Source organism: Geotrypetes seraphini, chromosome 1 (genome assembly GCF_902459505.1).
Source record: "Geotrypetes seraphini chromosome 1, aGeoSer1.1, whole genome shotgun sequence".
In the NCBI taxonomy this organism is placed as follows: domain Eukaryota; kingdom Metazoa; phylum Chordata; class Amphibia; order Gymnophiona; family Dermophiidae; genus Geotrypetes; species Geotrypetes seraphini.
Genome location: NC_047084.1, coordinates 27,208,260 through 27,496,617, shown reverse-complemented (window position 1 = coordinate 27,496,617; position 288,358 = coordinate 27,208,260). Strand labels below are relative to the sequence as shown.

Sequence of the window (288,358 nt, the reverse complement as noted above, 5' to 3'; positions counted from 1 at the left end):
CAACGAACATCTCCAATCCCTGGTAAAGAAATGCTTCTTCAGCCTTCACATGCTAAGGAAAGTCAGACCCTATTTTCACCAAAAACACTTCGCAGTCCTAGTACAATCCATCATCCTCTCCAGATTGGATTATTGCAATTCTATCTACCTCAGCCTAACCAAGAAAAGTCTCCACAGACTTCAGCGGATTCAGAACGCCGCAGCTAAGCTTGTTTTCGCGAAAAGCAAATTTGATCACGTCTCACCACTCCTGTCTAAGCTCCATTGGCTCCCAGTAATCCCCAGGATCCACTTCAAATGTGCGTGTCTGGCCTACAAGATCCTACATGGCATCCTTCCTGCCGTTATCCCTCTATCCTGGAACTCCCCAACCCCTACTTCCTCCAGATCCTCCCAAATTTTTAAACAATCCTTCCCTTCCATAAAAGGTATTTCCCATGTAGGCAAACTTGGGTCATCCCTCCCCTTTAGAATCACTGAGATCTGGAATAACCTCACCTCCCCTCTCCGAACCTCAAGCTCCCTCCAACTCTTCCGCAAACACCTAAAAACCTGGCTATTCTCAAAACTGTAACACTTCCCCCCTCTTAGGCCTCTCACCTTCCCCCTTTACACCTAACTCTTTAATCTCTCCACTGTAGTTCCTCTCTCATCTTTCTTCCTGTAAACCGTGCCGAGCTCCGCATTCGTGGAGATGGTGCGGTATATAAACCCAAGGTTTAGTTTAGTTTAGTTTAGTTTTCTGGATTTTGCCATATAGGTTTTTTAGCTTCAGATTGCTGTGATTGTTTGTAGGTAACGAACGCTATTTTTTTGTTTTGTTTTACTAGTTCTGAGATCTTCTCAGTGAACCACTGTGGTTTGTTGTTCCTGCGTCGTTTGCTCACGGTTTTTATGTATATGTTGGTTGCTTCTAGCAGTGTAGATTTCAGAGTTGACCATAGTTCCTCTACATTGTCTGTCATGCTTTGATTCTTCAGCCTGTTGTAGACGTAGTCCCCCATGCCCTGAAAGTTAGTTCCTTTAAAATTTAGTACCTTAGTCGACGTATTTGACCTAGTGGTTCCTTTCTTGAGGTGGAACCACACCATGTTGTGATCGCTGGAAGCCAAGGTGTCTCCCACTGATACCTCTGTGACACTGTCGCCATTGGTGAGCAATAGGTCCAGGATTGCCTGACCCCTAGTGGGTTCCAATACCATCTGCTTGAGGCATGCTCCTCGCATGGAGGCTAGTATCCTCTTGCTGCCGCTGGTTGTAGCGGAAGGTATGTTCCAGTCCACATCGGGCATATTGAAGTCTCCCACTAGCACTGTATCTCCATGCAGTGTGATGGCCTCAATGTCTTCCAATAGCTCATTGTCTGCTTGCTCTTTTTGTCTAGGTGGTCTGTATACAACACCAAGATACAGGCATTTGTTATTGCCCCTGGCAAGGTTCACCCAGAGGGACTCTACCGTATACTTGATGTCTGTGATTTTAGTAACTTTGATGTCTTCTCTAATGTATAGAGCTACCCCTCCTCCTGATTTGCCCTCTCTGTCTCGACGGAGTAAGTTATAACCTGGTATGACCATATCCCATCCGTGGGCCTCCAAGAACCAAGTTTCTGATATCGCCACTACATCAAGGTCAGCGTTTCTCATTTCCGTTTCCAGTTCTAGTATTTTGTTACCTAAGCTACGGGCATTTGCATACATGGCTGTCCATTCTTTCATTTTGTTTGGAGTGTTTTCTGGTTGAGATAGTTTGTCCCCTTCGATCGTGCCTTTGTCTTCCCTTCTGATGCCTCGGTCTCCTTCAGTGTCCAAGCGATTTTTTCCCCCTGTCACCCTGTCCATGCAAGTTTTCCCCACTGACCTCAAGATGGAGTCTCTATCTTTTCCTTTGTCCCCCCACTCTACCGACTTGATTGCTTACCTCAGATACTAAGTCCCTGTCCTTTGTTTTACCTTCTTCCCTCCTTCTGTCCCCTTTAGTATTTGTGCGATTTCTTACCTCCGAGTTACTTACCCAACTTGTGTGAGTGTGGGTCCTCTCCCCCAGCTCACCTAGTTTAAAGCTTTTTGAAGCAAGTGAGCCAGGCGTCGTCCCAGGACGTTCTTCCCTCTTCTGGTTAGGTGTAGGCCATCAAGCCCCTGTAGTCCTTGAAGTGCCTCTCCGTGGTACAGAAAGCCAAAGTTCATCTCTTTGCACCAACCCCTTAGCCACTCGTTAGTCTTCTTGATCCATTCTTCTCTGGTTCTCCCTTTGTCTCTTTTACGATAGGATGGAGGAGAAGACCACTTGCGCTTCCATTTGCTTCAATTTTTCTCCTAGGGCTCAGAAGTCTTCCTGGATCTGCTCCGGGGAGTTCCTGGCTGTGTCATTTGTCCCAACGTGGATGAGGAGCATTGGGTAGTGGTCTTGGGGCTTGATTATTTTGCCTATGCAGGTATTCACATCCCGGATCTTGGCTCCTGGTAGACAGCAGACCTCTCTTGCTTGTAGATCAGGTCTGCATACAGATCTTAGTTCCCCGCAGCATAGAGTCCCCAATGACAACTACTTTGCACTTCTTGGTGGGGGGTGCTGATTTGTTACTTCATGATTTGGACTCATCTGCTGGGTTTCGAGATTGCACTCCTGGATGTCTTCCTGAATGTCCTCCTGAGTTCTGCTGGCGGGACTTTCTTGTAGGAGCTGAAATCTGTTGCTCAGGGTGATTTGCAGAGTTGATGTAAGGTTGTTGTGCTTGCTTGAAGATAATCTAGAGGAGTAGGACCACCTTCTGTGTTTCCTTGCAGAGGTGACTAGTTGCCAGGTATCCTTGTCTTGAGTCTCTTCTTGTTTACTTGCTGAGGTGACTAGTTGCCAGGTGTCTCTAGTCTCTAGTCTCTTCTTGTACCCCAGCCGATATTTCCAATGCTGCGGGCCTGACTTCTTGCCCTTGCTCAGAGACCTGAGATAGTTCTAGGAGAACATCGATGAAAGCCTCGCTCTTTTGGATACTTCTTAGCCGCTGCACTTCTTCCCTCAAACTTGTCAGTTCCTGTAGGATGTTTCCGTTGAGCTGTTGCTGGGCGTCTTCTTCCATCTGCACAGAGAATGAAGTCTTCAGGTAGGGTTCAGCTTCGGTCTGTATAGAGATCTCCGCCGTCCATCGGAGGGGGGGGGGGGGGGTCCTCAGTCTGCACGGAGACTGTGGCCTTCATCTGGATCTCTTTGGAAGCCGGGGGGGTTGATCTTGATTGTGGTCTTGGTGCTTCTCATCTTCCCTTACAGTAAAATATGAAAGTGTCATAGCAGAAAGGCACAAGTCTATGAGCTCATTTATCAAAATCTGGAGTCCGGTCAACTCTTATTGCAATACAGACTGATGACATTTAGTTATTGTGCTAGGATCTAGATATCTACAACAGAACTTATGAATTATATCATAGCTCGCTATCCATATTTAGACGGGGGTATAACTCCGGTGTTTCTCTGTGCTTTGGATATTGTATATGGTTATGGCTGCAAGTTGTGCTGACACTCTCTTTTTAGAAAAGCAGGGGTCCACTTGTTGTATTGCATAGATCAGTGTTTTTCAACCTTTTTTGGGCAAAGGCACACTTGTTTCATGAAAAAAATCACGAGGCACACCACCATTAGAAAATGTTAAAAAATTTAACTCTGTGCCTATATTGACTATATATAAAGTAATTCACTTGAGTGCCACCGCCGCCATCGGGAACAGGCCGGCGCCAAGTTCTCCCTGCTTCTCTTCCCCGCGGGGCCGACCAACTCTCGCCACCCGTCGTCAATTCTAACGTCGGAGAGGACGTTCTAGGCCAGCCAGGCAGCGATTGGCTGGCCCAGAACGTCCTCTCCGACGTCAGAATTGACGCGAGTGGCGAGAGTTGGCCGGCCCCACAGGGAAAAGCAGGGAGAACTTGGCGCCGGCCTGTTCCCGATGGCGGCGGTGGCACTCAAGTGGCTAAAGAGCCGCAGTTTGCCGGCCTAGGGACAACACTGGAGGGTGGCCAGCTGTGCACCCCCTTGGGACGTAAACCCGGGGTGGGGCAGACCGCCCCCCCCACCCTGGTATGCCACTATCTGTACCTCACTCCCTCCCTATGACCAAAAATTCTCCTTTCTTCTATTCCCCGTGTACACAACCATCTCTTTCCCTCCCTTCCTCTCTCCAAAGTCCATGCCTTGTGTCCAAACACTCATTCCCTCCCCCACCTCAGCATCTCTTTCCCTCCCTTCCTCTCTCCCAAGTCCATGCCTTCTGTGTCCAAAAACGCATTCCCTCCCCCACCTCAGCATCTCTTTCCCTCCCTTCCTCTCTCCAAAGTCCATGCCTTCTGTGTCCAAAAACGCATTCCCTCCCCCACCTCAGCATCTCTTTCTCTCCCTTCCTCTCTCCCAAGTCCATGCCTTCTGTGTCCAAAAACGCATTCCCTCCCCCACCTCAGCATCTCTTTCCCTCCCTTCCTCTCTCCCAAGTTCATGCCTTGTGTCCAAAACGCACTCCCTCCCCCCTTTTGTGTTCCATGTTTGCCTCCCAGCCCATCTTTGCAACTTTCTCAGCAAAATGAAGCTCAAGCCGCGAGGCTTGTCTTCTGCTTCCTGCCTGCCCTGCCGCGCACAAATAGCCGAATGGAAGTATTCTCCGACGTCAGTGCTGACGTTGGAGGGCAGGCTTTGCTTAAGCCCTCCCTCCGACGTCAGCGCTGACATCGGGGAACGCTTGCGATCGGCTATATGTTAGCTGCAGAGCAGGCAGGAACAGAAGACGAGCCTCGCGGCTCGAGATGTATTGAACTCCGCGGGTCCCCCGTCCAGCTCTCTCCTGTCCACGTGGGGCGGACCGCCCCTCTCCCTAGACTGTGGCCTAGGACCCTGGGGGAGCCCGGGCCCCCTGTCAGCTCCGGGCCCCTGAATGCAGGACTGGTGGTACTGCCCTGATGGCGGCCCTGACCGTACGGCACACCAGGCAACATCTCGCGGCACACTAGTGTGCCGCGGAACAGCGGTTGAAAAACACTGGCATAGATAATATTTTATGATTCTTTGCTTTGTACAACTTGTCTGTATCTTGCCTTGTTAACATTTATTGTATTTTTGTATTTTATTAAAATTAATAAAAATCTTTGAACTGAAAAAAAGAAAGGTAGGACAAGATAAAAAAGACTTTTTCCAACTGGGGGGGGGGTACTATATGGCGGGAAGGATGTCATTGGGGGATTCTGGGCAGGGGAAATATTTTGGGGCATCTTTGGGCATTTGGTGGGGAGTACTTGAGGTGAAGAAATGTCGTTTGGAATAGAAGGTGTCAGCTCCTGATTGTAAGTACCAGCTATGTTAGGGAGAATAATATATATTGAGTCCTGAAAGTCAGGAATAATTAGAAAGAGCAGATATTACCTAAAATGCATTTCTGTAAGTTAAGCCATTAGCAAGAACACACACTAGAAGCAAGGAAGATAGTGTTTGCTGACCAAGTTGCTTTGGAATCTGCATAGATAGAATGTGTGTCTTAACCCTGAACATACCACGGTGCACAGTAAATTTTCATATTCTAATAGCAGGGTACGGCATATGTTACCAAAGGCTCTCCGTCCAGAATGAAATCCTAATTGGAGGATCCTATGATTTACCAGTGCTTAGGACTCATTTTGCATGTCTGAGAGGGGATTATCTGTTTCTTTTTTGGTTTGTATATTGTGCTTAGCAGAAAAGAACAGGGAATTATTAGAAAACACTACTTTGATGCAGTGGCACAATGCTCATCCGTGTCAGGAATTTGCAAGTCTTTCTCTTAATAAGTTTATGTTTAGAGGAACTGTTCTTATGTTCTTTTATTCTAATTGTGGTATACGTACTGTCTAAATTTTCCCTCCACTTGTATGGCAAGCATTCCTAGACGTTCCTCCTTTTCTTCTTACAAGAGGAGATATATATAAAGTACATAGTACTGTTTGTAATCATGAGATATAACATCTCAACCCTGCCAATTACAGCAGGTTTGCCGAAGACAGTACAATACATTACAATGCATTCTTTATTTGGGTAACTATGAAGTTTTACTATTGAATGAGTTTGAAAGGGGAAAAATGAAAGGCTTTAGGAGACGTTAGAATTCTTTGTGTATATAATTTACTAACAACGGGATCTGGATAGGCTCTGCTGTCTGCCTAAATACTCCAACCCACTTCCTTCATAACCCTCCCCTTTACTTTGCCAAAAAACACACTGTAGTCTTCTGGTTGGTAAAATTTAGCCGCAGCTCAGTTTATTAACCATAAACATAACATATCTCAACTTCATTAACTTTATTAACATTATATAAAGAGCTCCTCCCGAGCTACCAAATGAATGAGTTTTATTCCCTCAACCCCGCCACCACAGAAAAAGTCAGAGGGGTGGCATGTCCCTCATGCCCCTTTTCTGGGTCACCTGACCCACCGGGCACAGCTCCCTGCCGTCCCAACACTCATCACCTAATGAGCCCCATGACCCAGTAGCTCAGGAGAACCGCCCCCAAGCTACCAACATCTGTCCCCAAACTATGGGCAGGCGGGTGGGTAACGCCGCCCTGGAGGACCTCAGAAGGAGCAGAGTCCTCCAGGGTCCCATCTTTAAGTCCTCGCTCCCAGCACCCGCAACCAATCATTTAAAAAAATTCCCCTATTGACAGGCCCGCCGCCCAATCCCTATCCATGCTTCCTATCTTCTCTCCCCTAACCCCCCCCCCCCCAAGTCAATGGACAACACGAGGGCTCTACCCAGCCCCGTGTTATATTCCGCCCATTGACAAGGGGGTCTCGGGCTCCCATATTACATTAGTGATTTTTATTCCACCGTTACCTTGCCAGCTTCCTTACTGTCAAACTTGCAGCCCTTTTTGCAAACCCTTAGGATCTTTGCAATTCCTAGTTGAACACACAAACTGCACCTTAACTTTTGTGAGAGTTTCAAATGTCTTAGTTCCCTTTTAGAGTGCAATGACATATTATACTATTTACCCATTATATACTAACCCATTATACACTATTGGTGTTTCGTTAAAGATTTATTTATTTTAAGCACCATGTATTATTTTGTTTTTAATAAAGTGTGTTATACACAAAGAGAAATAAGAACCAGGTTTTGTACAGCCCTCCCAGAGCTCCGCAGGAGGGGGGATAATTCATCCATAAATTGATAGACTTCTCTGTACATATTTTATTTAATTTGTAGATTTTATCCTCTTCATTCTAATATGTTTCCTTATAACCTATATGTTACATATGTTACTATATGTTTAATCTATAGCATTAGATACTTAAACAATAGGGAAATATACAATGTTAATCTGTGATTCGGTTAATTGGCAAAATACTGGTTATCACAGTTATTGAGGTTTTAAATAAATATAAATTAATAATTGTGATGTGCTCAGACCATAAACCCATTAAATAGTGAAGTCACTACTCGGAGTTTAACAGGGGGACCATCATCGCACTCACTTGTCCCCAACCCCTCCCTCCGTATACATATTCAGATACTTGATGGTACTTATCTGAATGGAGAGGTGATTGTTGTCAGATTTGATCCTGTTAAATCTCGGTAGCGGCTGTGTTCTAACTCATAAAGTGCCTCTTAAAATCCTGAGGTGATAGTTAATTATAAATCTGTTTCATTTCCCGTCCCCCCGACTCGAGTTTCGCCTTCTTCGTCGGGGAGGGACACTAAAAGTTAAAATTTAAAAATTTTTATTATTTTTCAAAATTCTCTATTCAAATGTGTATATATGCAAAATAATCCAAGCATAACTAATCAATTCACATTAAAGTTGCTATAGAATAAATAGAAATACCTGATACTGGCTCATTGAACCAGACTCGTGCAAAATCTGCTGGCCATCTGACTGACTCTGTTGTAGCGGTGCTTATTTAAGGAATCCTGAGACCGGAAGAGGTGGTGCCTAAAGGCCCCGGATGATAACAACGCCAGGGACATACATCAGGGACATACATTCTACAGGGCCAGCCACTCGATATCAACATTTAAGCCTTTAGGGTGCAGGGTCTGCCAGTTGTAAATAAAACGCTGTTCTTTTTGAACCAGCGCTTTAGATATATCACCTTCGGTGCTGTGTAACTGAGTTAACACTGTGTATCTGAGATCTGACAGATCATGTGATTTGTCCATCCAATGGGATACCAGGGGGGCGGATACTCTATTTCTTCTAATATTACTCATGTGTTCTATGATTCGGGTTTTGATCATACGAATCGTTTGTCCTATGTATAGTTTGTTACAAGGACATTGTATACAATAGATGACCTTTGTGGATTCACAATCTGTCCCTGAGAATAATTTAAAAATACGTCCGCCCTTCCCAGGTATCGCAATGTGGTCTGCATTTAGTACTAACTGACAGACCCTGCACTTACCGCAAGGCTTATGCGGTAATTTATTTTCAATGTCATAATGGTGCATATTATGTTTGAGCTGTTCCCCGAGATTTCTTGCTCTGGAGAACGCAAATTTAGGATGATTTTGTAGTGACGTGTGGTACTGTAATATTGGCCAATACTTTAATATGATGTGTTTAATAGCATTGTTTTTGTTGCTGTGAGGCAAAACACATACTATATTGTGATCTTCTTGTTTATTTTGTTTATCTTGTATTAACCATGAGCGGTGGCAGTTTTTTGCCCTTTTCCACGCCCTCTTAACGACTTTGACAGGATACCCCCTACTGACGAACCTATTATACATTTCATGTGCTTCTCTATCGAAATCAACCTCCTCGGAACAAATTCTTCGCAATCGGAGAAATTGTCCAATGGGGATACTATTTTTGAGTGGTCGCGGGTGATAGCTTTGAAACTGTAATAGGGTATTTCTGTCGGACGGTTTCTTGTGTAGAGTGGTGGAGATACGTAAATTCTGTTTAACAATTCTTATATCTAGGAACGTAACTTGGTGTTTGTTTATAGTATAGGTGAACTTTATATTACTATCCTTTAGATTGAGTTCTTCTAGGAATTTAGTTAAATCAGTCTCTCCACCACTCCACACAAAAAATACATCGTCAATAAAGCGTTTCCAGCATGACACATGCTGGAAATACTTGGAGGTGTATACATAAGATTCCTCAAACTGACTCATATAGAGACAAGCAAGTGTGGGGGCCACAGTGGCCCCCATGGCTACTCCCTTTGTTTGGAGGAAAATATCATCTTCAAATTTGAAATAGTTATTGTAAATAACTAATTCTGCTAGATCATACAGCAAAGATGTTTTTAAATCTGTTAATTTAAGTTTCAATAATTGTGTTTTGACTAATTTTGCTGCTTCCAACTGGGGGACGTTGGTGTATAGTGACACCACGTCAGCTGTTACTAAAATTGAATCTTCCTTCAATTCATTGGGTAAATGTTGATATATAACCTGTAAGAAATGTGAAGAGTCTTTAATATATGAGTCAGCCTGAGGAACCAAATGTTTCAATTGGCTGTCCAAGTATTGCGACGCTGGCTCTAAAACTGAGCCAGTGCCCACTACTATAGGACGTCCCGGTGGTTTCGTGTCAGATTTATGTATTTTGGGAATAAAATTAATTTTTGGTATCCTGGGAAAGTCGCTAGTGAGGAATCTGCTTTCTTTAGAGGTAATTATTTGTAAGTCCCTGGCGGTGTTAATCATTCCATCTATTTTCAATTTAATTTGCATAGTGGGATCATGTTGCAATCTGGTGTAATATGTCATGTCTAGTAATTGGCGCATGGCCTCTTCCCTATAGTCTTTGTAATCTTGGATAACGATACCCCCTCCTTTGTCGGCCCTTGAGATGACTATTGAATGATCTGCTTGAAGGTCACGTATGATTTTCCTCTGTTGATGAGTGAGGTTTGAATGGTTAATGTAATTATCTTGAAGTTCTAAACAGCTGACATCACGTAATACTAATTTTTCGAACGATGTTATTAACGGGTCCGTCTGTCCGGGCGGCATCCAGGAAGATTTAAGTTTCAACCCCTTTGGTAAGGGGGATTCATTCATTTGTTTATCCTGAAAAAATTGTTTCAATTTAATTGTGCGAAAAAATCTTTGAAGATGTGCTCGAACATCAAAACTGTCATATTTAGTACTTGGGACAAAGGATAGACCTCGTTGTAAAACTTGTTCCTCATTTTTATCCAGTCTTCTCGATGATAAATTAAAGATTCCTGTGTGGTCTTTGACTTTTATTTCTTGTGTTTGCTTGTACTGCGCGTTACTGTTCTGTTGCCTATGACTGGTATTGATTCTTGGGACTGAATTCTTAAAAAAGAATCGGATAAATCATTCGGATTTTTTTGCTGATATAGCTCTTTTTGTTGTTGAAGAGGCGCAATATTTTCTTCCGAAGATGAGGAATTGCTAGTTGATAAATTAAACTTAATTTTCTTACTTTTATTGGTGTTGGTTCTTTGTCTTCTTGTTTTAACGTTATAATTCATCCATGGGTATACATAACCTTTAGTGAAGTCTCCTTCATCCCTACGGAATTTCTTTATTTTCAGTTGACGTTGCTCTTTTTGGTATTTGTCCATTTTAGCTAAATGATCTTGATAGCTGGATGTAAATTCTTCATCGGGTGTTTGTTGTTGAATCAATTCTAATTTATTCCCTAGATCTTTCTGTTGTTGTTCAATAACTGGTACTAGTGCGTCTATAGTTAGCAGCATAAGGTCAATAGAACAACGCGTTAATGTATCGTTCCAATTCCTAATATAGTCTTTATTGTCATGGAACCTAGGTTCCTTGTATAACCTTAAACCCCTAGGTACTCTCATATAGTGACAATATTCAACTAATGCCGCTGAGTGTAATTGGGACCTGATGAGAGATATTTTCCTCCAAACAAAGGGAGTAGCCATGGGGGCCACTGTGGCCCCCACACTTGCTTGTCTCTATATGAGTCAGTTTGAGGAATCTTATGTATACACCTCCAAGTATTTCCAGCATGTGTCATGCTGGAAACGCTTTATTGACGATGTATTTTTTGTGTGGAGTGGTGGAGAGACTGATTTAACTAAATTCCTAGAAGAACTCAATCTAAAGGATAGTAATATAAAGTTCACCTATACTATAAACAAACACCAAGTTACGTTCCTAGATATAAGAATTGTTAAACAGAATTTACGTATCTCCACCACTCTACACAAGAAACCGTCCGACAGAAATACCCTATTACAGTTTCAAAGCTATCACCCGCGACCACTCAAAAATAGTATCCCCATTGGACAATTTCTCCGATTGCGAAGAATTTGTTCCGAGGAGGTTGATTTCGATAGAGAAGCACATGAAATGTATAATAGGTTCGTCAGTAGGGGGTATCCTGTCAAAGTCGTTAAGAGGGCGTGGAAAAGGGCAAAAAACTGCCACCGCTCATGGTTAATACAAGATAAACAAAATAAACAAGAAGATCACAATATAGTATGTGTTTTGCCTCACAGCAACAAAAACAATGCTATTAAACACATCATATTAAAGTATTGGCCAATATTACAGTACCACACGTCACTACAAAATCATCCTAAATTTGCGTTCTCCAGAGCAAGAAATCTCGGGGAACAGCTCAAACATAATATGCACCATTATGACATTGAAAATAAATTACCGCATAAGCCTTGCGGTAAGTGCAGGGTCTGTCAGTTAGTACTAAATGCAGACCACATTGCGATACCTGGGAAGGGCGGACGTATTTTTAAATTATTCTCAGGGACAGATTGTGAATCCACAAAGGTCATCTATTGTATACAATGTCCTTGTAACAAACTATACATAGGACAAACGATTCGTATGATCAAAACCCGAATCATAGAACACATGAGTAATATTAGAAGAAATAGAGTATCCGCCCCCCTGGTATCCCATTGGATGGACAAATCACATGATCTGTCAGATCTCAGATACACAGTGTTAACTCAGTTACACAGCACCGAAGGTGATATATCTAAAGCGCTGGTTCAAAAAGAACAGCGTTTTATTTACAACTGGCAGACCCTGCACCCTAAAGGCTTAAATGTTGATATCGAGTGGCTGGCCCTGTAGAATGTATGTCCCTGATGTATGTCCCTGGCGTTGTTATCATCCGGGGCCTTTAGGCACCACCTCTTCCGGTCTCAGGATTCCTTAAATAAGCACCGCTACAACAGAGTCAGTCAGATGGCCAGCAGATTTTGCACGAGTCTGGTTCAATGAGCCAGTATCAGGTATTTCTATTTATTCTATAGCAACTTTAATGTGAATTGATTAGTTATGCTTGGATTATTTTGCATATATACACATTTGAATAGAGAATTTTGAAAAATAATAAAAATTTTTAAATTTTAACTTTTAGTGTCCCTCCCCGACGAAGAAGGCGAAACTCGAGTCGGGGGGACGGGAAATGAAACAGATTTATAATTAACTATCACCTCAGGATTTTAAGAGGCACTTTATGAGTTAGAACACAGCCGCTACCGAGATTTAACAGGATCAAATCTGACAACAATCACCTCTCCATTCAGATAAGTACCATCAAGTATCTGAATATGTATACGGAGGGAGGGGTTGGGGACAAGTGAGTGCGATGATGGTCCCCCTGTTAAACTCCGAGTAGTGACTTCACTATTTAATGGGTTTATGGTCTGAGCACATCACAATTATTAATTTATATTTATTTAAAACCTCAATAACTGTGATAATCTATAGCATTACCATATGCCACTGTAGTAACAATTTCCTTAAATTGCCAAACACAACTCAGTCAATATATTAGAACTTAGCTTATTTGAATTGCAGCATATAAGTTTTAACTTTTGTTTTATTCTTTTGTATTCACTTTTGCAATGCTGTACCTATTCTGTTAATAATGTTACTCAGTGTGTTCATTATTGAAAACAGACTAAATGATATGTTACAAATATTCCTTCCTTATTAATTGTGGACTGCTTCATAAAGACATCTGCCATATTAGATGATGCTGTTTGCTATATGTAAATCTACATTTACACCTTTTTGAATCAAGTTCCTTATGGTGTTATAATCACATTCTTTCCAGTATTGCAGTTTTGCTATAGATAATTTATTTGGATTATGGACTGAGGCTAATTACTGAAGGTCCTATTCAAGGTATCATTTGTCTAATACTTATTGAAGGCCTCCGTGTGCATGGGATTCAGATGATAGATGTGTTCCCTTACATAGGAAGGACCATGCCGCCAGAGAAGGAACTTACTAAGTGCTTGGGTACCCTAAACTTATCAGAAAAGACATATTAACTGTTGCTACCAAGATAACGAAATTATGATGACAGATTGACCTTTATGACCCTGAACCTTTACAGCTCATTTTGCTTTTTCACAACTATGGACTTGTTGCTTTGCACTTTAACCTTTATATGAACTTATGCAGCATTAGTTTATGTATATCACCATGTGTTTGCAATAATATAATAGCAACAGGCCCATTGCAAGATTCATAAGCTTTGACTGATTGCATCTTTTAGGAAGAAAAGTTGTTATGCATTTTCATCTTGTTTGGCCTCCCATATCTGCACCCTGATTATCTCTCACCTCAACAGGTTCTTTCCAACCCTTTCTTGCTGTTAGGCTGAAATGAAGTGCAGTGATGGAGGAGTAACAATACCAGCGCTATATACGGCTTCTTGACTTTAACCCATCTGCCTTTTCCAGGGATGGAGGTTTCTGAATTGAACAGTGCAATATGAAATATGATAGCATAAGAGGATCTAATATATTTTACCTGGATTCCATCTTGACCTGTGAGCATGATCTGATAATGTTTGCAGTCAACCAGGTCTGCAATGATCTCAGCTCTTTTGGAAAGACCTGGAAATAATCTAACTTGCAGTTAAAAAGTTTTCTGGTTAACTATTTCTATGCTTAATGTTTTTTGTTTGTTTTCTTTCACTTTCATATATTATTGTCTTATGTATGATTTGTCCTGAGTCCTCATGAAAATGGTATCCTATTAGATTGGGGGTGGTAGCAACAATTGTCTTCTTAATTTTACTAAGCTTGATTCCTGAGTAATGAGCCTTTCTCCTCTCCTCCTCCTGGACATGGATGACTTTGTGGGAACAACAATAAACCTTATTTATACTTTGATTTAGATTGGTGAAGCCTCCTTAGGCTTCAAGAGGGGAATGAGGGAGAATCAGGAATAAGACCTCCATGAAAATGTAGGTGAAGACTCCTATGAGACCCCCAGAAGATATTTTTAAGAGACATTGTGCTATTGAATGCAGGTTTCTGAATAATGAAAGAAACATATCTCTCCCTGTCAGCAGAAACAATATGCTTATGTGAGAGGGTTTCTTTGCTTTAGTAGCTGGCAAAAATTTGCTGACTGTACAGCATTGGATATTTCGGGACTTTCCAAGAAGACAAACTCAAACAGGAAGATAAACTCAGGCACCAGTACTGCGGGACAAGATGTCCTACCGAAAGTTATCAGAACTGCTGACAGAGCGACAATGAAGCTCAGAAAGGAGGGGGCCTACTCTCAGAAATTATTGAACTTAGTATTAAGAATGCATTATCAGGGGGAAATAGAATGGTCACATTTGACACTAGGTGACATCATGCTTCAACATGACTCAGTGATAAGTATGGAGACCATACAATCAATAGAAATAATAAATGTGATAATCCAATGGAAAGGGAGTAGGTAACCAAAAGGACTCGGATACTGTGAAAAACCAACTGCAATAAATAACACTTCCACAATGGTCGGATGCACATGGTATATTGAAAATTAAGGTGCAGATTGAGAAGTCAATTCTCAACGGAGGAAAAAGCCTCAGACAAGGGCCCTCCCACCTCCATAATTGTGGAATAGCGGTGGTGGAGCGTTCACCTCACTGGCTAAAAAACCTCCTTTAATTAAAAAGACACTGCACTACTTTAAGGTGTAATCGCAAATGAATATACTGTGTGATAGATGAAAAATATCAACTTATCTTGATTGACCGGTACCGATCAATCAAGATAAGTTGATATTTATCAGAAGCCGACTACTCTGTATGTTATCCATTGGCTCAATTTGCTGTACTGTTGTTCCATGTAAGCTGACTTTTGTCTGTTACTAATAAACCTATATTATATTGGTTGTCTTAATGAGGTCATTATTCTGAAAAGGTTAGCAGCGCCTTTTCATATGTTAGGAAACAACTGAGCATTGGCTTGGCTTTCTGGCTTAGTGATCCCAGGGCTGCATGCATAATTGATCACAAGCAGCATTATTCTTGTACACAGGATTGACTAACATGGTACTCAGGTACTGCAGGTTAGTCACTTCCATGGTAAATTAAGGTGCAGTAAAAGCCTTACTTGTACCACACCTTATCTACTCCCTCCTGCACTTCAAATATGATAGAATTTGGGCAGAAAGAGTCATATGAAGGGGCACACTCCTTTAATGACACATTGCAGCCAACTCTTTTAAACAGGTTGATGAGTTAAATTATGCCAACATCATTATCTAGAAATTAAATTTTCCTTCCCGTTAAGGGTCAAAAATTCTTGCAATTTTAGGGGAGAGTGCTGCAGCAATGTTGGCACAATACCAGTTTTGATCTTCTTTAAATAAAATGAAAAATTTCTTCCTTGCTGGAAAAAAGCATGTCATGCTAAATTGAACCAGTAATAGACTCTAGAGCTCTCAGACGCCTGTGTTAGCTACAACAAGTTGTTAAAGCTAACTCATGCAGGAAAGGAGGTATCTTTCATCGAGCTCCAGAGTATTCTAAAACTTTTTTTAAAGAAATTTTAAGATGCTATGTGCAATAAACTTTATGTGCAAAATATTATAAACTGAGAAAGGAATTGAAAAACCAGCACTTAGCTTATATGATGTCTTTTGCCGGTATTATTTTTCAATGCGAATCCTGACCCAACGGGCCCCGTTTCACCCTATTAGGGGCTTCATCAGGGGTAAATTTCTAAAAGATAAAGATAAAAGCTTCATGAGGCTTAAATAATTATTATTTTAGACAAACTCATATTGTTGACGGGTACTTACTGCGCTGTTAAAGCTCAATCGTTAAAGTTGAAAAATGGCGCTGGCAAACACCGAACGCCATGCCTGCGCTTTAAAGCTTATCTACAGCTGTTCTAAATGCTAATTGCGCATGTCTGATGTTAATACAGATCTGACTCAATATTTGTTTGAAAATGGATAAGGGTTCTAGTAAACCTTTCTAGTAACCTTTCTAGTAACCTTGAAAGGGACCTGGGGGTTATGGTAGACACATCACTGAAACCATCGGCGCAGTGTGCGACAGCCTCAAAGAAAGCAAACAGAATGCTGGGCATCATCAAAAAGGGTATCACAACCAGGACGAAAGAAGTCATTATGCCGCTATATCGCGCAATGGTGCGCCCGCACCTGGAGTACTGTGTGCAGTACTGGGCGCCGTACCACAAGAAGGACATGGCGGTACTCGAGGGAGTGCAGAGGAGGGCGACTAAACTGATAAAAGGTATGGAAAATTTTTCATACGCTGACAGGTTAAAAATGCTGGGTCTGTTCTCCCTAGAGAAGAGGAGACTTAGAGGGGACATGATAGAAACCTTCAAAATCCTAAAGGGCATAGAGAAAGTAAATAAGGACAGATTCTTCAAACTGTGGGGAGCCACAAACACTAGGGGTCACTCGAAGAAATTGAAAGGGGACAGGTTTAGAACAAATGCTAGGAAGTTCTTTTTTACCCAGAAGGTGGTGGACACATGGAACGCACTTCCAGAGGATGTGATAGGCCAGAACTCTGTACAAGGGTTCAAGGAGGGTTTGGATAGGTTCCTGGAGGATAAGGGGATAGAGGGGTACAGATAGAACTTGAGGTAGGTTGTAGAGGTGTTCAGGGGCCACTTCATAGGTCGTGGACCTGATGGGCCGCCGCGGGTGCGGACCGCTGGGCGAAATGGACCTCTGGTCTGACCCAGTGGAGGCGACTTCTTATGTTCTTATAAAGAACCTCTCGATGACATGATTGGCCTCCCTGGAGGGTTAATAAGGCTCTTATGTATTTTTGGCAATACATAAAATGCTGGAACCAGTAACTTTAAAGATCTGTTATCTCCAACAGTGAATATCATGGGAAAATCTTCTATAACATCATCTAGAGCAGGGGTGTCCAATGTCAGTCCTCGAGGGCCGCAATCCAGTCGGGTTTTCAGGATTTCCCCAATGAATATGCATGAGATCTATTTGCATGCACTGCTTTCATTGTATGCTAATAGATCTCATGCATATTCATTGGGGAAATCCTGAAAACCCGACTGGATTGCGGCCCTCGAGGACCGACATTGGACACCCCTGATCTAGAGTGTTGCCTTTGGGTTTCTACAAATGTGGAAGATGTAGTGTATGTGACTTTACGTTAACACAGAAGACGTTTGTCAACCCTCAAGACAGTAAAAATATGACATCAGACATTTTTTATCGTGTGATTCCAACTTCATTGTGTACGTAATCATATGCCCTTGCAATATGCTTTACGTTGGCATGTCCACACGTCCTTTCAGGGTAAGAATGAGTGAGCATAAGTCCAGTCTCAAATGCAATAAATTAAATGCTCCACTGGTAGAACACTGCACTGAGAAGAAGCATAGATTTTCAGACTTAAGATTCTTTTGCATTGACAAAGAATGTGCGCATCCTAGAGGAGGAGACAGAAAAAGAAAACTACAACAGAGAGAGTCCCGCTGGATTTTTTTGTCTGGGAACCCTTAAACCCAGGGGACTCAATACCACAGTAGAGTGGTGTTCTTTCTTTTGACATTTTAGTTTTCTTTTTGTTATATTTCATAGTAATTTTCAAACATGCACATAGCATCTTAAAATTTCTTTAAAAAAAGTTTTAGAATACTCTGGAGCTCGATGAAAGATACCTCCTTTCCTGCACGAGTTAGCTTTAACAACTTGTTGTAGCTAACGCAGGCGTCTGAGAGCTCTAGAGTCTATTATTGTTGATGACAATACTACAAGTCCTAGTTGGCTTTTATCCTAGAATTTGAGGACTTTTTCCATTACTTTGATAGAGTATGCTAAATTGAACATCAAAAAACAACAAACGTGACCAATTGGTGCTCAGTCTCTTTTATTATGCTAGGCTCGACAAGATCATGTTTCGGCCCAAAGGGGCATGCCTCAGGAATCTTGTAGTTAAATCATGATAGATAAGATGTACAAATTCACAAAGGGCTCCTTTTACTAAGCTACACTATCGGTTTTAGTGTGTGCTTAGTGTGCGCTGCATTGCCTTGCGCGCTAGACGCTAACGCCACCATTGAGCTGGCGTTAGTTTTTATGCAGGGGCAGCACACGCTAAACATGCTAGCGCACCTTAATAAAAGGAGCCCAGTCTTTTCAATCATCATATGAAACACCACTCCTTTGAAAACTAGCGTATACTGCTGACAACTGCTTGGAGAACAAGCGTGTGCTGCTACCCTCAGTGGAATGCTAAATTGAACCCCATATCTGAATAATCCCATGGTGTAGAAAAATGAGAGGCTACTTAAACCAAGGGATGATTTATCTGCCACCCAATCTTCTTTGACCAAAATTTCTTACACCTAATACTGGAGTTTTGGCAGCTTCATTTCTTTTTGTATTGAGGGGACATTTATTTTCAAAGCAGTTTACAATACTGTTGCCAAAAATAAACTAATGCTAGTGTTGCCAGCTACTAGTTGCTGTGATAATTCAACACTTGGAGAACGAAATCCATTGACTATCTTGGTTTTGAAACATTGAAGACAAATTAGACATCCAGTAGAATGTGACTCAATGCAGGTAAGTAACATATGTTTGTTTCTTCTCATATGAACTGTGCCTTTTGATAACAGATATCAAATCTGAGTAGTGAACATTTAAAATTGCCAGCAATGAGATTTTGAGATATTTACACAACTGGATATGGACTATATATGATTTGAATGTTGAAATAAAGGGGTCCTTTTATCAAGCTGCGGTAGGGGTTTAACGCACATAATATCGCGTGTTAAACAACCTGCCGCGCTAGCAGCTAATGCCTGCATTGAGCAGGCATTAGTTTATTAGCCAGCCGCGGGGGTTAGCGCGTGATGAAATGTACGACGCACTAACCCCGCTAGCGCAGCTTGATAAAAGGACCCCTAAATGTTGAAAGTTTACAGACTGTTTATTATATATGTTTTATTAAGAATCTACTAGTGAATGGTTATGAGTTCTGGTATAGGCAAAACACATACACCTATGTGCCTTTCCTGCCTAGACACTCTGGACTCCTTTTACTAAGCTGCGCTAGCGGTTTTAGTGCGCGCTTAGCGCGCGCTACATTGTTGCACGTGCTACACGCTAACGCCTCCATAAAGCTGGCATTAGTATTTTATGTGTGGCATGGGGTTAGCGCACGCTAAAAACGCTAGCACAGCTTAGTAAAAGGAGCCCTCTGTTATAAAATTACTCTCCATTGTGTAGCTCACTTCACCAAAAAATCGCTTTCTTTTCCCAAAATAAAAAAATTATTATAAAAAATTATTATTAGTATTTAAGAATATCATCTCAATTTTGCATGTCACTTGGCATATCTGTTTAATTCCTTTTAGCAAAAGCATGATGAGGAAAATCCAAATAATTAAAACTAAATGCCGGTATTAAGAATATAATGATTTCTACAGGTCTATTTTGGTTTTCTTTAGTAAGGAAAAGAAGATTCTTATTGTATATTTATTTTTATTTATTTATTCAATTTTCTATACTGTTCTCCCAAGGGAGCTCAGAAAGGTTTACATGAATTTATTCAGGGACTCAAGCATTTTTCCCTGTCTATCCTGGTGGGCTCACAATCTATCTAATCTACTTTAGGCAAGGGGGGATTAGATGACTTGCCTGAGGTCACAAGAAGCACCAATCTAGCCTTTAAAATAAATCATTGTATCTCCAAACTCCAAGCCTGGGCTATGTCTGTCCAGATGAAACTAAATGCTGCAAAAACAAAACTTTTATGGCTAGGCCCAAAATTGGACTGTCTTCTTCTAACTGTAACTTTGGATTCCAGGGTCTCCCTGCAGATCGAGTTTTCTTCCAAGATATTGGGAGTTCTCATAGACTCTTCTCTTACTTTTAAGGATCAAATAAACTCTCTTATCAAGAAGTGCTTTTTTAGCCTTCGAATGCTGAGTAAGGTCAGAAATCTTTTCCACCAACAACACTTCTCTGTCCTGGTTCAATCTATCATATTTTTCCTGGCTAGATTACTATAATGCTATCTATCTCAGCATAACAAAGTCCTAGTGCTGAGGCTGAGGTGCTGAGGCTGTAGCTTTAACCACTGAGCCACACTGTGTCCCTGTTGAATAAGGCTGTGTTGCATATTAAAATAACAAATCAATTTGTAACTATGCCAGAGTCTTGTGTTGCTGTTTCTAAAATGAACATGCAATATACATCTTATAATAATTATCTTTGGCCTCCTTTTATCAAGCCACATTGGGTTTTTTTTTTAATCACCGGCCACTGCGGTAAAAGCTCTGATGCTCATACTATGAGCATCAGAGCTTTTACTGCAGTGGCCAGCGATAAAAAACCCTAATGCAGCTTGTTAAAAAGGGTGCCTTTATTGCTTAACACTTGAAATGATCTGCATTTGCACGCACACACCCTTTTACAAAATCATAGTGCAGTCTTTAGCGCTGGCAGTGGCAGTAACAGCTCTGACACTCATAGAATTCCTTCGTATCATCTGCAAATTTTATCACCTCGCTCGTACCAATTTCCAGGTCGTTTATAAATATGTTGAAGAGCAAGTGTTCAAGCACCAAATCCTGTGGCACTCCACTCGTGACGCTTTTCCAGTCTGAGTATTGTCCATTTACCCCCCACTCTCTGTTTCCTATCCGCCAACCAGTTTTTAATCCATGTGAGTATTTCACCCTTGATTCCATGGCTCGCAATTTTTCGAAGTAGTCGTTCATGCGGGACCTTGTCAAACGCCTTCTGAAAATCCAGATACTGTATACAATGTCGACCAGGTCACCCTTGTCTATTTGCATGTTAACTCCCTCGATGAAATGCAGCAAGTTCGTCAAGCAAGATCTTCCTTTGCTGAAGCCGTGCTGGCGGGTCTTCATCAGATTGTGTCCATCAAGGTGATCAATGATGTGGTCCTTTATCAGCGCCTCTACCATTTTTCCCGGTACCGAGGTCAGACTTACCGGTCTGTAGTTTCAGTGTTCATTCACTGGAGCACAACCTGCTAATGTTGGGCTGGGAGCCTCAACCCTGATGAAAAGTTTGAAACATGGCATGTCGATGGAGGCACTCCCGTAATGCACTTTAAGAATAAGATAAGTTCTTATGCATCTTCTATTTATTACTGCTAAGTTTGCACAAAAAAACTGCTGCATTTGCACTTTATATATAAGAAGAAAAAGTTAAAAAAATATTTCCAAAAAAAGGATCCATTGAAGATATTGGGGTCCTTTTATCAAGCCATGCTAGCGGGGTTAGCGCGTCGGACATTTCATCACACACTAACTCCCGCGGCTGGCTAAAAAACTAACACCTGCTCAATGCAGGCATTAGCGGCTAGCACAGCAGTCGGTTTAACTCGCGGTATTACGCGTGTTAAACCCCTACCGTAGCTTGATAAAAGGACCCCATTGGCTCATATTATCCTTCTAGAACTCTAAATAAAGGAAAGTGAGCCCTCTGAGGATTCTACACACTTTATAAAAATATTCAGTGGTTTATAAGATAGTACTATGAATATGTTTTGGTATGCTGGGAAGATTTGGTGATCTATGAATATTTGAAGAGTCCTAGATGAAGTTTGGCCAAATAGTGAATTGAGTACATTTGTATCTTTAAAGCATAGCAGGAGAGACTTTTTACCATCTCACCTGTTTTCCTTGAAGTTCGGTTGGGTGCGGGATCTTGCTCCACTCACCCCAGCATGTCAGATACTGTGCTTGTCTTTAAAGCACTTAAATCACTATTGGGTAATAAATTTACAAATTAGTGTCCCAAAAACAATAGATAGGACACTACAAACGTAAGCACACTTTATAAATTTCCTGAAGGAGCTCAGAACCATAAGATGGTGTGGAAAAACACAACTAGGATAAAAACCTTATCGGTGTTTCAAATGTCTATCATTGCTCCCTTTTGGAGTTTTTTATAAAGTTGTTTCATATAGTGTGAAAAAATTTTTTGAATAAAGGTACAAAATGTTTCTAAACTTGCTAGAGATAATACTTCACAACAGCTTTCTTATATATCTAATATAATAAAACGCTAGGCCGCGCATGCGCACTTCCTATGTGTGCGCCAGTTTTCCGTGAGCTGTAACGACTCATAGGAAGTGCGCATGCGCGGCTTACAGTCTGGAGCGGTGAGTGGTGGCTACTCTAACGATCCCCGCCTGCGTTTATTGCTCTTGACGTCGCTGCGATGTAGGGACCCATAGGTAGGACTGCGCATGCCCCTACAGTACTCTCTCCGCTCTCTCTCTTCCTCCCCCCCGAGGCGGATGTCGACCGCGGCGGCCCGAGTCGGATGTCGGCTGCGGCGGCTGTCGGTGGCTGCAGGCCGCGGCAGCCAAACCCGGAAAGCATTTTAACATAAGTAGGAAGGAAGGTATGAGGAAGGTATGGGGGGGAGGAAAATACTGCACAGGGAAGTGCGGTGGGAGTGAAATGCTGCAACACACGGAAATGGAGGGGCAGAAAAGGGGTTGATGGACAGGGGAAGAGGTGCTGATGAACAGGGAGGGGGGCAGAAAAATGAAGACAGGCCTACTGCTGGACAGATGATGGACAGGGGGAGGTAAAACAAAGGGAGAAGGGCTTCTGCTGGATAAGGTGAGCAGTGATGGGGTGGTGGAGGACACAGGGGAGGTAAAAGGAAGGGAGAATGTACAGGGGGGAGCAGGCAAGGGGTGGTAGTGGACAGCCAAGGGAAAAAAAAAAAAAGACAGACAGAAATACAGAAAGCGGCTAAGGAGAGAGAGAAAAAAATAAAGACAGACACACACACATATTCTAGCACCCATTAATGTAACGGGCTATAAGACTAGTATATATATATAAACTTTGACTTAACTTTTTTTGAAAAACTCAAAGCAAGTAAGAGTTATCTTGCTGAGACAGAATCTTGTCTTGCTAAAGCCGGGTCTGACGCGTTTCGTCAAGACGACTTCTTCAGAGAACCCACTCCAACAAGTTAATAATCAAAGAGAGAACTTTATTCTGAAAAAAGAAATAAAAAATACTTGTTTCTATTTAAAAAGTTTGAAGTGTAACAAGAAACTTTCAGAATATATTAGCATGGAAACGTTTCATAGACGATGTGTTTCTTATATGGTCTAGTACAAAACAACAGTTTAATTATTTTTTACCGTGGCTAAATGCGTGCAATGTCAACTTGGAATTTACAGCTACAGTGGCAACATCAAAAATAGCGTTTTTAGACATATGGATAACTCTTTATCAGTGTCATTTCCAAATGACCATATATTGTAAAGCGACTGATAGGAATAATCTTTTGGGAAGAATCAAGATGGCGTCGGAGAGAGTCAGATGAAACTAAATGCTGCAAAAACAAAAATTTTATGGCTAGGCCCAAAATTGGACTGTCTTCTTCCAACTGTAACTTTGGATTCCAGGGTCTCCCTGCAGATTGAGTTTTCTTTCAAGATATTGGGAGTTCTCATAGACTCTTCTCTTACTTTTAAGGATCAAATAAACTCTCTTATCAAGAAGTGCTTTTTTAGCCTTCGAATGCTGAGTAGGTCAGAAATCTTTTCCACCAACAACACTTCTCTGTCCTGGTTCAATCTATCATATTATCCTGGCTAGATTACTGTAATACTATCTATCTCGGCATAACAAAGTCCTGCCTTCAATGACTCCAACTGATACAAAATACCACTTCAAAATTAATTTTTGGAAAAAGTAAATTTGTCCATGTGTCTCCTTTGCTTCTAAACCTTCACTGGCTTCTGGTCCATCTCAAGATTCACTTTAAATGTGCATGTGTTACTTTTAAAATTTTATATGATATCTTCATCCCTCTTGTCCCTTTATTATGGAATGCTTATAGATTTTCCTATGCAAGAGGCAGCCAACAATTTGAACTCTCCCTTCCTTTAATGAAAGGAATCAAAGGAGTCAAGAATTTCAGTCAATCCTTGGTTTTCAAATTTTCTCAACTAAGGAACCAACTTCCTCTTATTTTAAGGGGTCCTGGTTCTTTTCAACTTTTTCATAAATCTTTAAAAAGTATTTTATTTGTCAAACACTTCAAAAATCAGTCATATTAATATTTTCTGACTGTTAATTTTTTCAGTATTTTTTTAGTTACTGTTAACTGAGTCGAGTTCCTTTCTGGCTGAAGACCTGGTATACAGAACTAAGTTTTAGTTTAGTTTAGTTTAAATACTTGAAAGGTATTAATATAGAGAATTGAAAATGGTGGGCTGGGAAGGGCATCAATGGGAACTCCACTAACTTGGAACATGAGGACGTTACTGGCCAGACTTTACAGTAGATATCCTGCAAACAACGGGATGGATGAATAGGCTAGAGTGAGCTTAGATGGAATCTTCAGCAGTTGGAACCTAGGACAATACCAGATGGACTTTAGTCTAAGGCCCAGAAATATCAAAGAAGAGACAAATTAATTTAATCATGTATTTTTAATGAGAATAACTAATGGACAGACTGGATGGACTGTTCAGGTCTTTATCTACCATCATTTACTGTTACCTCTGCTGCTGTGTCCCTACTGTTCCTTTACTACTGACATAGGTGTTCCTCCCCTAAGAAATTGGTGTTAAAGGATTTTGAAACTGATAAGTTTCCTATTTGTAGGGGGATGAGACAAGGTTGTCCTTTATCTCCGTTATTATTCGTACTTACTTTGGACCCCCTTATTCGAGAGATATGAATTGCCATCTATACGAGGGATTGATATTGGAAATACTACTTTTAAGTTGTCGGCTTTTGCTGATGATATTTTAGTACATCTTACAGATCCTTTGTCTTCTTTAACAGCATTATTGGAATTAATTAAAGAATATGGTCACTATGCAGGTTTTCGATTAAATTTAGATAAATCAGAGGCGTTAGCGTCCTCTGAGGCGGTAAAGGCCTTATGGGGATCGGAGTTTCTTTTGATTTGGGCGCAAGGGCAGTTTATGTACTTAGGGATAGTCATGTCTATGTTGACTTCCCAATTATATCGTCTTAATGTGGACAAACTACAACAAAAAATGGAACTCTTACTAGATACATGGCAGATGTTGCCTCTTTCTTTGATGGGTCATATTAGCTTGGTTAAGCTGTTTATATTTCCTAAATGGTTGTATATGTTACAGACTTTGCCGTTGTGCTTATTGAAGAAGGATTTACGTATCTTTTATAAAAAAGTTACTCGTTTTTGTTGGGGGGCCAAAAAACCTAAATTAAAGTTGATACATTTGCTGAGGAAGTGGAATAAAGGGGGGTTAGGTTTACCGGATATGCGGATTTATAATTATGCATGTCTGCTTCGTCATTTGGGAGATTGGATTAATGAAACAAGTATTTACACTCCTCTTCGGATGGAATGGAAGTTTTATGCTCCTTGTGATGTGTTTGCATTATTACATAGTGCACGGAAGGCATTGCCTTCTCATATTTGTTCAAGTTTATTATTCAACACATTACGGGTGGCATAGTGTTGGCTTGTACGACTCAGGTGGGAATCCGATGATTACTGATCTTTTGCTTTTGCAAGGTAATCTGGCCTTTCCTCCGGGACGAGACTCTAGAGAGTATAGGTTATGGAGACTGAGAAGAGTTAAAAATTTGGAACATATTTTAGGGGATGAAGGAAAAATGTTAACCCATGCTGAATTATTAGCTAAGGTGGGGGTGACCTGGGGAGCGCAGTTTGCCTGTTTTCAAGTGGAGCATTATGTAAGATCCCTTGATAGAGCACAATTGAGTTTGCATTTGGGGGTTAAAATGCGAGAGTTGTTTACTCAGGAGGAGGGATCATCTCTTTCAGTGTCAAGCATTCATGCTAGCTTACAAAAATTATAACCAGATAAGGACTACCAGAATATTCGGGATAAATGGGAGAGAGAATTACAGCTTAATTTGGGACATTGGGATGTTGCCCGTTCTTTAAGGGCTACACCTGGAGTGATACAATGTGCATGGTTAAGAGAAACATATTATAGAGTAACATTACGTGGATATTATACTCGTACACATTTGTTCTATGGTGGAGGTCTTCCGACTCCATTATGCCATAAATGTGGAATGGGGAGCACACTTTGGGACATGCTTTTTGATTTTGTCCCATTATTCAGCATTTTTGGAAGCGAATAATATCTTATATGTCTGAGTTAATTGGAAGATCTTTGCGCTACTCGTCATCCCATTTTATTTTGGATTTGCCAAAAGCTTTTCGTCATTTGCCTAAGGGGCATAGGGCGCTGTGTAAGAAAATGAGTCTACTGGCCAAAAAATGTATTCTTCAATATTGGACGATCCCTGACCCTCCAAAGTTTTGGCATTGGCGAAATCAGTTGCATCAGTTGGCCATCTGGGAAGCTAGAGATGCTGGAAGGATGAGGAAGCGAAAGATGTTGTTTATGCAAATATGGGATCCATATTTGCAAGCCTTATTTCCTAAATGTCATAGTGCGATTTTAAGATGGGCGTCCTAACCGAGATTGAGGAGTGGTAGATAGTACCATTGGAAGGGGAAGGGAAGGGAGGGTTTGGGGAGGGAAGGTAGAGGGTATTAAATAGATTCAAACATGTAGTCCTATTGAGGTTTGAGGGGGGATGAAGGAGAGTACCTTTGAATGGGGAAGGGAGGGTTTGGGGAGGGAAGGTAGAGGGTATTAAATGATTTAAAACATGTAGTCATACATAGATTGAGTGGGGTTTGATGGGGGATGAAGGTATTTTCTAGGTTTATATGGGATGTATTTTACTCGCTGCCTCATTATTATACTAAGCACCTTAGTGTTGTATGTAATATTGACCACATCAATATGTTCATCATATTATTATATTTGATGCATCATCATTGTTATACAAGTTTTAATGTTGTATTTGTTGTTGTTTGCATCAATAATAATTGTTTGAACTTAATTTGCCCTGCCACACCTCATCCCACTCATACTCCACCCCACTTTAGTCTTCCCAAACAACTGAGTCACTGGCAGCCTATGATAGAAATTACATTAGAAACCTCAAATCCAGATCTAGGTCAGAGAACAGAATGAAAGAAAACCAATCAGAAAAACCATACCTACTACCCATTTCACAATAAACAAGAAGAACCAAGAGCAGAGGAGATTTTAATTTCCTATTTGTGCTATTCAGGAGCTGTTAAACTGGAAGTGGTGAGTGCAGACAAAGCACAGGTGGTTTGAAAAACAGCTGCCTGCTTGCCTTCTCAGCTAAGGAAAGAAGAACTTGGGATGGAGTGGTGGGAGAGTGTGGTCAATTGGTAGCATTTGCCCTTTTCCCACCTCAAAATATGTAGGGCTGCCTGTTTCTATCTCCCTGGCCTTTACAATGTCAGCATCATATGCAGAGTCCAGCAGCAGCTGAAACATCAAGTGGAACTTGAAGAGGGTGAACAACCTGTCTTTAACTATTAAGTCTATTCCCTTCATTGTCTTGAATGTTTCAATCATGTACCCTCTCAATCTCCTCTTTTCAAGGGAGAAGAGGCTCAGTTTCTCTAATCTCTCACTGTATGACAACTCCCCCAGCCCCGTAACCATTTTGGTCGCTCTTCTCTGGATCCTTTTGAGTAGTACTGTGTCCTTCTTCAAGTAAGGCGACCAATGCTGGATGCAGTATTCTAGGTGGGGGCGTACCATGGGTCTGATACAGCGGCATGATAGCTTTCTCTAATCTGTTCATGACCTCCTTCTTACTTTTTATTTTTCTACTATCTTTATCTCTATGTAACCAAGAGCATTAACATGACAACCACCCTAATTTACTTATCCACTGAAATTGATTTAATGGAGCTTCTTTTGACTTATTGCATTTGGTGCTTGTTAGAACTTCAATGGACTTCCTAAATGTATTTCATGATTTTAGCTTGAGTCAAATTAACTTTATGGGCATGACAATTTTTAACAAGTGCTGCCAAAATAATACAATCACTTGGTTAGAAAAATTGTAATAGCAACAGTGATACGACAACATGTGTGCCAAACAAATTAAATTACTCCTAACGGAACATTATGAACGAACATGTTCAATATTGAGGGTGTTCAGCACCCAATGGCACCCACAGAGTTAGCTCCTATGAGTGACAGTGAAACAGCCTTATTTGAGAACCACACTATTCGCACACACACACCCTTCCAAAGGGTTTAAATGGACTAAAATTTAGTTGTTGCTCAAGAGTCCCACTACCCAAACAACTGTCAAAATCAACCGAAAAAAAAAAATCAAGCAGGCTTCCTGGCACATCTGCAGAAGCTTGTGATGATCTCCGCAAGGGTCATGCAGGGGTAGGAGCAGCGGCGGCAACACCCCTCACAATTACAGTACTTAAATGTTGCCAGCTGCAGGGAGGATTTGGAGCAATTCCTCCCAGCCCTGTAGTGCAGGGTTGGAGCCCCCACCTTTCTTTCCATGGTGTCACCGAGAGCACTGCCTTCCCTGAAAGTCACACTCCTGCGGATGGTGTTCATTCCTTGTTCACGAAGGGGAACCGCTGGCGAGAGAGAGAGAGGGACGAGATCAGGGAGTGCCAGTCGGTCCCAACCTCCTTCATAAGTAACTCTTCTGGTCTTCCTTCCTGCCTCGTGTCTTGCAGGATCTTATTTTTTCACCATTTTGCAAAATAACTAGAAATTAAATACATTTTATATATTTTAGACTTGTTTGGGGATTTAAGTAGGGCATTGGCTTATTGCATGAATTAGGACATAACTAAACTGGATGAATTAAAGTTTTAAGTGGAGGAAAGGATGCTTCTTTTAACTGAAATTGATGGGTCTATGCGGATCCAGACTTCTGGTCATTTTTTCCAGAGTTGAATAGGTGTTGCCTTTTTACAATGATAATTCATGTACTGTAGATAAACAATCCTAGATGAGTACACTGGTTCAAGGAAGCTCAAGTGGCAGGATAAATGAAAAACTTAAAAACAGAGTTTGTGGAGGGGGGGGGGCGCTAGTGAGCACCGCGCGAGATGGCTGCCTAACCTCATTGCTCCGGCGCGATTCCAACTCAGAATCAATATCAACATATTTTATCGAGCTTTAATTTCTTCCCCTTTGCTAACTTTGCTTGGGGGAATCATGGCTACGTCGAAAGCTGGGAAGAAAAGGAGTATTGAGCCCCCGTCGCCATCTAAAAATCCTTCCAAACTTGACGAGGACGCTGCGTCGTCCATTTTGGAGGAACTGCGTGCTCTGCGTGCTTTGATGGGCGAGGTGAAAGGCGACCTAGATGAAATTAAATCTGAGTTCCAGTCATTTAAATCTGAACTCACTGATCTGAATCATCGTATGGACACTGTCGAAAATCAATCTGCTGTGCATGCCGAAAACATAAAAATGCTGCAGTGCCAAACCAAGCGCATATCTCAACTGGAAGCCGAAATGGCTGACAGCAACGACCGCACGCGACGTAACAACTTTTGTGTCCTTGGCCTACCTGAGGCTCGGGAGGGTCAGGATCTCATTAAGTTTTTGGAAACCACGCTGCCAAAAATTCTGGATTTGAATTTCTCCCTCGCATTTGAAATAGAACGCGCACATCGGATACCCACTCACCAGCCCTCAGATCCTGGCAGATATCCCAGACCGGTCATCATTAAGCTGCTCAGATATCCCCAAGTCATGGCCATTATGCAGCAAACACGTCTGAAAGCTCCAGTAAAGTTTGAGGGCCATACTTTACTGTTCGTGCCTGACTTATGCAAACAAACAGCTAAAGCCAGAAAATTGTTACTGGAATATAGACCCAAACTCAAACAACTAGAAGCGCGGTTCGGTATGCTGTATCCTGCAAAACTTCGGGTCACCTATAATAACTGTACAAAGGACTTTAAAGTACCAAATGAACTTGCTGACTACCTAGAAAAGATTGCTCCCAGCAGAATTGATGCCACCTGATAAGTATCATGCAGTTTCACTGTATTTAACACCCTGTTTCTCTTCACAGCTTTGTTCGCTTTATTAATGCAAATGTTTCCCCTGCTGTGCTCCTGATATTGTAAACTTTAAATATCACTTATGTATGTCATATATGTTGATAACTGTCACTCTGCAGCGCGCTGTAGAGCTCTGATTAGGTCCTCTCGTTGGGCTTCCTGACCCTTGTTCAACTACCATATTGTATTAATATGTTGTTCTTGTTGATGTTTAACATTTTCTGCATACTGCATTCTATATCCATACTGCATTTTTCAAACATCTCAATATTCCCAAGTGTACTCTCATTGCATTTTTTTGTGGTATGCTACGGCTGCAATGCCTTTATTCATTATCACCATTATTATAGGTCTTTGACCTTGTGCATGTTTCATTTAATTTGCTCATATGTCACTTCGCTGTGTTACTTTGAATGTTAAGGGTCTGAATAATCCTGTCAAAAAGACTAAAATATGGAACTACCTTTCCAAAGCCAATGCTGACATACTGTTGTTACAGGAGACCCATCTGGATGATATACATTCAAAATCCCTTTCCTTTCCCTGGGCTCACCCAGTAATTTTTTCACCAGCTGTTCACAAGAAGAATGGTGTACTTTTGTTTATCCGCAAAAAAACAGACATAACAATATCCAGTCATTTAGCTGACTTACAAGGTCGTTGGTCACAGGTCCTATTGGATATAGCTGGATGCAAAACACTTTTGTTAAATATTTATGGTCCTAATATAGATGACGTCCAATTCTTCTTGGACTTAGCCGACATACTAAATAACTACAGAGATTGCCACTTTATTATAGGTGGTGACTTCAATGTTATACAAGATTTGATTAAAGATAGGAAATCTGATACTGCGTATAAAAAGTCCAAAAATTGGCACATGATGCAGGATATTATATCTCAATTTAGTTTGGTGGACCCGTGGAGAATAACACATATGAATGACTCTGATTTCACTTTCTACTCCTGTCCCCATAATTCTTACTCCCGCATAGACTACTTCTTGATCAGTCAATCTTTAGTAAAATATATTGATTCATCTGACATTAAAGAAATTAGTGTATCTGATCATGCTGCAGTGTATTTAGACTTTCATACTTTTTCCAAACCCGTCCCTCACAAACAGTGGAGATTTAACACCACTTTAGTGCAAGATGACGATTTTAAATCATATATCTCTAAAGTTATAGATGATTATTTTCTACACAACTTACCTTCTCCTTGCACATGGCCTGTAATATGGGATGCATTTAAAGCTTGTATTAGAGGAGCTATTATATCCTTTACTGCCCATAAAAAGAAGATCTCCCTGCTTGAAATCAACAATTTAGAGGGTGAAATCAAACAAATGGAACAGGCCCATGCATCCTGTACGTCTGATATGCGTGTTCTTTCTAAACTTAGAGCTCTGAGATACTCCTACAATCACTTACTCAGTACAACTGCAGCTACACAATTATTTGCTCAACATGCTAAATATTATACTGAATCCAACAAATGTGGCCATGGTCTAGCTAGTTACCTAAAAGGTAGAGCTGATAAAACCAATATTGCTTGCATTCAAAATGAAAAAGGAGATTTACTCAGTGATCCCATACAGATTTTGGATCAATTCAAGGATTTTTATTCCAAGCTATATTCCGCCGATTTATCCCCACTTCCAGATATTGAACGCTACTTGGATTCTTTACCTCATGACATCCTCACTACTGATGGTGCACGGCTGCTGGACACTGCACTGGACGCTGAAGAAATTGAGCTTGCAATTCATTCCATGGCAAAATCCAAAGCACCAGGTCCTGATGGCCTACCGATCGAGTTCTACCTCTGCTTTCAAGATCAACTCATACCACATATCCTATCTTTCTTTACCTACCTGGCCGCTACCGGAGATGTTTCTGGCACATTTACTGAAGCCAACATCATTGTGCTGCTGAAACCTAACAAGGATTCCAGTCAAGTTCAAAACTATAGACCCCTCTCACTCATCAATACAGACGCCAAACTTTTTGCTAAAGTGTTAGCCATGAGGTTGCAACCAGTTCTGTCTCAGATAATCAGACCTGAACAAAACGGCTTTATGCCTGGCAGAATGTCTTCTGATAACACGCGTACTTTTGCAAATGTCATTGCAAAAACAGAAACAATTTCGACACCCATAGTGGCAATGAGTTTGGACGCAGAGAAGGCCTTTGATAGGGTGGAGTGGCCTTTTCTGTTTGCTACATTAAAATGGTTTGGCATTCCTGACTCTTTTATCAATTTGATCTCTGTGTTGTACTCCGCTCCCTCGACTAAGATCTACATCAATGGACTGTTATCTTCAAGCTTCCGACCAACCAGGGGGACTCGACAGGGCTGTCCCTTGTCCCCACTCCTATTCAACATCGCTCTGGAGCCCTTTCTTATAGCTCTTTGTCATAATTCTGATATCACAGGACTTCAATTTGACTCTCATGAAATTCGACTCTCTGCTTACGCGGATGATGTCCTGCTTTACGCCACCTTTGACTCTATTCCTCACATATTGAACACCATTACAGCATACTCTATGGTATCTGGATATAAGCTCAATCATTCAAAGACTGAAATCATGGCATTGAATGCTCCGGAACTCTGCGACTCTATTAACAGGATGGGACTACGCTGGGCAGGTCGTAAACTGAAATATTTAGGGATTTACTTTGGACCTACCCTGGAAGAAACTGTGGAGTACAACACTGATTATATCTTGTCATCTGTCACTGCTTTAACAGCCAAGTGGTCTCCGTTTCGTCTTTCTTGGTGGGGTCGGCTGGAGACTGTCAAGATGATGATCACGCCTGTCGTCAATTATGTCCTCAGCATGTTACCACTTTACTTGAAAGTATCTTCTTATAAGAAAATTGAGAATTTACTTACACAGTTCTTATGGAACAAATCCACTCCTCGAATAAGTCTGCAAAAACTAAAAAGGGAAAAATCTGAAGGTGGAGTCCGTTTCCCCAGTTTCTATGAATACCATACTTCATTCGTACTTCGTCAGGGCTCTTATTGGCTCCATCATTCTACATTGCATCCCTATCCTGTATGGGTTGACCTTGAGAAATCTTATGTTGACAATTTTGACTTACAATGTTTTACTTTTACAGGTTCCACGCATATTGCCAATTCCTTTGATATACTCAGCTCAACTAAAGCTGCATTGCATGATATTGATTCTTTCATGTCTATTAGTTGGAACAATTCCAACATGATATACATATGGAACAATCCAAAAATACTTATACAAAAGAAGATGGTAAATTGGTCACTCTGGAAAGCGGCAGGCATATGGTTTATAAATCAATTATTTGACCCTACAGGATGGACTCCCTTTAATCTTCTTTCATCAACATATGGTCTTTCCACATCAAACTTGTTCCGCTGGATGCAAATATGCCACGCTATTAAAGATCAGTATGATATCAAATCTCCTGCACCTGACAAACCCTCCATCTTGAAGCTCAGTGAATTTATTATGTCAAAGCCTAGAGGTCAATCAGCCCTTTGGTACAAAACTCTGCTATCTTACAAATTTACTTCAAAATTAGGAGTGAATGATTTATGGTCTACTGATACTGGCCTACAACAAGACCCCAACACATGGAAAAAGATTTGGATTGAATCAATGAATACACTGCACTCTTCTTCCTTCACACAGTCCATGTTTTTTCTGCTCCATCGTGCATTTTGGACTCCTTATAAATTGTCCAAACTCCCTAACAGTAGCAGTAATCGTTGTTGGTCATGTTCATCTTCTGTTGGTACATTGGATCATATGATCTTTCACTGTGCTTTCATTCGTTCCTTTTGGGAGCAATTGTGGAAGACCATCTCGGAAATATTTGAAATCAATGAAAATATATCACTTGCCATCGTCATTTATGGCAATTATGGTCTGATTTCACCTCTTGATGTCTCATCTGCTAAACTGTTAAAGTGTCTTTTACTCATTGCTATTAAACTCATTTTAACTAATTGGAAAAATGCCGACAATCTTACTTATAATTTATGGTGGCACAATGTATGCCTAATCATGAGATATGAAAGATGTTTTGCTGAAAAATGTGGCCACCTACATCTACATGAAAGAAGATGGGCTCCTGTAACATCCTACTGTACCCAATACTGATCAGTCTATTTTTGTACTACAATATATATTTTTCTGTGTGCTCTTTTAATTGCTTTCACTTGCAGTCTTACCATTTTTGCGGTTTACACATTTCAGATGCTATGATATTGCAGTATTAAGAACTCTGTTTCTGACTTATGCGGATTGTTGTTGATTGTGTTCTTGTTATCTACATACCACCTATGTACTTGTTTTTATTGTACTGTATTCTTATAAATTCAATAAAAATATTGAACATAAAAAAAACAGAGTTTGTGTCAATAGTGATCTTAAACAACAGTGAACAAATCTTAATGGTTAATCACAGATATTTATAACATTTGTATTGAACAATTTATTAACGCCTGCTATGTAACCCTGTTCCCTCAATTGACCACGTGTAGTTAGTTGTTTCCTGGGTCCATGTGTTTCTGTGTCACAGCCTGTCTCCTGCAAAACTGAACCAGCCCCTTCAGCATAAACTGAGGACTGAACTGAATAGCTCAGAGGAATAGTCACTGCCTTATAGATTCTATCATCCTTACCCACAGCTCATATTCCAGTTAACATGGACTTTGTGTGAAATTGGACTGGAGTATAGATTTAGTTATACATCTTTTCAGATCTGAGCTATAATTAGATACTGCTGGTATTCCATACCCAAGAAGTCTTAAAATCGAAGAAAGGGCTAGATTAATTAATATGTTGTGCTTCTGTTTAACATATACCTCGTTATTTAACTTTTTTCAATTGGGGCTTCTTTACTAATAATGCACACTTTAATAGTGATAACATGCATGAATGCAGGTTAGTAAATGAATGCAGGTTAGTAAATGAATACTTCTGCTCAGTCTTCATCTGCGAGGCACTGGGTCACGGTCCACAGTTGCAGGCTAAGCAATGCGCAGAAGACCCGTTTCGGAATTTCGAGTTCACACCTAGCGAAGTTTACGGCGAACTGACAAGACTCAAGGTGAACAAAGCCATGGGACCGGACAATCTGCACACCAGAGTGCTCAGAGAGTTATGTGATGTCCTGGCGGAACCATTATCCATGCTCTTTAATCTCTCCCTAAGTAAAGGGAAAGTCCCCTTGGACTGGAAAACAGCTAACGTTGTTCCGCTGCACAAAAAGGGCTGCAGGGAAGAGGCTGCGAATTACAGACCGGTGAGTCTCACATCAATAGTGTGTAAACTCATGGAAACACTAATAAAACATAAATTAGACACGATCCTGGATGAGGAGAATCTATGGGACCCCAGTCAACATAGATTCACCAAGGGTAGATCCTGCCAATCCAATCTCATCAGCTTCTTTGACTGGGTAACAAGAAGGCTGGACTTGGGAGAATCCCTGGACGTCGTGTACCTAGACTTCAGTAAAGCTTTTGATAGCGTCCCACATCGCAGGCTGTTGAGCAAGATGAAATTGATGGGGTTAGGAGAAATACTAACTGCATGGGTCACTGATTGGCTGAGTGGTAGACTTCAGAGGGTGGTGGTTAATGGTACCATCTCTAAAACATCAGAGGTGACCAGTGGAGTACCGCAGGGTTCAGTCTTGGGCCCGCTCCTTTTCAACATATTCATAGGGGATCTGACTCAGGGGCTTCAAGGTAAAATAACATTATTCGCCAATGACGCCAAACTATGTAATATAGTAAGCAGTTGCAATTTACCGATAGTATGACGCAGGACCTGCTTTTGTTGGAACATTGGTCCTCGACCTGGCAGCTGGGCTTCAATGCTAAGAAATGTAAGGCATGCACCTCGGCAACAGAAATCCGTGCAGAACATACACCTTGAATGGCGAGACCTTAGCTAGGTCTTCAACAGAACGAGATTTAGGAGTGATCATTAGAGCAGACATGAAAACTGCCAATCAAGTGGAGAAGGCTACATCTAAGGCAAGACAGATGTTGGGTTGTATCCGTAGAGGTTTCGTCAGCCAGAAGCCTGAAGTCATAATGCCATTGTACAGAACCATGGTGAGACCTCATCTGGAATATTGTGTGCAATTCTGGAGGCCACATTACCATAAAGATGTGCTGAGAGTCGAGTCGGTTCAACGGATGGCCACCAGGATGGTCTCAGGGCTCAAGGATCTCTTTCACGAAGAGAGACTGAACAAATTGCAGCTCTACTCTCTCGAAGAACGTAGGGAGAGGGGAGACATGATTGAGAAGTTTAAATATATCACCGGACGTATTGAAGTGGAAGATGATATCTTCTGTCTCAAAGGACCCACGACCACAAGAGGGCATCCGCTCAAAATCAGGGGTGGGAAATTTCATGGCTACACCAGGAAGTATTTCTTCACTGAAAGAGTGGTTGATCATTGGAATGAGCTTCCGATACAGGTAATCGAGGCCAACAGCGTGCCAGATTTTAAGAGTAAATGGGATGCCCACGTGGGATCCCTAAGAGGGTAGAGTTAAGAGTTGGGCCATTAGGAGTGGGATCTCTAGGAAAGTAAACCCAGGGGGATGGGTCAGCTGGGTGGGCAGACAAGATGGGCTATGGCCCTTTTCTGCCGTCATTTTCTATGTTTCTAAATTTAGCCCTTTCTCTGTACCATAACATAACATAACTTTATTCTTCTATACCGCCATAATCAAACAATTTCTAGGCGGTTTACACAGAAGAAAGCTGGACAATCAGCAAAATACAAATAATTAAAATACAAATTTCTTAAATATGTTCAATGTAAAATTTTGTTAACAGTAATATCCACATTTAGGAAATGAATTTATCAAACAACGCTGACTTAATTACTTTTCAAAATGCACCATAAGACAGCACAACTCCACCAACACAATTACCCCACCACAGGCCATGGGGAAATCGGTTACCCAAGCATCAGTGAGAGAATTCGAATTTGAACATTTGGGGCCAAATTCTATAAATAGCATCCCATGGGAGTGGCCTAAGGGATCTGGCCAATCAGAATCTTAGACCACTCCCAGTGCATCCCCAAATGCACTTCAAATAGGACCTAAAATTCTGGTTGGCCCAGGTGCCTAAGGCCCCTCCTACAGGAGGGGCCTTAAGCGTCCAGACCAATCAGGGCCTAAGGCCCATCCCCAGTGCATCCCACAATGCACCGGGAAGGGGCAGACCTGCCATTTGTAGGAAGGCAGGCCAGCCGGCTGGAGACAGGAAGAATGCCTCCAGCCACTAGTGCTGCCCGATTCAGGGGAAAAAAGTTTGATTTGATTCGATTTGGTCTATTGAATTGATTTTTTTAAATTTGATTCACTTTTCCTGCCCAAATAGGACGTTTTTATCAAACATCCTGGTGAGTTTATTTTGTAGCCCCATGCCGGCGCTGTAAACAAACTAAACAAAAAGTCCCAAGAAAGGGACTTGGGGGTAATAGTGGACAAGACAATGAAGCCGTCGGCACAGTGCGCAGTGGCCGCTAAGAAAGCGAATAGAATGCTAGGTATAATCAAGAAGGGTATTACAACCAGAACGAAAGAAGTTATCCTGCTGTTATATTGGGCGATGCTGCGCCCGCATCTGGAGTACTGTGTCCAGTATTGGTCGCCGTACCTTAAGAAGGATATGGCGATACTCGAGAGGGCTCAGAAGAGAGCGACACGATTGATAAAAGGTATGGAAAACCTTTCATATGCTGAAAGATTAGAGAAACTGGGGCTCTTTTCCCTGGTAAAGTGGAAACTTAGAGGGGACATGAAAGAGACTTACAAGATCATGAAGGGCTTAGAGAAAGTGGAGAGGGACAGATTCTTCAAATTTTTGAAAACTACAAAAACAAGAGGGCATTCAGAAAAGTTAAGAGGGGACAGATTCAGAACCAATGCTAGGAAGTTCTTCTTCACCCAAAGGGTGGTGGACACCTGGAATGAGCTTCCAGAGGGTGTGATAGGACAGAGTACAGTATTGGGGTTCATGAATGGATTGGATGATTTCCTGAAGGAAAAGGGGATAGAAGGGTATAGATAGAGGATTACTATACAGGTCCTGGACCTGATGGGCCGCCGCGTGAACGGACTGCCAAGCATGATGGACCTCTGGTCTGACCCAGCAGAGGCACTTCTTATGTTCTTATGTCTTTTCCTCTTTCTTAGGTCCTAGTTCACGCTCGCTGTCTAACACCAGCTCTGGCAGGATACACATTTCAAATCTGACATATTGTAATCACAAAATAGGAAATAAGCAGTGGCAGCATAGAAGAACTATTAAGAAGACAGGAAAACCCACTGATGTTCCCACTCCTAGGAGTCCAAATCCTCTCCAGACAACAAAATTCGCCTAGACACAAGCAGATCACTTTTTAAAATAGATGAAGTTGGCTGATGCTGTCAAATAGTACGTGACACAATTATGCAATTAGGAACAAAGCTGGCTAGAGCAGGCATGTGGTAATGTGACCGAGGGTGTGGCTTGGATCTGTCAAACACAGCTTTACATGCAGGTTTGGAAAGAAAAGGAAAATATTTTCAATAGCGAGGGATAGGCAAGCTCTACAGAACGCCCGGAAACCTGCTTGATCCTAACAATTGAAACACTACTCCCATCGACAGGAATGCAGTTAAAGGTCTGCACAGATTAGAAGGAACACCGATGATAAGCAGTAGCAGTAGTTCTGACTGCCTCTGTTATCTTACCTGCCACAGCATGGAGTGAAATGAAACACCAGCCGTTTTGATACATGACCTGCCAGGTGGGTTACAGATAGTATTTTTACAATAGTATCAGGTCCTGTATGGCTTCACTCTGAGAGTAAAGGATATGCTTTCTTCAGACTCATTTTCTACCAACCTCGCTAAGCTCATGTCACCCCTCTCCTTAAGTCACTTCACTGGCTCCCTTATCTGCCATCGCAGACAGTTGAAGATCTTATTGCTGACCTACAAGTGTGTTCATTCTGCTGCCCTCAATATCTTTCCTCGCTTCTCTCTCCTTATACACCTCCCAGAAAACTCCGTTCCTCAGATAAGTCACTCTTAACGATACTCTTCTCCTCCTCTGCCAATTCCAGACTTCGTTCCTTTCATGTAGCTGCCCCTTATGCCTGGAATAAATTACCTGAATTTGTCCATCAAGCCCTTTCCCTTCCCTTGTTTAAAAGCAGACTGAAACCCCACCTTTTTATATAGCTTTCAATTCTTAACCCTACTCTTCTGCTCTCCAACCCAGCCAGCTGATTATCCATTCCCTTTAACTGTATCCATGACATCTTGTTTGTCTGTCTTGCCTGTTTAGATTGTAAGCTCTTTTGAGCAGGGACTGTTTTCTTACTCTTTGTGACTCTATACAGCACTGCGTGCATCTGGTAGCGCTATAGAAATAATTGATAGTAGTAGACCACCTGAGTATACCTGAGCAGAGGCACAGTAGGAAATAGGACCCTGGCTATCATTCTTGTATGATGTTTATTACCATCTGGCCTTCTATTGTCTCTATAGAATCTTCGGTGGGGAAGAATGGCATGTTTCATTACTGTTGGAGATGGCCAGCTAATGTACTATTGTTGCATTGTTAGAGAACACTGAAGCAGCAGAAAGCTGTAGCTAAGGCTTGTTTCCTTGTAATCCTCACTAAAAGCACCACTTCTGAAATGTGCATGTGCAAATCTATGCATTTAAATTTTCTACATGTATATTTCTGGCTGTACACATCTGTTATATTATAGACTATGTACTTCCCCCCCCCCCCTTCACACTGTTTATAAAAGACAGATAGACATCTAGACGGCCCGATTTTCAGACCCACATTTCTATTTACCTGACATATCGTACAGTATTTATTCTGCACATAAATACAATCAGTAAGAGAATGACAAATCAATGTTTAGCTGCAACTAAGATTTAAAATCAACAACTTTTAAGAATTTTCTTTCAAGAATGAAAATAATTGAAAATGTGTGTGGAGCAGAAATTGCGACATAATTTCTTTACAACTGCAGGATCCCCTATTTAACTCTTGTCATTCTGAGTGAGAAGTAAAAAAAAAAAAATGCAGAAACAAATGTGGATTTTCCTAAACTGCTTGAGGCAGGTCGTCATTGGTGTAAACACAGTGAACAGGTTGATGGATCATGATTGTCTTAAGGAAGTGAACACACTCTTTAAGTTCCAGAAGCCAAACAATAATGCACTTAAATGCTTGAAAGGAGAAGAAAGCAGGATTTAAAATAAATCATTTTTAATTTGTGCACTTTGAGGTCTAATTTTATTAATATGGGAGGAACATAGACAGGTAATAGAAATTGGTTGTCATCGCCTATTTGCATATGCTAAGCAGCTTTCATCAAACCATGGATAATAACTTTAAGGGTTCTTATGCTAAAGCGCTTTAAGGGCTCCTTTTACTAAGCTGCGTTAGGGCATTAACGCGCGGAATAGTGCGCGCTAGACGCTAATGTCAGCATTGAGCTGGCGTTAGTTCTAGCCACGTAGCATGGGGTTAGCATGCGTTAATCTGCTGCGTGCGCTAAAAACGCTAGCGTACCTTAGTAAAAGGAGCCCTAAGTATTTTCACTTACCATGTGTTATCAGCAAAAATTAATGCACAGGCTGCACAGTACTTGTTGGGGATGTGCCCAGCAGGTCCTCTATAGTTACTACATGGAATGTATGTCCTTTTGAGGAGGTAGTAAGTGAACTTGCATTGACTGCACAAGTGCCACTTAGTACACAATAAGTACCACTCACTAACTGCAGTATGCAGTCCATGGCCCCTGCTCAGTCCATGATCTACCTAGTTTCTGTCCCCTAATACAACATGCAGTTAACGTGTAAATTAGGGGACACAGTCATGCCATTGCAGCAGTAGTTAAGAATTTAAGAAACATCTAAAAACACATTTATTTTTGAAGTACTTAGGTACGGTAGTTAATTTGTAAGATTTTAGACTATGCAATTATTAGATTTTTAGGGTTTTTAGCCATTGGTTCTTAACTCTCTAATCTCCTTCAACTCCTCCCGCCCTTTCCCCTCCTCTAAAAACACCTCTTTTCGCTCTATGCATTTAGAGGCAGGGGAAAGGCCTAAGCTGCTTTTAGATACGTCTAAAACCAGCAGTGGTTATAGGTACTTGGATGATCAGGCTTTTTGATCGTCCAAGTACTCATTTAGGCCACTTTTTAGATGGTATATAAATACTACAAATAAATAACAAAAAAAATAGTGTTGGTCTCAGTGTCCAAAAAACCAAATTAATTGTGCAAATGATACTGAAAGCATGTTCTTGCAGCTCTCTAGCAATTTACACTTTAGGGCTGAATGAGACGGAGCTGGAGGTGGAACAGGGTAGAGCTGGGGTGGAATGGGGTGGGGCCAGGCATCCTTTTTGTTTTAAAGAGGAAATCTGGCAACCCTAATGCAGGTACTTATTTTGTACCCAGGGCAATGGAGTGTTAAGTGACTTCTCCAGAGTCACAAAGAGCTGCAGTGGGAATTGAACCCAATTCCCCAGGATCTTAGGCTGCTGTACTAGTCACTGGGTTACTCCTCCACCAGTCAGCTGCTTGTTTGGCTGAATTGCCTATCTGTTTGGAGTTGGGAGTAGGGTGGACCTGTAGTTTGGGTGGGAAGTAGGTTTGCCAACCGGATCCAGATTCACCTGATAGGGTTGATCCAGTTATGGATGTTCCCCATTGCATTCACTATGAGCAAGACTACAAGTTCCTACATGCAAAGGGCTATACCCCTTACTCGTAGCCCAGAGTCTCATTGCATAAAATGGGACTTGTGGTAAAAATAACCCACTTTAACAGTAGTCTACATTGAGAACTTTCGGTAGCTCTCCCTTCTTGTAAATTTAAGGGAAAAGAAAATTCCATCTAATCCGTACAAGTTCAATTGTGAGGGAAGGGGGGAGGGGGAATTTTATAGTTATGTATTGTATAAGTATTGATTATTTGATAGTTAAGGGGGGGAAGGGGGGGAGTTAAGTATTTATAACTGTTACCATTGATGATTATTAAGTGATATAGATATTGTTAATTTGTTTGGACATTTTATCACACTTATTGTAAGTTTGAAAATGAATAAAGAATTAAAAAAAAACACCTTATGTGAGCAATCCTACTTGTCTTCTAACCTAGTAACATATAAACCTCAGGAGTTCCTACTAGGGACTTTTTTATGTAGGTGGTTCATTCTGTCACAAAGGCTGCTAGAAGAATTTAAGTCTAACCCAAAAGGAAAGGAGAAGAACCCCAATATGGCAAGCTTCCTTCCAGTGCCCTTAGATGTCAGCATTGAAGGTCATAGGTTCCAGGTTGGCTTGTGCATGATGTCTATCAGTTTTGGAAGGAAGCCACCTTCTAGGGAGAGCTATTCTGCTTCTTGAGTATGTACTATTGCCAGCTGTGCCTTGTATTTCTGGTAATCTGTGTTTTTGTTTCCTGACTGATCAGCAGAAACCAGTTCACAATAAGTTTAAGCATTTCTGTCCTGCCTCTGGGCTTGTTTCTTGTTGCTTCAGTGTTGTTCTTCTGCAGTTGTGCCCTACAATAAAATTAAAAAAACAAAATGAAAATGCCTACAAATGACAGGAAATGACACAAATCAAACTTTTTTTGTCTGCATGTCCCTACAGTCAATTGGCCATTACAAGGTATACTCCTGATTAGATCTCATCCAGAATACTGTGTGCAATTCTGGAGATGCACCTTCAAATGGATACATATAGGATGGAGTCAGTCCAGAGGGTAATTACTAAAATAGTACCTGGAAGATGTACTAAGCCAAATTAACAAATTAAAGAGTGATAAATTACCTGGACTGGATGGTATACATCCCAGAGTACTGAAATAACTCAAACATGAAATTGGAAAAATTCAGAGGGGACAGATTCAGAATCAGTGCTAGGAAGTTCTTCTTCACCCAAAGGGTGGTGGACACCTGGAATGCGCTCCCAGAGGGCGTGATAGGACAGAGTACGGTATTGGGGTTCGAGAAGGTATTAGACAATTTCCTGAAAGAAAATGGGATAGAAGGGTATGGATAGACAATTACTATACATGTCCTGGACCTGATGGGCTGCCGCGTGAGCGAACTGCTGGGTGCGATGGACTTCTGGTCTGACACAGCAGAGGCACTGCTTATGTTCTTATGCTAATCTGCTGTTATTGATCTGTGACTATTACAAAAATCATTTATAGTACCTGAAGATTGGCGAGTGGCCAATGTTACACCAATTTTTTAAAAGGGCTCCAGGGGAGGTCCAGGAAATTACAGATAGGTAAGCCTGACTTCAGTGCCAGGCAAAATAGTGGAAACAATTATTTATAAAATTGTGGAACACGTAGACAAACATGATTTAATGGGACAGAGTCAGCATGGGTTCAGCCAAGGGAGGTCTCTTGCCTCACCAATTTGCTTGAACTCTTTGAAGGTATGAATAAAGGTGAGCCAGTTAATGTAGCGTATCTAGATTTTCAGAGAGCTTTTGACAAAGTTCTTCATGAGAGGCTTCTGAGAAAATTAAAGAGTTATGGGATAGGAAGTAATGTTCAGTTGTGAATTAGGAATTGGTTATTGGATAGAAAACAGAGGTAGGGTTAAATGGTCATTTTTCTCAATGGAGGATGGTAAATAGTGGACTATAAATGATCAGAAAATTTGAACAATGAGTGAAGTGATTAAATTTGCAGATGACACTAAACTGTTCAAAGTTGTTATAATGCATGCAGAATGTAAAAAGTTGCAGGCAGACCTTATGAAATTGGAAGACTGGGCGTCCAAATGGCAGATGAAATTTAATGTGGACAAATGCAAAGTGATGCACATTGGGAAGACTAACCCAAATCATAGTTACCAGATGTCAAGGTCTACTTTAGGGGTCAGCACCCACGAAAAAGGTCTGAGTGTCATTGGAGAGACAATACACTGAAACCTTTCGCCCAATGTGCAACAATGGCCAAAAAAGCAAACAAGATGCTAGAAATTTTTACAAAAGGGGTGAAAGGAACGTCTAAGTCCATTTTCGTATAAGTCGCAAGTCATCCAAAGTAAAAAACAGCTTAGGACATATTTTCGAAAAATACGTCCAAATTTGTTTTTGTTTTGAAAATCGTCTAAGTATACATCCTGTCGATGTGATCGTCCAAGTCGCTAAATCGCCATCTTTATACCACATTTTCATCCAAGTCAAAAATGCCTAGAACAAGCCCTGTTGTACCTGGGAGGGGTCTGCAAAGTGATGGACTGAACACCCAGACATGGCACCTAAATAGTGGCACTACTGTGAATTTCACAAAAAGGGTGCCATGTCTTCTCCTCACTACAGCTCCCTTATAGGTCAAGGTGAGCCCCCCAAACCACCTCCAGAATCCCTTAGACCCACTTATCTACCACCCCAATAGCCCTTATGGCTGCAGGAGCCACTTATATGCCAGTCAAAAAGGGTTTTGGGGGTGTATAGGTGAGTGCATATGTTTCAATATCAATGCTGTGATTACAGGGGCTTATAGGCATGGGTCCTCCTCTCCATGGGTCCCTAACCCACCCCCAAGACAGCTTAAGATGCCTCTATGCAGCACGGCTTGGCTTTCCTATGCCAGGCTGCCAGGTGATGATGTTCTGGAGGCATAATTTTCAAGTTGTGATTAATATTTTTATGGGGGTGGGGGGGTCAGTGATCACTGGGGTAGTGTATGGGGGTCTGTATTATATGTTTGCAGTGCTTATCTGGTCACTTTAGGTGGGGTTTTGTGACTTAGACCATGTTTTAAATGGTCTAAGTCACAACGTCCAAGTTCCGTCGATCTTGTGCTGTATAACTTTCGGTTATACATCCAGTACGACTAAGTCTAAGCCTGCCTACATCCCACCCAAATCCTGCCCTCGACACTCCTCCTGAAATGCCCCGTTTAACTATGGTTGTTCAGCGGCACTATGAAGGCCTAGGTCATTTAGAAATACATCCAAAACCCGTTTTTATTATCGGCACTTGGATGTATTTTGACAATGTTCGTCCAAGTACCAACTTAGGTGGGTTTTTGGACGTTTTTCTCTTTTGATTATAAGCCCCAAAGTAAACAAAACTAAGAATGTATAATGCCTCTATATCGCTCCATGGTGTGAACTAACCTTCAGTAGTGTTCAATTCTGGCCACCTTGTTTCACAAAATATAAAATTGAACTAGAAAACATTCAAAGAATAGTGACCAAGATGATAAAGGAGATGGAACTCCTCTCATATGAGGAAAGACTAAGGAGGTAAGGGCTCTTCAGCTTGGACAAGAGACGCTGAGGGAAGCTATGATTGAAGTCTACAAAATCCTAAGTGATGTAGAACAGGTATAAGTGGATAGATTTTTTACTCCATCAAAAATTACAAAGACTAGGGGACACTCGAAGTTACAGGGAAATACCTGAATATTTTTTCACTTAGAGAATAGATAGATTTGAATGCATTGCCAGTGGATGTGGCAAGAATGGTTAACGTAGCTGGTTTTAAAAGGGGTTTGGATAGGTTCCTAGAGGAAAAGTCCATAATCTGCTGTTGAAACAGATATGGGGGGAACAGACATTGCTTACCCCGGATTGGTAGAATGCAATGTTGCTACTATTTGGGATTCTTTTGCCCTGGATTGGCCACCGTGAAGATAGGATACTGGGCTAGATGGACCATTCATCTGACCCATTAAGGCTATTTATATGTCCTTAGTAAAGATCCAAACATGGAAGACAAGTAGGAAAGATTATATATTACATTTAAACATCCCTAAAGTATAAATACACAGGACAATGGCCTCTTTCAAAAGAAATGAGACTCTAGAATAATTGGTCACAGGATGGAGAAGAAAAGGAGTAGAATCAGGAGGAACTTAAGGAATATTTTATTATGGAAAGGGTGATGGATATATGGAACAGCCTGCATTGCAAGGGTGAAGACAAGAGTTTTAAGAAGCAAAAAATGATCTTTAAGAAAAAGGAAGAGATTGTGCTGCTGATCTATGGGGTACATAGATTGGATACACCATATGTTTTTTTTTCTTTGATCATGTTCTTTATCTTTATGTTAAGTATGCAAGCTCCCAAGAAACCAAAACACCAGACTATTGCCATTATTTGGTATAAATCAAGGAACTTATTTCTTGGACATTAAACAATTTCTACATTAGTCAGATTATGAGCCCACTGGGACAGATAGGGAGAAATACTTTAGTACCCGAATATAAAGAATGACACAGGGACAAATTTTCCTGTCCCGTCTTCGTGAGTTCTTTTCCTGTCCCTGCCCCATTCCTGCAAGCTTCGTCCTCATCTACACAAGCATCAAACACTTTAAAATCATAAGTGTTCAAGGCTTGTGCAATTAAGGCTAAGCTTACAGGAATGGGACAGAGACAGCGACAAAACTCGCGGGGTCAGGATGGGGAAATTGGGTTCCTGCGGAGACGGGGACAAATTTGTCCCCCTGTCATTTCTACCCAAATATAAACCAATTAGGTATAAGTGGTGTATAAATACTAAAAATAAATAGTCACTGCACAGACAGGAATGGGGCAGGGACAGAGCCAAAACTTGAGGGGTTGGGACGGGAAAATTGAGTTCCTGCGGAGACAGGGACAAATTTGTCCCCGTGTCATTCTCTACCCGAATATAAACCACTTAGGTATAAATGGTGTATAAATACTAAAAATAAATAAATAGTCACTGCACAGACTCATTTTCAGTATTACCAGGCCTGAAGGAGAAGCCTAATGGCTAGTATAGCAGCCTGAAAACCTGGGGAACTGGATTCAATGCTCAAGCCTACATTGCCCCAGGTGCAAAATAAATGTGTATAATATGTAAACTGCTTTGTAACCACAGAAAGGTGGTATATCAAATCTTATCCCCTTTCCCTTACGTTATGGAATGCTCCTTGCAGAAATTTAGAAATGATCTGACTTGGACCGGGATTAGCAGCAGAGGCAGAGCGGGAGCAGTGCAGAAGGCACTCAGGGTGTGGGAGCGTGCTCCACCCCTCCCCCTCAACTTTGCACCGTCAGGATTTGCTTGATCTGTTAACTTCTACTCTCCACCTCCTGACTTGGACCAGGATTAGCAGCCGAGGCAGAGCGTGAGCAGTGCAAAAAGCACTCAGGGTGTGGGAGCATGCTCCGCTCTTCCCCCTCGACTTTGCAACCCTTCGGGTTTGCTTAACTGCTACTCTCAACCACAGCTTTCATTCCCAACTGTTACGCCCAACCACAGTCTTCACTCCCAACATATACTCGCATGCCACCAAGGCTCTCTACAGCATCTACATTAAAGTAATTATTACTCCTACTCATCCAGGTACAACAAAAGAAGAACAACTTTCTCATAGCCAACTACTCGTCCCCACTACCCCCCCCCCAAAAAAAAAAAAATGAAGCTAATCCCACAAACACACACTCTGGCCACCCTACTGATAATCCTCCTCATTACCAGTTGGAAAGCAGCAGCAAACAACTTACCAGCCCCACCCACATTCTCCACTGCAAACAAAATCCAACACCACAACAGGAGAACCCCAATAGTTAGAAGCTCAAAATACCAAACCAGCGCTCAACATCCCATTACCTTAGCCTGGAGAAGAAGACCACTTCCCAAGACCAAACCTCAACCTTCTCCTAAAACACTCATCTACCCTGAAACAATTCACAATTTCCAAACATATATCACCACCCTAACATGTGCCTACTTAAACATCAGAGCCTTAGGACCTAAAACTGAACACATAAAAAACTGGATAAAAACTGAAAACCTAGACTGCCTTTTCCTCACAGAAACCTGGTTAACCTCAGACGCAGATCCTAGAATAACAGAAGTCTGCCCTCAGGGATACAAAATAACAGTGACCTGCAGAGAGAAAAAAAGAGGCGGAGGACTAGCAATCTTAATCAAGGACTCCCTAACCCTAAATATACTCGAAAAAACATCCACCCCACAAATGGACTTCCTTGCCTGCCATCTCTCAAGCACCAATCTAAAAAACTCACTAAACTGCATGCTCTGCTACATAACACCAGGAAACTGGACCACAGTAAGACCTGAATTTGAAAATGTCATATACCAAAACTCATTAACAGCAGAATACAACCTCACCCTAGGAGACCTAAACATACACCTCGAAGACCAAGAATCCAAACCAGCAGAAAACTGTTTATCATTTCTCAATGCCTTATCCTTCCAAATCCTAAACCCACAAACCACGCATGAAAAAGGACACCAACCCAACATCGCAGCCTTCATGACCCATCAACCATCCTCCCCAGAAATTCAAACACCTAATGGAACCTGGTCCCCATCCCTCTGGTCAGACCACTACACATACACCTTCAACATCAACTGGACCAAGAACAATACCATACCTAAACCCCAAAAAATAACTTACACCTCACGCAAACACATCGACCCCTCCAAATTCTGGTCAAAAATAGATGAAACAATCCTGGACTGTGACCCCAAGGACTTCATCTCAAAGTGGAACAATGGCAAGAAAGGAGTAGAACTAAGAGAGTGAAACTTACAAACCCATTGCCAAGCCTTCCGCAAGGGGTAGTTTAAGACTTTAATAGGAAGAGGCACAGGTTGAGCTGAGGTCACAAAATTAAGATAAGCACTAAAGTGAGCCGTAGTGAAACAGGAAAATTCTAAAGAAGTATTAGTAAAATGTGCCATTCCCCGGAAAAAATCATTAATGTGACGCATGCCACAGCAACACCGTCAAGTGGCGAAGATTCAACAAGTCTAAACCCCCCTTGTACTATGGAGACGCCGCCCGACAGTAAGGCAGGCGAGCTCATTTACCAACCCAGAGAAACTACTGAATTAAGCATTCCAATCTCTTTTCATCCTTAGTGGTCAAGTAGAGCAGGCACACCTGAAAAACACAACCAGCACGGAACAATAAGCATATTGTAAAGACTCACTCTACCATTAAGCGATAAAGGCAGCCCCTGCCATAATTGTAAGTGAGCAATAAGAGCAGTAAACAACGGATTGACATTAAGAGAATATAAACTCGAGAGATTTCATGGAATAAGGATCCCCAGATATTTAAGTTCAGTCTCCGCCCAGCGTATAGAGAAAGGACCTCTATAGGGAAATTTCTTGAAATTACCCCGCTGTATTGCCAGAAATCTCTCCATTTTATATATATAAGGAATTCCACCAAAAATTTATAATTTAATTTACTCCAGTTTTTCCAATTATACGTAATTTGTTGAATGGAAACACTAGTCATTATGAGTAATAATTTGTTATTGTTTGTAGAAATCTGACTTTTTGCTCTCATTGCCATACCAAATAGCACAGTATCATATGATAATGCCACTGGGTTATCTGATAAACAATTAATTTGGTCCCAAATTGATTTCCAGAAATTCATAATAAATGGACAATAAAATAATAAATGATCTAAAGTCCCTGCTTCAAGATGACAGTGCCAAAATCTATTAGACTTAGAGCTATCCAATTTTTGTAACTGAATAGGGGTCCATAACGCTCTATGTAACAGAAAAAAACAAGTTTGTCTCATAGATGCTGACACTGTACATCTCATCCTCCAAGACCAAATTCGTGAGATGCAGTAATTTGATGCTTTATCTCAATGCTCCAAATGTCTCTAAGACCAGTGTTTAATTTCTTTTTAATAAGTCCATTTAATAATTTATACCACTGGGTGGCCTGGTGACCAAGAAGTCTGCCTGAAAACATAGGAACTCCATGCTATAATGATTATTAAGGTTTTTCCAGTCAGGGAACCCCGCCTGAATAGCATGCTTCAGCTGCAACCATCTAAAACTTTCAGATCTATTAAGTCCATATTTATGTTGCAACTGTGAAAATTCAAGCATATTACCATTAGAAATAACATCATCTAATATACGTATTCCTTCAATCATCCAATGCTTCCAGACAAGCCTTTCTCCGCCAATTTGAATCTTGGAGTTCACCCATATAGATTGATTTGTAGATTTGTGAATTGGAATAGTTGTTAAATTACTTACATACCGCAATATTTTCCATGTATCAGCTAAAATTCAGTTATTTTTACTATAACTAGGCATTTTGATACTGAGCACATGACAAAGGTGTAATGGAGACACGAGTTGCCATTCTATCCACAACCAATCTGGGAGTTTTTCCATGAGCTCTGGGAGGACCCAATACATACCCTAGCGCAAAATATAGGCTTGATGATACCTATAAAAATTGGGAAAATTTACCCCTCCCTCTGAAATTGGTCTATGTAAAGATACCAAAGCCACTCTAGGAGTTTTACCCAACCAAATAAATTTTATAAGAATACTATTTAGTTTTTTATAAAAGGACCCTTGAAAATAAACCGGCAACATACCCATCTGATAACAAATTACAGGCAAAATCATCATTTTAATAGTTTGAACTCTCCCCCACCATGAAATATGTAGAGAATTCCATTGCTCACACAATTCTGTTACCTTCTGCATTAAAGATTTTTCATTAATTTTCATTGTCTCTTCCAGCGTATTTTTAATCCAGATGCCTAAATACTTTATTCCATCCTCTTTCCAAAGAAAGGGAAATGAATCAAATAAACCTTTTGTACAGTGGACATTAAGTGGAAGAATTTCTGATTTACTCCAGTTTATTTTGTATCCTGAAAATTTTCCAAATTCCTCAATCAGTTCAAGTAAAGAGGGAATAGTTGTCTCAGGATTTCTCAAATAGAGCAATATATCATCCGCATAAACAGAGACCTTATATTCCCGATCCTTATAGGGAATACCCTGAATCTCCTCTGCCTGTTGAATAGCTAATAACAAGGGTTCCAATACAATATCAAAAAGTAGAGGAGATAAGGGACATCCTTGTCTAACCCCCCTCTGCAACCTAAAGCCATCTGAAAAATTATTATTAATATATAATTTAGCAACAGGGGAGCTATACAAGGTTTGAACCATTTGTATAAATCCTGAACCAATACCAAACCACTCCAACGCTTGATACATGAAGGTCCATTCAGCACGATCAAAGGCCTTCTCTGCATCAAGGGACACAGAAAAAGCCGGATCATTTAAGTCTTTTGACAAATTCAACATATGTATTGCAAGTACCCAGAGGTCGGATGTAATTATCGTCCATCGGTGGTAGAAATGATGGAGACGACCTCCTATAGGGGGAAAATGAGACAGAGTCAGAATGGTGGAGGTTATGCTCTGTTTTAAACAGTCAAAAAGGCTGAGTAGCCTTAGGTGCAGCAGAAGGTTAAGGTTTCTGTTGTTTTTGAGGCTGCTGTTTCTTTAGAGGAGGGCGATTATAAGGAGCCGTCCTTGGAGTAAAACGCTGCTGATAGATAGGAGCAGGATGTGCAGGTTTTGCAGGAGCTGGCTTTGGCTTGGGTCTGACAATAGAAGCAAAATATTTCTCATCGTCAGACAATTTCTTGGTGGCTGCCTCAATGGATTCATCGAAGAGGTCATTGCTGTCACAAGGATATTAGCCAAGCGGTCTTGAAGATAGGGTCATGTCAATGGTACGAAGCCAAGCAAGACGACGCATAGCCACAAAACAAGCAGCTGCCTGGGCAGACAGCTCGAAGGCATCATAAGATGACTGCAGGAGATGCAATCTGAGTTGGGATAAAGAATCTAGGACTTCTTGAAATTCAAAATGCTTTTGAGTATCCAGATAAGTCAAAAACTTTGGCAATAGAGAAATAAGGAATTCAAAGTAAGTGATGAATTGAAAATTATAATTGAGGACTTTAGATGACATCATAGCATTTTGATATATGCAACGTCCAAATTTGTCCATAGTTTTCCATTCCCTTCCAGGAGGAACGGTGGCATAAACCTTGGAAGGATGGGACCTCTTTAAGGAGGACTCGACAAGTAGGGATTGATGAGATAACTGTAAGTTGTCAAACCCTTTGTGATGCACAGTTTTATACCTAGAATCCAATTTTCCTGGAACAGCTGGTATGGAAAAAGGTGTTTCCATTCATCGACCAAAAGTCTGATTCAAAAGCTTATGAAGTGGAAGCTTAAGAGACTCTGCCAGAGGTTGAGGAAGATGCATGACTTTGAGATACTCCTTAGAGTATTTGGAGCCAGTATCTAATTGAAGTTCCAAGTCCACAGCCATCTGACGAAGAAAAGATGAGAAAGATAGCTGATCTGCTAATGCTTTGCCTTGAGAAGGACTCAAGGATGTCGAGGCAGCCTGGGTCGAAGAAGAAGCTTCGGCAGGAAAAAAGGCATCAAAGGAATATGGTGACTTGGACGAGGCAATCGAAACCGGGACATCCTCGAGGTCTGGCATTGGAGACCTTGAATGAGGAGTCAGTGATCTAGTCAAGGTTGGAGTAGATCGAGGCTTAGTGGAAGAAGGTCTTTCTTTAGAAGAACTATGCCTGGAAGGATGCCTCAAAGAAGCCCTCGATCGTCGATGAGAACTATGCCTGGAAGCAGATCTCGAAGATCGAGGAGACTTTGCCTCGGAGATGGAAGCAGCCGATGGTATCAACAAATGTATGGGACTGGAGGCTGTAGATCGAAACTCCAGAGGCTTAGTGGAGGAACCTCGATGCACTCCCAAAGACTCTGCTCCTTGTATAGAGTGTGAGGATTCCTTCCGAGGCACTTGCAAAGAATCTGCTCCTTGCTGTACATGCACTGATGCCAGACCAGACATTCGCAGAGACTCTGCTCCCTGCAAAGAGTGTAGAATGTCAGCCTGAGGCAGTGGAAGCGACTCGACCTTGCAGGAGTCTGCTGAATGCCCAGGCTGGATAAAAGGAAGAAGCTTCGGTCCCATATTAGTAAGGAACTGAATGAACTGCTTCGCCAACATGGTCTGGAAAGAAGCCGGCAAGGATGGATCCGCGTCTGAAACCAGACCACCTGCCTTGGCTGGAGGCTCCTTCGAGGTAGTGTGAGTGTGCTTCGACTTGAAGTCTTAGGCACTTTAATCTCTACTGCTGGAACCGACTGCTGAGCTATCTGACCTGAGGAAACAGGGGAAGATACAGCAGATGTCATCGAAGAACGAGCCACTGCAAACGACGAAGGTTTGATGAGGCTCAAGGTGGAAGCAGTAGAAGCAGGAGGAATTTTGGCAGGAGTCAAGGCCGAGGTCGGCTTCGAAGTCGAGGGATCAGTAGAAGATTCCATCTCGAAGAGCTCGTCCACCAAAATACGACGATTGAAAGCTCGAGGCTGAAGTGTTTGACAGCGCAGGTGCGATCTAGGATGATGTTTAGGCCCAAGGCACTTGAGGCAGCGATGGTGTGGGTCCGTAAGAGAGATCGCGCGCTGACACTTGTCACACTTCTTGAAGCCCGTGACAGGCCGGGACATAGAAGTGAAAATAGCTGCCGCAAGATCGAAGCCCTCGGGCTGCGGCTGAGTGGCCTGTCCCGGAAAACGGACGGAAGAGGAAAATTTTTTTTTTTTTAAACTGAAATAAAAGAAAGAAAATAAGAACAGCGATTCGTGAGGAAAAAAATAACAAACCAAGGTTCAGAAGAGGCACAAGTAATGAAGTTAACACAGAGAGTCAAAGACAGACTTCTCGGCTCCGCGGAAAACTGAGAACTGAGGAGACGTGCCCTATGCTGGGCGGAAAGGCACTCGCGCATGCGCGGTGCGGGAGACTCGAAACTTGGAGTTTCTTCAAGCAAGTCTGCTTGTGAGGCATCCACATCCGGGCTCCGTCGAAGACGTCACCCATATGTGAGAATACCTGCCTGCTTGTCCTGGGATAACTAATGCTACGCCCATCTTTAAAAAAGGATCAAGAGGTGACCCGTGGAACTACAGACCGGTAAGTTTGACTTCGGTTCCAGGGAAGATGACGGAAGCGCTGATAAAAGAAAGCATCGATGAGCATCTAGAAAAGAATAAACTGATAAAAACAAGCCAACATGGATTCTGCAAGGGAAGATCGTGCCTAACAAACTTATTGCACTTTTTCGAAGGAATTAACAAACAAATGGACAAAGGCGACCCCAAATACATTGTATTCTTAGATTTCCAAAAAGCCTTTGACAAGGTACCCCATGAACGCCTACTACGGAAACTGAAGAGCCATGGAGTGGAAGGAGACATATATAGATGGATCAAAAATTGGCTAGCGGGTAGAAAGCAAAGGGTAGGAGTGAAGGGCCACTACTTGGACTGGAGGAGGGTCACGAGTGGGGTTCCACAGGGGTTGGTACTTGGACCGCTGCTGTTCAATGTATTTGTAAACGATCTAGAAGCAGGGACGAAGTGTGAAGTAATAAAATTCACAGACGACACCAAACTAGTGGAGTTGGGACAAGAGAGGATTGTGAGGACTTACAAGGGGACCTGAACAAACTAGAAGAGTGGGCAACGAGATGGCAGATGAAGTTTAATGTAGAGAAATGTAAAGTCTTGCATATAGGTAACAGGAACTCGAAGTACAGCTATACGATGGGAGGGCTGGTAATGGGTGAAAGTACCCTAGAAAAGGACTTGGGGGTAATAGTGGACAAGACAATGAAGCCATCGGCACAGTGCACAGTGGCCTCTAAGAAGGTGAATAGAATGCTAGGTATTATCAAGAAAGGTATTACAACCAGAACGAAAGAAGTTATCCTGCCATTGTATTGGACGATGGTGCGCCCGCATCTGGAGTACTGCGTCCAATATTGGTCGCTGTACCTTAAGAAGGATATGGCATTACTCGAGAGGGTTCAGAAAAGAGTGACGAGATCGATAAAAGGTATGGAAAACCTTTCATATGCTGAAAGATTAGAGAAATTGGGGCTCTTTTCCTTGGAAAAGTAGAGGCTTAGAGGGGACATGATAGAGACTTACAAGATCATGAAGGCAGAGAGAAAGTGGAGAGGGACAGATTCTTCAAACTTTCGAAAACTAAAAGAATGAGAGGGCATTCAGAAAAATTAAGAAGGGACAGATTCAGAACCAATGCTAGGAAGTTCTTCTTCACCCAAAGGGTGGTGGACACCTGGAACGTGCTTCTAGATGGTGTGATAGGACAGAGTACGGTATTAGGGTTCAAGAAGGGATTGATTTCCTGAAGGAAAAGGGTATAGAAGGGTATAGATAGAGGATTACTATACAGGTCCAGGACCTGATGGGCCACCGCGTGAGCAAACTGCTGGGCGTGATGGACCTCTGGTCTGACACAGCAGAGGCACTGCTTATGTTCTTCTATAGACAATAGATATAAATTCTCACAACGGCCACAGTTTGATCACTAAATTGAAAATAAAATAATTTTTCCTACCTTTGTTGTCTGGTCATTATTCAAATCTTGTTGGTCCCAGGCTCTGGTTGTCTTCTGATAACTTATTTGCCTGGGTCTCCTTCTTTCTTCTTTCTCCATGCTAACCATCCATCTTCTGTCTCTGTCCCTTCCATTTCCCTTCCCTCCCCTGGAAGTCTGGCATCTTTCCTTTTTTTTGTCTCCATCCATAGATCCACCTTTTCTCAACTACCCTTTCATACAGCATCTCTCCCGCCTTCCCCACCACCCCAGGGTACATCATATCTCCCTTTCTTTTCCCAACTACCCTCCTATCCAGTATCTCTATCCCCCCCCTCCACACCATCCCTTGTGTTCAACTTCTTTCCCTTTCTCTTCCTTCCCTCACTAAATCCCATTGTCCACCATCTCTCTCCCACTCCTCTGTTTTTAAACCCATTATTTCTTCCCCCAAAGTCCAGCATATGCACGTCTCTTTGAAACCCCTTTCCCTCCCATTCTACACCAGGGCCCTCTTCCCCCAAAGGCCTGTCCCCCCCCTTGAAGGCCTGCACCCCACCCCTGAAGGCCTGCCTGTCCCCCCTGAAGTCCTGTTCCCCACCCCTGAAGGCCTGCCTGTCCCTCCAAAGGCCTACACCACCATTCCTGAAGGCCTGTCCTCCCCCCCGAAGGACTATACCCCCCTGAAGGCCTGCCTGTCCCCTCTGAAGTCCTGCATCCCACTCCTGAAGGCCTGCCTGTCCCCCCCAAAGACCTGCACCACCACCCCTGAAGGCTTGTCCTCCCTCCCGAAGGACTACCCTCCTCCCCCAGAAGGCCTGCGGGTTCTTCCTTGGCCTCCCATGCATCCCTTTACCTAATTTTAGCAGGGAGCAGCCTGCAGAGGATAACCGGTCCTTTAGCGATCCTTGCAGGTTGCCATAGGCCTCAGGAGCTGTCTTCCCTCTGCCACTATCCTGCCTCTGACTCAGAGTAGGGGCGGGACTGCGGCAGAAGGAAGACAGCTCCTGAGGCCTATGGCAACCTGCAAGGATCGCTAAAGTACTGGCGATCCTCTCTGCAGGCTGCTCCCTGCTATAATTAGGTAAAGGGATGCACAGGAGGCCAGGGAGTAAGCCGGACACCACATCACTTCCTGACTGACCCTCACCCTCTAAAGCAGGAGTGGCGGCGGCCGGCCAGCAAGAGGCTGCCAATCCTACTTTAGGGGGTGAGAGGGGAGGGTCAATCACTGAATTGGGAGGCCGATTTGGGGGGGTGTTAAAATCATGACACTTCTGTCTCCTGTAGTGCGCTAAGCTCCATCCCCCGCTGACCTTCTAACTTCACCCTGCCAGCACTCTGATTGGCCGGCGTTCTTCAAGAGGCGGATTAATTGGACGCCGGTCAGGAGGGGAAAAAAAGAGAAGAGAAACTACATGGCTCCACGATCGACTGGGGTTGCCTGAGCAATTGACTGGTCAATCGCAATCGACGTATTGGGCACCCTTGTTCTAAATGGTACCACTTCAATCTGTAGCAGTAATCTCACAGTACTGTTGCTAGGGGTAAACCTACACGAACACCACAAGGATAGTGCTAAGGTTTCAAGTGGCACATCCCAGAGACATTAGACTGGCTCTTTAGTTCTGACAACACTCCACATACTCGTATACTGTGGGTTTGCTATTCACTTTGTTACTTGTATAGCCTGTATGAAATATTTCATCAGAAAACGGTACCGTTTTCAACAGAAAACATTTTTGTGTAGTCATTAATACAGTTAGTCAGTAGTACCATTCTTTTTCAGGTAGTACCTTCCATGAAAATAATTCCAGTGGACTCACATGACTTCCTCAGAGCATATAGTGCTTTGTATAATATATGGACTTATTAAATTAGTAGCACTTACCAGGCCATATCCAGATTTTCAGTCTAGATAATTCCATTGAAAATCTTTACGGATTAGCCTGTGCTATCAGAATGATCAGACTAGGAGTTACCTGGAGCCCAGCAGAAAGCTGTCCTAAGTTATCCATGTAATATAGTTACTTGGATAATGGTGCTATTCAATGCTATGTTATACCTGGAAATTCAGTATTGGTGAATACCAGGATATTGACTCTGAATATCCAAGTATAATTTGACTGTAGCAGCCAGCATTTAATACCCTGAGCACTGCAGCTGAATGGGGTTTTTTCCCCCCAGTTTTGTTATTTATATACCACTTATAACCTAAGTGGTTTACATTGATGAGATACTCTGAAGGTTTCTGGGGCAAGGGAGGGTTGGGTGGCTTGCCCAGGGTCAAAGGAGGCAACACTAACATTGAACTCACAACCTCAGGAGGCTGAGACAGCGTTTCGGACCACTAGACCATTCCTCCTTCCTCCTTAGTTTTACTCTGGATTCTTAGGAAAAGGTAACAAGTCCAATTAATTGTTACAAAATATGCAAAGACTGTAGAAAGAAAGAAGCAATGTAATCAAGTTATATAAATCAATCATAGTAGTTGGATTTACAAAGAAACCACTTGTGTGAGATTTTATATCTTCTGTTATTTCCAGGAAAATTAGTATAATTTACATAGCAATCAATATATATCAAACTAATTTGGGTGTTGCTTTTTATCTTACAGAATGAAGCTACAAAAGTTGTTTCACAAACCGCCCAGACAATGGAGGAAGTTTCTTTTTCTAGGATTACTCACTGTGTTGCTGTTCTCTGTGTTCACTCAAAAGGAAATTTACTTGGTTGAGCCTGAGTTGAGCACCTCTGACTATGTTAAAAACAAGTATAGCTCTCATACAAAGGAATTGAAAATGAGAATTAATTGTTCTCAAATATATGACCAAGAACCAGTTGAGACTGGTAGGAGTTTAGAGTTAAGATATAGGAACATCATCGATTTAGAAGATGAAGATGTTGAAGCAATGACAAGGAACTGTATGGTGTATCATCGAATTAGAAGATACCACCTAAAACCAGTGACGCTGGAGGAGAAGAACTTTCCAATAGCTTATTCCTTAGTCATACATAAAAGCGCTGTGAGTATAGAAAGGCTGATGCGTGCAATCTACAGCCTGGGAAATGTGTACTGCATCCACTATGACCAGAAGTCCTCGACTGCTTTCAAAGCTGCCATAGAGAGCTTAGCCAAATGCTTCAACAATGTTTTCATCGCTTCTAAACTGGAGTCTGTGACATATGCACATATTTCCAGGCTCCAAGCTGATCTTAATTGTTTGTCAGATTTACTGACTTCATCAGTTCAATGGAAATATGCCATTAATTTATGTGGTCAAGACTTACCTTTGAAATCAAATTTTGAACTGGTATCTGAGTTAAAGAAACTGAATGGAGAGAACATGTTAGAAACAGAAAGGCCAAGTAGAATCAAAAAGGACCGATATTTGTACCAATACACAGTCATGGGAACAGCTGACAAGTATTACCATATACCGATACCTGTAAGAACTCAGATTTCCAAAGAACCACCGCCTCATGATATTGAAATGTTTGTTGGCAGTGCCTATTTTGTCTTAAGTCGAGCATTTATCCAGTATGTTTTTGACAGTCCTCTTGCTATAAACTTTTTAGCATGGTCTGCTAACACATTTTCTCCTGATGAGCACTTCTGGGCAACCCTTATTCGTGTGCCAGGGATCCCAGGAGAAATTCCTAGGGCAGCACCAGATGTTACAGCCCTCCAAAGTAAAACTCGTCTGGTAAAGTGGAAATACAAGGAAGAATACCTGTATCCTCCTTGTACTGGCACCTACCTTCGCAGTGTTTGCATCTATGGTGCTGCAGAACTAAGATGGCTTCTAAAAAGCGGACACTGGTTTGCCAATAAATTTGATGCTCAAGTAGATCCTGTTATAATTAAATGTTTAACAGAAGTAATTGATAAACAGCAGCGACAATGATTTAAGTTGTCTTCTGAAGAGTTTTTAAATACTCATCAATAGAACCAATAGAGAATCTTGAAAGTATTATATAAATGTACCCCATTGTCTTAAGTGCACTTTAATAGCCTGTAAAAGCAGTTTATTTGTCTAACAAGCTGTATGGGTAACTTAGATCCATAAGTCTCAACCCAGTTCACAGGACCCACCTAACTAGTTAGATTTCATGATATGAGATAGATTTGCATATAATAGAAGCAGTGCATGCAAATCTATCTCATGCATATTCATTGCAGAGAGCCTGACAACCAGACAGATTAACAGATAATACCAGAGAAAGTTTATAGCTTTCAGAATCATTATGAAACTCACACTGATTTTAAAGGGTGATTTCCATTTCAAAAGGGCTACCATTCTTTGCCTTGTTCTTAGAAATGGTAAGGGCCTGACTTCAAGAGCAAGATGAGGTCATTTAAAAGTGACTATGATAACTTCACTTTTTCTGTAATTGATATGAATGTGGTTAAAGACTGTTTGTTGCTCAGACCACAATGCTCTATGGTGCAGGGGGTCGGGTTCACCCAAGCCCAGGGAGGGAGGAAGATGATTGCTGCTGCACAGAAGGGCCAAGGCTGTACTCAGGTAAAATGTTTCTCTAACCTTGGAGCCAGCAAGGAGTTCTTAGCTAGTTGAGGAAGACCATCAGGAGGAGAGTATATTTTTGGGGTGGGGGAGAATTATTATTATGATTATTTTAGGCATTTATATACTGTCTATCAAGGTTATCTAGGTGGTTTACAATCAGATAGATTGTGAGTCTACCGGGACAGATAGGAAAAATGCTTGAGTACCTAACGTACCTGGGGCAATAGAGGATTGAGTGACTTACCTAGGGTCACAAGCAGTAGTGTAGGGTTCGAACCCACATCCTCAGGGTGCTGAAGCTGTAGTTCTAACCACCAAATTTTTTGTTTGTTTTTTTTCTAAGATGACTTTGTGCTTTAAAAATGAGGAAGCCTCCTGTTATTTTAGTTTGACAAATGGACTGTTTTCTGCTAGCCTTGGTCTGCGCTTTATTTTTGCTTCAACTGATTTTACACTTTTTTGCAAAGGTGGAACAGGAATGCAAACTCCAGTACACAAGTTCAATCAAATATCTGTTTCCAAGTTACTTGGTCATTTTCATTTAAGCCACATCTGATAACTACTTACACATCAGAGCTATGTCTGCCAGAAGGTTCTGAATTGACAAATCAATTCTGTATTGTCAGAATTCTCCAGTAAATAAAGTCCTGATATATATGACTGATGCTGTGAATCAAACCCGTGGAAAATTATTGCACAGAAAGAAAAATACTTTCTAAGGAAAAATCATATAAATCAGAACAGTGAATCATGACAAGAAGCAGCTGATCAAAAGACCCTAGTTAAGGATCCTTTTTTTTTTTCACTTACCATGCATTCCCAAATTAAAGTACAGTAAATGCAGAGCCTCCAGGTTAAATGTCAGGGCGTGCTCAGCAACCTCCCATACAGTTTACAAAGTGACAATTGGTGAGTTAACTGCACTGAAGAGAGAATTTATCAAATAGCACTAACAATTAATGGGCTAGATTCACAAACCTGCTTGATCGGGCCCGATCTGGGCAGGTCCGATGAATTTACAAAGCTCCAATATGCAGATAGCGATCCCCACGCATGCGCAGACCATCTGTAGAAGGTCTGCGCATGTGCTGGACCTCAGGGCCGGCATAGATTTTTTGTAAAAAAAAAATAGGCGATCGTTTTTTTGGAGCCCATGGTTTTAACCCGCTTAAACCCATGGGCTTGCAGTGCGGGGAAGGAAGGCAGGTAGGCAGCACGTTTAGGGCAGGAAGACAGGCGCATTCGGGGCAGGAAGGAATGTGTTCGGGGCAGGCAGGCACATTTGGGGCTGCAGGATAGGGGCTAACAGGGCAGAGAGCAGGGCGGCAGAAGGCAGGGCAGCCGGAAAGGGCTTCAGCGACTGGACCACAGCAGTCACTTTTTTTTGATCGGCCAGCCCAGTCGGTGTTGCTGGGTTTTGTTTAGTGAATTGCATCCCTGCCTACTTTGCATGCCATTGCCCTCATTCGCATGTGCGGATAAGAGGATGGTTGGCAGAGAGGTAAGTGAATCGGGCTGGAGTCGCTAAGGGGTCGCAAACCAAGTGGTACATGATCTAGCCCAATGTGTGCCAAATGCTAAGATGCCCATCTTAGTGTTTATTGTGTGCTAATCGTTAGTGCTTGTTAAATCAGATAGCACCCGTTGATGAATTACCCCTAAATGGGAGGGGTATGTTGTCTTTTGATTAGAGCTGCTGCCTCAGTACCCTGAGGCCGCAAGTTGAATCCCAGCCTGCTCCTTGTGACCCTGGGCAAGTGACTTAGGTCTAAATTCACTAACCTGGAGATCCGTGTCCAATCCATGGGTGATTGCAGGCAGGCCTATGAATTCACTAAAGGCCTGCGTGCAAATGAGGGCGATTGTTGGCATGCCCCCAATCGACCGCACGGATCGCTGGAGAGCGATCCTTGAGCATGCACAGACCATCTTCTTTGACTGTAGATGGTCTGCACATGCGCTGGCCCTTCGTGTCCAGCAGAGCTTTTTAACTTTTTTTTTACTTAGCTGACTGGATTTTTACTTCGTGAGCCTGTGATTTTAACCCGCTTTAAAACCCGCGGGTTAAAACCACAGGCTTGCACTGCAGGGAAGAGCAGGCGAGTCGGGGCTGAGCATGGCAGGTGAGTCGGGGCTGAACAGGGCAGGCGAGTTGGGGATGAATAGGACAAGAGAGTCGGGGTTGAGCAGGGCAGGCGAGGCAGGGCAGAAAGGCAGAAGAAGTCAGCAGAGAGCAGGAAAGGTTGTGAGTGACTGGTCCCCACCAGTCGCTTCTTTTTGGATCGGCCAGCCCAGTTGGTGTTCCTGGAAAAGTTTAGTGAATCGCGTCCTTCCTACTTTGCATGCCTTTTACTCTCATTTGCATGCGCAGATCGGAATCGGGCACAAGATTAGTGAATTGGGTCAGGGTCGCAAACCGATCGGTACACGATCGGTTTGCTTAGTGAATCTAGCCCTTAAACCTCCCATTGCCCTGGTACATTAGATAGATTGTGAGCCTGCTGGGACAGACAGGAAAAAATGCTTGAGTACCTGAATAAATTCATGTAAAATCATTCTGAGCTCAGAACGGTATAGAAAATTCAATAAATAAATATTACCTCCAAAAGCATTCCCTGCCCCTTTTTCATGTTTGGCCATAAATGTGGGAATGAGCATGTGCTGTCTAGCCACCATGCAGTTAGTGCTGCAGATTAGCTAATTGTACTCTTGTTAACTGCTTTGTGCACTTTAGGAAAGAGTGGTTGTGAAAGGCAATTCCATACACTGGGAGCTAAATTAAGGTGCCAATGGCGTGCTTGGTTTATAGAAATCTAGGGCTTATGTGCATGATTGGCCTAACTCTTAATAGCCCTTTTGCAAAGCACCACTAAAATGTGGCTGGGCGCTAATGTCATTTTTAGCGCAGAAGTAAAATGGGCGACTTCCAAACTTTTGTATTAATGGCCACATGCTACTGTCATTAGCGCTTGACCATTAAAAAAAACACTAGAGTATGAGCCTTTACTGCCATTTATTTTGTAGGCAGTTAAGGACTCTCGTGATAAATAGCTAACAAGCAGTTACACTAACTGATTACTGCAGAAATGCTCATTCTCCGCCCCCCAGAAACACTTCTTCTGCAGTACAAATAAAAATATTTTAGTGCAGGGTGTGTGCTTGCTAACTCAGAACTTACCATAGGATGCCTGAGTATTCCTTGTGTTAAGTCCTTTTAAGCTGCAGTAAACATGCATTATTGTTTACACAGGGCCCTTTTTATCAAATGAGCGTCGGAGCATTTACCTCGCCAGCCCATGATAAAAAGCTCTACGGCTGCTCAATAAAAGGAGCCCACAGCTTGGTAAAGGATCCCCTAGTGTGTAACTGTCAGGGGGTGTGCATATAGGTGAAGCATGGGCATGACATGGGTGTATTTCCAAATGATGAGTGCAACTTATACAATACTATCAGTTGTGCGCATTGCTTGGCCAGCCATTGACTTGTCGTAAGTAGGCACACCAAACTTTTGCCACACCAATGTGACTTTCTGCTAATACTCTAAAAAGGCTTAGATGCACCTTTATGCTACTATAAAATTGGTCCTATGCGAATCCCTTTGTGGTGCCTAAATGAGACACCAAATGTAAATAGATTGTCTCAAAATGTCCCTAAAATTGAATAAAATAAAATAAAAATGAAAGATTAGGTTTCTTACTTCTGCTAATCTTCCTTCTTGTAAATCTCCTCTGGAGACTTAACTTGAGGGTTCTTGTATGTCTGGTAGCTTCTGCTGCAGGCTACTAAAACTTGATCCCTCCCCTTTGGGCTACCTGCCCTGGAGTTTCCTGTCAGTGTCAGTTAGTAGAAAAGCCAGGTTGATCTATGACAACAGGAAACAGTAGAAATGAAAGAGCTCGGGAACTCCCGCTACCAGTCAATTCTGCTCAAGAAATTATTACACTAAACACTACGGACAAAAAAGGCCAACTATAATCAAACTCATAGGGCTCTTTTTACTAAAAAGAGCCCTATGTGTTTGATTATAGTTGGCCTTTTTTGTCCGTAGTGTTTAGTGTAATAATTTCTTGAGCAGAATTGACTGGTAGCGGGAGTTCCCGAGCTCTTTCATTTCTACTATTCTACTATATAAATTGAAGACTAGATTAGATTAGATTTGTTTTGTCCGATTCACAGGTCGCCTCTTCTGTAACTGGTAAGCTGGATTTCTGTCTTTGACCAGCCTCACTAAGAATTACATGCGTATTCCTCTTTGTAAGGTTTAAGGGTTGGTGGGGTTCCCGGGGGGGGGGGGGGGGTTCCCCTTCTGATCTTCAGGCTGTGTCTACGTTCCATAAATTTCCTATGTTTTACAGTTTTATAATGTTTACTTTATGGGCTCCTTTTACTAAGGTGCGCTAGCGTTTATAGCGCACGCACAAAATTACCGCATGCTAAACTGCGCGGTACGCTTCTAGAATAACGCCAGCTCAATGCTGGCATTAAGGTCTAGTGCACATGGCAATTTACCTGCCCGGGAGTTTCCTGTCAGTGTCAGTTAGTATAAAAGCCAGGTTGATCTATGACAACAGGAAATAGTAGAAATGAAAGAGCTCGGGAACTCCCGCTACCAGTCAATTCTGCTCAAGAAATTATTACACTAAACACTACGGACAAAAAAGGCCAACTATAATCAAACACATAGGGCTCTTTTTAGTAAAAGGAGCCCATAATGTAAACATTATAAAACTGTAAAACATAGGAAATTTATGGAACGTAGACACAGCCTGAAGATCAGAAGGGGACCCCCCCCCCCCCCGGGAACCCCACCAACCCTTAAACCTTACAAAGAGGAATACGCATGTAATTCTTAGTGAGGCTGGTCAAAGACAGAAATCCAGCTTACCAGTTACAGAAGAGGTGACCTGTGAATTGGACAAAACAAATCTAATCTAATCTAGTCTTCAATTTATATATCGAGTCATTTCCCAAAGGAACTCAATTCGGTTTACAGTTAATTAAAAAAATAAGAACATAAGAATTGCCACTGCTGGGTCAGACCAGTGGTCCATCGTGCCCAGCAGTCCGCTCACGTGGCGGCCCTTAGGTCAAAGTCCAGTGCTCTGAGACCAGCATCTAGTAGATCGAATGGAGAGAGTACTATTAGTTAGGATTAGACAGATATTTAAATAGTTAAAGGAACTGGTCTGAATAGCTATTGCGTAAACAACCAAGTTTTAAAATCTTTACAAAATTGCTGTAACTGACCTAACAGTCTTAAAGAGTCTGGTAATTTGTTCCAAATTTCCACCAATTTAAATGACAAAGTTTTGCTGAGTTTCCCAGCACATTTAAGTCCTCTAGAACACAGTTCTTCAACCGCCGGTCCGTGGACAGGTGTCGGTCCGCAGAAAATTCCTGCCGGTCCGCGCAGGACTGGCGAGATTGACGCCGTTAAATTTCCTGCCCTGGTAGTTTTCGCAGAAATCTTCTGTTCCTCCCAGCCTCGGGCAATCAAGACAGGCTGCCGACGTCGGGCATTCCCTCTCTGAGTCTCGCCTATGCAGAAACAGGAAGTTGAAACAAAACAGGCGGGACTCAGAGAGGGAATGCCCGACATCAGCAGCCTGTCTTGATCGCTGCCCCTACCGAGTCACCGAAGAGGACTGCGGGGAAAGTGTAGGTAGAAAGGAGATGGTCAGCGTGCGCAGGAGAGGGGGAGTCGTCAGCGTGTGGATTGGGGCCATCAGCAGCGTCTGTGCTGAGAGTTTGCCTACGTGCAGGATGCGGCGGGTAGGAGCCTCCGGCTCGTCTTGGGCGGCAGGGCCTGTGGTGCAAAGCTGTTTTTGCTGGCTTGGGGGGGTCGCAAATGTGCAGGGAGCCTTCAACAGTGGCTGTCTCCTCTCGTAGCAGCTCTGTACTTTCCAGGGCAATGATTCACTTCGGCAACTTCCCCTTTCCTCAGAGGCGGCAACGGACCCAAGGCTACCTAAGGAAATCACTGCTGCAGGCAAGTACTGACAGCTGCTGGAAGGAGAGGAAGCCACTGTTGGAGGCTGGGAAGCTGCTGGATTAAGGGAGAGCTGCTACTGCACCTGGAGGGAGGTAGAAGGAAAGATGCTGCTGGGAGGGGAAGAGGGAAAGGGATGGGAAGAGAGCTACTGTTGGATAGGGGGAGAAGGGAAAAAGTAAGGAAACAGCTGGCAGGGAGATTACAGGAGGATAAAGGGGGTCAGGGTGGAATGGAGAGATCAGATGAGAGAAAGGGGAGAGAGAGGAATGAGAAAGTAAAGAGAGATTAATGCTGGAAAGGGGGTCAGCAGAGAAATGAGAGAGGGATAAAGATGCTAGATCTGGTGTAGGAGAGATAAAAATGAAGAAAGCAGTGAAGCTGGAATGAATGATGTAAAAAGGAGAGAGAAGTCACAGGCTGGATGGAAAGGGGAGAGGGGCATAGAAAGAAGTCAGATACATATGGAAGGGGGAGAGGGCAGACAGTGGATGGAACAGGCAGACGCTGGAAGGAAAAGAGTGTAAAGAAGATGAAAGCAGAGACCACAAAAGGTAGAAAAAAATAATTTTATTTCTATTTTGTCATTACAATATATCAGATTTGAAATATATATCATGTTAGAGACATAACTGGGGACTGCAAAGCCTTACACTATTCCTGTCATGTGTTGACTGCAGTATTCTGTTAGCATGATATTTCTGTGTAGCAATCTGTAATAATTTGGCTTGTTCAGTTTTCTTGATAGTAGAGGGGATATATGTGAAGGGGAGGGGAGACAGGGGTTTTGTTGGTCCTTGCTCTGAATATTTATATTTATAAAATGACAATTGTACAGAATATTGTTTCTTTTTATACTTTAATAAAATACGTTCAATATAAAATCATAACAGGCTTGTGCAGATGGGATCAGATGGTTTGTGGGGACCGAGCTTGCGGAGACGGGGCGGAAATGTGTTTTTTTTATTTCAGTCTTAGTAGTTTGCCGGTCCACAAAATAATTCTTTTATTTCTGCCGGTCCACGGGTGTAAAAAGGTTGAAAAACACTGCTCTAGAAGATGGAAATGATAATTTGTAAATTGTTGTAATCCTTGCATGACAGGATCTGATAGCATTCCAGCATAGAGGGATTGAAGGATCAAATATTCCATAAAGGAATTTAAAAATGACACATGCACACTATTCCATAAAGGTTATGGCTTTCGCTGATGACTTGCTTTTTGTGTTGACTGGCCCCCAGTATTCTATGCAGTACTTATTGAATGCTTTGGATGAATTCCATTTTTACTCTGGATTTACTTTGAATAGGCAAAAATCTGTGGTGTTGGCCATTCCAACAGCATTGTAGGATTCTTGGGTGGGGGAGTTTCCCTCTTCTTGGGCTACCGCATCTTTGAAGTACCTGGGAGATGTATTGCCTAGAAACTTGTCTCAGTTATATGTGCAGAATTTTGATGCACTTTTGTGTTCCACATTAACTATGATGCATATCTGGGCATCATTTCCTCTATTTTGGGTAGTGTGGCCCTTTACATGGTACTCTTCCCATGCTGGTTGTACCGCTTTCAGGTGCTCCCACTATTGCTTGCTCGCAACCAGGAGATAAAACTAATAGCAGGGATACAGAGATTTTTATGGGGTGGACAGAGGGCACATCTTAATTATGCACGAAAGAGAGGGGGTTATGGTTTGCTAAATATAAAATGGTATGCCATGGCTTATCAAATGTACCATATTAACAACTGGTTCAGAGGCACTTCCCATTTTTCAGCTACTCCGCTGGAAACTTCATTACTTCTCCCCACTCATTTTAGTGCTTTGTTACATGTCACACCATTAGGCCTTCATAAAATTATTTCTGCATACCTCATTTTTACCCCGGCCTGTAAGACATGGTGTTGGGTGTGCCGCATTCTTCACGTTTCCTCCAAATTTTCTCCTTACTTACCTATTCATGGAAATGGGATTTTACACCGGGTATGCAATCAGATCTTGGAAAACTAAGGGTCTCCAATTTATTTTTCAGTTATTTGATGATGATGGTATTCTATATTGGTTTGCACAACTGCAAGATATTTATGTTTTATCTAGTTCTGATGTATTTCATTATTTTCAGGTTAGACACTATATCCATTCTTTGCCCCCTGAAACATTGACGGAGGTGAATCGTGAGGTGCTCTCTGAAATGTTTAGTCTCTCAGCACAAAATCTCATCACACTTTGTTTCCATCTTGTTGATATCTTGGACTGTCAGCTGGGTGCAAACTTTGTGCTTACAGTGGGACTATGGGCCCCGGATTTACAGTGTACCCTTTCGGAGCAGCATATAAGTAGAGCCTTGAAGAAAGCTCTCAAATTGACATCTGATATTACCTATTGGGAACTTCAATACAAGTTTCTACTACGCCTTTATGTTTCTCCTACACGTGCATATCAGTCAATCTCCCGGCTGCCTCAAGTGTTTTGCCTCCTATGCCTGTTTTGGTCACCAATTTTGATCCTGTTCGAAGGTTTTGGCATTCTGGGTGACTTTGAGTAGATATGTTACCACCCTCTGGAATTACAGTTGGACTCCTACACCCATAGCTTTGTTTGGACACTACAGGATTGTATCTCCATAGCCATGGGGAATGGCAGCCTTTGTGGATCGAGTCATGCTGATGGGCAAGAAAGCCATATTGCATGTTTGACTTTCTCCTGAAGCCCCATCGGTGCAACACTGTCGTTCACTTCTGATCCTACAAGCAGCCTTGGAATGTCAAAGCATTTCTGATCTTGAATCCCCTTCAGGATGTCGTTTCTGTGCCCTATGGGAGCCCCTTTGGACTGACCTCACCCCTCAGGCCCACAGCAGAATTCTGAACATGTAACCATGTTGCCAGGTTCCTATTCTTTTCTTTGCAGGATTGTAAGATGGCTGGTTGGGGGAGAGGGATTGTAGGGGACTGTATTATTCTTGTTGATTAGTGGTTCTGGTCTGTATATGGCTGATTTTGCTATGTATATTTAGTTAAAACCAATAAAAACTATTTGAATATAAAAAACGACACATGCACACTTAAACTGTATCCTATAACAAACTGGGAGCCAACTTTCTCTTTCCAAAGATAAGTTTGGCCACTGTATTCTGTATTAGCTGCAGTCGATCTAGGCTGCCCTGTTTAATACCCAAATATACAGAATTACAATAGTCTAACTGAGCAAGCACAGTGGACTGTACCAATAATGTGTAGTGTTCCTGATAGTATAATGACCTAACTTTCCTTAACATACGCAAACTGAAAAAACATTTCTTTGCCAAAGAATTTATCTGATCGTTAAAAGTAAGGGAGGAGTCCAATATAATGTCCAAAACTCTGGAGGAGAAATCAAGTTGTAATGAGATACCTGACTTCAGTAGAATAGCAGGAAGAATTTCTAATCTATGTCCAATCCAAAGTAATTTGGTTTTTGAAAGCATTTAATTTCATTTGGATGGAATTAGCCCACTTCTGAAGTTTGGAAAAGCAACTATCTATGCCTGTAGCCAGGTTGCAAAGATCATGGTTAACTTCCAATAGGTTGAAGATATCATCTGCATAAGCACATATAGTCTCTACAGACGAGAGACAAAAGTTTTTGTTTTTTTAAACTTTATTTAGTTTTTAATGCCAACAAAAAGTGCAATACAATTTACATACAAATAATAATAATCAAATAAGCACTTATAAACAATCAGAATCTATACAAAAAATACAATTCCCTCCCCCATCCATTACCATTAGTAAAAGATCTCCAAAATGTATTAAAGGAAAACAACTGTATGAAGTGCATATCAAGAACAGTAATTCTGTCTAAGACTGACCTTCATGTGTGATTTGTCTTGTAAATAATTTAATCCTGGGTAGGAGGTGCCTGGAGCGGTGCCCCCACTTCCTCTCTGTCTTCTTGCTCCTTCCATGCTCCCCCCCACACTTTTTCCATGCCCCCACTGCTCCCCCCCCATGGCACACTCATACCCTTCCTTCCCCCTGTACCTTTTGAAATCTTCACCAGTATGAGCAACTTTTCCATCCTGCTGCTCATGCCTGCGTTGGCCTTCCTTCTGATGTCACTTCCTGGCCCCATGACCCAGGAGTGATTTCAAAAGGAAGCCAGGCCAGATTGAGCAGCAGGCTGGAAAAGTTGCTCAAGCTGGCAAAGATTTAAAGAGGTGGGGGAGGGAAGGGAAGCACGAGAATGGCATGGGGGGAAGAGGTGCCGGTGCCCTAATAAGACAGCGCCTGGGGCAGTCTACCCTCTCTGCCCCCTCCTTATTAAGCCACTGATCCTGGGCTTTTTAATTTAAACACTTTTTTGTTTGCAAGTTTTCTTTTGTAATTTTATCACTTTTTTTTTTTTTTAATTATCCCCCCCCTCCCCTTTTATCAAGCTGCACTAGAGGTTTTTAGTGCAGGCTGGTGAGGTAAGAGCTCCAATGCTCATAGTAATTCCATGAGCATTGGGGCATTTACCATACCAGCTCGCGCTAACTTGAACCCCAGTACTGTATTAGCCTTTTCATTACTGTTTAGTTTCTTGTGAGAATCAAGAAAGAAGATTCAGAAAAAAAACACCATGGGATCGTCTCATCCCCCATGCATGACTCTAAAAATTATCTGTATAATCACTATCTTGGGTAAAAAAAAAAATATATACTCGTATTCTGTTTAACAAAATTGTTGAAAGGCCCTCTCACATATCCCACTGCTGCTCTAGTGCCACACATACAACTTAGATTGCAAGCCCAGGTACACAGGAAAATAATTTTTGTATCTGTAACTCAGAGTTTGAAAGGTTAGTATTAATCTCAACTCCAAACCCAGGCCTCTTCTGGTTCTCTGGCATGATAGACATTGTTGGTTAATTATATGAATGAGGCTTAATATCCCACTTTGGATGGAAAAAGTCACTCTGCTGAAGTCAGCAATTCCCCAAATATGAAAACTGAAGAACATGGAACATGCTTATGGCATGATGCCAGTAAAATCTAAGGGAAGGAAGCCAAAAATATGTTAAGCTCTTCTTAGCTTCAATTAAATATGTCCTGCTCACTGGGAGGGGTGGGGTGAGGAGGAAAGCAGCAGAAAGGCATAAATGCAAAAAGCTTTATTGGACAAAATTAACCCCAAATTCGATATATGGTGCTGAAATGTAGGCACAGTTTCAAGATGTGCATTCAACTAAGTTGATTTAAATCGGGAGCCTCAACCCTGACGAAAGTAATCTGAAACATGGGCATGTTTAAAGCCATTCAAGCTAAGTACTTTAAGAAAAAGATATACTACAAAATAAAAAAACAACTATATTTATACTAATGAAATAGTAGATTTAAACAAAAGAATTAATCAAGATTTGATCCAATGAAGATTGGGTTCAGTGATTTGTTTAACTAGCATATCTGAATATATAATAGAATTTTTCCCATCAGTGTAATCAATCTTTTCCTAAATCTGATATCTGTTCTTCCCATTAAAATACATCATTGGTATCTAGATGGTAAATTATACCTTTGCTTTACGAAGCTTAATTATTCTAAAACCTTCTCTATCTGACACCTAAGCAAGGTAGGGCTAATACAACCTCATACAAAGCCACAGTAGCGATTCCTGTGCGGCAAATGCAATGAAGCCCATTCAATTTCTATTGGCTTCATCATATTTGCTGTGCTGAGAATTGCTACTGCAGCTTTGTAAAAGGGGCCCAAAGTACATTAGTAAATGGACTTAGGGAGCAATCCATCAACGGGTGCTTGATTAGCACATTTTAATATGCCCATAGGAAAATAAAGGGCATCTTCAATGCGTATCACATGCTAATTGTTAGTGCACACAGTGCTACTATCAATAAAGTGAATTTTGAACTTTACACTCATGGCTGAATTACTGACATCTCATCCTCATGGCTCCTTTCTTGTGCCTTGATTGTCTGGTCTTTGAGACCTCCTGGACTCTCTTTTGGTGTCTAATACAATTAACGCCTACTGATAAATTCCCCCATTAATGCATGCTAGCATGGGATTTTCATAAGAACTGCCATCTCAGGATCAGACCTTTGGTCCATCAGGTCCAGTGATCCGCACACACAGAGGCCCAGCCAGGTGTACACCTGGTGTAATTTTAGTCACCCATATCCCTCTATGCCTCTCGTAAGGAGATGTACATCTAGTTTGCTTTTAAATCCTAGAACGGTGGATTCCACAATAACCTCCTCTGGGAGAGCATTCCAGGTGTCCACCACTTCCTTGCTAGACGCGGCTGCCTGCCTGGTCCTGGCAAGCAGTGACAGCTGACGCGGCTCGAGTCCTCTTCCCTTGCAGCACAGCGGTGCACAGGGCTGCCTGCCCGATCTCACGCCGCTTCCCACAAGAAATTGATCATATTTGTCTGACAAAACCTACCTCTAGTGAATCCATGTTGCCTCCAGTCTTGTAGGATTCCAGAAACGTGACCATTCTCTGTTTTAAAAGTGTTTCCATTAATTTGCTTACCACAGAAGTCAGACTTACCGGTCTGTAATTCCCTATTTCTTCCTTACTTCCACTTTTGTAAAGAGGGACCACATCCTCCCTTCTCCAGTCCTCTGTACCATTTCCGACTCTAGAGACTCATTGAAAAGGTCAGTCAGCAGTACTACCAGAACTTACCTAATGAGGGAAGGACATGCTGCACGGGCTGTGGGTGGAGGTAGGGATTGGGAAAGAAAGGATAGATGCTGCACGGGTTGGGAAGTATAAAGTCTGCATGGGATGGGGGTTAGGAAGAGAGGGAATGGGAGGGAAAGGGAAAGAGATGCCGGTGGGTGAGAAAGAAAATTCTTGGACATAGGTGTGTGGAGTGGGAGGGAAAGAGATAGTATACATGGGGAAAGGCAGAAAGAGTAAGAGTTGTTGGATATGATAGTTTGGAGAGGAGGGAGGGAGAAATGTTACACTGGGAGGGAGGAGAGATGACTCAAAGAAGGGAGAGATGTCAGATTCCGGAGAAGGATGATTGAAGGAGGGAAGAGAGATGTCAGCCCACTGGAATGGAAGGGAAGAAGGGGAGAGAGATACACAATCCACAAATGCCACTGAAGAAAGCCACTATTTGTAATGGCCACTAATATTTAGTAATAGTAATCCAGCCTCTGAAATAACCAGTGATATTAATTAATGTATGTAGTCTGGATATTGTATTTTGAAGAAAAAGATATTACTCGTGTGTATAAGACGCCTCAGCCCCACCACTCCACCGCAGAAAAGAATTTTATCACGCGGGAAGCATAGTGTGGTGCTTCATCATTGGCTGTCTACACTTATTTTTTTGATGATATTCTCTATCGTATACTGTTTGCTTATATATCTTTTAGTGCTATTCTGCAATGCTTCACTTATAGTTATTTTTGGTATTAGTGATATTAGTACTAGATAGTTAAAACAGTACTTATCTCAGCCAAACCAAGGGAGCCAGACCCGACATGTTTCGCACGGCAATCGTGCTTTTTCAAGGGTCTCCCTGAAACAAATAAAAAGCATGCTGTAATCGTTTGTCGAAGCAGGGCTGAAATACATAGTTGAAGACAGCCCCCTATCCTTCACTTGCTATATTATTCCAAGCTACTTACCGAGGTCGCCGCCGTCATCCGACTCCAAAAATTTAGTAAGCCAAAGATGGCGGCGGCGTCCTCAGATCTCAATTTAAATAGTTGTTGCATTCGTTGTAAACTCCTCCCCCTGCCGCCCATTGGACAGACTACGAGAACCATTCATACCAGGGAACCCCACTCAATCATGCTATTCAATCCCCATGGTGTTACCGTATCCAATTTAAAAATGTATCTCTGCTCTTCCTCATTCAATCTTCTCTGCCCCCCTTCCACATCACTGATCATATAGATAATTCGCCATCGCAACTGATCCACCGAATGTCTATATTTAGACCAATGTTCTACTAAGGGAGCCTGGGCAACTTCGTTGTTAATTCTGGACTTATGTTCGTTTAAACGTGCTTTAATCTTGCGATTTGTTCGGCCAATGTACACAAGATCACATGGACAAGTTATTGCATATACAACTCCCTGGGAGTTGCAATCTGTAATTGCTCTCGATCTTAAAGTTAAATCTCTCCCTGGGACTGCCCACTTCTCCCCTTGAATAGCATAGGGACACCATTGACATTTTCCACAACTCCCATGATAGCCCGACTTATTCCTATGTTTTATCCCATATCTTTGGAAATTGCATCTTTGTCCCAGCGTACTCCCTCTAGAATAGGCTACTAGAGGAAATTGTTCTAAAGATTTATGATTTTGTAGAATGTGCCAGTGTCTCCTAAAAATGCCCACTAGGGCTGAGGTCGCCCTCGAAAAAGGTAATACACATGTCAATAGACCATATTCATCCTGTGACGCATTCCTTGGTTCTTGTAACAATAGGTTCCTTTGTGCAAATTTGCCCCTCAGATATGCTTTTTTAATTGAACCTTCAGGATACCCTCTAGATCTCAATCTTTCCCCTAGTTTTTTGGCTTCAATTTTGTACTGGGAGACCGAAGAACAAATCCTACGTATACGTAGGAATTGCCCTATAGGCAGATTATATCTAAGTTTATATGGGTGGAAGCTACTGTAGTGTAGTATAGTATTTTTTGTGACTGGCTTTCTATATAATGTTGTGGAAATAGAGCCCTGTTGAACTTGGACAGTAATGTCTAAAAAATCTATAGTAGTTTTATGACATGACAAAGTAAATTTTATATTAGTGTCCACCGAATTAAGATATTGATAAAAGGCCTCTAATTCTTCCCTTGTATTATGCCAGATAAAGAAAATATCGTCTAAAAATCTACCCCAAAACAAAATATTGGAGGACCAAACAGACGAATACACCCAGGCTTCTTCGAATTTTTCCATATATAGGGCCGCAACCGAGGGTGCCAGAGTCGCCCCCATTGCCACCCCCTGTGTTTGTTGGTAGAACCTCTGTTGGTATTGGAAGTAATTTCTTTTGATCACCCAGAAAGCCAATTGCATTAAAAAATCAGTAGTGATGCGATGGGGGGTCCTAGACTGTAATGTCTGTTTTATAGTACTGAGGGCCTCATCCTGCAGAATTTGTGTGTACAAAGACACAACATCTAGTGTTACTAGCCACTTATCTGACATATCCAAATTCAAATTGTTTAGACTCCTTAGAAAGTGGGATGAGTCTCTGATATAGGATTTTATTCTAGGGACTTCCTCCCTGAGAAAGAAATCTACCATCTTTGAAAGGGGCTCCAAGATGGAGAAGCGGGTGTTGACAATGGGCCTCCCTGGGGGATTAACTAGAGTCTTGTGTACTTTTGGTACAAAAGAGATCTTGGGAATCCTAGGTTGTTTCTCGAATAAAAATTTGTATTCTTTTGCTGTAATGATTCCCTCCTCCCGATGTTTATTTAGAAAATCCAAGATTTCAATCCCTAAAGATGTCGTAGGGTCTTCTATCAGCAGGCTATATGCCTGCGTGTCCCCCAGTTGTCGTGAGGCTTCTGCTTCATAGTCCACTCTATTGAGGACCACCGTACCACCCCCCTTATCTGCCTTGGTAATGATAATGTCGTTATTATCTAAAAGGGCCTGGAATCCTTCCATCTGAGCCTTAGTGGTGTTAAAGGGGCCCTGGTGAACCCACCCGCTCTGCAGTTTTTTCAAATCTTTGGTGACTAATTCAGAGAAAGTGTAGATCAAAGGGTCCATAGGTCCCGGGGGGGTCCAAACTGACTTCACCTTGCAGATAGGAATTGAGATTTTGTCGATAAGGACCTCATGTTCGTCTGTGTCATCGTCTTTAACGTCCTCTATCTGATGGTCGGTGTCCTTGTCCTCAAAAAAGTGAAGGATAGGGGGCTGTCTTCAACTATGTATTTCAGCCCTGCTTCGACAAACGATTACAGCATGGTTTTTATTTGTTTCAGGGAGACCCTTGAAAAAGCACGATTGCCGTGCGAAACATGTCGGGTCTGGCTCCCTTGGTTTGGCTGAGATAAGTACTGTTTTAACTATCTAGTACTAATATCACTAATACCAAAAATAACTATAAGTGAAGCATTGCAGAATAGCACTAAAAGATATATAAGCAAACAGTATACGATAGAGAATATCATCAAAAAAATAAGTGTAGACAGCCAATGATGAAGCACCACACTATGCTTCCCGCGTGATAAAATTCTTTTCTGCGGTGGAGTGGTGGGGCTGAGGCGTCTTATACACACGAGTAATATATTTTTCTTCAAAATACAATATCCAGACTACATACATTAATTAATATCACTGAAGAAAGCCACAGCATGATGGCTGAAATGTTGGTTCTTTCTACACAGATGTGGCAAGACCCAGAAACCTGCTACAATCATGACACCAGCCGCGGAATTCTAACAGAACAAACAATTATTTACAAATAACTCTATAGATATGTCAACACACAACTAGAACGTATATAATCACTATGTAATTAGAAAATATGACTAGTTATCACACAATATATAATTCCTTACAAAATGATTCTTGATAAGTATAAGCAGCAAATCTTATGATTAGCTGGGCACTAACCAAGAGTCCCAAATGAACCTTATCCAACCAAAACAAGATTCTATCCTAACCCAGCAAGACTAAGAGAAAATTCCTACCTCACCCTTGGGTCCAGCAGACGACAGCTCCCATTGGGTGAAGGAATTCTCTTCTTTAGGCTACAAGCATACAGTGAGCCTTAAGGATGTCCTGTGGTTGGTGATTCCTTGTTCAGTCAGCACAAGGTCACTTCCCTCCGGTAACAGCCAATGTAAATGATTGCCAGTCCTTTGTGATACACGTTAATCAGAGAAAGTTCAGCAGTTCCCAAAAAGAACAGTTTCTGATTTTCTAGCTCTCAGAAGAGAACAAAGGGAAATTCTTTCTTATCAGTTCTTATAGTCCTCTGTACAGTGCAAAGGAGCTACACAACTATAGGTCTGAGCTTTCCCCAAACCCAAAATTGTCAACTCAGGATTGTGCGCAGATTCTTAGGGTGAGCACAGGTGACCCATAGAGGACCAATCAGAACCAGTCCAACAGGGGCTTTTTGCTCACACAGAGAAATAATGAATAGTGTTCTTGTGAAAAGTCCTTGGGAGACAGACAGATGTGCCAAAATAACAGCACAAGGCACGTTTTATAGCCTTAGATGAGAAAGCTAACTCTCCTCCACGTTCACATGGCAATGGAGTTCCAGAGATGGTAAATGTCCTTGGCTGTGCACACACAGATCTTGTAAACACATCCAGAATGCTTCAGGATAGCAGAGATGGTTCTTGACCTACGTTTCAGGCCTGCAGTTTTCCAATAGGTAAAACAGGAATCACCCCTATGGGGTGGAGAGAAGAACGGGGGTCAATGATGAGGGAGAAGTGTGTGTGTGTGTGGGAGGGGGGGGGGGGTCATACATACATCCCTCAAGTGGTCATCTGGTATTTTGAAGTCAGGTACCTGCACAATTTTTGCAGACTTTTCCTATCTTTCTGTCTTTTGCAAAGGCACAGTAACCATAGCCCAATCAACATTCTGCTGAACACAGCACATTAACAGGACATTACAAGTGGTGTGATTGTTCTTGGCCTGGTTCTTTTTAACATTTTTGCAAGCAATATTGTAAAAAGGTATATGGTAAGATTGTCTCTTTGTGGAAATTTGGAACAAGATAAACACCCCTGATGGTGTTGATAACATTAAGAAGAAACTAGCAAAGCTTTGAAGAATGATCCAGAATTTGACAGTTACAATTTAATGCTAAAAAAAATATCGGGCCAGGCATTTGGCTATAAAAACCTGAAGGAAAGGCAAAGTTTAGGGGGTAAAGTACTTTTGTGCATGAAAGAGAAGCAGAACTTGGGCTGATCATGTGTGATGATCTTGAAACATAGAAACAAGATGGCAGATAAAGGCCAAATGGCCCATCTAGTCTGCCCATCCGCAGTAAAGCACAGTTACTTACTGCAACAGGTGTTATCCAGGGACGGTAGGCAGATATTCTCACACATGGGTGATGTCAATGATGGAGCCCTGGTACAGACACTTGAAAAGTGAATCACGATCAGCCTGCACCGCGCGTGTACAAGTGCCTTCCCGCCAGACATAGGCGCATGGTCCCTCAGTTAAGATAAGCCAGCTAAGAAGCCAACCAGGGGAGGTGGGTGGTTTGTGAAAATATCTGCCTGCTGTCTCTGAATAACACCTGTTACGGTAAGTAACTGTGCTTTATCCCAGGACAAGCAGGCAGCATATTCTCACATTCTAACTAGAATGGGATGGTGGGAGAGTTGGCCTTTAAGAAAATAAATTTTGTAATACTGACTGGCCGATGTGCCCATCCCGTCTGGAGAAAGACTCCAGACAATAATGCGAGGTGAATGTATGAACTGAGGACCAGGTGGCAGCTTTACAGATTTCCTCAATAGGAGTAGATCTAATGAAAGCTACATAAACTGCCACAGCTCGGACTTTATGGGCTGTGACACGACTCTCCAGGTGCAGTCCAGTCTGAGCATAGCAGAACGATATACAGATAGCTACCCAGTTGGAAATCATTCTCTTGGAAACAGGATGCCTCAACTTATTAGGATCAAATGAGACGAAGAGTTGAGGAGAAGTACGTTGCGGCTTTGTCCTGTCGATGTAATAGGCTAAAGCACTTTTACAGTCCAGAGTGTGTAATATCCTTTCCCCTGCATGAGAATGAGGCTTAGGGTAAAAACTGGGAGAACAATCAACTGATTGAGATGAAACTCCGTCACAACTTTCGGTAGAAACTTTGGATGCGTGAGTAGAACCACTTTATCATGGTGAAAAACTGTGAAGGGTGGATGTACCACCAACGCTAGTAACTCACTGACACTCCTGGCAGAAGTGGGCAAGATAAGAAAAATATATTTCCAGGTAATGGTGGCTTCATCAACCTGGAAAGAGCTACATTAAGGTCCCAGACTACAGGAGGAGGTTTGAGAGGTGGTTTCACATTGAAAAGTCCTTTCATAAATCTGGAGACCAAAGGATGAGCAGTAAGATGTTTTCCCTTGACTGGCATGCAAAAATCTGTAATAGCACTGAGATGGACTCTGATAGATGTAGATTTGAGTCCAGAGTCATACAGATGAAGTAGATAATCCAACACCAATTCCACTGACAAGGAAGTTGGATCATCATGATGAAGGAGACACCAGGAAGAAAACCTAGTCTACTTTTGCTGATAATATTGTTTAGTGGCTGGCTTCCTGGAGGCATCAATAATATTGCACACAGGCTGAGAGAGATGTAACGATTGCAGGATGGGACGTAGAAGCGATCCTTGATTCTGAGTAAGTAGAGTAGTAAAGATTGGTTGAGGAATTGACTCCCTGGTACTGAGATGAAGTAGAAGGGAGAACCAATGTTGTCTGGGCCACCAAGGAGCAATGAGAATAATGGTGACCGACTCTCGTTTGAGTTTGAACAGAGTCTTTAACAGGAGAGCAATTGGAGGGAACGCATATAGAAACAGGCCCTTCCAGTCCAGGAGAAAAGCATTGGCTTCTAGACGGTGAGGAGAGTAAAGTCTGGAGCAAAACTGGGGCAACTTGTGATTGAGATGGGTCACAAATAAGTCTACCTGAGGAGTGCCCCACTGAACAAAGATGGTATGAAGAGCTGTAGAGTTGAGAGTCCATTTGTGAGGTTGAAGAATTCTGCTGAGGTTGTCTGCTAGGGAATTCTCCCCTTTAAGAAAATGTTGCGAACTGTTGCGCACAGCCAGATTTTCTGAGCTTCTTGACATAACAGCAGAGAGCCCGTGCCTCCTTGCTTGTTTATGTAGTACATTGCTACTTGATTGTCTGTGTGAAGGAGTAGGACTCAAGAGGTGTTGAAAAGCTTTGAAAGCATTGCTCGGAGCTTGAATAAATTGATGTGAAATTTGCGCACTCTGGCAGACCAATAACCTTGGTTTTGAAGGCCGTCCAGGTGCGCCCCCCAGGCATAAGGAGATGCGTCTAGCGTCATCACCTTTTGGAGAGAGGGCAAGTGAAAAAGTAGACCTCTGGATAGATTGGATGAGGTCATCCACCATTGAAGCGACTGCTGAAGAAATGATGTGACAGAGATATGCTGTGATAGACAATCTGTCGCTTGAGACCACTGAGAAGCAAGGGTCCACTGAGAAATGCGAAGGTGCAGCCTTGCCAGTGGTGTTACATGAAATGTGGAAGCCATATGGCCTAGGAGAATCATATGTTTCGCCGATATGGTGCGAACCGTCAACTTCTGTTGACAGAGGATGAGAAGAGTGTTCAGGCGATCTGGAGGGAGAAATGCTCTCATAAGAGTAGTATCGAGAATAGCCCCAATGAACTGAAGACGTTGAGTCAGAATTAGATGAGACTTAGGGAAATTGATTTTGAATCCCAAAGCTTGTAGGAAGGAAATGGTCTGAGACGTTGCTAGAACCACCTCCTGTGATGAGATAGCTTTGATCAACCAGTCGTCCAGGTAAGGATAGACTGGAAGACTGTGGCTACAACAATCAGGCACTTCGTGAAAACTCTGGGAGAAGATGCTAGGCCAAAAAGAAGGACCTTGTAAATGTAAAGTCTTGAACATAGGGAAAAGGAACCCGATATATAGCTATATGAAGGGAGGGATGGTACTGGGGGAAGGCGACCTAGAAAAGGATGTGGGGGTATTGGTGGATAAAACAATGAAGCCGGCAGCACAATGTGCAGCGGCCTCAAAGAAAGCGAACAGAATGTTTGGCATTATCAAAAAAGGTATCACTACCAGAATGAAGGAAGTTATCCTGCCACTGTATCGGGCGATGGTGCGCCCACATCTGGAGTACTGCGTCCAATACTGGTCGCCATACCTTAGGAAGGATATGGCAATACTCGAGAGGGTCCAGAGAAGAGCAACAAGGATGATAAAGGGCATGGAAAACCTTTCATATGCTGGAAGCTAGAGAAGCTGGGGCTCTTTTCCCTGGAAAAGCGGAGACTTAGAGGGGACATGATAGAGAATTATAAAATCATGAAAGGCATAGAGAGGGTGGAAAGGGACAGATTCTTCACACTAGCGGGGACAATAAAAACAAGAGGGCATTCAGAAAAGTTGAAAGGAGACAGATTCAAAACGAATGCTAGTAAGTTCTTCTTCACTTAGAGGGTGGTGGACACCTGGAATGCGCTTCCAGAAGAGGTGATAGGACAGAGTACAATATTGGGTTTCAAAAAGGGATTGGATGACTTCCTGATAGAAAAGGGGATTGAAAGGTATAGATAGAGGGTTATTACACAGGATAATATGATTAGGGAATGAATGATTTAGGTGAAAGATCACTTACAGGTCATGGACCTGGGGGGGCTGCCGCGGGAGCGGACTGCTGGGCGCGATGGACCCCTGGTCTGACCCGGCAGAGGCAATGCTTATGTTCTTAAGATAGTGACGTCCATTCATTTGAAAACGAAGGTATTTGCGGTAGGCTTGATTAATTGGTATATATGCGTGTAGGCTTCTTTGAGATCCAGAGAGCATAGCCAGTTGTTCTGATCCAGAAGTAGATAAAGGGCAAAGGAGAGCATTCAAAATTTTTTTTTGACTAGAAATTTGTTGAGATCTCATATCCAGAATGGGTCGTATACCTTCTGTCTTCTTCAAAATTAAAAAAATATCAGGAGTAGAATCCCTGATTCTGCTGAGATAGAGGAACATCTTCAATGGCATTTAGAAGAAGGATTGATTGAATCTCTTGAATGAGAAGAGAAGACTACACAGGGTCCGAAATAGACTCTCTTGGAGATGATTCAGAGGAAGGGCATGAAAGTGGAGAGCATACTGAGAGGGAAAAGAGGATGAGACGAAGAAGAAGTCCTGGTGAGATACAGGTGAAGCAAGATAAGTCCTTTGGATAAAGGTGAAGTAACCAGACCTCACAAGAGAAAAACCCCCTCCCCTCCCTCTTGCTCTAATAAATCAGTATATGAACTGTAAAAGATATTTCATAACCCACTTGCCAGCTGGCCTATAGTGATTGAGAAATATTCTGTTTCTGAGTTAGCTATGGTAAGCAAAAACTTGTAAGAAACAAGACTTAAATTCCGATGCATGGCACCTGGCCGGATATTATGCAAAGAGGAACACAGCTCATGGTCAGAAAAACAGAGTACTCAGGAACATTATTTAGCAAGATATATCATGTGTTACCACAGCAGAGAAGGAATTTTAGACTCGGAATTGCATATATGGTAAAGGGAAAAGGGCATTTGCAGGAAAAGGTTAGGCCTTACGGCAAACTGAACAGACGTATAAGATGACACAAATAGATAAGCCAATAAATGAATCTACTTATGTATTGACGTATAAGAAAAACAACCAATAAAGATGTATCATGTGATTTAGGCTAACGTGGTATTGACCACCAAAAAATGTATAAAATCAGGCCTATAAGCAGAAGTAAGCTGAACAGACATCAGAGGACCCTCAGGCCTGAGGATCACATCTGTTCCATTATATGCTGAATGATTTATTCTTGTAAGCTGTTACTGATTTGCTAATAAATGTATACCTATTGAAACCAGTATATAGTGTGTGGAGTCTCCATTCCGAGGTAGGCCTAGACAGCGGCCTACTTCAATACCCCTGACGAATGATTTCTAGAACTCAGAAATCTGTAGTGATGAGCTCCCATCAGTTGATGACACATTGAAGCTGTCCTCCAATCGGCTGAGGCAGAGATTTATTTTATTTTTTTATTCACTTTTCTATACCGTTCTCCCAGGGGAGCTCAGAACACTTTACATAAATTTATTCAGGTACTCAAGCATTTTTCCCTGTCTGTCCCAGCGGGCTCACAATCTATCTAATGTACCTGGGGCAATGGGGGGATTAAGTGACTTGCCCAGGGTCACAAGGAGCAGTGTGTTTTTGAACCCACAACCTCAGGGTGCTGAGGCTGTAGCTTTATCCATTGCGCCACACACTCCCCATTTAAGCAGACTGCAGACATGTTTAATAAGCAGCAGGGAACCGCAAGAGGAAGGAAAGGAATTTGGTTTTATAAGTGCTCTACACAAATGGCATTCTAAAACATTTTCTGAGCCATGAAGGGTTCAAGCAGCTAATAGATATACAGTACTTTTTTAAAATCAAGAATTAGAAGAGAGATTTTTTGAAAAGAAAAGATGTCAGCCTTAAAATTGAGTTTCACAAAGTACTATGAACTGAAATTAGTACTTCAAGATAATAATAATAATAATAATAACAACAGTTTATATACCGCAAGACCGTGAAGTTCTATGCGGTTTACAATGATTAGAAAGATGCTACAAATTGAATGGAACTTACATAGTTGAAGATTACTGGCTAACAGTTTAAGGGATCAATTGTTATGGGAGAGATTGAGATGGGAGATTGTGATGGGAGAGATTGTGCAGATCCGCTACCTAGGTACTTCATGAACAGGTATGTTTTTAGGTGTTTCCTAAATTCACCATAGTTATTTGTGTATATAATTAGTTTTTCCAGGTCTTTGCCCCATAATGCTGCTTGATAAGAGAGATGTTGATGGTGTCTTTTAAGTTTACATCCTTTAACCTTTAACTGAAATGTTTATGCCACCCTAAAACAATGGCATATGCTGTTTTTAAGTTAAGCTTGATTTTAAAATTGCAAACACCAATGAAACTGCTTTTGCTGTACAACAATGTTCCTTCTCCTTTTTGATGTGCTATGTGCACAAAATTTTCTTTTGTGTAACGTTTTATGAGCTGAGTTCTGATTTTTATACTAACAGCCAAGTATAGTTTGGCCTACAGAGGATCGCCGATGTGGCGATTCTAGCAGGCTGCCATTGGACTCCACCGCACGTTCTCTCTACTGTGGTCCTGCCCCTCCTCTGACATCACGTCCTGTTTTGGTCTGGGATGGACCACGGCAGAGGGAACATGCAGTGGAGGCCATAGGCAGCCTGCTAGAATCGCTGACAGGGATCCTTTGCAGGCCGTAATTAGTTTTGAAAGTAAGACCAGAAGCAGGGGGAAGACAGACGATGGTGGGGAAAAGGGGAACCCCCTAAAGCTGCAGAGCCGAGGGTACCCACTGGCGCCTATGCAGCACTTCCCGACTGACCCCCCTCCCCCCCCCACTACTGTGAGCTCTGACATCGGGCCTCCTAAAGCAGGAGCAGCAGTGGACGGCCAGCAAGAGGCAGGGCTTAGGACAGGTTTTTTTGCTGCCAGAGAGCTGCTGCTCCTGCTTTAGGAGGCCCAAAGGTATGCAGGGAGGAAGGTTGGTCAGTGAATCGGAAAGCCCGATTTTTTAAGAAAACAAATTGATACAAATCGATATGAATCGGTGAATCAATTTGAATCAGCATATCAGGCAGCACTACTGTGGACCAACAGTGGATATGAGGACATGGACACGTTGTAACCAGCAAGCTCCAGGCCAAGTGCCTGGGATCACTGGCAACAAGTAAACTCTTGTGAGTCGCTGAGGGCTTCACAAGGAAATGTTATTTCAGCATTCAAGGAAAGGGACACCATCCAAAAGCAATAGGCCCAGTGACAATGAAAGGAATACTTTTAATTATCAAAGCAAAAAAACAAACAAAGCTACAAGCTGCTATCCTTGAAGACTAGGCTCCTAGAAATTAGAGGAGAGAGGAACAGCAGCAGGAGAGGTCACAGTGCTCAGAGCTGGGAGCTCCTGATAGCAGCCAAGCTCCTGAGGCTATGGAGTTTTCAGAGGCTGGAGAAGAAGTACCTTCCAGTCTGTGTGAGGAACCGCTTGCCATGGAGTTGGAAATAAGCCCTGAAGCTAGTGCTGTGCTGACTCCTGAAAGTGCTCCTATGGAGGTTTGCCTCACAAAAGCAAATATCTAAATGGTTGCTGACGTGTACTGCAAGTGGTGTTTGCCTGCTTTGTGTCAAGAACTGCATAATTCTGACTCATGCTAAAGAGTGAATTTTCTCTATGCTGAAGCTAAGCAAGGACTTTTATTTTGGAAGTTTTGTTTTTCCTTTTGAAAGCTTAATTGTGCTTTCTCCTTGAGGAAAGTGTACTGTGGTACGTGGAGACAGTGGGGGTTTGCCCCGTGTTACATGGTGGGATAGTGGGCCTAATAATTAGCAGTTAAGACCACTCGGAGCACACTGTCTTTCCAGCATTCAGTTGCTGAAGAAGCCAGTATTACTGCACTGATTTGGAGTTTTGATTTTGGTTGAAAAGTTTTCCTTTCTTTTGTAATGGACTCTAACTGGACTATAATATGAAAGAAAACTTACCTCTGAGGAAGAGGGATTTTTTTGTTGTTTGAATTTGAACTCTTTTTGGTTTCTCATCCAGAGACTGTTTATTAAACATGGTTTGAACTTTGTATGGAAAGTCCGTTGGCTTTGGTATTTTGATCCTGACAAGCAATTCCAGTGATTCACTTTGGGACACAGAGGGCGATGGGAACCTACCACTGCTGCTCTCCTAGTCCCTCTACAGGTCCTAGAAAGAAACTCAGTTTCAGAGACAGAAAATGGTGTACATGGAAGATTATGGGCAGGGTCTGGATTAGCACTGGGACCTGCACTAGGGACACTCCTAGCAGGCATAGTCTGCTTATCACAACGTGCACAGTGCAGGCAGTCTAAACACTTTTTAAAGTGAAAGCATACTTTTGGACTGTCCTCATCAGGCTCTGCCGGATGACATCACCCACACATGAGAATATCTGTCTGCTGTCCTGTTACAGGTAAGTATTGAGTTAGGATAAAAACTTGTATAAAAAAAAAAACTTATACTGTAACTATAGCAAACTGTAACTTGTTAACTGTAATATTATGCATGTTAACCTGTAACCTGTTCTGAGCTCTTTGGGGAGAACAGGATAGAAAATGAATTAAATAAATAAATAAGTAACTGTGCTGAATTTATATAGAAGATACTGCAGATTTAAACAAAGCAGGACAACAAAAGAGTACTTTCCTTAACCCTTTTGTGCCCATAAAAAGTGATTATCTTCCATTGAAAGCATAGGAAACCAGCTTCCAATGTGCTTTAAACTCCCTTCCCACTCAAAATATTAAAAATATTAGACTCATGCATTGGTTTTGTGTACCTGTAATGCTTATGATGTGGCCCATTATAAGCTAATATTGCTGTGCATAGCTGAAATTAGCAGGACAATTAAGGGCAACCTGCCTACTACAACTCTTGCAATTTCTGTAACTAGAACAAACACTTGAGAAATGCTGTATTCACTCAGGAAACACTGAGAATCAAACCTCATACCCCTTCCAGTTCCTATTCCTGTTGCTTCCATCATTCCTTTTTAATGGGGACTTGATAAATGTTTTGCAACTCTAGTGGGAAACCAGAGATCTATAAAATTTGAAGCCAGTGCCCCATAAGAAGAAAGCAATAGATTATTTATGGTTTTCAGACCATGTCTGTAGGACTTTTGCTTTCAACTTATCATTGATTTCCATAGGCATTTGCAAAGTGCATTAGCTGGGGCCTCATTGTTTAAACTTCCATTAAAAGTAATAAAGCATTGCATCAATTAATGCAAATAATGGTTACAAAATGCTTTCAGAAAATCAAAGCAAAGGCCCATCACAGTAATTCTGACCTGTGCTGACCCAGTTAGAAAAGAGGAGGAATACTCAGGAAGTATGGGAGGGAATTTAGAAGCATAAAGCTCCATTCAGTCTATGATATTGTCCCTAAATAAAACTTATCTGTTATGTATTTCTGCTTTACACAAATGTGGTCTTTTTAAAGCAAAAAATAAATAAATAATTAAGCCATAAATTTCTACCAGGAAACTGCTATCCCTGTATCTACTGTGGTCCCAATACTGCAGTGAAATTGAACTGTGTTCCAAGAATTTTTGCTTTGATGCCTTTCTACAGAGAAACAAACCAGGCCTGCTTAAACATAGGCTTCCTCTTGACATGCTTTAAAAATCAATATTCATCTTAGACAGAATAACAGGTATAACGAGAGCAGCTCTGCTCTTTAACATGCACTATTATTGCATATTTCATGCAAAACCTCTTATGATATCAATGTGATTCTTGTCTGTTTTCCCAAATGTAGCATAGAGACATCTTATTTTCTGAGAGCCATTGTAATGCATTCACTTTTGACATCTATTAGTTACATTAAATTAGATTATTATTTACAAGACATTATTATACTGTAGTATGATACATGCTGCCCTCTGGTGGCTGGTTCAACCAATCAACTCCAATGGCTGTATTTCAGTGATTCAATAGATTTAGGTCTACTTTTACAAAATGGCGCTACCTATTAGCGTGCACTGAATACCAAGAAGTCCATGGGAATTGAATGGACTTCTTTGCATTCAGTCTGCTGCTAATCGGTAATGCCACTTTGTAAAAGGAGCCTTTAATTTGGAAAAGATGATAAATCACAACAAAAACTTTAAAATATGTTTAAAGAGAATAAGTTATGCCAATCAGTACTTAAAAGGTTAGGGCATGTGGCACACTGAATACTTGACCCTCAAGGAATTTTGGTCTGACACATTATAGCAGGTTTTCATGGTTCTACATCAACAAAATGAATATCTTCCCCAAACATGTGCAGATCAGAACTAGATCATTTCTCCATGGAAGTTACTGTACAAATTTTTTTTAAAAAAATTCTGATTCTCATGTAATCTAATAGGAACATAAATTTATCCACTACCAGGCACATAAATACAAAGCCTGAAAATTCTACTAATTCAACATACATGTATCAAACCTATTATAACACAGTAGAACTAATTCCTAACATTTAAACAGCATGAACCCTACCTCACTACAACAGTCTTTGACTTCCCCTTTCTTCTCACTCAAATTCAACCCTCTCACACCTCCATTTGTACATATTTCACCTATCTTATCAACTTTCTGGCTTCTCTCATGTCCTAGATCTTCCATTCCTCATCTCACTCCTTCCCTGGCCTTGTATTCCATTCTGTCTTTCACCTACACCAAATTACTACATTTCTACCCTCTGTACCCACCATCTTCTTCCTCCTCCTTCTCATCTCCTTAATCCCCTAGGCTTATCCCACATGGTTCCATTATGCCTGGTTTCTCCCCTCTCACTCAATCCCTATACCCTTGTAGCACTTCATCTCTTTTTTCTCTTTCCACCCACCCTTCTAGCTCAGCATCATCATACCTTTCCTCCACCCCTATGGTCCAGCTGTTCCCTGTCCCTTCTTCCTTCCTCTCCACCCCACAGGTGAAGCAACTCTCTGTCCCCTCTCCCTTCCCCTTCACCCCTATAGTCCTGCAGCTCTGTGTCCTCTCTCTTTCCCTCTTTATGGTCCAGCAATTCAGACCCCAATGCTCAAAAGCTTGCCAAGCAAATAAGACTGGTTAAAGCCAGTCTTACTTGCAAGCTAGCTCAACCTCCAATGCTCAAAAGGGTTCTCAGGGCTTTACCAATCATGGTAGCAGCCACAGAGAACCCTATGCAAATGCATTACAAGAGCTCATTACTATTAAAATGAGCACTCCTTGTGATGCACAGAAGTAAGATTACCACACGTCCTGGGTGGAGTAGAAAAAACATACAAAAAAGGAACAACCTGCTGTAAACTAGATAGTGAATCGAAGGGTTCCTATCAGTCACCTATACATTCTCTCCCCACCCCAAAAAAAGAAAGAAGCAAGGAAGCTTTTTCTTTCTTTTTTTTCAATTCACTATCTAGTTTGGAGCAGGTTGTTCCTGTTTTGTATAATTTCAACTACCCCAATATTGACTAGATAAATGCAGTAATCTAATTGAGAAATGACTAAAGAGTGAAGGAGAATATTAAGAGAGGATGGTTCCAATAGATTTGAGATTGACCTAATCATTCAATGTTTTTACAAACTAAGAATGATTAGGTCAATCTCAAATCTATTGGAACCATCCTCTCTTAATATTCTCCTTCACTCTTTAGTCATTTCTCAATTAGATTACTGCAATTCATTGTACAATGGAGTTCCCCCAAAAGAACTTCATAGATTACAAATCATTCAAAATACTGCTGTTAAAATAATACATACAGCGAAAAAATTTGATCACATTACTCCGTTCCTAATAAAATCATACTGGCTTCCAATAACACATCGAATCACATATAAAATCTTACTGCTAACATTTAAAACAAAATCTTTGCACACACCAAATTTCTTGGACAGATTAATTATTCCTCATTGCTCATCTAGAACATTAATGGCCTCTTTTACAAAGCCATGCTAACGGCTTTGCTGCGCTAATGGTCCTGAAGCCCATAGAGATTTCAAGGGCTTTGGGGCCATTGCTGTGCAGCTTTGTAAAAGAGGCAGTAAGATCTAATACCCAGAATCTTTAACATATTCCTTCTGTTAGACATATTTTTTATGATACCACCCGAAAATGCATTTTTTCTGTTAGTGCACCTGAACATTGGAACTCATTACCAGTGCATTTAAGAGAAGAAGAAAATATCGATAAATTTAAAACAAACTTAAAAATCTTCATGTTTAGAGGCGCTTACTATTTATGATCTTCTTCTGAAGAAAAAGGAAATTACAGACCTCTGCCTACTAAACATCTCCTAAGGAAGAACAGGGTTTCCCTTACCTATCGTGCTACCCTCCTTCTTTCTTTCCTATAAATGATTGTAGTTCCAACCCTCTTCTCTTTTGTTTTGATTTGTCTTGTTATATCAGGAAGTGCTAGGGAGGTAAAATTCATACACGTCTTAAATAACTGCTTCTTAGAGCAACTGGTCCAGAAACTGACAAAAGGGGGAAACTATTTTAGATTGGTCCTTAGTGGAATCCAAGACATAGGCCCTCTTCTATTAAACTGCGATAGTAGTTTTTAGTGCGGGGAGCCGCACTGAATGGCCTGCACTGCTCCCGATGCTCATTGAGTTCCTATGAGCCTCGGGAGCAGCGCGGGCCATTCAGCTTGGCTCCCTGCGCTAAAAACTGGTATTGCAGTTTGACAGAAGAGGGCAATAGTATGGGAGGTAATTGTGTTGGGTCTTCTGGGAAACAGTGATCATAACATGATCACATTTGAGCTGATAACTGGAGTGATGTCAGTAAAATATCTACTATAGTAGCATTTAATTTTTGCAAGGGCAACTATGATAAAATTGGGAAAATGGTTAAAAAGAAGTTAATAGAATCTGTAGTAAAAGTTAGAAATGTAAACCAGGCGTGGATGTTGTTTAATAATACCATCGTGGAAGCCACGTATTTAAAAAGGTGGAAAGAAGAGAAAATGATAGTTGGCATGGTTAAAATGTGTAGTGAATGATAATAATAATAATAATAATAATAGTTTATTTTTATATACCGCCATACCCATGTGAGTTCAAGGCGGTTTACATTGAGTTACATTAGGATCTGCATAGACAGGCAGATTTACAATTATTTGTCAGAATTACAGAGTTGTTATTAGAATTACAGATTTGTTATTAGAATTACAGATTTGTTATTAGAATTACAGAGTAACATAGTTTCAATTATTTATCAGCTTAATTTGAACTAGACAGAGGATGCGGAAAGAGGGGAAGAAAAAGGAGCAGGCCTCATGAGGGGGCCAGATTGGGGAGGGGGGGAGGTATTGTCAGGGGGGGGGGAACCTTTCGGGTCTTGTTTGTGGAATAGGTAAGTTTTAAGTGATTTTCTGAACCCGAGGTAATTGGGGGCCTCTAGTATCATTTGTGCTAGCCATGGGTTCAGCTTGGCTGCTTGGAAGGCGAAAGTTCTGTCAAGGAATCTTTTGAAGAGACAATGTTTGGGTGAGGGGAAGGCGAACAGCTGAATACGACGGGATTTGTTGTTGGTGCGGTAGAGGTTGAAGTGAGGATTGATGTAACTTGGTGAGGACCCATTTACCGCCCTGTAACAGAAGCATGCGAATTTGTAAAGGACTCTAGACTCGAAAGGCAGCCAGTGGAGTTGGTGGTAGAATGGGGTGACATGTTCCCATTTCTTTAGGCCAAAGATGAGGCGCACGGCGGTATTCTGGATTATTTTTAGTCTCCTGGTTGTTTTCTTTGTGGCGTTAAGGTAAATGATGTTGCAATAATCTAGAATACTGAGGATGGAGGATTGTACAAGAAGGCGGAAGGAAGTGTCATTGAAGTATTTTTTTATGGTGCGAAGTTTCCAAAGTGCAGAGAAGCTTTTTCTGACGACGAGGTCGGTGTGCTTTTCTAAGGAAAGGTTTTTGTCCAGCGTGACTCCCAGGATTTTTAAGGTTGGTTCGAGGGGGAAGGTCGTACCTTTCAGTTGAATTGTGGTTTCTTTGATTTTGTCATTGGGGGTGGCTAGGAAGAATTTAGATTTATCGGGGTTTAATTTCAGTCTGAATGCTAGCATCCAGAGTTCGATTTGGTTGAGAATGTTTGTAGTGTGGTCGAGTATTTCATGTGACAGGTTAGTGAGTGGGATGGATATTGTGATGTCGTCTGCATAAATAAAGAATTTGAGCTTGAGGTTATGAAGAAGGTTGCCTAGGGAGGCCAGGTAGATGTTGAAAAGGGAGGGGGATAAGGGGGAGCCCTGCGGGACCCCGCAGGTGTTGTCCCAGCTGTAAGAGAAAGAGTTGTTCTTGCATACTTTGTAGGATCTATTTCTTAGGAACCCCTGAAACCAGTTAAGGACCTGGTCTGAGATGCCAATGTGTGCCAGGCATTCTAGGAGGATGGTGTGGTCTACCAGGTCAAAAGCGCTGCTCAGGTCAAGTTGTATGATTAAGGCACTTGAGCCCTGAGTGAAGAGCGTGTGGAGGTGGTCGAGAAGGGAAGCTAAGATGGTTTCCGTGCTGTGGTCAGTGCGAAAGCCTGATTGACAGTCGCTGAGTATGTTAAATTTGTCTAGGTATGTAGAGAGTTCCGCCTTTACCAGCCCCTCCGCAATTTTGGTGAATAAGGGGATACTGGCAATCGGTCTATAGTTAGATGGGGAATTGGGTGGTTCATTCGCATTTTTTATAATAGGGGTGATCATAATGTGGCCTTGCTCAGACGGGAAGTTTCCTGAGGATAGTAGAAAGTTAACCCATGTCATCATTTTTGCTTTGAAGCAGGGGGGTGCCGTTTTCATGATATTTGGTGGGCATGTGTCTAATTTGCAATGGGAGTGCGTATATTTGTTGTAGTAAGAGTTAAAGGTTTGCCAGTCGATTACTGCGAATTGTTTCCAACTGAGGTCAGCTCTGGCTCCTAGGTCTGGGTTTGATAAGTAGTTGTCTGGGAGAATGGGGAACCGCTCGAGGGGGTTGGGGCTGGGGGGTAGTGTTAATCTTAGTTTTTGAATCTTAGTGTTGAAGAAGTCAGCGAGGGAGTCAGGAGTTAAGGTGGATTCTTCGTGTGTGTTTGTGTGGGTCTCTAAGTTATATAGGTCATTGACCAGTTTGAAGAGATTGCTGCTGTTGGTTTTTATGTTTCCGATCGAGACCGCCTACCCTGCTCCCGAGCTGGGCCCGCCGACAGCGTCTACTCCTGCCTCTCCCAACAACTCTCTTACTGCTGGGCTGGGCGTTTGAGCTTGCTCCGCCCCCCGACAACTCGCCGGGAGATCTAAACAAAAGACTTCCTCTCAACGCGTGGAGCCATTTTCCAGCAGCGGCTGCTGCCCCACCACGCACCGATCGAGACCGCCTACCCTGCTCCCGAGCTGGGCCCGCCGACAGCGTCTACTCCTGCCTCTCCCAACAACTCTCTTACTGCTGGGCTGGGCGTTTGAGCTTGCTCCGCCCCCCGACAACTCGCCGGGAGATCTAAACAAAAGACTTCCTCTCAACGCGTGGAGCCATTTTCCAGCAGCGGCTGCTGCCCCACCACGCACCGATCGAGACCGCCTACCCTGCTCCCGAGCTGGGCCCGCCGACAGCGTCTACTCCTGCCTCTCCCAACAACTCTCTTACTGCTGGGCTGGGCGTTTGAGCTTGCTCCGCCCCCCGACAACTCGCCGGGAGATCTAAACAAAAGACTTCCTCTCAACGCGTGGAGCCATTTTCCAGCAGCGGCTGCTGCCCCACCACGCACCGATCGAGACCGCCTACCCTGCTCCCGAGCTGGGCCCGCCGACAGCGTCTACTCCTGCCTCTCCCAACAACTGCCATCCACATCCAACTCTCCAGATCTGACTACCCAAAACCACACCAGACAGCCTCCTGCCGACGATTGCTTCCAAGCTGCCAAACTTCCAACCTGACCAGAATACTCCAGACCAGCCCAACAGCTAAGTATTTGCATGACCACCCCCTCTCATTTATCTGCACGCTTTATCATTCACTCTCCCCCCGCATGGCCCAGCTCCCCAACTGCATGCCACACTTGCATGCCCTAATCAAACAAAACAAATCTTCACTGACCACCTGACTTGAGACAAACCACCTTCATCCCAAACCAACTGAAGTCTCAGATAGTCGTGTATTGGAGCATTCTGTTGTGTATTGCATTGTATCAGATTATTCTAATTTAGCAAACTGTATTGTATTATATTGTATTCTACTGGATATATGATATATGGTAATAACCCGCATTGTACTGTATTGTATTATAAGGGGTACATGTCATACCATAGTACACTGCACCATACAAGATAAGAACAAACTCTACTATAGCCGGACAAGCCCTCCACAATGGCCTGGCTAAACACACACCAATGTGTAGCTTTACTCATACTCTACCTGCTAACCACCAGGCTCTGTAAGGCAGACAACACCAAGGCCTCTCCCATCCCCATCCACCTCACTTTACACCGAGCAGTAAAACCCAAAAACCCCATATACACCCACCACACCACACAAGACCACACCCAAACCCATTCGCCCATAATCCCCTCACATCCCCACAAACCAACCAAGCTCCACCCAACAAAACCAAGAACACTAAAAAAACTTGCATACTCCCACCTTGCCCCAATCACACATCAGTCCCTACTTGGCTATTACCTAAACATTAGATCAATGCGAAACAAAGCGCCCCTGATCAAAGATTGGCTGATTGAAACTAACCCTGACCTCGTCCTTCTCACCGAAACCTGGTTATTATCAGACAAAGATATTATCATAAAAGATTGTCTACCACCGGGATACAAGATTCTCTCTCTTGCCAGAACATGGGGAAGAGGAGGAGGACTTGCAATAATCTTCCGAGACCACCTAAAAGGTACCATACTCAACACAATATCTTCGCCCAACTCGGAAATCTTGACCATCTCCCTAACTTCAAATTCTCTGCCCTCCTCACTAACCATAACTTTATTCTACATACCCCCAAAAAAATGGACCACGATCAAAGAGAACTTCGCAGAATCCCTCCTAACCAACTCTTTAACAAGCCCCTATAACCTTCTATGCGGGGACATCAACCTACACCTTGAAAAAACGGACCAACCAGAAATAGCAGACTTTTGGTCTCTGCTCTCCCAATTAGGATACGAAAAACATCCCCCTGTCACAACCCACCAAGGAGGTCATCAGTTAGATCTGGTGACTCTCTCCTCCAAGGAACTATCCAACCCCACATTCTATTGGAAACAAGGAAACTGGTCAGACTCCCTCTGGTCCGACCACCGCCTATGTACCTTCTCCATCGGATGCCAAAACAAACCCCAAAAAAGCGGCAAAACAAGATCAATCAAAACCCACACTACTAGAGGAAAGATTGACCCAACAGAATTCTGGTCCCACTTCGAAATTAACACCATTCCTACCGAACAAACGGAACAACTCATGACATCCTGGATCCAGACCAGTACCAACATACTAAACGAGATTGCCCCCCCAAAAACCCGCAAAATTAGAACCCCCAACCAAGAAGGCTGGTTCGACCATGATCTGCTGCTATACAAGAAAGACCTTAGGAAAGCGGAAAGATTATGGCAAAAAACGGGATCCCCTGAACACAAATCGGCCTGGAGACAAAAAGTAAAAAATTACAAAACCCTCACAAATGAAAAAAGAATGAGGCTATTACAGCCAAGAAAACATCCTTAAAATAATGGAAAAAGGATCCCAATGAAGAAAATATGAAGAGACATAAGCACTGGCAAGTTAGATGCAAAACACTGATAAAGAAAGCTAAACAAGAATATGAAAAACAAGTTGCTAAAGAGGCAAAAACTCATAGTAACAATTTTTTTAGGTACATCAAAAGCAGAAAATCTGTGAGGGAATCCATGGGACCACTGGATGATCAAGGAGTAAAAGGTGTACTCAGGGAGGATAAGGCCATAGTGGAGAGAGTGAATGAATTTTTTGCTTCGATCTTTGTGGAAGAAGATGTAAAAAAATCTTCGAGAACCAGAAATTGTTTTCAAGGGTGATGAGGTGGAGGAATTGAAAGAAATCTCGGTGAACCTAGAAGACGTACTCAACCAAATCGACAAGTTAAAGAGTAATAAACCACCTGGACTGGATGGTATACATCTCAGGGTACTGCAAAAACTCAAAACATGAAATTGCTAATCTGTTGTTAATGATCTGTAACCTGTTGCTAGAAGGCTCCGTGATAGACTCACATTGCTCCGTGATAGACTCGTGTTGCCTTCACAATCTACCGGGCCGATCAGCCTTCCTCTCCCTGACGTCAATTCTGCCATCGGAGAGGAAGTTCCGGGCCAGCCAGGCAGCGATTGGCTGGCCTGGAACTTCCTCTCTAATGTCAGAATTGACATCGGGGAGAGGAATGCTGGTCGGCCTAACGCAGGGAAGTAGGGAGAGCTTGGGGAGGCGGTGGCTTTGGGGCCTGTTCCCCGATGGCAGCAGCAGTGGCTTGGGGGAGGGCAGGGAAAAAGAAAGAAAGAAAGGGGGAAGGCGGGGAGACAGAAGGAAAGAAGGGAAACAGAAAGAAAGAAAAGGGGCATGAAGAGAGAAAAAAAGAAAGGGAGGCAGGGAGAAAGAAAGAAAAAGTTGGGGGGGAGGAATGAGGTCTGGAGGAGAGGAAGCATACTGGCTGAAAGCATACAGGCTGAAAGAAGGGAAGAAAGATTAGATGCACAGTCAGATGAAGAAAGGACAACCAGAGACTCATGAAATCACCAGACAACAAAGGTAGGAAAAATGATTTCATTTTCAATTTAGTAATCAAAATGTGTCCGTTTTGAGAATTTATATCTGCTGTCTATATTTTGCACTATGGCCCCCTTTTACTAAACCGCAATAGCGGTTTTTAGCACAGGGAACCTATGAGCGTTGAGAGCAGCGCTGGGCATTCAACGCAGCTCCCTGCGCTAAAAACTGCTAACGTGGTTTAGTAAAAAGGGAGAGGGGTATATTTGTCTATTTTTGTATGGTTGTTACTGAGGTGACAGTGCATAGAGTCATCTGCCTTGACCTCTTTGGAAAAAAAACCCCGGAATATAAATGATAATTAACATTTTCTCTGCATACAGTGTGCTTTGTGTTTTTTTAAAAAATTTTATTGTTGGTAGATCATTTTGACTTGGTCAATTTAAAAGTAGCTCGCAAGCCCAAAAAGTGCGGGCACCCCTGCATTAGAGTATCCATCTTGTCTGCATTCGGCTGATGAGCTTAACCTCTTCTTTTTATGTAAAGTTATGTTGATTGTGAAGACTATTCCGTGGGAAGATGGGGAGTGGAATGCTGACTTCAGTGCAGTTGGTACATAAGACTTATTTGAGAGAGTTGATAATTTGGCTGTGGGCATGATTTTGGGTACATGCAGGTCAACAATAGCATCGGTTGATATTTGTTCTCTGGATACTTTAAAACGTCTTGGTAGTAAAATCTTACTCGTTATTACATCTTTAATGAATTTGAGGCTGATGGAGGGTATGTTGCCTGAGGTACTAAAGATTGCAACAGTTAAACCGTTAGTGAAAGATAAGAAGTTAGGTTCAAGAGAGATTAGTAACTTCTGTCCTGTTGCCTCCCTGCCGTGCTAGCGAAAATGTTGGAAAAATTGGTACAGCTGGATCAGTACTTGAGCGATCAACAGTTTGCCTTTCGGAAACATCACAGTACTGAGACTTAGTATCAATGCTGGATGAATTGCGGTATGGTTTAGACAGAGGGAAGATGTTTTTGGTGGTAATCCTGGATGTCTCCGCCTCATTCAATACACTGGATCATACTATCTTGTTAGATAGATTGTTGTGGGGGTTTTATTCAAGAAATCCATGAAGACTAACTAACACCGTATAAACATTTCAATCCTCTGAAGCAACCCGCTGTACTCTGTAACACCTCTGGACATATCCAGAAATCCTCTTCTGTAATCTGCTTTGAACCGCAAGGTAATGGCGGAATAAAAATCACTAATGTAATGTAAAACATGGAGCTAACTGGGCATCAGTGTGAATATCTGCTGGGGCCTGGTTACCTCCAAGAAGTGGCTGACAGGTTTCCTGGGGCCCCCTTGCTTGTCTGATTTCAATCCCAGCCCCTCAACCTTCTCTCCCTCCATAGGCCTCCCAGACCTACTTTTTAATGCCTTGACAGTTTAGTGGGGTCCACTAGGTAGGAGCAATGCTAAATCGCTCCTGCCAGTCATGTTTTTTTATTTTTTTCTAATAAGGATCACAGTGCCATATTGGAAAGGATAAAGGAGCAGAGATGACCAAACCAAACACCCCTCAAAGAAGGGGGTTCAATGAAATTCAGTAATGTTTATTGGAATAAAACAGGTACATAAGATTCATGAAAAAAGGACCTGACATGGACCATGTTTCAGCATGTCTGCCTGCATCAAGGGTGCTCTGGTTAACAGGTTAGTGGTGTGAAGATTTCCACTAATCAGTTAAATATTGGCTTCACCCAGGCTCTGCCCATGGACCACAACACTACTAACCAGATAATACAGGGGTGGTTAGTGGTAATATTTAGTGGCACTGTCTGGTTAAGTGCTGCTGAATATCAACAGTTAGGTGAGCAAAAGCAATTTAATAGGGCTGGAGCCTCTCCTGCCTGGTTAAATCACTTTGAATATCGGGTGATCATTCTTTTCTCTAGAAGATCAGTGGCATGTGCATTACCATACATATCAGAAAAGGTGTAAAGAGGGTCATGATGCAATCCATGGCTCACATCTGAATAGGCCTCATATGCTTCATTATATACTTATCACTAAATTCAGCACTATTTGCCTACCGTGAAGCCTCTGCTCAAGTGTTAGTGAGTGTGTGTTTTTTTTGTATTTAAATGTGTTTATTATAACAAAGTGCAAAAAATAAAAGCAACAGCAAAATACAGCCATTTTTTAGTATAAGAGCACAAAGGACCCTACCCCCACCCCCCTTCCCCCTAACCCTCCCCTACTAACACAACCCAAGAGAGGCACAAAATACAATTGAACAGAAGAGTCACGTATTCAAGAGACGACTTCTCACAAATGGTGTAAGGTCCCTCCAAAATGGCTCCCAAATCAGACGGAAGCATTCGCCCGCACAAGAATCAAGGTCCACAAATTGTCTGCATTCCAAAGACGCTTGTACAATCATTGCCAATCGCCACTGGCTGTATGTCAGAGGCTCACTGGACAGCCAGCCGATCAGGATGGTCTTTTTGCCCAGCAACATAACTCGAGCCACAAATGCTGACATGCCTTTAAGTTTAGGGGAGACTATCAAACAGAAGCCAAACAGCGCTCTTGGAGCTGGAGTCCACTGCCTGCCCCATAAGGCAGATGTAAATTGTCCCAGTTGAGTCCAAAAGGACACTATAGCTGGACATGTCCAAAACATATTGCCCATGGTGGCCTTGACCTGACCATACTTAGGATAGCCATGGAATGGTGAGATTCCCATGCGGAAAGCTGGCATGGGTACAATATAGTCTCAAAAGAAACTTCAATTGCAATTCCCAATGCAGTACATTTCCTGTTAATTTACGTGAATTTTTCAATCATTGTTGTAATTGATATGCAGTAAGTACACAGAGTAAGTCTTCCTTCCATGCTACAGCCAGAATCTCAAATTAGTACCAGGTTGACTGTCTCTGATGCCCACATGATGAAATCGTAATGGAATATATTGCTGAGCTGAAAAACTGAACATCTCCGATAGTTTTTCCCTACAGTCTTCAGTTAAGTGACATGCTGAAAGGGCCTGTATATAGTGTCGTAATTGATAATAGGAAAAAAATGTGTGTGTGTTTCTTTAATTTAGTTTCCACACCTGAAACTACAATTTTGGATAAAAGTGTGCAGTAGCAAAACTGTTTAAGCAAATTAAATTTGCAAGGTGTTTGCACTTTCTTCAAAATACAATCTGGCCTAAAGCCTATGCTGAAATATTCCAACACATTTGGCATTGATCTTTGCAAGCATGTTTGGTTGGCTTTGGACTGATTTGGCTTATGCATTTATGTGAATTAAAAAATGTTTTAACATTATACATATCCAATAAACTGTACTCGCTCATTTATCTGTTTCTCCTGTAACATCTGGGAGCCATTGTTCCACTTTGGTTTGCTTTGGAGAATTTCACTTTTGAGTATAGAATACATGGGGGCTTCTCTTTTCTTGGTTGTTTGGTTGTTAAAGCCTATGGCAGGGGTTTCAAAGTCCCTCCTCGAGGGCTGCAATCCAGTCGGGTTTTTAGGATTTCCCCAATGATTATGCATGCATGCAAATAGATCTCATGCATATTCATTGGGGAAATCCTGAAAACCCAACTGAATTGTAGCCCTCAAGGAGGGACTTTGACACCCCTGGCCTATGGTTACATTTTACCTCATTTTTTCCCTTCTGTGAGTCCTGTGGAAATGAGCGCATGGTGCTGTCAGAATTTCATTGAGCATATTTTTCCTTAAGAATTATCTTCTCTATTGATAAAGAACAAATTGCAGTAGAAATAATAATAAAAAGAAAACATCTTAAAATATATTCTCATTTCAAGAGGAACATTGATTAATATAACCTTGCATATACAGAGTTGCTAAATGACCTTGTTTCATGAGGGAGTCTTTAAACCAATCCTGACTTTTGTGTTTTGTAACTTTGTATTTGCTAATACTTCTCAGCAATTTATGAACAAAACATAATGTGAAGAACATAACTCATTGTAAATTGGATAGTGCAGTATTGTTAGAATTTATCAGGCTAATCTTTCATGACAAGCAAAAACAAGGAACAAATTCTAAGCACACACTAATCAGATATGGAATATTAAACAGTACTGATAACAGATAAGTTAGGGGAAAAAAAGAGAATAAAAATGCCACTTTGATTCCCCTATACATTTATCTATTTAATATGAGAAAAATAAAAGTAACCAGAGATGTTTACAGATTCAGCAAGACATCCTGTTAGTCTCTGGGTTTCTGAGCGTAGATAAAAATATCAGTAAATCTGTATACATTGTGAGAGTGGTGTCTTAACTGAAGGGACTTTAGGATTGTTTCAGTTTATATTTTCCCTTCCTTCAAATAATTTTTCTCTGCTTTTGTTGTTTGATCTATTCTAGCGTATACTTATGAAGGGAATTTTAAAAAATAAAGTAAAATTCTGGAATCTCTCAAGACACACCCAGAATCTCTTTGGGGCACACCATTGTGCCATGGCACCCAATTTGAGACATACTGCCCTAAGAGATCCCACATGCCTGTTCCACACTTTCTTGAATTCAGACACAGTCTTTGTCTTCACTACCTCTACCGGAAGATAATTCCACACATCTTTCACAGTTACTCCCGAGCCTTGCATCTCTTAACTTCATCCTATGCCCTCTCTAACCGGAGCTTCCTTTCAAATGAAAGAGACTCGCCTCATGCACATTTATGCCACATAGGTATTTAAACATCTCTATCATATCTCCCCTCTCTCACCTTTCCTGCAAAGTATACATGTTGAGATCTTTATCTCTATCCCCATATGCCAGTGGTCTCAATCTCGTGGCCCGGGGGCCACATGCGGCCCACCAGGTACTATTTTGAGGCCCTCGGTATGTTTATTATAATCACAAAAGTAAAATAAAACAGTTTCTTGATCATATGTCTCTTTAGCTATAAATTACAATATTATTATTAAGACTTAGCCAAAAGGAAAGATTTATAAACTATAAAGAGTTTTACCTCATGCAAAATTGTCATTTCTTTAATAAGACATTAACTATTTTTTCTGTGGCCCTCCAAGTACCTACAAATACAAAATGTGGCCCTGTAAAGGGTTTGAGTTTGAGACCACTGCCATACGCCTTATGATGAAGACCAACAACCATTGTAGTAGCCTTCCTCAAGACCGACTCCATCCTGTTTATATATTTTTGAATGTGTGGTCTCCAGAATTGTTCACAATATTCTAAATGAGGTCTCACCAGAGTATTATACAGGTATTAATACCTCCTTTTTTCTACTGGCCATACTTCACCCTATGCACCGTAGCATCCTTCTAGCTTTTGCCATTGTCTTTTCAACCTGTTTGATTACCTTTAGATCATCACATACTATCATATCCAAATCCTGCTCCTCATTCATGCACAAAAGTTTTTCACCCCCTAAACTGTGCTGTTTCCTCTGGGTTTTGCAGCCGAAATGGTTTTGAGTTACTTCAATGGTAAGCATGCATTCATTCACCTATTAGGTGATGGTAACTAATCATACTGCACGCTAACCCAAAATTGTGCAGTTAGTGCAGGTCCATTTAGGAGGTGCTAAGCACATACGCTCTAATTGCAAACAGGGTACCTTGAGCTAAAGAACATTTTAGTGTGGGACCTGCAAAGGACATGTTGGGCACACCCCTCAATAAATACCATGGTAAAATTGCACTTACTGCATGTTAGTTCATTCCAATAAGGGATCTAATGTGTTTTAGTAAAAGGGCCTCTTAATTACTTGCCTCACCAAACCTGAACTCAGAACAAATTATAGTACAGTAAGTAGTTCCCAGCACACTACAGTTTACAGTACTGTAGTTTAGGGGGAGAAGCAGGATTTTAACATCAGAGTGCTGGTTTGCAGCCTGCTGCTTTAACCACTACACTGCTCTTCCCTAGCATGGTGTGGAGAGAGTGAATAATTTTCAACCCATAAAAGCTCTCTCATCATACCATATCATATAATCTAGAGCAGGGATTCTTGACCTGTGTTACGCTCACCCCCAAGGGTTATGGGAAGAGATCAAATGAGGTGTGGAGAACAGTCTTGAAATGTGAGGCAAAAATTTCTAGACAGAGTGAAGGCACTTATTAAACTAAAACTAAACTAAACTAAACTCCTGCCCGTATCTTAGTGGGGGTGGGGGTGGGGGTAGGAGGTTTGCCTGGCCAGGAGGGCTTGGGCTCCCTCCTGGCCCGATCGTAATCGGCGTGGGGGGTCACAGCTCGCCGGGGCAGGAGGGCTTGGGCTCTGTGTGTGTCTGGTGTGTGTCTGTGTGTGGGGGTGTCGCGGCTCGCTTGGGCTCCCTCTTGCCCCGATGTTGTCGGGGTGGGGGTGGGGGGGTGGGGAGGTGATTTGGCATCTCTCCAGTCGCGGGCCATGGCAGTTTGGGTAGAGGGGTGATCGCATTGCGGCAGGGGAGTTGTGGGGGGGGGGGTAGGTTGCCGGCCCATTGAGCTGATCGTGCCAGCCACCATCAGCTCAGTGGGCCCTTTTTTGGCACTTATACCTGTTTTGACTTGGTCTAAGTCAAAACGTGTAAGTGCTGACTAGGCAACCTGTCAAAAGGTTTGGTTATACCTGCTGTATGCCTAGGTGTAGGTCGGCCCACCTTCCGCCCTTTTCCCTCTTTTAAAAACCCCTCTTTTTGCTCTATGCGTTTAGAGGCAGGGGAAAGGCCTAAGCTGGTTTTAGATACGTCTAAAACCAGCTTTGGTTATGGATACTTGGACAATCAGGCTTTTTGATCGTCCAAGTACCCATTTAAGTCACTTTTTAGACTTTTTTTTTTTATTATGAGCCCCATATTGTTATGCACTTTTTGTTAGCTTTGAAAACTTAATAAAGATTTTTTTTAAAACAAAAAGAAAGTATTTTTTGCCATCGGTTTTTCAAATGTTTTTGTTGTAAACATATTGTTTTCCCAAATAATCGAAATGTCCAAAAAAATTAATATTTGAAGAAGAAAATATATGAAGAAGAGTATTCACAATTTGAATTACAAGAATTAAGCCACAGAACAAAATTGCTTAGTTGAAGTGAACAGCCTATCCAAAGAAGAAAGACATCGTCTATGTAACGCCACCATGTGTGAATTTTTCATCAAACGGCGAATGGTAGATCCAAAAATCCTCAAAAAAAAAACCCATAAAAAGATTGGCTATTGAGGGGGCAAAAGTTGCGCCCATGGCAACTCCCTGAATTTGTTTGTATAGGTTGCCATCAAAAGAAAAAAATGTTTTCACACATCGACAGTCTGGCAATGTATAGCAAAAACTCTGTGGGAATGGTATGTGGTTTATCACGTGATTCCAAAACTTTTTTGATTACATCCAAGGCATCTTGTTGAGGAATAGATGTATACAGTGATGAGACATCAAAGTAGCCATGATAAATGGTCATTTTGTGGGTATATATGGATTCCAATTTTTTCAAGAAATCTTTTGAATCTTTTATAAAAGATTTACATTTAGGAACTTCAATTTTCAGAAATTCATCTACAAACATTGATAGCGGCTCTAAAAGTGAGCTGCGGGTCGAGATAATCGGTCTGATTGGAGGATTCTTGTTGTCCTTGTGGAGTTTGGGTAAAAAATAAATATAAGGTATCACCGGATAAACTCTGTTAAGAAATTGGTGATCTCTATTTGTCAAAAACCTTCTTTCAACCCTTTGTTGTGTATGGTGTTCTGCAATCGCTTTGTAGGGTCAAGGCGAATTTTCAAATATGCATAGGTGTTGTTCAAATGTTCAACCGCTCGTAAATTATATGTGGATTTATCTTATCTAGTAATAGCTCCACCTTTATCAGCATGTTTGATTATAATATTATTATTTTTCTGTAAGGTCACAAAAGCTTTATGTTTTTCAAATGATTTATATTTATGTTTAGTCGGATGTTTGAAAAGTGAATTACAATCTTGAATCACAAGTTGCTTAAAAACATTTAACGCTGCATCAATCGAACCAAGTGGTTTCCAAACAGATTTTGGTGCAATAACTGTTTTATCAACGTTGCAAGATTTGTCTGCAAAAATTGCAGTTCAAGTCGTCTCGTAAATGTCTCGAAATCTACATGAAATTGGAATTCATTGATGAGTACTGTAGGTATAAAACGATAATCCATGGGAAAGAAGATTGTTTTCTTCCATGATCAATACATGTTGAGATAAGTTAACCATTACGAATTGCTGGACTGTTGAGATCTTGTCAATGGTCTTCCTCGTTGTTGGGTTCTTCCTCTTCTCCCCTTCCTTTGTGGGAAACCTTGATTTTTGCCTAAAAAATTACTTCCAGAATTCCACTACAAAGAGAACTAGCACTGGATGAAGAAATTCACCGGTTTAGAGGTTGTGACTGTTGAAATGTGGTTGATTGTTCCTGTCTAGGAATCATCCAATGATAGACTCGATTGTTAAGATAGTCTTTTTCATCCCTATGGAACTTTTTTAGCTTGAATTTTTTTATGTTGGCTCTAATGGCCTCTTTTACAAAGCCGCGCTAGTGGCTGCGCTGTGCTAAAGGCCCCGAAGCCCATAGAGATTTAAAGGGCTTCGGGGCTGTTGCCACGCGACAGCTACTAGCATGGCTTTGTAAAAGAGGCCATAAATTTATATATGGTGTCTTTCATTTTTATCATCTGATTGTCAAAAGCTTCAACAGTGTTGGATTCCTTTAAAGTAGAAGTTAATTATCTATTTCTAAATCTTGTTTGTGAGTTTCAATCACTTGTCTGCTTTTTTCAATGATTAATAACATCAGATCAAATGAACGTTAATTCAAGATCATGTTCTATTTGGATAAAAACCCAGAGTCATCTTTAAAATTGTGGTTCTTTGTTGATTCTTAGACCTCTCGGTATCCGCTCATATTTACAGTATTCGATTAGAATGCCACTGTTGAGTTCTAGTTTAACAAAAAAATGAAAGAGGAGGTGATCCTTGTTTAGCCTTGAGACGCAGGGGAATGTCATTGGATTTTCAAATTACAAACATTGGACCCGAATGGGCTTAATGATAGGATTGATTGGTCTGCTTTCTACTGACATGCAAATTTAATAGTTAGGATATTGATGAAGATTAAAAATGTTAAAATATCAAAATTATTTATAAAAACTTTAAAAAATATTTAAATAGAATAGATGGGAGTTTGGGTCGATGATTGAGATATTGACCTGCAACAAACATCAGCAGTCAACTGCTTGAATATAGGTCTCTGAGGCCCATCTCTTTTGTTAAAAAATAGTACTTTTTGTGCTAATTTTTTGGGTGTTTTTTTGCTTCTGTTGATATATTTTGAACACCTGATTTTGTATTTGTGTGAATCTTTAAGTCTATCCTCATACACCTTATGATGAAGACCACAAACCATTTTAGTAGCCTTCCTCTAGACCAACTCCATCCTTTTTATATCTTTTTGAAGGTGCAGCCTCCAGAATTGTACACAATATTCTAAATGAGGTCTCATCAAAGTCTTATACAAGCACATCAATACCTCCTTTTTCTTACTGGCCATACCTCTCCCTATGCAACCTAGCATTCTTCTTGCTTTCACCATCACCTTTTCAACCTGTTTGGCAACCTTAAGATCATCACATACAATCACACCCAAGTCCCGCTCTTTTGTCGTGCACATAAGTTCTTCACCCCCTAAACTGTACCGTTTCCTCGGGTTTTTGCAGCTTAAATGCATGACCTTGCATTTATTAGCATTAAATTTTAGCTTCCAAATTTCAGACCATTCTTCAAGCTTCGCCAGGTCTTTCTTCATGTTATTCACACCATTCGGCGTGTCTACTCTATTGCAGATTTTGGTATCATCCGCAAAGAGACATATCTTACTCAACAACCCTTCAACAATATCGTTTATAAAAATGTTTTAAAAAACAGGCCCAAGAACAGAACCTTGAGGCACACAACTGGTAACATCCCTTTCCTCAGAGTGATTTCCATTGATCATTACCCTCTGTCACCTTCCACTCAACCAGTTCTTGACCCAGCCCCTCACTTTGGGACTTATCCCGAGGGCACTCAGTTTATTTATTAGACGTCTGTATGGAACACTGTCAAAGGCTTTGCTAAAATCTAAATACACCACATCCTCTATCCAATTCTCTGGTCACCCAGTCAAAGAAATTGATCAGATTTGTCTGACAAGACCTACGTTTAGTGAATCCATGTTGCTCCGGTCCTGTAATCCACAGGATTCCAGAAACTTGACCATTTTCTGTTTTAAAAGTGTTTCCATTAATTTGCTTACCACAGAAGTCAGACTTACTGGCCTGTAATTTCCTACTTCTTTACTTCCACATCCGCCCTTCTCCAGTCCTCCGGTACCACTCCCAACTCTAGAGACTCGTTGAAAAGGTCAGGCAGTGGAGCTACCAGAACTTCCCTAAGTTCCTTCAGCATCCTAGGATGTACACCATCCGGCCCCATCACTTTGTCTATCTTTATTTTAGCTAGCTCCTCATGAACACAATCCTCTGAAAATTGATTAGGGTCTATTACTCCTCCATACCTATTCACGTTTGTCTTCTGCGGTCCCACTCTCGGTGCTTCAGCCGTGAACACAGAACAGAAATATCTGTTAAGTAATTCGGTCTTTTCTTTATCAACTTCTACATATTCCTCCCCTTCACCTTTGAGTCTCAAAATGCCACTTTTGCATGTCTTCCTATCACTAATATATTTAAAAAATGTCTTGTCTTCCCGTTTTACCATGTCAGCTATTTTTTCTTCCATTTGCATCTTTGCTTTCCTGACTACACAACCTGCCTCTCTTAACTTTTCCAGCTATTTTTGCCTGTCATTCTCTTTCTGCGATTTTTTGTAGTTTATGAAAGCTAACCTCTTATTCCTTATCCTCTCAGCTACTACTTTTGAGAACAAAAAGCAGCCTTCTTTTCCTCTTACTTTCTTGCCTCACAAAAAGGTGTGTTGCCCTTACAATCGCTCCTTTCAGTTTTGCCCATCACATTTTCACTCCTTCCAGACGTTCCCATTCAGACAATAATTCCTTGAAGTAAACTCCTATCTGAACAAAGTTAGTTTTTCTAATGTCTAGAACCTTTGCTTTTCAATGAGCCCTCTCTATACCCATCTTAATATTAAACCATACCATGCAGTGATCACTGGATGCCAGATGATCACCCACTGTAACACCTTCCCCGTTTGTTAGCACTAAGTCCATATCTGAAGCAACACCACTCGAGGCTCAAACACTAACTGGGAGATGCACAAAACTTAATGATGGTGTCCTGATCATCACTAAACTGGTTTGACCAGTTTAGCAATCGATTAGATTGGATTCCCCTTTGCACCAAACTGCCCAATGCGTGTTTTTCCTCATGATTGCCCATTTTCCGATCCGATCCATGCAAATTAGTAAAACCTCATGCACAATAGCCAAGCGATTGATGCACTAACATTGCTTGGCTATTTAGCATTGGGTTTTACAGATCATAAAACCCAGTTGCTCTAGACCTGTCGGTAACTTGCCTGGTTTTTGTTTTCATTTTAAAAAAAAATAGCAGATATTTTGCGTGTATTACACATGCAAAATATCTGTCCCATTAAAAAAAAATGAAAAAAATCCCTGATGGCCCTCCCCAATGACCCCCAAAATGTGACCCCACGAACCCTGAGAAATGCGGCGCCCCCCCCCCCGAACCTAAAACATACGGCAGGAGGGATACCCACTCCCTCCTGCCATGATTGACTTTCTTCCCCCACAAAAAAAAGTCAGGAGGGATGTCCAGTCCCTCCTGCCATGATGGACCTTCCCCCCACCCTGGAAAATAGGCAGGAGGGATGCCTGCTCCCTCCTGCCACGAAGGAACTCCCTCTAGGCCCCCCTGCCCCGTATCTCTTAAAAGTTGGGAGCAGGAGGTATTGAGAGCATCTCCTGCTCCTCCTCCCTCTGACACAGGGCCTTAGGCCCTTCCTCAGTGCATCATGTGATGCATGGGGAGGGGCCTAAGGCCCTGATTGGCTCCCTAGGGAGGGGCCTGAGGCATCCGAGCCAATTGGGTTCTTCCTAAGGAAGAAGCCAATCAAGGACTTTGTTAGGAAGGAGCCTAATTGGCTCTGATTGGCTCAGATGCCTCAGGCTCTTTCCATGATGCACTAGGGAGGGGAATCAGGCCCTGATTGGCTCAGACACCACAGATCCCTCCCTTGAGAGGAGCCTGAGGCATCTGAGCCAATCAGGGACATCCTTGGGCTCCTTCCTAAGGACGCCCCTGATTGTCTCCATCCTTAGGAAAACCCCTGTGGCATTTGAGCCAATCAGGGCCTTAGGCCCCTCCAAATGCATCAGATGATACACCAGAGAAAGGCCTAAGGCACTGTGTCATAGTCAAAGGGAGGAGGAGCAGAAGGTGTTCTCAGTACCTCCTGCTCCCAACGTTTAAGAAGAACGGGGCAGGGAGGACAGGAGGGGGAGGGAGTGCCTTTGTGGCAGGAGGGAGTTGCCATACAGTACATTGTATTTTTGCCTCCATTGTATCTTGGGGGGCTTGCATGGGCTGGCATGCTCTATACACTCCTGGACATCTTTCTCTATCTGATTGGATGTTTACTTTTTTCTACTTGGTTTATTAATAAAAATATTGCCCCCCCCCAAAAAAAAAAAAGCTGAATTAAAAGAGAACGCACAAGAAGAATATGAAAAACAGAGAGTATCCCTCCTGCCTTTTTTTCAGGTGGGGAGGGAGTTTCTTCATGGCAGGAAGGAGCGGGCATTCCTCTTGCCTTTTTTTGAGGGGGGTGGGTGGGTGGAGGGAGGGAGTTCCTTCATGGCAGGTCGGCAGGTTGGATGGCAGCTCGGAGTGCCGGCACAGGGTGGGAAGACGGCACGGGGAACTTTTTTTTTTGTGGGACAGGTTGTGTTTAACACATGCACAACATCTGTGCTATTAAAAAACAAAACCGGAAGCCCTAACAGTAGTGACAGGAGGCTGCTTTCCCTGTCACTGCTGTCAGGGCTTTGCACATGTGTCAATCGCTCACTGAGTGATTGAATTGGTTGTGTTTGCAATCCACTGAGTCATCACTGAAAGTGTCAGTATCAGCTGACGAGCTATCAAATGCCACCTTCTTCTGTACCATGAATGTATTTCTCTTATTCCATGTACAGTATATACATTGTCCTATTGATAGTCTTTCTCATCCCTCCGTAATTTTTTAATTTTAATTTGTTTAATGTTATCCCGAAATTGTGTTATAGATCTTTGCAACTCCTCTCTCTGTTTTTCATTCTTCTTGTACGTTCTCTTTTAATTCAGCTTTTTTTTTTTTTGGGGGGGGGGGGGCAATATTTTTATTAATAAACCAAGTAGAAAAAAGTAAACATCCAATCAGATAGAGAAAGATGACCAGGAGTGTATAGAGCATGCCAGCCCATGCAAGCCCCCCAAGATACAATGGAGGCAAAAATACAATGTACTGTATGGCAACACAACCCCCCCTTACCGGGCAATAACCATAAAACAAAAGGAAGATCAAAACAGATACAGCAAAATATGCAATAATAACAGTTTTAGGATACATCATCCCAGCTTCCCCCATCCCCCCAAACCAAAACCCAACCTCCCCCAGCGACATGCAGAAAACAGTCCACAATCAGGTACAGACCCCCTCTGGGAAACCTCACAGCTCCCACTGAGTGATCTCTTCTATATCATATTTCCATACAAGCAACTTGGGGGGGCTCTTCAGCCATCCACATACACAACACACCCTGCTTTGCTACTAAAAGAGCCAAGTAAATAAATTTCCAATAATCCCCAGTGATACCCTGGGCATGAAGATCAGTCCCGTGGCCCAACACTAAGATCATATGAAACCACTGTAATGGTCTCTGCCTCACCCATGTGAGGAACTGAAAGACCCGTTCCAGTAATCGCTCAGAATAGGACAATCAATGAGAATATGGAGTAGAGAACCCCGCTTACAATGACAATTCACACACTCCTCATCATCCCATAGACCCACCCAAACTCCCCGCACTCAGGTTATATAAGTGCAAACATAGGAAAAAAAGTATTGCGTAATACTGTACTTTAATTTGGTAGTTTTCATTCTTTCAAATTGTGCTTTAACCTCCCTATAAGTCAATTTTTACGTTTACGATGCATATGTTCCTCTATAGAGGAGTTCAAAGTAAAAGCTAGAATTTTGGAGCAACGTTTCCTAGCACGAGGACATCTGCAAAAATGTTTTGAAACAAGCTTTTCTGCATGCAAGATATGCCCAGTGTGATCTTCTATTGAGTAATCTCCTAGGATCGGGGAATATTAAGGAAGAGAGACTTACATGTGTGCTCCATTTTTCAAGGGCAAAGCATAGATTGGTACAATCTATGTGATATTATTGGCCTATACTCCAGTTACATCCTTCCTTAGGGGACTTCCCTATGATAGTTTATAATAAGAACATAAGAAGTTGCCTCCGCTGAGGCAGACCATAGGTCCATCCTGCCCAGCGGTCCGCTCCCATGGCGGCCCATCAGGCCCATTGCCTGAGTAGTGGTCTATACCTATCTATACCCCTCAATCCCTTTTTCTTCCAGGAATCTATCCAAACCTTCTTTGAAACCATTTAATGTGCTCCTGTCTACCACATCCTCTGGAAGCGCATTCCATGTATCCACCACCCTCTGAGTGAAAAAGAACTTCCTAGCGTTTGTTCTAAACCTGTCCCCTTTCAATTTCTCAGAGTGCCCCCTTGTACTTGGGGGGCAGATCAATTGGGCAAATGTTAAATTTTCTGAAATTCGGAATCAAACAGAGAAATAGTGGTAAGGGAATTCATAAAGCTTGTGGGCACTGTCAGTGTTGCCCTTCCACTATAGAAGGTGAACAATGGCAGGCCCCTGGGAAAGAGTATATTTTGAGATCTAAAACCCACACAGACTGTAATATTAGGACTGTCATTTATATAGTGATATGTTCCTGTGATCTGTTCTATATTGGGCGTACCAGTAGAGCTATAAAGGTATGTCTAAATGAACACAAGTTTGGAATCGTGACTAGAAATGAAAATGCTCCTGATACAACATTGGATCCAATATAAATATCCGATAGGAGATATATTTTGGCGGGTCATTAACCAGGTAACAGTAGGGAGGGAGGGCGGCAATTTAGAAAAGATACTGAATATGAAGGAACAACGTTAGATCTATAAGTTGAAAACAGTAGAACCAGGAGGGCTAAATAATGAATTAGAATGGGTATCTCTATTCTGAACTGGGAGGTTTTTGATTGTATGGGAGAGTAAGTCAGCTGGAAGGGAGGTGTTTAAATTAGTGAGTAAAAAATACCGCTGCCATCTTTGTCTCGGGAAATTAAATGGGAGCTTAGATGGCTTTGGTATGTAAAGTGCTTTATTCCATTATGGTTTTATGGTTCCGTATTCACGGTTTCAACACTCGCGGTTTCACTTATTCGTGATTTTTCGTATGCTGACTCCACCCTCCCAAAATTACATCACCCTCATAATTGCTGCTTCCAATCTTTCACTCTCAAAATCACTGCTTCCCAGCTTCCCAACGTGAGCAGAGAAAAACGCTGCTTCCCAGCATGCACAGAGAAAATCATTGTTTGCCTGCTATCAGCCTGAAAATCGTTGTTTGCCTGCTATCAGCCTCAAAATTGCTGCTTGCCTACTATCATCTTCAAAATCTCTGCTTTCTTCACCGATATTGCCTCTCCTTCAGGAACAGGTCAGGTCTCCCACCATGGCTACAAAGCGCAAGAGTTCAAGTGCTACCGAAAGTGCTCCCAAAAGGGAAAAAAAGTGAAAACCTTACAAGAAAAGGTAGAATTATTGGATATGCTTCAGAGACTAAAATCATCCTCCGCTGTTGCTCGACATTATGGCATTAATGAGTCAACCGTTAGATACATAAAAAAGAATGAAAAACAAATCCGTGAAGCTGTTGCAGCAGCTGCGCCAGCAGGTGCAAAGACATTACATGTTGTGCGAGATGCCAATCTCTCTCATACGGAAGCTGCAACATTTCTGTGGGTGCAGGATTGCTACAAAAAGAGAATCCCGGTAGACTCTGTAATGATAAGAGGAAAGGCAAAGTCTCTGTATTATAACTTGAAGAGCAGGGAAGGTAGAATGTAACAATTCACCAACTTTCTGGCCAGTAAAGGGTGGTTTGATAAATTCCATCACAGGTATGGCCTGCGTAATGTGATAGTGACAGGAGAAGCAGCATCAGCCAACCAAGAGGCAGCTAGAGAGTTCCCTGCTACCTTTAAGGAAATTATTGAAGAGAAGGGATATGAACCTGAGCAGGCATTCAATGCTAATGAAACTGCTCACTTTTGGAAGAAAATGCCACAGAGGACTTTCATTAGCAAAGAGGCTAAGCGAGCACCAGGTTTCAGGGATGCAAGGGATAGATTAACCATGCTGCTTTGTGCAAATGCAGTAGGCCATATGATAAAGCCAACACTGATTTATAAAGCCACAAACCTCCGAGTCTTGAAGGGAAAAGATAAATTCCAGCTGCTTGTTTAGTGGATGAGCAACAAGGCTTGGACAACCAGAGCTCTGTTCCTAGAGTGGTTTCATCAGTGTTTTGTGCCTGAAGTAAGAAAATACCTGGCCAATAAAGGAATGGAATTCAAGGTTTTGTTGATATTGGACAATGCCCCTGGACACCCAGACCCACATGAGTTCCACATTGAGGTTGTTGAGATCGTCTACATGTCCCCCAATACAACATCTCTCATCCAACCTCTTGACCAGGGGGTAATAAGGACATTCAAAACACACTACACACAGTATTCATTAGAGAGGATTGTCCATGTGATGGATGAAGGCCCCAATGTGGAGAACATCATGAAAAAGTGGAAGGACTTCACTATTGCCAATGCCATCAATATTATTGAAAGAGCAGTGAAAGCTGTCAAGCCAGAGACAGTGAACTTGTGCTGGAAGAATCTTTGGCCTGAATGTGTAAAAATGGAGCCCACTGTCATCAACACAGAGCCAGTACAAGAAATTATGGAAGACATAGTGGACTTGGCAAAACAGGTGGGTGGGGAAGGCTTTGAAGATATGGATATGGCGGATATTCAAGACTTAATAGACACCAGATCCAACGAATTAACAATAGATGACCTAATTGACCTGACTGCTCCTGAAGGAGAGGAAATATCAGATGAAGAGGAGGAAGGAGTAGAAGAAGAAGTGCTAGAAGACAAGTTTACATTGGACAATATTGCAGAGGACCTATGCAGGTTCAATGGTGTGATGGACTTTTTCTATGACATCGACCCGTCCATGGTACGTGCGTTGAAGGTGAAGAAGTCAGCAGAAGTAGCGATATATATATATAAAGAAATGAAGAAGCAGAAGAGCCAGACAGAAATCACAATGTATTTCCAAAAGATACCAAGAGTCACTGCCACTCCATGCACTGCCTCTCCATCCACCTCTTCCACCCATGAGGAGGCATCCTTTGTCTCTTCGTCTTCCTCTTACTGAAGACCCACTTCCACTGCCTGAAGAGGCCCCTGGTACTCACTTATCTTCTTCGTCTCCTCCTCCTGCAGTACTTCTTTGGGATGATGAGGATGAAGACACTGCCTGAGTATTTTTTTAGTACTGTATACAGTACAGGTATTCTAGTATTGAAATTTTTTTTACTTTGTTGAGATAGTTATTATTACTGTACACTACTGTATTGTTATGCAATAAATAACTGCATTTTCCCCAAAAATTGCAAATATGACCATTGTTTGTTATTCACGATTTCAATAGTAATAATAGTGGCTATTACAAAAAAACCACGAATATAGAAAAATTAATTTGTGGTTTTTCCATATTTGTGCTTATGTTCCGCCCCTAACCACAGCGAATACGGAGGGAGGAGTGTAATTAATGATTGTTTGTTATAAATCTAGGGAGAATCCTTGAAAAAGCTATTTAGTGAAACATGTTGGATTAAAAAATATCTGTTCCTGAAATATCTAGACAGTTGACCCATACATCTCTTTCCCCTCAATAACGGTTCCCTTGACCTCTTAATCACTTTCTCTCACCTCCTTTAAGTTCAATCAATTTGTACCTTTTTTAATCTTATGTAAACCGCATAGAACTTCACGGTCCTGCAGTATATAAACTGTTATTATTATTATTTTTATTATTATTAAATCTCCCCATACCGTAAACAAGGACACTTTAAAAGATAAGTGAACACTATTTATTCAAAAAATATTTAAAGTATTTAAAGCACTGAACATTAGATGAAATTCTGAAATATCTAAGAGAAAGAATAAGTATAAAGTAAATGTGGATCTATGACGATAAGACACTTAAAGCTAAATCACAATGAGATACTTTGAGCGGTGAGTGGTGTCGATGAAATCCTGAAGAAAAATTTAATAAATGTATGTATTTAGCAAGTATTAAAATTGAGGTCTTTATTATATAGAACTAGTCTTTAAGTCCGTTACATTAATGGGTGCTAGAATAGATGTGTGTGTCTGTCTTTCTTTCTCTCTCTCTCCTTGGCTGCTTTCTGTCTGTCTGTCTTTCTTTCTGTCTGTCTCTCTCTCTCTCCTTGGCCACTGTCTGTCTGTCTTTCTTTCTGTCTCTCTCTTTCCTCTGCTGTCCACCACCACCTCTTGCCTGCTCCCCCTGTCCAGCCGTAGTCCTTCTCCCTTCCTTTTACCTCCCCCATGTCCAGCAGCACCCCTTTACTGCTCCCCCTGTCCAGCAGCACCCATTTCCTGCTCCCCCTGTCCAGCAGCAGCCCTTCTTCCTTCGTTTTACCTCCCCCTTGTCCAGCAGCACCTCTTCCCTGATCCCCCTGTCCAGCAGGCCTTCTCCCTTCCTTTTACCTCCCCCCTGTCCAGCAGCACCTCTTCCCTGCTCCCCCTGTCCAGAAGTAGCCCTTCTCCCTTCCTTTTACCTCCCCCGTGTCCAGCAGCACCCCTTTACTGCGCCCCCTGTCCAGCAGCACCCGTTTCCTGCTCCCCCTGTCCAGCAGCAGCCCTTCTTCCTTCATTTTACCTCCCCCCTGTCCAGCAGCACCTCTTCCCTGATCCCCCTGTCCAGCAGTAGGCCTTCTCCCTTCCTTTTACCTCCCCCCTGTCCAGCAGCACCTCTTCCCTGCTCCCCCTGTCCAGAAGTAGGCCTTCTCCCTTCCTTTTACCTCTTACCTGATCCCCTTGTCCAGCAGTAGGCCTTCTCTTTCCCTGCTCCTCCTGTCCAGCATCCGCTAGCAGGGCGTGACAGAGACTTGCCTAGTTTTGATCAGAAGGTCTTATATACATGCAAACACATTTAAAACTTTGAAAAAGTCAGGATAATTAACAAAAGACCAGGAAATCGATGTGTAGCGTAGGAAAATGGGAATTTCATATGTATGTGAATTGTTTGGTGAAGCAAGACCATAAGGGAAATCAGGACACATTTCTAGAGGTATGAAACTGCCTCCATGTTTCTGTTTTTTTCTTTCTCTCTCTCTCTGTCTGTCTTTGTTCAGGGTTTTCCCGCCTTGAGCTTCATGGGAAAATTGACAACAGATGTGCTTAGGCCGGTTAGGAAGAGCATATTAGATTATGTATCCCAAAATGGAGCATAACAAGTATTAAGTGTGGTGGATGTGTGAAAGGGTCCCCGAATGAATGATATCTGAATGATGTGTGAAGGTATACTAAACATGAGAGTGGTGTGTGCTTAATTTCTAATATTTTATATATTTGAAACTTAAAGGGAGCCTGGGAGGCAAAATCTGGGAATAGTTAGAATCAGAAACGTTGTATCAGTCTCCAGCATAGGAAGGGAGGGCACTTGTAGCCCACACTTAGGAATGGATGTCAGTGAAACTGCCAGTTGTTCAGAGCAAGGGGGAACAGCTCCTCCTTTCTCTGATGCTGATAGGGACAAGAACTTTTCAGCGCTTTTGAAATGCAGGTTCTCCTGAAACAGATAAGTAGGTTTAGATTTAAAGTTTTTAGCTATGTTATAAAATGTTTATGTATATTCAGAAATGAATGTAAACAAAAAATATGATTTCTGGAACTTTTATTCCATGTTAAAAGGAAGTTTTTGGCCAAATTTAAGGACAGCCTCTGTTAATGGATTGGCTGACAAGTAATGATGTCATGCAGGACAAAAGGTACATATTGAGGAGCAACAAATTATCAAGTTGAGATCTTTGTCAGGAAGGCCAGCGTTTTGGCATCTGTAAAGATCTCCCGGTAATGTAATAACCTTTTGAGAATTAATATGATTAATTTTAAAAAATAGTATTTTGGAACCTTTTATGTCATGTGCCATTTGTCATATTCATTTTACCCACCCATGAGCAAACCTGGCTGCTCAGCACCCACCCTTCCTTCCCTTACCTGTAAGGCTCTGCACCCAGCACCCTTCCTTCCTTTCCTCCCTTTCCGGTCAAGCTCTGCACCCAGGACCCTTCCTTCCTTCCCTCCCTCCCCTGTCAAGCTCTGCACCCAGCACCCTTCCTTCCTTCCCTCCCTCCCCTGTCAGGCTCTGCACCCAGCACCCTTCCTTCCTTCCTTCCCTCCCTCCCCTGTCAGGCTCTGCACCCAGCACCCTTCCTTCCTTCCCTCCCTCCTGTCAGGCTCTGCATCCAGCACCCTTTCTTCTTTCCCCTGTCAGACTCTGCACCCTCCTTCCCAGGCTCTGCCCTCTGTCCCCCCTCATACCTCTGTTGTTCCCTGGTGGAGGTTAAGCAGGGTAATTGGACACAAGCGCACTTTTAATTAAGATGCTAATTTCACTCTAGGTGTGTAAAAATGCACCAGAATAATGAAATGATGCAAATGTTTTTCAAAAGCAAAAATATTATTTATTCATTATCAGATATGATTAATCATAAGGTTAGTTGCATCATGAGAATTATTAAAGAAGCCAAAAGCTGGCCTTGCTAGTAACGAATTCCAGCGTTTTACCAGTTACACGTCCATATATATCCTAAATGACGACATTCCTTCGCTACAATCTAACTGGTCCAAATTATTTGCTTCCATATAAGGCTTGCTTCTATACCTTCATATGGGCGTGTCACAAAAGCATTCCTAAAAATTACATTCTTATACCTAAAAAGTTACATTCTCATATTAAGCTTACATATTTTATAAAAAGAAGAAATACAATGACAGATATTGTAATGTACTCACAAAGACTAATGCACACATCTTTTAAATCCCTTTCTGGTACGATCATCTCTGTGCTGAGAAATTCATGTCCCTTTGTCTAACTAAAACTAGAGGGAGAGAAGAAGGGATTAACCCCCCTCCCATCAGAGTTTCACAGAGTAGAAAAAGTTGCTTAAGTTCAGAGGTTAAATCCCAGATGTAGTCCTCTCAGAATTTCTTCAGATTTCACATATATGAAATCAAAGTAAAATATAATCTAATCTACACTTGTTACCTATAGCTACATAAGTAAATTCCTATTGTGTAGTTTTAATGTCTTACTGACTTACTAAAACTTAATTCTGGATCTATACATACAATGATACACATGTGGATGCGATTTGTCTTTCTCACTGCAAAATCAAGGCCCCTTGGAATGTGAGGCAACCAGGTCAGAGGCCAACTCCTGTCCGCCTATAACTTCCCTGAGGACCAGCCTAGTCCAGGCTGGACACACTTATAAACAAAGAAACCTTAAGAAACTTAAGCTTTGCCATCTGGGGTAAATTTGCTATGGTGCTTATCAATCACACTAATGTCCCAGTCTGCCTTCCTGTTCCTTCAAGCACATAGCACATGTGTGAAATCAATATGTTAGATTCCCACTTTTTGCTTTTGCCTCTCTGATTATGATATTCTGGCTTATCCAATATTTTCTAGTTTCATATATTTATGTATAGCCACTAATACCACATTCTCACCTGCTCTTGGATTAGGCCCTATCTATCAACAGGTTTTTCTAACTAGTGAATCCTGGTGCAATGTGATAAAGTGTAATGGCTGAATTTTTTATTTCATGTTTGCTCATTTCATCAAAATCTACCTGTCCAGGTAAATAAGCTGGCCCTCCCTAGGCCTACTTAAGGCACAGAACAATCTCAAGGTGCAGTGGGCAAGAGCAAGCTTTCCGAATCCTGCCCTGCTGCTAACCGGCTGCGCAGATCCTGTTTCTTTGCCTGAGCAGCACGAGCAGGAGCGCAATTTGGCACTGCTGCTTGGCGCTGAAGAAACTCGATCGCGGCAGCTGGTTAGCAGCGGGGCAGGAGTTTGGAAAGCTAGCACCTGCCCGCTAAACCTCCACCAGGGATTGGCAGAGGTATGAGGATAGGGCAGGGAGGAGGGGCAGAGCCTGGCAGCGTCGGCCTGAAAAATTCTGGGAGGGGGCGTTGGCTCAAATATAAATTGGGATCCCAAAATTCCCGTTTATATTCGAGTAAATACGGTAAGTGAAAAAAACATATATTTATGATGCACAATCTTGACATCATTGTGACATCATCACTATGCATCTAGATAGCAGAATGCAACTAAAAAATAGGAATATGTGCTGAGGTAGGATTTGAACCCATGACCTTAGGAAGATGGAAGAAGTGCCTTTAACAGGTGCTTTCTTTTAGGCAGGAGGTCCTGCCATGTGAGATGATACCTTAGGACATTATAAACCATCTTGGGGTAAAAATAAGTTTCTCTAGAGGGACCTGGAAAGGGCAGAGTGCTAATGTAAATGGCAAAGTCCACAAGCCATACTCTCTTATGAGACCAAAATGAAGCTGTTAAGATACTAGGGGGAGTTGTGAAGATTTGAATCCATGACCTGTGGATGATGGAAGAAGTGCCTTTAAGTCACAGGAGCTTTTGCTCAGGCAGGAGTTCCTATTATATTTTAGTGGCATTCTGCCATCTAGGTGCATATTGATGATGCCACAATGATGTCAAGATTGTGCATCAGATACGTCCATTTGCACTGAAGCATAGCCATTGTAACATAGTAAATGATGGCAGATAAAGACGAGAACTGACTGTAACCATTCAAAAAGCAGGGCGGGCCCAGGCAGCAGCAAAGACAGCGTGTTCCTGCCGGCCCATATACCACTGGACCACCAGGCTTCAGGAAGCATTTAAAAAGGTACTGTGGGGCGGGGTGTGTTTTAAAAGGAAGGGTGGGCGGGCAGGGATGTTTTAAAAGGAAGGGCCGACGGGCGAGCCGTGTTATTAAAGGGTACCGGAAGGGTACTGGGAGGAGAGAGGAGGTCATCTTCGCTCCATAAGATGCACCCACTTTTCCACCCCCCTTTTTGGGGGTGGAAAAATTGTGCCTTATGGACCGAAAAAACACTATATATATATATATATATATATATATATATATATTCATGTTTTGCATGAGTAATGCATTATTAAACATCTTTTTCTATTATCAAATAGGAGTCTTCTTTAGTCCAAAAATAGAAGTTTAGTATGTAATATATTCCATATATACTCGAATATAAAATGGGATTTTTGGGCCAAAAAACTGGCCCAAAAATGGGGGTCCTGGTTTATATTCAGGTCAGCACCCCCCTCCCAGACTTATTGCAGGCTGCCGCCAGGCTCTGTACCCTGCCCCCTTCCTGTCCTGTCCGTCGTACCTCCTCTGCCAATCCCTGGTGGTCCAGAGGTGCAGCGGGCAGGAGCGAGCTTTCCACGCTCCTGCCCCACTGCTAACTCGGTCGGTCGGTGGCTGCTGCGAGTTCTGGTTTCTTCAGCCATTGAGCGGCACCGAGTAGGAGTGCACTTTGGTGCTGAGAAGCTTCCTGACTAGCCAAAGTACGCTCCTGCTCGGTGCCACTCCTTTACAGAATCTGGCCCTTCATGCTCATCCACAGAAGCCAGCTCTGTGGTTGTTGTAGGTGCTTGAGCACCCCCAGTATTGATCAAACTCATTGACGGCATTCAGGGATGGGTAATATCCACTGAATTTGGCACTCCTAATCATTTTGAGAAAAGTTGGCTCCTATGTGCCCACCCATTTTTTCTGCAGGCCAACCCAAAATCTGCCATTTAGCTATGCTATTGCCACCAAAATAAAGTGTGCATCATCCCCACACACTGGAAGGATGGGTGACATGATTCTGTTTGCCCACTTCTGATTTTTAATCTAGTTTCCAAAATAGTATTACAGGGCACCCCCAATATTGAGCAAACTCATTGCCTGAATGGATGGGCAATTTCCATGGGTCTGGGTAAAACCAGGATTTTCAGGATCTCCAGGATCTAGGGCAGACCACCTTAAGAATGGAATGCTCTTTTATGACAGCAGCAGGCTGTCTTTCAGTAGGGAATCCCCATGCTCTTTCACCCGTCTCTGTAAAGTCCCGCCTCCTATGATGCAGTACTTTTCTTCTGTGGTGGGATTGGCAGAGAAAGACCAATGATGTCAGCATAAAGGGAGGGGACTTCCTGCAGAATGACAGAAAATGAGTAAAAACAGTTGGTGCAAGTAACAGACCTAAATGGTAGGCAAGATAGTGGAAGCTGCTGCAGGGAGTGATTGTGGGGGACTAAAAGAGGCATAAAATACAACCATATGTTCCAGAAAAAGCAAAATAAATAGTAGACAAAGTGAAGTGAAGGGGTGAGGGGGGACAGTGGCAGGAAACATCCATATTCTGTACTCCTTCCCCATCAAAAGCACTGGATTTGTCAGTATCCAGCAGGATCTCCCAGGATCCTGCAATTCTGACCCCAAAAAGGGCTGTATACACCTAGATTCTGCATCTTTCACAACCTATAAGTGAGAAAACATCCATTCTGTGCACTCCTTCCCTATCTATCAAAAGCAGAGGACCTGCCAGGATCCTGAAGGATGTGCAGAGTCCTGCAGGATATCCAGGATCCTGCAATTCTGACCCCAGGAAGGGCTGTATCCCCCTGGATTCAACACCCTTCACCACCTATAAGGCAAGAAATATTCATTCCCTGCACTCCTTCCCCATCAGAAGCCTTATAGGTGGTGAAGGGTGCTGAATCCAGGGGGATACAGCCCTTCCTGGGGTCAGAATTGCAGGATCCTGACACATCCTGCAGGATTGAATGTTTCCTGCCTTATAGATGGTGAAGGGTGTTGAATCCAGGGGGACACATCCTGCAAGATCCTGGCAGGTCCTGTGCTTCTGATGAGGAAGGAGTGCAGGGAAAGCACAGTTACTTACTGTAACAGTTGTTATCCAGGGACAGCAGGCAGATATTCTCACACATGGGTGACGTCACCGACGGAGCCCCGCAGCGGACAGCCTCGAAAGCAAACTTGCTTGAAGATCTTGAGCTTTCGAGTGCTGCACCGCGCATGCGTGCGTGCCTTCCCGCCCGAACAAGGGGGCGCATCTCCTGTGAGGATCCTCAGTTCAGATACCTAGCCAAGAAGCCAACCAGGGGAGGTGGGAGGGTTGTGAGAATATCTGCCTGCTGTCCCTGGATAACAACTGTTACGGTAAGTAACTGTGCTTTATCCCAGGACAAGCAGGCAGCATATTCTCACACATGGGTGACCTCCAAGCTAAGCAAAAAGGGATGGAGGGAAAGTTGGCAATTTAAGAAAAAAGATTTTGCAAAACAGATTGGCCAAAATGGCCATCCCTCCTGGATAAAGTATCCAGACAGTAATGAGAGGTGAAAGTATGAACCGAGGACCAAGTGGCAGCCTTGCAGATTTCCTCAATAGGAGTTGATCTGAGGAAAGCCGCCATAGCTCGAACTTTGTGGCCCGTCACTCGACCTTGCAGAGGAAGACCAGCCTGAGCATAGCAGAAAGAGATGCAAGCAGCCATCCAGTTGGAGATGGTACGCTTCGAGATAGGACGTCCCAACCTATTCGGATCAAAAGAGGTGAAAAGTTGAGGAGATGTTCTGTGAGGTTGAGTGCGTTGGAGGTAGAAAGCCAAAGCACGTTTGCAGTCCAAAGTATGAAGTGCCGCCTCTCCCGGATGAGAATGCGGCTTTGGAAAAAAGACTGGCAGAACAATAGATTGGTTGATGTGAAATTCTGAAACAACTTTAGGCAAGAATTTAGGATGTGTACGAAGGACCACCTTATCATGGTGAAAGACCGTGAAAGGTGGATCCGCAACCAATGCTTGCAACTCACTGACTCGGCGAGCCAAAGTGAGGACAATCAAGAACACAGCTTTCCAAGTGAGGTACTTGAGAAGAGCCTTGTCTAGAGGTTCAAAAGGAGGTTTCATCAGTTGAGCTAAAACAACATTAAGATCCCAAACCACAGGAGGTGGTTTAAGAGGTGGATGAAGATTAAAAAGCCCCTTCATAAAGCGAGAAACCATGGGATGCGCAGAGAGAGGTTTCCCATCCAGAGGCTGATGAAAAGCAGCGATAGCACTGAGATGGTCTCTAATAGATGTAGATTGAAGGCCTGATTGGGACAAGTGGAGCAAATAGTCCAATACAGACGCTAGAGAGGATGATTTCGGAAGAAGCTGATGAGTAGAACACCAAGAAGAAAATCTCATCCACTTCTGGCTATAACATTGACGAGTGGACGGCTTCCTGGAAGCAAGAAAAACTTCCTGGACAGACCGAGAAAATTAAGAAGAGTCTGTTAAGTAGAAAGGTACCAAGCTGTCAGGTGAAGAGACTGCAGATTGGGATGAAGCAAGGACCCTTGACTCTTAGTGAGCAGAGAAGGAAAAACTGGTAGAAGCAGAGGCTCCCTGGCACTGATTTGAAGAAGAAGGGAGAACCACGCTTGTCTCGGCCAGCGAGGAGCTATCAGAATCATGGTAGCATGTTCCGATTTGAGCTTGACAAGAGTCTTGAGAATCAGAGGAAATGGAGGGAAAGCATAAAAAAATTGATTCCTCCAGTCCAGAAGGAAAGCATCCGCTTCGAGACGGTGAGGCGAGAAGATGCGGGAGCAAAAGAGAGGGAGTTTGAAGTTGCTGGGCGACGCAAACAAGTCTATCCGAGGGGTCCCCCACCGAGCAAACACCTGACGAAGTGTGGGGGAATTGAGTGTCCATTCGTGAGGCTGCAGCAGACGACTCAATTTGTCTGCCAGACAGTTTTGTTGACCCTGTATATAGACCGCTCTGAGAAAGATGTTGTGAGAAATTGCCCATTTCCATAGATGGATAGCTTCCTGACAAAGGGAGTGAGAACCCGTCCCACCCTGCTTGTTGACGTAATACATGGCTACCTGATTGTCTGTCCGAACAAGTACCACTTGGTCATGAAGAAGATGAAGAAATGCTTTTAGGGCAAGGAAAATCGCTCTGAGTTCCAACAGATCGATATGACAACGCTGGTCTGCGGAGGTCCACAACCCTTGCGTACGGAGACCATCTACGTGGGCCCCCCACGCGTAGGTGGACGAATCTGTCGTGAGGACTTTCTGATGAGGAAGATCGTGAAAACGCAAACCTCTGGAAAGATTGGAAGAGAGCATCCACCAGCGGAGAGACTTCTTTAACAAAGGAGTCACTATTATATGGCGTGAAAGCGGCTCCAGTGCTTGCTGCCATTGTGACGCCAGAGTCCACTGAGGGATGTGAAGATGAAGTCTGGCCAGGGGGGTCACATGAACCGTGGATGCCATGTGACCGAGGAGCACCATCATCTGACGGGCAGAAAGGGTCGAAAGAGAAGACACTTGCCAGCAGAGTCAAAAGAGGGTCTGTTGACGATTTAGTGGAAGGAATGCCCTCATGCTGACAGAATCCAGAGTTGCGCCAATAAACTGAAGAGACTGGGCTGGAACTAACTGAGATTATGGAAAATTGACGTGAAACCCTACACTTTGAAGAAAAGAAATAGTCTGATGGGTCGCTGCAATAACCCCCTGGAGAGAAGGGGCTTTGATAAGCCAATCGTCGAGGTAAGGAAACACCTGAAGCCCCCGAGAGCGCAGGGCCGCGGCCACCATTACCAGACATTTGGTGAACACTCTGGGGGAGGCTGCTAGGCCGAAGGGTCGAACTCTGTATTGGAGATGAAGATTCCCCACCTTGAATCTGAGATATTTGCGAAAAGTTGGATGAACAGGGATATGAGTATAAGCCTCTTTGAGATCCAGTGAGCACATCCAATCCCCCTGATCCATGAGGGAGTACAATATCGGGAGCGAGAGCATGCAAAACTTCTCTTTGACAAGAAATTTGTTGAGGGCTCGAAGATCCAGAATGGGTCGCAAATCCCCCGTCTTTTTGGGTACCAGGAAGTACCTGGAATAGAACCCTAGATTGTGTTGGGAAGGAGGAATCTCCTCCACCGCTCGAAGGCGAAGAAGCGCCCGAGCTTCTTGAAGAAGAAGGGGGAGTTGCGAGGAATTGGAATGACACTCTCTTGGCGGATGATCTGGGGGTACCTGAAGCAGGCGCAGAGAGTATCCCTCACGGATGGTTGTCAGCACCCAGAGGTCCGATGTAATACTTTCCCAACGTGATGAAAAAAGGGAAAGGCGACCTCCAATGGGCAGAAGAGAATTTTGCAGGGAGGATGGAATGCTCAGGACCGGACGTCAAAAAGACGGAGCCGGTTTGGTGGCAGCAGGCGCCTGAGGTTTCTGAGGGCGTTGCTGCTGCTGAGGACGTCGAGGAGGAGGCCTAGAAAATGCAGGAGTCGTTTTCATGGGATATCGACGAGGTGGAGGCTTATATGCCCGGGCAGTAGACAGCTTGGGTTTAGACCTGAGCAGGGAAGCAAAGGAGCGCTCATGCTCAGAGAGCCTCTTGGTGGCAGCTTCAATGGAGTTGTCGAACAACTCTTTCCCCTAACAGGGTAAGTTGGCAAGGCGGTCTTGCAAATTTGGGTCCATGTCGACTATGCGGAGCCAGGCAAGATGGCGCATGGCAACTGCAAAAGCCGACACCCGGGAAGAAAGCTCAAAAGCATCATAAGATGCCTACAACATAAAAAGCCTCAACTGAGAAAGAGTCTGAAGGATCTGTTTAAATTCAGACAGACGGTGTTTAGACAAGTCTGGAAAAAAGGATGGCAACAGCTTCAAAAAATGGTTGAAGTATGATGTAAAAACATAATTGTAATTCAAAATTCTGTTCGTCATCATAGAATTTTGGTACAATCGACGCCCAAACTTGTCCATAGTGCGACCTTTACGACCAGGAGGGACAGTTGCAGAAATTTTAAATGGATGAGCTTTCTTGAGGGAGGACTCCACCACTAAGGATTGGTGAGAGAGTTGTGACTTCTCAAAGCCTTTACAGGGAACAGTGCAATAACATGACTCCAGCTTTGATGGAATAGCCATGACCGAATAAGGTGTCTCCATATTGCGGATGAAGGTCTGTTTAAGCACCGGTGTCATGGACAACCTCAAGGTCTCCTTGGAAGGATGAGCGAGCTCCATGTCAGTCAAGTATTCTGGTGTATATTTGGAATCTGAATGCAAGTCCAAATGAAGAGCTTGATCCATATCATAGACAAACTTGGCAAAAGAGGAAGACTTGGAAGAAGAAGGTTCCTCAGGGGAGATAGACCTGGAACGAGGAGCCACGGAATAAGAGGGTGAAGCCTCACGTGAGTACTGAGACAGCGGTTCTGACTCCACTCTCACTGTCACTGAAGAAGCCCCACTCCCAGTTTGTGGTGGAGTGAAGGAATGCTTCCTCTTCAGACCCCTCGAAGGGGATGTCCTCGGAGTACGAGGGGTAGAATGCCTCGAAACTGGAGGAGAGAGATCCCGACGCAAAGATCTCGAGGGAGGAGTCCTCGACCTCGAATGCCTCGAAGATAAAGAAGAAGAAGCGATCTTTGACTCAGAACGAGAAAGTTTCTTCGAGGAAGTTTCCACATGCCCCGAGCTCTTCGAAGCGAGGTGTTTTGACGGCCTCGAGCGATGCTTCGGATGAGGCAAAGAGGATCTCGAGGTGATATCCAGCGAGGAGTCTGAAGAAGAAAATCTCTTGCGAGACCTGCCCCGTGGATGCTGGATCAGGTCTCAGGCTGCTGCTCAGGCTGGTCCACCTGAGGCAAAGTCGAGGACGGGACTAACTGAGCCACAATGGAAGAAATTTGAGTAGTCAAACTAGACTTGAGCATATTTTCAAATATTGGCACTGAGACCAAAGGATTTGGCGTTAAAGGTGCTCTCGTGCGCTCCAAGGAGGGCGACCCCGATTTAGAGTATTCCCGAGACTTGGAGGCACGTTTTGCCGATGGCCTTGAGGATAGAGGCACACCCGGAGTCCCGGGTAGCATGGAAAGAGACTCTGGAGGCTTCTTGGGCATGGTACCTGAAAAGGAAGCAGGAGACTTATCCCCAGATGCAGGCTTCGAGGACGGGATCAAGGAGGCCTTCGAGGCCGAGGACACTGAGGTCTTCGAGGCCGAAGCAGGTGTCGAGGGCGAGGCCATACTGCCCGAGGTCGCCTCTGATGTCGAGGCCTTGGGTCCCGAAGAGGTTGAGACAGTCGAGGCCGAGGTTTTTTCAGGCTCCATGTTGAATAGATGAATGAATCTGTCGCAGCGGCGGCGAAAAGCACGAGGCTGAAGGGTCAGACAGTGATCACAATCTTCTGGACGATGAGTGCGACCCAAACAGACCATACACCGACTATGAGGGTCGGTGATAGAAATCGTCCTGCCGCACTGGTAGCAACGTTTAAACCCAGTCACAAGCCGGGACATAGAAAAAATAAAGTCCGTCGAAGAGAAGAGGGCCTAGGCCCAAGCCCGTGGACTTGGAAAACAAAAAAGAAACAAACTTTTTTTTTTTACTTTTAAAAACAAGAAAATAAACAAGGGAATAAACCCTGAGCACAACGACTGAACAATAGCAGCCGCGGTGAAGAGAAGGCAAATTGCTGCAGAGCCAGAAGCACAAGTCTTCTCAGCTCTGCGGAAAACAATGAACTGAGGATCCTCACAGGAGATGCGCCCCCTAGTTCGGGCGGGAAGGCACGCGTGCATGCGCGGTGTAGCACTCGAAAGCTCGAGATCTTCAAGCAAGTTTGCTTTCGAGGCTGTCCGCTGCGGGGCTCCGTCGGTGACGTCACCCATGTGTGAGAATATCTGCCTGCTTGTCCTGGGATAATGGATGTTTCTTGCCTTATAGGTGGTGAATTCAGGGAGATACAGTCCTTCCTGGGTCAGTATTGCAGAATCCTGACACATCCTGCAGGATCCTGGTAAGCCCTCTGCTTTTGACGGGGAAGGAGTACAGGGAATGGATGTTTCCTGCCTTATAGGTGATGAAGGATATTGAATCCAGATAGATACAGCCCTTCCTGGGGTCAGAATTGCAGGATCCTGACACATCCTGCAGAATCCTGTGCTTTTGATGGGGACGGAGTACAGGGAATGGATGTTTCCTGCCTTATAGGTGGTGAAGGGGGCTGAAACTAGGAGGATACAGCCCTTCCTGGGGTCAGAATTGCAGGATCCTGACATATCCTGCATTATTCTAGCAGGTCCTGTGCTTTTGATGGGGACGGAGTGCAGGGAATGGATGTTTCCTGCCTTATAGGTGATGAAGGGTATTGAATCCAGATAGATACAGCCTTTCCTGGGGTCAAAATTGTAGGATCTATAAGTCTATAAGTTACACATGTAACTTACACATTTAACTTACATGTGTGACTTATAGACATATTTACATGTATAACTTATAGACGGTTATAAATTACACATGTATCTGTGGTATTTAGGTGCTAACACACTGGCTCTGTGTCTGATGCCTAACATTTAAGCACATATTTAAGCTGTTACACTAGTATCCTGTAGAAAAAAGGTAGGTGCCTACCTTCCTTTACAGAATAGATTCCAATCAGGCACCCAGTTATAGAATTGCCCTTCATGTGTCTTAGTTATTTTTTACTCTCTGATAATAGTTATTTTGAGTCTCAAGAAAGAGAAGGAGAAGATGGCGTTGCAAGCCTATTTTTACTGCCCCTCTGGTTGTCACTCTAAATTAAAGGGAGTCCCCGCGTTGAGATCTTCTCCTTGTCTGCTTGTCCGCCCACACAGGGAAGAGAAGAGGGCGTCATAAGGGGCGGGACCGGCAGAGAAGGAGAAGACTGCGTTGCAGGGGATTCCAGTAAATGCATAGCAGCAGCTGTGACAATCAAGAAAAACAGGAGGTCTGCTGTTAAGGTGGTCTGGATACTGGAAAATCCTGCAAATCCTACTTTTTTTTACCAGGATCTCAATACAAGTCAATGAGGATCCTGGAAATCCTGGTTTTTTACCATGTTCCAATTCCCATTGAATTTAGCACTTCTAATCATTTTGAGAAAAAGTTGGCTCCTATGTGTCCACCCATTTTTTTCTGCAGGCCCACCCAAAATCTGCCGCTTAGCTATGCTATTGTCACCAAAACAGGTGAACATTATTACATCTAATGAACACAGTGATGGCAGTTTTTTGCTAAAGAAGATAAGATATTACTTCCAATATAGTTGAAAAACTATAAGAACTCTAAATTTTATAAATTATCCTGAGTCTTAAAGTGTGATCATGGATTTAAAAAGTTGCAATGACTGGAAGATGAACTCTTTTTTAGGGAGGTTTAGTAGCTTTCCCTTCAGAGTTTCATGTCTCTGAGCTTTTTTTTTTTATATATATTCAATTGATCACACTTTATAGACTAGTTCCTATTAAAAATTCAGGAACGGCATATAACATCTCTCTCCTGGAACTGAATTTGTCAGCTCATTCCTCTCTAGTGTCACTTTCCCTCATTATTTGGAAGGTAGGGGCCGCACCGGCACCTCTCTATCTTCAGGTGGTAGTATCACACGCGAAAACATTACCTTGGCCTGCGGGTAGTGATCGGTCCCGTCATTCCCACGGGTTTCCTAGGTAGCGAGAAGGTTGTGCGGGGCCCGTAGAGGCTCACAGGCCCCGCGCCACCTACTGGATTTTTACGTCACTGCTGCCGCTACAACTTAAAAATCGCCTGCACTTTGCGGCTCCCGATGAACAGCGGGTTACCCGATCGCCGTCCGCCCTTCCATCCGGCGTTGCTTAGGCGGTATTTACGCCACTAATAATAGGGAGTTGGGGGTGGGGGTGGGGAGGAGAGACGTTGGCCTTTGCGCGTGCTTTCAGAGGAGAGCTGCTGCTGTCGGACACGCGTGCGCTGCAGGGATTGAGAGCTAGAAGCTTGCAGACGGCAACACTAGCAGCTCCAGTGCCACTGCACACCCATCGGGCTCGGGAAGGTGAGCAGGGTGAGTTCGCCTCCGGGAGGGAGGGAGTGTCGGGGAGGGTCAGGGTATGCATGCTCGCCCCGAGCAGCTCCCGGGGCCTGTGTTGGACGAAACTACAGGTAGAAAGAGGCGGCCAGGGCCCAGAACTCGGAGCTCACTGACGGTGATTTTTGTATTATGCAGCACACCCTGGGAAATCTGTTGTCTTTGGCCGTTGGAGGAGTTAATGTATTATTCGCCAGATATCTTCAATTGCAAAAGGCGTTGTGCTCTTAAACGATATTTTGCAGGAAGAAGTAATCGATCTGATTGTGTGTACATCATATTTGGATTTTTCTATATAATTGACATCTCATCCCAAGCGTTTAATTTCCCAGTAATAGCGGCTCATTATTCTCGTGTTGTGCAAGCCCTTTTGAATGATTAAGGGATTTTATTTTAAATGGTAAAGGTAGTCCAAGTTTATATAGCTTTATTCTAAGCAATACCGTTTAAATGAATAAACATCATGCTGTTGGCTTAATAGGTAATTTTTTGTTAGGTTTTGCCTGTATATATGTTAGATTTTATTAACTTTTCTCTAGGGGGTACTTTTACTAAGGCGCGCTAACGATTACTGCATGCTAAATGCTAAGATCCTCATTATTAGGGTTACCATATTTGATGACGAAAAAAACCCGGATGCTTGGCCCCGCCTTGTTCTGCCTCCAGCCCAGCCCCAAAAAAGCGTGTCTCTTTTTTGTTTTCCTGATCTCCAGCATGCACGAATGCATGTGACGTCATCCGTCCATGCTTGTTGAAGGCCCTCCAGACACGGCCGAGCTCAGGGCTTTCCAAAACATGGACAAACTGCTGGGTTTTGGAAAGTCCGGGTTTCCCGAATGTCTGGTAACCCTACCCGTTACATTCCTATAGGCATCTTACCATTTATCCCATGCTAAATCAGCGCAATTTAGTAAAAGGATCTTTAGAAGTAGGTGTTTTTCAAAATTATTTGGAAATGGTGGGGTCTCATCTGGTTCTGTGCAGAGAGTCATTTTCCAAAATTATGACTCCTGTTTATCAAGCCATGTTAGGATTTTTTATCACTGGCTGCTGCGGTAAAAGCTCTGATGCTCATATGAGCGTCAGAGCTTTTACCCACAGCAGCCAGTGATAGATAAAAGGGAGCCCATATTTTTGTGGCCATCTGGTGAGATACTGTAATGTAAAGGGTTATTTATAAACTGATTTTGTATCTGTGTTAACTGTAATATGAATTAATTTTATTGTTGGCAAATGGAAAAAGAAAGCTCAGTTCGACCACAAATTTGTACATTCCCTTATATTCCTGCTGTGCATAAATCAAAATATTCTGTTTATTATTTTAGAGCTATTTTGTGGATGAGAGTTTTTATTGTTTTCCTTTGGGGTTTGGGGAGGGGGAGAAGTGTTATCATCTTGCAAATACAGTAAACAAAATTTATGTCTTTAAGTGCTAACTTCCTTTATTAGGTTCTATATTTAATAGCTTATGTTCAGTCCAGTCGCTGGCATGTGCTATTTGCCAATCAGCAGGGCTCAAGGAAAGGGAATTATCAGGTAAGACTAAATTTCACATTTTCATCCTGTTAGGCCAGTCTAGACCAGTGGTTGGCAAACCGCAGCTCGCGAGTCACATGCGGCTCTTTAGCCACTGAGTGCGGCTTGTCTAGAGCAGGGGTGCCCAACCTGCTTCCCTTCCCCATAAAGAGGATGCCGACCAACCTTCGCCAGCCGACATCAGTTCTGATGTCGGAGAGGAAGTTCTGGGACAGCCAATCGCTACCTGGCTGGCCTGGAACTCCCTCTCTGATGTTAGAATTGAGGTTGGGTGGGGAAGGGTGGTCGGCCCAGCGCTTCAGCATCCTCTTTAAGGGGAAGGGAAGCGGGGAGAGCTCAGAACTCGGTGGTGGCCTGTTCCCCGGCAGCGATGGTGGCCTGTTCCCTGGAGGCGGTGGCAACCTGTTACCCAATGGCAGTGGCTTGGTGGAGGGCATGGAGAAAGAAAGAAAGGGGGGGGGCAGGGAGACAGACAGACAGAAAGGGAGCATGGAGAAAGAAAGAAAGAAAGGGGGCACGGAGAGAGAAAGACAGACATACAGAAAGGAAAGGGGGCATGGAGAGAGAAAGAAAGAAGGGGGCAGGGTGAAAGAAAGAAAAAGTTGGTGGAGGGAATGAAGTCTAGAGGAGAGGAAGCAAACAGGAGGCTGAAGGAAGGGAAGAAATATTGGATGCACAGTCAGAAGAATAAAGTGCAACCAGAGACTGATGAAATTACCAGACAACAAAGGTAGGAAAAATGATTTTATTTTCAATTTAGTGATCAAAATTTGTTTGTTTTGAGTTTTTATATCTGCTGTCTATATTTTGCACTATGGCCCCCTTTTATTAAACCGCAATAGCGGATTTTAGCGCAGGGAGCCTGTGAGCATCGAGAGCAGCGCAGGGCATTCAGCGCAGCTCCCTGTGCTAAAAACCGCTATTGCGGTTTAGTAAAAAGGGAGGGGGTATATTTGTCTATTTTTGTATAGTTATTACTGAGGTGATATTGCATAAAGTCATCTGATTTGACCTCTTTGAAAACCCGCGGAATATAAATGATAATTAACATTTTTTCTGCATACAGTGTGCTTTGTGTTTTCTAAAATTTTATTGTTGGTAGATCATTTTGACTTGGCCACAAAGGTAAGGGGGAGGGAGGGAGAGGAGCTGCCGAAAGACATCTAGTAATCCTTGCAGGCTTGACTGTGCAGGGAATTATTTTTGTAAAATCATGTTTTGTTATGTGACTGGCATTATTTAGACTTTAACTTTAATTTCTATGAATGAATAGAATGAAAATTATATAAAATTGCTTGCTTGTTTTTATGTGCGTGCGCTAAAGAGAAGTGGAGAGAGAGTAGGCTGAGGACGCTGAAGGGAAATGGGGAAGAGAGAGTGGGGAGAAGACACTGATTTATAAATTGACAATTGTACAGAATATTGTTTCTTTTTATACTTTAATAAGTTCAGTATAAAACTATTTGAGGCTTGTGTGGATGGATCAGATGGTTTGTGGGGACGGGGACCGAGCTCGCTGGGATGGGACGGAGACAAACTTTTTCCCCGTGTCATTCTGTAGGCTCTGCCACGAATCGATTTCGACTACGTCCGGGCGAGTGGGGTGTCAGTCGGGTTGACGTAGCCGTTGTAATGCAAGCGGGTGCAGGGTATAGCTCTCAAAAGAAATCTTAATCATTGTACTGCTGATCTTTGGCTCTTTTGACTAATGAGTTTGCCTATCACTGGTCTAGACCAATGGGATATACAAAAGCTCTGCCCCTCAGGACAGGAGGAATACAAGGCTCCCTTCAGGACTGCTCTTCCAAAGGACTTTGGTCCCCTAAAATCTTGTGCTATGTCACAAAGAAATGCAATGATGACTACATTACTGCTCTATAGATATTTTACTAGTTAAGATCTATATGCTGCTTAAATCACTTTTTGACCCGGCCACTTCTTTGCCCAGCCTACCAAAAAGAATAGAGTTGATTTGGTTCACAGAATGACTTTGTCACCTACAAATAAAAATTCTTTTTATAGTACATACAGGTTATTGCAGGAGGGAGACTATTATATTTACTAGTACTTTAGATCCAGAGCAATAACATTTAAATGGGTCATTCCATGTCAAGTGATCCAATATTAAAAATCATCACCACTCAATCTCATAAAAACATAAGAATAACCTTTCTGGGTCAGACCAACGGTTCATCAAGTCCAGTAGCCTGTTCTCACAGTGGCCAATCCAAGTCACCAGTACCTGGCGAAAATCCAAAGAATAGCACCATTCTATGCTACCAATCCAGGCCAAGCTGCGACTTGCCCCCTGTCTTTCTCAATAACAGACTATGGACTTTTCCATTAGGAAATTGTCCAAACCCTTCTTAAAACCACGTATGCTATCCGCTCTTATCACAACCTCTGGCAATGCGTTCCAGAGCTTAACTATTTTCTGAGGGAAAAAAAATGTTTCCTCCTATTGGTTTTAAAAATATTTTCCCTATAACTTCATCGAGTGTTCTCCAGTCTTTAGAATTTTTGATGGAGTGAAAAATCGATCCACTTGTACCCGTTCTACTCCACTCAGGATTTTGTAGACTTCAATCATATCTCCCCTCAGCCGTCTCTTTTTCAAGCTGAAAAGCCCTAATCTTTTTAGTCTTTCCTCATATGAGAGAAGTTCCATCCCCTTTATCATCTTGGCTGCTCTTCTTTGAACCTCCGAATTGAATAAAATTTATATGGATATTCCCTATAGCCTCAAATGAAACCATGTAAACATTTTCAGCTGCATCTCTATTGGTGTCAGACCTAGAGGCTGTCGAATGTAGATCACTCTCGGAGTACTGTGCTCTGCGTAATCCAAAATGGCAACTTTGTCTATTCACTACAACCCAACAAAGCCTCCAAAGAATTGAAATTTTGGGGATTAATACAACCCCTACTACTAACTTAATATGCAAAGTTTGGAATATTAGTTTACTTCCCCTGTTATGAGCCAGCAAAGTAGGCAAAAAATGTTAGAAAATAAATTTAATGCCTACGGTACTTTGACTCCATTGCTCCTGACCTGTATTTCAATTCAAGTCATAACTGTCCCAACAGTCATGTGCATAGGACTTGCATTATGAAGCTTTGCAGCCAATTGGAAGCAAATATATAATTACACAAAGAAATGATATTAGTACTTTATTCAAATTTTGACCATTTTTGGGTGCAGATATATCTCTACTGTAGATCATCCAATTTTTTTTATTTTTGTATCACTTGAAAGAGTGTCTCTTTTGCTACAAAAGCCATTCTGTTTAATATTTGATCAGGTCTTGCTTTGGCCAGAAGTTAGGTCTCAAAATGCATGCATTCACATTTTTATGCATGTAGTGGTAAAAAAGGGCATCTTTGGCAACCTATTGTGTAATATGCAAATGAGCTAGAGGTGTGAAATTGCAAGGTGCTGCTAAGCTTGTCAGGCTTGCCATTCTAACTTGGTTCACTAAATACACTGATTTCACATACTCTTGTAAATGGCCCATCAAAATGGACATTTAGTTGGTGATTCATTGTAAGTTCAATACATTCACTTGAACTCTTTTCTCTCTTTCATTGTCCATGTATTATGCTGTACTTCAATTCTGACTCTGGTCTTCAAAATTTGAGTCTCTGCAGCATGACACTGTTGCAGTTCATGCTTTTTTGGAAACTCTAATTGCCTTTATGAACCAACTTATTCCTGTAATCAAAAATGTGCACTATGTTAGCGATGGATCTGCAGCACAATACAAAAATTACAGAAATTGTTGTTAATCTTTGCTGCCATTACAAAGACTTTAGAATTTCTGCTGAATATAATTTTTTGGGTACTAGCCATGGAAAATCACTATATGATGGTATTGAGGGAACTGTAAAATGACTTGCTGCACATGGCAGCTTGCAGTGGCCTCTGGAAAATCAGATCCTGACTCAAAATGATTTGTTTAACTTTTGTGAAGAAAATATTACTGGGGTCAAATTCTTATTCATCTCAAAGGAAAACAATGAGAAATTAAGATCTATTCAGGAATCCAGATTTGAGAATGGCCATACAGTAGTTGGAACTTGGGAAAATCACCAGTTTAAGCCAATTGTTGAAATCAAAATTTGTGTCAGCAAAGTTTTAGAAGATGAAACATTTTTTCATTTCTGATGTCACTAAAGCTGATTATCCACCTTCATTTATTCAACTTGTCAACCTGCAGTCTGGCCAATATGTTGCTTGCATGTATGACAATTATTGGTGGTTTGGAAATCTCTCTAAAATCTCAGAACACAACGATGCCTTAATTAACTCCATCCACAAGGCCCTGCTCGATCCTTTCATTGGCCTATTTAAAAAGATACTATGTGGGTTTCATATGAACATATTTATATAGTTTTTGAAGCTCCAATGACAACCTCAACAGGAAGGCAATACAGCTATTCACACACTGTGTTTTCCAATATTGACAACAAATTCAAGGCATTGTACGCAGGCTAGTTGAATGATGAGTACCATTTGAAGTGATTGTGAAGTACGATTTGTCTTTGAAATTGTTACTGTTATCCACACCATACTGTTCTTTGATCATATTAATTTTTGATCCTAATAAAAATTTATAGTTATTAGAAAACCACAAATTTCCAGTTCAAAGTTTCTCTCATTCCAGTGTCTGTCTACATTTCCCGCATATTTTAACATCAAACGCAGGTTGAAACCTTGGTGTAATTTCAGGCCTATTTTGAGCTGTCGGGAATAGCGGGTCAAAAATGTGGTTTGAGTTTTGTAGCCAAAGAATTGCTATTTCAGATGGTGCAAAAAGAAGGAGATTGCAGGATGTACAGTTGTGATACATGATATTAAATATAGCTAAAAATTTGCATACAATCTCTCCAGAAAAGAAAAGTGCAGTGTGCCTAAAATTTTACTGGGGCAGTATCTCGCTGTAATCTCTTCCAGTTTGTAAAATCTGAGCCCTATTGTGCTTTCTGTTCAGGAGTTAGTCATGTGAGTTAGGGTGGTTAGCAGATTCATCTTTCCATGCCCTATCTCTCTTGCAGTCTACATCTAGACCCTTCCCCCGCTGCCGCTGACTGTAGCCCCTCCCAGGCAAGCACTTAGGTGACCTCACTAGCCTTGCTATTTAATTTGAACCCTCTCTGGGCGGCGCATGCCGCTGGCCGAACAAGGAGCATGTGCTCCTTAGTGTGCTTCCATATTTTCACTCCCTCTTCTTATATAGCTCTATTTCCTTTTTCTGTTCCTCTCCTTATGGCTCCTATTCACTTTCTGCTTCTCATATTCACTCTTCCCAATCTTACTCCTTTTCCTTTCCGCACCATAAGTCTTCACTATCCTTCTTTTCTATCCCCTCACCATCAACTTGTCTTCTACCTTATTCACTGCACTCAAGCTCAAGCATTCTCTCTCTCTTCCATTCATCCATCTCCTTTCTCATTGAGCTCCACCCATCTTTGTCATTGCACACTCTCTTACTCCTGCTCTCTGTTGGGGATGTGAATCCAAACCCTGGCCCTCCATGCCAGTTGATTCTCCACCTGTGTAACCGCCCTAACCGTATAGTTTCAAGTTTCAAGTTTATTAAATTTTTGATTAATCGCTTTGTCATATTTTCAAAGCGATGAACATAAATACAAAGTAATAGAAGTGGATACAAAATTACCTTATTAAAAAATAAAAAATAAAAATTAAATATAATCTAAAACATTAATTGTCCATAATCAGTAAACATATACTACCGTATTTTCACGCATATAACGCGCGCGTTATACGCGTTTTTACCTACCGCGCATACCCCTCGCGCGTTATATGCGTGAGCGCGGTATACGAAAGTTTTCAAACATAGTTCCCACCCCGCCCGACGCCCGATTCACCCCCCCAGCAGGACCACTCGCACCCCCACCCCGAACGACCACTCGCACGCGCTCCCACCCGCACCCGCATCCACGATCGGAGCAAGAGGGAGCCCAAGCCCTCTTGCCCGGCCGACTCCCCGACGTCCGATACATCCCCCCCCCCGGCAGGACCACTCGCACCCCCACCCCGAAGGACCGCCGACTTCCCGACAATATCGGGCCAGAAGGGAGCCCAAACCCTCCTGGCCACGGCGACCCCCTAACCCCACCCCGCACTACATTACGGGCAGGAGGGATCCCAGGCCCTCCTGCCCTCGACGCAAACCCCCCTCCCCCCCAACGACCGTCCCCCCCCCAAGAACCTCCGACCGCCCCCCCAGCCGACCCGCGACCCCCCTGGCCGACCCCCACGACCCCCCCACCCCCCTTCCCCGTACCTTTGGAAGTTGGCCGGACAGACGGGAGCCAAACCCGCCTGTCCGGCAGGCAGCCAACGAAGGAATGAGGCCGGATTGGCCCATCCGTCCTAAAGCTCCGCCTACTGGTGGGGCCTAAGGCGCGTGGGCCAATCAGAATAGGCCCTGGAGCCTTAGGTCCCACCTGGGGGCGCGGCCTGAGGCACATGGTCGGGTTGGGCCCATGTGCCTCAGGCCGCGCCCCCAGGTGGGACCTAAGGCTCCAGGGCCTATTCTGATTGGCCCACGCGCCTTAGGCCCCACCAGTAGGCGGAGCTTTAGGACGGATGGGCCAATCCGGCCTCATTCCTTCGTTGGCTGCCTGCCGGACAGGCGGGTTTGGCTCCCGTCTGTCCGGCCAACTTCCAAAGGTACGGGGAAGGGGGGTGGGGGGGTCGTGGGGGTCGCCAGGGGGGTCGCGGGTCGGCTGGGGGAGCGGTCGGAGGTTCTTGGGGGGGGCGGTCGTTGGGGGGGAGGGGGGTTTGCGTCGAGGGCAGGAGGGCCTGGGATCCCTCGTGCCCGTAATGTAGTGCGGGGTGGGGGGAGGGGGTCGCCGTGGCCAGGAGGGTTTGGGCTCCCTTCTGGCCCAACTACCAAAGGTACGGGGAAGGGGGGTGGGGGGGTCGTGGGGGTCGCCAGGGGGGGTCGCGGGTCGGCTGGGGAAGCGGTCGGAGGTTCTTGGGGGGGGCGGTCGTTGGGGGGGAGGGGGGTTTGCGTCGAGGGCAGGAGGGCCTGGGATCCCTCCTGCCCGTAATGTAGTGCGGGGTGGGGGTAGGGGGTCGCCGTGGCCAGGAGGGTTTGGGCTCCCTCCTGGCCCGATATTGTCGGGGAGTCGGCGGTCCTTCGGGGTGGGGGTGCGAATGGTCCTGCCGGGGGGGGGGATGAATCGGACGTCGGGGGGGGGGGTGAACGGAGAGTCGGGACAGCGCACGGAGAGGCGGGGCAGTGCACGGAAGTCAGGGGGGTGAACGGAGAGTCGGGACAGCGCACGGAAAGGCAGGGCAGTGCACGGAAGTCAGGGGGGGTGAACGGAGAGTCGGGACAGCGCACGGAAAGTCAGGGCAGTGCATGGAAGTCAGGGGGGGGTGAACGGAGAGTCGGGACAGCGCACGGAGAGGCGGGGCAGTGCACGGAAGTCAGGGGGGTGAACGGAGAGTCGGGACAGCGCACGGAGAGGCGGGGCAGTGCACGGAAGTCAGGGGGGTGAACGGAGAGTCGGGCAGCATGCGCGGTATAATCGTGAGCGCGTTATACCAAAGTTTTTGTGCTTATCATCGTGATTTCTGCGCGCTATACACGTGTGCGCGTTTTATACGGGTGCGTGTTATTTGCGTGAAAATACGGTATATACATACTTGACAAGACATGAATAAAAGGGAAAAGGGATAAGAAATACAAAATTCAATAAAAAGAGAGGTATACCTATTGCTCTCCTTCAATCCTCCTCTCTCTTTTTCTCATGTACCCTATGGAATGTTCATTCTGCCTCCAAAAAACTGCCCTACATTCATGACCTCTTTATCTCCTAGTCCCTGCTTGCTCTAACTGAAACATGGATTTGCCCTTAGGACTCCACTGCAGCTGCTGCCCTCTCCCATGGTGGCTACCACTTCTCCCATACATCTTGCCCTACTGGTCGAGGTGGAGATGTTGGGCTTCTTCTCTCTCCTTTTTGCAGATTTCAACCTCTTCTCCCTCTATCCCACAGCCTTTCCTCATTTGAAGTCCACTCTGTCTGCCTATTCACTCCTTTACCTCTGGGGATAGTGGTCATTTATTGACCCCCAACATGTCCCTTTCTTCCTTTCTCACTGAATTTGACACTTGGCTTTTGGGCTTCCTTGATTCATCTTTTCCCTCCCTCATTCTTGGGAACTTTAACTTTCACCCTGATGATCGCACTAGCAAATATGCTGCTCAAGTTTCTTGCCTTAACATCCTCATTTGACCTCCAGCTTTGCTTCACAACCCCCACTCACCAGGATGACCACTACCTTGATCTTGTCTTTTTTTCCAACTGCTCTCTCTCTAACTTCTCTACCTCACTTTTCCACATCTCTGATCACCATCTGATAACTTCACCATTACTCCCCCTCTGCCACGCCCAGTCACCTCCAATAGGTTTCAAAATCTTCAAGCCCTCAATCCCTCCATGCTCTCATCCACTGCTTCACCTCTCCTTGCCTCCACTATAAAATCTAAGTCTGTCCATGGGGCTGTCTTGTTGTACAACTCTATTCTCTCCTCTGCTCTAGACACCCTTGCTCCCCCTGTTCCTCACTCTTTCAGGCGTACCAAACCTCAACCTTGGCTCACTCCCAGTGTCCGTTACTTGTGTTCCTGCATCCACTGTGCTGAGCACCTTTGGCTCAAATCTCGCACATGTGCTGACTTTCTTCACTTTAAATTTATGTTGACCTCCTTTAATTCTGCACTTACACAGGTCAAGCAAGACTACTACATCCAACTAACTCGCTCTCTTTCTTCCAACCCCCGTTGTCTCTTTGCCACGCTTAACTCCCTCCTCAAAGTGCACCCACTTCCAACCCTTCCTTCTTTCTCTCCCCAGACTATGGTCCTCAAGATCATCCTTGAATTCACTATAAAGTCGTATCCTTCTCCCCACCCACCATCCAGTCTCCTGAACTTCATTCTCGCATCTCCCCTTCATCCTTCACCCAAACAGCTCAGGAAGCTTCTCCTGTCTGGTTTTGGCCTCTTGTCTCTCTGTCAACTACTGCTGACTTTTCTGCCTTCTCTGTAATCACAGAGGAAGAAACTGCACAACTTCTGTCTTCAGCCAAGCTTACTACATGCTCCTCAGATCCTATTACCAACCCTCTACTCAACCTCATCTCACATATTGTTATCCCTCCCATATGCCAAATTTTCAATCTATCTCTTTCCACTGCAACTGTCCCTGCTTCTTTCAAACATGCGATGGTTAAGCCACTTCTCAAAAAACCCTCGCTGGACCCCTCCTGCCCGTTCAACTATTGCCCTGTTTCCCTTCTTCCGTTCCTATCCAAGATACTCGAGCGTGCTATTATCCATTGTTGCCTGGACTGCCTTTCAACTCGAAAGATTCTCTATACTCTACAATCTGTTTTTTGCCCCCAACACTCCAGAGACTGCCCTCATGGCCAGATCTAAGGGCTTTTACTCTATCCTTATCCTTCTTGACCTGTCTGCTGCTTTTGATACTGTAAATCACAGGTTACTCCTTGATACGCTGTCCTTGTTTGGAGTCCGTGAATCTGTTCAATCCTGGTTTTCCTCCTACTTTTTCCAATGTACCCTTAGTGTATGTGTGGGTTGTCCCTCTTCTGCTGCTACCTCGCTAGCGGTTGGTGTACCCCAGGGTTTGTCTTAGGACCTCTTCTCTCTCTACACCTCTTCCCTCGGTGTCCTGATCTCCTCTCATGGCTTCCAGTATCACCTAAATTTCACCTAAAGTCCAAGAAAAAGTCTCTGCTTGTTTGGCTGACATTGCTGCCTGGATGTCCTGCCGTCATCTAAAACTAAGTATGTCCAAGACTGAGCTGCTACTCTTTCCTCCTAAACCCTCTGCTCCTCCTCCTCCTTTCTCCATCTCAGTAAATAATACTGTCATTGTTCCAGTCTCCTGTGCTTGCTACCTTGGAGTGGTCTTCGATTCTGACCTCTCATTTTCTATACATATCCAACAAGCTGCTAAGATCTGTTGCTTCTATCTCTTCAATATCACCAAAATTCGCCCCTTCCTCTCTGAACATACTACCCGGACCCTTGTCCAAGCTCTCGTAACCTCATGCTTAGATTACTGCAATTTACTCCTAACTGGTATCTCGCAGTGTCGTTTCTCCCCCTTGCAATCTGTGCAAAACTCTGCTGCATGACTCATCTTCTACCAGCCTCGCTACACTTCACTGGCTCCCTATCTTTCATCGCATACAGTTCAAGATCTTATTGCTGACCTACAAGTGTGTTCATTCTGCTGCCCCTCTATCTCTCAATGCTTCTCTTGCCTTATACACCTCCCAGAGAACTCTGTTCCTCAGATAAGTCACTCTTAGTGTTACCCTTCTCCTCCACTGCCAATTGCAGACTTTGTTCTTTCATCTTGCTGCCCCTTATGCCTGGAATAAATTACCTGAGTTTATCCATCAAGCCCATTCCCTTGTTTAAAAGCAGACTGAAAACCCGCCTTTTTGATATAGCTTTCAGTTCTTAGCCCTACTCCTCTGCCCTCCAACCCAGCCCGCTGATTAACCATTCCCCATAACTGTATCCATGACATCCCGATTGTCTGTCTTGCCTGTTTAGATTGTAAGCTGATTTGAGCAGGGACTGTTTTCTTATTCTTTGTGGCTCTGTGAAGCGCTGCTTGAGTCTGGTAGCGCTATAGAAATAATTAATAGTAGTAGTAGTAGTGAAAAAATTAGGACACCCCATGAAATATTCAGTTCTTTCTTAAGAAATGTTCACATATCGATGTCAAATCTTTTTTTTATTTTATCTCTGGAAAAGAAAGTAATGTAATTGCAGGTAAACAATAAACTTTTTTTCCTTGATTTACTCATGAAATAAGATATCCACAAAAATGTGTATTCTAACTGAGGAATAAATTAGGACACCCCCACATATCCTCCCACTTAAAGTGGCTCAAATCACACACAGGTGTATCGCATTAGGTGCACATGATTAGATCATCGTTACTCAGCATTTTGAAGGAGGTTTCCCTAATTAATCTTCAGACATTTAGTTTGGTGTGCTCATGACTGCTGTGGTGAGATCAAAACAGCTGTCTGAGACCTTCAGAAAGAAGATTGCTGCAGCTTATAAGTCTGGTAAGGGATTTAAAAAGATCTCAAAAGAATTTGACATTAGCCATTCCACGATTCAGAAAATAGTGTACAAGTGGAGGACTTTCCATACAACTGCCAACATGTCCAGGTCTGGCCGTCCAAGCAAGTTGACCCCAAGAGCAGACCGCCAGATGCTAAAAGAAGTCTCCAAAAACCCTAAAGTATCATCAAGGAACCTACAGCAGGCTCTTGCTACTATTGATGTGAAAGTGCATGCCTCTACAATCAGAGAGTCTGCTCAAATTTAACATGCATAGGAGGTGTGCAAAGAGGAAACCTTTGCTTTCTAAGAAAAACATCAAGGCCAGACTGAAGTTTGCCAGAGAGAACATAGACAAACACCAGGACTTCTGGAATAGTGTTCTATGGACAGATGCGTCTTAAAATTGAATTATTTGGACACCAGAAAAGAGGACATGTTTGGTCTACACCAAAATACAGCATTCCAGGAAAGAACCTCATAACAAATGTAAAACATGGAGGTGGAAGTGTCATGGTTTAGGAATGCTTTAGTGCAGCAGGACCTGGCCAGCTCATCATATCTACCATGAATTCTACCATGTATCAGAGGGTGCTTGAGGAACATGTGAGATCATCTGTAAGAAAATTAAAGCTGAAGCAGAAGTGGACCCTGCAACATGAAAATGACCCAAAACATACCAGTAAATCCACCAAGGACTGGCTGAAAACTAAGAAATGTAAAGTACTGGAGTGGTCAAGTCAAAGCCCTGATCTTAATCCCATTGAGATGCTGTGGGGTGATTTGAAACGGGCTGTACATGCAAGAAACCCCTCAAACATCTCACAGCTGAAAGAATTCTGCATTGAGGGTCAAACTTTCCTCAGACCGATGTCAGAGACTGATAAGATGGGTTCAAGTATTGTCTCACTGCAGTTATTTCAGCCAAAAGGGGTAACACTAGCTATTGGGGTGTAGGGTGTCTTAATTTATTCCTCAGTTAGAATACACATTTTTGTGGATATCTTTTGTTTCATGAGTAAATAAAGGAAAACTTTTGCTGTTTACCTGCAATTACATCACTTTCTTTTCCAGAGATAAATTTTAAAAAAGATTTGACATTGATATGTAAACATTTCTTAAGAAAGAACTGAATATTTCATGGGGTGTCCTAATTTTTTCACATGACTGTATGTTGCCAATTATTTGCTTGTGTATTCCACGACAAGCTTTTTCATCAACTTTGTGGGACCCCAATGATATACCAGAGTGTACCCCAATGATCTGAGTGGTATTTGTCATGCAATGTTTGCCATGCTATGTTTTGTCATATAATTCTCGTCATGCTTTGTCTCACCATACCATGTTTGTCATGTTATGTTTTATCATGCTTTAACTATGTTTTTGTCATCTCTTGTCAGACAATGTTCTGCCATGCCAAATTTGTCATCACCTTGTATAAATACTTTTAATATGTATGTAGACTTGAGGATGGAATATAAAACCAATTTAATAAATATTTGGATTCAGCAAACTGTGTGTTATGGCGAGACTGGAGCCTGTCACTGCCGGCACAGGTACTGGTACCTCTCCTCCTCCTCTGTCCCTGCTTATGTAGGGATTTCCAAAATCCAGCAGTTTTTACGGGTTTTGGAAGGCCACCTAGCTCAGGGCTGCATCTACAGTTCCTCTGAGCATGCTCTAATGTAGACTTGATGATGTCACACACATGTGTGTGACCTCACCGGTCAATGTCTGTATATGCTCAGGGGCCCTGTAGATGTATCCCTAAGTTTAGTGTACCAAAGTGGAAAAATTTTGCAACATACTGGTATAACTCTTAGCTTGGTCAAGTAACTATCCTTTCTACAACCTGAACCCAAAGTTAACGTTTTAGAATGAAAAAAGTAGCCCCAATAATTAGGTTGAGAAGAAGTTGAGATCCATCTCTAAGATTTTGCACATATTCATTGCATGTCCTATTGTACTTCCACTAAAAATTTCATCAACTTCTTATCAGGACTCCAGAGGCCTCCAGAGGTGAATGCATCAACATATATCTTTTAGATTCTTCCTCCACTGGCATACAAATCTGAGAATTTCTTGAAACTCAGGATGTACTTTCAAAACATGCTAATATTTTGATCTGATTTGATTTGCTTGAGGCTAAGAAGCTAATATACAAGCTAGACGAGAACTTGGATGTCTTTGTCTATAATACAAGAATAAATCTTATATATTTAGTTCATTTATATGCTGGCTTGACCTCAAGTTTAGAATATGTATTTCTTGTATAATCTTCCTTTATTCCGGAACTAGTGGGTTATGCATCCCTTGCCGCCAGGCACTATAGGAAGCCTCAGATGATTGAAGTCTTAACTCCTTTCTCTGATAGCATAACCTGGAGCAGGCCCCTTGGACACCAGTCTTGTCTTCCTACAAGCCAGCCTATAAGAACTTATCTCTTCTGCTCGTGTTTCTTTTGGTAGTTTCCAGTATTTTCCTTTGTGGTTTTGCCCTCATGCTGTGGAGGTTCCCTGCAGGGACGTCCTTGCGGTGGAAGATTGCAGACTGTTGAAGAACATCTGTTTCTGGGGGGTCCCCTGCTCTGCAGTAAGCCCCATGGACAGCCTGCAAGTCAGATCAGGGCTCCAGGATTAGGTGCTAGCTCACCCTAGGTTTGTCCGCTAGTGGAAGTAGCGCAGGCTGAGTGGTTTGGTGGAGGCGCGACTGGGATCGGAGCCGGATTGTGTACCTCTGTCAGGTGGTTATACGACATATCCGAGGGTGGTGGAAGTCACCGGCCATGGTGGTCGGGCTGGTGGGGCAGTCAGAAGACTTGAAATCCAGCTTTCCAGCTTTCTGAGGCTTTTGATCTCCCTACATGGTATTTCCAGCATTGCCTGCAGCTTCTCTCAGACAGCACTTTGCACAGTGAATAACAGACGGACAGCCTGTTTTAGTGATTGGGGAGGGAGGTGTCTTAAAAAGGGGGTTTGGGTGGTTTTCCTGCATGTCCTACCCCTCACCACCTCTAAAATTCCCAAATCTTAGGCTTCTCCCCTCTCATCCCAGTCATTTTGTAAAGGATGACATTTGGGGAGGGGGAAGAAAACACTTTCAAAACTTCTTCCCTACTTAATAAACTTTCAATTATAGTCATTTATTGGAAACTTAATGGAATGGCATAAGCAGGTTATCCACTCTGCCGGTAACTTATATAGAAACAAATTGTGTAATAATAATTTTAAGCTTTATTGTTCCTTTAAGGGGATGGCATTTCCTGTGGATCTACTGGATAATTGCAGCCATGAAGAACTGGAAAATGCTGCTGAAGAATTCATGACTGATCTTCGATTTGGTGATGCTGAGAATCCCGAGTATTTCCCTCTGCCCAATAAGAGCGTGGTAAGATGGATTTAGCCTAATTCTAAACTGTTGTATGGGGGGTGTCCATATATATTCTCAATATTTTAACATCATGGTCTACCTGGACAAGGAGAAATGGAGTGGCATAATCTCTCTAAAATCAGTGGTTCTCAAACTTTTTCTGTTCATGGTTAACTTTAAGGTTTCAGAATTTTTCTATGGCTCCCCAGGTCAAATGATAGTTCTGTAATCTAATACATACCTGAAAGTTGTTAGCTTGAGACAATTATTAATTTAAGAAATTAAAACAACTTATCATAAAGGTTATCACAATAATCTTGAATTATTTATTTGAAAAAATTAAACAATGGATATTAAAAAAATAATCACAAAAAATGTTGAACTAGTGAGATGGATGAGCTTGCTGTTCATTACAAATCTTCTCAAACATCGGAACCAGTCTCATTGTTCCACATTGATTTTCGCTCAGTATTTGCTTTTTATCACAGCAAGCGCCGAAAACCCAACCTTGCATAAATAAGATGTCGCAAATGGAAGATTCTCTGTGCTCTACTGCTCAACAGTGAATATTCATCTCTTATTGAACACCAAAATTCAGTAATATCCATGCTGCTAAATCGTATCTTGAGCGTATTGTCGCAAGACAGCTCGATGAGATTTTCTTCTTCAGAAGTAAAGTCAGCTGGAGATTTGGCTCTGAAGGGATCCTGAATCCAGGAGAATTTTGTAGAATCTTCTTGAAAATATTTTTCAAACCATATGATACTTTGGGATAGGTGATCTTTAAAAACTGATTTTATATTGTCAGGCAAACAACTTCATTGGAGATCATGAACTGCTGCAAAAGGGGAAAACCAATCTTTGCTACTGTCTTCATGCATTTTTCTCCACCATAATTGTAATTTTTATTTTTTTATTATTATTATTTTTTATTTGAAAGTGAAATCTTCTCGATCAATTTCAAAATGTGCATGTTGCCTCCTTGCAAGGAGAGATTCAGCATGTTTAACTTCTCAAAAATATCACACAAGTATGCCAGTTTCATTAAAATCATTGTCTCTAGAAAGTTTTTGGCTTACTTATGTTTTTCTTTTCAAGAAAAATGTAGAGTTCTTGTCGTAATTAAAATATATAGGCCAACATAGTGCCACAAGAAAGTCATCGTGAGTGGCAGTAGTATAACAAAGATGTGAATTCAGCTCCCTTATCTTCACACAATTTTTTGAAAAATCTTGCTTTTACTGGGTGAGATTTTATAAAGTTTATCACATCCACCATGTGTTCTAGGACCAAATTCAATGTAGGGCTCAAATGCTTTGATGCAAGTACTTCTCTATGTATTATGCAATGGATCCAAATTGCAGCCGGATCTTTCTTTCGAATAAGTGCTTGTAATCCGCCATAACAGCCTGACATCAAACAACCACCATCCGTACAGACCCCAATACACTTTGCCCACTCTAAATTATTTTCAGTCATAAATATATATTTAGGATCTCGCACAAGTCTTGAGCCTTTGCACTTGCAGTTATTTTTTAACAAAAAGTTCTTCCGCAGTGGCATTTCCCATCTACAAAACATACATAACAAATATGTATCCTTATTATTATTCGTGGTCTCATCTAACTGCAAGCCAAATTACCTTTATTTTAGTTTTTCAATCAATTGGTCATTGAGGTCTTGTGTAGTCCTCTCTACACAAACGGAATATTCACAAACACTTAAAACTGATGAGGCTTCCTATTTGCTTTTGGCTACACCACGCAAAAGATAGTTTATCCCAGGACAAGCAGGCAGCATATTCTTAACACATGGGTGACGTCACCGACGGAGCCCTCGGTACGGACCTTTTTAACTAGAAGTTTCTAGTTGGCCGCACCGCGCGTGCGCGAGTGCCTTCCCGCCCGACGGAGGAGTGCGTGGTCCCCAGTTTCTTCGTTTCCGCGGAGCGAAGAAGACGCGTGTGTTTTTTCAACGGCCGTTGAAACCACTTTTTTGCCTTCCCGCTCGCGCTTTTTTCCTTATTTTTTCTCTCTTTACCTTCGGGTTTATTTTTTCTTTGATTTGCAAAAAAAAAAAAAAAAAAAAAACTTTGCTTTTTTCCCTTTTTTCTTCGTTTTGCCCCGGCGGGGCCTGTTGCCAGTATACAGGCCTCGGGCTTCGATTTTGCGGAGGCTATCTTCCCCTTCATGCCCCCGCAGGTCGGTTTTAAGAAGTGCCAGCGGTGTGCACGCCCGATCTCCATCACTGACCCACACAATTGGTGTTTGCAGTGTCTGGGTCCGGAGCATCGGGCGGACTCCTGCACCCGCTGTGCCACTCTTCAGAAGAGAACTCTTAAAAACCGAAAAATTCAACAAACTCTTCTCTTCGGCACCGAGTCGGCGATGGACTCCTCACCTTCAACGGCGGTACCTCAAAAATCGGCACCGTCGACCTCGACACCGACCGACCCCACATCGGCGTCGCTGGCGCCAGGTAAGCCGGCTAAGAAGCCTTCCTCTTCCCTCGAGCGCCCTCCAGCTACGGTGGCGACACCGTCCTTACCGGCATCGCACCGGTCCCGCAAACGCTCCGCCCCGATCTCGGTGAGTGCCTCGTCATCGGCCTCCTCATCGCCGGGGCGTGGAGCGGCATCTAAGGAACCGAAGAAAAAGAAAGCGGTTCCGATGCCACCCCTAGATGACCGTATCTCGGCCATCTTAAAGGCTCAACTCCAGGAACAGTTGAAGAAACAACTTGAACAACTGTTGCCCACTATCCTGGCACCGCTCCTTCCGGTACCAGACCGGCCCGAGCCCCGTACCGAGCCCCCGGTGTCCACCCCTTCGGTACCGGTGAACACCTCCATGCCGATCCTTTCGGCCCAACAACTTCATGGCGATCCAGTGGTTCATTCTCAGGCCACATTGGATCCTCCTCGGCACCAGGCGGTACGGCACTCTTCTCGGGACCGAGATAGACGCCGGTCGTCCTCCCCTGGTACCGTTTCGGTGCGCTCTGGAAAGTCTTTGTCCAAAACTCGCCATACCGCGCCCTCCACCCCGGTGTCTCGACATGCACCAGAGGTCAGGGACCCTGACTTATGGGAGGAAACTCCTCTCGGTACCGAGGAGGATCCCTCCTCATCTGATGAGGAACCATCGGCACCCGATGCCACTTCTAAACCAGAGCAGTCCTCATTTTCTAAATTTCTGAGAGAAATGTCTGCTGCCCTGTCACTTCCTCTAGAATCTGACTCAAAAAAGTCTCAAGCCTTTCTAGAGGCTTTAGACTTTGAGCAACCTCCTAAGGAGTTCCTCAAGCTTCCCGTGCATGACATCCTACGGGAAACGTTCTACAAAAACTTGGAAAATCCCCTCACGGTACCGGGAGCCCCCCGTAAACTGGACAACCTTTACCGTGTCATTCCTATTCCTGGATTCGACAAATCTCAATTGCCCCATGAGTCCCTTCTGGTGGAATCCACCTTAAAAAAGACTCAGGGCTCCAGTGTCTATGCCTCTACCCCTCCTGGCAGAGAAGGTAAGACCATGGACAAGTTTGGCAAGAGGCTTTACCAGAATGCCATGCTTGCCAACAGGGCAAACAACTATTCCTTCCATTTTTCTTTCTATCTGAAACACTTGGTCCAACAACTGTCTGCCCTCCAGAAGTACCTTCCTGAGCGCAAGGTCCCGCTATTCCAACAACACATCTCTGGTCTTCTCCAGATGCGAAAGTATATGGTCCGCTCAATATACGACTCCTTCGAGCTCACCTCTCGGGCCTCTGCCATGGCCGTAGCCATGCGTCGATTAGCCTGGCTCAGAGTCTCCGACCTGGACATCAACCACCAGGATCGTTTGGCCAACGCCCCCTGTCTCGGGGATGAACTCTTTGGAGAGTCCCTGGATTCCACCACCCAGAAACTCTCGGCCCATGAGACCAGGTGGGACACCCTGATCAAGCCGAAAAAGAAGGCTCCGCCTGCTCGACCCTATCGGCCTCAATCATCTTACCAGCGGAGGTTCTCAGCCAGGCCACTCAATCCGCCTCCTCAACAATCTCGGCGACCCCGTCAACAGCAGCACCATGCCCAGGCTCGATCTCAGGCCACTCAACCCTCCAAGCCTTCTCAGCCTGCTAAACAATCTCAGCCCTTTTGACTCTTCTCTCCAGGGCATAGCCAGTCATCCACCCTCGCTGCCTCTTCCACAGCCTATAGGGGGTCGTCTCACCATTTTCTCAAGCCGTTGGGAAGTCATCACGTCAGACCAGTGGGTCCTCAACATCATCCGCCACGGCTACTCTCTCAACTTCCAGACTCTTCCACCGGACAACCTTCCCGTAGAGTCTGCTTCACACTCCTCTCAAACCCCCCTCCTCCTGAGGGAGGTTCAATCCCTCCTCCTTCTCAATGCCATCGAAGAAGTACCTCCAGATCAAAGGGGTCAGGGATTCTACTCCCGCTACTTCCTTGTACCCAAAAAGACGGGAGACCTCCGTCCCATTCTCGATCTCAGGGACCTCAACAAGTGTCTGGTCAAGGAAAAGTTCAGGATGCTCTCCCTTGCCACACTTTACCCTCTTCTTTCTCAACACGACTGGCTATGTTCCCTGGACCTCAAAGAGGCCTACACTCACATCTCCATCCATCAGAACTCTCGCCGCTACCTGCGGTTCCAGGTGCTACACTACCACTATCAGTACAAAGTGCTACCGTTTGGCCTCGCTTCCTCCCCCAGAGTCTTCACCAAATGCCTGATAGTGGTGGCGGCCTTCCTCAGGTCTCACAACCTCCAGGTGTTCCCCTACTTGGACGATTGGTTGGTGAAAGCACCTTCATCTCAACTCGTGCTACAAGCTACTCATCACACCATCTCTCTCCTCCACCTCCTGGGGTTCGAGATCAACTACCCCAAGTCGCATCTGCTTCCCACCCAGCGACTTCAATTCATCGGAGCAGTTCTGGACACCACGCTGATGAGGGCCTTTCTCCCCTCCGATCGCAAGCAGACCCTGCTCCATCTCTGCCGTCAGGTACTCATGCATTCCTCCATTCCTGCCCGACAGATGATGGTCCTCCTGGGTCACATGGCCTCGACGGTGCATGTCCTTCCTCTGGCGCGACTCCACCTCAGGACACCTCAATGGACTCTCGCCAACCAATGGTCACAGACTACAGATCTTCTTTCTCATCCCATCTCTGTGACATCATCTCTTCAGCAATCTCTCCAATGGTGGTTGAACTCCTCAAATCTTTCCAGGGGTCTACTCTTTCATCTGCCCCCCCACTCTATGATCATCACCACCGATGCGTCCCCCTACGCATGGGGAGCTCACCTAGGCGATCTACGCACCCAGGGACTTTGGACCCCACAGGAGCGTCGTCATCACATAAATTTCCTGGAACTCAGAGCCATGTTCTACGCCCTAAAGGCTTTCCACCATCTTCTCTGCCCTCAAGTCCTCCTCCTGTGCACAGACAATCAAGTCGCCATGTACTACATAAACAAGCAAGGCGGCACCGGATCTCGCCCCCTTTGTTTGGAGGCTCTGCGCATCTGGACCTGGGCCACGGACCGCAATCTCTTTCTCAGGGCGGTCTATATCCAGGGCGAACAGAACTCTCTGGCCGACAATCTCAGCCGCATCCTTCAACCTCACGAGTGGACGTTGGACCCTCCGACTCTGCTCTCCATCTTTGCTCGATGGGGCACTCCGCAGGTGGACCTCTTTGCAGCACCTCACAACCATCAGCTGCCCCAATTCTGTTCCAGACTCTTTTCTCCTCACCGTCTGGCACCGGATGCATTCCTGCTCGACTGGAGGGATCGGTTCCTCTATGCCTTCCCTCCACTTCCTCTGATGTTGCGGACCTTGTCCAAACTCCGCAAGGACAACGCCACCATGATTCTCATCGCCCCTCGGTGGCCTCGTCAACACTGGTTCTCCCTCCTGCTTCAACTCAGCTCCAGGGAGCCCATCCCTCTTCCTGTGTTTCCTACTCTGCTTACGCAACAGCATCAGTCTCTACTGCATCCCAATCTGTCTTCACTCCACCTGACAGCTTGGTTTCTCTCGGGCTGACCTCTCCGGAGAATCTATCTCAACCGGTCCGCCTCATTTTGGACGCCTCCAGGAAACCGGCCACTCTCCAATGTTACCATCAGAAGTGGACCAGATTCTCCTCGTGGTGTCTCCGGCATCATCAAGAACCCACCTCCTTAGCGGTGGAAACTGTCTTGGAATATTTGCTCTCACTGTCCAACGCTGGCCTCAAAACCACCTCCATCAGAGTCCACCTCGGTGCCATCACTGCGTTTCATGAGCCTATCCTCGGAAAACCCCTCACGGCTCATCCTCTGGTTTCCAGATTTATGAGAGGGCTCTTCAATATCAAACCGCCCCTCAAGCCTCCTCCTGTCGTCTGGGACCTGAATGTGGTTCTCTCAGCTCTCATGAAACCTCCGTTTGAGCCTCTTGCCACAACTTCATTCAGACTTCTTACCTGGAAGGTGCTTTTCCTAATTGCCATCACCTCTGCCAGGAGGGTTAGCGAACTGCATGCACTGGTTGCCGACCCACCTTTCACGGTTTTTCACCATGACAAGGTTGTGCTGCGTACCCACCCTAAATTCCTTCCCAAGGTGGTCTCAGCTTTTCACCTTAACCAGTCCATTGTGCTACCAGTCTTCTTCCCTAAGCCTCACTCGCATCCTGGGGAACAGGCGTTGCACACACTGGATTGTAAGCGTGCCCTTGCTTACTATCTTGATCGTACCAGAGCTCACCGAACATCCCCTCAGCTATTTTTATCTTTCGATCCCAACCGTTTGGGTCGTCCTGTCTCCAAACGGACACTTTCAAATTGGCTTGCTGCCTGTATTGCCTTCTGTTATGCTCGGGCCGGTCTCTCACTGGAAGGAACTGTCACGGCCCACAGAGTCCGAGCTATGGCTGCTTCTGTAGCTTTCCTCCGTTCCACGCCCATCGAGGAAATCTGCAAGGCGGCCACTTGGTCCTCAGTTCACACATTCACTACTCACTACTGTCTGGATGCGTTCTCCAGACGGGATGGACACTTCGGCCAATCTGTGTTACAAAATTTATTTTCCTAATGGCCAACCATCCCACCTCCCTCTTTGTTAGCTTGGAGGTCACCCATGTGTTAAGAATATGCTGCCTGCTTGTCCTGGGATAAAGCACAGTTACTTACCGTAACAGGTGTTATCCAGGGACAGCAGGCAGATATTCTTACGTCCCACCCACCTCCCCGGGTTGGCTTCTTAGCTGGCTTATCCTAACTGGGGACCACGCACTCCTCCGTCGGGCGGGAAGGCACTCGCGCACGCGCGGTGCGGCCAACTAGAAACTTCTAGTTAAAAAGGTCCGTACCGAGGGCTCCGTCGGTGACGTCACCCATGTGTTAAGAATATCTGCCTGCTGTCCCTGGATAACACCTGTTACGGTAAGTAACTGTGCTATATTAGTAATAAGCCTCCTGAGGCAGGACATATATGCCGAAACACATGCGTGTTGAGCCATCACACATGAATAAAGTTGCACACTAACATTACTGAATTTCTCCACTGTGGTTTGTTTGTTTCAATATAACAAATTTCTACAAATAAACCAGCTACAAGACTAAATCTGCTATCTTTCTAGGTCTCACAATGGAAAATAAACCTTTCAGTGCTAGACTACAGTTAAGGAAACCAAGTTAGGAAAGTTTAGAAGCATGAAACACTAGACTCAGTTTGAAAAGTCTATCCCCTCTAGAATCAGAGATAGAAAGGGAGAGAAAACTTTGTTTTTTTGGATTGTTTTTGAAGAGGGAGCGAAGGTCTAGGTTTGAAAACAGAGCAATACAACCCAATACTGATAATCAGCACAGTTTAACTAAGTAATTAAAGTTGAGAGACTAGATATCGGGCAGCGAAACCAATAAGTTTAAAATTAAGAATAAGATCAAAGAGCATTTGCCAGTGTTGTGGTTCAGGTCTTTCAAGGAGAGCACATGGATGGACCATGCCCACATCCTGTTGAGTAGGCGATTGTCTCAGTGCAAAAATGGAACAAGTCTCATTGGTGATAAATGTCATGTCACATATAAAAATTGTGACTTGAGAGAATAGTGTTGCTATAATTTTGAAATAAATGTAAAGCCATATAGCTGTTTTGCAAAAAAGTCTCATTTTGAGATGAAACCCAGTGATAACACCTTAAAATAGTCTGGCATTGGGAAATATATGCTTAACCATGATTCTTTGTCACCTCTCCAGACCAGTACAGGCTTCACTGATGGGTAATAGCTCACCATGACCAGCAGGTGGAGACTGAGACCAAACTTTTGGTTATAGTACTTAATAGCTATTCCTCCTACTATCTAACAGTCTTCTCTCAGTGTCCAGCAGGTGGTAGTTGAGTTGTGCCAGTCTCCCCTTGTTAGGGCTGTTGGAATTTATTTGGGGCTCCTTGTTCCCATTTTGGTGCCAGACTGAGCTTGGAAGGACCCTGTTTAGGGGTCCGTCCGACTTCGGGGAATGTCATACTCGACGGGTCACGAGTTGAGTCCCTCCCGCTCCTTCCTCCACCTCTCCAAAATTTTGTAAAGGTGCCTCAACTGTAAGTCTTGCCACCGATACAGGCACTTTGTATTTTGCACCAATATAGGCACTTTGTGTTTTAGCTAGGTCATGTATTGCGCAATGAGCACTTTCACTGTGAGAAAGTATTCATTGTGCTCCAGACATGAGGCACCTGCGGCCGGCCTGTGCAAGCGCTGTGCAAGCCACCATGAAGGGGAAATCTCGTTGGCATTGGGTGCGGCGTCCAGGCTTGTGGCTGCGTGCTTGGTCAGCGGATGCGGCATCTAAGCCTAAGCTGGCAAAATTGCCCTTTCAGGGGTCTTTTTTGTTGGTGAGGATTTGAACTAGTTGGTTCAGACCTTGACGGACTCTAAAGTGCCTTGCCTGCCTGAAGACCATGCCCTTCTGCCTGCATGAGGTGGCATTGCTTGGGGGCATTTGCATGATTTCTATAGGTATCGCCCTGGTCAAGGGGCTGCTTCCTTCCCAGCTCTGGGTTACCTGGGGTCATTTCTTTCAGCGCATGCAGTCCTTTCAGGGGGACCATCGGTGGGGGGGGGGGAGGTGATGCCTCCGCCTGGCCCTCCCAATGACTCCTTGCTGGCGTCTCCCTTGGTTCCGGTGGGTGCTCAGTTGTGAGGTTTTTACCAGGGGTGGGCCGAGTTCACAACAGATCAGTGGGTCCTGGAGGTGATTCAGGGCGGTTACGCTCTGGAGTTTTCCTGCTCGTTGCCAGATCACTTTCTTGCTTCTCTTTGTCAGGCGGCATGGAAGAGGCAAGCGTTTTTCCAGATGCTTCAAAGGCTGATATATCTCAAAGTGGTAGTGCCTGTGCCTCTGCCGAAGTAGGGCATTGACCGATATTTAGTTTACTTCATGGTTCCCAAGGAAGCGGACTTTTTGGCCCATCTTGGATCTGAAGGGGGTCAACAGGGCTCTACGAGTTCCGTCTTTTTGCATGGAGACCCTGAGATCTGTCATTCTAGTGGTTCAGCCGGGGGAATTTCTGACTTCTCTAGATCTGACGGAGACCTACTTGCATGTTCTGATTCGGGCCTCCCATCAGCAGTTCCTTTGCTTTGCGATCTTGGGACAGCACTATCAGTTTTGTGCTCTTCCCTTTCGTCTGGCCATGGCTCCTCGGACTTGGATGTGGTGGCGATATCTGAGACCTGGCTCACAGACTCCCACGAGTGGGACATGGTCATACCGGGTTACAACTTGCTTCGCCGGGACAGGGAAGGCAAAATAGGAGGAGGTGTAGCATTATATACTAAAGATGACATTAAAGTCACCAGAATCACAGATGGACGGTACACTGGGGAATCCCTTTGGGTAAATTTGGCCAGAGGGAAGGACAAATCCTGTATCTTGGCGTAGTATACAGACCCCCAAGACAACAGGATGCCCAAGATATGGAATTAATCGGAGATATAGAGAATATCACCTTGCGTGGGGACACAGTATTGTTAGGTGACTTCAACATGCCTGATGTGGATTGGGACACGCTTTCCTCTGCTTCAGGCAGCAGCAGGAGGCTATTAAACTCCTTGAAGGGAGCAAGACTAAGGCAACTGGTGTTAGAACCAACAAGGGATCAGGCAATCCTAGACCTGATACTTACCAATGGAGAAAGTGTCACAGAGGTCTCGGTGGGCGACACATTAGCCTCCAGCGACCACAACATGGTATGGTTCAATCTCAGGAAAGGTTTCACTAAATCTACCACACTGACCAAGGTCCTTAAATTCAAGGACACAAACTTCAAAGACATGGGGAACTTCGTTCACCAGGCGCTACAAAGCCAAGCAGAAACCGATAACGTGGAAGAAATGTGGTCAACTATGAAAGCCACCATACAGGAAGCAACAAACCGCTATGTTAAATCAGTAAGTAAACGGAATAGGAACAATAAGCCACAGTGGTTCTCTGCGGAGATCTCGGACCTCATCAAGGAGAAGAAAAAAGCATTCATCTCTTACAAACAATCAGGGAAACAGGACTCCAGGGAAATCTATCTGGCCAAGTCAAAAGCCGTCAAAACAGCAGTTAGGGAGGCCAAATTCCGCATGGAGGAGTCTTTAGCAAGGAACATAAAGAAAGGAGATAAATCCTTTTTCAGGTATATCAGTGACAGGAACAAGAACTCAGGTGGGATAGTACGTCTCAGGAAACCAGAGGGAGACTATGCAGAAACGGACTCGGAAAAAGCCCAACTGTTAAATGAATACTTCTGCTCAGTCTTCACCCGCGAGGCGCCGGGACTTGGTCCTCAGCTGCAGACAAGGGTTGACTCAGCTGATCCGTTTAATAATTTCGAGTTTACGCCCAGCAGTGTCTACTGCGAGCTGTCAAAGCTCAAGGTTAACAAGGCAATGGGGCCTGACAACCTACACCCCAGGGTGCTCAGGGAGTTGTGTGATGTTTTGGCGGAACCGCTATCCGCGCTCTTCAATCTCTCCCTTAATACAGGTAACGTCCCGTTGGACTGGAAAATGGCTAACGTCATTCCACTTCATAAGAAAGGCTCCAAGATGGAGACAGCAAACTACAGACTGGTGAGTCTCACATCAATAGTGAGCAAACTAATGGAAACTCTAATCAAACGCCAATTGGATAAGATCATGAACGAGGAGAATCTACGGGATCCCCATCAACATGGATTTACTAAGGGGAGATCCTGCCAATCCAACCTGATCAGCTTCTTTGACTGGGTGGCGAGAAAGCTGGATGTTGGGGAATCCCTGGACATCGTATACCTGGACTTCAGCAAAGCATTCGATAGCACAGGTTGCGGAGCAAGATGAGTTCTATAGGATTGGGCGACACGTTGACGAAATGGATTGGGAACTGGCTTGAGGGTAGGCTTCAGAGGGTAGTGGTGAATGGCACCCCCTCTGAAACGACGGAGGTGATCAGTGGAGTGCCACAGGGCTCCGTCCTGGGCCCGATCCTGTTCAACATCTACATAAGAGACTTGGCAGAAGGGCTCTGAGGTAAAATAACATTATTCGCCGATGACTCCAAACTAAGCAATGTAGTGGCCAAGAGTACAACAGACAAAAATTCAATGCACGACCTACTACTACTGGAGCGCTGGTCTAGGTCCTGGCAACTCAGCTTCAATGCCAAAAAATGCAAAGTCATGCATCTGGGCAGCCAAAATCCATGCAAGACGTACACCTTAAATGGCGAGATCCTAACAAGAACTGAAGCAGAACGTGACCTAGGGGTGATCGTCAGTGAGGATATGAAGGCTGCCAATCAAGTGGAGCAAGCTTCCTCCAAAGCAAGGCAAATCATAGGTTGCATACGCAGGAGTATCGTCAGCCGTAAGCCTGAAGTCATTATGCCATTGTATAGATCCATGATGAGACCACACCTGGAGTACTGTGTGCAATTCTGGAGGCCGCATTACTGAAAGGATGTGCTGAGACTAGAGTCGGTCCAGAGAATGGCCACCCGGATGATCGCGGGTCTCAAGGATCTCCCGTACGAGGAAAGGCTGGATAAATTACAGCTCTACTCACTCGAGGAACGCAGAGAGAGGGGAGACATGATCGAGACGTTCAAGTATCTCACGGGCCGCATCGAAGTGGAAGAAGATATCTTTCTTCTCAAGGGTCCCATGGCAACCAGGGGGCACCCGTGGAAAATCAGGGGAGGGAAACTGCACAGTGACACCAGGAAATTCTTTTTCACTGAAAGAGTGGTTGACCGCTGGAATAGTCTTCCACTTCAGGTCACTGAGGCCAGCAGCGTGCCTGATTTTAAGGCCAAATGGGATAGACACGTGGGATCTATTCACTGAGTTAGGTGGGGGAGGGTCATTGTGGTGGGCAGACTAGATGGGCCGTGGCCCTTATCTGCTGTCTATTTCTATGTTTCTATGTTCACCAAGATTATGGTGGTTGTGGAGGCGGCCTTGCGCATAGAGGGCATTCTGGTTCACCCCTATCTTGGCAACTGGTTGATCCGCGCAAAGTCATTTCAGGAGAGCGCCCGGGTTACGGCTTGGGTAGTGGAATTCCTGCAGTCGCTGAGATGGATTGTCAATCTATCCAAGAGCTGGTTGACTCCGTCTCAGCGCCTGGAGTACCTTGGGGTTCTTTTCGACACCGGTTTGGGGAAGGCCTTCCTGCCAGAGGCCCGAGTGGTCAAGTTGCAGTCACAGATTTGCTTTCTAATGACTTCTGATGTCCTCGGGCGCAAGGTTTTTTCCAGGTTCTGGGGTCGATGGCGGCATCCCTGGACATGGTTCTGTGGGCCTGGGCTCACTTATGCCTGCTTCAGCATGTTCTGCTTTAGAGGTGGTTGTCCCAGTTGCACGATCTGGACTCTCCCATTCCTCTTCTGGACTCTCCCATTCCTCTTCGGCAGTCTCCATTGGTGGCTATAGTTTCCAATCTGGTGTAGGGAGTGAATCTGGAACAGCCCCAGTGGACAGTTCTTAACACGGATGCCAGTCTCCTCGATTGGGGAGCTCAGTGTCTTGGAAGCTCAGCTCAGGATAGTTGGTCTCTGGAACAGGCGTCTTGGTCGATCAGTGTTCTGGAGACCAGAGCCATCCGGCTGGCCTAACTAACGTTCCAGACCTTGTTGACTGGCAAGTCTGTTCGGGTTCTCGGACAATGCCACAGCGGTGGCCTATGTCATAAGAACATAAGAATTGCTGCTGCTGGGTCAGACCAGTGGTCCATCATGCCCAGCAGTCCGCTCACGCAGCGGCCCTTAGGTCAATGACCAGCGTCCTAATTGAGACAAGTCTTACCTGCATACGTCCTTGTTCAGCAGGAACTTGTCTAACTTTGTCTTGAATCCCTGGAGGGTGTTGTCCCCTATGACAGACTCCGGAAGAGCATTCCAGTTTTGTACCACTCTCTGGGTGAAAAAAAGAACTTCCTTACGTTTGTATGGAATCTATCCCCTTTAAACCTTAGAGAGTGCCCTCTCGTTCTCCCTACCTTATCTACTATGTCTTTCTCCTTTAGTACCTTGAATGTTTCGATCATGTCCCCTCTCAATCTCCTCTGTTCGAGGGAGAAGAGGCCCAATTTTTCTAATCTTTAGCTGTACGGCAGCTTCTCCAGCCCCTTAACCATCTTAGTCGCTCTTTTCTGGACCTTGTCGAGTAATACCGTGTCCTTCTTCATGTACGGCAACCAGTGCTGAGGAACCAAGGGTTGTCTGGTGGCGCAGGAGGCGGCTCTGCTCATGGCCTGGACAGAGACTTGTTTTCTGGACATCTCGGCTTCCCAGAAAGCAGGTGTGGAGAATGTCCAGGTGGACTTCCTCAGTCGGCACATGCTCGATCCCGGAGAGTGGTGTCTTGGTCCTGCAGCCTTTGAGTTGATAGTGCATACTTGGGGTGAGTCAGTCATGGACCTGATTGGCACTAGTGTCAATGCCAAAGAGCCCCAGTTCTTCAGTCGGCGCAGGAATGTTTGGGATGCTCTGGTACAGCCTTGGCCGATAGTGGGCCTCCTGTATGTGTTTCCTCTGAGGTCGATGGTGGGCAGAGTTGTTCTTCACATTACTTGGCACCCCGGCCGCATGATCCTGGTGGCCGCAGATTGGCCCTTACCCTGGCGGTTCAGGTTCATCATCTCGCAGCAGATCCTCTTTGTCTGCCTCTCACCCGACCTTCTGATTCGTGGTCCCATTCCAATGTTCGATCTGGATCCCTTTTATCTTATGGCTTGGCTCTTGAGCAGGAACCCCTAGGTATGAAAGGTTATTCAGATAAAGTGATCTCTACTCTCTTGGGATCCCAGAGACTTTCCACTTTCAGAGCTTATGTGCCTGTGTGGCGTATATTTGAGGAATGGTGTGCTGCGCATGGAGTGGTTTCCTTTCTCACCTCTTTGCCCAACAACTTGGAGTTTTTCCAGGATGGCCTGCACAGGGTCCTAGCCTGGTCTTTCCGGGTTCATTTTGGCCTTGTCTGCTTTTCGCGGGTTACTGCAGGGTCGGCGCTTGACACCTCTGCCGGACATTCTTCGTTTTTTGAGGGCGACCAAAGGTGTGGCCTTTAGGTCTGTCTTGGGATCTCAATATGTTGCTGCCCATGCTTGTGTACCTTTTGAGCCCTTAGGTTCCTGCTTGTTGAAGGACCTTACTCATAAAGCGATCTTTTTGGTGGCTTTACGTCTGTGAGACGTGTTTCTGAGCTGCAGGCTTTCTCTTGTAGGCCTCCCATCCTGGAGTTTTCTAGGGAGCGGGTTGTGTTGTGGCCTGTTCTTCTTTTCTGCCAAAAGTGGTTTTGCCTTTTCATGTCAATTAATCAGTAGTCCTCCCAGTGTTGGGGAGTCAGGAGGACTCTTTGGAAAAGAAGCAGTTGTGCAAGTTGGATGTCAGTCGGGTCCTTCGCTCTTATGTTCAGTGGACCCAGGAGTTCTCTTTGTCCTCTTAGCGGGTCCTTGTAAGGGGAATAGTGCTTCCAAGGCTACCATTGCACATTGGATTAAGGAGACTATTGCTTCCGAGTGCCTTCTTCAGAAGAAGTCTGTTCCGGGTTTTCTCAAGGCTCATTCCACTCGGGGTCAGGCAGCTTCTTGGGCTGAGTTTTCTCTTGCTCCTCCAGTGGATATCTGTAAAGCTGCGTTTGGTCATCTCTGCATTCATTTGCTCGCCATTAACATGTGGACGTTCAGGTACATTGGGACGCGGTGTTTGATGAGCATGTTCTGGTGTCAGCCCTTCGGGGTCCCACCCATGATGGGTACTGCTTTGGTATGTCCCATCTGGGAAGCCTGTACCGGTCTGGAGAGGTGACAAAGAAGGAGAAATTAGGTTCTTACCTGCTAATTTTCTTTCTTTTAGATTCTACAGACCGGTACAGGACCCCACCCTGTCTGTTGTCGTTTGTTCTTGCGGGTTCTAGTATTTTTCTAGGGCCAGGGAGATCAAAGAACAGCATCTGACATAGCTGGCAAGCTGTGGAGACATTTTGCTGCATGGGCCTATCCTATGCATTTTCCAACAGCATTTCTGTACATTGGTTGTTACTCCTGTTCAGAGTGTTGTTACTGTTTATGTTAAGCTTTTCTTCTGCTTGGCTATTCAGCAGACTGTTAGATAGTGGGAGGGACAACTATTAAGTACTATAACAAAAAGTTTGGTCTCAGTCTCCATCTGCTGGTCATGGTGAGCTATTACCCATCAGTGAAGCCTGTACCCATTCCTGATGTTATATCCCCCATCCTCCCTTTTATTTTTAAATTTTGTTTAAATAATGTAATTATTGACCCTCCCTTCCCCTTATTACCCTCAAGTTCATGTTAGCATTTGTTAATTGTCTTTTTAATGTTCACTTTTACCCCTTATATAATTATTATTTTACCTTTTGTTTTATTTTTTTAGCATTGTAAACCGGCCAGATACATGCTGATGGTCAGTATATTAAAAATAATAAAATTTGAAACTTGTAAGAACCTAATTTCTCCTTCTTTCTTGTTTCAGATTCCTGTAAGTCTGACAACTGTAGGCGTTGTGCCACTTTATGGTGGGGACCAGACACACAAAGTTCTTGCCTTATTTTCACCAGAGGACCCACTCACAGGTTTCTTTTTAACATTTATTATAAATTTGTAAGTTCTTAAGTGACAAACGGGATTCACCTTTTCCATTAATATGTCCCAGTTTGTGGTGGTAAATTACCTCTTTCACCTATTTCCCGTGTTGTTTAGTTATTGTTTGTACTGAACCATTTTGATGATTTTTTATCTGCAGCATGGCTGTATATCATAGAAAACAAAGGCCTCAATTAAGTAAAGAGAGCTAAAACTTAGGCACCAAAAGTTTGGGCTCTAAGCACTAGTTCTATAATGGCAATTTTTAGTGGAAAGGGTACAGTAAGCTTGACAAGTGCAGTTTCTTCCCTTCAAACCACCTAAGGACATATACTATCAACAACCAACTCAGTGTATGCCCTAAATGGGACACTGCAAGGCCACACCACCCTACACACACATAACTCACTCAACCACAACCTGAGAGAAAAAGACACAAAGAAAAAAATGGAGAAGAAGCCTAAGTTTAGTTTCATATGGCAAAAAACTCCACTTTTATGTCTTGCAAGCAAACCAACTGAAACCACTTGCACCTTGTGTGTTAAATCAGCAATAGTGGAAAAAATAATAAGGCACTGTGGCAGCCCCCCAAGAAACCACCTCACAAAAAGCATGCCTAAGATTCACAAATCCATTATGTGGAAGAAATCTGCACTTCATTAATATTGCAGCATAAGCAGAAAAAGCAAAAAAAGACTTAACTGTAAAAGAAGTCCCAGCTATTTCCAACATGCACAGTAATCATGCACAACAGACTGGACTCCTTAGTTAATCAGCCCACCCGACGGGGAAATTTCCGTTTCACTCTTGCTGCATCAGGGGTGTAGTACTTCCTGCATCATAGGCAATCAAACACGACCCTCCATACTTAACTCACACACATTCCACAAACAATGTGTTACACTGGCGCCAGGAAACGCTGCAGTTTACAGATCTTTTACTAATCCAGACTCCACCTCCTGAAGCCCGCAGGTTGGTGGGTTGGAGCTGAGTAGTGATTGGTCTGCAGGCTTGCCATGTTGCTGCCCATTTCTCAAGCTTGATATGTCACTTTGTAGATCTTCACAATCCCCCTGTGTCTTCACTACACTGAATAACTTTGTATCGTCCGCAAATTTAATCACCTCACTCATTGTACCAATGTCCAGATCGTTTATAAAGATGTTGAAGAGCACGGGTCCAAGCACCGAGCCCTCAGCACCTCGCTGGTGACACTCTTCCAGTCCGAGTATTGTCCATTTACCCCCACTCTCTGTTTCTTATGCTCCAGCCAGTTTTTAATCCACGTGAGTATTTCACCCTCGATTCCATGGCTCGCAATTTTCGTTCATGCGGAACCTTGTCAAACGCCTTCTGAAAATCCAGATATACAGTGTCGACTGGGTCGCCCTTGTCTATCCGCCTGTTTACTCCCTCAAAGAAGTGCAGCAAGTTCGTCAGGCAAGATCTGCCTTTGCTGAAACCGTGCTGGCTGGTCCTCATTAAACCGTGTTCGTCAAGGTGATCAATAATGCGATCCTTTATCAGCGCCTCTACCATCTGTAGTCTGTAGTTTCCCGGATCTCCCCTCGAACCTTTTTTGAAGTTCGGCGTAACATTTGCCACCTTCCAGTCTTCCAGGATCTTTCCCGATTTGATCGAAAGATTGGCTATTAGCTGAAGTAGTTTAGCTATGGTCCCTTTCAGTTCTTTGATGACCCTTGGATGGATGCCATCTGGTCCCGGGGATTTATTGCTCTTAAGCCTATCAATCTGCCTGCATACCTCTTCTAGACTGACCGTCAACCCTGTCGGTTTCCCTTCTTCATTTCCTCCATATAGCCTGATGGGTTCCGGTATGCTGTGTAGATCCTCTTCAGTAAATACAGACGCAAAAAAATGTGTTCAGTTTGTCTGCTATTCTTTTTCCTCCTTTAGCACTCCCTTTATGCCATGGTCATCCAGTGGTCCCACCGCTTCCTTCGCGGGTCGTTTCCCCTTAATATATCGAAAGAACGGCTTGAAGTTTTTCGCCTCCTTGGCTATTTTTTCCTCGTCTCTTTTAGCCCCTTTTACCACCTTATGGCACCTGTGTTGATGCTGTTTGTGCTTATTCCAGTTCTCGTTCGTTTTTGACCTTTTCCATTCCTTAAATGAAGTTTTCTTGTCTCTGATCGCTTCCTTCACCTCTACAGTGAGCCACGCTGGTTCTTTGTTCTTTTTCCTCTTGGATCATTTGTTGATACGCGGTATATATAGATTTTGCGCCTCAGTGACTGTGTCCTTAAAAAGGGACCAAGCTTGCTCTAGCGTTTTTACAGTGCTTATCCTCTTCTCAATCTTCTTCCCTACCATGAGTCTCATCCCTTCGTAATTCCCTTTTCTGGATGCACACAGTTGCTAAGCACAATTCTATAAAAGGTATGTGCACCTTGTAGAATGCAGCTGTGCGCCATTCTAATCTGCGCCAGTTTTTAGGCACCATATATAGACTCAGATCCTAGGGTTATAGAATAGGGGGCATAAGTCATTTGTCTTATAACAAGTTGGTATCAACAAGCACTAACTGAAACTAATAGTACTTAATGACAATTTAGCGCTAATTTTAGTTATGTGCATAAATGACCCCTGCACTCCTAATTGCACACCTAATTTTTAGTGCCCTATGTAGAATTTGGGAGAAAGTGCTTAGCAGAACAGACCTGTTTGTTGGGTTTGAGATAGCATAGTCCTGCTAATTGACGTATGCTTGATGATTATTTTATTTGTAAATACAATAAAATAACTACAGTGTGTTTTTTACAAGGCATTGGTTATTTCTAGGGAAACAACTTACATGAAATAGAAATTCTAACTTTTTTGTGTCTGTGCATCTGAGATTGATTTACTTGCTTACAAGAAATCTCTCTTATTTTTAAGCTGTTGCACTATATCTTGCTGATCAGTGGTGGGCTATTGATGAAATTGTAAGGACAACAGATTCTTCCAGAGATGGTCTTCGGCAGGTAAAGATTTATTTGTTTATCTTCTGCAACAGAGAGAGAGAAGTTGACAGGTTCCTAGTTCCTTAGTGTATCTCACTTTTTTAAAATGCTGCTGCCTAGATTTACAGACACTAAAATGTATTCTTGGAACTAAGGAGCATCTTGTCTTCAACAACCACAATATTATTTCCTTAGCATAGCAGCAGATGAATCCAGAGACTAGTGGGATAGCTCACATCGACCAGCAGGTGTAGATAGAGAAACTGATTAACAGGTGGTCTTATAGACTGGCATTCCTCCTGTACATCCAGTATGCTCTATCTCCCAGCAGGGGTTCGTAGCTATATATCTAGCTCCTGGATTCTGGCTGTGCCGGGTGACTTTATGTGAATTTTCTATTCTTCTGTTGAGACTAGTTCTCTTCAGAGAGACAGGGGTGCCTGGCTGAGCGGTGCCGGCTTTGGGAGCTACACCTGGACCCCCCCCCCCCCAGGTCCCTTCTCCACCCTCCTCTCCTGTAGATTGAGGGGTTTACTTGGGCTCTACATTTTCTTCTTTCCAGTGTTAAAAAAAAAAAAAATTTGAATTGAGCCTCCCTGTGCTGTGCTGTGCCTTTTGGTTAGCTTCCTGTTACAACTGCCAGCCATAACTTTTCTTGCTGTTGTGCTGAAGGATAGTGTTTGGGTGAGTAATACTTGCCGGTTTGAGTGTGTCTGGTGCGGTTCGGTCGGTACCAGGTGGTTGTTATTTGGAGGGCTGCGTCGGCGGTTTTGGCGGGCTTTCTCCGTTTAAAAAAAAAAAAAAAAAGATGGCGGCAGAGGCTGTGAAGTGGTGTTCGCGCTGTGGGAAGCGCAGACCACCGTCGGGGCTGTGCTCTGCCGGTTGTGCAGACGCGCCAGCCGAAGATTCATTCCTGCCGACGAGTGATTTGGCATTTTCCCGCGCTGGGGAGGCGCGATCGAGCTCCTCTTCCCTCGCGGTGGAGTCGGCCATGCTTCAGAGCGCGCCTGCGTCTGAAGAGAGTTCGGCGGCTGTAGGTGCATCAGGAGCGCTGGGGGAAGCCGCGGTTTCGCTCCACTGCGCGGGGCAGGCCGGGCCGGCGGGATTTGGGCTGGGCTCGTTTTCGCCGGAGTTTGTTATGCTGTGGCACCGTGCCTTTGTCTTGCAGAGCTCTCAGAGAGTTGCGGGGGACAGAAATCCCACCTGTCCCCACAAGGAATCCCCTCCGTCCCCGCCCGTCCCTATAAACTTCAGAAATAGTTATTTCATTTAATTATGCTACTGAATTAAAGGCTCTGGTAGAAACCCATTTACAAATAAGCAAAAAGACTTTATTAATTTGGAAATATTAATTGGGAAGAATACATACTTTGTAAACGGCTTTCTACCAGAGCCTCTAATGTTTATAAATTTTTATCAACACAACTAATATACTACTTTATCCTGAAGCAAAAAAAAAAGAAATAGAATTCTTTTCCTACCTTTGTTTCCTGGTTTCTGCTTTCCTCATGTTCTCATTCAATTCCTTCCATCCACTGTCTCTCTTCCCTCTGCGTCTTCCATTTGCTCTGTTACTGTGCCTCTCCCTTTCTCCCCCCTTCCAAATTGGTCTGGCACCCATCTTCTTCCCTCCGCTCCCACCATAGTCTGGCATCTCTGTCTTCTTCCCTACCAGTGTCTTCTCCCCATTCTCTCTTCCCCATTTCCTTTCAGCGTCCTTCTCCCCCGCCATCTTCCCCATGTCCTGTCAGTGTCCTTCTCCCCCCTCTGTCTTCCACATGTGCTTTCAGTGTCCTTCTCATCCCCGTCTTCCCCATGTGCTTTCAGCGTCCTTCTCCCCCCTCTGTCTTCCACATGTGCTTTCAGCGTCCTTCTCCCCCCTCTGTCTTCCACATGTGCTTTCAGCGTCCTTCTCCCCCCTCTGTCTTCCACATGTGCTTTCAGCGTCCTTCTCCCCCCTCTGTCTTCCACATGTGCTTTCAGCGTCCTTCTCCCCCCTCTGTCTTCCACATGTGCTTTCAGCGTCCTTCTCCCCCCTCTGTCTTCCACATGTGCTTTCAGCGTCCTTCTCCCCCCTCTGTCTTCTCCATGTCCTTTCAGCGTCCTTCTCCCCCCTCTGTCTTCTCCATGTCCTTTCAGCGTCCTTTCCCACCCCCCCGTCTTCTCCATGTCCTTTCAGCGTCCTTCCCCACCCCCCCGTCTTCTCCATGTCCTTTCAGCGTCCTTCCCCACCCCCCGTCTTCTCCATGTCCTTTCAGCATCCTTCCCCACCCCCCCTCTTCCCCATGTCCTTTCAGCGTCCTTCTCCACCCCTTTGTCTTCCCCAGTGCTTTCAGCGTCCTTCTCCACCCCTTTGTCTTCCCCAGTGCTTTCAGCGTCCTTCTCCCACCCTTTGTCTTCCCCAGTGCTTTCAGTGTCCTTCTCCCCCCTCAGTTTTACCCAAGACACCAAAAAACTATTCCAAATTCTAAAAACCCTAACCGACACCAAACCCTACCTGACCACTAACAATACTCAGCCACTCTATTAGCAGAACACTTCCAAAATAAAATTACCAATGCAAGAGCTACCCTCAATGACACCTCTACCCATCCTAACAAATTCACAATTCTCCCCATAGATAGAGATTCTACTGCAGCAGATAGAATATGGTCTCAATTCCCCAACATACAATGGCCTGAATTCAACAAATACTACAAAAAATACAGCCATGCATCCTGTGACCTCAACAACTGTCCACCATATCTCCTAAAAACATCCAGCACAAAATTCTGCTCTCTTCTAAACTGGATACAAATCTCGCTAATAAACGGCTACTACCCTACCAACCTCAGCGAAATCATCATCACCCCGATCCTCAAAGACCCCAATGACCGATAGACCAAACAGCCAACTACAGACCCATTGCCTCTATTCCACTCTACGTCAAAATAATAGAAGGACTAGTTGCCAAATTCCTCTTCAATTACCTAGAAAACCATAACAAACTCCATCCCACACAATCCGGCTTCTTGGGAGGGGGGGCGCTCGTACAGTGAGGCAAGCTCGGTTTACGAGGCACCAAATTTGCGAATGTTTTGCTCGTCTTGCAAAACACTCGCAAACCGGTGCACTCGTAAACCGAGGTACCACTGTAATTTATACCACTGCGCGGCTTTTGGCTAAGCCTTAATAATAATATTGTCCTCTCATAGTCGCCTTAAAGGCATCCCATTATACATTTTGGTGGAATACATTATGCCATATATTTAAAATGGAACGTGCAATAGCAGTACAAAGAGGGACATATACTAAATTTATAAAAATATGGGGGCCATTGACAAAATATTGTAGTGAATAGTCAGCACTTCTTCTCTTCTCCTTTTTCGTTTTCTTTTTTTTTTTTTTTGCACACTAAAGGGGGGAGGGAGTTGGAAATAATGTAACATATTATGTTATACTATGATATATGATATGTGTATATTTTTTATTGAAAATATGTTGAAGGGTGGGTGCTAGGGGGGTTATTGATTTTACTAGATGTTTATATGGCAGATACCAAAGTGCTATTCTGGAATAATTTGTTGTAATATACTCTTTTGTGCACTTGTTTAATTTGAAAACGAATAAAGAATTAAAAATAATAATAATAATAATAATATTGTCATTTATAGCTAAAGAGACATATGATCAAGAAACTGTTTTATTTTACTTTTGTGATTATGATAAACATACCGAGTTTGAGACCACTGACTTAGAGGGACCATTGGCTTCCATGACCTCTTTTGTATTTCATAGAAGAATCATTTGCATGTTTCTTGCTATTATGTGGATTATCATCTGAATTTTAGTTATGGGTTAAACCAGTGTTCTTCAACCTTTTTACACCTATGGACCGGCGGAAATAAAATTATTTTGTGGACCGGCAAACTACTTAGACTGAAATTTTTTTTTAAAAACCATCACCGCCCCGTCCCCGTGAGCTCGGTCCCACAAACCATCTGATCCCATCCGCACAAGCCTCAAATAGTTATGATTTTATATTGAACATATTTTATTAAAGTATAAAAAGAAACAATATTCTATACAATTGTCATTTTATAAATACAAATAATACAGGGCAAAGATCAACAAAACACCTGTCTCCCCTCCCCTTCACATATATCCCCTCTACTATCAAGAAAACTGAATAAGCCAAATTATTACAGAATGCTACACAAATATCATGTAACAGAATACCACAGTCACACATGACAGGAATGGTGTTAGGGGAGTGGAACTAGGGCAACTGCCCCCTGGTCATAGAGAGCCCTAAGCCAGCTGGAAGCTAAAGAAGCACTGCCTGGGCTTTGCACTCCCAGTTATGTCTAGCAAGATACATATTTCAAATCTGATATATTTGAATGACAAGACAGAAATAAAATTATTTTTTTCTACCTTTTGTCATCTCTGGTTTCTGCTTTCATTGCCTTTTCACTCTCTTCCATCCAGCGTCTGCCCTAAGAACATAAGAATTGCCACTGCTGGGTCAGACCAGTGGTCCGTCATGCCCAGCAGTCGGCTCTCGCGGCGGCCCTCTGGTCTAAGACCAGCACCCTAACTGAGACTAGCCCTATCAGCGCACGTTCTTGTTCAGCAGGAACTTGTCTAACTTTGTCTTGAATCCTTGGAGGGTGTTTTCCCCTATAACAGCCTCTGGAAGAGCATTCCAGCTTTCTACCACTCTCTGGGTGAAGAAGAACTTCCTTACGTTTGTATGGAATCTATCCCCTTTCAACTTTAGAGAGTGCCCTCTCGTTCTCCCTAACTTGGAGAGGGTGAATAGTGTCTTTCTCTACTAAGTCTATTCCCTTTAGTATCTTGAATGTTTCGATCATGTCCCCTCTTAATCTCCTCTGTTCGAGGGAGAAGAGGCCCAATTTCTCTAATCTTTCGCTGTACGGCAGCTCCTCCAACCCCATAACCATCTTAGTCGCTCTTCTCTGGACCCTTTCGAGTAGTACCGTGTCCTTTTTCATGTACGGTGATCAGTGCTGGACGCAGTACTCCAGGTGAGGGTGTACCATGGCCCGGTACAGCGGCATGATAACCTTCTCTGTCTCTTCAGTCCAGCATCTGCCCCTTCCATTCACTGTCTGTCTTTCCCTGCCATTCTCTCTCCTGCCCCCCCTCCCCCCCAATTTGGTCTGGCATCCATCATCTTCCTTCTGTTCCCCTCATGGTCTGGCATCTCTGTCCTTCCCTCCCCCCTGTGGTTTTTAGCATCTCTCTCTTCTCATTTCCTCCACTCAAATCTGATATCGTTCTCTGCTCTCTCTTCCCTTTTCTTCTCTGGTCTTCCTTCTCTATTTTCTGCCCCCATCTAAATTAAATTCTTTCTTACTATTTAGTCCTGTTTCCCTCTTTTCACTGTGTCTACCCACAGCTTGTCACCGCTTTCCCTCACCCCTCCATTATCTTATTATTTTCTTCCCCCTTTATTTATCTCCTTCTTCCATCCAGTATGTGTTCTTTCCCCACTTCCATTCAGCGTCTGCTCTCCCCTCTCAACTGACATCCATCTGCCTTCTGCTCTCTCTCCCTTCTTATCACTTCAATCATCTGTCCCCTTCTCTCTCTCTCATCTCCTCCATTCCATCATCTGCCCCTTCTCTCTCCCCTCCCTCCAACTTCCATCATCTGCCCCCCTTCCCCTCACCTTTGCGGGTCACTTTCTTTCCCCTGAGGGTGGAAGCTTTGACCGAGCAGAACCGCTTGCAAGGATCAGTGGAACTTACTTGATGTAGATGCTGGGGCCCATTGCCGTTTGAAGAAAAAAAAAAAAGGGTGGAAACAAGGGACCTGCAAAGTTGAGAGGAAGGGAAACCTCCAGGACAGCTGCTCTTTGCCATCCTTCAGCAGCCCAAGAGTCTTCAGGCAAGTGGCAGCTATGTGTGCTTTTAACTTCGGCACAGAGCTGCCCCTAAGCAGTAGTTTAGCACAGTTTCATGAGGCAGCCTTGGGGCCTTTGTTAGGCCGGCCCACATCACATCATCGAAGCGGGCCGGCCTAGCAAAGGCCCCGATGCTCCCTCATGAAACTGCGCTAAACTACTGCTTAGGGGCAGCTCTGTGCCGAAGTTAAAAGCACACAGAGCTGCCGCTGCTGGTCGGGAGGTGTGGAGACAAGGCAGGAAGCATACGCTGCAGGAGTCCCGGCACAGCGACGGCAACAGGAAGTTGCAAGTCAGCTGACGCCGGCTCCTTTCGTTGTGGTGGGGACCCGAATCCTTTGCGGACCGGCAAGATTTTTATGTGGACCGGCAGTTGAAGAACTATGGGTTAGACTGTTGGGGCTAGTTTGCAAGTCCAGCCCTTTCGATAACCTGCCTCTAGCTTCCTCATGCCATGTTGGTACAGTGTTCTCCCCAGAAATTTTTTCCAGCCGGGTGGCATGAAAAGTAGCCGGGTGAGGCGGTGAAATTTGGTGGTGGGAAAATTAAAGGCTCCTTTTACTAAGCTGCAATAGCATTTTTAGCGCGTGCAGAATTGCCGCGCTACACGGCTAGAACTAATGCCAGCTCAATGCTGGCGTTAGCGTCTAGCAAGTGCGGCAATTCTGCGTGAGCTAAGCGCGCAGTAAAACTGCTATTGCAGCTTAGTAAAAGGAGCCCTAAATGTGTACTATTTGTATTAGTTAATTATTATTAGTTATTTTCCAATGCTCAATATGACTGCCTTTCTTAAGGTTTGACACTTGTTCCATAATTTTTTATTAAATTTAAGAAGTATCCAATTCTAGAAGTGAATAATTAGATATTTGCCCTCTTTCAAATGGTATAGAGCAGCGCCTCTCAAACTTTTTAAACTCCAGCACACTAAACGGAGCAAATATTTTTTGTGGCACACTAAATGCAGCAAATATTTTTCATGGCTGGAAAACTTTTCTGGGGAGAGCACTGTTGCTGTTAGTTTTCAAGGTCCAATCACGTCAAAGAATGATGCTTATCTGGGCAGTTGTATAATAAAAAGAATGGATAAGATAACATGAGAAGTGAAATTGTCATGAATCAGAGGGATATATACCCTGTAGGTCCTAAAAGCAGGCTTGTGGATTAGATATAAACTATGAAGGCAGTGGTGTACCTAGCATATGTGACACCCGAGGCCCATCATTTTTTGACACCCCCCCCATCTGTATTAAAAACATGATTTTTAGTAACAATCCACACATCACACAAGAGTGTACCTAAGAAAAGGCAGCATCTTACATATTGCAGTGAGCAGTACATCAGTACACCCATTGTAAAACTAAATAAGCCAGACTAGTACAGATCAATCCTACACAGTCAATCCTAACTGAAAACCATGTCTTTCGAACACAGAAAACACCTTCGCCTAGTATGGAATATGGAAATCTTATCTCTAAAACTACATTCAAAACTCCTAGTGGACTCCCTAATAATCAAGCTAGCATATATTCCTCCAAAAAAAAAGGTCCTCTGCCAAAGAAGAATTTCACGAGTTCCTGTTATCCAATTCTCTAACAGGGCCTTACAACCTCCTATGCGGAGATTTAAATCTGCACCTAGAGACCTCAGATCTGCCAGAGACCACTGAATTTTGGTCCTTTCTAGCTTCACTAGGTTTCCCTCACTCTCCTCTGGTAGCTACTCACAAAAAAGGCCACCAACTGGATTTAGTATCGCTGACCTCAATAAACGCAACAAATCCTACGATCCGATGGATGTCAGAAACCTGGTCTGATTCACTATGGTCGGACCACAAAATATGTAATTTCGATTTGGAATGGCAACAGAAAACAACCACCACCACAATGAAAGCCAAGAACAAATCCACACAATTCCAAAAAAGTAGAGGCAAGATCAGCCTCGTAGAATTCTGGTCTCACTACGATATCATCCACAACCAAGAAGAATATCTTAATCACTCCTGGATCTCTACTAGTACCCAAATCCTAAACGAAATGGCCCCGCTGAAAAAAAGAAGGATTAGACCTAGAAACCTAACAGGCTGGTTTGACATAGAACTCCTTGAGATAAAGAGAGAATTAAGAAGATTAGAAAGGAAATGGTCAAAATCAGGAACTCCAGAGTCTAGAGACGCCTGGCGCCAAATGCTAAAAAACTATAAAAACATAACCAAAGAGAAGAAAAAAACCTTCTATGCCCACATTATAGGTAACACCTCCTTAAACAGCAGCAAACTGTTTAAACTAGTCAATGACCTGTACGACACTCACCCTTATACAAACCCGGTAGAAGAATACACAGTTACAGCAGACGACCTAGCCGATTTTTTTTCAACTCAAAAATAATAAAATCAATACATGCTCTACCAAGCACTCAAGACTTCCATTGGAACTACGTCATCCTCCAGGACCCAGACGCATCTAAAACCGACATGAGCTGATCCAACATCAAGGAGACCGACTGGCAAACATTCAGCAAGTTCTACAACAAATACGCCAAATCATATTGCAGATTGGACCCCTGCCCTCCAAATGTGATGAAATCAGCTCCTATCAATTTCAAAGCTAATCTTCTAAACTGGATAAACCTACAACTATCCTCCGGCAAGTTCCCTGAAGACTTAGGTCAAATTGTTATTATTCCTATAAAAAAGAACAAAAAAGATACATCCAACAACATTTCCAATTTTAGACCTGTCGCAAACATCCCTCTGGCTGCCAAATTAATGGAAGGCCTGGTAAATGCTGAACTAAATACCTATCTAGACAAATTCAACTTACTGCACAATAACCAATCAGGTTTCAGACCCGGCTTCAACACCGAAACTATAATGGCCTCCCTCCTAAACAGTCTACATTCCCTTCTCAGTCAAGCTCCAGTGCAATGATTCTCCAACTGGACCTAAGCTGTGCCTTCGATCTAGTAGACCACACCATCCTGTTGAACTGTCTTGAATCATTAGGCACCACAGGAAACACCTACAACTGGTTCCAGGGATTCCTTGAACTCAGATCCTATCAGGTATTCAAAGAAGACAAATTCTCCTTCAGATGAAACAACAACTGCAGACTACCCCAGGGCTCTCCGTTATCTCCGACCCTATTCAACATCTACCTCATCTCATTGGGACACCTGCTACAAAGCCTAAATCTCTACTTCCACATCTACGCTGATGATATCACTGTTGTGCTACCACTATCCGGTCTGTCGCCAGACTTCTTTAATCTCCTATCCAATACCCTAGATAGAGCTTTGGATGAAGGTCTTCAAACTAAAACTAAACACAGAAAAAACGAAGTTTTTCCTGGCATCCCCCAATGAAAAGATAAATGACAACACGATTCACGTGAACGGCCGAGATTACGAAATTGACCAAACTATAAAAATACTAGGAGTTACCCTCGACAGACACCTAACCCTGGAAAAGCATACAGACCTAATGTTCAAAAAAAGTATTTCAGCCCTATGGAAGTTCCGCACCATCAAAAAATTCTTTGATGAATCATCCTTTCGATTACTTGTACAATCATCCATCTTGAGCACACTGAACTACTGCAACATTATATATCTGGGAGCTTATAAAAAGACACTTCACAAGCTAAGATTAATCCAAAACACCGCAGTCCGACTCATCTTTGGACTAAAAAAATGGGAACATATCACCCCATACTTCCAAATACTCCACTGGTTGCCGGTAGAATCCAGAATACTCTTCAAGCTCGCCTGCATCAGCTACAAAGCAATTTTTGGGATGCTACCAACTTACCTCGCCTCCCAATTCTTCCTCAACTGCCCGAATAACAACTCTCACAGAATACATCACCCACCTCTGAAATCATGTCACTACAAGAAGTTCCTTGACAGAATGCTATCATTCCAGGCAACCAAACTGAACACATGGCTAGTAAAACCCATACTCGAGGCCGCTTCATACGCTGACTTCAGAAAATCACTGGAGACTCGTCTCTTTAACACAATTTGAGTCTCTTCCACTGACAATTCTGTATCCCTGAAAGTCCTTTCTCTTCCCACCCCCCTTACATGCATATTGTTGTAAACCCATCCTCTTTACATGCATCTTCTTGTAAACTGCCTCGAGCTCATGTACCCTGTTGTAAACAGCTCTGTACTTCTGTATCTGGCTGTAATCATTGGTTGCTTGCTGCATACATCTCGTATTCTCATTGCACGTATCTTCTTGCAAACCGCTCTGAACTTATGTATCTTGCTGTAAACCGCTCCAAACTTATGTATCTTGTTCTAAACATATGCTTCTTGTTGTAATCACCGCACACTCTAATTGCATGATTCTTATTGTAAACCGCTTTGAACTTATGGTATAGCGGTATATAAGAAATAAAATTATTATTATTATTAATCACAAACTAACCCCTCTCCCTTTTACAAAACTGTAATGTAGTTTTTAGCCATGGTGGTAACAGCTCAGACTCTCATAGAATTCTGAGCAATTACCACCATGGCCAGTGCTAAAAAAACGCTCTATAGTTTTGTAAAAGGGTGGATAAAATAGAAAAACGTAGACAAAGGTTAAATTGAACCACCAAGAAGCTGGACTCTGCATACAATGCAACACCACAGAAACAGCGATGTAGCTCCCCTAAAGCAAAAAAAATAAATATAATTTTTTTCTACATTGTCTTCTCTGGTTTCTGCTTTCCTCATAGTCTTGTCACACTCTTCCTTTCATCCACTGTCTACCCTCTCACTGCCCCTTCTATATGGCATCTTCTCTCCTTGTATTCCCCTTCCATCTCTCCCTTCACCCCTATTATTCTGGCATCCATCTTCTTCCCTTCCCTCCTGCAATGGTCTGGCATCTCTCTGCTCTTCTTCCCTTCCCTCTCCCACACCCTCATGGTCTGGCATTTCACTCTCTCCTCTCCCTTACCCCCACTTCCATCAGCATCTGCCCCCTTTCTTTCCCTCCAACCCAATTCCATCTAGTATCCTTCCCCCTTATGCCTCTCTCTCTGTTGCACTATGTATTGGATTTCAAAAATGAATAAATAATTAAAAAAAATAATAATTTATTTTGGGGCTCTTTTACTAAAGCTTAGTGTGCACAAAACGTTAAGAAGCCCATTTTTATACCAATGACCTTCATAGCATTTAGTACAGTATTCCAGTTTTAATGACTACTTTGTAATAACCACTGACAGAAAGGAAAACTGCCTGAGGTTTCTGAGTACTAAAAAAAACAAAAAAACAAAACTATGGCAGAGTACTTTGAGAAATCTGCTTTCAGTCTCCTGCACTAGAACTGGATCACTTTCAAGCAAGTTTCCAAATTCCCCATTTTTAAGTGCATCTAAAGAAAATGGGGCTCAGAACAGTTCAAGTATATCAGAAGTGTATACTTTTGTACCTCCAGAGGAAGAATATGACAGAGCCAAGCAGCAAAGAGCTGGACCTGCAAGCCAATAAAGGCAGCTGGATTAACTGCAATACAGAACGGAAGCAAAATCAGTATGATGGGCGGGAAATATTGTTCAATATGAAAGGAGGGGTTTGCAGTTTTCTCTGCCAGTCCTTCGCCTAAAAGCTAGATTCTGTAACCAGTGTCTGTCAAAAACAACACCAGTTACAGAATTTCCCCCCCCCCCGATGACATCGGGGCAAGAGGGAGCCCAAGCCCTCTTGCCTCGTGATCCCCAACCCTCCCGATGACATCGGGGCAAGAGGGAGCCCAAGCCCTCTTGCCCCGCGATCCCCAACTCCCCCATCCCCCGACGACATTGGGGCAAGAGGGAGTCCAAGCTCTCTTGCCCCGCGGCAACCCCGACCTCCCCGACACTATTGGGACAGGAGGTAGCCCAAGCCCTCCTGGCCACGCGACCCCCATCCCCTACAAGATCGGGCAGGAGGGAGCCCAACCCCTCCTGCCCAGGCGGACCCCCTACCCTCCACCCCCACTAAAATATGGGCAGGAGGGATCCCAGGCCCTCCTGCCCTCGACTCAACCCCCCCACAACCATACAAAGAAATACCCCCCTCCTGCCCTCCCACCCCCTGGGTGTGTGTGCAATATACCAACAGGAACAAAGGAAAAGACAACTACAATGAATCCATAAAAGATGTAAAAGGGCCTCAGATTAACTTAAATCTTAGTATGTCCCAGCATATCCGCATTCATTTTTTTCAAATCTATAAATTAAACATAAATTTGCCCACCAAAAATTAAAATTAAGGTGATCCTAGTTCTTCCAATTGTGCGTAACCATTTGTATGGCTACCCCGGTCATGATAAGGAAAAGCCAACCTCTGTATCTGTCCAGTGAAGGCTTCAGATGTAATGTCGTCCCACATATGACTGCCTCATATGTCAAAGGAATCGAGGCGGGAGGCGAAAGAAGACTATCTGGACAGATCTAAAGCTGTCAAAAAAGCAGTCAGAGAGGCCAAGCTCCGAGTAGAAGAGAATCTAGCACGGAACATTAAGAAAGGGTATAAATCTTTCTTTAGGTATATTAGTGATGGGATAGAACACCTTAGACAAACGGACGGGAAATATGCAGAATCAGATTCCACTAAGGCAGATCTACTTAATGAATACTTCAGCTCAGTCTTCACCTGTGAAGAACCGGGAGTCGGTCCTCAGCTAAAGACAAGGGAAAGCCAGAAAGACCCATTTCAAGATTTCGAATTTACGTCCAGCAGCATCTATTGCGAACTTTCAAGACTCAAAGTGAACAAAGCCATGGGACCAGACAACTTACACCCCAGGGTGCTCAGAGAGTTGAGTGAAGTCCTGGCGAAACCATTATCCGAGCTTTTCAATCTTTCCCTACACACCAGAAGAGTCTCCTCGGACTGGAAAGCAGCCAACGTTATTCCACTCCACAAAAAGGGCTGCAGGACAGAGACGGCAAATTACAGACCATAGTGAGCAAACTCATGGAAACACTGATCAAACAGAAACTTGACACAATCCTGGACGAGGAAAATCTACGTGATCCCCATCAACATGGATTTACCAAGGGCAGGTCCTGCCAATCAAATCTGATTGGCTTCTTTGACTGGGTAACAAGTCAACTGGATGCCGGGGAGTCCCTGGACATAGTGTATTTTGACTTCAATAAGGCTTTTGATAGCGTCCCGCACCGCAGGTTAGTGAACAAGCTGAAAACGCTGGGATTAGGAGAAACAATAACTGCATGGGTTGAGGATTGGCTGAGCGGTAGACTTCAGAGGGTGGTGGTAAACGGTATCTCATCCAAAACGTCGGATGTGACCAGTGGAGTGCCACAAGGCTCGGTCTTGGGCCCGATTCTATTCAACTTATTCATATGACCCAAGGGCTTAGAGGAAAAATATCATTGTTCGCCGACGACGCAAAACTATGTAACATAGTAGGTAAAAGCACTTTGCATGACAGTATGAAGCAGGACCTACTACTATTGGAACAATAGTCAACGACTTGGCAGCTAAGCTTCAATGCTAAAAAATAAAGTAATGCACCTGGGTAAAAGAAATCCGTGCAGATCTTACTCACTAAATGGTGAGATCTTAGCTAGAATCACGGCAGAATGCGATTTAGGAGTAATCATTAGTGATGACTTGAAATCTGCCAATCAAGTGGAAAAGGCTTCTTCCAAGGCAAGGCAAATGATGGGTTGTATCCGTAGAGGTTTTGTCAGCAGGAGACCTGAAGTCTTAATGCCATTGTACAAATCCATGCCGAGACCTCATTTGGAGTATTGTGTTCAATTCTGGAGACCACACTACCGGAAAGATGTGCTGAGAATTGAGTCGGTTCAGCGAATGGCCACCAGGATGGTTTCAGGTCTCAAGGATCTCCCGTATGAAGAAAGGCTAAATAAATTGCAGCTGTACTCACTTGAGGAACGAAGAGAGAGAGGAGACATGATTGAGACGTTTAAATATATCACAGGTCGTATTGAGGTGGAAGATGATATTTTCCACCTTATAGGCCCCTCGTCTACCAGAGGGCATCCGCTAAAAATCAGGGGAGGTAAATTTCATGGTGATTCCAGAAAGTATTTCTTCACCGAAAGAGTGGTCGATCACTGGAATGAACTCCCTCTGCAGGTGATCGAGGCCAACAGCGTGTCAGAATTTAAGAGAGAATGGGATATTCACGTGGAGTCTCTAAGGGTGTAAAGCCAGGGGGGGGCGTGGGTCATTAGAGTGGGCAGACTTGATGGGCTATGGCCCTTTTCTGCCGTCATCTTCTATGTTTCTATGTATAGCATTAATCTGTCCCCATATCGACTTCCAGAAATTGAGTATCAAAGGACAATAGAATGTGCATTTTAAAACTTTCCATTCAGATGTAAACTCCATTCCTGGCAATGCCCCCACTCGGTTCACATGAAGTTACTTGTGTATAAGCTATCCCCGTTTCTGCTTTTAAAATTATATTCCATATGAGCAAAGTAAAAGTTGATCTGCTACTCCTTACCTAATGTTCCCTATACCATCAATTAACATTCCCTTCTTACTATTGTGAGCTGGATAATGTAAGGGAACAAAGGCAGCTGGAAGAGTGGCTCTGGCTTTTTTAATTGAACACATTTCCTTTTTTATCTCCCCACAGGGGGGATGGGATGTCCGTCCCACATTCTCCATTCTCTCACTCTTCTCTTTGCCTCCTTTTCTCTCTTCCCTCTTTTTTCTTTCCCTCTTTCTTCCTTCTTTGCCTCCTCCTCAGGTTTTCTGATGGTCCTTTTGGACTCTTTGGTCTTTCACTATGTTTATCTTTGAGATGATTTGTATGTCATTATATTGGAATTCTGATTGGTTCAGTTGAACCTTGCAGTTCATTTGTTATTTGCTGCTTTCCTCTCTTGTTTCCCCATTTGGGGTTTTTGTTTTGTTATTGAAAACTCAATAAAAATATTTGAAATCGAACACATCTCATGTTTGTTTTTGGTATTTTTCAAAACAAAACAAGTTACTAAACCTCAGAATATCAAAATATTTTGTAGCCTAGACTCATGATATTTGTAGATTCTCAATTTAGCACAGATTGTTGTTCTTTTTCCTAAAGCTTTCTCTGTTTTCATCTTTTAGCATAGAAAACACCCAATAATACCTTTCTTAGGCTGGAATATATCAGATTTTGAATTTAAAAACTGAATTTATGAACAAGCCAGTACAAGTGGCTGACAAGTAGAGCTGGTGCATTTGTAAACTCTTTTAGTTTCTTTATTGCACTTCTCCCTCCGTATTCGCTCTGATAGGGGATTAACAGAAACGCAAATACAAAAAACCCGCGAATAACTTTTTTATATATTATTCGCTGTTTTCTATTAAAAACCATTGTGAATATGGTGAAACCGTGAATAACATGGTGGGAGACCTGGCCTGTTCCTGAAGGAGAGGCAAAACACGATGAAGAAAGTGCTGGGAATCAGCAATTTTCTTTGTAAATGCTTGGAATCAGTGATTTCTCTATGTAAGCTGATGTAATTGGGGGGAGGAACCAGCAAGCTACAAACCATGAATAATCGAAACCGCGATTGCTGTAACCATGAATATGGAGGGAGAAGTGTACATGCCTAAATGCTTGCTTATTCTTTTGTGCCTCTAGGTGAAGTCTGTTGGAGAGAGAGTGGTTCTATATGTCTTAAATCGAATTATTTATCGGAAGCAAGAAATGGAGAGAGATGATGTTCCATTTCTTTGTCACAGTAGCACTGATTATGCCAAGGTTCTTTGGAAGAAAGGGGAGGCCATTGGGTTTTATTCTGTCAAACCAACAGGTAAAATACATTGTTAAAAAACATGTTTCATGTTGAGAACAGCTTGGATAACTTGTTCTTGAAAATATAACACTGATTAGGAAACATGCTGGTGCTTCTGAAATTGTGCTCATTGTTGTACTTGTGCAAATGAAGGACTTTGCCACAAGGGTGTAGCTTTGTTGGCACTACCTCAAGAGGGACATGACTTGAATATTAATAAGAGAGGTTTTCTAAACACCTGGTTATAATGCAGCAAATTACCCATTGCTGTTTTGGAAATAACAAACATATCATGTTTTGTGTTGCATTGCTAGGTCTGCATAGTATTACGGTAGTTTCTGTGCATTTGTTTTCTGTGCCAATTGATGTCTGTTAAAGAGATGGGGAAATTACTTGTTGAGAGGGCTCTATAACAGCTATTTAGCTAGCCTAGAAGAGAGGTTGGGAGGGGAATGGGGAAGAACTACATTTGGGTGGTGGAAAGAAAGAAGCACAAAAGAATGAAGAAGGAAAAAGATAAGAAGGCTTCTACCAGTCCATTTCTATTGGACTTATTTGTTTTTAACCCCACCCTTTTGTTTATACCTTTATATATTACTTTTCTTTCAACATTGTAGCTCTCCCCTTCTTTTCTACTCGTACCCGTTTGTCCAGTCGTGTGTCATTGTTTTTATCTAATCATGTATGTTTATTTTGTTAAAGTTATGTTAAATTATATGATATGTTTCTACCCTATTTTAAAATGTATAACCACCTTGAAATAAATGATAAGGTGGTATATCAAAATTTTAATAACTTCTGTTGATAATGACAGGAGTCGCCATGCAACATATCATCAGTAATTGGAAAAATTACAACAATCTTAATTATACATTCTGGTGGAATTCGTTGTGCCACATTTACAAAATGGAAAGAGTACCGTATTTTCACGTAGATAACGTGCACCCGTGTAAAACGCGCACACGGGTATAGCACGCGAAAAACACAAATTTATGTACAGAAATTTTTATATACTGCGCACACCCGTATACCGCGCATGCTGGCCGACTCTCCTTTCGCCCGCCCCGACTCTCCTCTCCCCCTTGAAGTCCTGTCCCCACCCTGAAAGCCTGATGCCCTCCCAACGTCCGATTCACCCCCCCCCCCTGCAGGACCGCTCGCACCCCCACCCCGAAGGACCGCTCGCACGCACCCGCACCCCCACCCTGAAGGACCGCTCGCACGCACTCCCACCCGCACCCCCACCCTGAAGGACCGCTCGCACCCCCACAGCCTCCCGACCCTCCCATCATGTAGAAGCTCCTACCGGTGTCCTGCTGCTTCCTCTTGGCGGTCCCGACTCCCCGACACGATCGGGGCAAGAGGGAGCTCAAGCCCTCTTGCCCCAGCCAACAGCGGCACCCCCGACACGATCGGGGCAAGAGGGAGCTCAAGCCCTCTTGCCCCAGCCAACAGCGGCACCCCCGACACGATCGGGGCAAGAGGGAGCTCAAGCCCTCTTGCCCCCCCGACTCCCCGACACGATCGGGGCAAAAGGGAGCCCAAGCCCTCTTGCCCCGCCAACTCCCCGACAATATCGGGCCAGGAGGGAGCCCAAGTCCTCCTGGCCATGGCACCCCCCCCCCCCCCCGCTAGTTGTTCGGGCCAGGAGGGAGCCCAAACCCTCCTGGCCACGGCTACCCCCTATCCCCACCCCGCACTACATTACGGGCAGGAGGGATCCCAGGCCCTCCTGCCCTCGACGCAAACCCCCCTCCCCCCAACGACCGCCCCCCCAAGAACCTCCGACCATCCCCCCAGCCGACCCGCGACCCCCCCTGGCCGACCCCCACAACACTCCCACCCCCCTTCCCTGTACCTTTGTGTAGTTGGCCGGACAGACGGGAGCCAAACCTGCCTGTCCGGCAGGCAGCCAACGACGGAATGAGGCCGGATTGGCCCATCTGTCCCAAAGCTCCGCCTACTGGTGGGGCCTAAGGCGCCTGGGCCAATCAGAATAGGCCCGGGAGCCTTAGGTCCCTCCTGGGGGTGGGGCATTGGGCACATGGTGGGGTTGGGCCCATGTGCCTCAGGCCCCGCCCCCAGGTCGTGTCGGGTGTCGGGACCGCCAAGAGGAAGCAGCAGGACACCGGTAGGAACTTCTACATGATGGGGGGGGGGGGTCGGGAGGCTGTGGGGGTGCGAGCGGTCCTTCAGGGTGGGGGTGCGGGTGCGGGTGGGATGGCGTGCGAGCGGTCCTTCGGGGTGGGGGTGCGGGTGCGTGCGAGCGGTCCTTCGGGGTGGGGGTGCGAGCGGTCCTGCGTGGGGGGGGTGAATCGGACGTCGGGGGGGGGGGGGGGAAACTATGTAAAAAAATTTTGTACAACGCGCTCACGCGTATAACACGCAAGGGTATGCATGGTACGTAAAAACCACGTATAACGCGCGCGTTATATGCGAGAAAATACGGTAATAGCTTTGCAGAATGGGAATTATAATAATTTTAAAAAGATCTGGGGGCCATTGGCAAATTATTGTAATGATTAGACATTTTCCACTGACAGTAATTTTATATATAGGGGGAGGGGGATGGTATAATGTTCTATTTATAGGTTTCATCAATAAGGAAGTAAAACAGAAAAAACTTTACGATGGCCTACTAGCCACTCAAGCAGCAAAACTAGATAACCAAATCTCCAACCTATTGATATCAACCCCTGACTACAAGATGTTCAGAAAGGAAATAAAAACTATACTCTTCAAGAAATCCCTGAATAAAACCTAATACCACAAATACCCCCCTCTTACCTCCCTCTCCCCTACCCCTGATCCTACCTTACCCTCTCTCAGAAACGACCTCTGATCTAACTTTGTAACCCTTCCCTCCACAATCCGCTTTGAACCGAAAGGAAATGGCGGAATAGAAATCTGTAATGTAATGTAATTAAGAATACAATATTTATGATATTTTTGATTGAAATATTTGAGGGAAGGGTGGGTGGGGAGGGAATAAATTTATGTACTTATGAGGACAATAGAAAGAAACTCAAGTGATGTGTAAAAGTTTTAAATGATGTAATATTGTGTACTTGTTATAAGATGAAAAAATGAATAAAGAATTTGAAAAAAAATTTTTTTTAAAATAAACTTGAAACTTAATAAACTTGAAGATAAATGTTAAGTATATGGGAAAAGCAAATGGGGGTCAGAATTAAGGAGGGGATTGAAAATAATAATGAGAGAGACCATTTAGTACAGTGGTCTCAAACTCACGGCCCGGGGGCCACATGCAGCCCGCCAAGTACTATTTTGAGGCCCTCGATATGTTTATCATAATCACAAAAGTAAAATAAAACAGTTTCTTGATCATATGTCTCTTTAGCAATATATTACAATATTATTATTAAGACTTAGCCAAAAGGAAAGATTTATAAACTATAAAGAGTTTTATCTCATGCAAAATTGTCATTTCTATATCGCTTGGTAGACTGGCATAGTCCTTACAAATGTTTTCCTCAGTCTCCTCCTGCTGGTAGCAGTGAGGCATATTACCCATTCGTAAGGACTATACCAGTCTACAAGCTAACAGAAAGAAAATTAGCAGGTAAGAACCTAATTTCTCCTTCTTTAATAAGACATTAACTATTTTTTCTGAAGCCCTCCAAGTACCTACAAATCCAAAATGTGGCCCTGCAAAGGGTTTGAATTTGAGACCACTGATTTAGTAGATACATTTGAAAGAAGTGGAGCACAACCAACATGGAAGTGATGATTAAGAGGATAGGTGGAGCTGGAAAATCTTTTCTTTCAGCTCATATATGAATTAACAGGTGTGTCTGTGCAACAAGGAAGTAATCTTCACATGCAAGAAAGTTTGCTATAGTACTGAATATTACCTGTCCTTTTGTTTGAGGAATCTTTAGACTTGTGACTCTCGGCAGAAGAAAACATTGCCATTATTATTCTGATAACTTGGTAAATTGTGAGCAGGGTAAATGACTGAACCCCTTGTTGGAAAAAAATATCTAAACACATCACCTGTGCAACTTGCAGAAAGGAATATTTAGTTTACCATCTCACAGTGAACTAGATGTTGATATGATTAAGTATACTTCTAGTGCAATGTGTCTAGTGGTCCTGAATGCTAGGGTCTTGTATCTGAATTAGCAAGTTTTTTTGCAGAAAACTGTCAATTATGTTTTCAACTCAACCTCCTTCCCAGGGAGCTGCTCCTGCCCCACAAAAGTTGAATTAAAAGGTTTCTGATCCCAGAGCCTAGGTCCCCCCACCTCTAAAACATTATATTACACTAGTATTTAAGCCCGTTACACTAACGGGTGCTGGATGTCTGTATGTCTGTTTTGGGTTTTTTTTTGTCTGTCTCTCTCCCTGGACGCTGTCTGTCTGTCATTCTTTGTGTCTGTGTCTCTCCCTGGTCCCCTGTCTGTGCGTCTTTCTTTCTGTCTGTCTCCCTGGCCCCCCTGCTTGCCAAAGCAGCCCCCTTTCCCTCTTCCCCTGTTGTGCAATGCCTGCCCTTCTATTCCTCCCCCTCATGATTGCTGTCTGCCCCCAGCACAACCATCCCTCCCCAAAGCAACCCCCTTTCCCTCTCCCCCTGTTGTGCAATGCATGCCTGCTTCGTGGACCCCTTTCCCTCTCCGCGCTGAGTCGTGTCCCCGTTGTACGACTTTATAATTGCGGGCTCTTCGTCAACAGGTGGCCAAGATTCTCCTATTCTTTGGCCCCATGGATCTTGCAGGACTGGCCTCGAGCTCAGCCTTGATGCCCTTGTTGGGTGCCTCGGCTTCGAAGGCTCCGGCCTCGGCCCCTCCTGCTACTCCGGCCTCGGGTAAGTCTCCTCTTCCCTCCTCAGGTATGCCAGCGAAGAAGCTTACCTCGGAGTCTTATGTCAGCGCCGCCTCGTCTGCTTCTTCGAGACATCAATCTAAGTATCTCCTCACGTAGGGAATACTCTTCCTCGAGGTCGCCCACAAAGGAGCGCACTGCTGCACATCCGACCCACCTACCTTTGGTCTCGGTGCCTATTATTACCACGCAGTTTTCCTCAGTGGTAAGCCAACTAGTCCCGACTTCGACGCCTTTGACCTCGGTCTCAACCCAGTCGCGGTCTGACCAGCCTGAGCATCCCCTCTTCTTTCGAGGTCTCACCCGTACGACTCATTGGATTCCCTCGAGCGAGTCTTCTTCCCCTGAGTCGCCGGTGACTTTTTGGGGGTCCTGGCTGGGGACCAGTTTTTCTCCCGCTACTGCAGCGAGGCTCGCCTTTTCTAAATGGCCCCGGTCTTCCCCGCCCTGTCGGGGCAGGTCTTAGACCTCGAGACCATCCAGACACAAGCATGTCCTCTAATTGGACTCTAGTGTATGTTCCCCATCGAGGCGATTGCCGGCTTCTAAAGGACCTGCTTCGAAGCCAGTTGGGAAGTTTTCCTATATCCCGTCTTCTCCGAGGCTTCCACAGCGATTTCCTCGGACCCCGGGGTCTTCCCTGGTCCATCTGGCATGGGGCTGTTCATCGACGCCCTTTACACGCCTTAGTCGAACATCTTCGGTCTCCCATTCATGGGACTCTGAGGCTCCGGCTTACTACTCCAGGGAAGTTTCTCCCTCTTTTTCGGCCGCACCCCGATCTCGATCGGAGTCTCCCCGGAGGATGATTCTTCTTCTCAGACCTCCTCCTTTTCTCGTTTCATCTCTGACATGGGCAGAGCTCTGCACTTGGATCTTCAGTCCGACTCCCGCTTTACCCAGGAATACCTGGCGGAAACAGGAGTTGACAATGCGCCTTGTGAGGCGCTTCGCCTTCCGTTGCATCAGGTTCTCCGGCAGACGATTCTCCGGAACCTGGAGACACCTTATGCGGTCACGGCTATTCCCTCCAAGTTGGAGTCCCGTTACCGGACTATCCCGGTGAAAGGGTTTGAGAGTGCTCAGCTTTCCCACCAATCCTTGGTGGTTGAGTCTTCCTTGAAGAAATCTAACTCCTCGAAGGTTTACGCTGCCATCTCCCCGGGCAGGGAGGGATGTATGATGGACAAATTTGGTCGCCGCCTTTATCAGAATTTGATGATGGCGAACCGTGTCCTTAACTACAATTTCATCTTCACGTCCTACCTCCGGTTCTGTATTGATGTCCTCCGCTCGTTCCGGGAGGTTGTACCTGAGACTCGGCGTTAGGAGTTTCATCTCCTCGTGGAGACCCTCTCCCAACTCCGCCTGTATATGTTTCAGGCCTCTTACGACACTTTTGAATTGTCCTCGAGAGTTACAGCCTTTGCGATCGCAATGTGTCGCATCGCTTGGCTCCGGATTGTGGATATGGATCCAAATCTACAGGATCGTCTTGCCATCTCCCATGTGTGTGTCATGAGCTCTTAGAGGATTCCATTGAGGCGGCCACAAAGCGCCTCTCGGACCACGGGCGGTCCTTTGCGTCTCTGGTGAAACTTAAACCTAAGGCCCCTCCAGCTCGACAATATAAAATTCCTCTCCAGAGGTATCCACAAAAATCCACTCCTGCTTTCTCTAAGCCTCCTTCGAAACGGCCACTGCAGCAGCAGCAGCAACGTCAACGTAAGACTCGAAGCCCGGGCAATCCTTTTGACAATTCCAGTCCGAGCCTTCGGGCTCCCTTCCTCCTGGAGCCTTCCCCTTCGGGGGTCATCTCCATCATTTCTATACCCAGTGGGAAAGTCTTACCACTGACAGTTGGGTACTGTCTATCATCCGGGAGGGGTACTCCACTTCAGTCGCGTACCCCCGGACCTGCCTCCAAGAGAGTTTCCTTCTGCTCAGTCTCAGCTTCCTCTCCTTCTGCAGGAAGCTCGGGCCCTTCTTCGCCTTCAGGCGGTCGAAGAGGTTCCCACGGAACAGTGGAACTCCGGGTTTTATTCCCGGTACTTTCTGGTACCCAAAAAGACGGGGGATCTGCGTCCGATTCTGGACCTCCGTGCTCTGAACAAGTTTCTGGTCCGGGAATGATTCAGAATGCTCACCCTTCCCACGTTGTATCCCCTCTTGGACGAGAGGGACTGGCTGTGCTCCCTGGACCTCAAGGAGGCGTACATGCACATTCAGATACACCTGGCCTGTCGCCGGTATTTGAGATTCCGGGTGGGGGATCTCCATTAGAGAATGACACGGTGGCGGTTTACCCGCGGCCACCGCATTTTAGCCGCGGGTCACCCGCTGAAAACGGGGAAGAAAACTAGCAGTCGCTGCGGCGACGGGGACAAGGCCATTCACCGCCCGTAGGGCGGTGAATGGTCTTGTCCCCGCAGTGAGGCATGAAGAATCGCGCGGTCCCCGCAGCTCACACCCGCCTGCCCAATCGATTCTAGTGTTTAGCCAGCTCTCTCCCTTCTCCTCACCTTAGTTTTAGATTTTCTTTTTCGGCGACCCGCACGCTATCAGAGAGCCGCGCACCCGCTGCTGCTCAGTTTCGATCTTCTGCTCTGACGCAACCGGAAACAGGAAGTTGCAGCAGAGCAGAAGATTGAACACTGAGCAGCCGCGCGTGCGCGGCTCTTTGGGAAAGCGTGCAGGTCGCCGAAAAAGAAAACCTATAAACTAAGGTGAGGAGAAGGGAGAGTGCTGGCTAAACACTAGGATCGATTGGGCAGGCAGGTAGTGGCTGTGGGGACCGTGCGATCGCTAGTGTTCCCGGCTCAAATTGGAAGGAGGGAGTGAAAGGGAAAAGGATTCTGGGCCAAGGGGATGAAGTCGGAAAGAAAAACCCACAGCAGGAAAGAAAGGGAAGGACTGGCAGGTGAGCCAGATGCTAGAAGCAGGGGGGGGGGGGGGGAAGAAAGAGGGAAAAAAGCTAGATGGGGTTGAAAGAAGAGACACACTGGTATGGAAGAGGAAGATAGGGGAAATCTGGACACAGGAAGGTAACAGAAAGAGGGGAAATTATGTGCATGGGGCATAGGGACAGAGACATAAAGGGGACATGCCATGGGGATGGTATATGGACACAGGGGAGCAATGACAGATACATAGGGGAGATATTAAAAATGGAGAAAAATAGGAGCACAGAAGCGAGATGGTTTGTGGGGATGGGACAGGGACCGAGCTTGCAGGCTCCAGTGGCTTGCACAAATTACATTGTAACGTGCCATGAAAATAAGAGGAAGGAAGGTAGATAGGCCACGTGAGAGGAGCTGAAGGGTAGTAGAAAGGAACAGATGGTAAAGGAGGGAGGGAAGGGTGGTGGTGGAAAGGAATAGAACAGACATTGAAGGAGGGTGGAGAGGAACAGACCCCCAAGGGAAATGTGGAAGACAGAGTGGGAAGAAGACAGATGCCAGACTATGCGGGAGCGGAGGGAAGAAGATGGGTGCTAGACCAATTGGGGGGGGGGGGGGTTAAGGGAGAGGCACAGTAACAGCAAATGGAAGACGCAGAGAGAAGACACACAGTGGATGGAAGGAATTCAATGAGAAGATGTGGAAAGCAGAAACCAGACAACAAAGGTAGAAAAAAAAATTATATTTATTTATTTATTTTTTGCTTTAGGATAAAATAGTATATTAGTTGTGTTGATAAAAATTTATAAACAAAGACCTGCCAGCTGAACATCTCTTTCTCTAGTTCAGCAGCAGGAACTTTGATTTATAAGAAAGGAATAAGCTAAATATTACAGTACTAAGGCTTATATGGATGCAGCGGGGACGGTGACGGGGCGGTGAATGGGATGGCAGTGGCGGTGACGGGGCGGTGAAAGGGATGACGGTGACGGTGACGGGGCGGTGAAGGGAACGGCGGTGACGGGGCGGTGCAGAGGATGGTGGGCCGGTGACGGGGACAGATTTTTTCCCCGTGTCATTCTCTAATCTCCATCTCCAGTATCGTGTTCTTCCCTTCGGCCTGACGGCCTCTCTGAGGGTTTTCACGAAATGTCTGGTTGTGGTAGCTGTGGCCCTGCGCCTCTGCGGCCTGCAGGTGTTTCCCTACCTGGTTAATCAAAGCGTCCTCTCGCACCGAAGTCCTGCAAGCGATGAGATAGATCATCTTGCTCCTTCAGAGTCTCGGCTTCAAGGTGAACTTTCCCATGTCTCACCTCTGCCCGTCCCAGTCTCTCGAGTTCATCGGAGCGATCCTGGACACAGTTCGTCTCTGCTCCTTCTTGCCTTAACCTCGTCAGGAGACCCTTATCCGTTTGTGCCGAATGGTGACCCATCTGCAATTGGTGCCGGCTCGGCTCATGATGGTCCTCCTAGGTCACATAGCCTCCACTGTTCACGTGACTCCTTTTGCCAAACTTCACTTCCATATTCCTCAATGGACTCTGGCATCCCAATGGAACCAGGATCGGGATTCTCTCTCTCAACGTATTATTGTGACTCCTTTGTTGAGGAGGTCTCTCCATTGGTGGATGCTCTCTTCCAATCTCTCCAGAGGTTTTCTGTTCCATGCTCCTCCTCTGCAAAAGGTCCTCACTTCGGACTCATCGACCTATGCTTGGGCTCATCTGGATGGTCTGTGCACCCGGGGTCTTTGGTCCTGTGCCGACCGCCTTTGTCACATCAATCTTCTAGAGTTTCGAGCGATTTTCTTCACTCTGAAAGTCTTTTATCACCTACTTTGCGACCAAGTAGTGCTAGTTCGCACGGACTACTAGGTCGCCATGTATTATATCAACAAACAGGGGGGCACGGGGTCCAGGTCCCTGTGCCAGGAGGCGATGAGGCTCTGGGATTGGGCCATCCGCCGCAACATATTCATTCGAGCTGTCTACATTCAGGGCCAGCGGAACTGTCTGGCAGACAAGTTGAGTCGTCTGCTGCAGCCTCACGAGTGGTCCCTCCACTCCCTAACCCTGCGTCAGGTGTTTGCTCGTTGAGGGACTCCGGACGTCGATATGTTCACGTCCCCCCTCAATTACAAGTTGCCCCGCTTCTGCTCCAGGGTTTACACCCCTCTCAGGATCGAGGCAGATGCCTTCCTTCTGGATTGGACGAACGAGTTCCTGTATGCGTTCCCTCCATTCCCTCTGATTCTGAAGACTCTCGTCAAGCTCAAGTCATCGCATGCCACCATGATTCTGATTGCTCCTCGGTGGCCCCGATGGCCGTGGTTCTCCCTTCTGTTGCAACTCAGTTCCAGGGAGCCTCTTCCTTTGCCTGTTTTTCCTTCTCTGCTTACGCAGGGTCAGGGTTCTCTGCTCCATCCCAACCTTCAGTCTCTGCACTTAACAGCTTGGTTCCTCAAGACTTGATGCCCTCGTTCCAGTTCTCCCAGCCTGTGCTGGATGTCTTGGAGTCATCCTGAAAGGAATCCACTCGCTAATGTTACCATCAGAAGTGGACCCGCGTTTCTTCCTGGTGTGCTACTAGGCAGCTGGAGCCACTGTCTGCCTCCTTGTCGGCTGTCCTGGATTATCTGTTGCACTTGTCTGGCGCTGGGCTCAAGTCCTCTTTGGTTCGAGTCCACCTTAGTGCCATTGCTGCTTTTCATCAGCCGATTGACGGGAAGCCTATCTGTTCATCCTGTGGTTTCCTGCTTCATGAAAGGACTTTTCCACGTTCATCCGCCCCTTAAACCTCTTCCGGTGATTTAGGATCTTAACGTGGTCCTTGCTCAATTGATGAAACCCCCGTTTGAGATGCTAGCGCGGGCTCAAAGTTTCTTACTTGGAAAGTTGTGTTTCTTATTGCTCTCACTTCTGCCTGTCGGGTCAGTGAGCTTCAAGCCTTGGTAGCGGACCCACCTTTCACTGTCTCCCATCAGGATAAGGTGGTTCTCCGTACCCATCCTAAGTTCTTGCCTAAGATTGTTTCTGATTTTCACATCAACCAATCTATTGTTCTTCCTGTGGTTTTTTTTTTTTGAAGCCCCATTCTCACCCTGGGGAAGTGGCTCTACATTCTCTTGATTGTAAGCATGCGCTGGCCTTCTTGAAGTGCACCGCTCCTCACCGTTTGGCTCCCCAGCTGTTCCTCTCTTTCAATCTTAATCGGTTGGGTCGCTCTGTCTCTAAGCAGACCATTTCTAACTGGTTGGCCGCTTGTATTTCTTTCTGTTATGCTCAGGCTGGTCCCTTCCTGCCGGGTCGAGTCACAGGCCACAAGGTCAGGGTGATGGCTGCGTCTGTTGCTTTCCTCTGCTCCACTCCCATTGAGGAAATCTATAAGGCTGCCACTTGGTCCACGGTTCATACGTTAACCTCTCACTACTGTCTGGATGCTTTCTCCAGCCGTGATGACCACTTTGGCCAGTCAGTTTTGCAACATCTATTCTCCTAAATTGCCAACTCTCCCTCCATCCCTTTCTGGTTAGCTTGGAGGTCACCTACATGTAGAGAATATGCTGCCTGCTTGTCCTGGGATAAAGCACAGTTACTTACCGTAACAGGTGTTATCCAGGCAGATATTCTCGCAACCCACCCACCTCCCCGTGGTTGGCTTCTTTGCTTGCTATCTGAACTGAGGACACACTGAGGAGACGCATGCCCTAGGCAGGGCGGGAGGGGCACGCGCGCATGCGCGGGCCAATCGCAAGCCTGAAGGTCTTCGAGCAAGTCTGCTTGCGAAAACGTCCGCTAGGGGGCTCCGTCGGTGACATCACCCACAAGTAGAGAATATCTGCCTGCTGTCCCTGGATAACACCTGTTACGATAAGTAACTGTGCTTTATGTGGCAGGAGTTCCCAAAACTGTAAGAGACTTCCCAAAAGCCTCAATTATAAATAAGGGCTTGGAAAAGGACACGGACACCAGTGAGTATTGGAGAATAGAATTCAAGATTCAGAAATCCATACTCACTGGAGCCAGGCACCGATCCAATCCCAGACATAGCCCCCAGCTGAAAAGGTTCTGGTCCCAATGCTGCCTCACACTCTCTGCTGTCTGTAAGTCAGAAGCATTTGGGGACACTCCTTAGAAAGAAAACACACTCTCATGCAAACAGTTATGTATCTAAAGAGGTGTCCGTTTATTTAGTGTCCAGGTGCATATATTTATAGTCTTCTTGTACATGTGCAATCACAAGCTAGTTACAGGTCAGTTTCTGTGTATAGCCATATGTGGAAGAAAGCTAAGTTTTGTTTCTTATACATAGCATCATCTTACAGGCAGGCAGGTAGGGAGAAGGGAGGAAAATTCCAAAGCCAGCACAAGCAGTTGTAACACTGAGCTCATAGGTTTAAATAGCAAAGAGAAAAAAGGATTTTGTGATTTCTTTCAGTGCAACAGTTTCTGAGCATTCATATGCTTTCAAAGAATATACAGTATACTCCTACACTTATCACCCACCTCCGAAAACTCAGTGTTCTCTGTCTTAATCTACTGGTTGGAGAGCATAACTTATTCTTTTTTGGACCGGTCTAGTAGGACTCAAAAAGATTTTAATGAATAAGAAATCTCACTATGTTCTAATCTGTGTTTCTTATGGTTACAGGAAGCATGTGCAGCTCCTATCTCTCCCAAAACTATCGGCTTCCTGTACTAGACACCATGTATGTTAGGAAGAGGCACCATGAGAAAAACTTTGAACTACAGATGTTGGAAGATTTTGTGGATTCTTTTACAGAAGATGCACTTGGCCTGAGATACCCACTGTCATCATGCATGCATACAGGTACCATCAGATAAAGTATAACCTGCATTGGTTAGAATGCTTCTAAAAGGTGCTTTAAATAGTTAAATATTTACTCCAAATTTCACACACACAAATCCTGTGTAATAAATTTCCCTCTTGCCTTCTTTAATTGGGATAATTTTATTGTAAAATTAAGAAATGTGCCCAAGGTTGTGATAGAAGAGAGAATTAAGAGGCACAAAAAATTTCGGTTCCTCTCTAAGCTATCTAATGTTCTAGGGCTATATCAACTAAATTTAACTGAGAAAACCTTAATGCTTAGTGTGTTCTCGCTGTTCGCTAGGGTTTAGGTTCCTAGAAAACTCCATGAATACAAAAACACAAATAAGGAGCCATTGATCCTTTGGGAAAAAGGGAGTTAGGTTCTTGTGTGACCCTGCTTATTGTGTATTTTTGCTACCTAACACCATAAAATTATCTTCCAGTTCAATAGAAATGGTATGCTGAACGATAAGGTTCTCCATGTCTACTCATGAGCATTCTGCAGAAGATGTGAAGGAATCGTAGCTTTTCAGCTCCTCCCCCTCCTCCTCTTCCTTAGTCTCTGTTGCCCTCTTCAGTTATTCCTTGTGCAGGCAAGCATGAAGGTGTTGTGTTGATCTGCTCCCTTTATTTCTTATTATTTTGTAGTGTTTTCTTGGGGTTCACATTTTTTTTTACACGTCTCAAGCAACTGCTGTGCCTGCTTGGAGGAGAGCAGACTTTAATCCACAGCTGGCAGGTGCATCATTCAGGGACCTGTACATCCAGCCTGCTGAAGATTTGTGGAGCTCAGGGTTTCTTGTCCTCAATATTTGCTTGCTTCCTTGACTCTGTCATGAGCTTGAGTGCAGGCTGTTAGACATCATTAGCGTTCCTCAAGGCACTCACAGTGCCCGTTGCGTTTTCGCTCCCTCATTCTTTCTGCGATCGTCGCCACATGGGGGTGGAGGTAGAGAATGACACTGACAGAATTCATCCCGTCCCCACGGATAACAGTGGGAAACCATCTCCATGTCATTCTTTAAGGAGAGAGGGAAAAATCTGAGTATGAATGGGTACAACCACTGATCCTCAAGCCTTGCATTAATGTAGGGGTAGGGAACTCTGGTCCTCGAGAGCCGTATTCCAGTCGGGTTTTCAGAATTTCCCCAATGAATATGCATAAGATCTATTTGCATGCACTGCTTTCAATGCATATTCATTGGGGAAATCCTGAAAACCCGACTGGAATATGGCTCTCGAGGACCGGAGTTCCCTACCCCTGCATTAATGAATGCTAGTGTAGAAGGACTGAGGTTGAGATAGACCCTAAAGAATTGCACGAGATGATTTCCTGCAGTTATCGGTGGGGACGGGAACAGTGATGAATTCTGTCACCATGTAATTCTTTAGGTGGAAGCTCAGTCCGACTAAGGTCTGACTGGCAACCCGAAGATCTCGGTGTAAAGGCTGACTGGCGGCTTGAGGCAGAAAATCCCTCCAGATCCAGCTATTCTTTCATGGAGTGAAACAGACTGCAGCATTATTTTTTCAGCATTTGGTTAGGCTGTGACGGTCTATGTGAAAATTGGGAGAAGAGGGTCTCAAAAAACTGTGTGTTTGTTTTTTTTTAATTATTTATTTATACAGTTTTATAAAATTTTTCCAAGCATAAACATCTTGTACAGAAAAGTACGATCAAGACACTTCTATTTTAAATTAATTTTCAATTCTGAAAAGTAATTCACTCAAATTATTATAGGAAAAGAAGAAAAATTCAGCTTCCCTTGGTCACACACCAGTCCTCTAAATTAAATTAGATCCAAGATTTAAAGAGTATCTTAATTAAATGCAAACAAATATAAAGAAGTACTTTAACTACTACTAAATAGAGAACTAATTTCCAATAGGAGCTGTTGTTTACTTCATTCTCAAGGCGTTTCATTGAGATAAATCTTATCAAATGAGATGGATCTACAAATACATATTTCAACGAACGATATCTAACGACACATTTACATGGGTATCTTAAGAAGAAAACCCCCCCAATTTGAGTCACTCCAAGCTTCAGATTCAGGAATTCTCTTCTTCTTTTTTGAGTCTCTCTTGAGACATCTGGAAAAATTTGAATATGGAAACCCAGGAAATCCTTGGATCTATTCTTGAAGTAAAGATTTAGGATCCAGTCCTTGTCTGGAGCCAAAGCCACAGTCAACAGAAAAGTGGCTGGCGTAGCTACTTCTCTGTCCGATTGTTCTAATATAGCGGAAATATCCAATGGATGTTCCTGAGGTTCTTCAACTTATTCTTTTTGAAGAGTTTGAGCTTTAACAGGAAGGTAATAAGCCCTTAGAAACATAGAAACATAGAAAGATTACGGCAGATAAGGGCCATAGCCCATCAAGTCTGCCCACACCATTTACCCACCCTCTTAAGTCTACCGACCCCTAAAGTACAATAATTATACTGTCATTCTACTGACCCGCCAATTCAAGTCCTAGTGACCCAATCCCTTGGCATGACCTCATAGGGATCCCACATAGGTATCCCATTTGTTCTTGAAGTCTGGGATGCTGCGTGCCTCGACCACCTGTACTGGAAGCTTGTTCCAATGCTCAATCACTCTCTCCGTGAAGAAATACTTCCTGGCGTCTCCACGAAACTTCCCTCCCTTGAGTTTGAGCGGATGTCCTCTTGTGGTCGAGGGTCCCTTGAGAAGAAAGATATCCTCTTCCACCTCGACCCGTCCCGTGATGTACTTAAAAGTCTCAATCATGTCTCCCCTCTCCCTACGCTCTTCGAGAGTGTAGAGCTGCAATTTGCTCAATCTTTCTTCGTACGGGAGACCCTTTAGCCCCGAGACCAACCTGGTGGCCATCCGCTGAACCGATTCAATTCTGAGCACATCCTTACGGTAATGTGGCCTCCAGAATTGCACACAGTATTCCAGATGAGGTCTCACCATGGCTCTGTACAATGGCATCATGACTTCAGGTTTCCTGTTGACAAAGCTTCTCTTGATACAACCTATCATCTGCCGTGCTTTAGATGAAGCCTTCTCCACTTGAGTGGCTGCTTTCATGTCAGCACTGATGATTACTCCCAAGTCTCGTTCTTCCGTAGTCCTTGTTAAAGTTTCTCCATTCAGGGTGTAGGTTCTGCAAGGATTTCCGTTACCGAGATGCATGACCTTACATTTCTTGGCGTTGAAGCCCAGCTGCCAGATCAAGGACCATTTTTCTAAAGTACGCAGGTCTTGCTCCATAGCATCCTGTAGATTATAGCCGTTTACTATATTGCATAGTTTGGCGTCATCAGCGAATAAGATTACCTTGCCTTGAAGCCCTTGAGTTAGATCCCCAATGAATATGTTGAAGAGGAGTGGGCCCAGGACTGAACCCTTTTGGCTCTCCGCTAGTCACCTCTGACATTTTAGAGAAGGTACCGTTAACCACCACCCTCTGAAGTCTGCCACTAAGCCAATCTTTAACCCATGCAGTTAGAGTCTCTCCTAATCCCATCGATTTCATCTTGTTCAGCAGCCTGCGGTGTGGGACGCTGTCAAACGCTTTGCTGAAGTCCAGGTACCTCCCCCTTGTAAGGGGAGGTAAAGAATTTTCAGGTATCTTAAGAATCTCCATAAAATATCGTTTTATCATATCTCGAGGGGAAACCGATAAAATTTTAGGAAAATTTACAATCCGCAGGTTATTAGCCCGAGTATTGTTCTCCAAAGCTTCCAATTTCCTCCTCATAATTGTGTTATCTTTAACCAGTTGATCTTGATTTTGTTTAACAGTTATTAATTCTTTATTGGTTTCCTGTTTTAATAAAGATACATCTTGTTTTAAAGAGTTAATTTCTTCTTTCTTTACTTTTATTTCTGTATCCAGATTTTTTATTTGAGGATTTAAGGTATTCCCCAAATTGACTACCAAATCCCAAAGAGCTTCTAATGTGACTTGTGGGGGTTTGACCACTGAAAATAATTGTATTTGTGTGGTTAGAGTCTGTTCTTGAAGCTGGTTTACCTCAATGAAGCCTTGTCTTCCTTTAGCACTTGGTGTCCCGGTTACAGGCTGAGATGTTCCATTCAGCGAGCCCTCCAACATGCTTGCCTCTCGAGAAGAGAGAACTTCTTGTCCGGCTGCACTCTGATCTCGCGGTGAGCTGGCTGCCTGTGGCTGTGGCTGGTGAGGTGGCGTCCGTTCGTCAGGGCTCAAAGAGATGTCAGGCCCTAAGGAATTCGCCGCAGTGATACTCTCCGGTGGCGTTCCCAGCGGTAATGTCCCTGGCGATCCTTGTTCTCGTTAGATAGATTGTGAGCCCACCGGGACAGATAGGGAAAATGCTTGAGTACCTGATTGTAAAAACCGCTTAGATAACCTTGATAAGCGGTATATCAAATCCTAATAAACTTGAAACTTGACTCGTTGCAGTCGCCGTATGAAATCATTCAATTGTAGCCGACGGGGTATCGAGCGTCGGGAGGCAACACCCAGCGCTTTTTCCCCCTTCTTTTCGGCATTTTCTTATCGAAGGTGAGAGCAAAGTTGCAGGCGTCTGAGCAGCAGTTAGTAAGTTGCGGCCATCTTGGATCCTAAAAAAAACTGTGTTTTGACTGTTTCTACAAGTAGGGCTTTGTTCCCTCTCTTCTAAAATGCTACTTTTTGTTGTTTTTAGTTAGGCCTGAAGCATTTTTAAGCCAAAACGCTGCCACAGTGGCCATCTTGGATTTCCTGATTTTTTTTATTTTTTATTTTTCCTAAGTTCTCCAACTTTATAAAACATCTTATCCTAGGACAAGCAGGCAGCATATTCTCACATATGGGTGATGTCATCCACGAAGCCCAGTACAGTCAGTATGACAAGGGAACTGTCACTTTAAGTTTTCAGTAACTTCGTGACTGCCTGCACCCTGCATGCGCGACTGCCTTCCTGCCTGCTGAGGCTCGCAGTGCCTCAGTTCTTCATTTTCTGCGGAGTGAAGTACTGTTTGGCTGGACTTCATTCAGTCTGTTTGCCTTCCCGCTTTACGTCATTTTTTCTTCTTTATTTGTTCTTTTTCTTATGAGAGGAGAGCAAATTTAAATTTCTTTCATTTCTCTCATAAATTTCTGTGACAATTTAGTTCAATCTCGCTGAAATAATTTTTCCGTCTGTCGAAATGGTTGACGGGTTTTAAAAAAGTGTGGCAGGTGTCAGCAGTCTGTTTCTTTTGCAGATCCTCATACATGGTGTCTACAATGTTTTGACTCTGAACACGAAATTGAGACTTGTTCTTTCTGTTCATCTTTAAAGTTGTGCACTCTTAAAGCCCGTTGTGCTCAGCAGGAGCAGTTGTTCAGTGCTGCCATGGATATCGCTAAATCTCACAGGCGTCGACATGAAAACTCCGGCATCAGCTTTGACATCGACATCACAAGAGATTCCAGCATCGGGAAAGCCAGCTAAGAAGCCAGTCGCTTCTAAACAAGTGTCGCAGGTCTCTACAGCATCGAGTCCCTTGATGCAGACCAAACAATGATGCCACCACTCCAGCTTCGCAGGTTGTCTCTCCTACACAGTGTGGATCCTCATCGAGGTCACCCACTGCGAGACAACCTGCTGCACTGATAGTACTGGCTGTTGAGCCATCAGTACCAGTGCCTTCTTTTAGGGAGAAACTCGATGAGTTCTTCCAGAGGGAGCTCGGTAATATATTTAAACTGCACTGCATGCCGGTGCTAGCATCGACTCTCGACCGGCCCAGCTTGAGCATAGCGTTACGTTATCGGTTATCCATTGGAGCATCAAACTCCACAGGATTTCCTGTGAGACTTGTTCCCCTTCTTGACGACGTTCACACCAATGTTCTTGCTCCTCATCGAAGCATCAGTCCTGTACTTTGAAGCATCAACACTGTTCTTCAGGGTGTTTGACTTCAAGATATCATCGCTCTTCATCACGTCGATCTCATCCTACGAAGCATAAGAACACACTCATCGGTCCTTTTCCTCGTCTTCATCAGATCGGTACTGAAGAAGTCAAAAATCTTCTCTTAGACAACGTTCTCCTCAATGCACAGTCTCCAAGCCTTCTATATGATTCATATTTATGTTCTGACTCAGACTGATCACCTATGTTATCTGCACCTGAGTCTTATAATAATAATAATAACAATTTATTTTTCTATACCGCCATAGTCAGTCGACTTCTAGGCGGTTCACATTAAGAGAAGACTGGACATTCAGTGAATTACAGATGCATGAGGGGAAAGTTACAGGAGAAAAGGGTTGTAGGGGAGGGAAAGTAAGGGGGGATAGGAATTGCCTGAAGAATTGCTTAGGGGTTTGAAGGGGGGAAAAGCGTAGAGAGTGCGGAATGGTCTGTTTAGGTGATGAATTTGTCAAACAGAGCGGTTTTGATAGATTTTCGGAATGCATGGTAGGTTTGTCTGGTTTTATTTATGTAGTTTCCCAGCCAGGATTGTTGTCGGTTAGCTTGGAACATGAAGGTTCTGTCAAGGTAGGATTTGTATTTGCAGCCAGTAATATTAGGATAAGCGAAAATGTCAGAACAGTCACCACAAATAACACCTCCTGAAAGAAAATCTCCTTCAGAAAGGCTTTCTTTTACTAGATACATTAGGACAGCTAGGCAAAAACCCTACCTTGTTAAATTGTAAGCTGACACTGGTCACAGTGTGGAGTACTTGGAGGTGTTGGAACTATGATGAACCTCCCAAAGAACTCCTCAAGTTACCGTTACATGGATTCTTAGAGACACTTCTCAAAAATTGGGAAAACGCCTTTAACTATCACGGTATGCTTAGAGAAAACTTGATTCCCTATACAAAATAATTTATTGTCCAGGATTTAATAAGCCACAGTTTCAACATCAATATTTAGTGGTGGAATTCAACACTTTAAAAATCTTCCAGTGCAAAAGTTTATGCCTCCGGCATCTCCAGGCCTTACTATGGACAAATTTGGACATCGCCCTTTATCTAGTTTCCATGCTGATGAACAGGATTCTTAATTACAATTTCTACATTTCCTGTTATTTAAAACAACTGGTAAGACAATTGCCTAGCTTTGACCAGTATACTCCTTCACAGCACCTTGCACAATATCAACAGATTGTGCATACTCTCTCACAGTCTAGACAACATATAGCAAGGTCAGCCTATGATGCTTTTGAGATGTCATCTAGAGCATTGTTCTTCAACCGCTGGTCCATGGACCGGTCCCAAGACAGCGTTCTTCAACCACTGGTCCATGGTGCAATCAACACGGCATCTTCGGGCCCAAGACAGCGTTCTTCAATTACCGGTCCACGGTGCAATCAACACGGCATCTTCGGGCCGGCTCCCTGAGTGCTGCAGTATACAAAGCCGTGGGAAAAGGCTCCTAGGTGCGTCCTGCACCTGAACCGGAAGCCTTCTCTCTGACGTCGCAATGTCATAGGGAAGGCTTCCAGTTGAGGTGCGGGACGATCACGAGGAGCTGCTGTCTACAGCTTTGTGGAATGCAGCACCCAGGGAGCTGGCCCGAAGACGCTGCATTGATTGCACAGTGGACCAGCCCAAAGATAACACCGGGGGCAGGCCATAAGGCAAGGCACATGGAGGAAGAGAGACAACAACGGTAGGAGAAATGCATTTCTTCCTGAACAGAAAAATCAATCACTAAATAAAAAAAATAAAAGCATTTGTTTCGTTTCTTCTGGGGTTGTAATGCTTGCAGAGTCTTGCATCTTAGGGTTTGTTTATAAATATTAGTACTTTTAGTTTTTGGTTCTGCATTTGCATGGGTTATCTTTTTTCTGGTAGGAATGAATGTTAAAAAGCAAACAGTGTGCTTTGTGTATTTTAATTTTGTGGTTAACCATTATGTGTTGTTAATATATGAAAAATGAATGGAAAAAATGGTGTTACAATTAGTATTATTATGGGGGCGGGGTCTGGGGCGGAGATTGAGTGGAGATGGGCATGACTTAGCCCAGTGTTCTTCAACTGCCGGTTTGCAGACCGGTGCCGAGCCACAAAATAATTATTTTATTTCCGCCGGTCTATAGGTTTCAAAAGGTTGAAGAACACTGATCTAGAGCATTGGCTATGTTAGTAACTATGAGACGTTCTGGCTTGGCTAAGAGTTTCTGATATGAACAGCTGCCTATTTTCGGGAGCCGGTCATCCTGCCCTGCTCACACAATGTCTACCTTCCATACGCCTGCACCATCGCATTTCAGACCCCTGACGCTGAGTACCTGCCCCCCCGCTGCCTGCCCCCTGCTGCTGCCGCTGGCGACTACGCGGACAACATCAACAAACTGAGCCTGCAAAGCGAGATGGACAGCGGCTACGACTCCAACAAGCCCAGCCTCAAGTCACCCAGCGGTGTGTGAATGCTGACGCCGGCGCCAGCCCCTGCCTTGGGCTCTGCTGCGGCCGCATCCCCAGCTCGTCGTCCTCTATCACTGGCCCACAGTTCCAGTAAGGAATGGGGGGTTGGCAGGTCAGGACTGCTGCCACTGCGCTGCTTCCCTGCTTGGTTGTTCCTCCTTGCTCAGCGGTTCTTCTTCTGCTCATGTGGAGGCACGGAGTTTCAAGTGCACATGTGTGGCTAGGGTTTTATTATTATAGATAAAATATTAACAAAAATTCCAATGTTTAGTATGCAGTAGTCACAGGCAATGATGTAAATGTATCTATGATGAGAAGAAATTTAGAGCATGAAGAGAATACCATGCTAATAACATATGACTGCACCTCCTAGCCAAAGACTTCAGTGTCCCAGAAATAAAGACTAATGTTGTTGAAATTGCTAAATACTTTTCTGTAACCATCATTTTGCAGCAGCAGCGCTGAAAAGAATGGCTGCAGCCAAGCTAATACTCCCACTGGCCTATTCTGATGACAGTTTATGAACAAAATGGAGAAAAAATAGATGGCATTGTTATGGGCTTAAGAGAAATGTTGAAGATATGCTGAGAATTCTGAAACCCATTTCTAAAGCATTAAACAAAATACAGAAAAATAGCTGCTTTATTGTTGATGCTGTTAAAATTTAGAAGCAAGTGAGTGAGCATTGTTGCGAGACCAAAAGGATGCTGAGAATTGATAGTGATTCTCTTAATACATGGAATCTGAGGAATTTCCTGTGTTCCAGGAAGATGGGGATGTTGAAGGTAAGCTTCTTTCAAATCTATGGCAGAAATCTGGCTCCACCACAGCAATGACTGACTGAACAGACTCCATTTGAAACCGAGGTATTCTCAGGGCTATGTTGACCTGTTTGAGATCCAGGATGGGCCTCCACTCCTCTGAGCCCATTTGCATGTCAGTGTCAGAGACTGCTAGAAACCTCGCTAAAAACAGAAATAAGCCGTTTTGATAATCCGCAGCTAAACCATCGGAAAACAGTTTAGCGATGGCATTAAACTTTTGAGAATCTGGGCCTCAAAGGAGCTGAGAAGATGACCAAAAAAAAGTAGAAAGATGATGCATAGGTAAATCCTCATGATCATACAATCTGGCTTCAGTCTCTGCTTGATAGCAGGTCATGCGAGTAACTACTAGCTCTAGTTGGTAGCTCTTATGCTGGTTGCATAAGTTTGGATCCTATAATGTTAGTTCCTATGTTACATGCCATGATTTTTCCCTGTTTTCCTTCTTCCTATTATGTCTTTTATTTCAATGCTACTTGATTGCTTTTGTACAAAATGAAGGGGTAGGAGCAGCTCCCTGTGAAAAAGGTGGAGTGAAAGCATGATTAACAGTTTTCTGCAAGCAATTTGCTAGTTCAGATACAAGACCCTAGCGTTCAGGCCTACCTGACACATCTACACGAAAGATTACTGAGGTAAGAACCTAATCTTTCTTTCTCAACAGTGACATCTTGTGTTATCCATGTTAGATGAATCATGGAATGAACTTGTAGCTCCAACTGAGATGGGAGGAAGAAGGAAAAAATTAGAAGGCCTATAGCACTGTAGGCCAATTAGATTACTGCTAGTTAAACTGGAAAGGCAAAGGAATAGAAAGAAATTGCCACTCCAAAAAAAAAAATTCTTCACTATACTGCTTCCATTGTATGCAGATAGATCTCATCTATCTTAATTGTGGAAATGCTGAAAATCCAACTAGGTTGTGGTCCTCGAGAACTGTGGTTGACCAACCTTGGAATGCATTCTGCCATTGAATATCCAGGTATAAATTTAAATGCCACAGTGAATGTATGAAGTGAAAAATGTTTTCAGTTTCTTGGAGTAAAATAAGTTTATGAATGTTAAGAATTCAAGTAAGTTAAGTTCAATTAAAAATGTTGAAAGTTAGAATGTTTCTTAGCTCAAAAATTTAGGATTCATACTAATTCCATTTTTTGAACTCTGTGTTACCAGGAAAGGAAATAAGTCATTTTTTTTCTTTGAAAGTGTTCCATATTTTTTTTTGAGGGCCTAAGAAAAATGAGGCCAGCAGCTTCCCTTGTTAAAACTGTGTTATTCCCCTTAGCTTGTAGACAGTACTTGGAAAAGTACCCTGGGGACAGCAGTCTTCTCTGGGAAGTCGAAGGAGTCGGGCATTGGTTCCAGAGGACAGCTATTATCAGCAGAATACAGAAGATAATACTCAGAAATACAGGTAGAAAACTAATTTTTACAAGTGGTTTCATTTTTCTGTATTCTTGAAGGAAAATTGTCAGGTCTAATTTCTGAATGGCATATTAATAAGTTATGGGAGTGTGAGGACTAGAGCATAAAGCTTTTGAATCTAAGCACTTAATAGGCTTGAATCCTAACATTCTGATGCTAATGTTAAGCTGACCACTGCTAGATACAGTTAACTTGGCAATTTTGTCTGATTGGCATATCCTGGGGACAAGGTATACACAAAAAATAAGGAAACAAAACCCTATGACAAGCAAACAGAAAAAGTAGGGAAGCAACTGTACTTATCAACCTGAGATAATATACTAAAATTTATTAAAACAAATAAAAACAGTCTGTATTTCTTGTTGGTTCAGAGTATTCAATAGGAGCTAGAGTTGTTTTTTCCACTCCCAGAGGTAGATTGTTCACAGCTGTGACTAAGGAGATGACAACTCTGGTTGAGGGTAGTACTGACCTCAAGGACTCTCAAGACCAGAAGCTAGAGATGATCTTGGAAAAGAGTTTTTGTTCCCTAGCCTTTGAGGTGCAAGCAGTGATTTTGTGGGGGTTATGTGACTTGAATCCTGCTCCAGTGGGTATAGCAGTTTCTGTGTTCCAAGGAGATGGCTAAGCTAAAGTCCAGGGCAACATTTCTGGTTGACCACCTTCATGTGCTTTAGTTCTGTGCTCTTCATGGTCCACATTTTCTCCAATTCTGTTGCGACAACTGTGGGAACCAGATGGTCCCTCTGGATGCAATATTGGGTGGTTGATCCAGTGTCCTGAACTGCTTTTTGGGGTCATCTGCTCTTCAGTGAAGATGTGAAGAAGCAGGTTCAAGGCTTTGGGGAGTCCCATCATTTGCATCTGCCTGAGGATAAACCTCATGAGTCTTCTAAGTTCTCTGGAATCACTCCTGGAAGTGGGGCCATTATCAATCAGTTAGCTGGTGTCTCTGAGACCAAGGGCCAACAGGGACAGTCCTTTTGGGGTGCAAAGTAAAGAGGAGGAGTGTTTTGTGTCCTTCACTGCTCCTCAAAAGGGAGCCCAGTGAGGGTCAGAGAGATATAGGCAGGCGATAGACTGGGAGCAAACCTTCATCACCTCAACAATAGTTCCTGGAAGTTGTCCGTGATAATTATACCATGGAGTTTCCATCACCTATTTCAGATGCCTTTATGGAGGTCCTCAATTGTGGTGTCTGTTTGGACTCCATGCTCTTTGCGGAAACCTGCTTTTTCAAAAGGAAGCAGCCTTATCCTTAAAGCTAAGTTCTATCTTACTACTTTTTGGGAGTTGACTGGGGGTTTTCAGGGAGTATTCTGAGTGACTTCACTTTTGCAACTACCGTACTTAACTTATTATTTAGATTCAAACAATTTTTATTGATGCATACATCAATAACAACATAAGAGTATCACATTATGTATAATACAACAACAATGCATCAAATAATATAAAATAAGAAGCATAAATACCCTCCACCTTCCCCCCCCAAAACCCTCCCTCCCCCCAATGGTATTCTCTAATTCACCTCACTATGGTATACTCTAATTCACCTCTCTATGATACATCGATACACTCTAGGAAACCCATCTTAAGACCGCACTACGGTCCTTAGGATGCAAGGTTTGTAAGTAAGGTTCCCATCTATAATAATAAAACGCTAAGCACGCATGTGCACTCATAAGCCGTGTTCCCTGATCCCTGATCTGTCGGGATGTGGCCAGCAGAGTGCGCTTACCACCATCTCTCTCTCCCAGCGGGCTACCAGGCTCGGGCTGCTCAGTCCATGCGTCCGGCTGACTCTCCCACCAAAGCCCCCCATGGTGGCGGCTCCTCCCGCATCCGGCTACCCTTCTGTTCAAAGCCGCCGTTGCAGGCCACCCCCCCCCCAAGAGCCGCACCAGCGTCGGAAACCCCTCCGACGTCACAACGTCAGAGACAAGGCTTCCGACGCCGGTGCGCCTCTGGAGAGAAGCTGCGGTGGCGGCGCCGAACAGCAAGGCAACATCTTTATGGGAGCCAGCCCTCGGTGAAGCCCAAGAGGAGCCGTCACCGCGAAGAGCTCCAGTAAGTTGGGATCGGTTGAGGAGCTGCCGCTGCCTGCCACTTTGAAATTTGGCAAGGGAGCTAGCCAGAAAATAAAATAAATGCTGCTGCCCTGGAGACTTCAAAGATAAGGGAAGGGTTCAGCTGGCACCCTCAACTGCATTGAGTGGGACCAGAGTTAAAAAATAAATAAAGTCAAGGTGAATAGGGCAAAGGCCGGGGTTGGGTTTAATCCTGGTAGGCTGTGAAGGTATTCCACTATGACCATTCAGTCTCTCAATCAATTCAGCTCCAAGAATTTCTCTCCCACATAAGGCTTTATAAAACCAGCCCAACTTTACTAATAAAGCAGTACCATCTACTCACACAGGATCACACAATAGGGAAGTTCATTATTCTGATGTCTACTGGGTCCACCCCCTCCTGCACCCTGGTATTCCTTCCTTCTCTTCCTGTCTGTCTTCTGCAGCTAAACCCATGGAGAAACTATTGATAAGAGGAAGTGATGGGAGAGTTTCCCTCTGTGATTAAGGGAATAACGGAACAGGCCAGACCGCGGGAAGAGAAGGGGGGTGGGGGGAAATGCTGCTGCACAGGGGGCAGGGAAAGAGACAGAAACACAGACAAAGAAAGGGGGCCAGGGAGAGAGAAAGACAGAGAGAGAGAGAGAGACAGAAAGAAAGAAAGACAGACAGACATATATTCTAACACTCGTTAATTTAACAGGCTAAAAGACTAGTATATTCATAAACATCAACTTTCGTTTCTCAGGCCTTCCAGCATCTCTCACCTCCCAGATGGCCAACTGATGTAATTGGTTCCGCGGTGTCAGGTCAAAAGCGCGCCGGGACAAAGGCGCGCCCAGACAATTGAGCGCAGCGCGCGCTGCTGCGCCGCTCTAAATGACTGTTTTTAGCGCTCCGACGGAGGGGTTGTGGGGGGGAACCCCCCACATTACTTAATAGACATCGTGCCGCGTTGTGGGGGGTTGTAACTCCCTACATTTTACTGAAAACTGAACTTTTTCCCTGTTTTTAGGGAAAAAGTTCAGTTTTACAGTAAAATGTGGAGGGTTACAACCCCCCATAACGCCGGCGCGATGTCTATTAAGTAAACTGGGGGGGTTCCCCAACAAAAACCCCCGTCGGAGCCCCTAAAAACTAATTTAGAGCGGTGCGGCGGTGCGCGCTGCGCTCAATTGTCGGCGCACGCTTTTGTCTTTCGCGCCGTTGTCTATGAACCGGTTTCGCCAATGCCAAAACTTTGGGGGAAAAGGGACCGTCCAATATTGTAAAATACATTTTTTGGCCAATAAACTCATTTTCCTACACAGCACTCGATGACCCCTAGGCAAATTACTGAAAGCCTCTGGCAAATCTAAAACAAAATGGGTCAGAAAACTACATAAAGATCTTCCAATTATTTTTGACATATAGGATATTATTCTTTTCCAAAAATTTTGAATAATGGGACAAGTCCAAAATGCATGTCCCAAAGTATGACTCCCAATTCCACATTTATGACATAATGGTGTAGGGAGACCTCCACTATAATATAACTGTGTACGAGTGTAATAAGCATGTAATGTAACCCTATAGTATGTTTCTCTTAACCATGCACATGGGGTCACTCCCGGTGTCGACCTCAGAGTTCGAGCTATATCCCAATGTCCCAAATTAAGATGAAGTTCTCTTTCCCATTTGCCTTTAATATACCTGTAGTTCTTCTCTGGTAGCAACTTTTGCAATCTAGCATGTATACAAGATACCGAAAGAGACACTCCCTCCTCCCGAGTAAACAACTCTCGTAATTTAGTCCCCATATGCAATCTCAATTGTGCTCTGTCAAGGGATCTCGCATAGTGCTCCACTTGAAAAAACGCAAACTGTGCCCCCCAAGTATTTCCTACCTTAGCTAACAATTCAGCACGAGTCAACAGCTCTCCTTCATCTCCCAATATATGTTCTAAACATAAAACTCCTCTAGCTCCCCATAATCGATACTCTCTAGATTCCCTTCCAGGAGGAAAGGCCGGATTACCCTGAAAAGGCAAAAAATCAGTGACCAATGTATTACCTCTGAAGTAAAAGCTGCTTTGTTTACCTCATTGGAATCACTACAAGATGGCATTGTATCTTCCAAAACAGACAATATTTGTTTATTGTTAGTATAAAAACTTACAGTATTACAGCAGCAAAGACATATTGGAAAAAAAATATATTGTCAGTTCAGAATATGCAATGGAGAGAAGAATTTGCACCCATATGCTTAGCAGGGGGCTAGCAGTTCCCCGTAGCATAAGTAAGTGAATCTCTCTCCCTCTACCTAGAATACACGTGTTTTTTATACAGAGCAAATTTTCCTTTGTTCCAAGAAAGTCCATCCCCGAATTCTGGTTATGTAATTCCCTATTGGTACATAAAATAATGTAAAGCTAGCTCCTCCCCTCTGTCCACGCCTCTCTCACCTCCACCGGGGGCCTTGCAGAAACAGAGAACTTTTGTTGAACTTTCTTCTTTCAGCATGGAGACATGCAGCTGCTAATTAGAGGTTTTACAATTCTGTGCATATTCGAGATGGTGTCCTTGTAAGATGAAAAGTTGGCAAAGATGACCTTTCAACAATCCAGCTGTCTGGTTCCCATAGCTTGGTTGGGAGACAGGAAACCCATGGTTTGGTACCAAGTTCTTTCATCTCGTTACACTCACATGAGCAGAGCTCCTTGCTCATTATAAAAGTTTTATGGCTTTCTAGGGTGTCTGGCATATGAAGTCTATGAAGTCATACAGCAGTGATAACAGTTCAGCAGAGCACTGATAACAGTTCAGCAGAACCTTGAAGGGATATCCTCCCAGCAGGGAAACAAGAACATCATTGTTAGCATTGCAAAGGCTGAAGATGATTACAGACAGCAAGGTACAGGCTGGGCCTGGCTATGGGAAAATATGTCTGTAGTGTCCAGCATAGTGTCCAGCATACACAAGTGTAAATCTAGGTCTGTAGAGTCCAGTTGAATCATCCATATGTCCAGGATATACATGTCACCTCCCAGGACATGTACAAGCCAACGCCAAGCCACTTGTAAGGTATTAAATAATAAACTTGAATAAAATGAAGAGGGCAATGCCCTACGGGAACTATGAAGTAACACAAATATATTGAAAGGAGCAAAAAACTCCTGTTCCATATGAAGTGGGGTGTAAGTGTTGGTCATATTTATCCAATCTCCCAAATGGCGAAGCAGACATGCATAATTATAGATTGGCAAATCAGGTAATCCTAATCCCCCCCCCCTATTCCAAGTTCCCAACAATTGTGTCAACTGTAATTTAGGTTTCTTGGCCATCCAACAAAAACGAGAAACTTTTTTATAAAAAATGTGTAAATCCTTCTTTAGCAAGCAAAATGGCAAAGTCTGTAACACATACAACCATTTGGGAAAGAATCCTAACGGAGTTTAGCGGTATATAAGAAATAAATTACATTACATTACATTACATAAACAACTTAACCAAGCAGATGCGTCCCATCAAGGAAAGTGGTAAAGCCTTCCAAGTGTTCAGCAAGAGATCCATCTTTTGTAGAAGTTTATCCACATTAAGGCGATATAATTGAGAAGTCAACATAGTCATCATAGTCCCCAAATACACAAACTGCCTTTACGCCCAAATCAAAGGAAACTCCGTCCCCCATAAGGCCTGAACTTCCACAGAGGATGCCAACGCCTCCGATTTATCCAAATTTAATAGGAAACCAGAATAATCACCATATTCTTTTAATCAATTCCCAATAAAGCCTGTAAGGAAGGAAAAGGATCCATAAGGTGCACTAAAATATCGTCTGCAAAAGCCGATAACTTAAAAGTAGCATTTCCAATATCAATCCCTCTTATAGATGGCATTGCATATATGTCCCTAATAAGAGGGTCTAAAGTAAGCACAAATAATAATGGCGATAAGGGACATCCCTGTCTCATCCCCCTATAGATCAAGAACTTTTCCGTTTCAAAATCCTTCAACACCAATTTTACTTGTGGAAAAGAATATAAAGCTCGCACCGCAGAAACAAAAAAAAGTCAATATTTAATGACTATTTAAGCAGTGCTTATTTTATTTTATTTTTTTTATAATTCTTTATTCATTTTTTCATCTTTCAACAAGTGTACAATACACATATCAACAATTAACAAATCACTTGAAAATCTTATCAGCAATGTCTTTATATAAATAATAATCCCTCCTCCCCCTTCCCTCCCTCCCTGATATTAATTTCCAAATAACTCTCCAATACCCTCCCACCCCCCTTCTACTATAAAATTTATTTTTCACTGTTCACAGTTCACTGTAATATTATTTATGCACACATGAGGCATTCAATGATGGTGTGCGGGTAGGGGCTTTTCGCTCCCGCCTGGTTGTTCTCCGTGCTGGAGGTCTTTTCCTCCTTTCGCAGATTCCCCACACTGAGGATGCCCCGTTACACTTAGTTATCTGTTCATATCTGTGTTGCTTTTAAGTGATCTCCTTGGAGCTCTCCTTGTGAACCTTTTGACTATTTCTGCTTTTTTGTAGCGTCTTTATGGAGGTGAGGCATGGCCTAGTGGTTGAGCTGCTGCCTCATCACCTTGAGGTTGTAGGATCAATTCCAGTGCTGTTCCTTGTGACCCTAGGCAAGTCACTTAATCCTCCATTGCCCCAAGTATAAAATAAGTACCTGTATAAATGTAAACAGCTTTGAATGTGTAACCACAAAAAATAGTATACAAATCCCATTCCCCTTTCCCTCCTCCTCCTCTCAAGCGTCAGGCAGTGAAGGACATCTTGGATTGACTAGTCCAGCTGAGAACTGTGTAGGAGGAGGTGCCTCCTGCAGAGCAGGGTCAGGGGCATTACTCCATAGTAGCATAGTAGATGAGGGCAGATAAAGACTCGAATGGTCCATCCAGTCTGCCAAACCTGATTCAATTTAATTTTTTTTTTTCTTCTTAGCTATTTGTGGGCAAGAATCCAAAGCTTTACCCAGTACTGTGCTTGGGTTCCAACTGCTGAAGTCTCCGTCAAAGCTCACTCCAGCACATCTACACCCTCCCAGCCATTGAAGCCCTCCCCAGCCCATCCTCAACCAAAGGCCATATACAGACACATACTGTGCAAGTCTGTCCAGTACTGGCATTAGTTCTTCAATATTTACTATTATTTTCTGATTCTAGATCCTCTGTGTTCATACTCTGTCACCGTTTTCCTCTCCACCACCTCTCTGGGGAGCGCAATCCAGGCATCCAACACCCTCTCCATAAAGTAGAATTTTCTTACATTGCTCTTGAATCTACCACCCCTCAATCTCAAATTATGTCCTCTGGTTTTACCATTTTCCTTTCTCTGGAAAATATTTTGTTCTACGTTAATACCTTTCAAGTATTTGAACATCTGAATCATATCTCCTCTGTCCCTCCTTTTCTCTAGGGTATACATATTCAGGGCTTCCAGTCTGTCCTCATACGTCTTCTGGCGCAAACCTCCTATCATTTTCGTCGCCTCAAGAGGGTCAACACCTTTTTCAGGGTTCACTGTTTTTGCATGAATACCTACCTTCAAGTCAATAATGCATCTGTCCACTCAGGGGAGTTCCTCTCCTCCCTAGAATCTGATGGAAGCTTACTTCTACATTCTCATTTGTCTGCAGAACAGAAGCAATTCTACAGTTCTGCTTCTTAGGCAGGCATTTTCATTTCTAGGATCTCTTCTTTGGTTTGGCCATGGCCCTCAGATTTTTTCCAAGGTTATGATGGTAGTGGCTACCTTTCTTTGCAAGGAAGGGTTGAGAGTGCACTGTTAACTGGGCAATCTGCTTATTCAGGTTGGCTTGGAAGCAAACTTGTGGCCAACATCCTCCCAGGTGGTCCAGGTCCTCCATGACTTCAACTGAGTCATCAGCTTTGAGAAGAGTCATCTTGAGCCATCTGAGGACTTTGTAGTATCTAGGACTGAGCTTCCTTACTAATAGGGGATATGCCTGTCTGATCCAGGTGCAGTTAGCTAAGCTGCAGGCACAGAAGAGAGTATTTTGTACCCATCTGGCTCTGAGGATTACCCTCAGCCTTTGGAACTCTTGGTAGCCATACTTCAAGTTTCAAGTTTTATTATAAATTTGATTGATCGCTTATTCAAAATTCTAAGCTATGTACAAATCGATAAAAATTACTAAATTTTAGGGGGCAACAAAACTAAACTAAACCTTGCAAAACATATTAAAGACTAACCTTACAAACATATTGAAACAAGAGGAAAGAATGGGAAAAGAAATACAAATTGTTGATAGTAGATAAGACAATTATGGGAAAAAAACAATAGGAAGGGAGAGAGCAATGTACTTCAGGGAAGTTATAGAATGGAATTGGAATGAGACTCCTAGTTTGGTAGGCCAGGGCTCACATGTGCTTCTTATAGAAGTCACTTCTCTTGTTTTGGATTCCTAAGTCCCAGAAGTTTGAAATCCAACTCCTTCTGTCAGCCTCATTCTGAAGGACCTTTCTTGTTGGAACAAAGATTGAACTAAAAAAGAATCTAATCTAGTCTTCAGTTTATATAGAAACATAGAAAGATGACGGCAGAAAAGGGCTATAGCCCATCAAGTCTGCCCACTCTACTGTCCCACCCCATTAAGTCAGAGTGCTGCTCGACCCACGTAGAGATCCCACTGGATGTCCCATTTATTCTTAAAGTCGAGCACGCTAGTGGCCTTGATCACCTGCATCGGTAGTTTGTTCCAGTGATCCACCACCCTTTCTGTAAAGAAATACCTCCTGGTGTCACCACCAAATCTCCCTCCTCTGAGTTTGAACGGGTGCCCCCTTGTGACTGAAGGTCCCTTAGGAAAGAATATGTCGTTTTCCACCTCAACACGACCTGTGACGTACTTAAATGTCTCAATCATGTCACCCCTCTCCCTGCGCTCCTCTAGAGAGTAGAGCTGCAACTTGCCCAGTCTTTCCTCGTATGAGAGACCCTTGAGTCCGGAGACCATCCTAGTGGCCATTCGCTGGACTGACTCAACTCGAAGTACATCTTTACGGTAATGTGGCCTCCAGAATTGCACACAGTACTCCAGATGAGGTCTCACCATGGCTCTGTACAGTGGCATTATGACTTCAGGTTTATGGCTGACGAAGCTTCTATTGATACATCCCATCATCCGCCTTGCCTTGGATGAGGCCTTCTCTACCTGTTTGGCAGCCTTCATGTCTGCACTGATGATTACTCCCAAGTCCCGTTCTTCTGAGGTCGTAGCTAGTGTTTCTCCATTCAAGGTGTATGTTCTGCATGGATTTCTGCTGCTGAGATGCATCACCTTACACTTCTTTGCATTGAAGCCCAGCTGCCATGTTGAGGACCAGTTTTCCAACTTGATCAGATCCTGCGCCATACCATCCATGAGATCGCTTTCACCTACTATATTACACAGTTTGGCGTCGTCGGCAAACAGTGCTATTTTTCCCTGAAGCCCTCGGGTCAAGTCCCTTATGAATATGTTAAAAAGGGATGGTCCCAGGTCTGAGCCCTGCGGCACTCCGCTAGTCACCTCCGATGTCTCGGAGAGAGTGCCATTGACCACCACTCTCTGAAGTCTTCCACTTAGCCAATCGTTGACCCATGCAGTTAGTTTTTCACCTAACCCCATCGATTTCATGGGGTCATCGATTTCCGGGTCATCTCCCAACGGAGCTCGACTCAGTTCACATATAATTAAGACTAGAGTACATAAGAAAGAGAGCATAGAGAAAAAAAAGCAGGATCCTCCTGAAAGTTCTGGCTTGGACTGTGGTCACACTAATACAAGTCTCTGAGGCTTGGAGTCCATTGTCTTGCACTTTGCAAGGCACATAGATGATGGAAGCCATCACCCCTGGAGGCCAGAGCGATTCACCTTGCACTGAAGAGGTTCCTCCAAGAGAAGGTGATGTGAGTGCTCTCCCAACAGTGTGATGGCAGTGGTTTATGTCAACAAGCAGGGTGGTACCATAAGTGCAATGGTAGCTGTAGAGATCACTTGACAACCCTATCAGCAATGCACATCACTGACATGGATATCAGTTAGGCAGACTTCCTCAGCTGTCGGGACCTAGACCCAGGACAGTGGTATCTGAGTTTGGAGGCCTTCCAACTTGTTGTAGATCACTGGGGTTTGCCAGATTTCGATGTGGTGTTGTCCGTGAACAGCACGATGTGTCAGCAATTCTTCATTCTCAGGGTTACAAGTGTCTTTCAGGACATTGATGTGTTGATATAACTTTGGCCCACCCAGTTGCTTCTGTACATGTTTCCTTCCTGGCCACTGGTAGGCAGGATTGTTCAACTGGTTTGGTTAGTCATTCTCTTAACTTCAGACTGGCTGAGATGTCTCTGGTATGCAGACATCGTTCAGTAGTTGATTGGAGCTCCACTTCCATTTCCCAGGGGCCAGATACTTCTGCACCAGGGCCCGATTGTGATGGTGGATACAGATCCCTTTTGGCTTACTTCATAGCCCTTGAGAGACATCATATAAGCCATAAGACTACCCACTGTGAATGGTGAACAGCTTACTTTGAACACAGAAAATTTTGATCTCTCTAGCCTAAATGAGGGTCTGCAGTGCAGCTTGAGGATGTTGCTGTCCCCATTAAAAAAGAAATGAGATTGCTGGGGGTAGTAATAGATTGTCATTGTCATTTTTTCAGTTACAATAAGCCCCTAGTTTTGAACAGTGATTTTTGTACTTTAAAGTATGGTGCTTTAAAGTATGATACTTTATAGAAACTTAGAAAAATGAAGGCCTGTGGTCTACTAGCAAAACATTGTGTGAAAATTTGTACTTCAGCCTCCTGTGCTGTTTCTGCTGTGAGAAGTAAATCAAGGATTCCAGTTTCAATTACTGTTAATCTAACACTTAAATTCACCCAAAAAAGTAAATTAAAATGTGCAGTAATCATGCTTGCTGCTCTTTAGTAATATTGTATCCTATGTCTACAATACATAGTGAAGACAAAAAAGAAAAGTTGAAATAAGTTGTTACTGACTGTGTAATTTCTGATCTATATGTTATGTTTTCCTAAGAACAGGAGCTTCGGAAAGTGTAAAGTCTTCATCAGGTACAGGAGACTGCTTGCTTCATTCTTCAACAGAAGAGCAAAGCGCCCTGAAAGTGACCTTCAATCAGTCCACTGTAACACAGCTGCCTGTAGGTACACAGTTTGTCTTCATGGAGGGAGACCAGTAGTTTTTTTTTTTTCCCCCTCATATTTAAACTCCTCTGTAACCAGCCCCTCCAGTATGTCTCTTCTCACCACTGCTCCTGAATCAGCCCCCAGGCCACTCCTCCCACATCTCCCATCTGTTTCTTTGTCAGATCTTAGAGCTAAATGCACTGAAGTCAGCGATCATGTAATGATCGTCGCTAAACCGGTTTTGACTGGTTTACCTATGATCAAATTTGCTGACCCGATGCACAAAACGGCTCACCGTTTGTTTTTTTTTACCTGATCTGACTCAGACATGCAAATAAGCTCTTTATTAAAATTCAATGCAAACTAGCTGAGCGACTGATACACTAACAACATTTCCCAATGCACAAAAAAAGTTTATCGCTTTTAGCGATCTGAAAAAAATGCCATACCTTTTTTTGTTTTTTAATGGACACAGATGCTGTGTCTGTGTTACACATGCACAATGTTGGCCCCATTAAAAAATCAACAACGCAGTTCAAGCTGCCAACTTCCCCCCCCCCAAGTAAACTGTGGGTCCCTGAACCCCCCAACAGAGAGATAGGAAGGGATGTCCACTCCCTCCCGCAACTGCAAAAAAAACAAAAAACCCAGTGCCAGCCAAAATTGGCAGGAGGGATGCCCCCCCATGAGCCATCACTTATCCTCCCCCCTTCCCTCCCTCCCATAAAAGGCAGGAGAACATAAGGGAGGGATACCCTGATTGGCTCAGGTGCCTAAGGCCTCATTCAAGCCGATCGGGGCCTTAGGCTCCTCTCACAGAATGCACTGGGGAGGGGAAGGCCTACCAATTTGGACTGGTGCGCTTCAGAGCAGGAGGAACCAGCTTCCTCCTGATCTCAACTTTGGACAAACATAACATAAAGCATAAAAATTTTTTCTATACTGCAATACCATTAAGTTCTGTGCGGTCTACAAAATAGAATAAAAAACTGCACATATACTGTACAGTTGAATGTAATACATTAATTTCCTAAAAATCTTATAAGCAAATAAATTTTCAGTTGTCTCCTAAAATGCGATATGAGCAGTAGGTCACTATTAGCGAATTCAAATCTTAATCCCATATTGCAGCTTGAAACGACAGAAGATGTTGATGATATTTTTATATTGACAACCTTTGACTGAAGGAAAGGTAAATACAGCATGCATGTGTCGAGAGTACTTTGAATTTACAAAATGAACAAATTCACAAGATAATTAGGTTCAAGGCCAAACAATTCCTTATAGCAAAAGCAACCAAATTTAAATTTCACACAAGCCTTGACTGGCAACCAATGCAGTTCATAGAAAAAAGGGGTGACATGATCAAAACTTTTTCAGATTAAAGATCAGTCGAATGGCAGCATTCTGAATAATGCTTAATCTACATAGATTTTTTTGGTAACCAGCAAAGTAGACAAAATTACAATAATCCAACTGGCTCAGAACCAATGACTGAATCAATAATCTAAACGATGAGATGTGAAATTATGCTTTAATGGCTGCTACATTGTATGGAAACCCTTTCGTACCAAAGCGTCTACCTGATCTTTAATGGTTAAATTCTGATTCAGAATCACTCCCAATATTTTAATGGTAGAGTGAATAGGATAAGTTATTGCATTCAAAATCAAAGAAGTCTCAGTGCAATTCTGATGTAGAGTTGCAAAAAAGAATCTAGTTTTCTCTGAATTAAGTTTTAATTTCAATTCAATCATCCATTGTTAAATTATTATAAATATCTCAGCAATTATAAGCCTTGAATAGGAAATTGAAACTGTAATAGGCATCAGGATAGTTATATCGTCAGCATAGCTTAATATCTTAATTCCTAACTTACATAAGGGGGGGTGCACCTGGCGTGGGAGAGCCTCCATTGGCAGGAGGGACTGGGCATCCCTTCTTCCATTTTCGCTGAGGTGGGGGGTAGGGGGGAGTTTGCCTTGCAGGAGAGACTTGGCATCCCACCTGTCCCTTGCAGGGGGCGGGAATCGCAGCAGACATATGTGATATTACTGATCTGTTTTTTAGTTCAAATCTATTTTATTAAGCAACAGTAAATACAACGGCAATAACAACCATGGGATACATTTTCATCAAACACCCGCGGAGGACTGGACTCTTATGTCCTCCCCGGACCCACCATACCCCCACCCCCCAACAAAGAAGATCTGTTTTAGTGCATCTAGCTCTTAGTCTCCTTCTCCCAATCCTATTAATAGATCACTTCTTCAACCCCTAGCCCTAGTCTTTGTATTATCTCTGAGCCCCTTTCTCCCTATCCCAACATCGGACCCTTTTCCCATCCCAAGCAACAGACCCCTTCTGACACCCCTAGAACCTGCCATACTGTCTAGCTACTGTAATTTGTCCAACCACCATTATAATTATATGAGATCTATTCTGTTAAATTTGGATGTAATTGTTTTGACTGTCTTGCTAATGTAAATCATCCAATCAACTATGTTAGATCTGTCCGTTAATGTATGGGAATTGTCCCACCACTGCAAGATGTCTATCACCTATTAGTACAGTGTTCTTCAACCTTTTTACACCTATGGACCGGTAGAAATAAAAGAATTATTATGTGGACCGGCATCAGTCCGCGGACCAGCTGTTGAAGAACACTGGGTTAAGTCGTGGGCCAGACCCCGCCCATCTCTACCCAGTCTCCACCCCAGACTTCACCTCCATAATAGTACTAATTGTAACACTATTTTTTCCATTCATTTTTCATAGATACGCACAATATAATCTTATTAACAACACATAATGGTTAACCACAAAATTAAACTACACAAAGCACACTGACAGCAGATGTAAATTCTCAAAATTGACATAATTCAATCACTAAATTAAAAAATAAAATCATTCCCCCCCTACCTTTGTTGTCTCCCTTCCTCCATGCTTTGCCTTACCTTCTGGCCTACTCACGCCTGGCCATTTTATGAGCCTCCGGTGTTAATCTTCAGGCCGGCTCCCTCTTCTTAGTGAGAGCACCTTTGTGAAGAGCCTTAAGAAGAGCCGGACCACTACGCCCAAGAACACACGCAAGGAGAGTCAGCATGGTAAGGGAATAGCAGGCGCAAAGGAGAAAGAAAAAAAACAAAACACACACATACAGATAAGTGAAGCCAAGGGTCAGAAGGCGCTGAAACTAAGGAGCAGGCAGGTCAGAAGGGACCACATCCACACAAGAGCAGGGAGAAGAGGCAAGCGCAGAGGGAGTGGAAGAAAACCAGTGGGAACAGACAACAGGAAAAAGGTAGGCCCAGGAGGCAGGCCCTAGAGGTAACATACACGCACCTCAGCATATAGGGTAGCGGCTGAGGAAGCACACACAAGTGAACAGAGAGAACTCACACAAGCAGAGAGAACTCGCACAGGCAGGGAGAACACACACAAGCAGAGAAAACACACAACCAGAGAGAACTCGCACAAGCAGAGAGAACACAAGCGGAAGGAAGCATAAGATGAGGAAGATCAAGAAGAGCCAGGAACAGGAGCGAGCGCACAAGTAAGAGTACAGGAACTTCTAGAAGGCGGACAAGAATGGAAGCTGCAGGAGCCCAGAGGTTGAGCTTCCCAGTGTACTGCACAGACTGCCATATGTACGACTACCTCCCTTCGGGGAGGCAGTCGTATGTGTGCGCACGATGTCAGGAACTGAAGAGCTTGAAGAGTGAAGTCAGTCATCTGAAGCACAGGATCCGGGAACTGGAGGAACTCTACATCACAGAAGACCCCTTTCCAGTCAGACGAGTACCCTATGAGAGAGAGGCACATCGAGGAACAAGTCATGGAACTTGAGAAGTTCATCGAAGACGCCTACAGTAGAGTGGAAGAGCATCAAGGAGATGAGAAGTACATCGAGGACGACTGCAGGAGGGTGGAAGAGCAAGAACACGAGCAGCACAGGAACAAGGAGGATGCACAGAACGGAGGACACGAACCATCTGACACCGAGGCAGAAGGATCCCATGGAGGAAGCACGCAGGAGAAAGAGGCAAGATCCTACCAGCACCTTGAGGTAGAAGGAATAGGAACCACCAAGGACACTGATCTGCGACCATAGAGGAGACTGAAAAAAGGGAAATCTGCAGTCCTGGTGGGAGACTCTATCCTAAGACAGGTGGACAGTCACATAGCAGGAGGGAGAGAGGATCGGCTGGTGACCTGCCTCCCAGGAGTAAGAACCAAGGATATCATCGACAGAATTGAAAGGATCCTGGAGGGAGCAGTGACGGAAGAGACGGCAGTGTTAGTCCACTTTGGGACGAATGATGTCGCCAGAAGAGACTACAGCAAGAAGGCACTTAACAGTTCAAGATCCTGGGAAGGAAGCTGAAGATGAGGACCCAGAGGATAGTGTTCTCGGAGATCCTACCAGTGCCGAGGGCAGATGTAGAGAGGCAGACAGAACTACAATCAATAAATGCGTGGATGAAGAGATGGTGTGAAGAAGAGGGATTTCACTTCATGAGGAACTGGACAACGTTCTGGGGAAAGAGCAAGCTCTTCAGGAGAGATGGACTACACCTGAGCAAGGCGGGAACTAGACTACTAGCAAACAACGTCAAGAGAGGAATAGAGCAAGCTTTAAACTAAGAGGAAGGGGAAAGCCGACAGTCGACCAGGTGTTGATGATTTGGAAGACAGTATCCCGAAAGGATACTGAGTGGGGAGAATGCTGAGAAGACACCAAAAAAACGACAAATAACACCAAAAAGGCGACGAATAACCAACGGAGTCAGACAAATCCAGAAGGGGGTAGGAGGAGTCTACTACAAATGGAAGGTGAAAGGGAACAAGAGGAAGGGAAAAAACACAACAAGGAAACATACCAAGTACCACTAGGGGAAGACAAGATACACAACGAACAAGAGTCTGCAGAAGGGGACGGAAAGAATAATGAATCACATGGGAAAATAAGAAAACAAAAATATGGAGACTTACATTGTATGTACACTAATGCAAGAAGCCTGAAGAACAAAATGGGGGAACTAGAAATCATGGCCAAGGATGAGAACCTAGACATCATAACAATCACAGAAATATGGTGGAACTAGGAGAACAGATGGGACACAGTACTGCCAGGGTACAAGCTATACCGGAGAGACAGGACACATTAGAGAGGAGGAGGAATAGCACTATACGTAAGGAATACCATTCAATCGACCGGAGTGGATGCAGCATCAACAAATGACCAACTGGAATCAATATGGATTAAAATACCAGGAAGAAAGGGAACTGAGATAAAGATGGGTCTGTACTACCGCCCACCTGGGCATACAGAAGCGAAGGATGAAGAACTGAGAGCCGAGTTGAGACAAGAATGTAAAAACGGAAACACCATAGTTATGGGAGATTTCAGCTATCTCGGGATAGACTGGAGCCATGGAGTTTCAAAATGCTCAAAGGAATCGGAGTTCCTGGAGGCTGTACGGGACTGCTACTTGGAACAGCTTGTCAAGGATCCAACGAGAGGGGCAGCTACTCTAGATTTAATCCTCAATGGACTGAGAGGACCTGCCCACGAAGTGGAAGTAGTGGGACCATTAGGAAACAGTGATCACAACATGATCCAATTCAAAATGGAAATAGGTAGGCCAAAGGGGAGGAGAACTATTGCAACAACATTCAACTTCAAGAAAGGGAACTATGATGCCATGAGACAAATGGTAAAGAGAAAACTCAGGAACAGCCACAGGAAGGTACAGACGGTGGAGCAAACCTGGACCCTATTCAAGGACACGGTAAATGAAGCACAAAACCTGTATATACTCAGGTTTAGAAAGGGGTGCAGAAAGAACCAAGTGAGAGGCCCAGCATGGTTATCCAATGAAGTTAAGAAGGTGATAGGTGACAAGAAAAAAATCCTTCAGGACGTGGAAAAAGGACAAAACCGAGGAACATTGGAAAGAGCACAGGAAGCATCAAAAAGAATGTCACCGCGTGGTCAGAACAGCGAAAAAAGAGTATGAAGAGAGACTTACCAAGGAGGCACGGAATTTCAAACCATTCTTTCGTTATGTGAAAGGAAAACAACCGGCGAGGGAGGAGGTGGGACCCCTGGATGAGGGAGACAGGAAGGGAGTGGTAAAGGTAACATTTTCCTTCTCAGAGGCCCCTCAACCACAAGGGGGCACCCGCTCAAACTCAAGGGCGGAAAATTTCACGGCGACACCAGGAAGTATTTCTTCACGGAGCGAGTGATTGATCAATGGAACAAGCTTCCAGTACAGGTAATCGAGGCCAGCAGCGTGCCAGATTTTAAGAATAAATGGGACGCCCATGTGGGATCCCTAAGTGGGTCAGGGTAAAACATTGTATAGTATTAAGGGGAGGGTCTATAGAGTGGGCAGACTTGATGGGCCTTGGCCCTTTTCTGCCGTCATCTTTCTATGTTTCTATGTTTCTAAAGGAGGAAAAGGCTGTGGCGGACAGATTAAGCACGTTCTTCTCATCGGTATTCACAAAAGAGGACACATCCAACGTGCCGGAACCCGAAAAATTCTTCAAGGGGGACCAAGAGGAAAAATTATTGTGCACGGAGGTAAGCCTCGAAGATGTACTCAAGCAGATAGATAGACTAAAACGGACAAACCTCCGGGCCCAGACGGAATCCACCCGAGAATACTAAAAGAGCTTAGAGACAAAATAGCTGAGTTACTACAGCGGATTTGCATCCTATCCTTGAAAACAGGGGTGGTCCCGGAGGACTGGAGGATAGCGAATGTTACACCCATCTTCAAGAAAGGATCCAGAGGCGACCCAGGGAATTATAGACCGGTCAGTTTAACCTCAGTTCCGGGGAAGATGGCCGAATCATTAATCAAGGACAGTATCAATGAGCATATAGAAAAAAATAAGCTGATGAGAACAAGCCAGCATGGTTTCTATAATGGTAGATCATGCCAGACAAACCTACTGTACTTCTTTGAGGGGATAAACGAACAGTTGGACAAAGGTGACCCCATAGACTTAGTGTACCTAGACTTCCAGAAAGCCTTCGACAAGGTGCCTCACGAGCACCTACTAAGGAAACTGTGGAACCACGGAGTGGAAGGGGACATACACAGATGGATCAGAAACTGGCTGGTGAATAGGAAACAGAGAGTAGGAGTGCTGGGATCGCTCCTGTTCAATATATTTATTGAACCTGGAAGCAGGGACGAAGTGCGAAATTATAAAATTTGCGGACGACACAAAACTCTCCGGTAAGGTTAGCACAGTTGAGGAATGTAGAGAACTCCAAAGGGACCTGAACAAACTGAATGAGTGGGCTACTAAATGGCAGATGAGCTTCAATGTGGAGAAATGTAAAGTCATGCACATGGGGAAAGGAAACCCGATGTACAATTACACAATGGGGGGATATCATTGCGGGAGGGCAATCTAGAAAGGGACTTGGGGGTTATGGTGGATAAAACAATGAAACCGGCGGCACAATGCGCTGCGGCCTCGAAAAAGGCAAACAGAATGTTTGGCATTATCAAGAAAGGTATCGCTACCAGAAGCGAGGATGTTATCCTCCCGCTGTATAGGGCGATGGTGCGACCGCATCTGGAGTACTGCGTTCAATACTGGTCGCCGTACCTTAAGAAGAATATGGCGATACTAGAGAGGGTCCAGAGAAGAGCAACAAAAATGATAAAGGGCATGGAGAACCTTTCGTATGCTGAGAGACTGGACAGGCTGGGGCTCTTTTCCCTGAAGAAGCGGAGGCTTAGAGGGGATATGATAGAAACTTATAAGATCATGAAAGGTATAGAGAAGGTAGAGAGGGACAGATTCTTCAGACTGGCAGGGGCAACAAAAACTAGAGGGCATTCGGAAAAACTGAAGGGAGACAGATTCAGAACAAATGCCAGGAAGTTCTTCTTCACTCAGAGGGTGGTGGACACCTGGAATGCACTTCCGGAGGAGGTAGTAAAGCAGAGTACGATTTTGGGTTTCAAAATGGGACCGGACAAATTCATGAAGGAAAAGGGGATTGAAGGGTATAATTAGAGGGTACTATACAGTACAAATGCTTTAGAGTAATAGATCACATACAGGTCATTGACCTAGGGGGCCGCGCGGGAGCGGACTGCTGGGCATGATGGACCTATGGTTTGACTCAGCAGAGGCGATTCTTATGTTTATGCAGTGCACAAAGCTGTGGGCAGTGACTTCTTGTGCGTCCCACACCTCATCTGGAAGCCAGGCGCAGGACATGCGTAGAAGCCACTGCCCGTGGCTTTGTGCACTGAATCAGTGAGGAAGAGGGAGCTGGCTCGAAGATAACGCTGCATTGATCACACCATAGACCAGCGGTTGAAGAACACTGTTTTGGGCCTGATGCATGTGCCGGCCCTGTGGACCGGCAGGAAATTTCTGTGGACCGGCACTGGTCCATGGACTGGTGGTTGAAGAACACTGTATTAGTAGACTCTCTGTCTCTCTCTCTCTTCTTGCTTATCTCTATTACAAGTCTTTCACTAACTTTATTTAGCTAACCTATACTGGACTCTTTTGCGAGGACAGGCTAAATAAAGTGATTAAATAAATAAATAAATAAGCAAGCCCACTTTTGCCATACCCAAACTCAAATCAGCCCACCGAGCTGCCTTCTCCTAGCCTCATCCCATACATCAGCCTTATCTCCAAGTCCCAGTTGCCCCTTACCTTACCTCTTACACCTTTTTGGCCTACAGCCCCCCTTTCCCATTCCTAGCACCAGCATCTTTAAGTCCCCTGCAGAACATCTCTCCACTGCTGCAGCTCTGCTATCCTTGACTGGCTTTGGCTACCAACAACCAGTGCTTGTTAAAACTGAAGAGCAGCTACATCTGATTTCTTGTGCTCTGATCTGAATGAGCATATGGTACTGGTGGCCAGAGCTGGTCAAGGATAAGCACAGCAGACAAAACCTCAGACATATGCCCCCCACTCCATCAAGGGTTGGCTCAAGACCCTCTTTTCCAATTTCCAGCATCTATACCCCCTCTATCTTCCTCATAGTATCCAGCATCTCTCTACTCTACTCTCAACCTCATGATCTCCAACATATTTCTCTCCTTTCTTCCTGCTCTCTTTCCCTTCACTTCTTTTGTGAGATGTTAAGAATCTTACCTCTTTTCTCCTGGGGCAACAATGTGACTGAATCTATAGAAGATACATTGTAGCCAGCATGGGGTCTTGAGCATCTGTGCAAGCTTAAGACCTTGGAGGTCCATCCCCCCTTTGAACTTCAGGGTATCCACCATGAATATGCATGAGATAGTTCTGCATACCAAAGAGAGGTGTATGCAAATTGATCTTATGAATATTCATGCTAGATATCTTGAAAACCTGACTGACTAGGGTTCCCCCAGTTCTGGATTATGTGAAGGCAGCTAACATGAAAATTGGTGGGGTTAGGGCACGTGTGTCCCCATCCTCCTCCCCCTCTCCACCTGTTCTGACACCTATGAGATCTGGAATCCATGAGTTGAATATTCACACTGTTAAGGTTTTTCATTTTTTAAGATAAGCAAGAAATCTGCTGAAATCTTATAGCATGTGAATTAATTTTTTTTGACTTATTATGTAGTTTGATACTATGATTTTTATTTGTAATTATTAAAATATTTTCCACATTTAGATGGAAAATCGAGAGGTCATGGATACCTATGCCAGCACGTCTGAAGGTAATAGATATTACTCATATTAGTAGAGCTGTGTGTAGAAGTTCAGATTCTAGCAAACATCTTGGATATCATGGTGATTGTGAAATTCTATAAACCTCAGGCTTTTCAGCCTCAGTTTTAGATGGCTTCATATGCATAGGGTTCATTTTTCATGAGTTTCTATTTGGCTTGTAACTGAGGATAAATTGTCTTTAGATCTACAACCTGGTGGCCCATTTTTATTGTCCAGTACAAACTTCATGATGCAACTTTTTCTCATGAGCTGTTAGCTGATCTGCTTGGTCTTCTTTTTTGTTTTCAAGTATTTTTGTTGTGGTTTTTGCTTCTCTTCAGCTCCAGTGACTGCCTAGCCTGTGTGAGAGGAGCAGACTTTGATCTGCAGCTGACAGGTGGATCCTGCAGAGACCTTAACTAGTCTGCTTGAACTGTGGAGCTCAGGGGTTTTCCCTTCTATCTGCTTACTCCTTGATTTGATCAGGAGTGCTAGCACAGGCTGAACGGGTGCCAATTACATTTCTTCAGAGCACATATGGTGTCAACTGCACTTTCCTCCCCCCTCATCGTGGTGGTCAGATTCTGGTCCCAGAGTTTGAGGCTCAGCCTCAGTCCAGTTGTGGCCCAACTGGCAGCTGGAGAGTCAGAAGAGGCAGCTTTCCTGATGACAGAGGTCTTCTCTGAATTCCAGTTACCCTGAGATGAGCTGTAGCAGGCTGCAGCATATCTTCCCAGCATCTGGTTTGTTAGTAGGGCTGTCACAGCACACAAGGCATTTCCGGTGGGGTGGGGGGAAGCAATGTTCTGGTTATAACTTGGTGTAGCCTTGTTCCCCCACACCAAAAATCCTAAAATTACTGGTTTTTACTGTCTTACAGTGGAGTTACAGCTGTTTTTTCAGCAGGAAATCCTGGTGGAGCTATCTTGGATTTTTCTCAATTTGAATTCTCAGTTCTCAGACTTCTTCAAAAAGCCTTGTTTTGGAATTTAATTACCAGGAATGGAGTCCTCATGCTCCAATAACATGAATTCATGCAAAGTTTGTGCCGGTTGGGCACCGGAAGAGTGTCCTTGCGCTGTGTATCCACTGTACATACTGGGGAGGTGGGGACCTCGGGTTCAGTCTCAAACCAGCTTATTAACCCAGGACAAGCAGGCAGCATATTCTCACATGTGGGGGTGACGTCATCCACGGAGCTCCGGTACGGGAAGTCTGAAGTGCATTGCCACTTTAAGAACTTTAGAAAGTTTGCGACTGACCGCACCACACATGCGTAAGTGTCTTCCCACCCGACATAGGCGCGCGGCTTCTCAGTTTTCTGCGGAGCTACAAAGTCGTGTATGAAGTGGTCTCCGTTTTATTTTTGCCTTCCCGCTCGTGCGTTTTACTGTTTTCTTCTTTAATTCTTACTTCTTTCTTTTTATTTAAAAAAAAAAAAAGTTTACTTTTTTCTCTTTAAATTTTTGCCACAGCCATACTTGTTGGAGGGGCCTTTACCTGTGTCTCAGCCTTCGGGTTTTGATTTGGCTGAAGCAGTTTTCCTTCCCATGTCCGCCCATGAACTGGTTTTAAGATGTGCAGCAGGTGCCAGCGCACTATTCCTCTGTCTGATCTACACAAGTGGTGTATCCATTGCCTGGGCCCGGACCATTGCATGGAGTCTTAAATGCATTGTTCGACCTTGCAGAAGTGCTCCAAGTATTACAGCAAAGACTTCTCTTCAGTATCATGAATACATCACAGGTACCTTTGACACTATCTAAGCCATCGACATCGAAGACATCAACATTGTCCGAGGTACCAGCTTCCATGCCGCAGGCTACAGTTCCGTCAGGTAAGCCAGCTAAGAAGTCACCAGCTTCCCAGACCGGTCTGGTATCGAGTAAGGTATCAAATCTAGTCGTACTGGCCAAGCAGAGACCATTAATGCGTTTCACTTCAACCTCGAGGGGTGCATCTACATCTATGCCGTTCTCTCCGGAGCGAGCTGCGGCACCATTGATACCGGCGTCTAAGCCACAGATGTCGGTGCAGGCTTTTAAAGAGAAGCTCGATGCTCTCTTTCAATTGGAGTTAGGGGTGACCAGTTGAAACATATCCCCAATGTCAACTCCTCCAGCCTGAACATCACCCCATGCGAGATGCAGATACCACCACTACCTCATTGGTACCACCTCATTCTTGGCACCGATCTTTATCATCATCATTATCAAGCCATGGTTCTCGGCACCAGTCTTCAAAATACTGGTCTCCTTCTCCGAAGCATCGACCTTCAAGAAGATCTCCTTCTCCAAGGCATCAACACATGAAGCTTCATTCTTCTGGACACTGCTCCAGGCATTCCAGGCATTCGTCTCCATGTCTTTCTTCAAATAAGTTAGGCAAGCATTCCTCAAAGTTCAGACATCTTTCTTCCACGCGCGTAGACAAGCATAAGAAGTCTGACTCGCCTATTCCATTGGATTGGTACCGAGCCAAACACTGGTACCGTTTTCCTTCTATTCCAGTGGTTTCAGATCTTCGCCTTCACTCTTCTCATGACATATCTCCATCTTCTACAGAAGTTTATGACTCTCAGGCAGACTACTCTCCTCGTACCACTTCTCATAGAGACCCTTCTCCTTCTGAACCGGTCTCTTTTACTCGATCATCAGACAGATGAGTAAAGACATGAATGTAAAGTTGGAAGCAGACTCCAAATATTCAGCAGAATTTCTAAAAACTATGGACTACAAACATCCTCCTAAGGAGCTTCTTAAGCTTCCATTACATGGCATTTTAAAGGAGGCTCTCAAAAAAAATTGGGAATCTCCTTACTCTGTTCTGGCTGCGCCTCGAAAGCTTGACTCTCAGTATAAAATCATTCCCATTCCTGGGTTTGATAAACAACTCTCACATCAGTCTCTTGTTGTGGAATCCACTCTTAAAAAATCTGCACCTTCTAAAGTCTATGCTACTGTTCTCCAGTGCAAGAAGGTCGCATGATGGATAGATCTGGGAAACGTCTCTACCAGAATTCCATGCTGGCTAATATAGTCATCAATTATAATTTTTATTTCACCTGTTATCTCAAATAATGGGTAAAACAAATGCCAAACTTTTTCAAGTATCTTCATCCCACAGGAAGTCTGAGTTTCAACACATGTTTCATACTCTCAGCTCAGATAGCATATGGCATAATCCTTGTATGATGCATTTGAGCTGTCCTCTGAGGTTTCATTAATATCTGTAGCCATGAAGAGACTGGCATGGCTATGGGTAGCAGATATGGATGTTAATCTCCAGGATCGCTTAGCTAATATTCTCTGCCTTGGAGATGAGCTTTTTGGGGACACTGTCCAGAATGTGACTAAAAAACTTTCAGAGCATGAAAAATCTTTTAATTCGCTACTCAGGCCTAAGGCTAAATCCTCTGCATCTAAATCTTTTAAGCCCTCTACTTCATATCAGAGAAGATATAAAAAGCATGGAGTCGGTCCAGGGGAAATAGTGCAAGGTTTTCATCATAAGGTGTATGGGGACAGACTTAAAGATCTCAATATGTATACTGTGGAGGAAAGTTGGGAGAGGAGAGATATGATAGAGACGTTTAAATACCTACGTGGCTTAAATGCGCATGAGTTTCAGCCTCTTTCATTTGAAAGGGAGCTCAGATTACTCCTGAACCTATCACTCAATTTCATCTTATGCCTGGAACAGACTGGAAGAGGTGGTAGATGCCTGGAACAGTCTCCTGGAAGAGGTGGTGGAGACGGAGACTGTGTATGAATTCAAGAAAGCATGGAGATCTCTTAGAGAGAGGAAGAGATAATGGTTACTGCGGATGGGCAGACTAGATGGGCACTTTTTTGCAGCTAGGGCGGTTTTCAGCACAATGAGCACTTTTAAAGGGAAAAAATGCTCATTGTGCTCCAGATGCAAGGTATTCATGGCCAGCCTGTGTAAGCGTTGTGCAAGCCGAAGCGATGGGAGAGCATCGTCGGCAGCGGATGCCAGAGGCCAGGGCACCCCGCTTCATGTACCTCGCAAGTTGGCTTCAGATTGTGGGGAAGCCTGGGCTTCCCCCAACGCCCACATGAAGGGTTCCCCAGCCACCGACGGTCAGGGTACAAAGGATTCCCTTGCCGTCGGAGTGGCTGGGGGATTCCCTTTTCACGTCAGTCGGTTCCTCGGCCTTAGCTTAAGGAAAGTCCCAGGCTTTTTAGATGCAGCAGGATGCAGGAGCTCCAATTTTGGCGGTTTCAGGTCCAATTTCGGTGGGAGCCTCCTCCTTTATCTCTGTGTCCTCAGGTGACCTTTCCCCTGTGTTGGATTTGCAGGGGCAAAGTATTGCTGAGTCCCCTGCTGTGGCAGGGAGTCTCTTGGGGCTGCCAGGGGTTTTCCCCCCTGAGTTTATTTTGGCACTCTGTAAAGCTTATGCGTTGGCAGCTGGAGGTTCCATGTCCACTCCGGGGGGGGGGGGGGTTGGCCCCATACAGTGGTGGTTTTGCCCCCTCTACTCCTCTCTCATCCAAGCGGCTGAGGGTCTCTTGGGATGAGGATTTTTGTGCAGAGGATCAAGATGTTATTGATGAGGACCTGGACCTTTTGGCGAGATTTTCAGGATCCTCTAGGGGGGGATGGATTCCGCCAGTGGAGGGGGGGGTTTGAGTACGCCCTTGCTGGCGAAGATGCGTCTGTGGTGCGCATTTTTCAGTGGGATGAGCTTCATGAGCGAATTCTTCAGGTCTCCTCGGTTTTACACTTTGAGGACGCCGTGTCAGAGCCCCCGCGTACTGTGGATCCCTTGCTTAAGGGGATTAGCTCTGCTTCCCGCTCTTTTCCTATGCATCAGGATATTCGGGATATTATGCTCGCACAGTGGCAGGTGCCGGAAGCGCCTTTTCATTTTGTGCGCTCAATGGCCCACCTGTACCCCATTCCTGAAGGGGTTAGGGACACTGAAGTCGCTGTGGTGTATGCGGTGGTCTTGGCCATCTCTAAGCGACATACCATGCCTGTTGAGGGTGGTGCATCCTTGAAGGAACCTGAGGAACCTATGTCGGAGTCCCTCCTTAAACAGAATTTTGATGTGACAGCTCTAGCAGTCCAGGCGAAGATGTGTGACAGGCTGGTGGCTCAGGCATGTTTTCGCTAGTCTGAGCATGTACTTGACAATAAATCTGAGGATTGGGAATTGGTAAAGCAGGAAGTTGCCAAAATTGAATTGGGTGCTTCTTATCTTTCAGATGCCATGTATGACCTCTTGCGAGCTGATGGCTTTTGTAGTGGCAAGACCAAGCCAGTCCCCTGTCCAGGTCATCTTGCAAGAACTCTAAGATGGAAGGCAAGAAGCTGATGGTTTTTGGAGTGGCAGCACGCCGTACCTTGTGGCTTTGCGCTTGGTCAGCAGATACGATGTCCAAGGCTAAGTTGTCAAAGTTTCCCTCTAAGGGGTCTTTCTGGTTTGATGAGGACTTGGACAAATTGGTCCAGACTTTAACTGATTCTAAAGTGCCTCGTTTGCCTGAGGATAGATCTAGGCCGCTGGATCGGGGTGGTGCTGCTCGTTGGTATGATTTCGCCACTTCCACCCTGGTCGAGGGGCCACCTCTTTTCAGTCCTGAGCTCTCTAGAGGCAGGTTCTTCTAGCGCATGCAGTCCTTTCATGGGGCCTGCCGGGGTGTGGGTAGCGCCCCCGCTGGGTGCCCTGCCGCCCGCCTGCCCAATGACTACTTGCCAGCGCCCATCTTGTTTCCGTTGGGTGCCCGGCTGTGAGATTTGTATCCCAAGTGGGCAGATATCACGTCTGATCATTGGGTTCTGGAGATGATTCGGGAAGGCTATGCTCTGGAGTTTGCCCGTTCCTTGCCAGATCGTTTTCTCGCTTCTCCAAAAGGTGGCATGGAAGCATCAGGCCTTTCGCCAGACCCTTCAGAGGCCTGGGTACGCAAATTGCAATCTCAGATTTGCCTGCTTATGGTGTCCCAGTGTCCTCGGGCGCAGGAATTCCTCCAAGTCTTGGGGTCGATGGCGGCTTCCCTCGACGTAGTGAGGTGGGTCCGGACCCACATGCATCCTCTTCAGAATGCTCTTCTTCAGATGTGGTTGCCTCAGAGGCACAGTCTGGATCATCCTGTTCTGCTTCAGAGCTTGTCTCGTTGCAGTCTTCATTGGTGGCTCCAGACCTCCCATCTTGTTAAAGGGGCAAGTGGACCAGCTGCAGTGGACGGTGTTGCTCATGGATGCCAGCCTTCTCTGTTGGGGAGCTCGGTGTCTAGGTCACTCAGCTCAGGGCACCTGGTTCACAGAGGAGGCTTCCTGGTCGATCAATGTCTTAGAGACCATAGCCATCCATCTAGCACTGTTGGCCTTCCAGTCCTTTCTGATGGGCAAGTCAGTCAGGTTCTTTCGGACAATGCCATGGCGGTTGCCTATGTCAATCATCAGGAGGGCACCAGGAGCACTTTGATGGCATAGGAGGTGGCTCTGTTCATGGTCTGTGCAGAGTCACATCTTCAGGACATCTCGGCCTCCCATATAGCTGGAGTGGAGAATGTTCAAGCGTACTTCCTCAGTCATCACGTGTTAGATCCCGGAGAGTGGTATCTAAGATAGTGGAGTCTTGGGGTCAGCCCCTCATGGACCTGATGGCCACAAGTGTCAATGCCAAAACACCCCGCTTCTTCAATCATTATAGAGACAGTTAGGCTGAGGGTCTAGATGCTCTGGTTCAACCATGGCCAACAGAGGAGCTGTTGTATGTGTTCCTCTGTGGCCATTAATGGACAGAGTTCTTTTATGGTTATGGTGGCTCCGGATTGTGGTTATGGTGGCTCCAGATTGGCCCAGGCGACTGTTGTACATGGATCTGGTGAGGCATCTGGTGGCAGATCCCCTTCCTCTTCCTCTCTTGGATGACCATCTGACTCAAGGTCCCATTCCAATGTTCAATCCGGGTCTCTTCTGTCTTAACAGTTTGGATCTTGAAAGGGATCGCCTAGGTTAGAAGGGGTATTCAGATAAAAGTGATCTCAACTCTCTTATGGTCCTGGAGGCTTTCTACCTCTCGGGCTTATGTGAGGGTTTGGCATATATTGGAGGAGTGGTGTGCTGCGTGTGGAGTAGTCTCTTTTTGTGCTTCCTTGCCTTCCATCTTAGAGTTCTTGCAGGATGGCCTGGACAGGAGACCGGCTTGATTCAGCTTGCAGCCTTGTCGGCCTTTCGTGGGTTGTTAAAAGGTCAGCGTTTAACTGCCATTCCTGATGTGATTTGCTTTTGGCAGCCAAATTACTCAAGCTTCCCGTATGACTCTCTGTTCCTTCTTGGGATCTGAATCTGGTTCTACCAGTTCTAGTACGCTTTCCCTTTGAACCGTTGGGCAACTGTTCTTTGAAGGACCTTACTCTTAGCAGTCTTCTTGGTGGCCATTACTTAATAATAATAATAATAATAATAATAATAACTTTATTCTTATATACCGCCAATAATCTTGCGACTTCTAGGCGGTTTACAATGAGGTGAAACTGTACAGACAGCGAATTACAGAGTATAACAGTGAACATCTGATATTAACAACATTAATAATAACAACAGTTTATATACTGCCGGAATGGGAAGTTCCTTTCTATTTACAATGAGTTAGAAAAGTTTCATAAATTGATTGGAACATTCATAGTTTAGAGATTAGAGGTTAACAGTTTGCAAGATCAGATGTGGGTGGAATTACGAAGGGGGCTATTGACCTTATTCGTTACCTATGTAATTCAAGAACAGGTATGTTTTTAGGTGTTTCCTAAATTCGCTATAGTTGTTTGAGTGTGTGATTAGTTTTCCTAGGTCTTTGCCCCATAAGGCTGCTTGGTACGATAGAAGTTGTTGATGATGTCTCTTATATCTGCATCCTCTAGCCGGAGGGGAAACGAATTTCAGGTGTGTGCTTCTCTCATGTCTGTTAGTTGGGAATGAGAAGAGGTCTATTATATATTTAGGGGCTAGGCCTGATAATACCTTAAAACAGAGACATCCTAGCTTGAACTTCGTGCGAGCCTCCATTGGCAGTCAGTGCAGGAGTCGGTAGGAAGGGGTTATGTGATCGGACTTCTTCAACCCGAAGATCAACCTGACTGCTGCATTTTGTATAAGTTGTAGTCTCTGCATTTGCTTCCTAGAGATTGCCAGACGGGTAATGTTGCAATAATCAAGGTGGCTTAGTATTAGGGATTGTACCAGAATTCTGAAAGCTGAGGTGTCGAAGTATGCTCTAATGGACCTAAGTTTCCAGAGAGTAAAAAATCCTTTTCTGACTAGGGAGTCTACATGGTCTTTCATAGTTAGACCTTGGTCCAGTATTACCCCCAGAACCTTCATTGTTGGTTGAATAGGGTAGTTGAGTTTGTTAATGCGTAGTGATTTAGTCGTGATATGTGGGTGTGGCGAGGCTATAAAGAACTTAGTTTTATCTGAATTGAGCTTGAGTTTGAATTCTGTGGTCCATTGTTCCATCAGGTTTAGCGCTTCTGTTGCTGTGGGGGTGATTTCGGAGGGTGACGTAATAAACGGGATAATGATTGTAAAGTCATCCGCGTAACTGAATACTTTTATACCTCGCTGGGCTAGCTGCATGCCTAGTGATGATATATAGATGTTGAAGAGTAGAGGGGATAATGGGGACCCCTGTGGAACGCCTGATGGGTTTCTCCATGTTTTAGAGAGGTTGCCGTTGAAGCGTACCTGATAGGTGCGGGCCGTAAGGAATCCTCGGAACCAGTCAAGTACCTCACCTCCAATGCCGATTGCGTCTAAACATTGTAGTAATTTTTTGTGGTCCACCAAGTCGAAGGCCGAGCTCATGTCAAATTGCATGATTAAGGCATTATGGCCCTTGGTAAATAGGTTGCGTAAGTGTTCTAGGATCGCTGCTATCACCGTCTCAGTGCTAAACAGAGGTCTGAAGCCGGACTGGGTTTCGTGTAGTAGAGAAAACTGATCAAGGTAGTCCATCAATTGGGTATGTACTAAACCTTCCATTATTTTTACGAAGAATGGAATGGACGTTACCGGTCTGTAGTTGGTTACTGGTGTTAGGGAATGTTTGCGATTTTTTGGAATTGGGGTGATTATAATGTGACCGTTATTCGTTAGGAATTTTCCATTTTTGAACTTATTGGTCATACAGCTCCATAGTGTTAGTTTAAAGTCTAAAGGAGCTGCTTTCATAATGTTGGGGGGACAGGGATCTAGAATGCATTGTGATTTAGTATATTGTTATAGAGTTTTATGAAGTTATTCCATTCTAGATCTTGAAATGAGTTCCAAAACATATTCCACTGGTATTTCATTTTCATGTGTGTTGGCCTATTTGGATGTGCATGTGTGTTGTTTGTTGGGCACAATGTTCCTTAGATTCACAATTTTTGAGTCAAAGTGTTGTCTAGATCGTCTGCTGATGGGAGTTTTGTGTCGTGCATGGATTGATTGTGGCGTGTGGTATCAAATAAATTTGTGACCAGGTTAAACAGTTCTTTAGTGTTGATTCCTTTTGAACTCGTGTTGGATGTGTGTATTTTGGACGAGTAGAATGTTTTTCGTTTTTCTTTTATCAGTTGTTTGTAGTCCTTTATGTTGGATCTCCAGTTGTTCCGGTCTGGTATTTCTCCCGTTTTATTCCAGATCCTTTCTAGTCGTCTTACTGATTGTTTCATTTTTAATAGTTCTGAGTCGAACCATTTATTATATTTATTTGAGCGTTTTGTTCTGTTTCGTTTAGGGGCTATTTTGTCTAAGATGGATGTGCTTGTTTTTGTCCACTGTTCCCAGAACTCATCCCCTTCATTTATCTCCTCGCGCGATTCGTAGTGTGCCCAGTATTCCTCTGGGTTGATGTGGCCCCTTGTGAGATGTTCTTTTATTTTTATCTTTGGGTGAGTTTTTTCTTTTGGTTGATTCCAGATTAAGTTTAAAGTAGTAGGTGAAGTGATCGGACCAGATGGTCGTGTACCAGAAGCCATCGGATATAGAAATAGTGGGATTAGGATTTCTTTTGAGGACATAGATACCAAGTCTAACTGATGGCCTTTCTCATGAGTTTGTGTGGATGAAGGGAGATTGTAGTTGAATGAGGGATAGGAAGTTTTTAAAAATCTTTTGTGTCGGGATTGTCCTCGTTCTCTAAGTGAGGTTTATGTCTCCTGCTATAATATTATAAGACGGGGTAATTGAGTTATGTAAGATGAATTCGTGAGAAGTCCTCTCTGCCTTTGACCAGCTTTTGGCGGGACGTAAAATAGAATGCAGGAGAGGTACTCTTCTAGATCCTTGTTACTAATTTTGCATGCTAGTGTTTCTAATTGGTTGGTTATCTTGGAGTCTGTTAATTCAAGTTCAAGTTCTTCCTTAAGATGACAGCCAGTCCTCCCCCTCTTCTTCTGTCTTCCACGATTTAACATATGAATTTTGTAGTTATCTGGTATTAGGTCGTTAAGTATTGATCCTCTTCTGACAGTAGCCATGTTTCCGTTTAGAAAGAGGCAGGCTAGCTTCTGCTGATGATCCAATCTTTGATTAAGAAAGCTTGTTCCTTACTGATCTGGTGTTGAGTAGGCGCAGAGGGTATAGTGATGTGAGGTGTGTGTAGTGATTTGATGGGTTTTATTTCCCTTGTCCTTTTTTTGAGGGTGCGGTGGAGGTCTACTGTTGCTTGTGATTATTTTAATATGATTTATTCTTCTCCTGTTGGTTAGTTAGCAGCCTAATGGGTGTGTCAGGGTATGTAGAACGGAGTAAGGTTTTGGATAGAGTGAGATAAACGTCCCTAACGTTATTGCTTAATAGATAGATCAATAGGATCAATAAAAGCTTCATGTCTTCTGGTTGTTGTAGTTCCTTCCTGTGTTAAATGTTATGTTATGTTAAATGTTATGTTATGTTAAATGTTATGTTAGGCTCCCACGCTCCTCTCTCGATGCAGGGAGTATTGGAAAGAAGGCAGGCTCTCCGGTGGCAAAGTTTGTTCAAAAGTCGGCTCCTCTGTGTCGGGAGGGGGGCGGAGCAGGGCTCCCACGCTCCTCTCTCGATGCAGGGAGTATTGGAAAGTATTACTTCTGCTAGATGTGTTTCTGAGCTTCAGGCTTTCTCTTGTAGGTCTCCCTTCTTGGAGTTTTCTAGAGAGTGGGTGGTATTGCGGCCTGTTCCTTCTTTTCTTCCAAAGGTAGTTTCTCCTTTTCATGTCAATCAGGCAGTGGTTCTTCCGGTGTTGGGTAGCCGGGAGGGCTCTTCTGAGCAGAGAAGTAGTGCGCAATTTGGATGTCTTAATCGCTCTTATGTGCAGAGGGCCCAGGAGATTAGGAAGATAGATCATCTCTTTGTCCTTCTAGCGGGCCCTTGTAAGGGAGATGGCACTTCTAAGGCTACTATTGCGCGCTGGATCAAGGAGACTATTGCCTCCGCTTATCTTCTGAAGAAAAAGCCTGTTCAAGAATTTCTCAAGGCTCATTCCACTAGGGGGCAGGCAGCTTCTTGGGCTGAGTCTTCTCTAGTGCCTCCAGTGGATATTTGCAAGGCTGCAGTTTGGTCTTCTCTGCATTCCTTTGTCAGACACTACCGTGTGGATGTTCAAGCACGTCGGGATGTGGTATTCGGTGAACGTGTTCTGTTGTCAGCCCTTCGGGATTACTGCTTTGGTACATCCCGTTCATAAGGACTATACCAGTCTATCAGGCGCTACAGAAGGAGAAATTAGGTTCTTACCTGCTAATTTTCTTTCTGTTAGCCTGTAGACTGGTATAGTCCCCCACCATGTCTGTCTTTGTGCGGTGATTGCAGGTTTTTGTTTTGCTCGCATGCAGATTTTATTTTTTCTGTGGGTTCTAATACTTTTCTAAGGCCAGAGAGAATTAAGAACAGTGGCTGTGATTCAGCTGGGTTAGCTGTGGGGATATTTTCTATACCAGGGTTTAGTTCTCCACATGTTCCAACAGTTGTTTTCTAGTGTTTGTTGTTTTTACACTCCTGTTCGGAGTATATTTTACCGGTTTTCAGTTGAAGTCTTTCCTAGGTTCTGCTTGGCTATTTGACAGACTGCTAGGGGGGAGTCTATCCTAATATACAAGTTTGTTTTCAGCCTCCACCTGCTGGTAGCAGTGAGGTATATAACCCATTCGTAAGTACTATACCAGTCTACAGGCTAACAGAAAGAAAATTAGCAGTTAAGAACCTAATTTCTCCTTTTTCACAAGAAATTCTTGAGGTGAATGTGCAGAGCAGTTATCTAGAGCCAGTAAAACTTCACAGTTCTTTTCCAGTTCAGCTTCTCTACAGTGAGCTCTTGTTGCTGGCACAAAGTGGTTATGGAACCAATCACTAAATGTTTCTCTGGTTACCCATGCTTTCTTGTTAGCATAATAGTCCACGGGTAGACTGGCCTGCAGTGTAACCATATTTGACCCGTGAGTAAATACAATGTCTACTAGAGCTGGCCCACAGATAGATAGTTTTTTGACCCAATCGGCTCACGTCCCCATTAGACACGTCATCACGTTTGACATTTTTATAAGTTCCCGCGGCGTTCTCTGGCTCTCTTAGTCTCACTCTGTGTCGCAGTAGCACTGGACTCTTCTGCAATTGCTGTTTTGGTAAGTATTGATTTTTTTCATAATTTTTTTCTTCTTTTTAATCCTTTGTTGTATATAGTCTTTTGATCATGTTCTAAACTAAACTAAAACTTAGGTTTGTATACGCATCAATCTCCATAGTCGTAGAGCTCGGCACGGTTTTACAGGAATGGGATGAGAAAGGAACTCCAAGGAAAGGATGAAGATCGGAGGGAAAGAAGAATGTTTAGAGGACTAGGATGATCAAAGGAGGAGGGAGTGTACATTTTTGAGAAAAGCCAGGTTTTCAGATGTTTACAGAAAGTTGGAGAGAACTCAGGTTCCGAAGAGGGGCAGTAAGGTCTGGTCAGAGCTCGGTGAATCTGAAGGGGAGGAGAAGTCCCCAGCTTTCCTGGACTGGAAATGCCTTTTATGAGGGGATAGGATAGTTTTCAATTTTTGGTAGGTCTGGTGGTATTAAGATTTGAGGAGTTCCAAGAAAGTGAATAAAGGGAGGAAGGATGACGTTCTAATTTGCAGTTTTGTTTTTCTGGTACTCATTCTTTTCTGGTGCTAGTGTTTTCCGTATTCGTTTCTCTGCTTCACGTAATGGCTTTTATTATGATTATATTTTATGCTTTTCAAACATATGTGCTAATTCATATGGTATTTTATTTTGTCCCTTTTTGGTTTTAATCCCTTTATAGTTTTTCCCTTTTTAAGTTTGACTCAGCTATTTTATATCAATCATGGGCTAGTTGTACCTTGCATCATTGTTTTTTAAACATATTGTTTTATAATCATGTTGTCTACAGTTTCCTTTTGGAGTTGTAACAATTATTTGGTTAACCCGCGACGTTGTCCAAATTTTTAATTTTGGCCCACTGTGTATTTGAGTTTGACACTCCTGGTTTAGATAAAGCTTTAAAAGATTTCATCCACCCATATTCTCCTATGAATAAAATATGAAACTATCTGAAAAACATTTTTGATTATTAAGCTACTGTAAAACCTTTTGAGAACAAAGGTAAAGGTTGGATATTTTATAGATTCTAGCTTTAAATGGTCTAAGAATAGCTAGATATAAGTTTTCCAAAGGGTTAGAAAGCTATAATATATAGTGACCTAAAAGTTAACTCTAGAGCAAAGATTATTATCAGTGCTATTTGATATAATACTCTGCAAAGAATTACTATAGTTAAAGCACTCAGAATATTTGTTATGTAATATATGTTCTTTGATACAGTGTGTGTGTTTTTGTATCTAAATTATGTTTGCTCTTTTTATTTTAGTCTCCGATTCTACTCCTGTTTCTACACGCACTCGAAGCAGTCATTTGAAACGTCCTGCTATAGGAAGGAAGCTTCCAGAAGCTGACCAGGTGACCACACTTCTTGAAGATGATAGTGAACCCAAGACTTCATCTGTTGATTTGATAGACAGGTACAACAAGATGGGAATATTTTCCAGGCATTTACCCACTTAATATATCATTTAGCATCCTCTGACTGTTGCCGTTCTCAATTTTTCAAGTAAAACATTTAATTTCTCATAGAGAGTAATTTTTTACATAGGTTGGGTAGGCTGATATTTTATAAATAATGTGATGGAAGCCTGTAGATTTATGTTGTAGCCCTCTTTTGCTTCACTGCAGTTGGTATGGAGTCAGAAATTGTGACATCTTTTCTTCATACTAGACCTACTCAAGGGTTATGCCATCTTCACCTACGAGCAGATGGAGACAGAGAACACTGACATTTCAGTGATGTCATGACCAGTATAAGCTGTGGCGTAGTATTTCTCTGCCTCAAACAGTGTAGATGGACTAGTGCAACAGGATGATTTTTTTTCCTTTAGGCCTGACTGTCAGGGATGCAGTCTGACCTGTAGCTCCATGGTAGTCTCTTGGTTGTGAGAGCTCTAAAGGATTGGTCTACAAAATTTTGCCCTTGGCACTATAGCCATCAGCAGCCTGAGCCCTCAAACATTTGCCATGGGTCTTAATCAAATAAGAAATAAACTTGAAACTTGGTGCTATGGCTGGCAGTGGTCCTCATCGAGAATGAGTGCTTGTTGGTGTTTCTTCTGTGACTCTTTGTCATCCTCCTTGGTCCTTCCCACCCTCACACTCCCGCAAACTAAAGGGTCCTCCATAGGGACTTTGAGTGAATCTGTCAGCTGTATCGTATTAAAAACAAAAGTAGTAGCTGCAGAGCAGGAGACCAGGTTTCACTTCCCTTATCTCCCCTAAGCAATTGGAATACAGTGTATAAAGTGCACGACGAATAAGTAACAGTAAAAATAGCTAATTCTAAAGTGCAATACTGAAAAAGAGCAAATTCAATATAAAGCTGAAAAATTAAATACAAAGTGCATCAGCTCATACCAAAGACTATATAAAACAAATCTAAATATAAAGTGCAGGTGCAAATGCTTGTTAACAATTCATTCAATATCATATAATGTCATACTAAGAAAAAATAATAAAGCTTAATAAGACCTAATACAACCTGAGACAACCCACACTGAAAAAGAAAAAATAGCACCAATATTAGCAACACATATAAACACTTCAACGGTAAAAAAGAGTTCATTCACAGTCAAAAAGTCTCTGGTACCACAAAAAACATTCAAAAATATGCAATTCAGAGTCACACATGAGAAAAAACACCAAACAATTCATATCACCACTCGACAGAGCTCTGTTTCGTTTCTTCGACAGGAGCGTAGATAACACATGAAGAAGGTGAAACAGACCGACAATAGCGACTAGGCCTGTCAGTGTAGAACTTTTCCAAAATTCAAAGTTCCACAGCGTACTGCAATCAAAGACGCTGGAACGAAGAAAAAGCATAGCGTCTTCAGGGTTTAAGAATGCCTTGGAGGCCCCGCATCGGCAACGCCCTAATGCTGCGTGATGACGTCAAAATGGCGTCATCACGCCTCAATCATTAAGGAAAATCAATCAATGATAATAAGAAAAAAGAAAAACAACAATACGCTAATATAAAAATAAAAATGAAAATAAAGATTAAAAAATAAGGAAAAAAGGGAAAGGAACACATGTAGAACCCAGACTACCAGAACGATCATTTAGTGAAACATTTATCTAATTCTCGTTGAGTCTGATGGGGGAATATGATTGGAGATGAAATATCCAAAAGTTTTCACGCTTCAAGAAGTAAGCATGTTTGTCCCTGTTAAAATTAGGAAATATTTGTTCTAAAATACACCAGCAAAGCTGAGAGAAACTGTGTTGGTAAGTCATATTATGAAACACCATAGGAGTGGTGATTTTGCCTGTTTTTAAACAGCTACGGTGTTCAATAAGCCTCGTCCTTATAGTACGTGAAGTGCACCCCACTTATATGAGTCCACATGGACAAGAAATTATGTATACCATGAACTGAGACTTACAGCTTGTGCTAGATTTGAGATGGTACACTTTGTTGGTAGTAGGATGAACCCACTGATTCCCTGAGGTGGACGTGTCGCAAAAAGAGCATTTACCACAGGAAGAATGCTGACCCAAGCCTTGGATGAACTGAGGTTTGGGTTTAAAATCCGAAGACACAAGACGTTGCATGTTTGGCCCTGAGGTAAGCCCTGTGGATAACTTTTCTGGGGTAACCCCTGGCTAGGAATTTCTTACGAAGGATATCAGCTTCTTTCTTGAATTCCTCTTCAGTGGTGCAAATACATTTAATACGAAGAAATTGTCCTATGGGAATAGCAGCCTTTAAGCGTCTAGGATGACAACTGGAAAAGGACAAAAAATTGTTTCTCTCAGTAGGTTTGTGATGAACCTTAGTAAAAAATTTTCCATTTTCAAGGCTGACCATGGTATCCAAAAAAGTGATAGATTGTCTGTGATATGTCATGGTAAAATGCAGGTGTTGAGTAAGAGAATTGAGCCAGTCCACAAATGCATGAAGCCGTTCATCGGAATGAGTCCAAATGAAAAAAATATCATCGATGAAATGCATCCAACCTAAAACACAAGAAAATTGGGAATTGGAATATAGAAAATCCTCTTCAAACTGGCTCATAAACAAGTTTGCAATGCTGGGAGCCACAGTGGTGCCCATAGCGACTCCCTGAATCTGTTGGTAGAAAGAATTATCAAACTTGAAATAATTCCTGGTAAGCACTAAATAGGCCAGACTCATAAGAAAAGATGTGGAAACTCTGCATGGAGCCTGACGTAAATCAAGAGTATTTTTAACAATATTCAGGGCCTGATCCTGGGGAATACTTGTATAAAGAGCCACCACGTCTAAAGAGACGAGATACACTTCGGAAGAAGTTAATTCCAGAGTTTGAAGTTTACAAAGAAAATCTGTGGTGTCCTTAATAAAAGATCTCGCCTGACTCACATAAGGTTGAAGAAAATGGTCCAGGAATTGGGACAAAGGTTCCAATATCGTATATTTTAGGGATACAATGGGTCTTCCCGGGAGACTATTGAGGGATTTGTGAATTTTGGGTACTGTATAGAAAATGGAAGTTCTTGGGTGGGGATTCTGAAGGAAATGACTTTCAGCCTTGGTGATCAATCCAGATTGAAATGTTTCGTTGACCAGTTTGCTTATCTCCAATTGAAGGGTCTTAGTAGGATCTTTATGTAATAAGACATAGCAATGTGTGTCTCCAAGTTGACGAATGATCTCTGACTGATATTGATGTCTGTTCTGTATCACTATAGAACCGCCTTTATCTGCTGGTTTAATGATCAAACATTGGTCTTGTTGTAAAGCTTGTAATGCTTGAGATTCTGTAGTTGTCATGTTAATAAACGGCTTTCTGCGATGGCTGGATTCAATTTCAACAAGGTCTTTAAGAACCAAGTCCCGGAACGTAGCTATGTGAGAATCCATGGGACCTGGGGGAAACCAGGAAGATTTAGGACGTAGGATGGAGACATCTGAGTCGAAAGTATTTTCTGCAAAATATAATTTGACTTGGAGATTACGTATGATTCGTGCAAGATCACATCTAGTCTAACTTTTTACCATATTCTCTGTTAATGAATTCCAGAGTTTAATTGCAAGTTGAATGATAAGAAATATTTTGTCTGATATGTTTTAAAGTTACTACTTAGTAGCTTCATCACATCCCTCCTCATCCTTATACTTTTGGAACATCTACCTGTTCCACTCCACTCAGTAGTTTATAGACCTCTATCATATCTCCCTTCAGGTGTCTCCAAGCTGAAGAGCTGCTCTAGCCTTTCCTCATAGGGAAGTTGGCCCATCCCCTTTATCATTTCTGTTGCCTTATCTTTACTACTGCTACTATTAATTATTTCTATAACGCTACCAGACGCACGCAGCGCTGTACAGAGTCACAAAGAAGACAGTCCCTGTTCAAAAGAGCTTACCATCTAAATAGACAAGACAAGACAAACAGGATGTCATGGATACAGTTAAGGGGAACGGTTGATCTGTTGGCTGGAGAGTACAGGACAATCAAGCCATTGTGACATCACTGTTGAGGTTGGCTCTTATTGGTGGAATGAGCCATTATGACATCAGAGGAGTAGGGTTAAGGATTGAAGGCTATATCAAAAAGGTGGGGTTTCGGTCTGCTTTTAAACAAAGGGAAGGGACTTGGCAGATAAACTTGGGTCATATTTGATCGTGGGTACAAATGATAAACCCTTTCCGAGAACCTGAAGTTTGTCTTCGGTAAGGGAGTACCCTGAGATGTTAGTGACTAGTACAACTTGGGACTGCTGGATCGAGTTTGTGGGCAATTTTGTTGGTTGTATGGAACTCTGCCTCGTCCTCTCCGACGTCGAGTCCACTGTCCTTGTCGATTGCGTTGTCCTAAAAAATTCCGGTCCCTAGACTGAGATCTGGAATCACTCCCACTTGCTGAGCTCTGATTGTCCTCAGAAAATCCCTGATAGTTACTGGACTGAGGTTTAATAATCGTGCTGGTGGCACTTCACGGAGTTTGTTGGTCGACCTGTGGACATAACCAAGGATATACCTGAGTATAATCCTGGGTGTCCCTTTGCAATTTCTTAAGTTTACCCTGTTTTTGTTTCTTCTGAAAATCTTCTAAGGTGCTTTGTAAATCAGTTAATTGGTCCTGAAATTTAGAAGCATCCGGACCAGTACTAAGTGCCTGGAACTGTTCATCAGCCTCCCTAATAACTTTGGTAGACGTTTCATTAATAGTGTCTGCCATAAGCACCATTTTGTCCCATTGATTTTTATAATAATAATAATTTTATTCTAATATACCGCCATACTGAAAAAGTTCTAGGCGGTTCACAACAATTTATATTTTTTTGACTTCTTATCCAAGGGACTAGGTGTCTTAGCCAGTATCCTAGTGGTGGAATTTAACAAAAGCCATGAATGATCCGGCTTTTTCTGTGTCCTTGGATGCAGAAAAGGCCTTTGATTGGGTGGAATGGGCCTTCATGTATTAATCTATGGAATGGTGTGGTTTAGGTTCAGGATTTATACAAATTTTGATTCAAACATTGTATAGTTCCCCTGCTGCTAGACTGTATATTAATAATAATTTTTCATAACGTTTTAATTTGTACAAGGGGTTAGACAAGGCTGCCCCTTATTTCCTTTGCTTTTTGATATTGTATTAGAACCCTTGTTATTAGCTATTCAGCAAGTGAAGGAGATACAGGGAATTCCTTATTCAGATCGGGAATATAAGGTCTCTGCATATGCAGATGATATACTGCTTCATTAGAGAAATCCAGAAACAACCATTCCATGCTTACTTGAATTGATTGAGAAATTTGGAAAATTTTCAGGATATAAGATAAATTGGAGTAAATCAGAAGTTCTTCCACTAAAATGTACATTGTACTAAAGGTTTGTTTGATTCATTTCCTTTTGTATGGAAGGAGGATGGATTAAAATATTTAGGAATTTGGATAAAAAAATACACTGAAAGACACAATGAAATAGAATGAAAAATCTTTATTAAAGAAGGTAACAGAAATGTGCAAGCAATGGAATCCTTTATATCTTGCTTGGTGGGGGAGAGTCCAAACTATTAAAATGATGATATTGCCTGTGGTTTGTTATCAAATGGGTATGTTACCAGTTTTCTTTTAAGGGGTCCTTTTATAAAAAGTTAAACAGTATTCTTTTTTTAAAAAAAAATTCTTTATTCATTTTCAAATTGAACAGCAAGTGCACACAAGAATATATTATACAAGTTATTCCACAATAGCACATTAATCTCTACCACATAAAAATCTAGTGATGCAATAACTCCCCCCAACCACCCATCCTTTATCACATTTTCAATAGGAATAAACACACATATATAGCTTATTATAACATATTATGTAAAATTATTCCCAACTCCCTCCCCCCTTTAGTGTGCTAAAAAAAGAAAACAGTATTCTTACAAAATTTGTTTGGCTAGGTAAAACTCCTAGAATCGCTTTAGTATCTTTACAAAAACCAATTACAGAGGGTGGGATAAATTTTCCCAACTTTTATAGGTATCATCAAGCCTATATTTTGTGCCAGGGATGTATTGGGTCCTCCCAGAGCTCATTGATAATAAATACCCCAGACTGGTTGTGGTTGGAATGGCGACTCATGTTTCCTCTGCGTTTATGTCATGTTCTCAGTACCAAAATGCCTAGACTGTATAAAGAAAACAGAATATTAATGGATACATGGAAATCCTTACGATATGTCAGTAATTTAACACCTGTTCAATACATAAATCAACAAATCAGACTATATGGCTGAACTCCAAGATTCAAATTGGCAGATTTAAGGTCATCTGGAAGCATTGGATGATTGCAGGGATATGTATTTTGGACGATGTTATTTCTAATAGTAAACTGCTTGATTTTTCACAGTTGCAACTTAAATATGGTCTTAATAAATCACAAAGCTTCAGATGGTTGCAACTGAAGCAGGCCATTCAGGTGGGGTTCCCTGAATGGAAAAATCTTAACAATCAATATAGTTTGGAGTTCTTATGCTTTCAGGTGGACTTTCTTTGGACATCAGGCCGCACAGTGATATAAATTGATAAACGAATTAGTAAAAAAGAAGCCTAAAACTGGTCTTAGAGATATTTGGAGCATTGAGATTAAGCATTAAATTACTGCGTCTCAATGGCCATGAATTTGGTCTTGGAGGATGAGATCTACAGTGTCCGCATCTATGAGACAAACTTTTTTTTTTTCTCTTACATAGAGCTTTTTGGACCCCAGTTAGATTACAAAAGTTGAATAGCTCTAAGTCTAATAGATGCTGGCATTGTAATCTTGAAGTAAGGACTTTAGATCATTTATTATTCTATTGTCCCTTCATCTTGGCCTTTTTGGAAATCAATTTGGGGCCAAATTAATTGTTTATTGGAGAATCCTGTGGCATTATCGTATGATACGATTCTATTTGGTATGTCAATGAGAACACAGAGCCAAATTTCATCAAAAAATAACAGACTTTTATTGATTATGACAGGGGTCGCCATACAACATATCACAACTAATTGGAAGAATTGGAGTAGACTCAATTACTGTTTCTGGTGGAATTCGTTGTGTCACATTTATAAAATGGAAAGATCAATAGCTATACAAAAAGGGAATTATAATAAATTTAAAGAGATCTGGGTGCCATTGACAAATCATTGCAATGAATAGATATCATTTTCCATTATAAGTACAATTGCAAATGACGGGTGGGGAGGGGGGATTCTGAATTCTATTAAGTGTTTAGTTCAATAGAAAAACATTTTTATATGATATATTTGATTGTATATGTTATGGATGGGGTGGGAGGGAAGGGATTAAATCTTATGTATTAATGTTAGAAATTCAAATGATGTACTCAATTTCAAATGTCAATTATTTATACACTTGATGTAAGATGTAAAAATGAATAAAGAAATTTTTTAAAAAAAAACAAAACCACTATTATCTGCTCAACAGCCCAGGTAGTATATCAAGGTTTTAAATAAACATAAAATTTCCCCCCATAGTTAGACTTCAAAGGGTGATGGTAAACGGTACCCCCTCCAAAACGTCAGCAGTGACAAGTGGAGTACCACAAGGCTCCGTCTTAGGGCCGACTCTATTCAACTTATTCATAGGAGATATGACCCAAGGGCTTAGAGGAAAAGTATCACTGTTTGCTGACGATGCCAAACTATGCAACATAGTAGATAAAAGCGGTGTGCCTGACAGTATGACGCAGGACCTACGACAGCTGGAACAGTGGTCGTCAACTTGGCAGCTAATCTTCAATGCTAAAAAATGTAAAGTGATGCACCTAGGTAAAAAAAATCCACACAGAACTTACACACTAAATGATGAAACCTTGACCAGGACCACAGTGGAACGTGATTTAGGAGTGATCATTAGTGATGATATGAAGGCTGCCAATCATGTGGAGAAGGCTTCGTCCAAAGCAAGACAAATGATGGGCTGCATCCGTAGGGGTTTTGTCAGCAGAAAACCTGAAGTCATAATGCCGCTGTACAGATCCATGGTAAGACCTCATCTGGAGTATTGTGTTCAATTCTGGAGACCACACTACCGGAAAGATGTGTTAAGAATAGAGTCGGTTCAGCGAATGGCTACCAGGATGGTCTTGGGGCTCAGGGATCTCAAGTATGAAGAAAGGCTAAAAAAACTGCGGATGTACTCGCTGGAGGAACGAAGAGAGAGGGGAGACATGATTGAGACCTTTAAGTATATTACGGGACGTATAGAGGTGAAAGAGGATATCTTCTGTCTTACAGGGCCCTCGGTCACCAGAGGGCACTCGCTGAAAGTCAGGGGAGGGAAATTTCATGGTGATGCCAGGAAGTACTTCTTCACCGAAAGGGTGGTCGATCATTGGAACGAGCTACCTCAGCAAGTGATTGAGGCCAACAGCGTGTCAGATTTTAAGAAAAAATGGGATATTCATGTGGGATCTCTAGGGGAGTAAAAGTCAGGGAGTGGGTTATTGGTCTGGGCAGACTTGATGGGCTGTGGCCCTTTTCTGCCGTCAATTTCTATGTTTCTAACAGTAAGAAGATGGTTATTTTTAATCCATTCTCAGTTTGCCCTACAGTTTTTTACTGGTGATTTGACATTTTCATTGTCTAAATTCAGAGTTATAAATTACTTGAAAAGACTATAATTTAGATTCAACATACCAACTTTGCATACTATCACAAACAATTTAAAATCTACTAACTAACAAGAGATAGAGAATAGGTAGAGCAAAACATGTCTATGAAATCCAGCCTGGTTGGTGAGAATCATGATTGTTAACAGTAAAATTGTTTAGCATTACATTTGTTAATGGTAAATATGACTTGTGCCCACAGTAATTGTGCATTATAATCACCAATGTTGTCCTACACTTACCTTTAATATCTGCTTTAATGTTATTGAATTGTTTCAGTTAAAAAGGGATTGCATAATAATCTTTTGTTTAAGTTTTTGTTGGAACTTCTGAATTTTTTTCAGGTTAGACACCATCGAAGATGCATCTGAAAATTCTGAAGAGTCCATAGAAAATCAAACCGAAGAAGAAGTAGAAGAATCTACAGCTGGAGATAATGAAGAAGCAGTGACAGGTCATAAGGTGCAAACCCAGGAATCCAGTATTTCACCTGTTCAAAAGCAGGAGGAATGTGGAGAGGTAGGCAGGGTTTCCAAATTCCTCCATTAGGAAGTTTTGCTTTCTTCTAGAAATGGCAAAAATAAATGAACTTTGGAAGATTGTAGTTCCATTTGTTATCAAGAACCTGACTGTATTCATAATTGTTACCAGCTGGTAGTTTATATGTCGCATGTTTTTTTGTCATTGGTTGTTCAGTCAGTTTAGTGTGAAGGCCTCTGGCAATTCCAAAGCACAACTACAGATTTCTGAAGTTTGTGATAGTGGCACTGTATACTAACTCTCTATTTCAGCTACATAAATAAGCTCTTTAGCAAATGAGCCTGATGGATTGGTGATTAGAGCTAGTTGAGATGAGGGTGCATGGATAAGGGATTTAGATTTGTTAGGAACTGGGCAAAGTTCTGAGAAAGGAGGAGCTTGTTCCGAAAGGATAGATTCCACTTCAACCAGGATGGAACCAGGCTCCTGTCACTAACATTTAAAAAGGAGATAGAGCTGCTTTTAAATTAAGATTTGTGGATGGGGTTGGATGGGGAGTGGGGGAGCCGACAGTCACCCAGAAGTGGATGGTTTAGTGTGGAATATCCTTGAAGGATATTATTAACACAGGATGGTTAGGAATCCCAAAAGAGAAGTTTCAGTAATGGTGAAAAAGTCAGGAGTGTTTTAAGAGAAAAGCAGCGTAAGGGACACAAATTATCCTGACAACTTCTAAGCAGCCTGTAGATGCAAGATAAAAATACAATTTGAAGGGTCTGTATACAGATAATCGAAGCCTAAAAAATAAGATGGGAAAGTTAGAATATATAGCACTAAATAAAGGGGTAAACACGATAGGCATCTCAGACACCTGATAGGAGGAGGACATACAATAGGCATGTGAGAGACCTGATAGAAGGAGGACAATCAAAGGAACGCTGTGTTATCAGGGTACAAATTATATCACAATAATAGAATAGATCAAATTGGAGATGGGTTGTGCTATATGTTAGAGAGAATTGAATCAAACAAAATAAACTTTTTGCATGACATAGCATGGAATCTGGATGGATAGAAATTCCATTTGTAAAGGGAAGGAATATAGTACAGGCAGATCTATACAACTGCACTGCAGGACAGAATGAGCAGACAAATTAAGAAATGTTTACTGAAATTAAGAAAGCTGGCAAATTGGGCAACAGTGTAATAATGGTTGATTTCAATTACTTGTGTGAACAATTCAAAAAGTGTGCAACCACCAGAACAAAAATCTTGAAGTGACCAAAAATTATGTAAAATTGTCTGAAATTGAATTAGCTAATCACAGAAAAAAAGGCATATACATAACACATTAAAGGTTCTTCATTCTTCAGTTGTCAATTGTATGTGTGTATCAATAGTATGCAGTCAGGGCCTTCAGCTGCTCCACTAATCAAATTCAGAACAGTACTGTATTTTATTTTATTGGTACGTAAACTGCCTTGAACTGCTTTGCAGAATAGAAAGTACAAATACACATAAGCATACTTTCTGGGCCTTTAGTATTTTAGGTGAATCCCTAGCCCTTGAAACCTGCTTTTTTTGTTTACTTTTTGCTTATTGCACTTTGATTGGTTGAGCAGGTTTCCTGCTCAACCAATCAAACTGCATCAAGCAAAAAGTAAGCCAAAAAAAGCAAGGCTGTAGAGCTGGGAATTTACTGAATCCCCTGAAGACTCTGACCGCATGCCACTGTTGTGTATAAATACATTTCCAGTGAGACATTCTAGACAAGCGAGTCATCTCCCAATGGCTGCATGCCATATGCAGAAAGAATCCACTCCAGATTTTTTCTGTAACTCTCCTCTGCTTCACTGGGAGCTCTAGCACCACCTGCAGTTTTCCTTCTGAACGCGTGCCTGAAGGAGTGTTTCTTTTCTACGTAGAGAAGAAGCAGATTCCAGTCTGTACCTAACAGGCTGATCATTGGTGGCACCTGTTGGGCAGCCTGCATTTGTTTCTTTGCAGCTTGAAGCCTTCCTCATTTTTTCCTAACCCGTTTAGCAGGGGTTTGAGTGCAGACTGTTAGGCATCCTTTGGAGGTTCAGCGATGTCTTGCAGAACATCCGCTGCATTTTCACCTTCACCCTTTTCCTTAGTGGGGTCTGGACGATCAAGTGCCTGGATGTAGAGAGAGATGATTTTTGAAAAAAAAAAATATTTTAGATGAACTTTTTGAGAATGGACATTTTGCTGCTGCCATGTCTGATTGGCAGCCCAAAGATTAGTTTCAAGGAGGCATTCTCAGCCTGAGGCAGTGATTTCTCCTCATCCAGCTACTGTAGGAGTACGGAGGCAGGCTGCAGTACATTTCCAGCACAGGTCACAGTGAGTAAGGCTGTCGCAAGCTGTGAGGTGAATTGGGGGGGGGTCTGAAATTAGCTGTTTAGGAGGTTTCTACATGTCCTCCTGTGTTCTCCCACATGAAGAATTCTAAAATTGCCATTTTTACACTTTGCTAACTATAGAAAATATAGCGTTTATGGCACGAATTTCTTAGTGGCAGCCATTTTGGATTTTTTGTGATCTTTTTTCCCTAAGCTCCCTGCACTTTCAAAACTACACTTTTTGCCTCAAACCTTCTTGGGATGGGGTCCTTGGGCTCCCATGCTCCATATTCATGCCAAGACTGCACAAAATTTGTGCTTCAGAAGCATCTTTGCACCACATGCCACATGGCGCGCCTGGGAGATGCAGGAATGCAAAGCCTAGCCCCCTGTCTAAGCAGGTGACAAAAAGGGCAGCTTGCCCATTTGGGCAGCTTTCTCTGTTTTGAGGGCCCAGCAACACCGCCATTTCCGTGCGAAAGGATGCAGACACTCCACAGCCCAAGTAATGCATATACTTTCTCGTGCCAAAGAAAGGCTCAGACGATAGGAGTCCAGTCCTGGATCTTGTGAATGTCAAAGCAGCGCTTCAAGTTCCAACCTTTTGCATGGAGTCAGTCGGTCTGTCATAGTGGCGGTGGCCCTGGGGGAATTCGTTGCCTCTCTGGATCTCATAAAGTCTCCTTTACATAGTTCCATTTATTGGGCACACTGGAAATTCTTCCAGTTTCATATTCTGGAGGATCATTCACAGTTTACGGCTCTGCTTTTTGGCATGGATATGATGCCTCGTTCCTTCACCAAGGTGATGGTGGTCGTGACAGCTCACTTGAGGAAGATGGGGCTGTAGGTGCTCCTCTCCTTGGACGATGGCTGATCAGATCCCTTCATTGGCCGAGGATCAGCACACAGTGGATCAGGTGGTCCAGGTCCTAGAAGGCCTGGGTTGGATTGTGAATTACATGAAAAACTATTTGACCCTGTTTCAGTCCTGGAGTATCTGTGAGTCTTGTTCGACACGGCAGCTGGCCGAGTTTATATAACAGAGACACCAAGAGAGCAGCTGTGCTATCAGATTTGTTATCTTCTGGACAACTCTGTTCCATATCTATGGGACTGTCTCCAGGTCCAGGGATCCATGGCGGCCTCCATAAATGTGGTCAATTGGGCAAGGAAGCATATGTATTCTCTGCAATATGCATTGCCATCATGTTGTGCTCAACAGATAGAAGTGTTGCAGGCAGCTTTTCCTTGGACTCTGGAGGCCTGGGCAAGCATGAATTGGTGACTCCTTTTGCAGTCCCTCTCCAGGGGCATGTCACTGCAGATTGCATCTTGGGTGATTGTGATGACAGAAGCCATTCTCCGCAGCTGGAGAGCCCACTGCAGCTGTTATCCCATTCAGGGGCATTGAATGTCCTATCAAAGGAAATGGTCAATCAACCGCTTAGATCTGGGGGCCATTCGCTTGGGTTTGGTGAAATTGCAGATGACTCTGTCAGACCAAGTGGTGCTTTCAGCAGTGCAAGTGAAGGGCATCAACATTGTTGAAGCAGAATTCCTCGGCAGAAAACATTGTATCTGGGTGAATGGGTGCTGTCCTCTGCAGCATTTAAAGTCATTATGCGGCGCTGCGGTCGGCCTCTGTCAATGGCAAAGACCTCAAAAGCTGCTAGGTTCATAGTCACAGCTTCGAGCCCGGAAATGAGGGCCTAGACGTGTTAGTACAGCCATGATTACAGGGAGTTATATTGCATGTTTTTTCGCCCTGGCTCATGATAGGTTGGGTCCTATGTCAGATTGCGACTCATCAGGGAAGGGTCATTATGATGGCTTCGGACTGGCCTCAATGACCATGGTACACAGAACTGCTGCGTCTTCGCATAGGTTGCAGTCTCAGTTACAAGCTCTTCCAGACCTTCTCTCTCAAGGTTCAGTCTACATGGAGGATGTCGATCACTTTGCTCTTACGGAATGGCTTTTGAGTACCGGTTTTAAGCTCTTCCAGTCCTCTTCTCTCTAGGTTCAGTCACTTTGCTCTTTGAGTACGAAGCGTTCTGTTCAATATGTTTCTGAGCGACGATGCATAAAGGGTTAGAAGGTAAGGTTTGCCTTTTTGCAGATGATACCAAGATTTGTAACAGAATGAACACCCTGGAGGGAATGGGAAAGATGAAAAAGGATCTGCAAAAGTTAGAAAAATGATCTAACGTTTGGCAACTAAAATTCATTGCAAAGAACTGCAGTGTGATGCATTTGGGGAATAGAAATCCAAGAGAACTGTATGTGCTGGAAGTTGAGAGGCTGATAATGAACAAATGGGGAGAGGGACCTTGGGGTAATAGTGTCTGAGGATCTGAAGGTGATAAAACAGTGTGTTAAGGCGGTGACTGTAGCAGAAGGATGCTAGGCTGTGTAGAAAGAGGATTGACCAGCAGAAGAAAGGAGATGTTGATGCCTCTGTATAGGTCATTGGTGAGACAACACTTGAAATATTGTGTTCAGTTATGGAGGCCGTATCTGGCTAAGAATATAAAAATAACCACAAAGAACAAATTCTCCACAGTAGCAACAGAGAAAACACAAAAAAATGGAGATTAGTAGTACTTAAAGTGTGGTAGTTGAGCGTACTAAAGGTTTGTAATGATTAGCTTGAAAAAAGTCTTTGTTCTTAAAATCAAATCTTTATTGAAGTGATTGAACACGGTCCATGTTTCAGCTATGCAGAGCCTTCTTCAGGGGTCATATGTTAAATGAAAATCTAAACATAACATAAAATATATGTATACAATCTCAGAACAAATCAGATGTAAATAACAATAAAAATACACGTTGTGCAGAAAAATGTGACATCATGGAATAAGGATGAGAAACCAAGGTGACCATCAATAAAACAAAAGTTGAGTGATATGAAATTCACAAAATAAAGTGAAGGAGAGACTGATCAAGTCCTTAAATTATAAAGTCAGTGTTATTACGTGTGTATGTGTTGGTATACAGAGAGGTGGTGAATTCAGAATCTTAGTAGGAAACTAATAGTGTGAGTGACATAGTAAATGATAGCAGATAAGGAAACAAATGGTTCATCCAATCTGCCCAACCGTACACACTCTATAAATTAATAATTTAATTTAAATGGTCCTTTTTCTTAGATATTTCTGGGCCAGAAATCCAGAGCTCTGCCCAGCTGTTTGCTTAGGTTCTATCTACTAGAGTCTCCGTCAAGGTCCACTCCAGCCCATCTAAACCAGAGAGTGAAAGTTAAGCCGTCCACATTACTGAGGTAGGATATAAATAGACCCACCAAAAATCCTTGAAAGACAAGATTGAGTGAATAATTATCCAACCTAGAGAAAATGTATTGTTGTGAAAATTAAGTAATGGTTAATGTTTGTTCTTTAGATATCAATTATAATTTGATACGGTAGTAACACGCTAATGAGGAGATTCTCTCTTAGACTTAAAGTAAGAGAAATGTTGGAATAAAGAAATCTCAAAAATATATGGTATAATAATTTTTATTGGAACAAGCAGAAAAGACAGATACCAAAATTAAACCATATATCAATGTTCCAAATAACATTTTATCCAAATCTAACCCAATCCCTATACAACCCCAACCACCTCCCTTCCTCCCCCCCCTCAGAACGAGTCAGAGTTCCCAAAAGCACATTCGAATGTTAATAGTGTTTGCATATCAATAGAACACAGTCAACAGTTCAAAACACGGCTTCTTGCAGCAGAAGTCATCGTATTCCAAAAACGTTCCCAAATAAGTATGAAACGTTCTCCTTGGACAGTTGAGAAATCAGATACATCTCGACATTCCCAGGTAAGCACTTGTATCATCTAAATACGCCACATATGGATTGTGGAAGCATCATTATCTAACCACTTTAGAAGTATACATTTAAGGGCACAAAGAATGGACCATTTTAAAAAAGCTTGTAATCCAGGTGGCTTCGGATGACAAGGAGGAGAAATACCAAATAATAAAAGAGGAGATAGTCGTATGGTCACAGTCCAGAGAGTCTCTATAAAGGCAAAAATTTGCCTCCAAAAAGTTTTGATCGCTATGCAGGACCATAACATATGGCCCAGCTCAGCAATCTGACAATCACATCTGTTGCACTTTGATGATGATCGAAATTTAGCACAATAGGCTCTATATGGACATACATAAATCCTAAATAATAATTTAAATTGCATTTCCCAGAAATAGGTATATTTTTTAAGTGATGACAATTGGGCTACAGCCCTTTCTATAGCATCTTCCGGGAGTACCACATTCAGATCCCGAGACCACACAATCTGAAAATGAATATAATCTGGCAAGGGGGTTTCGTCTTTCAAATATCTCAAATGGAATTTAAGGGTGACTAACAATTGAGAGCCAAGAGTATAAGCTGTGGACAATAATTCTTGATGAGCAGATTGCAAATTTGTCCTATTCAAAGTAGCAACATAATGAGCAATCTGCATATAGGCAAATTTGTCCACAGCAGTTAAACCATATAAACGAGTCAAAGATTGAAATGACAGCATAACACTATCATCTGATACTAAATGAGATAGAAAGACTAACCCCCTTGCCACCCAATGACGGAACCTAGAACACCCCATACCCGGAAGAAAGTTAGGACACTAATACCATGAAATTTACAAACCCATTTCCACACTTTTCGTATTGGTAAGCCAAACACCCGAAGCCTAATATCCAAAGGATATGGAGAGGGAACAGAATGGAGAAAGGCGCTAAAATGTTCCTGTCAAAAGCACCCCAATTCTAACAGAGTGTTAGAAAAGACAGAAGTACCCCGAAAATAGTCATTTATGTGGCGCATGCCACAGCCAATCGTAAGATGTCGAAGGTTTAATAAACCCAAGCCCCCTTTGTACTGAGGTCGTGCTACTTGCAAATATGGTAAACGAGCTCGGCGACCCCACCATATAAAGTGCCGAATAAGGCGAATATACTTATCTTCATCTCGACTGAGCAAATATAAGGGGAGCACTTGAAAAACATAAAGCCAAGATGGAAGTATAATCATATTTAAAAGTGCCACCCGCCCTAAGAGAGAAAGGATAATCATGCCACAGTTGAAGTTTGACCATTAAAGCATGCAGCAAAGGAGTTACATTAGACACATATAAGGTAGAAAGATCAGCGAGAATGCTCACGCCCAAATATTTAATGGCGTTATCAGCCCATTGTAACGGAAAATTTCCTTCCCAAGAATCTCGCAAAGTAGAGTGTGAGGGGAGAGCCACAGATTTGTCTAAGTTAATAATCATACCAGAGTAAAACCCATATTCTGCTATAAGATCCAATGCAACCCCAGACGAATTAGTAAGGACAAGCATTAGATCATCTGCAAAAGCCAAGGTCTTAATAATCTGTCCCTCAATATTTAGACCGCTCACTTCCTCAGAGTGTCGCAAAGTGCATAATAATGGTTCCAATGTAAGAATAAAGATCAAGGGTGACAAGGGGCACCCCTGGCGGGTTCCACGATTGATGGAAAAGGTGTCCGAAAATATGCCATTTACCATTAAAAAGGCTGTCGGATCAACATAAAGAGACGTAAGCGCTTTTCGAAAAAATCCTGAAATCCCTATATAGTCCAAGGTATGGAAAAGATAAGACCATGAAACATTATCAAAGGCCTTTGCCACATCTAAACTGACTAATAGGGTGGGCACCTGAGCAAATTGTGCATGAGCAAGGGCCAAAATAATTTTTCTAACATTCAATACCGAGTGGCGCCCAGGGACGAATCCCACCTGATCACCATGGATCAGAGTGGGCATCAGAGGAAGAAGACGATCCGCTAAAATGCGGGCAAACAATTTAAGATCTACATTAATAAGTGAAATGGGAAGGTATGATCCTACGAGATCAGATGGTTTCCCAGGTTTCGGAATCAAAACAATTGATGCTTCATTGGCATATTTGGGAAAAGCTCCTGCTTTCATAGATCCATTATAATAGGCCAACAAAGGAGTAATAAGATGTACCGGTAATTCCAACATCTTATAAAATTCCCCAGGGAAACCATCTGGGCCTGGAGCCGTACCCATCTTACTAGATCGAATAGCACGTTGTAACTCTAATGTATGTAATGGTCTATTTAAATGATCAATGTCTGCTTCCTCTAAACGTGGCATGCCCGATGCATGAAGATAATCATTAATCATTTCTCCTGAAGGGCTAGATAGAGAACTGTACTGATTAGAAAAATGCTCATAGAAAACCCGAGCGATATCATCCGTTCGGGATGCAACTGAACCCTCCGCTATACGCAGAGACAAAATCGGTTTACGTCCTACCTGGGTATCTACCATTCTAGCCAAAAGCTTACCCGATTTATTACCAAAACGCTGAAATTTATATCGGTAGTAAGTAGACCAGCGTTGGAATCGAGAATGCAAAAGAGTATTTAGTGCCGCCTGTGTAGTCAAGTATTGTTCTCTAGTTGATGTAGAAGGATTAGCTATATGAGCCCTCTTAGCTAAGCGTAAAGAGTGTTCCAAAGTTATAATGGACTTATTTAATTTACGCATACGAGAGCAGGTATAAGCTAAAATATGTCCCCGAAGGACAACCTTAGCTGTTTCCCAGAATAAGAGTGGTTCTCCCTGATGTAGTCCATTTGTGGCAATATAATCCTCCCACTTTTCTAATAAAAACTTTTGAAAGTCGTCATCTTGCCTCAAGTAGGCAGGAAATTGCCAACGATGGGCTCAAACAGAGTTCACATCAAGCTGGATATCTATCCATACAGGTGCGTGATCAGAAATTTGTATCGAGCCCACTCGAGCCGCCATTACCCTCGAAAATAAAGAAGAGGAGACCAAAACGTAGTCCAACCTAGACCATGTACCGTGGGCTCGAGACAAATGTGTATAATCACGCACCTCTGGATGTAATAACCTCCAGGGGTCTACCAGGTCTAAAGTTGTACAGAAATTTTTAAGAACAAGGCCCTTAGTCCCCAAGGAAGTAACAGGTTTTGAAGATTTATCAATTTCAGGATCCATAACCAAGTTAACATCCCCAAGAACCAAAAGCTGATCAGAAGAGTATTTCATACAAAGATTAGTCAATTTCTGAGAGAAAGGTAGTTCAAAAGAGTTAGGGCCGTAGACTGTTAATAAAAGATAGTAAAAAGTGCCTATCTGTAATCGAACCAATAAATATCTTCCCAACCTGTCTTTTTCTAGTACCTGAACATTGATAGGGGAAGATTTCCGTAAAAGCAGAGCTACCCTCCCATGTCGTCCTGTAGACGAAGCGAAATATATATCTCCCACCCAGGACTTTTTCAACTTCAGATGTTCCTCATCCGTCAGCCTGGTCTCCTGGAGACAAACAAGATCAGCAGAAACACGCTGTAATGAAGCTAAAATTTTTTGTCTTTTGATTGGGGAGGTAATACCCCCCACATTCCAGGAGACCAGCCTAAACAAAGAACCTAACATGTCCTAAGGTGGAGGAATGTAATTTAAATCTTACACAATCAAACCCCAGGAGCCCAGCCTCTCCAGGGGAATATATATACCTTATCGGTATTTGACAAGAAGCTAATATATATCCTATATCATGAAAAGAATTACATACATCATATGATTGCAAACCTTGTAACCTCTTCAGGAACTCCAAATCGTCCATCCCCCCCTTCCTCCCCTTCCCAACCTCCCACTCCCCATCCTACCCCCCAAAAAACCCCACACAACAATACCCAACAACAGGATCCACATCAAGTGGTAATCCTGAAGAAACACCAAATGCAAAGGGCCCCCACGCAGGCACTCAAGCAATCAAAAATAATAAAATAATAATAAAAGAAAAACCAGAACACCATCCGCAAGCTTTTCTTCAAGATCAAAAGTTAAGTAATGGTGGACACAATAGATTGTGCAGCTTCCATAGAGTCAAAAGTTTTCCAAATGCCATTAACTTGAATTTTAAGGACCGCAGGATATAAAAAGAGAAATCTTATCTGTTTTGCAGCCAATGTTGTACATAAAGGTTGAAACTTCTTCCTTTTAGTCTGCAGGTTTGCAGAATAGTCCTGAAAAATGCGGATAAGCACATCACCGTATTTAAGAGTCTCCCTACGAAGACGATATTGTTTCAGTATTTCAACTTTATGAAGATAGTTATGCAGTTTGGCTACCACTACTCTAGGACGCTGCCTCTCTGTTTCCAAGCGACCCACTCGATGAATACGTTCTAAGCAGAGAGAACCCATACCAGGAGGCAAAGGAAATTCAGCTACAAGCCAGTCCTTAAATGTAGTTGCCAATTGACGGTCTGACAGCGTTTCTGGGACACTAATAAAACGTAAATTATCCCTCCGTGAGCGATTTTCAAAGTCCTCCATTTTTCCTTCACTCAAGTTAAACGCTGCTCCAGGCAGGCAAGCTGGTCTTGTAACTTCTGATTCAGGTCCTCTGCCACTGCTACCCGTGTTTCCAGCTCCATGGTACGAGATACAGTCTCCCCCAGTAGATTTTCCACATTTAACATCTGGCTGGAGAGTTTTTCCATTTGTGGAGCCATTGCCGATGCTACTGCAGTAGTAAGCTGATGTAATTGAACTGCAGTAAACTCGGTAGTCAAAGGAAGTCCCGCCTCCACCATGTTGTTTTCTGCCGGTTTCACTTTGTCCTTCGGTTTTGCAGCCGTTCGGCTGGATCGACTGCCCCCGGATTTGGACACGAACGGGTCCATATGCTGACCCGCAAGGAAAGATGTTTCGCGGAGCCACCGAGTGTCACTGGCGGTGAGTGTTCCTCGAGTGCTTTAGCGGGGGTCCAGGAGCTACAAACGCCGGTCTGCTCTCCTCACTGCATCACGTTTCTTCCAAACGCACACCTGAAGTCCCCCGCCACCAGTCTCTCCTCCGGCGTTCTGGTAGTCCCATCCCAAAAATATATATAGATGGACTGTGCTGGAGAGTAATCCTTTTCTAAAAGTTATAATTTGACAAACACTCTTGTGAATCTTCTGTTGTTGGAGAAGGGATACCTCAAATGCCTGCAGCTATTTATGACCTTAGAACTGAATCTAGTCAATATAGCCTTAATGCAAGCTATCATTGGTCCCTTTAAACTCTACCTTATTAATTTCCTATAAATACCACATTTTCAGTGTAATAACATTAGCAAACAGTGTTAAAGAAATGCACGCTGTAATTATGACTTTTTGTACTTAGCTTTGTTTTCTTAAAGTTGAATCAAACAAAAAGCCTCAAAGTGTAGGATTGTGAGCTTAAAAGTGCTCAAGTGCTTCTTTAAAGTGCTCAGATGCTCAACGGAGTGTCTCCGTTTCACTCTGTTTAGAGCTTCCTCAGGAGAATTATAGCTGTTGGCTTAAACGCTAGTACTGTCTTAAAACAGAGAGGGAAAAGAAGAGGAATGCAATCAGCTAGGAAGGAACAGGAACTGCAACAACTACACTTAAAATTGATTCTTATACTTATAAAAATAAATATTTTGTTATGTAATTGTCTAAGGAAAAATCTATGTTAAACCATATAGGTATATTCTTCAGAGAACCATTACAGTCAAACTTTGGTTTGCGAGCATAATTCATTCCAGAAGCATGCTTGTAATCCAAAGCACTCGTATATCAAAGCAAATTTTCCCATAGGAACTAATGGAAACTTAGATGATTCGTTCCACAACTCCAAAACTTTAATACAAAATACTATACATACTTATATATTGCAAGACCTCGCTCATTTAGAACAGTCACTACACTCCTGCAGCGTCAGAGAGAGAAGAACCATCAGCTCAGTTGGGATGATCTTACGTGTGCATACTCGTACGTGTGTATACTCGTACTCGTATTGCAAGGCCTTGCTTGTTTATAACAGTCACAACACTCCTGCAGCATCAGAGAGAGAAGAACCATCGGCTCAGTTGTGATGATGCGATGCGTGTATACTGTATGTACTCGTTTTGCAAGACTTTGCTCATTTAGAACAGTCACTACACTCTTGCAGTGTCAGAGAGAGAAGAACCATCGGCTCAGTTGTGATGAATATACAGTGGTGCCTCACACAACGAACTTAATTGGTTCCAGGAGCAAGTTTGTTATGCGAAAAGTTCGTTATGTGAAACGCGTTTTCCCATAACAATACATGTTAAAAAAAATAATTTGTTCTGTAGCATAAAATATGCTAAGATGACATAAAAAAAGATAAATTTATCTTGTTAGAGCTGGTGTTAGACACAACTGGGGACTGCAAAGTCCAGGCAGAGGCTTACGGCTCTCTTTGACCAGGGGGGACAGTGCCCTAGTTGCACTACCCTAACCCTATTCCTGCTATGTGTGACTGTGGTATTCTGTTAGCATGATATTTCTGTGTAGCATTCTATAATAATTTGGCTTATTCAATTTTCTTGATAGTAGAGGGGATATAAGGGGAGGGGAGAAAGGGGTTTTGTTGATCCTTGCTGTGTATTATAATCACCCCCCACATACTCCCCAGTACCTTTTTAATCATCCCCCCTCGGTACCTTTTTTAATTCCTCCCATCTTTCCCAGCCAGTGGCGTACAGGCCAGAAGCGCAGAGATCAGGAGCAATTCCTCTGCACGCCTGTGTGGGCCCATGCCGATCTCCGAATGGCTGCAGTTAGTTCTTGTGAGTCCCGCGAGAGCTGACTGCAGCCATTCAGAGATCAGCGCAGGCCCAGGCAGTAGCACAGAAGGCTTGCTCTTGATCTCTGCGCTTCTGGCTGGGAAATTTGCTAGACCACCAGTTATGAGTGAGCGGGTGAGATTAAAGTTGCAACAGTGGTGGCTTTTTTAAAAAAATATGTGGCGGCGGGGGGAGGTTTAAAAATATGCGGTGGCGGCAGAGGCTTAAAAATATGCAGCAGCGGCGGCAGGGGGGTTTAAAATATGTAGCGCCACTGCACAGGGAGCCAGGCGGAGAGAGGGCAGTTAAGGATGCAGCTCGGGCGACTTCGTTGTGTGAAACGAAGTTCGTTGTGGGAAGCAAGACCTGAAGTTCGTTGTGCGCAGCGTTCGCTGTGCGAGGCGTCCGTTATGCGAGGCACCACTGTATACTGTATGTACTTGTATTGCAAGACATTGCTTGTATATCAAGTTAAAATATAATAAAATGTTTTGCTTGTCTTGCAAAACACTTGCAAACCAAGTTTCTTGCAATCCAAGGTTTTACTGTATTTAATTATTGTAGAAGCATTATAAAAACATAAATTTCATTACTAATGCAAAGATCTAGAAATATTTACTAGCCAATAGGTTGTTACCACCGTTAGCATTTTCTGGCTCATATTGAGCCTGCAGTATCGGGAGCATTGTATTATAACAGCGTGCTGGTTTAAATCACATTGAGGTTTAAAAAATGCTGACGTACGTCGCTACGTTATCTTTTTTTAATACATTAAATAAGCTTTGAATGTTATTAATTAATACTATCTCAAACACTAATCACCTTAATATCAACATACTAATAAATACATCAAATGGTCACACAAATGGCTTCAAAGTGAACGCTCAGACCCATAACCGAAACTCTAGTGAAAAATCACGGAGCCAGTTATTATAGAGACCATCACAGCAAATTCACTGTCTCCAGCACCTGCAGGTGGTGATGGTTTTATATATATATATATATATACCGTATTTTCGCGGATATAACGCGCACCTGTGTAAAACGCGCACAGGGGTATAGCGCGCAGAAATCACGATGATATGTACCAAAACTTTTCTATACCGCGCTCAGGCATATAACGCGCATGATGCCCGACGCTCCTTTCGCCCGCCCTGACTTTCCGTGCGCTGTCCCGACTCTCCGTTCACCCCCCCTGACTTCCGTGCACTGCCCTGACTTTCCGTGCGCTGTCCTGACTCTCCGTTCACCCCCCCTGACTTTCCGTGCACTGTCCCCCCTTGAAGTCCTGTCCCCCTTTGAAGGTCTGTCCCCATCCTGAAAGCCTGATGCCCCCCCCAAACCCGACCATGTGTCTCAGGCCGCGCCCCCAGGTGGGACCTAAGGCTCCAGGGCCTATTCTGATTGGCCCACGCGCCTTAGGCCCCACCAGTAGGCGGAGCTTTAGGACGGATGGGCCAATCCGGCCTCATTCCTTCGTTGGCTGCCTGCCGGACAGGCGGGTTTGGCTCCCGTCTGTCCGGCCAACTTCCAAAGGTACGGGGAAGGGGGGTGGGGGGGTCGTGGGGGTCGGCCAGGGGGGGCGCGGGGCGGCTGGGGGGGCGGTCGGAGGTTCTTGGGGGGGGGCGGTCGTTGGAGGGAGGGGGGTTTGCGTCGAGGGCAGGAGGGCCTGGGATCCCTCCTGCCCGTAATGTAGTGCGGGGTGGGGGTAGGGGGTCGCCGTGGCCAGGAGGGTTTGGGCTCCCTCCTGGCCCGATATTGTCGGGAAGTCGGCGGTCCTTCGGGGGGGGGGGATGTATCGGACGTCGGGGAGTCGGCCGGGCAAGAGGGCTTGGGCTCCCTCTTGCTCCGATCGTGGATGCGGGTGCGGGTGGGAGCGCGTGCGAGCGGTCGTTCGGGGTGGGGGTGCGAGCGGTCCTGCTGGGGGGGTGAATCGGGCGTCGGGCGGGGTGGGAACTATGTTTAAAAACTTTTCTATACCGCGCTCAGGCATATAACGCGTTAGGGGTATGCGCGGTAGGTAAAATCGCGTATAACGCGCGCGTTATATCCGCGAAAATACGGTATATATATACTAGTCTTTAAGCCCGTTACATTAACGGGTGCTAGAATAGAAGTGTGTGTCTGTCTTTCTTTCTTTCTCTCTCTCCCCTTGGCCGCTGTCTGTCTGTCTATGTTTATTTGTTTTTCTCTCCTTGGACACTGGCTGTCTCTCCTTGGACGCTGCCTGAATGTCTTCCTTTCTGTCTGTCTCAATGGCCCCCTGTGTGTCATTCTTTGTGTCTGTGTCCTTGTGTCATTCCCCCGCCCGTCCAGAGCTAAGCTGTCTGCTTCCAGCATACCCCTTCCCCCAAAGCAGCTCCCTTTCCCTCTCCCTGACCCCCTTGTGTCTTCCCCCTCCCCCCCCCCGAGCAAAGCTGTCTACCCCCCAGCACACCTCTCCAACAAAAGCATCCCCCTGTACCTGCAGCACTGGCACGACACTCTTCAGCCAATCGTGAGTGCTCAAAGCGCGACAGGGAGCGGGGCCTGCAGCTTCTTGGCGTCGGTGAGAAAGGAGAGGTTGGCCCAACTCTCCGCTATCTGCACTCAGCACAACCCTCCCACCAGAAAAGCCCCCTCTCCTGCCTGCTCCATGGCCCTTCTTTTTCCTCTTCCCCTCCCTCCAGTCACCGCTGCCATTCCTATTTAAAACGGCCTGCTGAGGTTCGCGGCCGGCTGTAGCGAACCTCGCAGGCCGCAGTTCACCTCACTAGCATGTTCCCTCTGCCGCGATCGCGTCAGAGGGAACGTGCTACCTCGTGGAGAGCGGCCTGCGAGGTTCGCTACAGCCGGCCGCGAACCTCAGCAGGCCATTTTAAATAGGAATGGCAGCGGTGACTGGAGGGAGGGGAAGAACAGGAGCGGTAGCGGTTGTTGCGGGAGGGGGTGAGTCGGAATGGCAGCGGTGACTGGAGGGAGGGGAAGAACAGGAGCGGTAGCGGTTGTTGCGGGAGGGGGTGAGTCGGCGACGTGCAGGCCGCTGTGAACAGGAGCGGCAGCAGGACCATGAGCCCTCCTCTCGTCATCCGCTGCCAGAGCCGCTCCTGTCACCTAACTGGAGCATACGCCTCAAGCCCTCGCGCATGCGCACTCCTGCGGCCACAGACCTACACCGCACAGAACACGCAAATAGGAGTGCGCATGCACGGCTAGCTCTTTATTATATAGGATGTGTGTGTGTGTGTGTGTGTGAAGAAGTATGAATATAAAAGAAGTCAAGAATCCATGTGTATTGCTGAAAGTGTGCTTGATGAATCTCCCTAGAGAGCCCTAGATGTGTGTATACTATAAACTAAAAAAATGTGTCATGTATACTGTATGGAAAGAAGTGTGAATGGAACATGGGAATATGATGGGAGGAAAATAAAAGGAAAAAAAGAAAGAAGAGAACATCCATTAAATCAAATGTAAAGAAATATGAGAATAAATATACTTAAAAGTCTAAACATCTACTAAATAAAGACTATTAAAACAAAAATTTTAAAAAAATAACCTAAAATTTGGACATAAAAGTTCTAAAATCATGACAATTCTCACATAATCCACCTTATGTATTTATATTATCATGACAATTTGTATGTAATCCGCCTTGAACTGCAAGTTAATGGCGGAATAGAAATCACTAATGTAATGTAAAATGAAAACATATAATCACCTCATGTAAAATATGTATAAGTTAGGCACTCATCTCGTATTTCAAGGATTTTTGATAGGTCTATTTATGTAATGTGGACGGCTTAACTTTCACCCTCTCACTATTAGTTTCCTACTAAATTCACCAATCTTCATCACCTCTCTGTATACCAACCCATTCACATGTAAAAACACTGTATTTATAATTTAAGGACTTGTTCAGTCTCTCCTTCACTTTATTTTGTGAATTTCATATCACTCAACTTTTGTTTTATCAATGGTCACCTTGGTTTCTCACCTTTATTCTTTGCTGTCACATTTTTCTGCACAAGTGTATGTTTGTTGTTATTTACATCTGATTTGTTTGTTCTAAGATTGTATATATGTATTTTATGTCGTTTTGTTTAGATTTTGATTGAACACATGACCCCTGAAGAAGGCTCTGTGTAGCCAAAACATGGACTGTGTCTCTTCAATAAAGTTTTGACTTTAAGAACAAATACTTTTTTCAAGCCAATCATTACAAACCTTTAGTACTCTTGACTACCATGCTTGAAGTACTAGTAGTCTCCATTTTTTTGTGTTTTCTCTAAGGATATAAGAAGATATGAAGCAGTCCAGAGGAAGTCAATGAAAATGGTATAGGGTTTGTGCCAAAAGAAGTACGAGAGGAGAGTGGAAGACCTGACTACGTTTACTCTGCAAGAGAGGAGGGAAGAAGAGATATGGGAGTAAATTTTAAAAAAGTAAAGGCAAAATACATTTCTTTAGCACTCTCCAGACCAGTAGAGGTTAATCTTTACAAATGGGTATATATCCAATCATGACCAGCAGGTGGAGACTGAAAACAAAACTGTGGGACAGTATATAATATACTCTCTTCTCTATTTACCTCAGACTTCTTTCAGTCTCCAGCAGGTGTTGATGTGATCTGTACCCATCTCCCTTGGTAGGGCTGTTGGAATTTGTTTAGGGGGTTTATAGTCCCTTTTTTGGCCGGATGGAGCTTGGGCGGGCCCTGTTTGGGGGTCCGTCCGACCTCGGGGGTGTCAAACCCGGCGGGTCTCGAGCGGGGTCCCACCCCCCACTTCCTCCACCTCCCCACATTTTTCTAGAGGAGCCTCAGCAGTAAGCCTTGCCCCCTAAATCAAGCAAGGCATATTGTTTCGAGAGCCTGTGGAGTCTGTTCTGTAAATTTAAAAAAAAAAATCCTGAGGTATTGCTGGTCTGGAGGGTTGTTTCCCTTTAAGAAAACTGTATTTTACTGTATTTTTTCATCTAACCGGCACTTTTTTATAGCTAGGTCGCTTATGGAGCAATGAGCACTTCTAAAGGGAAAAAGTGCTCATTGTGCTCCAGGCGCGAGGCACGCGCGACCGGCCTGTGCAAGCGGTGTTCAGGCCGGTGCGGTGGAGGAGCTCCGTCGGCAGCGGCTGCAGGCGCCCAGAGCTCACCGCCGATGGTGCCTTGCGAGTCGGCTGGGAGCAGTGGGGAAGCCCGGTCTTCCCCAACCGCCCACGGAGGGATTCCCCGAGCCGCCGACGGTCGGGTTGTTGGGGATTCCCTCTCAGCTGATGTTTTGACAGCTGATGCCGACTTGCCTGTTTTAGCGGCTGGGACTGTTCAGGCTTCTCAGCCGCTACAGGCTATGGAGGGAGCAGTTTTGGGGGGAAAGTCGCCATCTTCACAGTCTGGCCCCTCCATTTTGTCTTCCACCTCAGGTGACCTTCCCCCTGTATTGGAAAAACAGGGGCAGGTTTCTGCTGGGTCCCCTGCTGTGGCAGGGAGTCCCTTGGGACCCTCGGGGGGGTTTTCCCCTGATTTCTTTTTTTTCTTTGTGCAGAGCCTATTTTCAGGCGGCTGGGGGTCCCGGATGCGCTCAGGGGGTTTCGGGGAGTGGGGTTTCCTCCGCGCTCCCTGTGGCTTTGCCTCTCTCGTCTGTTGTGGCGTCCCCTCCTCCTCCTCCCTTGTCCAAGCGTTCGCGGGTGTCGTGGGACGAGGATTTATGGTCTGAGGAGCGTGTCGGTCTGGATGAGGACCTGGACCCTTTTGAGGATTTCCAGGACCCTCTCGAGGGGACGGCCGCTGGCGGCGGGTTGTCGGGTTTCCCGTCCTCCGGCGAAGAGGCGTCCGTGGTGCGCCTTTTTCAGAGAGATGAGCTGCCGGACCTGATTCAACAGGTTTCTTCGGTGTTGCGTTTTGAGGATGCGCCGCCAGAGACTCCGCGTGTGGGGGACCCTCTGCTTCGGGGGATCTGTACCATTTCCCGCTCTTTTCCCATGCATCAGGATATTCGGGATATTGTACTGGAACAGTGGAAAACGCTGGAGGCGCCGTTTCATTTGGCGCTCGTCATGGCTCGTTTGTATCCCATCCCAGAGGGGGATCGGGCTACTTTAGCATCGCCAGTCGTGGACGCGGTGGTCTCGGCGATTTCTAAGCGGCATACCGTGCCTGTTGAGGGCGGTTCTGCCTTGCGGGACTCTGAGGAGCGCAAGTTGGAGAACATTCTTAAGCAAAATTTTCAGGTCTCTGCCTTTGGGGTCCAGGCTGCTATTTGTGGGGGGGCTGGTGGCTCGCGCCGTGTTTCGGTGGGCTGAGCGTGTCCTGGATCGGGAGTCTGATGACTGGTCTTTGGTGGATCAGGAGGTGGCGAAGATTGAGATGGCTGCCTCGTTCCTCTCAGATGCTCTTTATGACTTGGTGCGGATCTCGGCTAAGTCTATAGCCTTTGGCGTGGCCACGCGGCGTATTTTGTGGCTGCGCGCTTGGTCGGCGGATGCTTCGTCCAAAGCTAAGCTTACTAAATTTCCCTTCCGGGGGTCTTTTTTGTTTGGGGAGGAATTGGATAAGTTGATTCAGACTCTGACGGACTCAAAGGTGCCCCGTCTGCCTGAGGACCGTGCCCGCCCTGCATCTCGGGGTGGCGCTGCCCGGGGGCGTTTGCGGGAGTTTTGCAAGTATCGCCCTGGGCGTGGGGCTGCTTCTTTCCCGGCTCCAGGGTTTTCCCGGGGTCGGTTCTTCCAGCGCATGCAGCCCTTTCGGGGGGCCCGTCGGGGGGCAGGTAATCCCTCCGCCGGTTCCCCCGCTTCTCGTCCTGCACAATGACTCCTTGCCGGCGCCCCCTTTGGTTCCGGTGGGGGCCTGGCTGCGCAAATTTTTCCCCAAATGGGCCGAGATCACGTCCGATCAGTGGGTCCTGGAGGTGGTGCGGGACGGTTATGCCCTGGAGTTCGCCCGCTCTCTGCCGGACCTTTTCCTAGCCTCTCCATGTCAGATTCCTTGGAAGACGCAAGCTTTTCGCCAGACCCTTCAGCGCTTGCTAGATCTCAAGGCAGTTGTTCCAGTGCCCCCTCCGGAGTGGGGCACCGGCAGGTACTCCATTTACTTTGTGGTGCCCAAGAAGGAGGGGACCTTTCGGCTCATCCTGGACTTGAAAGGGGTCAACAGGGCTCTCAAGATTCCCTCTTTTCGCATGGAAACTCTGCGGTCGGTCATTCTGGCGGTTCAGCCGGGGGAGTTTCTCACTTCTCTCGATCTGACGGAGGCCTACTTGCATGTTCCCATTCGGGCCTCTCATCAGCGCTTCCTTCGCTTTGCGATCTTGGGTCGGCACTATCAGTTCTGTGCGCTTCCCTTTGGTCTGGCCACGGCTCCCCGGACGTTCACCAAGGTGATGGTGGTCGTTGCGGCAGCCTTGCGGTCGGAGGGCATTCTGGTGCACCCCTACCTGGACGACTGGTTGATTCGGGCAAAGTCGTTGCAAGAGAGCTCCCGGGTTACGGCTCGGGTGGTGGAGTTTCTCCGGTCGCTGGGCTTGGTGGTCAACCTTTCCAAGAGTCGGTTGGTCCCGGCTCAGCGTCTGGAGTACCTTGGGGTTCTGTTCGACGCCTCCTTGGGGAAGGTCTTCCTTCCAGAGGCCCGGGTGAGCAAATTGCAATCTCAGATTCGCCTGCTTTTGGCGTCCCGGTGTCCTCGGGCGCGAGATTTCCTCCAAGTCTTGGGGTCGATGGCGGCGTCCCTGGACGTGGTGAGGTGGGCGTGGGCCCACATGCGTCCTCTTCAGTATGCTCTGCTCCGGAGGTGGTCACCCCAGAGGCACGGTTTGGATGCTCCTGTCCCCCTGCGAGGCATGGCGCGCTGCAGTCTGCGTTGGTGGCTCCGGACCCCTCACCTGGTTCAGGGGGTGGGTCTGGATCTCCCGCAGTGGACGGTGCTCCTTACGGATGCGAGTCTCCTCGGTTGGGGGGCTCAGTGTTTGGGTCACTCAGCTCAGGGCACCTGGTCCACGGAGGAGGCCTCCTGGTCGATCAACGTGTTGGAGACCAGAGCGGTCCGTCTGGCGCTGTTAGCTTTCCGCTCCCTTTTGTTGGGCAAGTCGGTCAGAGTCCTGTCGGACAATGCCACGACGTTGGCTTATGTCAATCGTCAGGGGGGCACCAAGAGCACTCAGGTGGCGCAGGAGGCGGCTCGGCTCATGGTTTGGGCGGAGTCCCATCTTCTGGACCTCTCGGCCTCTCACATAGCCGGGGTAGAAAATGTTCAGGCGGACTTCCTCAGTCGTCACTTCTTGGATCCAGGAGAGCGGTGTCTCGGCTCCGTGGCGTTTCAGTTGATAGTGCAGGCCTGGGGGCAGCCCCTGATGGACCTGATGGCCACGAGTGGCAACGCCAAAGTGCCCCGCTTCTTCAGTCGTCGCAGGGACAGTCTGGCCGAGGGTCTGGATGCTCTGGTCCAACCGTGGCCAACGGAGGGGCTGTTGTATGTGTTCCCTCCTTGGCCATTAGTGGGCAGAGTACTTCTTCGCATTGTTCACCATCCGGGTCTGGTGGTTCTGGTGGCTCCGGATTGGCCTCGACGTCCGTGGTATGCGGATCTGGTGAGGCATCTGGTGGCGGATCCTCTTCCTCTGCCTCTCTTGGACAATCTTCTGACGCAGGGTCCCATTCCCATGTTCGACCCGTCTCCCTTCTGTCTTACGGCTTAGCTCTTGAAAGGGGTCGCCTTAGAAGGGATATTCAGATAAGGTGATCTCTACACTCTTGGGGTCCCAGAGGCTTTCTACCTCTCGGGCTTATGTGCGGGTTTGGCGTCTCTTTGAGGGGTGGTGCCGGGCGCGGGGAGTGGTCTCTTTTCGCACTTCCCTGCCTAACATTCTAGAGTTCTTGCAGGATGGCCTGGATAGAGGCCTGGCTTGGTCTTCTCTCCGGGTTCAACTTGCGGCCCTGTCGGCTTTTCGAGGGTTGGTGACAGGTCAGCGTTTGTCGGCCATTCCTGATGTGATTCGCTTTTTGCGGGCGGCCAAGTTGCTCAGGCCTCCCCTACGGCCCTCTGTTCCCTCTTGGGATCTCAATCTGGTTCTCTCTGTTTTGGTGCGCCCGCCTTTCGAGCCATTGGATGGCTGTTCTTTGAAGGACCTTACTCTGAAGGCGGTCTTTTTGGTGGCCATTACTTCCGCTACGCGTGTTTCTGAGCTACAGGCTTTCTCTTGTAGGGCTCCCTTCTTGGAGTTTTCTAGGGAGCGGGTTGTCTTGCGGCCTGTTCCTTCCTTTCTGCCGAAAGTAGTTTCTCCTTTTCATGTCAATCAATCGGTGGTCCTCCCAGTCTTGGGTAGTCGGGAGGGCTCTTCTGAGCAACGGCAGCTGCGCAAGTTGGATGTCGGTCGGATCCTTCGCTCTTATGTGCAGCGGACCTGGGAAGTCCGGAAATCCGATCATCTATTTGTCCTTCTGGCGGGTCCTCGTCGGGGGGCTGGCGCTTCTATGGCTACTATTGCGCGCTGGATCAAGGAGACGATTGCTTCTGCTTATCTTCTGAGACAGAAGCCTGTTCCGGAGTTTCTCAAGGCTCATTCCACTCGGGGTCAGGCAGCTTCTTGGGCTGAGTCGTCGCTCGTGCCTCCAGTGGATATTTGTAAGGCTGCGGTTTGGTCCTCCTTGCATTCCTTTGTTAGACATTATCGGGTAGATGTTCAGGCGCGTCGGGACGCGGTGTTCGGTGAGCGTGTTCTGGTATCGGCCTTTCGGGGGTCCCGCCCGTGAGAGGGACTGCTTTGGTACGTCCCATTTGTAAAGATTAACCTCTACTGGTCTGGAGAGTGCTAAAGAAGGAGAAATTAGGTTCTTACCTGCTAATTTACTTTCTTTTAGCTTCTCCAGACCAGTAGAGGTCCCCACCCTGTCTGTTGTTATTGTTGTTGGGGCTGTTTCGTGGGCAGTTTTTGTTTTTTGCTGCAGGTTCTAGTATTTTTCTAGGGCCGGGGAGAATTGAAGAACAGCGGCTGTGGCTCGGCTGGCTTAGCTGGCGAGCTGTGGGGACATTTTCCTTCGGGTATTTCTCCTCTGCATTTTCCAACAGCATTTTGGTATGTTAGTTGTTACTCCTGTTCGGAGTATTGTTTTCCTTCTGTTTTCCAGTTCTTGGTTCTGCTTGGCTATTCGGCAGACTAAGGTAAATAGAGAAGGGAGTATATTATATACTGTCCCACAGTTTTGTTTTCAGTCTTCACCTGCTGGTCATGATTGGATATATACCCATTTGTAAAGATTAACCTCTACTGGTCTGGAGAAGCTAAAAGAAAGTAAATTAGCAGGTAAGAACCTAATTTCTCCTTACCAACTTTAATAAAGTGACTATGAGCAATTGAATATAACACTTTTCCACATAGTTCCCGTGCATGCTGACACATTTGTTGTATCGTTCAACTAGCTTCTGCATTCCTGCAGAGAAGTTTTTCAGCTGCTCCTGAAGCCAGATAAGCACTGTTTCCTTTACTTCATCATGCTTTGTCTTTTGCTGCCTGTGTCACAGCGATGCACCCATGTCTCATCGCCGGTGACAGTACTCTCCAGAATACTTAGATCTTCTTCATACCGATTTAGGAACTGGGTTGCAACTTCCACACACTGTTGCTTGTGCAGATCAGTAAGCTGTTTGGAAACTCGTGCACAGACTTTCCTGTATCCAAGAAGTCATGCATTATGGTAAATGCAGATCGATACCTGATATCCAAATTTGCAGCCAATTGAGACACCGTTATCTATCAGTCTTCTCTAATCAAGGCATTTGCCCTGTCATTGTGCTCTTGTGTATGCGATGTTGATGGGAGACCAGAATGATCTTTGTCGGTTACACCTGTTCTCGCTTTAAACCTTTTTACCGACTCATAAACCTTTCATTGAGTCATGGTGCCATGTCCATATCTGACAGTGAATTTCCACAGGTTTCACGCCCTCTGTCCAAAGAAAACACACTACTGCACGTTCTTTGATGATGCAATCTTGCAATGGAACGTCCATGTTTCTGACCTCGTGGCTGACGCATGACTAAAGGCCAATTGTTGCACTATGCGTAGATGAACTATCCAACAAGCAATGAGTACATATCTTGTATTTCGCTAGTTCTGTTCTGGTTATCGTGTAATTTAACAATTGCCTTTAATTTTTGATTCACTCTCTTACTTGAAAGATATTAATATACTGTAGAACCAAATCTTTTCCAAAGAAGAGCGACCAAGATGATAAAGGGGATGGAACTCCTCTCGTTTGAGGAAACACTATAAGGGTTAGGGCTCTTCAGCTTGGAAAAGAGATGGCTGAGGGGAGATATGATTGAAGTCTACAAAATCCTGAGTGGAGTAGAACGGGTACAAGTGGATTGATTTTTCATTCTGTCAAAAATTACAAAGTCTAGGAGACACTCAATGAGTTACAGGGAAATACTTTCAAAACTAATAGGAGGAATTTTTTTTCACTCAGAGAATAGTTAAGCTCTGGAACACTTTGCTAGAGGTTGTGGTAAGAGCGGACAGCGTGGCTGGTTTTAAGAAAGGTTTGGACAATTTTTTTGAGGAAAAGTCCATAGTCTGTTATTGAGAAAGACATGGGGGAAGCCACTACTTACCCTGGATCGGTAGCATGGAATATTGCTACTCCTTGGATTTTGGCCAGGTACCAGTGACCTGGATTGGCCACCGTGAGAACGAGCTACTGGGCTTGATGGACCATTGGTCTTACCCAGTAAGGCTATTCTTATGTTCTTATCGTAAAACCAGTGGGTATAAATTGAGGTTGCGGGGAAATAGACTTAGGAGTAATGTTAGGAAATTTTTAGGAGAGGGTGGTGGATGCCTGAAATGCCCTCCCAAAGGAAGTGGTAGAAGGGAAAAAGTGATGGAATTCAAAAAAGCATGGGATAAACAGAGAGGATCTCTAATTAGAAAATGATGGTATAAATTGAAGAACTAAGGTCTGGTATTGGGCAGACTTGCACGGTCTGTGTTCCGTATACGGTGATTCAGTGTAGTATGGGCTAGGGAGGACTCCAGTAACTTAGAACATATCCCACAAATGACGAGATGTTTGGAATAGGCTGGCGTGAACTTTGATGGCAACCTCAGTAGTTGGAACTTTAGGTTCTCTGACCCAGAAATATCAAAGAAAAAAAGCCAAATTAATTTAATCATGAATTTATGATGCTTGTAACAGGCAGACGGGATGGACTGTTGGTCTTTATCTGATGTCATGTACATTGCTTTTTTTATGGCGCTTTCAACTAACAGCGCCAATCAAGCCAATTAAGAAAATTAAGTTATGCACTTAGATTGGTTAGGTGTTCGAATCTAATTGGTAACTTTAGGCATCATTTATAGAATCAGGGCCTGTGTGCATACTTTTACTCACATATCCCAGGCAATTTTAAAGGAAGCCATTTCTACATAGAAACTTTTTATGCACATAATTGTCCTTTAAAATCACCCCCACAATGATCTTCCAACCCTGGTTAACCCTTTAATTGGCAGATGGTGAAAACAGCTGCTTTACGTAACTTGAACAAGAGCAACAGTACCAAGTAACAGGCATTTGAAGATGCAGATCTCCCATAAAAGCCATAGCAACACATGTTGCTTCTGCACAACAATTCCAAATAAAGGGTTAAATAGCATGTGTTGTCTCTCTAGGTTATGGTAGAAGCAAATACTATAGCTGCTTTTAAGAAAGGTCTGGACAAATTCCTGGAGGAACATAGTCTGTTATTAAGACATGGGGGAAGCCTCTGCTTGCCCTGGATTGGTAGCATGGAATGTTGCTACTCTTTGGGTTTTGGCCAGTTACTAGTGACCTGTATTGGCCATCATAAGAACGGGATACTGGGCTTGATGGACCATTGGTCTGACTCAGTAAGGCTATTCTTATGTTCTTATGTCAAGGGCATTCTTCAGAGTGCCTAGGTTAATTGGGTAGGAAGGTGCCTATTTTATAAAGACAGACAAGTCTACTTTGAAGGCACAAACATTTATGCCTACTTGTTTGTGTTTTGTTTTTAAATAAAATATGTATATAGATTGTGAAGTTACCCATGACATACCTATTCTAATGATGTTTAAATGTACACACCTGTTTGAACAACACATATTTCTAAATATGAGGTAACTTATAAAAGTAATAACTTTACCTGTGAAAGTAATTTATAAAATGACCTTCATCTAGGTTGAGAGGGCAAGTAGGTGTCTGTTTTCAGCCTACATGAAGCTGCTGACATTTGTCTAGTTAGGAGCAGTCAAATTTTGGCAAAAAATAACAAACTTTTGTTTATAATGATGGAAGTTGCCATGCAGCTTATTTTAAAGAATTGGAAAAATTGGGATAGATTAAACTATTCATTCTGGTGGGAATCCCTATGTCATATCTTTAAAATGGAAAAGTTTATGGCCATTCAGAAGGGTTATTATAAAAAATTTATGGAAGTTTGGGAACCATTAACTAAATATTGTAAAGATTGATTTATTTGTATAAACTGAGGGAAACATGCACATCTGGGGAGAGGGGAGGGAGATATGTTTTGGTATTTGTTAAGAAATATAGAAGGGTTGATTACAAGTATTTTTATGAGGTGTTTGTAAATTGGAAAGTGGGTGGGAGAAAATAAGTCTTGTTTTTATTCTATTAAGTATATTGTACTGTAATGATGATAATTTATGTAAATGCATCTTTTTTTGTACACAATTGAAGTTCTAAAAATGAATAAAGAATTTAAAAAAAAAAAAATGACCTTCATCTAGGTTGAGAGGGCAAGTAGGTGTCTGTTTTCAGCCTACATGAAGCTGCTGACATTTGTCTGTTTAGGAGCAGCTACAAATATCTGTGTGCACATATATTTTATAAACAATGTGCATGAATGGCTACTCCACCCCTGAATGCACTTACTTCCAAGTCTTGTAAAAGTACATGCGTTACCTATAGAGTAATTTCATAAGAGGTTGTTTACACATGTGAAAGAGGCACCTTTTATAAAATTGTATTGATTGTGCTTTCATGAATGCTTACCAGATTTGTAGAAACAACCCAGTTAAAGGTGCGTTAGAGATAAAATTTAGATTTTGTGAATATTATGGCCTGCTAGCTTTGATTATGTTTTTAAATGTCATTCTAGGAAGCTAAACTGGAGCCCTTGAATGGTGAAATAACAGAAGGAACCATGGCTCCATTAGTGAGTGACGAGGAAACCAATACTGAAACATCTAAAGGAGAATTAAAGTATGATTCAGATGGAGAAATGGCAACTAAAATTGTTCTACTGGTTGCTGAAGATATTGAATCTGACAAGGTGTGAATGCCATGCAAAGGGACTAAGGAATTGTATAAACTATGGGTATTTGAAGCCATAGGTGTCAAGAGTGTTTATATTTGTGATGACTTTAAGATACAACATACATTGTAGAAAAAGGCAAAGGAAAAGGTTTTTGTTTCTATTTAATGGGTGAATTTGCACAGGCTTGAAATATGGGAGAAAGTAAAGTCTTTAAAAACCACAAAAAATTATAAATGCGCTGTTAATGTGTTCTTTCAGGGTCTCACAATCATCTAGTCATAACATAATAATAAATCATAATAAATGATAAGCACAAAAACGTGGAGTAAAACAGACCTCATACATAGACCGCCAGGACTATACAGCACCCTAAGCAGTCTGTATCATCACTGGTCTGAAAAAAGCTCCACGCGTAAATAAACTAAGTTTCTCATACATTCATAAGCTTTTTCTTTCAAAAAGAAGTGCTTCCAAACAGGATGATAAATTGAATTTCACTGCAAAAAAAACTTCAGAACAGCTACTGCTGAGTATATCACAGTCCAGTTTGAAATTCACTGTTTTAACAAAACCAAAAAGCGTGAAAATGACACTTATCTAAATTTGTGGCGAAAAATCAACTTCCTTTTACAGACGCCACGACAAAACTCCTCCTGACAGTAAATGGGTATTGTGAAACGGGAGTCCCAGCGGTCTATGTATGAAGTCTGTTTTTCTCAATGTTTTTGTGCTTATTATTTATTGTGATTTATTATATTATAACTGGATGATTGTGAGACCCTGCAAGAACACATTAACAGTGCGCTTATTATTTTTGTGGTTTTTGTGGAGTAGTCTATATGGCTGTTTTTCCCGTGTACCGATTGGTCTATTTCAACAGAAAGTATAGTAGCCCAGAATTCATGCAATCTATAGGGCATAAAAGAAAAATGAGTGCACTGCCACCAGGTCTTTATCTGGCATTATATTTTGTTATTCATTCGGGCTTCAAATCAACATATGGAGACTGGCATTAGCATTTTTTTACAAGTTCCAGATCTGTGCTACTTCAGTGAATTTTGTGTATGTTACCATATATCTAAAAAGCCAATGTTCATTTTTTGTGAAGTTTTCTATTTAAAAAAGATTTCAGAATCATTCAAATTATAGAAGAATTATTTTTCTATTAACACCAACATACCTCCTTTTCAGTCCCAAAGGATTGCCCAGAGTAGCTGAAAATTAATTTAAAACTACAATTTGTAAAATGCTGTACAGTAAAATGAAGTATACAAGCAATTCATAATTCAAAACATAATTAGAAAACAGGGATTTTACTGTTTTCTATTATTAACAGTCATCTTAAATGCATTTCCTACTCTCACTAGGGAGTCACAAGCATATTAATTCTGAGCAGCCTTTCAAAACCCTAAGTTCCTTGTGGGAAGTCCCTTCGGATTGACCCTTCCGGAGGTTTCAGATCAGCCTGCAATAAAGCCTGCTGGAGGGGAAAGTCAAAGCTTTCCTTGGGGTAGCCAGCACAGTAGCAAGGTGGAGACAGGACCATTTCTCATATACCCTTCTTTCTTTTCACTCCACTAGCCCTGTTATATAGTTCTTACAAAAGGTTCCTCTAAAAAAATCTCATTAAACTTCAACTCTACCCTCTCATTCTTTGGTTTCTCTTACTCGTCACCCGAAGTCACTATATCATGGAAAACAGTTCCTCTCAGATACTGGTTCGTTGGGGTCATCGACCTCCATTACATTTAACCCTTCAACTATAAACATTACCAACTTAATGAAAATTCATCTACATTCCTCATAATCATCGGCTACTCCCCCCTCTGTTATACACAAAACTTTAAATTTAGGTCTAGTTAATGTCAGGTCACCAACTCAAAAAAATTTGATCATGTCATTCCATTGTTGAAAAATGCTCACTGGTTGCCTATTCGTCATCGGATCACTTATAAAATCACTCTTCTTACATTTAAGACCTGACAGACCAATACACCAGCATTTATCAACAGAATTCTTATCCCATACGATCCCCCCAGAACTTTAAGGTCCTCACCTCAACATACTCAACGTCCCATCAATAAAAATAATTGGCACTCACTGTGCATATATTTTTTCGGTAACGGCACCATCTATTTGGAACTCTCTTCCATTATATTTAAGAGCTGAACAAAATTTGAACAAATTCAAGAGTAGCTTAAAATGCTTTCTTTTTAAAGATGCATACGATTAATGTATCACATACTCTTTTAATCTATTTTCAACTTTCACACATTTTAAACATTTCCCAATCCTTTTCCTTTGTTCCTTTCCTGTTTTATTTTTTAAGAATTGTAATTTTTTCCCTACTATCCTTTTAGCTTTACCCTCCCCCCTTCCCCCATGTAAGTCTATTTTTGTTCTGTTTTGTCTTTTGTTTATTTTTAATTATTATTGTACAACATTTTGAAATGTTATGTTAAGCGTTTTATCAATTTTAATAAACTATAAACTTTTATTGGAACAGGTAGTCTTTCAATTGCAATAATTGGCTTACTATCCATGTCAGCGAGAATTGTTTATCCAATAGCCAATGGTCAAGCCAGACAACCAATTTGCTCATTGTGGTACAGAATTGAATATTTATATTGCATAATCTGGTTTTGCCGAATGATGATTTCTCAGCAAAACATTAAATATATTTATTTAGCATAAAACTTGTAGTTGAAATAGAAGTCCAGAGAGTATACCCATACCAGTCCAACCATTATCATTTCTTCAGTTTTTCTGGTTGTTGCTATTGTAGCACTAGTCATATCATCCAGGGTTACAGCAGATTATGTTTTTACTCTTATTTAGCTATTTATTCTTTTAAATATTATTCATGTAGAGCAGGGATGTCAAAATCAGGCCTATGGGCCAAATCTGGCCCGCGGTGTAATTATATTTGGCCCGTGAGAAAATACAAAATGTCTTCTAGAGCTGGCTCGCTGGGTATGTTACATTACATTACATTACGGATTTCTATTCCGCCTATACCTTGCATTTCAAGGTGGATTACAAAAGATTTGACTGGACATTTTCCAGTGAAGATACAATTTTTTTTTTTTTTTTAACAGAGGAGAGATAGCTGGATAGAATCCTAGGGGAACTTACGGGTTGGATAGTAAACTAACAGTGCCAAACTGTGTGATATAAACAAATAGAATACAGTTAGGGTAGGTAAGATTACAATCTATTTTAGGGGTCTGTTTACTTGGAAGGTGTTTTGGGGGGGTTATTTGGGGGAGAATTATCTGGAGGTAGGTGAAGAGGGGTTAAGATATTTGGATGAATTTTTTGAAAAGCAGGGTTTTGATTTCTTTTCGGAATGTTTTGAGGTAGTCCGTTGTCAGCAGATTGGAGATGGAATGGTTGAGTTTTGCTGCTTGTGTTGCCAGAAGGTTGTCAGACATTTTCTTGCGTTGTGTGCCTTTAAGTGGGGGGAAGGCAAAAGGGTTCGGGGTTCTTCTGTGTCTTTAGATGGCGATCTGGTTTAAGCGGTTGTTTAGGTAGGGGGAAGAGCCGTGTAACACTTTGAATAATAGGCAGTGGAATTTGAATTGAATTCGTGCTTGTATGGGTAGCCAGTGAGAGTCTAAGAAGGCAGTTATGTGATCATATTTTCTAAGTGAGTAGATCAGTCTGAGGGCGATGTTTTGTATGGTCTGGAGTTGTTTTATCATAGTGGCTGGACAAGGAAGATAGAGGGAGTTGCAATAGTCCAGAAGACCTAAGACTAGGGATTGGACAATTAGTCTGAATTGTGCTGGGTTGAAGAATTTTCTGATTTTACGTAGATTTCTCATGGTTAGAAAAGCTTTCTGGGTTGTCTTGTTGATTTGGGACTGCATTGTGCAACATCTGTCTATTGTAACTCCTAGGAGTTTTAGTTCGGGTTGTATTGGGTATTTGGTATTTTTGATTTTCAATTCTGTGATGGTAGGAGTTTTGGCCTTTTCGAGCAAAAGGAATTTTGTTTTTTCTGAGTTTAGTTTTAGTTTGTGATCCATCATCCATTTTTCCACTGTATCTAAGGTTGTTTCCAGCTTTGCTGTGGTGTTGGTCTCTGATGGGTCGAAGGAGAGGAGTATGGTGATGTCGTCTGCGTAGCTGAAGGATGTGACATTTAGGTTATCTAAAGTGGCTCCTAGGGAGGAAATAAAGAGATTGAAGAGCATAGGTGAGAGAGGTGATCCTTGTGGAACTCAGCAGGGATTTGCCCATGGTTCTGATTTGATATCATTGTATTTTACCCTATAGGTTCTTGATTTGAGGAACCCTTGAAACCAATTGTATGTCAATGTAGGACAGCTATACTATCTTCACGATGTGTGTCAGTTGTTTTTAGACCTTTCACTTTTATTTATTTACTAGCTGATTACCTGGCGTTGCCAGGATATTTATTTATCCCAAAATGTCCCAGCCCCCACATGTCACCCCCCACACACACACACACACATGTCCCAAAGGAATGTCCCTCTCTATGGGACTGAATTTGGACTTAAACATCATCGGGAGGGTCATTATCTTTCATGTCTGATAATTTTTATGTCACCCCTCTTCCCAACCCACAGTATTTCACCCCCTTCCTACCCCCACAGTATTTTCCCCCAGATAGTAAGTCATATGTATACCAAGTTTGGTTGAAATCTCTCCATGCGTTTCAGTTATGCTGAATATTCATCCCAGCGAGCCCAAAAACATTATGTTGGTAGACACTAAAATCTGTTGTTTTTGATAATTTTTACATGTCACCCCCCTTCCCACCTCCACAGTATTTTTCCCCAGTTAGCAAGTGATATATATACCAAGTTTGATTGAAATCTGTCCATGCATTTGAGTTATGCTGGAATATACATACATACACACACACACACACAGATACCATATTTTTCGCTCTATAAGACGCACCTGACCATAAGATGCACCCACCTGTAGAGGAGGAAAAACAAAGAAAAAAAAATTCTGAACCAAATGGTGTGCCCTGTCCCCCTTCTGGTGGTCTAGTGGTAAGCCAGGACAGGGTACAGAGCACGTCTAATGGCAGCCAGCCAGCCAGAATCTCCCCTACTTTTTTTTTTTTTTTTGTGAAATCTCTATTAGGCAAAACCATAATGCATACAAGTACATCAATAGCACTCTAGCAGAACCAGTGCTGAATACAACCAAATACAGAATAACAATAACAAGATGACATAAAGATCAAGCATAATGTACAGTATCAGAACTCAAGGCATGCCCAATACAAAATTTTTGTTATGGCGAAATTGTACCCGTCCCCTGTGTACAACCCCTCCAGCAAAACAGAGAAAAACAGCCCCCACGAACCACAAAACCCTCCCATCCCTCCCCTCATTGTGTGGTAGCCACACCAGTACCTTTTTAAATCCCTCCCTCCCTTACTAGACTGCTGTCTAGATATTTTTATCATCCCCCTGGTACCTTTCTTCAGTTCTAGTAGAGCACTCAGCACTATTCTATAAACTAAGCACACAAATTGCTTGGCATGTAAATGCAAAGGGGCATTCATAGGGGAAGGGCATGGGAAGGTCTAACATTAATTTATACTTGAAAACAAATACTTGAAAACAAAAAAGAAGACCAAGCAGATCAGCTAACAGCTCATGAGAAAAAGTTGCATCATGAAGTTTGTACTGGACAATAAAAATGGGCCACCAGGTTGTAGATCTAAAGACAAATTACATGCATAAGTGCTGTATTTAGGTGTGTTCTCCCTCCAGCAGCCATAGACCTAGAAAAAAGCATTTCTCTCCTACAAGCGCACGGAGAAAAGAGAGGCAAAGGTAGAATATAGGACCAGGTCTACAGCGATCAAAATGGCAGTTAGGGAGGCAAAAGTTCGAGTGGAAGAAATTCTGGCAAAAAACATTAAAAAGGGGGACAAATCCTTCAGGTATATTAGTGACAGAAAAAGGAACACAGGCGGGATAGTACGCCTTAGAAGACCGGACGGAAGTTACGTGGAAGCAGATTCCGATAAAGCTGAACTACTGAATGAATACTTCTGCTCAGTCTTCACCTATGAGGCACCTGGACACGGTTCGCAGTTGAAGGCAACACAGAGCACAGAAGACCCGTTTCAGAATTTTGAGTTCACACCAGGTGAAGTTTACAGTGAACTGGCAAGACTCAAGGTGAACAAAGCCAGACAATTTGCATCCAAGAGTACTCAGAGAATTGAGCGATGTCCTGGCGAAACCGTTGGCTGAGCTATTCAATCTCTCCCTAAGTAAGGGGAAATTCCCCTGGACTGGAAATTAGCTAATGTCGTTCCTCTGCATAAAAAGGGTTGCAGGGCAGAGGCTGCGAATTATAAACCGGTGAGTCTCACATCAATAGTGTGCAAACTCATGGAAACACTAATTAAAAGCAAATTGAACACGATCTTGAATGAAGGGAATCTTCGGGATCCCAGTCAGCATGGATTCACCAAGGGTAGGTCCTGCCAATCCAATCTCATCAGCTTCTTTGACTGGGTAACAAGAAAGTTGGACTTGGGAGAGTCTTTGGACGTCGTGTACCTGGACTTCAGTAAAGCTTTTGACAGTGTCCCACACCGCAGACTACTAAGCAAGATGGAATCGATGGACTTAGGAAAGACACTAACTGCATGGGTCAATGATTGGCTGAGTGGTAGACTTCAGAGGGTGGTGGTTAATGGTACCCTCTCTAAAACATCAGAGGTGACCAGTGGCGTGCCGCAGGGCTCGGTCCTGGGTCCACTCCTTTTCAACATATTCATAGGGGATCTCACTCAAGGGCTTCAAGGTAAAATAACACTATTCGCCGATGACGCCAAACTATGTAATATAGTAAGTGAATGCAGAATTATATGGCGCAGGACCTGCTTACATTGGAAAGTTGGTCCTCAACCTGGCAGCTAGGCTTCAATGCTAAGAAATGTAAGGTCATGCACCTCGGAAGCGGAAATCCATGCAGGACGTACTTCTTGAACGGAGAAACTTTAACTAGGACTTCAGCAGAACGAGATTTAGGAGTAATCATCAGTGCAGACATGAAAACTGCCAATCAAGTGGAGAAGGCTTCATCTAAGGCAAGGCAGATATTGGGTTGTATCAATAGAAGTTTCGTCAGCCGAAAGCCTGAAGTCATAATGCCGTTGTACAGGGCCATGGTGAGACCTCATCTGGAGTATTGTGTGCCATTCTGGAGGCCACATTATAGTAAAGATGTGCGCAGAATTGAATCTGTTCAGCAGACGGCCACCAGGATGATCTCGGGGCTCAAGGGTCTCTCGTACGAAGAGACACTGAACAAATTGCAGCTCTACACTCTCGAGGAACGTAGGGAGAGGGGAGACATGATCAAAACATTTAAGTACCTCACGGGACGTGTCGAAGTGGAAGATGATATTTTCTTTCTCAAGGGGCCCTCGGTCACAAGAGGGCACCCGCTCAAACTCAGGGGCGGAAAATTTCATGGCGACACCAGAAAGTATTTCTTCACAGAGAGAGTGGTTGATCATTGGAACAAGCTTCCAGTGCAGGTGATCGAGGCAGACAGCATGCCAGACTTTAAGAATAAATGGGATACCCATGTGGGATCCCTACGAGGGTCAAAATAAGGAAATTGGGTCACTAGGGCATAGATAGGGGGTGGGTAAGCAGAGTGGGCAGACTTGATGGGCTGTAGCCCTTTTCTGCCGTCATCTTCTATGTTTCTACGTGGGCACACCTAAAAGAGGTTGCGTTGACACCAATTTAACAAGTATTCTGTAAGAACACTTATTCGTGTAAATATTCTCAAGCTCTCACTTTACATTGCCTGCAAGTCTGTTCTAAATTCTGGCATCCAATTTTAGAATTGCCCGCAAGGTATCATTGTTGCATGATAGTCTTTCCCCACCATTAGTGAATGCTGTCTATGGGCTAGATTCACTTAGCCCACCGATCGTGTTTGCGATAGTGTACCGACCTGATTCACTAACCTCTGTGCCGATCATCCTCCAATCTGATCCAATCCGTGCATGCAATGAGGGGAAACAGCATGCAAAGTAAGAAAGCAGCGATTCACTAACCAAAATATGGAACACCGACTGAACTGGCTGATCAACAAAGAAGCGACTGCTGGGGATCAGTCGCTCACGTCCTTTCTGACTATCGCCTTGTAAAGATTTCTTTAATACTGATCAATAACGCTGTTTCCTGTGCATCAAAATCTCAAAGCACAAGCAACAAATATGCCTTTAAAAAAATTAGTTTTGTCTTTTCAGCTGCAGCTATAGTGTCTTCCTTTTATATCCGTGATCCATATTTTCTTGCCCCTTTAGCACACTTCCCGATTGCCGCCCTGTTCTCTGCCCTGACTCTCCTGCTCTCTGCTGCCCTGTTCTCTGCCCCAACTCTCCTGCTCTCTGCCGCCCCGCTCTCTGCCCTGATTCTCCTCTTGCCACCCTGCTTTCTGCCCCTTCTCTCCTGTTTGCCCTTTCACACAGTGTGAGCCTGTGGTTTTAACCCCATGGGTTTAAAGTGGGTTAAAACCACGGGCTCGCAAAGTAGTAAAAAATGTTTCCAGCTCTATAAGCATGTGCAGACCATCTACAGGCAAAGAAGATGGTCTGCGCATGTGTTAGGATCGCTCTCTAGTGATCCGTGTAGTCAGTGGGGGGTGGGGGGGGTGCCGCCTCCGTTCGGCCTACTTTGTATGCGGGCACATTGAGAATTGGTCGCCCGGCCTCAGATCACCCACAGATTGGATCCGTGAGCTTAGTGAATCTAGCCCCATATCATCCCTATTCTGGGATTATATGAGGGAATGGAAGACCTGATTTGGAAATTCAGTCAAGCTCCTATAATTGGTATTTTACAGCACTTCCACTGAGCCTCAAGGCTGGCTCTTTCCTTCATTTCTTACAGAATATTTTAAATTGGTAGTGTACTCCAGGTTACTGAACACAAGACACGTTTTGCAGAGTGGAATATAGGGGCTGAGCAGATAAATCACTTAACAGCTTTTATTTTTTCGATTCTTGTATTTTCTGGATCAAGTGGCATTGTCATGATCTAACAGCAAAGTTTCTAGTGCAATATGTGTGTCATTCTGGACAGTAGGGTATTCCCCCCCAGGCTTGCGAGCCTATCAAAAGGAATCTATTCCAGGTTTTCAACTCCTCCTCCTCTAGAGGGCTCTGCTATCCCCTTCAGTGTTTCCTTTTGCATGCGAGTTGGAAGGTATCTTTCTGATCTGGAGGAGGAGGGGAGAATACCCTACTGTCCAGAATGACACACCTATCTACTAGAAAAGATATTAGCAAGGTTTTTGTTTGAGGAAAGGAGTTGAGTTGCGGACAGAACTGTTTGTTTCTGAATTCTTTATTTGAACAAATAACAATTTGACACTTTTTCCCCAGGTTATAAACTCAGCAGAAATAGAAATTCTGACAGACGTGGATATCGCTTTAGGAGAACAAGCAACTGAAGAGAAAACCCCAAGTGTGCCAGAGCAGAGAACACCTGATAGTCCAGATGCTTTTGCTGCTGTGCCAAATGAAGAGTCTTCAGATAATGGTCTGTCAAACTTGATGGAAGCTGAAACAGAAGAACGTACCGTTCCCACTAATGTGTCACCCAATATGACTGTTTCAGCAGAGGAAGGAGAGGAAGTAGCACATGAGGTGCTTCAGGCTTCCATTGCTCTTGGTCGAGGTGCTTTGGCTGTGGTAGAGCTTGAGGATGTATCAGCCCTTCAGCACAGAGAAGGACAAAAGAGACCATTGGAAGACCAGCCAGAAGAGTCCACTTTGGAGAAGGAGCAGTTCATGCAGTGTTCTGGGGAGAAAGTTACAGAAAGCAGCTCTGAGGAAATAGAGGCTGAAGTGCCAGTACTGGACAGAAGGGGTTTCCGAAGAAAGGCCAAGACAGACAAAGGAACTGCCAAGAAAAGGAGTAAAGTGCAAGCTTAATGCTGGAAATGATAGCTCTTGATGATAAACCACTTGGTATTTGTAATAAAAGTTGTAGAATTTTTTTTTTAAAGCTGTTAAAAAGTTGGGGACACAAGATCCTGATGTTTGTACTGTTGACTTTCCACACTCTGGGTAAAGTTATTGACACAAGATATGTTGCTTTCTGTTCAAGCTTGTTTTGTCTCTCCTTTTAACAGTTATGTTTTATCAACATCTCTGGATTCTTTTAAAACAAATTGACTAAACAAGAGGCTGTGTGAAATGTATCCACTTAGATGTCACTCAATTTCACAACCATACGTTGGCAAATGTGTAAAGATTCTCCAATACCTAATGAATGGGGCTCATATAAAAATTGAACTAAACTTTCATTTTATTTTCTTGCCTGTGTGTCAGCTTTTGAATTGGCTAGAGGAGCTGAAAACCCTGAAGAGCTGAATGCACAATGCTCCTAAACCATAGAAAAATAAAAAAAAAAAACATGGTGGGAGTGTGTTTTTTTTAAACTGGTGATGCTCAGCACAATAGCATGCAAATTGTATGCATGCTATTCATATGGAGCAGCATAGTAAAAGTGGGAGGAACTGTGCCTCGCACCTGCTTAGAAGAGCAGTCGCTAGGCACAGATCCTCCTACCTTCTTGGGTTGCCATTCTTCTGCCCAGCGGGGCCAGTAGGGAAAGTCCTGAATTAGGGGAGGGGGGTTTTAGGGGCACAGCTTTTGTGCTTGTGTTGTGTCAGTGCAACAGCTGCGCCCATTAAAAAAAAAATTCCCCACCGAGCTGTCCAAACCACTTCATTCCCCTTCCCACTGAGACAACATCAAAAAAACACCTGGTAATCTAGTGTGCTGGCCCCAAGACCTTTGCCCCACCCAACTGTATGAAATGGGACCCCCCCCTTCCAACACCCCTTATCTTTTTGGTAGAAAAGTTCAGCAGGAGGGTGGCCTACTCCCTGGTACATCCTGGGATGCACTAGGAGGGGCCTAATACCATAGGCACTGAGAGGAACCTATGATATTAGGCCCCTTCCTAGTGTATTCCAGGATGTACTGGGCAATGGTAGGCTGCCATTTTGAAGAGTCAGGTCCGAGGCGGAGGGAGTGGGCTTCCCTCCCTCCAAACTTTTCTACCAAAAGGTGTGAGTGGAGTGAGGGTCTTTGGGCCAGCCCACCAGGTGGGTTTTTTTTCTTGTGTTGGGGAGCTCAGCAGGAGGAGAGACCCGGGGGGTTTGGATAGCTCTGGGTGGGAGGTATTAGGGGTCTTTTTTTTAATGGGCAGGCAGGAGGGGATTTTTTGTGGATGTGAGCTATCATATAACCTTATATCTGTGTTGCCTGATTGGTAGTTAATCTTTACAGATGGGTTATATCTTACTGTAACCAGCAGGTGGAGACTAAGACAAAAACTTAGTTGTAGTATATTGAGACTCCCCCTACCAACCCAGTCTTTTCTCAGTCTCCAGCAGAGTGGTAAGACTAAATTGGCTCCCCCTGTTAAGGCTGTTGGAATTTGTTTTAGGGTCCCCTGGGTCCCCTTTAGTGCCAGACAGAGCTTGGCTGGGTCCTATTTGGGGTTCCGTCCGACCTCGGGGGTATTAAACCCGGTGGGTTGCATGCTGGGTCCCTCCCCCTGCTTTCCTCCACCTCCCCACATTTTTGTTGAGGTGCCTCAGCTGGCAGCCTGGCCACCGATACTGGTCAGGCCTCCATCTTAGAGCGCCAGTAGAGTCTGTTCTGGGGAAAAAAAAATTCTGAGGCTGTGCTGGTCTAAATGGCTCATTTCCCTTTAAAATTGTTGTTTTCTCAACTAACCGGCACTTCTATTACAGCTAGAGCGATTTTCATCACAATGAGCACTTTGCAAGGGAAAAAGGGCTCATTGTGCTCCAGACGCGACACACTCACGGCCAGCTTGTGCAAGTGTTGTAGAGGGCCGGAGTGGTGGGGGATCCTTGTTGGCATCAGGTGCCGGCGGCCAGGAAACCCCAGGCTTCCCCCAACGTTCACGCAGGATGTTCCCCAGCTACCGATGGATTCTCTTATCGCGGCTGCTGGCTCACCTGCTTTAGTAGCTAGGGACAGTTCACAAGCTTTCCAGATGCTACAGGCCTCTGGAGCCCTGATTTTGGCAGGAAACACCTCCATTATCTCAGTGTCCTCAGATGACCTTCCCCCTATATTGGAGAAATGGGCAGGTTTGTGCTGGGTCCCCTGCTGTGGCAGGGAGTCCCTTGAGGCCAGAGGGTTGTACCCCCCTCTACTCCTCTCTTGTCCAATCAGATTTTTGTCACGAGGAGCAGGATGTAGTTGATGAGAACCTGGACCTTTGGGGAGATCTCCAGGATCCTCTTGGGGGGGTGGGTTTGAGTGCTCGCCTGCTGGCGAGGATGCATCCGTAGTGCGCATTTTTCAGCGGGATGAGCAAATTCTTCAGGTCTCTGTGTTGAGGTTTGAGGACTCCGTGTCAGAGCGCCCGCGTACAGTGGACCCCTTGCTCCGGGGGATCCGTTCCGCTTCCCACTCTCCCTATGCATCAGAATAATTGGGGTATGCTTGCACAGTGGCAGGTGCTGGAGGCACCCTTTTGCTTTACACGTTTCACAGTCCGCCTGTATCCCATCCCGGAAGGGGGATTGGAACACTTTGAAGTTGCCGGTGGTGGACACAGTGGCGATGTGTGGCGGGCCGGTTTGCTCGGGTATGTTTTTGCTGGGCTGAGCGTGTCCTTGACCGTGCATCTGATAATTGAGACTGTATTTTTCGCTCCATAAGACGCACCCTAGATTTAGAGGAGAAAAACAAGACTGTTCCAGCCTGTTACCTCATGGGCTGGGTAGGGAGCAGAGCTGATCAGCAGCACAGCGAGAAGGGTGAGCGCTTGCGGCAGGATGGCTATATAATCGTGGCTTCTTCCTTTACGGAGCAGCGTGGGACAAGGCAGGAAGCGAAAAGTTCGCACCTGCCTTCTGCGCTACTCTGATGCTGCTGCCGCCAGAGGAATTAAGGGTGTGTATTTATGTATTTGCTCCATAAGACGCACCCTTATTTCCACACACTTTTGGGGGGAAGAAAAAATGCGTCTTATAGAGCAAAAATACGGTAGTAGAGCAGGAAGTCGCCAAAATTAAGATGCTTCTTATCTCGGATGCCATGTATGACCTCTTGTGAGCTTCTGCCGAGTCTTATGGCTTTTGGAGTGGCAGTATGCCGTACCTTGTGGCTTCATGCATGGTCGGCAGATGTGGCATCCAAAGCTAAGCTGACGAAATTCCCCTTTCAGGGGTCTTTCTTGTTTTTAGAGGATTTGGACAAGTTGGTTCAGACCTTAACAGATTCTAAAGTGCCTTGTTTGCCTGAAGATAGGGCTAAGCTGCTGGCTCCTGGTGCTGCTGCTCGAGGGCGTGGGCATGATTTCTGCTGTCTCCACCCTGTACAGTCGAGGGGCCACTTCATTTCAGGCCACTCACTGGGTCTCTCCCTGAGGCTGGTTCTTCCAGCGCATGCAGTCCTTTCGAGGGGGCCTGCCGGGGTGCTGGTAGTGCCCCCTCCAGTTCCCCTGCAGCCTGTCCTGCCCAATAACTTCTTGCCGGCACCTTCTCTAATTCCGGTGGGCGCCTAGCT

General features: G+C 43.8%; 2 protein-coding genes across 4 annotated transcripts; both read left to right on the top strand.

Annotated features, from left to right (window-relative positions):
- The first annotated feature begins 58,136 nt into the window (after positions 1-58,136).
- GCNT4 (glucosaminyl (N-acetyl) transferase 4) lies at positions 58,137-59,858 on the top strand. The gene has a single exon (XM_033957522.1). It carries the CDS (start codon positions 58,137-58,139, stop codon positions 59,424-59,426), a length of 1,290 nt encoding a protein of 429 aa, XP_033813413.1. The 3' UTR covers positions 59,427-59,858.
- A 68,321-nt stretch (positions 59,859-128,179) lies between these two features.
- On the top strand, positions 128,180-285,218 carry FAM169A (family with sequence similarity 169 member A). 3 transcript variants are annotated; one of them, XM_033929293.1, is made up of 13 exons: positions 128,180-128,200; positions 145,255-145,392; positions 161,409-161,508; positions 164,417-164,502; positions 180,006-180,177; positions 192,555-192,734; positions 203,212-203,340; positions 214,498-214,616; positions 224,270-224,315; positions 238,172-238,322; positions 247,348-247,522; positions 274,609-274,782; positions 284,180-285,218. In XM_033929293.1, the coding sequence occupies exons 2-13, from the start codon at positions 145,258-145,260 to the stop codon at positions 284,729-284,731; spliced, it is 2,019 nt and encodes a 672-aa protein (XP_033785184.1). In that variant the 5' UTR covers positions 128,180-128,200; positions 145,255-145,257; the 3' UTR covers positions 284,732-285,218. The 3 variants fall into 3 exon arrangements, with proteins under 3 accessions (XP_033785184.1, XP_033785186.1, XP_033785185.1); XM_033929295.1 differs by lacking the exon at positions 128,180-128,200 and adding an exon at positions 128,902-129,283; XM_033929294.1 differs by lacking the exon at positions 128,180-128,200 and adding an exon at positions 128,902-129,292.
- Positions 285,219-288,358: the final 3,140 nt, after the last annotated feature.

Bases quoted from the DNA above. Each gene is read 5' to 3' on its own strand.
- GCNT4 (XM_033957522.1), top strand. From the start codon at position 58,137: ATGAAGCTACAAAAGTTGTTTCACAAACCGCCCAGACAATGGAGGAAG.
- FAM169A (XM_033929293.1), top strand. From the start codon at position 145,258: ATGGCATTTCCTGTGGATCTACTGGATAATTGCAGCCATGAAGAACTG. The intron at 161,509-164,416 runs GTTTCTTTTTAA...CTTATTTTTAAG, and splicing joins ACCAGAGGACCCACTCACAG to CTGTTGCACTATATCTTGCT. The intron at 203,341-214,497 runs GTAGAAAACTAA...TCCTAAGAACAG, and splicing joins GATAATACTCAGAAATACAG to GAGCTTCGGAAAGTGTAAAG.